The sequence below is a fragment of the Symphodus melops genome, assembly GCF_947650265.1.
Source record: "Symphodus melops genome assembly, chromosome: 6".
In the NCBI taxonomy this organism is placed as follows: domain Eukaryota; kingdom Metazoa; phylum Chordata; class Actinopteri; order Labriformes; family Labridae; genus Symphodus; species Symphodus melops.
The window spans coordinates 20,122,438-20,410,795 of NC_136696.1; the positions used below are offsets into that span (position 1 = coordinate 20,122,438).

The 288,358-nt window shown below is 41.1% G+C and overlaps 9 protein-coding genes and 1 long non-coding RNA gene across 17 annotated transcripts; 7 read left to right on the forward strand and 3 right to left on the reverse strand.

Moving 5' to 3' along the window:
* Positions 1-246: 246 nt before the first annotated feature.
* LOC306826028 lies at positions 247-2,134 on the reverse strand. The gene is made up of 3 exons (XR_013779344.1): positions 2,018-2,134; positions 1,420-1,463; positions 247-1,094 (listed from the first exon to the last, which is right to left on the reverse strand). It is a non-coding gene; the product is annotated as an uncharacterized lncRNA (long non-coding RNA).
* A 7,344-nt stretch (positions 2,135-9,478) lies between these two features.
* On the forward strand, positions 9,479-24,035 carry LOC306825518 (1-phosphatidylinositol 4,5-bisphosphate phosphodiesterase zeta-1-like). 2 transcript variants are annotated; one of them, XM_079346311.1, is made up of 12 exons: positions 9,479-9,618; positions 10,651-10,846; positions 11,402-11,603; positions 13,748-13,892; positions 14,205-14,357; positions 15,972-16,154; positions 16,308-16,464; positions 17,324-17,440; positions 19,492-19,664; positions 21,335-21,461; positions 23,537-23,686; positions 23,947-24,035. In XM_079346311.1, the coding sequence occupies exons 2-12, from the start codon at positions 10,654-10,656 to the stop codon at positions 24,027-24,029; spliced, it is 1,683 nt and encodes a 560-aa protein (XP_079202437.1). In that variant the 5' UTR covers positions 9,479-9,618; positions 10,651-10,653; the 3' UTR covers positions 24,030-24,035. The 2 variants fall into 2 exon arrangements, with proteins under 2 accessions (XP_079202437.1, XP_079202438.1); XM_079346312.1 differs by having other exon boundaries at positions 15,972-16,148.
* Positions 24,036-24,154: 119 nt separating this feature from the next.
* Positions 24,155-37,974, reverse strand: pik3c2g (phosphatidylinositol-4-phosphate 3-kinase catalytic subunit type 2 gamma). The gene is made up of 33 exons (XM_079346310.1): positions 37,699-37,974; positions 36,400-36,991; positions 36,203-36,282; positions 35,693-35,850; positions 35,061-35,175; positions 34,861-34,972; positions 34,486-34,556; positions 34,254-34,317; positions 34,001-34,126; positions 33,873-33,903; positions 33,617-33,800; positions 33,400-33,522; positions 33,000-33,128; positions 32,016-32,130; positions 31,791-31,924; positions 31,456-31,644; positions 30,778-30,871; positions 30,143-30,237; positions 29,760-29,940; positions 29,546-29,653; positions 29,350-29,442; positions 29,030-29,159; positions 28,779-28,915; positions 28,522-28,691; positions 28,279-28,435; positions 28,070-28,179; positions 27,785-27,953; positions 26,977-27,095; positions 26,791-26,887; positions 26,634-26,697; positions 26,396-26,475; positions 26,138-26,263; positions 24,155-25,614 (listed from the first exon to the last, which is right to left on the reverse strand). Exons 2-33 carry the CDS (start codon positions 36,838-36,840, stop codon positions 25,462-25,464), a joined length of 4,155 nt encoding a protein of 1,384 aa, XP_079202436.1. The 5' UTR covers positions 36,841-36,991; positions 37,699-37,974; the 3' UTR covers positions 24,155-25,461.
* A 1,126-nt stretch (positions 37,975-39,100) lies between these two features.
* Positions 39,101-40,305, forward strand: LOC306825964 (small integral membrane protein 29-like). Its single transcript, XM_079346959.1, has 5 exons — positions 39,101-39,248; positions 39,363-39,636; positions 39,715-39,740; positions 39,922-40,030; positions 40,120-40,305. The coding sequence occupies exons 2-5, from the start codon at positions 39,493-39,495 to the stop codon at positions 40,165-40,167; spliced, it is 327 nt and encodes a 108-aa protein (XP_079203085.1). The 5' UTR covers positions 39,101-39,248; positions 39,363-39,492; the 3' UTR covers positions 40,168-40,305.
* Positions 40,306-41,218: 913 nt separating this feature from the next.
* Positions 41,219-42,921, forward strand: bncr (bouncer). 2 transcript variants are annotated; one of them, XM_079346530.1, is made up of 2 exons: positions 41,219-41,683; positions 42,357-42,921. In XM_079346530.1, exons 1-2 carry the CDS (start codon positions 41,676-41,678, stop codon positions 42,652-42,654), a joined length of 306 nt encoding a protein of 101 aa, XP_079202656.1. In that variant the 5' UTR covers positions 41,219-41,675; the 3' UTR covers positions 42,655-42,921. The 2 variants fall into 2 exon arrangements, with proteins under 2 accessions (XP_079202656.1, XP_079202655.1); XM_079346529.1 differs by having other exon boundaries at positions 41,545-41,683; positions 42,270-42,921.
* Positions 42,922-43,216: 295 nt separating this feature from the next.
* Positions 43,217-133,355, reverse strand: reln (reelin). Of its 6 annotated transcripts, none has more exons than XM_079346459.1 (65): positions 132,760-133,355; positions 112,971-113,078; positions 97,501-97,639; positions 85,527-85,597; positions 78,683-78,715; positions 78,467-78,545; positions 78,252-78,348; positions 76,511-76,562; positions 75,202-75,310; positions 74,484-74,724; positions 74,044-74,189; positions 71,668-71,819; positions 71,357-71,472; positions 70,216-70,424; positions 69,575-69,703; positions 69,372-69,481; positions 69,166-69,232; positions 68,742-68,975; positions 67,566-67,727; positions 66,675-66,911; positions 66,340-66,532; positions 65,442-65,554; positions 64,180-64,317; positions 63,856-64,042; positions 63,068-63,273; positions 62,790-62,961; positions 62,319-62,525; positions 61,954-62,189; positions 61,669-61,826; positions 61,366-61,573; positions 61,202-61,278; positions 60,528-60,686; positions 60,228-60,422; positions 58,634-58,907; positions 58,399-58,539; positions 58,106-58,283; positions 57,899-57,983; positions 57,605-57,787; positions 57,320-57,488; positions 57,061-57,166; positions 56,703-56,929; positions 56,364-56,587; positions 56,030-56,180; positions 55,645-55,903; positions 55,256-55,505; positions 54,756-54,924; positions 54,370-54,510; positions 54,046-54,223; positions 53,235-53,428; positions 52,877-53,127; positions 52,326-52,480; positions 52,006-52,220; positions 51,643-51,820; positions 51,341-51,516; positions 51,142-51,248; positions 50,765-51,007; positions 50,496-50,668; positions 50,139-50,212; positions 49,707-49,868; positions 49,411-49,568; positions 49,035-49,260; positions 48,682-48,879; positions 48,021-48,119; positions 46,290-46,416; positions 44,542-44,631 (listed from the first exon to the last, which is right to left on the reverse strand). In XM_079346459.1, the coding sequence occupies exons 1-64, from the start codon at positions 133,010-133,012 to the stop codon at positions 46,296-46,298; spliced, it is 10,458 nt and encodes a 3,485-aa protein (XP_079202585.1). In that variant the 5' UTR covers positions 133,013-133,355; the 3' UTR covers positions 44,542-44,631; positions 46,290-46,295. The 6 variants fall into 6 exon arrangements, with proteins under 6 accessions (XP_079202589.1, XP_079202588.1, XP_079202587.1 ...); XM_079346460.1 differs by having other exon boundaries at positions 49,041-49,260; positions 50,496-50,671; XM_079346458.1 differs by having other exon boundaries at positions 50,496-50,671.
* Positions 133,356-161,635: 28,280 nt separating this feature from the next.
* On the forward strand, positions 161,636-184,619 carry LOC306824947 (LHFPL tetraspan subfamily member 3 protein-like). Its single transcript, XM_079345372.1, has 4 exons — positions 161,636-162,919; positions 180,805-181,041; positions 182,564-182,592; positions 183,164-184,619. The coding sequence occupies exons 1-3, from the start codon at positions 162,493-162,495 to the stop codon at positions 182,578-182,580; spliced, it is 681 nt and encodes a 226-aa protein (XP_079201498.1). The 5' UTR covers positions 161,636-162,492; the 3' UTR covers positions 182,581-182,592; positions 183,164-184,619.
* A 1,824-nt stretch (positions 184,620-186,443) lies between these two features.
* On the forward strand, positions 186,444-192,307 carry LOC306824845 (tripartite motif-containing protein 14). The gene is made up of 7 exons (XM_079345221.1): positions 186,444-186,796; positions 187,895-188,850; positions 188,986-189,081; positions 189,636-189,884; positions 189,996-190,018; positions 191,005-191,159; positions 191,318-192,307. Exons 1-7 carry the CDS (start codon positions 186,502-186,504, stop codon positions 191,860-191,862), a joined length of 2,319 nt encoding a protein of 772 aa, XP_079201347.1. The 5' UTR covers positions 186,444-186,501; the 3' UTR covers positions 191,863-192,307.
* Positions 192,308-213,493: 21,186 nt separating this feature from the next.
* On the forward strand, positions 213,494-245,978 carry tp53i11b (tumor protein p53 inducible protein 11b). The gene is made up of 8 exons (XM_079347076.1): positions 213,494-213,657; positions 217,175-217,296; positions 234,602-234,741; positions 238,871-238,929; positions 239,330-239,378; positions 239,716-239,812; positions 242,353-242,454; positions 243,473-245,978. Exons 3-8 carry the CDS (start codon positions 234,613-234,615, stop codon positions 243,604-243,606), a joined length of 570 nt encoding a protein of 189 aa, XP_079203202.1. The 5' UTR covers positions 213,494-213,657; positions 217,175-217,296; positions 234,602-234,612; the 3' UTR covers positions 243,607-245,978.
* Positions 245,979-247,250: 1,272 nt separating this feature from the next.
* cd82b (CD82 molecule b) lies at positions 247,251-269,285 on the forward strand. The gene is made up of 9 exons (XM_079347075.1): positions 247,251-247,445; positions 251,726-251,798; positions 253,005-253,077; positions 259,628-259,752; positions 260,838-260,912; positions 263,343-263,441; positions 264,329-264,502; positions 266,118-266,201; positions 267,379-269,285. Exons 2-9 carry the CDS (start codon positions 251,736-251,738, stop codon positions 267,454-267,456), a joined length of 771 nt encoding a protein of 256 aa, XP_079203201.1. The 5' UTR covers positions 247,251-247,445; positions 251,726-251,735; the 3' UTR covers positions 267,457-269,285.
* Positions 269,286-288,358: the final 19,073 nt, after the last annotated feature.

Here is a 288,358-nt window from a genome sequence, read left to right on the forward strand (position 1 = left end):
AGGCTGTCAGAGGGATAGGAAAATGAACAACTGAAGAGGGCTTCATGTGATGGAAACTTTCCCAAAAAAACCTGATATTTAAAACTCTCTTTTATTTTCCTGATAGATGGGCATCATACTGGACTCTTCTCCTTTTTATTTTAATTAATTAATTAAAAAAAAAAATTGGGGGGGGGGGGGGTTATATTGTCCCTCCCCCCACTGGGAATAAACTCTCAATGTTGTCTTGAGTGGAAAAGTACACCAAGTAGTTTTTTTATGTTTCATCTTAACCCTCTGATAGGGTGAAACAAATTGACCTCCGGTTCTGTGACACAGTCTCAATAAGAGTTTCCAGGACAGCAACAAACACATGAGCTGCTCTTTGACTTCACACTTCACGTATTTATGTATGAACATCTGTTCTGCTGGGGGTCATTTAATCCTGGAGGGTTTTTTTGTTTTTTTTTCTAATTCAAAGTTGTGCTCAACTGAATGACCTGCACAACACTTTGCATAATCAAAGTCGACAAAGAAAAGTTGTATGTGCTTTTATTTGTTTTTGTTCTTGTCAATCCTAAAACTCAAAGTCATTTTGAAATCCTGGATTTCCACAGAATAAAATAAATCACTGCCTGAGTGTTTGTTCCTGTGAATGTGTTTGTGTGCGTAATCATACCCTTCAGCCGACGGTGTACAATCAAATCAAAAAGGATATGAGTGAGTTATATCTAAAGCAGAGGCCTGTCTGTCAAAGAAGAGTCACTCATCCTTCAGCTATAAATAAATGAGCTGTAGACTGAAGTAGAGAGTTGCTCTGCCTTATTTATCTGTTTATTTAATGATGCCACTCTTTTTTTGGAAACTTCCCAACAGGACAGATCTGCCTGAGATTAATGAACTACGCAGTGAGAATCCACACAGATTTATACGAGCCGTCATGTTATGTTGACATGGTGCGCTTTTAATGTTCTTCCACAAATGGCGTGTCCTTAGAGATCTCATGGCGCTGGCAGCTTACAGCATGTTAATAAAACAACTCCAGCAAAACAGGGGCTCTCAGTCATGCTTCCTCGGAAGTCACGGCAGGAACTCCCACACGATGTTTGGATTGACTGGAATACAACAATAAACAAAGACAACAGACCGAAATGCTGTGTGACATTTTTTTATGAAATGCAAATACGCTTCTGCTCAGAAAATTCAATTCTTTTTTTTTTCATTGAAAAGTATTGTACAATTATCCTGGTTACTGCAAATAATAATAATAAGAAAAAGGTTACAAGTCCTGGATCTCATGTCAACTACACTTTGACAAACTAGGTCAATAATAAATGACTGACCTGAATATTTTTATCTAACTCTATCAATGCACCGAATTTTTCTTATGTTGCAGACTGAACTTTGTGCGGAGTCTGTGATACAGCTTTTGGTCGTTACCTCCATCTTCTCACATGTTATGGAGTCATAAGATCAGTTTTCTTCTGAAAAAAAATAAAATAAAAAAAAAGGAACATGAATTCATATGCACCACGATGACAGTTTCAGTATCAGGCCACAGTGAGGACAGTACATTTCCTCTGAATCGATGGGTTGAGGGAGATGTGAGCTAATATTCAGACGTGTTAAAGTCCAGTAAGCACAAAGGTTTCACTTCAACATCATGGGTTTACTGCGCACCAAACAGAATGTAAAGAAGGATTTGAATTCACTCACAAGGGTTAAAAAAAACAAAAAAAACAGCATTCTACCTGAACGTAGTGTTTACTTAATGCCCTGAAAGCTTTTCTTGTTCAAATGTGTGTGTGTGTGTGTGTGTGTCTGCATTAGCATCTAAATATGTCAGTGTTTTGGAGGTGCACAGCTGAGTCCTGTGGAGATTTTGTGTCTGGGCCACTAAACACGTCCCGTATGTTGTGCCACATCGGGTACGTAGCACCATCTGCTTTCTATACCAGGACAGCGTCACAAAGCAGGCTCGGCCAGGATGGAGTTTCTTGTGGTTTGCCCTCCCAATCAATAAGTATTGATTCCTCACTTATCTTAAATAGAGCCGAGCTGATTAGATGTCACACATCTGATCTCCTGCAGGGAGGGCAGGTGTCAGCAGGGTGATCACTGTGCTGTGTGGAGACATGGCAGTCTGAGCAGTGCATCCTTGTGGTTAGGAAGAACCAAACATAGCACAGGCACACACACACACACACACATACACACACACACTGACTGACGTAAAAAGATTTATGTACACAAGGACAGGTATGCAAAGATTTGGATTCATACACGCTAGAAATGTAAACATAAACTCTAGGATGTATGCTGTGATTCAGTTTCCTTTTTCAGGCTGGATTCGTCAAATCTTCAATGGACAGTTATCCCAAAGCGATCCTCTTTACCTTTCAATGTCCTCCCTCTGCTGCTCGCTCTCTCTCTCTCTCTCTCTCTCTCTCTCTCTCTCTCTCTCTCTCTCTCTCTCTCCATCCCTCAATCTCTCTCTCTCTCTCTCTCTCCCTCTCTCTCTCTCTCTCTCTCTCTCTCTCTCTTTCTCTCTCTCTCTCCCTCTCTCTCTCTCTCTCTCTCTCTCTCTCTGTTGTTGCAGGGAGACAACTAATCGGTGTTTTGTGGACTGGATGCCTCACATTCACTGCAGTTGCTGTGCTCAGCAGAAAGGTGAAATAAATAAAGAGCGAGCCAACCCACTGCACTGATACATGCATGGGCAGATTGATGGATGGGTGGACAGAGTGCTGAGGACAATGGCGACTGTTTTGAAAAAATCTTATTTCAAAAACCTCGTTGGAAATTACACAAAAGAGAGGGTGAATCACACATGATGGAAATGCAACTTTGTTTTTTTTTTGTTTTTTTTCAAATAAAGTTACAATAAGGCGATGGTCCTATAGGTACATAAGGACAGAAACATGAAAATGGGAACTACAGATCAAAGAGTTCAGTGTCAGGCTTAAGGTTTTTTTTATAGCAGTACCACAGAATACTCCCCGAATGTGCCTTTGTGCTGTGCATGTTAATAGTTTAACAATATTTTACCTGCATCTTCTGAAATTATTGAGTTGTTTCTACTACAAAGCATTGTTTTTATTCTTGTGGCTAAAGGCCAGTTTTTAAAGAAGACAATCCGCCCACCAGCTTGCACACTGTACGTTTTTCAATAATCGAGTCTTTCTTTGATTCATCATTGTAAACTGTTGTCACCACTTAGTAAGTCATGACAACGCAGATTACACAGGATGTTACTCATGCTGATTGTGGAGTATTGGGCATCCCCATCTCTGTAGAAATGTTCAACATCTCTGTGCATGCCGGGGCAGATGAATCATCCTTCTTACAAGCTTATCTTATACACTCCCTTTTTTTTCCCATCACACTGTTGAACTGAAACGTTTTTCCACACAGCTATAAAATATTGGCTTTCAAGGCTGTGTAATATGTTTGTATGAATCATCTCATAAAATATGTAACATGACAGTGTTTCTTTAGAACTCAAAGAGATATTTGACCTATATGTGGTCGGTTTTAAAATAAATAAAACATGTTCATACATGATGGAAAACTATTATTATTATGATGATGATTATCTATTTAATAATAGTTTCTTTGCCTGCGATTCAGGGAGAGTGGCATACACAAAAAGGCATTCCTAAACGGCAGATCAAGAGTGCTGTGAAATGCAATGAATGGATTCCTGATTCGATCAGTGAGCTGTAATAAAGGAGTTCCATCGAGCTCAGGGCGACACACTGAAGAAAGTGACTGTTTGGGCTAAACGTAAAGCTCAGGTCATGCACAGAGTAAACGTTGTTCTTTTGGGAGGATGTAGAGGTAGACAGTAAAAGAAAAAAAAAATCAAAATGTAAAATCAAATGAAGATGTGAGTGAAAGAATAAATGCCTTAAATCCACTGCTCAGACATGCTAAAGTTAATTTAAATAAAAAAAAAGAAAAAAAAAGACTGACAGATTAATCTATGTGTCGCTCTGAGGTCTCTTTAAGGTGAGATGTATTGTCACAACAGCAGGTGACACATTTTTGTTTGGAAAGACTCAGGTAGGGTGTCATGAAGAGGGCACTGTCTTCCTTCCTTTCTTTCTTTCTTTCTTTCTTTCTTTTGCAGACAGATGCCAAGGGAGCAGTCTGCACCATCTGAGAGAACATGATTCCCTGGATGAATGCCACATACTGTACCTGCAGGTTACAAGCAAGCAACAAACTTGGGGATTCTGAGGTGAGAACAGGACACGATGATTGGAGGCACCCTCTGGAAATGTCTGCTTTGTAGTTTTGTTTGAAGATGATGTGAGAGATTAATGAGGAGGTGAGGGAAACATTTATGAAGCCACACTTTTGCATAACAATCTCCCATGCTTTAGTTCAACAAAAAGGTGGTACAATGTGTGATCTGGTGTTGGGGGGAAAATACATTTGAGTTCAAACATCCTCAAGGCTATTTTGATATTTACGATAACCAGCCGCTTGAATCTACAGTAAATGTTCCTGTCCGACTCTGTTTGGTTGCTAGATATTTACACAGCATGAGAGGCCTTGATGTGCAGCACAATAACTCAACTTCCATCCATTCCTGTCTCACCATAATAGATGTTTAGACTGTGTGTGATAAAAGATGCCCATGCCAGACGGTTCCAAGCAACTTATTAATTGAGTCTCCTGAGTAGGAAACGGTGGAGTCGGAATGGCAGAGCTCATTTCAGTCCCATAGTCTGAAGCCTTCATCAGCTCTTATCTTGTCCTGTGTCTTAACTACAACCTCGACCCTTTAAAAGTTGAAACTTTGAGTAAAAGGCAGAATGTGATGACAATTTTTTTTTTGTTGGAATATGATATGCCCATTTTGAAATTGAGGCCAGCAACAAGTTGTAAACAATGACATGAACACAGAAAGGGAGAGACATTTCATCATTAACAGCTGACTACAATGGAAGTAACCAGGTGATCAGGTGATATCCTCATTAGAGAAGCTGATTGGTTCAGAGAATGATTTATCTGGTATGCACATGAGCCATGGTAGTTTTTGGTCACTATGAGTGGGTTGGGAAACAATCCTCATTTTATAATGTGATGATGGTTGGTGGAGCCAACTCTTGCATGATAAAGATTATTCAGTCCTCTTTGCCAGAAATGTTCTGCTCACGTACACAAACAAAAATTAAGGCAGATGCTTGATTCCACAAACAAGACCAGTTCCCTCTCCTGCTCTATAGAGTCCAAGCTGTCTAATCGAGGGTTTAAATTACATTTTGAAGCCTCACTCTGTTAGGTTAATATGCGTGCATGAATTAAAGTTGGGAGGATGAAGAAGTTATGTGAACCATGACAGGAAGTTAAAGGGTCCTATTTAGCCTGTCAGGTGGACACACTTCCCTTACATCACTCCTGTCAGTCAGCAAAGCAGAGAGACACCAATTAATCTCCTCTGGCTGGTGTGGGGCGCAGTGCCCAGAAAATGGATGGGTAAAGCACACTGAGACGAGAGAGGATATGTAATTTCATGGGGATCACTGCACACTGGCTAGAACCAGCCATAATTAAAACAGCACTCAGCAAAAGTTTGACAATTATGCTATAATTTGTAACGACAGTAATTCAATTAGCACTTTTTATAGTAGTGTTTTCTAATTATAGCCGTACTCTGCATAAGCCATACAAACCGGCAGCTAATTAATTACTTTTTATCTCTGTTTAAGGGGCTTAAGAGTCTTTAGCAAAGAAGCATAAACAGAGAAAAGCATGACAGCCCTCGAAAAAATAAGTGATGTCTCCTGCTGAAAGATTTTAATTCACGTGAAGCATTTTTTTTTCTATGTAAGATCTGCAGTTACAATGACCCGCAATCTGTCGCCTATGTTTCCCAAGTACTCAGGATTACTGTTATTTGTTTAATACTCATACACATGCACCTTTGATTTTGATGGTATGAGCTGTATACATAGGAGCTGTCACAAAATGTAGGCCTTTCTTTTGCACTGAGGATGTTTCATTAGTGCAACACATCCCCTACCAGGGATCGAGTTCTGTATCATAGTCTCCATCCTGGGCAGAATAACAAATGAACGTCTGTGCCTGATGTTTTGACTCAGTGATTTCCCTCAACGGAATCGCTCCTAATAACCAACTGCTTGCCTCTCGCAACACCCCAGCCCTGTCACAGAGTGATGGCTGTAATGCATCAACAACATGCATGGTGCTGGATGCTGATTTTTTTTCCAACAGATGGCCGTTTGCTCACGGCTAAAGCAATATCTGTGGAATGCAAGAGCAAGAATACTAAGCAGCCATGATTTTTCATTCATCCTCTGTAAACAGCAGCTTCCACAGACTTCTCATATCTTGCCCAGATATAAAACAAATTTGAGTAAACAAGTTGGTCTTACAGTGAGAGGTGAAAGCTTCCGTTTGCTGCTGGTTGTGTTCTCGGCAGTTTCCTGGAGAGAGTCTGACATATCCTGATGGTAAAGTGGAGATAAAAGACAGAAAAATATCAGTCCACATGCACATCTGAATAATTGATTACTGGCTGCTGGACAAAATATACAAAGGCAAAAAGATGACTAAGTCTGCACACCAGAAGCTACTCCAATTCACATGTAATGACATTTAATGAAATGTTTCAAACATCATTAAACGTGTTTTGGAGCAGCTTCTGGTGTGAGGAATTTGACTTCCTTTTGCCAAAGTGGAGCTGAACCCCTTCAGGAAGAGTGGAGAGATCCCAATAAAGCAATTGTTCAAAAATAATGAGCCCATCAGTATTACACTCACTCTGCTGGCAATGAACTCTGCCAGCATGACATTTTGTGTGTGTGTGCAAGGGAGTGACAGTGTGTGTCTCTTTGGTGTCATAGTTTGGTGTTTGTGAGTCACATGGAATCCAACTAATGCATCCCTTTCACCCTAGAATTCTAGTTTCAACAAATTTTATTATATATTTTTTTGTTTTGTTTTGTTTTTTTTGTTCTGTCTGTACCTCTTTGTTAACAGTTTGCTGTTTTGTGTTGCATTGTTTGTCTTTGAGCGTTTTGTTTTTCTTTTGTTGCATGTGCACATTTTTGTTCCACTTATCACCAATAAAAAAATAAAAAATCTTTACGTTTTCATCAGTACTAAAACAACATTTTGTTCTGCTAGAATATACTGAAAATATTGAAAATGTTAACAACACATATTTGATTAGTTTTCTTTTCTTAAATGTGTGGTGCATTATTCAGTGTATGCATGATAAAGGTTTTATTTGTTATACATAGTAACTCATAGAGCTTAAGGTAATGTATAGGAAGAGATTTACTTTTTGGAGAATTCTATAATGGTCAGTGTTAACTTTGAGATGTGAGCGTCGACTTTAAAGTATTTAAACAATTCTACAGTTTTGCCTCACTTGACTATAACTTGGAAATGATGTTTGTTAAAAATGTTTGAAAGGTGAAACATCAGTTAAGAAACAGGAAGTCCCAGGTTTCAAAGTTCTGAGCTTTATAGCTTTGATTATGCAATATGACCTCCTCCCATTTTTGTGATTGACAAGACAGAAGAAAAGCAGAAACTATAACTCTTCAAAGGCCTAGCCTAGTGTATATACATTCACACTGTATGTCATAGCTTACAGCTCCTCTCATTTCTCGATTTATTCCGGACATCAGGCATTACCACTGGCATTCTGCTGTCTGACTCAGAGCTCCTACGGGCCAATGAATACCAAATGAGCCGGCAGAAATCCAGCTGGGACTACCATGTCAAAAGGAAACATGGTCTGCCCCCCGGTCCCTTATTTAAGCACAGTCAAATTTATAAAAAAGGTGCACAAGTCTCCAGCTCTTCTCAACCTAACAGGTGCTGTTTGGTCTTTGCCTTGGCACAGTATTGAACTTGAGCCCCTGGCTAGGATGAAATCTCTGCAAAGAAAAGTGATCTAATTCCCGACAATGAGCTTCACGCAGCGTGCCTCAGTCTGCTAGCTCCAAATGTGTAATGTTGCGTTCACACACACACACACACACACACACACACACACACACACACACACGCACACACACACAAATGCACATATGAAGGGATGATCTTTTAATCACCATGAACACTCCAATATGCACAGATGCACACAAGCGCAGAAGCAAAAAACTGACAGCTTCAGAGACAAGCACACTCTGCTCCCAAAAGAGTCAAACTGAGTGAGCGTGCAGAGGGAGGTGCAGTGATGCAGAGACAGGAGCCATACACAGGGCTTCATGTTCACTGCCTGGGAATTATCACATCACACTTGCACGCCTGATGGTTCTGACAGGTGCAAGGCCGAGCCATTACAGCCTGCTGTAGACTGGAATGACTCTGCTGGACTATGAGTAAGCAGTGACTATTGTTTGGCACCGGTGATTCACACCATACCAATAACATTCAAGTTTACCCAGGAAGACAGTTCTTGTTATACTTGTTAAAACAACTAGCACACAATCAGTGCAGTTGTGTTGGCTCTACCGTCTGTTGCATTAAAAGTGGTGTCATCCACAATGGCTTAAACTTGGTAGGGTTTGTTACATGAAATCAATCCCTTCAAAACAATACTCTGCTGACAATTAGCACAAACACAAAAAAAGACTAGGTGTGCTGATAGACAAACGTTATAGAAATACAGACATCCTTCAAAAACTATGCTTGCTGTACCCATGGCTATACTTTCAAACAGTGGAATAATTAGCAGAATGCTAATGTCTGCCTGCTAATGTAGAAAGAAGATAACTCGCTGATGGTGTGACGTAAAATGTTAGGGGAGAGAAGAGGGGGAGTCCGCTCTTGTCATCTTGAACCTCTTGATATCTAAAATATCCGACATACAAAGGAATAATGTTTTCATAGACCTACACCAGACTCCTGAAAATGTCCAGAAATTCTTGGGGTGGGCTGTTTGTGAACAGCCATGAGTCATGTTGAAATGTAAATCCAACCATTAAAGTCTGGTTCTTCCATAGCCCCAAGTTTTTATTATGCTATAACCTGATTTTAGATATTGGAATGTCTTTACCATCAGTTTTACACAATTCCTCCCATTAGATCAAGTAGATTGACTGAAAGGTGAGGACAAAGTCAAACGCTACACATCAAAATATAGAAATCTATTCTTTATTTGAAGATGTCTAAAACATTGAACAGGATTGAAAACCGAACCTCGATGGTGGAGATAACCAAAGTTGACTACGTTTGACCTGAACTAGACTTCTGTGCATATTTTGTCAAAGTTTCATGGTAAATGTACACTTGTTTTTATGACACAGATATATGTTGTCTTAATTAGAAACAACAAAAGTAAACACTCTATTCCATCTCATTTCACCTCCGAGTTCAATACTCATGTCTTCAAATGAAACAAGAGGTACATGTAAATCTCACTCTCACAAACTTACAGCCAGTAAGCATCATGCATTATGTTTTTTTCAAACATGACGTGCTCATGGAAATCGGAATGTTTTGTCACTATGGCAACAACTTAAAGTACTTCCTCAGAAACCATCTGAAAAGTCAGATTGTTGTTCATAGATTCAAACCTTGTGAACGTATCTGTTCCTCTTAAATATCTATAATCCACAATACCAGGAGAAGAGACTACCAACAACTAAGGTGGGCTTTTGTTGTATGATATTTAATTGTGTTTTAAAGAACAAATTAGGTTTATTGTTCTTAGCTAGCTAGCTGGCTAACTACCTCATCAGTTGCAGCAGTTTGCAGGCATTATGAATGTGGTAAGAAAGAAAAAGGTATTGTGCTTTTTTTAGTGACTTTTTTTATTCACTCACAACCAGCTAGGCTATATGGAGATTTATTGCTATGGATTCAGTGTAGAAACACATAAAATGTTGATAAAGATGATAGCAAAGGTAGTTGCTTGGGAACTGAGAAGACAGATGCAGTGGGAGACCAGCTCTCAGCAGGGTACCCAGTGACAGCACTAGACACACCTCTGAACTGACAGGGGCTGCAGAACAAAAAGATGAAAGGTATGGAGGGAGAGACACACTCACAAAGCCAGGGAAAGTCACAGACACTTTTGTCTCACTGGCTGAGAAGAATGACAAGGAGACGATGGAAACTAAAAAAAGGAAAAGTCACACAGTCGCTGTCTTTGTATTTGATGCAATAAAAGATACAGAAAGTAGAGGAGAGGGAGGGCATGTGCTGTATGAGAGGATGGGAGAACTTTGTGCAGAAGGAAGACCCTGACTTTTCTTTTATACTCTCTCATGTTGAGTTTGAAAAAAGTGGTATTTCAACAGCCAGTGCAGGTAAAAAGCGTGGCTACATCTCTGAGCTGACATTTCCATTCGCTCTTTCCTGTATATTTTTAGAGAGCAACTGATGTGCTCTTCCTTTGAAACAATAACAGAAGTTTAAAATATCTACGAGGTGACAACATAAAGGATAATCTTAAGCACACGTGTATAATATGAATGGACCTAAAAACAAAAATGTCTGCCTTTTAACAGCATCCCGATTCACGTTCAGCATTGCAGAAAGACACAAGTCTAAATAAATAAGTAAATAAATATTCCATGTTGATCTTTGCACAAGTTGGAAGTTTCAAGAAAAAATAAAACCAAGAATATTTTGCAAAGTTCAACAACAAGGGGGTTTAAGCTTCAATGATGTGTGCAGGACATGATGAAAAAAAACAAGGCCCCCACCTCCAGGAGAGCTGAAATCCAGCATTTGTTCGATTCCTACGCCTGTGGACAGAAGACTCTGCCTGCCTGCACCCTCCTCAGGTTCCTCCACAAGGAGCAAATGGAGCTCAAAGCAAACGAGGAGGTGTCAGAGAGTCTGATTGATAGATATGAGATTGAAGAGACAGGTAAGTGAAGTGTGTCACGTCTGGCTGCTTTCTTCTCATTAGATATAAAAATGGATATTTTCTCCAAGAATTGAAGTTTTGTCACTTTGAGATGATTATTAAGAAGAAGTCAAGGCCTGAGCTCCAGACGTGCCTGGATGACAAAGTGATCTGCTGAGGCAGGCGATTAAATGATAGTCAGAAAATAGAAGAGTCAGGCAGAATAGACCAGATGTTGTCTGAGCTGTGTGTGACTTTACTGCTGGCTAATTCACAGCACCGAATGCAGCTCAACAGAGAAAACAATGAAACGTGACTCACAAGAGGATGTCAGAGGATTCCGTTTTTCACTTGTTACGAGCAGAACACGTTAAAGAGCAGTTTACGTGTGTCATGTATGTATTTGAACCAATAGATTACTTGGCTATGAAGAAGATGCTAAGTTGATTTATAGTACTCTACATCACAGTGACATTATGTGAATGCTAGATTTAGGAGCAGGTCAACAATCTCACCCTATGATTGGAAAACAGACCTGATGCTGATTTTGACTGTCACTCTGTTCTCCTCCTCCAGCCAGAGAAAACAGATCGATGACGTTTGAAGGATTCCTCAGGTACATGGAGTCCAGAGACTGCTGCCTGTTCAACCAGAACCACACATCTGTGTACCAAGACATGGACCAGCCCCTCACCAGCTACTTCATCTCCTCTTCACATAACACCTATCTGACTGGAGATCAGCTAGTAGGAAAGAGCCACCTGGATGCCTACAGTTGGTATGTTTTGTTTGTGGTTTTTCTCATCAAGCTGCACTTTATGTAGGGGTGTGAGGTAGTGGGATACAATTGCAGACCCCTGGTATTTTAGTCTACCCAAAGGGATAACAAAAATTGCGAGTGATTGAATAGCAGGGGGGGGGAAAGAAAAAGCCAAACAAATAGGCAATAGATTCTTAACAGCCGTGAGATAAGGAGAAACAAAACCACTGCTGATAAGAAACTAGATTAAAAGGAAGAACAACAAAACTCTCTACACCTGAGACACAAAGGCCGCCAGGTCTGTGTTTACAAAGAAAGAAACCCTCGGTCAGAAATTCCCAGCACCACTAAATTACACTGGTAGAGCTGCTGGAACTTGTAAACAAGTCAAGTGGTGCTTATACAAAACCACAAACTCCCAATAGAGACGACAAAAAAAACACAGAAAGAACCCCAGAGTGCTACAACGCAAGGAAATACATAAGCTTAACACACCTGAACTGAATCAGGGCCAATCAGTCACACACACCTACACACACACACACACACACACACACACACACACGTTCAGTGAGGTACCAGTGTGGTCTCCCTCACACTGTAGCCTTTTTGAATCATTAATCTACTTTTGCTACATTGAGTATAGTTCATGTTTCTAATGTTGTACAGTATGTACGTGGTGATGAGACCAGTTTAAGCACCATTTGGCTCTACTATACACATTTGCATCTCAATCCACCATCATCCTCTTGCTGAAGTCTCTCCTTCAGACCTACATGTGATCTGCAAACGCTCTTCTACTCTCATCTCATCGGTCCTCTCATATGCTGAGACAATTGATGAAAAGGAGGCGGTCCTTTTATGAGGTAATGGAGGTGATTACAAAAGGGGCTGATGGAAGCAGAAGTGCTGTATTTATGGTCCCTGTGAAAGGGCTGAGCGCTCTGGCCTGTTAGTAGAGTGGAAACCTCCAAACCAGCACGTCTGGAAGCTCTGGACTACTTAGATTATAAAAGGATCATGTTGAGAGGATGGAGTGGCTGGAGAAGAGTTTGGCTCTTTAGAAATCCCACTACCTCTCAGGTGGGAGGATGAAGAAGAAAAAAATGACCACCAAAATGTATTTGTAAAGAAAGGTACAAGATGAGCAGGAGTCTGGATAAAGATGGTGAAACGTTGAACTTTGTTTTCTATTAACTACAAACTAATCAAATGTTTTAGCTTCAAAATTGTTTTTTATGGAAAAGCTACAGAACCAACAGATTGTGTTTGAAAAGGCTACTTGAGGAAAAATGTCCGACATCATCATATTCTTTTGTAAAATGCATTTCTCCAAAATCTTGGAGATTTATTGCTATGGATTCAGTGTAGAAACACATAAAATGTTGATAAAGATGATAGCAAAGGTAGTTGCTTGGGAACTGAGAAGACAGATGCAGTGGGAGACCAGCTCTCAGCAGGGTACCCAGTGACAGCACTAGACACACCTCTGAACTGACAGGGGCTGCAGAACAAAAAGATGAAAGGTATGGAGGGAGAGACACACTCACAAAGCCAGGGAACACACTTCTTGCTTTTGTTTTTTTACAACCAGATAAAATGTTAGTTGTCAAGTTTGCATGTTGCATGAGAATTCAATATTAGTCCAGCTTAGCAAAAAATAACAAACAAGCATTAATAGATTAGAATTGCTTTGCTTTGCTGAGTCTTTCACATCAGGCACATATTCCTCAAACTCATTGTAAAATCTGTTTTAATTATAAAGCAGACCCCCTCCTAATTGGTATTTTAAGTGTATGAAGTAAATAGGCCTTAGGAATTATTATTGTAACTGCTGCTGTGAAAGAAAATATTTGTGTCCCCGACAGACACAAAGTAAATCTTATCCACCTTCTGGGGTTGAGGTTAAAATAAAATGAAAATATATGTGATTAACATATTTTCCATAAATAATTCACATGTATAAATGAATGGCTATCATCGCCTGTGCTGTATTCAAGTAGCCATGATTGTTGAGTTGACTTGTGGAGTAAACATTTTAAAGCTTAGTATGTGATTTGACTTCGTACTTCTTATTTCTCATGCTATTCATTGTACAGCTCAGTGTGTGCATATGTCTCCCTGTGTGTGTGTGTGTGTGTGTGTGTGTGTGTGTCTCACAGTGCCCTGAGAAAAGGCTGTCGCTGTCTGGAGATCGACTGCTGGGATGGGCCAGACATGGAGCCTGTAGTCTACCATGGCTACACCCTGACCACCAAGATACTCTTTAAGGATGTCATCTCCACTGTGGAGCAACATGCCTTCGAGGTAACAGAGCACAACATTTTACATGACGTGTACATGTATATGCTGGAGTGCTGCCCCAGGCATCTCTGTCAGTATTCTCTCCTGAAGTACTCCAAGATTCATACTTGGCTGCATTTGCTCTGATTGATATAACGGCCGATATTAATACTTCGTGAGCAAGATGTCTTTGATTCATGGGGCTCAGGATATTCTCTGTGATGTGTCTGGATTATTTAGAGCCCACAGTGAGAGAAGCAAATCCAGGTTGATTTTAATGGTTGCAAATAGGGGGGTGAATCATCATTTTTTATTGATGTGATTATTTCCTGCCAGGTGTCTGCTTACCCAGTAATCCTGTCATTAGAGAACCATTGCTCCAAGGAGCAGCAAGAGGTCATGGCCCAATACCTTATCTCCATCCTGGGGGACAAGCTGCTGAGGACTCCCTTGGATCACCAAACCAACGGTGACCTCCCAAGCCCAAATGTAAGACTCACAAGAGCAGAAGCTGAGATATCTGAATGTTGACTCAAGGTCAGAATCTGTGTTCTATGTGAGATCTGCTGGTGGAATTAGAGAGATGATAGTGTTTGTGTGTGCATAAATCCCAGTTTGTTGTCGTAGCAAAGCCAAACAAGGATGAAGAAAAATAACTTTCTGACATCACAGAGGGCCACATTAGTCTCCCTTTCTGCAGCGCCTTTGCTTCTTTCCTCTATTGGGACTCAGGGGAAGGTGGACAGCAGTGTTTGCAATCCACTTTTTGTCTCTCCAAGATTCACATAATTGAATGTGATGTGGTTGATCCTGAGAAGAGGGTGTCATCTTAAGTGTGCTGCAGGACTTGAACCGATTGTTTATTTAGATTTCTTTCTTTTGGTTCTGAATTCTCCTCTGAAGGCGTTTGGATGTGCGACTTGCCTGAAAGATATTACAACAGTCACTCAGTTCCACTGAATGATGAGGAGGATGAAGACAGTATGGATGAACGTTTGACATTTTGAGTTACCTTGCAGTGTCTGACTTGTTTTGCTGTGGAATTCAGTCTTTTTGTATCCCCACATCATTTTTTCGATCTTTACAACTTATGGGTGGTTGACTTTTTTCGGAGCCACTGCACTACTAGTTTGAGCTTTTCTATTGACCCCTGAATCAGCCTTCATGTCGCACTGTCACACAGCTTCAGACACAGGTCACCATTGAAGTGTTCACAACATGAAACATTAAAGAATGGTCCATTGCTTTGTACTGTGTGCACTGAGAGAGAGATTTCAAATATGTTTACTGAATCCTGAAAAGCTACAGGAATAGAATAAAACTACACTTTTCTTTCTCTATTTTTCTTCCATAATGATGTGTCCTTGTAGAATTGGAAATACGTTAAAGAAGATTGGCACGTTATTACTTTACTTCATTCTACTTGAATCACAAACTCTGGCTCGAGCTCTCTTTAAGAACCCTCATCTAAATTACAGCAACATGAAGCCTATGTTCTAGCTGTGCAGACTGTATCATTTGGCGTATCTATAGTAAAAAATGAAAGAGTGCAGTGTGGAGGTGTGTAATTTTCTTACTGTATAGACTCTTATGGGTTGTTAATGTTGACAAATGTGTAATTATTTTGTGTTTTTTTTTTTTTGCCTGTGCCAACAGTATGTGATGCTGTCAAGATGACTTCCTGTTGTGTCGCTTTAAACTGTAACCACTTCTTAGTCTAGACCATAATGTTGCCACTTTGAATGTAGTGCTATTCATTTGGTAAAAGAGCAATATAGGCGAGAAATAGATTCGAAGCGAGGGCTGTGAAATGTTGCAGCAGATGTGGGATTGAATGATTTGGTTATCTTCTTACTGCCTCTCATCTCACTAAATCAGGGTGTGTATGCTCCAATGTGGACGGAGCTGCTGAGTGACTCTTTGAAGGAAAGCCTCCTTTTTGAACAAAGCAAAGTGTTATGATATTAAGGTTTGAGGATGGAGAAACCAAGTTCACTCGACAGATTCAAATGCGAGCAGGGATGAATGTATTCGTTTGTATGTTGTTATTTATTCATATGGAAGCTCCGACTTCTTATGTTTTTTTTTTTGTTGGGATGTCAGGACCTGAAATATAAAATCCTCATCAAGAATAAAAGGCTAAAGATTAAGGGAGAGGACACGGCAGGGACAGAGATAGAGGAGAGTATTGATGAGGGCGAGGATGAGGAGGAGGATGAGGAGGAAGAAGATCAGCAAACCAAAGCAAAGTTCTGGTCTCCCAGAAAAGCAGAGCCAAAGGTGAAAGTAAGTCAGTAAGATTCAAGAGAATAACCACAGTCAGATGTTTGCATGAGAAGCTCCTGTACAGATCCACTAATAAGATCATGGGAGCAAAAGGTAAAGTTTGTGTTTTGCCTCTTAATTTCTCTTCCTCTCTACCTTAAATATAATGAGTAGAAGAGGAAGGTGGTGGTGGCAGAGGCTCTATCTGACCTGGTCATATACACCAGGTCTGTCAAGTTCATCAGCTTCAGCCACTCCAGGGACAATCAGAACTACTTTGAGAACACATCCATGGCAGAGAAGAAAGCTCGCAAGCTAGCCAAAGCCTCAGGTACAGTGTTATTGACATTGGAGAGAAAAAGTGCAGCCTGGTTTTAAAGCAATAAAGGGTGTGTGTAATTAATAGCGTAAAGCACAAGATATTCCTATGAGCGCAGCAGATTCACAAGATTTACACTCACATTAAGCTGGTGGGAGAACTCTTGTTGGACAAGAAATGCAATAACGCCTTGTGCCATAAACCTCCTTAACAGCCAGAGCAAATTGAACTTGACATATACAACATAGGGGAATACTATCAGGAAATAATAATGCTTAACGATGCAGTGACAGTGATATGCCTTATGGTCTAAGCAGTTGGGGATTTGGAAAGAGGCCACAGAAGTGCAAAACAACAGACAAACAGTTAAAGTGTCACTTTGATGCTGTGCTGCAGTATGTTAGAGAAACAGTGATGCAGAGAAATGAAATCCGCTCCAGCTGAGAGGGAATGACACTTTCCAGATACAAAGCTACATTATGAGCTGCCTGGCAGAAACCATGAACAGTCTGGGTTATGCTGAGCTGTAAAAGTCTCCTGTCATCATGAAGCCCTGGAGGGAAATTGCACAACTGTAGTATGATCACATACAGACTCAATCGACGAGACAGTTTTGGTCTTTTCAGAATGACAATTTTAAATAGAACAAAGTGCTTGAACCTTTTTCAGATATTCTCTCAAACGGATTTTCTGGCACGTTTAAAAGTTTGGTTGTTCTACTGCACACACAGAACCATGGGCCTAACTCCGGGACCTTTTTCCTCACCTTATTGTGCCAGCACAAAGTGACTGATAATGTTCGAGAAAATGATGGTAACAGCAGACACACGTCCTGTCCTGACCTGTGAGTGTGTCTTGTCTTCTCTGTCAGGTGCAGATTTTGTTAAGCACACTCAGAAGTTCCTCAGCAGGATTTACCCAGCCGGCTCGAGGACGTCTTCATCAAACTACAACCCTCAGGAATTCTGGAACGTCGGCTCACAGCTCGGTAAGTCGAATGGGAAGGCAGATGCATATATTATACACAAACATTTTAACATTTATTGAGGCACTGAACCTCACTTTATAACATTCCTGTATCTGCTGTCCAGGAAGAAAATTACTTAACCTAAAACTTTACCTTTTACACGTTATTAATATATATACACACACACATACATACATACATATATACATACACACACTTTATATGCATTCTATGATTTGGGATTTTTAAAAACAGGACTTAACTCAAAATGTTTAAGTTGATTGACTAAACCATGAATTACCTTGACTGTAATTTAATGTACCCAAGTAGAATGCAAAAAGGATGAAAAAAGATAGATACGTTTATAGTAAATACATCAAATTAAGAGAGGTGACAAAATGTCCATTTAACAGTTAATCAAAAACTAAGGGGTAGACCCAAGTGCAGATAACACAACTTCAGTTTAACAAAAGGCAAAAACTCACTCAGTTTTAAAAAAGATCCACAAGAGAGACAAGGAGCCATGTGGAAACATCGCACAGAACACAGGGGGAAAAAAAACAAAAAAACACTGGGGACAAAAACTACAGAATAAAACAGGAAACACAAAGAAGACACAGAGAACCTCAGTAACAGTAACAATACACACAAGGACATGGAGAAACACAAGGATTAGAAGTGACAAAACTAAACGGGAAAGTCAAAAGTAGGAAACATTAACATAAAGAAACACACAAGGGAAATACACAACACCAGGGAAGAAGGAGACAAAATAAAACAAGAAAGGAAATGTAAACTCTGGAAATACAAAATACAAAACTAGTTACTGACTAACTAAAACTGTTCTCCTCTCTGTTTCTCGTTCAGTTTGGATTAAAACCCTTTGAAACATTCATTCAAAATACAAAAAACCTAGTTTGAATCCTTTCAAAAAGTTGACTTAACATAAAAACCAGTCCTATCCAATTCAAGCTTCTTCTTTTTTACACACTGAGAAAATTCCACCCTCAGTCCAGAGACTGGTTGTCAAACTTCAAAGTGAACAACCTGACCGACTATGCTGTCGATTAGCAATGAAAGGAACATTTCATTGCAGTCCACAGCCTGAACAGCTCATCTGTGTTTACCCCGGAGCAGGTCCTCTCCTACCACAGAAACCTGTGTCGCTGAAAGTAACTCGGAATAATATTCATCATACTGTCAAGCCATACATCTAAAGTAACAACTATGATCTGCCTGGCTCCTTCTGTGCTGGTGCATCACTATGCTTGTCTCTATTTTGTTATAAATCCTCTTGAATTCGTCCCCAACGCACATGGAGCCTGCCACCGGCTCTGACATGAAGCCTTGCTTAACACTGGGTAGACGGCCATCATGCCTCAGTAGCAGCTGTGCAGATAGTGATCAGTACTCTGCACATTTGCTCTGCAGAGACTACAAAACAAGAGCAGCAGCCTGGAAGGATCAATTACAGTTAGATGAGTCTGTGACATACGCAGAAAAAAGAAACATATAAAGAGAAACAGAAGGATTATTTGCAATCTGCTGGTGAGGATCAACATTGAAGTTGTATTTTTCGCACATTTATTCATATTATTGCAGGGTCACATGTTTACTGTTCAATCCTGCAGAGAAATAACTCAAACCTTCAAGCAGGATTTCAGCTGCTTCTTTCTTTCTTTCTTTCTTCTCTCCCAATGTAAAACGTGCAGTCACTGATGACACAGAGGCATGGTGTATGCAGCACACATGCCAGCACAAAGCTTTGCACTGCAGAAAAAAAAAGAAAAAAACACACACACTACAGATGCTCTCATTGCACAGTTGGTGATTTTGAATGTGTCCCTGATGCAATGTGTGCTACTGTAGCAGAAACATTTTATGTCATTGTATAATTTAGCTCCCTACTGCAGAAAAAGAAAAAAGACTTTGAGACTTATAAAAAAAAAAAAGACGGATACAGAGAACATGCCATGCTCTTCACATTCTCAATTTTGTTCTTATGTTTTTTGTTGTTAGTGCTCTGTGGCCCATCTGTCCTTGTTCCATGATTGTTTTGTGGTGTTTTGCAGTGGCTCTCAATTTCCAGTCTCTGGGCTTGGCTATGGACCTTAATGATGGTCGTTTCCAGGACAACGGGGGCTGTGGATATGTCCTGAAGCCGGCGGTGCTCGTGTCCAGTCAGAGGAGCTTTGATCCCTCCTGCAGCCAGCACAGAATCAAACCAACACACCTGCTGCTAAAGGTACAGCTGCAGAGCACCGAACGCTAAATAATCCACTCGAGCTGGATTTATGGTTTGATGGTGTTATGTTACTGTGTGTCTGCTTTATATGCATGAACGTGTGTGTCTGTTGGGGTTCTCTAACTGGGCCCCATCTTATTTTATGCTCTCTTGCCTGATACTGTGAGCAAACTATGATGTAAAGTCTCTGAGAGTGTCTCACTTTAATTTGATTATTCCTCTTAGCAAGTTAACAGAAAGGACGGGCAGGGCTGATCTGAAAGAATCACACACATGGTCCAATTAATACATCCTGAAAACAGTATTCCATTATGTTAGGGAGTATATTAGAGGACGCAATAGCTGACCTTTTGAAGTAGTATATCTAAGCAATAAGACAAAGAAGTTAATAATCTGTACAGAAAAGAGTGACATCATCTTCTCAGTGGGCCTTATGGAAAACACATAAACTTGAACTTTTTGGTGTCCAATGACAGAGGCGCAACAGTTTGATCTTTTGTACAGAACACAATGTTGACAGATATTGGAGGCTTTGAATAGCACAGTAAATATGTGGGACTGCAGGGGATCACACTGGACTCAGAGATTTAATGAGGAAAAGGTTGAATCAGTCTTTTGAAAGGTAATACATGATTACTTGTATTGGTCACTTAACATATACTGGTAATAACAATTACTGTCCTTTAAATTAATTGCAAGTCAGTCCATGTGTTGTTTTTTCCATTGGGACTGAGTTGTGGATCTTTGACTATAAAATAAAATACAATGTATTTGCCTTTTAGTCCTGCAGTCAAACAGTAGCTCTACTCTGAATCTCGACTGGGCTGTTTTCTGATGCAGGAAATAAAGGAAAGGACAGAAAATGTATCTTTCTCAGACAGCCCCTCATGGGGATGTATTGACTCTCACAAGTAACTCTAAAGCACATCAGCCTTGGCTTTCTAATAGGAGTATATGCACACATTGTACATCTTTCTGCACAGTGCATGAAATATACATTTGGTGTGCTCAGCTGTTTAAGAAGCTCTGGGAAAACTTCACCTTTATTTATTCACATCAGCATCCTGTGTTATTTGATCAATTCTGCTGTCTCGACTCTCAACTCAGTGGGAATCAGAGTCGCATTCAACGTTGTAACTTCTGTTAGGCCGGGATTTTCAATCGTAGAGCAATAAATTATGCAACTGCTCAGGAAAACAATATCTCCCCTTGAGCTTTCATGAGTCCATTTAGCATAAAACTGTCAACCATAACAAATGGTCTGTGTTTTAATCGCAAACCTTTATGAAATGATTTCTCCAAACACTCAAAAGTATTGACTACTATGGCTGTGACTGAATATAAAGCAGGACTTTTTCTAGACTATAGGAGAGGAAGGGGGATGTAATTTGGGGATCGGACATTGTGAAGCCTTGTGGGGCATGTTGTGATAAGTACATGCAGGTTTGTCTTTGATCAGAGCCAGGAAAGGGAGGGCTCAGTGTGAGAGGACTTCAGATAAGCCTGCCTCTCCCCAGACTAAAGTAATTACACCCCTCTGCTCTTTTCTTTTCTGTAATCTATCAGCGTCTTGTGTTTTCCCCTTTATTTTTATAGTTCATGACATTCCATTCTCATACACCCCTGAATGACCATCGACACTGCATCTGTGTCTGTGTGCCGCTCTACAGGTAATCAGTGGGTCCAACCTACCTCTCCCCAGGAGTGGCAAAGCCCTGGACCCCTTCGTCAGAGTAGAAATTCACGGGATCCCATCAGACTCGCGGAGAAAAAACACACATACTGTCAAAGGCAACTGTAAGTACTGCAAGAAAAACTGCATGTGGTCTTATTGGGACTTCGACACCCACTGCTTGACTTTCTCAACTTGACTTTGTTGCACTTTCATTGATCCAAAATGTACTCCTTCAGACTTTTCTCAGCAATTGGTGAGGGATCAGCTTAAAGTCTTTCCTGAATTGGAGAACGATTGAAAAGGTTCATTGGAAGTGTAGAAGAGTGTGAAAGAGTCGAGAGCATAACGACAACACAAAGTTGTACTAAATGCTAATATTGGTATGCTTGAGGGCTAATAATATATAATATATATATATATATAATAAGCAGGTGTATTAATAACTATGTTTAGGATGTCAGTCTGGGTCATGCAACTTTTTGCCAATGAACACCAACAATAAAATGTTTAGTAGAGGCTTGTGGGAATGCAATCTGTTTGCAAGTATTTGCAATTAAAAAAAGAATACAAACTCAATTTGACTTGATGATACTGATAAAAAATATGTTCATTCAGTTGGGTATACTGAAATACCTGGCTATCCATTCAAATCTTTCAGATACATTTCACTTACTTCTCTAAGCACTAGCAATGACTCGAGTCAGTAAAATTCTATCTCCATAACCATTCAACATTCACACCGACTTTCAAGCCATTCTACCCATGCTGTATTTGATTAAGAGACTGACAGACCAAAATGCCTTGAGCAGCGTGGTTAAAAGAAACAACACCTGGTAAGAGAATTACTGGACTGGACGGACATGTAAACCTTTGAGAGGAAACATGAAAACCACCTGAAATGTCAAAGAGAAGTAAAGTTCTCTATGGCAGCAGTTCTTCATAATTTCAGTTTTTGTTTGTTTCTTAAATCCATTTCCCAAGAAGCTGCTGTTGGGCTTCTGAGGAGAAATGTGCAGATGAGCTAAAATGCAGAAGTGGATTTCCTTTAAAGAGAAGTGTGTCCTGATCTTAAGCTGACTGGAAACATGGGGCTGACAGTCTTACTGTGCATAAGTGAAGAGTTGTTCTAGGCTTCAGTTTGATACACATAAATACAAACCCTTTCTGTGGGTGTTCGTAACATTTCGTAGTTACTGAGACTAGTATGTTGTTTATTATAACACGAACGAAAATATGTTGTTTTTAAGTCGCTACAAGTTTCAGATGTGAAAGTATGGATGCTTCTCCTGAATCTGTCAAGGTCTCTGTCAGATTACATACAGTTCAGCAGAAAATACAGTACAATGTGAAGCATTTGAGTTGTAGCTTTCATTTTTAAAAACGCCGACATGACAAGGAACTTAATACCAAGACACGAATCTGACGTGCTACAGCACTGAATTGTGGCTGCTGAGATGAGCGAGAAAGGGAAAGAAGGAGAGAAAGTAGGAGTCCTGGAGGGCACAGCACTTATGCATGGGCATAAATCAAAAAATCAGTTCACTCTTTGAAACAGATAAGGTCAGTGGAGAATACGAATGAACGTGCATTTAAATTGAAACTCGAATGTAACAAGAGAAGAACTGAGAACGGTGTTTTGTATCAGAAAATGATGTAGAATGGGGAAGAGATGACTCATTAGTTTTGTGTTCTTGCTCTTCTCATTATTATAACAGAATATTACATTTTAAAAATACACTTGTAATGTGTTTTTTGTACCAGGCTGTGAACATTTATTCTGTAAAACTTTTAGTTTAGTTGTTTATTACGTTCATGAACATCACACGGCAGCCTTAGCATTTATGTAAATTAGTGCCTTTTTGTTGTCCAATTCCATCTGCTCAAATGACACTCTGCGTTTGTGCCCATTAACTGAGAAAAACAATTGACTCCAGGAAGTGAATCAACTAGCTACTTCACTGTCTGTATGACGTTTTTTTATTGATAGCTTAGAGCAGTTTCGAGGAAAACCCCTGCTTGCCTTGTGCTGCTTTAAGGTAGAGACGGTTATGACAGTGAACCAAAGCATTAGAGAGATGTGGACCATCTAGGACCAAAACAAAGATCTCACTTGCATCATAGAACAAAAATGTACATTAAAGCTACTTTTTCTAAAACTGCAGTTGCTTATTGACTTTTTTTCTGATTGCCATTACAGCTCTGAGTCCTCACTGGGATACAGACATGAACTTCACAGTCAGTATCCCTGAACTGTGTGTTGTCCGCTTCTGTGTCCGAGACCAGACCGGCTTCCTCAGCAGTGAGTTTGTGGGCCAGTACTCCATGCCCTTCACCAGCCTGCAGAAAGGTGAGCTGCAGAGACAGAAAGGGGAAGAGGGAGTGTGGGGGTTGAGAGTCAGATGAAGAGCTAAATTACATCAGGTGACATTGTGCGACCATCATCGCATTTCCCTTCGTTCAGTGTCAGCATTACTGAAGGTTGGTCTCTGCTATGTGCTCAGATTGGTCAGAGAATCCTTCTCCACATCTATGTGATATTCATAGTTTTAGCAGCTTATCATACATCTTTTTTTTCGCCCCACATTCTCTTTTCTTCTCCACCTCCAGGCTACCGCTGGGTGCCTCTCCGGTCCCGAGATGGATGCAGCCTGGATCCAGCCTCCCTTTTTGTCTTTGTTTGGTGTTCCTAAAAACAACTCGCTATATTTTAGACTCACATACGCACACACACGTACACCTCAACAACAGGTAGAGAAGTGTGGATGATTCAGTGACAACAACAAACAAATATATAATAAACAAAAACACCATATCCTTACATAGAAATAGCCACTTTATTGTCAGGAAATGCTCGTCTCTTTCCTCAGCTTTGCTGCAAAGAAGACGAAGGAGACCAACTCTCCGAGTGGCAAAATCCTTAAGAAGCCTATTATAATAGAATTTATAAGTGATGCAGGTGGGATTATTGTGAGAGATTATAATCAAACACAAGACATAAGAGTGATTTTGGATGCATCATTTAAACTAAAGAATAGATTGAATCCTTGGACTTGGCTTTAAAACGACATGGAAACGAGGATAGATAAATGGAGCATGAGTACTACTATGAAAGAGTGCCTCCCTGTGAGAGCCTCGGCAGGACATAATGTAAATAGCATCCACACAGGTATACATAATTGAACCAAATCCAGTGCAGGGCAGTCTATTTCTATCCGCACTAAATCCTGGGAATGAAGCGGAGGAGCCCACGGGTCAGCAGGCCTGTCAGGAGGAGGATGGCATTAAGATAACATGAAGACCTGCAGTAGCGTTAGAAAGTCTTTGTGTGTCGTAGGTGACTGTGTGCGTGTGTGTGGAGCAGTTTTTCCATTTTATTTTTTTATGTGGGCAGGTGAATGTCTGCCACTGCCTGTTTTGGCATGCAAGTGCATACCTGCGCTTGAAGGCTACGGATTGATAAGACAAAGGATGAGGCGAGCGGCAGAGTGTTAACTCGGCCCCTCAGGCCAGAGAGAGAGAGAGTTGTCATCCTGCTCACACACTCTCCTCAACCCTCTCCCCCTCCTCCTGTCTCCCACCTCCAATTTTACTGGTCAAGGGTGTCCACTGGACACAGGGATGAACACACTTAGTAAGGGCCGATATTCAGGTATTAGGAGTAGAGCATCACCTCCTCTTAGATCCATCACATCTATAGTTTCAAAGACACATTTACAGAACAGGGAAGAACTCCAAGTACAAAGGAAAGTGCAAATAATGCTAATAGAAGTCACAGTGTTTCCGTCACACATTGTGAGGTGGACATGTGACTCATTTCAAATGTCCTTCATTTTATCGATGCATATTTGAAAATAGGCACATAAGTTAAAGAATGTTTCACACATTAAGCGGTCTCGTCTGAGTATTTTTCCTCAGACCTGTAATGTCATCCAAAATCCTCATCCACTGCCAGCGACTTTGACCAGGACTGAGGTTAAGTATCATCTGATGAATAACAAGCTTGTTCCTCTGCTTGGGTGAATATGTCTCTCTCACTCCAGCAAACGTCCTTTGACTGGTACGTCCTTTGTGTGGTGGCTCCCCCTGCTGGATGTAGGCGTTCAATGCACCTCTCCGACAAGGTCATGTTGGAGTGTTCCTGAGGAGAAACCACTTCTCCTTATCGAGCAACTCCTGCTCTAGTTTGATGTTGGCAACAGCAACAACATTCTTCTTGCTCTTCACAATCACTTCCAGCTCCATCCCATACAGCTCAGGGACATTACTGTACTCCACCTGTGAATGAGAGGATATCTTTAGTCATCAAACACCTCTGCAGTGAGTACATCTGGTTATTTGAATAGATTTATGGAGGTAAAGTTTTTTCAAAACTGTGTATCAGGGACGTTTCCTTCCATTGGGTTCCTATAAGGCTTTTACTCTTCCAGTAAGAGGCTGGTAGATAAACTGGAAGCTACTGGCCAGAATGGTTTTAATACTGAAAGATCACATCAGGCTCACACAGTGGGGAGAGCAGCATAACAGGCCGAACTTCACACAAATTAAACTAAATGTCAATGCTTTCAGTAACAGGACAAAAAAAAAAATGAAGCGAATACAGCATCTAAATATGATGAATGTAAAAGGTTGTATTTACTGCTTTTTGTATCTTACAATTAATTATGTATTCCTGCATTTTATTTGACTAAAGTTTGGAAATGAACCTGAGCTCCTTTGTTGAGCCTACTAAGCTAATCCAAAAAGGATGTTTTGATTGTGTTTGCTCAATGATGCACGATAGAAAAGATGGACATTGTACCAGCTCATTGAAGGTGGGGTTGTCATGATTGCGGACCACCTTGGTCTTCTTCTTGGAGAGCATCCGAAGGTCCGGTTTCAGATACGTGACCACGTAGGCGTCAGGGTTAGAACCGTTTGGAAGTTTCTGAAAGGGACGGTCCCGCTCATGAATGCTCGCCATGAAGTGTTTTAGAGAGAGAGCCCACATTCGACATGAACTCATAGCGCCTCGTTTAATGTGACTAGCAGTGCTACGCTAAAAGTGAAGGAAACTCACAATGTTTTTCAGGTGTTTCACCAAAACTGAGAGCTTACAGTCCGAGTAAGAAATGAGGAGCTGGATCTGAGGAAGGGCTCCTAAAAAAACATCAACATATGAGTGGAAATATAAAACAGGATAGCACCTTTTAAATACTATATGGACAAGAACGTTCACAAGGCACAACATGGCATGGTTCTTTGCATTATAAATAATGATAATAATAAATAATCCTTCCTTAGGAGCAGAACATTACCTGTCACCACACTTTCTTGCACACTGTTTGGCCCGTCCAGGAATAAGCTGCACACATATTCATTCTGCAGGTGACAGAGCGATGCAGGTTTGCAAGTCAGAGACGGGTGTGACATAAGATCAAAGAAAGAAACTAGCCAGTGACAAAAGGAACTTACCCCCTTGCAGGGTCCCTCGAAAAGCTGTTTGAGGTATTTATTCAGCAGAGACATCCTCCTGGATGGGGTGAAAGACATCTTGTACCAGCTAGGAAACCTGTTAGGAAAGATGAGTTAAGACGTGCAGAAAAAGTAGCGCTTTCAAAAATCAAACATCGACAGGATATAAGCGTGCACTTCACTCACTGAGGCAGGGTTGATTCAATGAAATATTTCTGCAGTCGTTTGTGGATCAGCTCAAACTGCCCATAGGTCTTTTCACTGTGTATAAAACCATCATGGATGGTTACTCTCAGGTCGTAAATCTGAAATTAAAAGTTAGGTTAGAAGGTGAATGAAAGGGGTTCATTCACAGTTGTATACAGCCTCCACTGATCTCCTGGGAAACCCTTTATTTGTTGAAGCTTTTTGTAAATGAATGATAGTTGTCAGTGTCACTAACTCTGCTACAGGCTGATTCTGAGTGACTGGGGAAATCTCTGCGCTTCTTTTGACTGACAAAGACGCTCCATCACTGCCTCAAACCGTTTAACTTGACAGGAGACTATCATCAGCGAGCAGTGAAACGCCATCAAACATCACAGTGACACTTACAAAACAAAAACATCAGTGCTGCTTCACTAATGTTTGTTGGGGTAGCTGTGGCTCAGTGCAAGAGTTGGTCGTGTCTCAAACAGAAAGGTCAGGGGTTCAATCTGCCGCTCCTTCAGTCACATGTCGATGTATCCGTTGGCAAGACTCAGCTGCTGTGTCAGCAGTACAGTATGTGAATAATGTGTGAGTGGGATTAGTTTCTACACCTCGCATGTGCTACCATCAGTGTGTGAACGTGGTGTGAATGGGTAAGTATGACCTGTTGTGTAAAAAACGCTTTGAGTAGTCAGAAAATGAGAAAAGTGCTTTACAAGCTCTGAGGGCAACGTTTCTTTTATACATGACATCGTATAAACTGACACTCCAACTTTCTATCTCAAAGATTAAGATGCATCCTCACCACATCCTTAGACCTTATGACGTATCCTTGAATGAATGCTTCTTGAATGTTGGTGCTGGGAGCGGGGTTGCCGTCCCTGGTTTGTGATTCCGGTTTCTTCCCCTGAGCAATGGCATGTGTCAGGAAGTTAAATTTCACTGCAACACAGCCAATGCTTTCCTTGATCTTCCTACATCAAGAAATATAAAAACCGATACTGTGAAATCTGAAAGTTGCTGCGGAGAAGATAAAGCGGGATATTTTGAAGAGAGCTTCTGGGCATTTATTCGTTGTGCATTAGGTTACTTTGTGAAGTAGGACGTGGCCTCCAGGTCTGTGTCATGAGGTCGCAGATTGTTTTGGACGTACTGCAGGTCATTCAAGTCTTTCAGTTCTGGCATTCCTGTACGCAGCATCTGCAAACCACAAACACCATCTATGTGAAGTGTTTCATGTAATATAATCGTTTATATACAAGCTGGCTGTTTTGTGTTGTTATTCAATAAATGTCCTACCAGCTCCAACAGGCTGAGTATCAGTGCAGAGCGCCTTCTGATTATATTGTATGCTTCACAGCACACCTCCACAAAGCGATGCAGCCGTTGAGGCTTCTGACCCCCACCCGTGATGAAGTGCTGCATCTCAGATGTGAAGATGAATGGCGATCGATCCCTATTAATCCAAAAATGGAACATTTGGCTTTTCTGAATTTTGCTCGTTGCAGTTTCAAAATGCAGCTTTCCATTTTGTCAACATACCTTTTAAAAGTCCCGAACTTTTGAGCATTGCCCATGATCTTGCCAAAGTCGATGTGAAACATATGCCCACTGTGTTTCAACATGATGTTGTCATTGTGGCGGTCGCAGATCCCCAGGATGAAGGTGGCCACACACCACCCCGCACAAGAGTTGATGAAGTTCATCACAGCCTGAACACACACCGCAGAAGAGTGTCACAAACACATAACAGACAAGCTTAATGGTTGAGCTATCAAATATTTGAGGGTGGTCTCAACCTTCTCATAGTCCTCCTCAGTTCTGTTCCAATTGTGGAACCATTTCTCTAGTGAGTCTTCTCGAAGGGTGCCTCCCAGACCCCACTCCTGATGAATGGATCCCAGTGTCACTGCCTCTGGAACCACTTCCACCAATCCTAACAAATTAATGTGGAAAAACATTTAATCACAGCCACAGAGATAAAAAAAAAAAAAAGAGGAAGAAAAACCAGAGAAATGTTAACATGCATTCAAAGATAAAAAATACTGACCCTGAGATCTTCCTGTAGAAAGACACCGGTAGGAGATCATTTGCATGTCCAGCCCCTCCTGGAGCCAAATCCTGTCCATCACACGGACGATCTGAAGCACCAGCATGTCCTGCTGCAGGTTATCTCCTGTCTGAACAACACATTTAACAGAGAGCTGAAAACTGTGTTCCTATGCATTTATAAAATCTACTTCAGGCAACAAAATAGCATTCTAATACAACTAGGACAGTGTCAAAATTTCCCACAGAAGGAAAAAATGTTTAGCTTTTTTTTTTTTTTTCCTCAAACATTGTTTATGTGTGAATCCATCCATTTCCAACCTTGCAGATGACACTGACGTTCTTGGCCAGAGGGTCAGAGCAGATGAAGGAGATCCCAAGAGGTGCAGCGTTTGAGTTGTAAAACTTACAGGACTGTTGTAAACAAAACAGGAGTAAAGACTCTTCACTGGTCTAAAATGATGTGCGTATTGACTTTACAGTCGTGACAAAACGGTGTGTTGTGTAGCTGTCTTACATCCACATCCAAGGCTTTGATATGTACTGCAGGATCAAGAGGAAGAAGGCAGCCGGTCCCATCTTTGAAGAAGTCATTGATCTTCAGTTTTTCTTTCATCAAAACATTCTAAAGAGGAAATTCATAGAACGACATATGATTGCATTGAATAATAGATTTCTATTAAGTATTAAGTAGGTTAATAAATAGTAAGATTTGAGGATTATTTGCTGACCTTACGTCGAGCCTTATCAGCAGTGCGAACCATCCCAGCCACCTGTACGAGAACAGACACCAGGCGGGTTTCCTGCTCCAGCTCCTGCCTCAGTGCACGACCACAGCAGTGCAGCAGGGCTGCCTGAACCTTACTGAACCAGCTTTGAAAGTGTGGGTCATTGTGTACGTCCTGCAGCAGCCTGTCAGCATGGTAAAATATTAATGGTAGATAAAAGTCCTCCACACAATATTTAAAACAAAACATCAATGCATGTTTCAAAAGTTGAAATCACCATAAATGTTCTGTCTTCCACATTACTTTGGATAAAAACAAACACAATGAATGTGTAGTGACCTGAAGAAATACATTTCCTAAGCTCGGTGTCTGATGCTGTTGCTCACCAGTGGAGTTGCTGGGCGATTCGTATGCTCTTCAGTGATCTCTCCAGCAGCATCATCACCAGAGGTCCATCCAACTCCCACTCACTCTTCAGAGCCTGCAGGAAAGGATGACTGTTTAAGTGAACAGCATGCCTCTTATTCTTACATTCAAAAAAATCTATTTGCTCGGCGAAAATTCTTGTAAATGTTACACATCATACAAAAGACTGAAGAGGACTGACAGGCATCATGTTTGACAGAAAACCACGTACACTGTAATTTCAGCTTGATTTAAAAAAAAGTATTTTGTGTGATTGATCCCTGTCAGTTATTACATTATAGGGCAGGCAAAATATTGTTTCCTAATAATGTAACAAGTTGTTACATTTTGGGCTTTGTTCCATTTTTTTGATAACATTTGGGGCTCTGACCAGAAAAATCTAATTAGAGTTAAAAAATATTTGGTGACAGTTTTTTTTTTCCCACGTTAGTAATACAGAACAATTTGTTCAGCTTCTCTTTAAACCAATCTATTAATTGTTTTAGCGAAAGTAATGACCTCTGATCGCAAATATAATATGTTTGATAGAAACAGTGCGTCTGTACTTTGTCACTCAGACGATCAAACAGTTGATGATGTGTGTTAGTCTTCTTACCTGGACCAGCTGTGGCAGAAAGACTTCCAGCTCTACGTCTGGTATCTGTTCAAAGAACTCAACAGCAGCTCTCCTCACAGTCTGATCATGAAAACTACAACAGATTTATACAGATAGTTTAAAATATATAATAGTCCACTGAACAACCACTTCACCCCACTTACACAGGTACAGAGCAATGAGGTGCAGAAGGACTCTTTCTTGGGAAAAGCCTGAAAAGCCCTCGCTGCTCAAGCTGCCCAGAACAAACTGAACAGGCCAGAGTGTTGTTGTTTAACTGTGTTTGATTTATACACTCTGTTTTTATGTATTTGCTGTTCTTTGGTGTGCTTCAATGCTAATTATGCATTTTTCACATGAGTATTTAAGATATTTATAAATATAATAGGAAGTCCCACAGTGAGTAAAATTCTCATATTACAGTACCTCGAGATATGAAAGCAGACGAAATATAGTGATGAATAATTCAAAAGCAATAAACCCAAAAATACAAATACATAGTTGTGTACAGAACTTCAGGCATGGCAGGTTGGAAAATAAAAAAACCTTTTCCACTTTTGCATCATCTTCTTACAACATGCAAATGCCTGGAAGAAATATAGTTGTATATTCTAAATTTGATGCATTGGCATGATGAACATTTCCAGGTTTCGGTTTGTGACTTAGAGTTTCACCAACCTGTCAGTGAGCAGGAATAGGGCCTCTTCAGGTTGATGGATGGGCCAGTTTTCTACAATAGTGTATATTTCTGTCAAGTCTTCGGGTTCCCATCGTGGGGCTCCACCAAGCAGCAAGTGTAGGAAAGTACTGGCCTTGTCACTACAGTAACGTTTTGTCCAGAGGAAAGACTTTTCATTTTGTGTTAGACTGGAGAAGAGGAAAGAGATACTTTTAGAATCGAAATAGCAAGAAAACAGAAATCTCCCTCTATGAATTAAATGTTTCTGCAAGCCTAAAAATATGAACTCCTTCCCCCATGCATGTACAGAGACAAGCACTTTGACGGTACTTACAAGCAGAGACAATGCTTCTTAGAGACGTCCAACATTTTCTTATGTAAGTCCTCACAGGGCTGAGTAAAAATGACTGAACCAGGAAGTGCAATGGGCCTCTGATATCTCCACTCGATCTTATCCTGGAACTCGAGCTGGGGAACAACAGCAGGATGTCAAAGTAAAGTGGTGTTTTTATAATGGGGTTTTGAACAGCAGGGGGCAGACATGTCTCGTGTTACAGACCTGCAGTATGACCCCAGAAGGTTGTCTGTGGCTGTCGAATAAGGCAGGAGACGGAGGAGAGGGCAGCTCAGCCAGTGAGGACATACTGAGCAGGACGGTTCCCATCAGCAGAGTCCTTCAAACACAGAGCGCAAATACTGTAAGTTACATATGATATTCTATTGAGCTTAGGCAACATCAAGACGGAAAGTTTGTGAAAAGGGAGATGAAGCATTAAAAAAAAAAAAAAAAAAAGTGTTCGGTGTAACAACCACAAAAACCTTTACTTACATGGTCAACACATTTAAAATCAGAATGATTGAGATTAAGGACCAAACAGACCTTAAAACATACAAAATAATCATGCGGCTAAATAAGAATCAAACCTGGCACAGTTTCGGTAAGTGGCTGTTCATCATGAGTCTGATTTTGTCCAAGATTTATGCATCTTAAAAGGAAGGCATTTTTTGTCACTTAAACTTTGCTAAACGTTGCGCTAATAATGGATCTATCTAGCTATCCATCTATCTATCTATCCGTCGTAAAATGTTTTAAGATAACATTTTTTATGAACTGGCACTATACAACCACAGATTGATTTATTAAACTGAAGAGGGAAAACTTTTTCTCTCTCAGGCTAAAATCTATCAAACTGTGTCCTGCCAGCTAACATTGTGTCCTTGGGCAAGACACTTAACCCTGAATTGCTCCCCCTGCTGCATCAGGGGCGTATGAACGTGTATGTGGGTCGCTGCTCTTGGTGCTTCCGTGCCTTTGAATTGCCCCATGGGGATAAAATAAAGTTTCTGAAAAATACTGCTTCATAATGTTCTGTAATATCACTGTTGCAAATAGAAGAGCTGTAACCTTGGAATAAATGGTCATGTTATGTATTAATATAGAAGTGATGACACACCTACGTACTACTATAAAAAATGCTCTCAACCTAATTTAATCTGCCATACACTGCCCAAGAAACAGCTTTAAACAGCTAGGAGCACCTACCTATCTCTGTAAAGAGGCAGTACAGCCCAGCATAAAAGCTCTGGGCTTTTGCCTCGCTTGGAGCCCTTCAGTTGAAATGTCAACATGCACTCATACGGCAACTTATTGACAGGAACAGGAAACACCATCCTGAAACCGAAAAACACACAAAAACATTCAAAAGCTTGGCTGTTGTTATTGCTCAGAAATCTTTAGAACATCGACTGATGAATACATTTATTTGGTCATATACACACTTATAATGGGACAATAGACCTGGATTTGGGGGCTATTTAAAAGCAAGGACAACACTTTTCCTTCTTGTAAAATGAAGTTCATTCTTGTAATCACAGGTAAAAGAAAGCTGAATGTGATGAAACAACATTAACACTTGAAGACTGTTATTAGATTCAACGCTTACATGCGGTTACACATGATCTTGTTTCTGTATGACAAGGCCGTGCTGATATTTTCTGAAATGCCGGTGTCACAGACCTTTGTCTCTCCATACGTCAACTCAACGGAAACAGAGAAGCACTCGTAACTGCAAGGATAAAGGTATGTGATTAACATGCGTGCCCGCGTGCAGGCTGAAGTGTTTCTGTACGTGAGGTGAAACACTCGTCACAATGCCATACTTGTTCATCCAAACAAGCGGAAGTTGGTAGAGAGCAGCGATATTGAATTGGAAGATCTCATTGTTGTACTCAACGTCGCTGGTTTGTGGGTTGCTGGTGACCCTCAAACTTCTGAAGTCTGACAGGAAGTTATCGAAGAAGATCTGAAGGACTTTCTGCAGTGACTGGTGGAGCATGATCATGACTGGAATTCAGAAATAAAAACTAGTTAAGACTTGTGCTTGTTCTGAATTAAGATAAAGCAGCTGCTACTCACCAGTTTCACACTCAGTCATCTCATCATGACTCTGCAAAAAGATAACAAAACAATGCAGAGTGTTTGCTCTTTCCAGTGTACATATATGCGTGTACTGCATGTGTGTGTGTGTGTGTGTGCGTGCGTACCAGAGGTATGGGATTGATCCTGTTGAGTGCACCGATCGCATCCTCCAACTCTGGACAGGAAAGCCCACACATAAGATTGCTGATCGTGCGAATCCAGCTCACGAGCACATTCGTGTTCATCCCAGACTACACGATCACAATGAGATCAGGGACAAGAAGGACACATATACAAATTATACATCATTACACGCTGGAACAAACACAAAGTATTGCATTTGAAAACATTCGGACCCGTGTTTTGTTTTGCGTTTACCTTACTCCTCATCAGCTCAGTCACCTCTCTGTTGTAGCTGCTGAGAAACTCCTGCAGGCTCAACCTGAGACAGGATGAAAGGTTAAACACACCTGACAATGTGGTAGGAGTCCTCAAGGCAAAGCCTCCCAGTGTTTTCTACAAACAGTCGCCGGTTAACACATGATCCAGTCAAAGTTGTTGTTTTAAAAACCTTCACACAAAGCTGATGCAGGGCTGCTTGTCACCTTACTTGCAGGTGTTGTGCATACAGACAGGACGTAGGAGCGGGTACAGTTGACAAGGTGTTCTGTCATCTTCCTCCTTAGAGAACAGAGACAGATTGAAATACTGATTGCTTTGATGAGTATTTGTTTTTTGTTTTTACATTTCTAAATCACAGATTACAACATGTTCCCCTTTTTCTATTGTAGTCTTTCTGCTTAATGTCACCAGCCATGATGTGATGTGTAAACAGAACAAAGTTGAGAAGTCAGGGCGGAGGCTTTTACAGCAACAATAGTCCCGATGATAACAAACTGGCCAGCAGCCAGGCATCGGTGATAATGAAAGTAGTTAATAATCTCATGTGTTGGTGGGAACAGAGGAGGAGTTTGAACCGACTTACATCCCTGGGCAAACAGTGCTTGAGGTTGTTCAAATGGAGCAGCCGGACGGGGACTTCTAGCTTAAGCTTGTAGGAGGTCTGAATGATCTCATGCATGCCGAGAAGTTCTTCACTGAAACGAAAGTAAGAAAATGTCATGTAAAAACAAAAGCATGTCTGAAGGAATACAGTCGGAATTCATGATGGGATTTGTGCCTTACTTTTGGAGATACTCCTCGGAGTCGCACAGTTTTAAAACATAATGTCCACTGGAGCTGGGAGTGATGTCCAACAGCTGGAATATTTCCTCAATCAGACTCTTCACTGTTCTGTTCACTGGATGAAAGATTTCAGTTCAGAATCCACAAACTTGTGTCAACATGTGGAGTGACTGAACAAGGAAAATGTGTGTCCCAAAATACTCACGAGCACAATAGAAAGCCACATTTTAAGTTCTGCATTAAATTTTCTCAATATCTTATTCACTTAAACAACTTTTGGCAGCTGTAAAGCTTTGTTTATTGTGTTCTTTTTACCTGCACATACCCAGTCTCCACACACTGAACTGAACTAAAAGTGTTCTGCACTGTTTATCCTGCCTCTTGCACCAGCTAGCCCAGGTTTTGATTTTGAATCTTTAAGTATCCTGTAAACATCTTGTCATTGTTGTATTACTACTTAGAATCTCATTACCTCTCTCCGTATGTAATTATCATGAATATTAATATACATTTAGAAAACAAAAAACGAGACACACCTCCTGCAGTTTTTTTTTTTTTCTCCACATAACTCTAAAACTTCAAACTAATGCAAGTGTTTTGAGTAACAGATGTACTTTGATGGTTCGTCTCACCTGAGGTAGGGAAGGGGAGCTGGTGATGGTCCCAGTCTCTGGCCACTCTGACATTCACCTCCACCTTCTGCAGCAGGTCCGGGTGGATGTGTAACACTCGAGCCCATACCACACCTGGGTTATGAACAGTGTCTGTGTGCTTGTACCGTGACATTAGCCTGTCAAGTAAAGGTATGATGACAAATATTGAAAAAAAAAATCAGGTTTGCACTGTCAACGAAACAACGTGATTCATTTCAGCATTCAAACATCATGTGCCTGTGTCTTTACTGTAACATGCTCCACATAAAGAACTGTAAGCGGATCAAGTTATGCAAGGCTAAACCAGTGGAAAAAAAGACATTTCATTTCTTCTATTGTTATTTTTAGATGTACTATGTAGGCTGGATATTCTAAAACAAACTAAACACATTCATTCTCAAATGATATTTCATAATTATCTTACCTCCCTATATGTAAAAAAGAAAAAACTGTAAACATGAACAAGCTTATTTTCATGCACCCACTTACTTGGAAGTTGCAGAGCAAAAAGAAGCCAGACTCTTGGTGCTGCCCTCTGGAGTGTCTATGAGTTTGATGGCCCACGGGTCCTGATGAAACATTAAAATAAATACTACTTCAGGCCAAAGTCAGTTAAAAGTAGAGTCACTTAATCCTAAAGACTGCTGTTCATTTGAGCTAATGGGGAAACTAAAAGAGATACTCACATTATCAACTTCTGTCCTGGAACGGTTTAGCTTGCGAACCGGCTCAGTGAGGTCAAAGGAAAACTGCTTTTTGTTGAGGGGTAGTCGTGACCTGTGGGGTACAGGAGGGGGAACCATGGCTTGTTTTTCTGTCAAACATGCACTTGGAAGTCTGGTTCTGAGTAAAGGGGGGCGACTAGGGACAGGTGGAGGCACTTTTTTGCTGTTTTGGTCTGTATTCCCTGGTCCTCCCGCTCTGTCTCCTGTGAGATGCCCTGTGAGTTTGGGTTGGGATTCGACCGCGCTGTGTTCGTGCAAACGCATTTGAACATCTTCAGGAAAAACATCGATTTCCTCATAAACATGATTCACAAACGGATCCTCAGTGAGAGGCTTAGGGAGGTCATCGTCCATTGCATATTGTCCCTGGATTGTTCCAGTTCCCTTTTGAGAAGGATCCATCACATTACAGGACGTCGTTCCCTTCCTGGACGTCTTTGTTTCACTTTCTCAGCAGGTCCTCTCTTCATAGCACGGCAGAGCGCAGAGCCACAGAGGTCCAGTCATGTTCAGCAGTTGTTCTGCTTCCCCTCTCAGCTCCTCATTTCTGATTCTTGAAAATGAAAGACATGAAAAATATTACAACACTAAGTAAATAACGTTTTTACAGTGTTGCTCTGATGCTTTTTCTCATTAGATATTGACTCTTTGTAAATCCATGTAAAACATATCCAATTGTCTTCATACTGAATATTGGGTTGTTTGTGTTTACAGAGTTCCTCCCATGTGTGCTTCATTCTTGCGGTCATATTTTCTCAAAAAAAAGTTTGAGCACAGAAAAACAGTAAAAAGCTACGAAGTACGTAGTATTGTTCCCCAAAATCATGAAAAACAGAAATAGGGAGACATTAAATTGTCTTATGAACCTTGTTCCAGGAAGCAAAATTAATCTGCTTTATGGCAGGATACAAGTCATGCTAGAGGTTTATGTTGGTCTAATAATTAACAAGCTTTCAAATCTTCACAGAAACTCTACCAGTGCGCGCCATAATGTCTGTGACAAAGTGTAGTGTAAAATGAAACCTGACAAAAGTCCTTCATCATTAATTATTTCAAAACATCAAGCTTTTATTCAACATAAACTAAACCAGAGGACAGTAACTGAAAGTAAACATTTTGAGCAGCAGCTAAGGCAGAATTCTTCAGTAAACAAACACATTTTATAATCACTCAGCAAACTCATAGACTGAAGCAGTTTTGGATTACACTCAACTAAATTCTACTGTAAAAAGTGGTAACTGGATTTTGGAGGTAACTTACCCTGAGAGGTCCCGTCCTGGAGACAAGTTAAACACTTGACTGGAGCCATGCTCGGCCAGTTATACCAGTCAAACATTTGGAGAGCAGTGTTTCCTGTTGACACTCCCCTCTCCCTCCTTCTGCTGGAGTCATGAACGTAACGGCTCGAAGACTCGGCTCTTTGAAGTGAACGACAGGAGCCGGATCATTGGGAGACAGATGGGAGCCGATTAGTTTTTTTCTTGTCTTTTTTTCTGTTAAAGCCGGATATCATTGGTGAAGATGTGCGGTTGCGTCTGTGTCCTCACTGATCAGGGGGAGGGGAGGGTTTATACACAGCAGACGAACGGGAGAGAGAGACAGAGATCGACACCTCGATGTAACGATGTAACGTAGTTTTAAGAGGCAGCGTCAATCAAGTTATCATTTGTTGCAGCAAGAAAGGCAGGGGAGGATCAGGCAACGAGGAGAGGAGAACTTTTTATTTTGAACTTGATTTTTTAGAAAGAGCCAAGAGAATGAGAAACAGTGGATGAGCCTATAGATGCAACAGATAGACAATAAAGATGTAAATGTAGCCTGGGCTGAAAAATGAAAGGACATGAATCTTTTTACATTTTTTACAAAAAATCTGAAGAGCCATTTGGGAGTGAGCCGAGCCAAAAGAGCCGGTTCTCTAAAAAGAGCATTTTTAGAGAAGTGATGGAATTCCCATCACTAATCTGCTGCACACATCAGCACTCCCTCTGCTGAAATACAGACAGCATTACATGTTTCACATGCTCTCTTTGTGCCAATGAGTAAATGACTAAATGAGAATTACAAAACAAACCAGTGACATTTTTTTGTCCCCATGTAGTTTTGCCATTTTTGCTCTTTAAATCTGCTGTGAGGGATGTTCTTTTGGGTAATATTGTGGCACCCTCTGCAATAACGAGGTACCAGTCGTGGTATAACTCTTTGTTGATTGGTACCAAACATGTTTGAATTGATTTTTACATTTTCATAACAGAAACTCTCACCCTGCTTTCTTTAACAGTACAACATATCATTGAGAATCTTTTGCTGTGAGAAATGTACAATAAAGGCTGTTCCTGCAGTTTGTTGTTTAAAAAACTGTGTCTGACACCGTCACCTACCCTGCGGCATATGATTAAGACAATAAAAATAATGTTTAATAAAATAACTTCTTTATTCTGATGGCCTTTTGTTTTGCTTCTTTAGCTCATACGGGGTCTTCATGATTATTTTCAGTATGTTTCACAACCAGTTAAAAATCCTTACTGAATCTTTAAAATAATATTCGCTGCAGTATATTCAATTATGTATTAAACATTTCTTCTGAGAAAACCTTAAGAATATAAATAGATTGGTGGGAAACAATTGACAACTTCCTGTGCAGTTCCTGAACACAACAATTCAGTTTAACCAAACGAAGAAGCCGCTTCATAAACACTCCTCATGCAGGAATGTCATTGAGCAAGTTGAAGTATGTGTGTTTCTCATTTGAAGTGAAATGAAGGCAGCAGGAAGGGAATATGTGTTTGCGTACTCTAGACATGGCACACGAGGTAAGAAAAACCTGAATTACTTACTTTGAATTTTAAGCTGAGGTCATTTTAAACAGCATCCTCTGTACTTTTATTCTTCATTTGAAGCATTTGGTTTCTGTTTAACTTTCAAAGGCAATCATTTGAGATTACAAGGGGCTGAGACGGTCCACCATGGCCCTTTAGAGGGAATGACACCATCAGCAATCCACTGAATGTGTCGCCGAGGTGTCAGCTGAGGTGAACCGTGCAGACAGGGTCGGGGATGGAGGAGATCGGGCAGAGAGAATTGCATTTAAACAACACGACTCCTCACATTTCTCCTCCCAATGTCAAACCTGGATTTCCTGGGTACTATGTACTCATCCCCTTTCTGTTACTCACGCTGACCGGATGTGTAGTGGCAATGGTAGGATCAGTTCTCTTTGTTGACTTTGCATGAATACTTAAATATCTTTTAACGTCTTGTTGTTGTGCTTCTCTGTAGGTTGTTTATATCAGAAGGAAAATTAGGTTAGTAATCTTTATTGTATGTTGATGGTCACATGCTTCTAATGTTATAAATGTTCTCTATCTTAGTAAATCCATTTGAATCACTTTGTCAGTGAATGGTGATCTACAGATAAACTTGCTGGCCTTCCCTTTACTTTTTTTATCACAATTTGGATCTATTTTTGTTTACGTTTTGCTTCAGATTAGACGAGCTGCGTCACAGGCTGATTCCTCTCTACAGCTATGACCCTGCGGAGGAACAAGATGAGTGGGGAGATATGGACAAGGATGAAAATGATGAGGAGCTAGCTGTAAGCAAACCCTTTAAACATTTACAACCTGATACAAACCTGATTTCATATCCATATTCAATGCAAACTCGTCCTTTTTTTTTTTACAGGAACCTTTGTACAAGGAGGGAAAGCTGTATCTGTCACCTGACTACTGAACATGAACAGAAAATGGAGTCTGATGACAGATGTACCCATGAAGAGGAAGATATCTTCCTTTATATTTGGTACAAATGGAAACAGTACAAAAGCAAGGTCCTCTGTACAAGCTTTAAAAACAACTCGGGGTGTAATTTAAATACATGCTCGAAGCATGACATTAACCATTATTGTGCTATGACATGTTTTACTCCGCCCACCAGATGGTGCTGTTATCCTTTTTTGTTTGTTTGTTTGTTTTTACCTTAGTTGAGAAATCTCCTCTTTTTCAAGATGAGAGAAGTTTTAATGTTCAAGGAAGGTGCTATTTTTTTGACAATAAACCAAATGATAAAATAAAAGCCAAAACTTTGAGTGTCTGTTTACAGCCAAAATAATTTATGAATTAGACTCAGAGCTCAAAAGACACAGCTGTTCCTGCTTGGTAATCAGAGGGGTTTGCTGATGTATGGAGGATCCTCAGGTTGACACTTTCACAGGTAGAAAGATGGAATCCCAAAGAAAGAGCAGGTGAACAACTACTATCTGACAGATGTCATCTTAAGATATAAATATGTTTCCAGTCTGTGTCACCCAGTTTAACTGTATGTGTGTGTGGATTTACATTAGTCTGGATGTCCGTCCTCTTGGGCCTTACTGGTTCCTGACCTCCATCATGTTGGCAACGGCTATGCTCCTCCCTGCACTGAGCCTGGACAGCCTGACGTGCTACCACTGTCCTCTGCAGCACAAAGGAAAGTCCTGCCCCAACATCACAAGCCAGTGTCTGCCTCATCAGCGCTGCTCCAACTCAAGAGGCCACTACGGGCTAGTTTATATCCTGTCAGCTCAGGGCTGCGTGGACTCTGACCTCTGCAGTTCCCATGAAATTGTCTCTTATCGGGGTGTCGAATACAACGTCAGCCACTCCTGCTGCTGCAAAGATAAATGTAACAGCGTGCCAAAGATGGACTCAAACCTGAAGATGCTACTGAGGATTATTGCAGATAACGACCACACTAACATCACTAATCATTTAAGTGAAGATTCATGTGACAATTTCACATAACCAAGAAGCTCCACTATACCTGACACTGTATCGTAGTTATTTGTAAGAGAAGCCTGTAAGCCAGGAACTAAATAGAGTCTTCACAGGTGAAACACATTCAGTCAAATGTTTTCATGTTTGTGATTTTCTATATTTTTACTGAACTAATGTTTGACTATGAAACAATCCATTGTGGCTTATATTGTTACATATGCTCCAGAGAGAACAAGGTGGACTTATCAGCCATCCTCCTGGTATTCTTATCCTAAATAACTACCTACTGTGAATGCAACAAAATAAAAGCACCTGGATAAACCCCCTCCCACTCTGTGTAGATGCTTTGTGTAGATATTATAAACAGGTGTGCGAGGAGGTGTGGCCTGTTCAGGAAGGTCTGGAGTCAGTAGTGAGTTTGGAGTTCAGCTGGAGAAGCTCTGAAAAGTTTTTTTTCCCAGTTTTACTGAAGTTCAAATCTTTAAAATGCACTGGTAGGTTTTCATATACGCTATTGTTTTAAGTTGCATATTGATGTTATGTCTGCCATTACCTTTGCTTTAAATGTGTTCAGCATTTTAAAAGAGGCAATCAGCAGAGATCAATAACACCTGTGCTTCAGAGTTAAGGCCAAGGCATCCAACTTGATGAATGTTTCTTTGAAAAAGAAGAAAAATATAAAACAGGTGTCAACAAGAAGGGACTCAGATCAGTCATGGCAAAGTGTTCTTACTGTACTACATAGCCTAAAAAAACTGTAGTTTAACAACTTTTGAGGCCCTGAAGTATCTTTGTAAAATCAGAGTTTACATGATGTGACTAAATCTTGGTTCTAAACACAAACATAATCAACAATGTGCAATGTAAACTTGTTTTTAAAGGATTTTATAGAATCAAATCAGAAAAGGCTCAAATGGCAATAAGTTGCATTATGTGAAGTGTGGTATCCAGAGCTTTTTTTAAAACTGAAGTTGTACAATGTCCTTGATAGAAGTGTTTTACTAAATTATTGATTTGCTCAATGTTTTATTTCCTAGATTAATTCAGTCAAATAACCACACCATTCTCTTGAACTTGCAGGCCGAACACGTTCCTGCTTGTGCGTGTTGCTGTGTTCTGCCTTCTACTTCCCTCCCTGCTCTGTGACAACCTGATGTGCTATTACAGCCCCGTCTTGGAAAAGGAGAAAAAGTTTGAGCTCATTGAGACCGTGTGCCCTCCTGAAGAGCTGTGCTTCAAGGCGGATGGTCGCTATGGAAACCACAGTGCCCTGTCTGCCAGGGGCTGCATGCCGAAGAAGGACTGCAGCCAGGTGCATAAGATCCGCCTCAAAGGAACCGTCTACACCATGAGCTACAACTGCTGTGATGGAGCATACTGTAACTCCAGCCCGGGGATGGCAGCCACATCTCTCTACATCACAGTAACACTGATGACTCTACTTGTGATGGCCAGGGGTTGGTGAACTAAAGACTCCTTTGAGTTCATGTTATTGGGGAAAAATGTGTATCAAGTTTACATGCAACTGAGCAGCGCTTGGGCAGCTCTGCAGCCTCAGCATGGAGCAATGCAGAGGGTCTGCAGTGGTTGTATACCCAGTCTTAAGACACTGAGATGTACACCAAGAGATGCTAGAGGAATGGACATGGATTTTAAAAGTTACAAACAGGTTTTTATACTGTATCTAAACTATTTTAATATCATGAATAAACCTTTTATATAACAAACCGTATTCTCCCTTTTGACTGAATGTTTTAGTTCAACACACAACACAAGGCTCTTTACTTTTTTGCCAACACATCCCATGAAAAAGCCCAAAATAAGTGATCCTACTGCAGTACTAGGAGCTTGACATAATTAACTTGTCTTTGTGGTATACAGTTAATTATTTAACAAATTAAAACCCACATTTTTATAGCATTACTTCTCTTGATAACTAGAGTCAGCTATTCATTTTGAGTTTGCTGATAAATGCAGTACATAAACACGAGGCTTATCGTTAAAAAGAGCCGCTCAAGCAATGTGTATAGGATGAGGTTTAGACAGTTCTTTATTTCCCTTTTATAAGGCTGCTGGGTCTCCCCATAGTGGATATACATATATATACAGGAGATTGCTATACTGGAGTTACACTGAAGGCAGAGGGTCCATATTACACAGACTTCAAAAAACAACACTAAGAGAGCCTCACCTCCAGGTATCAGAAATCAGCGGAGAGAGAGATGGGAAGAGGGAAAACAGCACAAGGGGGAGATGATACAGTCAGAGAGCCTGACTCGACTGCCTAATAACTTAACACTAGAAAGTAACATACAGATTTCACGCACAGTGCATCTTAAATAGGTTAGGTGAAGAACCATTTACCATAAATATCTGTATTTTTCGAAAAACCAACATATATAAAAAATGATTAAAAAAATCATTGTTCAGTCTTTTCGGGGTTTTTTTTTTTTCTTATTTTTTCCTTTTCCCATCGTGCGAATCGTTCTTTGTTCCTTCTTCCATTGGAGGCTGGGCTTTGCAGGCCCCGCCCACAGCCATTCCAGATAAACAAATGACAAGAAACATAACCCAGCATCCCCATCCCCTCCCCCCCTTAAAAGCATGTGAATTAGTAGAAAACGAACAAACAAATGAACTGAACACCACAGTCAACTCATCACAAAAAGAATCCACAGACACACGGAACAGCAAAAAACACAGTACTCTTTTTTTTTTTTTTTTTTCCTTTTTTCTGCTTCTTCGTCATCGGTATTCCTCTTCATGGTCAGTATCAACATTGTGAGCTTTCTCCTGGCATACTGGTTGGCGGCAGTGGAGTGTTCCTCCTCCCAGCGGCTCAGTGGAACGAGGAGGCAACTTTCCAAATGGCTGGTCAGTTCAGCAGTGATATATTATCTCTCAATTTCAAATTCACAGTGTGGTAGGAAAATGAGGATGAGTGGAGGTAGGGACGGAGGGAGGAGGAAGTGACGGGGAGGTAAGCGAGAGGGAAGGGTTATCGGAGGTGGGAATCAGAAGAACCACAGAACAATTAGCAAACAAGAAACTCCAACAGTCCAGGATCAAAAGTAAACAAAATGGCTGCTTTGCTCCTTTCTTCTGAGTTACAGTCCCCCCAACCCGTGTGGTTGGGAAAGCCTTGATTGGCTGGGGTAAACCGTTACGATGGCCCATGTTTGTGGCAGAGGGGAGGGAGAAATCGGTGAGGAAAGTCTGAGGCTTGCAGGAATCCACTGGTGGACGGGACGAGACAGGACAATTTTGTCTTCAGGAGAGAAAGGATGAACGTTGCGGGTTGATGTGTGATTGGCAGGTCAGAGGGCGAATCCCATCTCGCTGGGTTCAGGCACGCTGTTGCAGTGCCCGCCTCTTGCGGCTGTAGTAGTGACGCCCTGCAGTCTGTCTGGCAAAGTTCATCATGTAGTTTTGTTTACGGGTGCTGAAGGGATAAAAATATAGTGAAAGAGGGGGAAAGAGAAGATGTTTGAACGTTAGTGACAGAGTAAAAGGGAACTCAAAGCGCACTCATTCCCATGCACACACTTTAACCCATGCATGAAAACACACAAATGGTTGAATACAGCTTTCGCGCTCACTCACATCCAGGTTCATGCTGGCCTTTCAAATCATGTTTTAGCCATAACCTCAAACACTCAACCCTTGTAGAAATGGCGGCACTACTCTACAACAACTGGATTTGTTGAAGTTTTGCACAAATGAGAGGTAGCTAGATGGTGAACATGGCGGTAGAACTTGCTACATGTTTCCATGACCAAATGCCACAAGAGACGAGACACGGGACACAGAATCTACAGACATACTACCACGGAGGAAAACTCTGACACTGAGTGTTTGAGGTCAGAGATCAACAGCCATCACTGGGAGGAAAGAAAAGAACTAAAGAAAAGTCATAAAAGTGCAGGGTTGGGGTCAGAGAAGGGCTGTTTTCAAACTAAGAGACGCAGAGAAAAAGCCGCGGAGGATCTCTCTTGCTTAGCCTGTTCATTGCCTCTTCCATCCAGCAGGGCGGTGTCAGTGAGCCAGGAGTGCAGCCAGGGCAGGCAAGGGCCTCTGCAAAGCGGGTGGGGCGGGGGGTGGGGGGTGGGGGAATCAGGAGGGATTTGGGAGGGAGGTACGGTGCGTGTGCATGGTTGATGTTGAAGAGGTGGATATGTCGAGGAAGATGGAAGGGACGGCTGGTGAACTGCAAAGTGTTTGAGTGTCTGTGTGAGCTCGTTTGTTTTCTCTGATCCTTGGTTAGAAAGAAGAGGGGAATCGAGGAGGGAGCTCCTGACTCAAGAGACATGGTGTTGTTGTCAACAGACAGACAGACAGCCATGAGTGAAAAAGGGGAACGGTCAGCTGTTGCAACAGTCGACCTGTTAAGCCATGCAAGGAGCTGGATGGAGAAGGTTAGTCAGATGAAAGTCTTTAGCCAAAGATCCTTCATTTGAAATTGTGAAGCAAGATGTCTGCATTGCAACTGATGTTGATACATGAATGAAATAAAAAAAAAAAAAAAAAAATCTTCCAGTGCTTTGGCTGGATTCAGAATAAATGCAGGACCACAAACAGTTCTTTTTTTCAAGTAAGGTTGAGGGGGTTGTGCGTTAGCAGCTCGGTCAAAACACCGCGGTAGAGGAATAGTTTTCAATAACAAAACAAACAGATATAAGTATAGTGATGGATTACATCACACATATACTGTACACACAGACAGAGTACCATTGACATTTGTATGTAATTCACATGTAAAAATGACTCACAGATCTTGTTGCCGGGGTTAAAATGTCATTTCTCAATTAACTGTGTCACTTTGAATACTGCTTTGATTTCTTTGTTTCTTTTTTCTGTGTGTAGGATTGTCTTATTGGAAAGCCTCCACCTTTACCCCATGAGCAGCCGGGCTGCTTGTCGACCTGCCTGGTGCTCGAGATACAAAGCACGGGCATGAATATGATTGTGGTGAAGATGAGGAGGGCTGGGTGTGCCAGTGAGCGTGTTTGAGGGTTGTGCACAGTGTCTCAGGAAGAAGAAAGGGGAGGGGAGGAAAGGGGGAGGGAGGGGGCTGCATCCAGGAAGAGGCGGAGAACTTACCTCACACTACAGCCATGCCAGAGGGAGCAGAATACAGAAGAGAGCAGAGGTTAGAGCGCGAGAGGGGAGAAGCAGGAGGAGGGGACTGCTGTCTCGCAGAAAGGTCTGAGGGGGTAAGAGCCCCGGCCTGGGGAGGCAGGGGCCCAAAGAGGGGAGAAAGGAGGAGAGAGGAGAGGCGTAAGGATAGTCAAAGTATTAAGGAAGATGAGATAGTGAGCAGGATGACAGAGAGAGAGAAGTAGAAAGAATGAATGAAAGAAGAATCGGGAAGAGGAAGAAGAGATGGAAGAGATTTAGCAGCGAGACAGCAGAAATGTGCAGTGAAGATGAAGGGTAAGTGAGAGATCAGGTAGAAGTGGAGACAAAGCAAGAAATACAGCGGTAATCCATCCGTTGTTGTGCCAGAATGGGAAGAGTCAAGGAGAAACAGGGAAAGAGCAGGTTTGAAAGGGAGGAGGGAGACGGTGATGATGAAGTAAGGTCGGATCAATGCGGCACAAGCAGAGAGGAGGGAGCATGACCACACACGTGAAGCAGCGAGGAAGAGAAGCGTTAGGAGAAAACAAAAATGACGGGATTGAGCAGGAATAGAAGGGAGAGGAAGAACGTGTGAAGGAGTGGAGGAATTGGCGAACAGAGAGAAACAAACAACAGAGCAAAGTGTGAGGATCACGGTCACCCTTTTCAGCAGACACTGTTGAAAACCGTGGCAGTGCGAGGGAGGGGGGGTGCGACAGGTCATGACCACTTAGACCAGGGACAGCTCAGGTAAGGCGTTAGTGCGTGTTTGTTTGTGTGTGTGTGTGTGTGGCACTTTGTGTTAACTGCAACTGAATCATCAGATGTTATGTAGCTGTCGCAAGCAGCATTTGAAAAGCGTTCGTACATGTCTGAATGAACAATCAGCACCGACATGAGAGTGAATATTACTCTGGTACCCACATCAACATGCAAAAAAATGCTTCATGATATTGCAATGTCAAGAATAAGCTAGCTGCGTATGTTCATGAGATCTTCAGTGCCCTGCAGAATCTCCAGCTTTGCCATTTCTATTTGAAAACTGGGATTATCTTCCACATTGAATGAAAGTGTACAGATGTTTTTTTTTTTTTTTTTTACTAGAATGAAATAAAATTGTGTCAGGTAAAAGAAGGAGCAGAGAAACACTTCTAAAACCAGTGAAAAACTAAAGGCATTATGGGGGCAAAGTGTGACTGAATACAGTAAATTATGAATGGATGTCAAACATCCAGTGGGTGCTTTATTAGAGGATAAAATAAAAAAAAGTTTACATGTTGGGATTGAAAAAAAATAAAAAAAATTGCTTGATAAATTTTTAGGAGAAAAAGAGCTCGGCTGTGAGATCTACGGGGTCCACTGAACTCAGAGAATACGATGCTCTGACAGCGAGGGATAATCTGTGGTACACAGAACAAACATCCACAAACAAAGCTCCCTCGTCTTGTACTCTGCAGGACACTACAGGGCTACAATGAGCTATGGGAAAAACTGCTTCGAGGTTGGTCGTAGGTGGCAGGCAGCACACCGATTTCAGTTTGTAGTGGATGTAAGTGTGTGCTGCATCTCGATATTTCTGTGGAGTTAAGGGGATTTGTTTGTTTTCCAGGTGAGGCTGAGGCAGAGGTTCAGACAGGGGCAGATTCAGGGCTCTTTTTGGGGGCCAATCTGGGGGTGGGGGGGCCATGGGCTGGCCTGGAATTGGGTACTCACAGAACTACTTCCACATGGTCCAGCGCCCACTGGTCATGTCCTGCACCTTCATGGCGTGGCTGCCACCACCGCAGCATCACCCCTTTAACCCTTGCCTCTCTAGAGGGACCATGGAGACATTGTGGGGTCAGTCAGGGTCAAATATGACATGGTCAAAGGCTTTATTTAAAATTGAAGAACAAAAGTGTCAGTATTCGTTTAAGCAGTCAGTATAATATAAAGTATAACTTATGGCTTTATTAGTGACTAATAAATTATCAACAAATTATTTTGTGATAAGCCAAAATCTTCTTTAAGACCCACTCCTGTTTCTAAGGTGTGAAAAATCTTTGTGGCCACGGATTATCCTTCAGCCATATGACTCCTAACTCATCTTGTCAGCAAGTCCTTTTTAACTCACTCTCAGATAGACTCCACTTACAGCTGCAGACAGTCTGAACCAAAACTGATGAATTAAACTCATTTATTGCTATAAATGCACATGTGCTACAAGGTTGTTAAGACTTATTCATGACTTTTTAGCAACTGCACTGACACTGCAGAACTTGAATGAAATATTAGTTAAAGGTGTATAATCATGAATAAAGCCATTAGTCAGATAACACACTGTGTATTAATGCTTTATGAGAAACTGCTCTGGTTAAAACGGAGCATCACTTACAATGGGATGTTGTAGGACACTCTCTGTGCCTTTATGAAGTCTTTGGGCTGGTGCTGGGCGATGACATGCCAGCTGACTCCATTGTTGACGCTGTATTGCAGCAACACAGCCCGGTCGACTGTGTCAGCCTGATCCAGTGCTATGTTACAGCTGTCTGTTTGTGCAACGCTGCCAATCTGCAGCACAAACATGATCTTACTGCAGCGAGACGGACAAGATAGGGAAGAAAGAGAAGTTTAGAGAGAGGCAATATCATCAGGCTCATCAGGTGGAGGAAATAAGCTGCTTTAGCTATGAAGCATTAAGGTGTATGCTGACATTATTACTGATTGTACACTATGTTTTGGTTGTACCTGTACCTGGCTCGAGTGAGGTCCAGCGGTTTTGTAACTGCCTGCCTCATCTTACAGCCATTGAAGTAGAGTGAGTCTCCGTGGGCATGCGGTGACAGCTGCCCACAGCCGCTGCCCACTCCACCACCTTGGATTAACTGCCAGCTCTCTTGAGAAACACTGCCTGACTCAAAGTTGTCCTTGATGGAGCTGGGCAGGTCACTGCTGGAGAGGGAGCAGTCATCACCTGTTGATGTGAGAGGAAAAAACCAAGTGATGATATTCAGAAAGGAGTTTGTTATGTGTTTGTACGATTTAGACTCAATCAACTTGGCACGTCTCTTAAAAAAGTGAGAACACATGAAAGTCTGATTATAATATGCTGTTTGTGGCCCACCATGGTGTCCCTCATCACAGATGCAGACCACTCCGCTTGTACAGTAGCCATGGCCGCTGCAGAGCCCTGGACAGGCCTCCCCGATGTAAACATTGTCCACTCCCCAGCTCTGACGCTCTCCCGTCCCCTCCTTTTGAATCCAGCGGAACTGGGTCGCTCTGGAAATAAACAACTCATGTTTACATTGCTTGGATTACAGGCAACAGAATGATCCATATCTCTTTTTCTGCATGGCCCAGTGTGATGTCAGGATTTGAGGCAAAAGTAAAAAAAAAAAAAAAAGTGTGTGGTCCCACCCTGAGGAGACATGGTCTGGCAGCTGGACTGTGACCCTGGTCCATGTTGAGCTGTTGACCGGACTGTAGATTGTAGATTCGTGGAACTGGAAGGGAGAGCAGCCTACGTTGTTGACTGAAGAGGGGAGGCACTCTGACTGTACCAACTGCCATGAGTCTGACCTGAAGAGAGAGAGTAAAAGCTTAAAAATGTAAAATATCCAGTAAAAGTTAGAATGGTAAAATTGTGGATTTAGCGTCAGGTTTTTTTTATGTGGCAAAACTGATTACCTGATTTTTTAGCACTGATGTTTTGGATTATGTGTCGTCAAAAATGTTTAATTCCAAAATAGCTGAGATTTTTTTTTACTAAACTGCTAGAATTGTTCACTCTTTTCATATCTCTTATAAAGAGTTTTTCAAATTATTGAAGCCTTTCCTTGGTATTCTTACCTTGCATCCTTCCTGTACTGCAGCAGGACCGAATGCTGGTCTTCACAGGTGTCTGTTTCACAACCAACAACGATCTGTTTCAACGAAAAAGGTTAAAACTAAGAACAAAGGCATTGATGTAAAATACAATGACATTTTCAACAGGATTTTCAAAATCAAAGTCATCGTTATTGTCAATTGTTCAACGTGCTGGACATACAGAAGGTTCGAAAAAAAGTTTCTCTATGAAAAAAACAAACAAAAAAACTAAATGTAAAAAGATTTTTAAAATACATGCAACATATAAAGGATAAAAATAAAAATATAGATATACAAAAATGTCAAGATAAAAAATTGATCGCTCTTGCTGTATTTTACCTTAAACTGAAGAATATAACCAGGCTGCACAATGAGCTCCCGGGTAGCCAAAATATTGTGTGTCCTGTCTTGGTTCTTATTTGGCCAGTACAAGTGGAAGGAGGGGTTTCCGCAGAAGCCGGCTGTGCGCACAGCGTTAGGATAGAAACTCCAGCTCTCTTCATGAGAAACACCTTCTGGTGAAATGCAAGAGAAGTCCCAAATATGAATTTACTGTATGTGTATGGTGAGTTGTCAGGGTCCGATTACATATCCCCCAAAATACTCACCATCATCGAATGTGTCAAGCAGAGTGGGGGGGTTGATGTCTGACCCTCCCACCAAGATGTTGTCGATGGCCCACTGGGCTCTTTCCAGGCTGGGGGTGGCAAGGCCAGAGGAAATCGTAAATGGTTGCCACCAGCGCAGACGTGTGGCATTTGTCAGAGCACCCTCCGGAAGGACGATATAATCTCTCCTCACAGACACATATTTAAGATAGTCCATCTCATGCAGCAGTGTCCAGGACACACCTGAGGAGAAGATGTCGACAGAATGAGCAGGAAAAACAGAAAAAAAGAGAGACAATCAGAAAGCACCATACACTGATGATAATGACCATGTAAAAACATACAATGTAATCTTGGCATGCATCATGTTACTGTACCTCCATCAGTAGAGTAGTCCAGCAGCACTCCTTCTTTACGACAAGTTGGACGATGGCACATTGTCATGTTATCTTCACTTCCGATCCTGGCCCAGTACTCCACAAACCTTTGTGCAAAAAACACAGTTCAAATGCTCTTAAAGTAACACATAACTTGAATACCCAAATCACAAATCTATCACTGAGGTTAAAAACTAACTTTGCTCCACGGAGGTCCAGATCAGCAGTGACAGCCTGTCTGGCATCAGCCCCTCCAAAGTACAGGGCTGTTCCTTCTACCAACACACCACAATCTGTGCAGGGTTTACCCCCCTCCAGCACCTGCCACTGAGGACCTGCTGCCCCCTCCCAGTCAAACCGCTCCTTCAGAGATGCCTACGCAAATAGACACACATACTTCAATCACAAATGCTTGGGTGGATAAATCCAACTGAAGCTTACTTTCTTATCGTGTTTTACAAAAACACTTCTTTTTTTTTAAACTGACTAAAACAACTGCACCTTAAGTGCAGTACTGGCATAGCAGTTTGGTCCAGTGAATCCTGGATCACAGAGACAGCGCTGATCTAGACAATCTCCATGACCCCCGCAGTGGCGGTCACAAGCTGGTCCGATGTAAAAGTTCTCCACTCCCCACTGAATGTCTGAGTGTTGCTGATAAAATCGGAACCGCACTGCTCTGTGGAGGAAAACAGAAAGGGTTGGTCAAACAATGTTCATACTGATTTTAGGATTTAAATGACAATGATTTCAATTATTCAAGTGATGCCAACAATGTTATGTAGAGTATCTATAGTTGAATTAAAATATGAAAACTGTTTGCTTTGTAAACGTATGTGGACGATGTGAGGTGAGTGAACTCACTTGTCGGCCAGGCTGTCAGGCAGGAGAAAGACGGCTCTCTTCCAGCCTTCAGCAGGGAAGAAGACTGACGGCTGTGACACCTGACCTCCACAGCGGGGGTCTGCGGGAAGACACTGAGGCACCAGGTACTTCCAGGTAACTCCAAAATCCATGGAATACTGCACGTGGACTTGACGGTCTGCATGTCGCTCAGGTACACTGCAGCCAACTGCAATCTACATCAACATACAGATTTTCAGCTTGCCCGATTTCAACCACAATATTATCACACAACACAAACTTATTATTGGAGATCTTCCACTTTTTAACTCTTACGTTACCTTAAACTGCATGACCCAGCCCTTGTCAGGGATAATATCATGTGTGACGGCATACACCTCTCTCCCATCTGTGTTACCACACACCATCACTCCATCAGGAGAGCTACAAAAACGCTGCACCGAGCAGTCATCTGAGAACAACCAATGATCGCTCACTGTGGAGAAAGAAATTGACAAAAGAATTGAAACTTATAAGAGCAAGATATTTCTAATAAAAACGCTATAAGGACATTATTTATAGAGTTGAAACCGGAAATTAGTATTAGTATTGTAATTAGTACCGTTAGTATTGTAATGTGTTAAGAACTATTTTTAATTGATGTTTTTCTCTTTAATTCAAACTTTAAAATTGAAATGAAGACAAATATTGCTCGTGTAAACACAAAATAAATGCCTATAAAACATTATAATGCATATTAAAATATTGCCATGTATTGCAATATTAAAAATCCTACCACTTCCTGTGATAATAATGCATAAGCAGATTCTTTCCAGTACACAGCCCTCCTGTTTCATAGTCTAATTTAATCGATGCAGAAACTCAGGTATACCTATGGGCGTTTCCTCCTGCTCATTCAGCTGCCCTATTCTTCCTGATGTCTCGTCAGCAGCAGCTCTCTCATGGTTTGGCAGAGCCAACCCTCCAAATGTGTCAGATATCTGAGCTCTCGGGTCCGAGCCTGCAATGAGGACATTATCCAGAGCCCAGTCGCTGTGGTCTAGTCCCTCATGTTGTGGCTGCCACCAGCGCACACGCACTCCTTCCTGGCGGGCAGCAGGGGGCAGCAGGACATTCACAAACCTGAATGCAGACAAAAACACACAAGGAGTCTGAGATAGCTTGTTGCTCTTTTTTTCAGTATTTTGCAAGTAGTAACAACTATGTGTTGAGAGTTTAAGAAAACTCACCCAGGCTTGGTGTACAGATCATAGAAGATCTCTGTCAGAAGATGCCAGTTGATTCCTCCATTCAAACTATACTCCAGCAGCACACCCTGGTTCCGGTTGCTTGGTGGGATCATGCAGCCATACATGAAGTAGAACTGGATGAACTCAGCGTTGGTCAAATTCAGGTCAACTGTCACCAGCTGACGGCTGCAACTCTGTGCATAGACAAACAGAGAAATCAGCCAACATGAAGCTCTGTCTGCCTCGTCTTTTTATTCTGTGTTTTCAGGATTCTTTGTTTAGCTGCATCATCTTTTTAAAAACAAAAAAATACAAATAAAGAAACATTATCATTCAAACTATTCAAACACCCTTGCAGTGTTTGCAGTCCATCAGTGCGCTCAGGGAAATCTTAAGCTGAACTGAACGTAAATCTTGGCAGCCAATTACTTTGTGTTTTTTTTTTATTAAATAGATAACAGTATTTCATATACGCATCATCCAGACACACTTCCATCTATTGACCTTTTAATGTCCAGCACATGACAGTGTTTTAGTATTCTTCAACAAAAAGGAGTTTGTTTTTCCTCTAAACTCGACAGAGCACAAGTCCAAGATAGAAAAAAGGCATGACCCAGTGGAAAACAATTGAGCTTTGAAATAAATCATTGCATACAGTTAACGGCCAGGAGGAGATCAAAAACACATTTTAATCTGACTATGACCGGGATTTTTTTCCACCACTGAATCAAATGTTCAAAGAAGAAATAAAAAACACAGAAATAGGATCAATAAACATCAACAATCCAACGACACAGGTAGATATATTTACCCCACTAAAGTGCAGAGCAGCTCCAGAGGCAACCGCACCACACACAGTGCTGAGTTTCCCACCAGTGAGGAGATGCCAGTGGCTGAGGGAGGGAGCTCGGCTGAAGCTGTCCTTCAGCTGGGAGGGGAGAGGAACCACAGGCTCATCACAGTACTCCCCACCCCACTCTTGGTCACACCTAGGCAGGATGGTCGAGACAAATCAAATAATCAGATTCAAGGATGAAGAGCAAGAGTTCACTGACTTATATTTTGAAACCTAAAATTGAAAACACCTTTAATACAGACATTCCCTTGAAAAACGTTCCTGTAGGAGACTACTTACACGCAGGAGCTCTGTTGACAGCGTCCGTGTCCAGAGCACATGTCTGGGCAGCCGTCTCCAATGTAGAGATTATCCAGAGCCCAGGTCTGCTGCTTATCAAAAGGAGCCTGCTGGAACCAACGGAACCTTGTGGCTGGAGACCTGAGGACGTAATTCAAGACACAGATCACAGGTTCACGTATGAAGATTAAAATAAATGACATCGGAAGAATCTCTGTAAATCCAGCCACGGGAATATCTGATTTATATTAGATTGAAATGTAACTTAACTATTTTTGAAAAATGGCAGCAACAATATGAATAAAAAATATACTGCACAAATAGGACATGTTATGAGATACACAGGTTTGCCCTTATGTTTTTGTAATGTGTAGATCAGTTCTGACCTGGCATACGTTGGTATAGGCAGAGTAACACGGCCCCACTTATTGTAAGTGTCAGAAACCAGCAGCCTCTGCAGGGTGTAGGAGGTGCAGTCAGGGCTCGTTGGTAGACAGTCTCTGACCACAGGCTGCCAGGTCAGACCCAGGTCCAGAGAATACTCTAACTCGACAGCTGCAGAAGAAAGGAGGCAAACATAATATTTCTACAAAACGTATACTCAAGAAACATGCATGAACTTCTCCAAACATAGACAGCACCAGATCCTGTTTTTTTCAATGGAATGTGAGGAATTCTTTACACATCTTGGTTGAGGTCTGGAAATAGATCATGTTGGCCTGTAATACATTTTAACTGGTATTTGGGTCTGTTGCATTCAAAATTACTTATCAGTGTAAAAAGAAAGAAATAAGCACATTGATTAATTATGAAACAATGTAGTGCTGCAACATTTAGTATTTACTATATATATATAAAACACTTGTTCCAAGCTTTAAATGCTTACAGTAGCAGGAGTTGGTGACAGAGCAGGAAGCAGAGAAGTCGAACTGGATGAAGGCATCTTGACCCAAACTGATGTCAGTAGTAACGGCATAGCGAGTGTTGGACTTCTCTATGAATGCGAAAGCAGGCCCATCAGAGCCGCAAACAGGCATCCGGGTTCCCCCAGGGTGAAGGAGCCATGAGCGCCCATCTATGGAGGAGAAATCATCCTCCAAAGGTCCCCAGCCACTGGCACTGCCACCTACCACCACCTAGAGAAGGAAGATGCATGTTTGTGAGTTAATGTGAGGACGGATAGAAATTTATTCAAAACTAGATGTATTACAGCCTTGATGGAAATGATTAAAAGACACTTGGATGGATGAATGGTGGGATGGATCCTTACTGTACCTGGTCAATGACCCATGGGCTATAAAAGTGTCCGTTCTCAGAGGGCTGCCACCAGCGCAGGCGAGTAGATGGCGTGCGGGCACGCAGAGGGATCTCCAGGGCCACCAGGCGAGCTTGATTACTGCTGTTGCTGAAGAGGAATTCCTGAAGGATGCCCCAGGTAAGACCTCCATCAACAGAGAACTGGAGCAAAACTGGCTGAGAGCGAGGGTCTGGAGCCGCCTTACCACAGCCCAGGCGAAGGAAGAACTGAACAAACCTGCAGAGGATTGCAATTAGGACACGTGTCTATGGCTACAGTATGTAAATTGAAACCATATTACAAATATATTGATTGTGTATAAGTTGGTTAATGCCTTTCTGTATTTAATTGGGCTGCAACTACCTGGCATTTGACAGGTCCATGTCATTGGTGACCAACATGCGCAGGCCATCCTCACTGAAGAACAAATGGTTCCCGCTTGACATAATTCCACACTTTCTGGATGGTTTACCACCGCTCAGTAGTCTAAAGCGCTCAGAATCCACAGCTCCCCCTACAGACACAACAAGAACACAAACAGTAAGCAACTTCAATGTAAACACATTATGACTGGAAAGAAAGGACAAACAACATAAGGCACACAGCTGCAATAATGGTAATCAGAAGGACTTGGTTAAGATACTTGGTTCTGAAGGACATGCATGCACAGCATCGACAGACTACTTGGGTCCTGTACCTTCAAAGTCTTCCTTGAGAAAGTCAGGGTTGGGGGTGTCAGGCACAGAGCAGTCCGATCCTGAGAAGCCAGGATCACAGACACAGTGGGTGCCACCAACACAGGCCCCGTGACCATTACACATGTCTTGACACTGAGGGCCAATGTAGATGTTGTCTAATGCCCATGTTGGAGGATTAGAGCCAGTTGAAAAGAAACCCTGATACCAACGAAACCTCACTGAGCTGTAGGGATGCCAATGCACAAGGATTAGAGTAATATGTAAGATAGATGCTATTTTGTTAAAATAATATCCGATTGGACTTTTGATTCTGCTCTTAAGATGTATACCGTTCTTACCCGCAGAGGCGAAGTTTGCCAAAGTGAATGACTTCTCTCCTCCAGCCCTGAGTTGTACCAGGGAAATAGATGCTGGCAGGATGGAGCTCTGTGGAGCACAGAGAAGAGGGCTGGGGTCCCCCGGCGCACAGGGGCACCAAAAGGTGCCACGTCGCACCAAAGTCACGGGAGAACTCGAGACGTACAGGATGAGCAGATGAACTCTCAGCTGTGCAGCCCACGTTAATCTGTGGATAAGTAAGTGTGCACAATTTTAGCAGAGCGAATGAGACGTGGCTTATGTTTTGAACGAGTAAGTTAGTCTGAAGATGCTGAAGTTGCTTTTGAACAGGAGTAACCAAAGCTGTTTTTTGTGTACCTCAAACTGGATGATAGTGTTCTCATTGACGTCAATGTCCCTGGTGGTAATGGAGTGCTCTCCAAGCTCGCTGGAGACAAACACCATGGCTGACTCATCCTCCTCCCTGCATCACACGCGCGCACACACAGGTTTAGTCAATGTTAAAAAAAAAGCATTTAGAATTTTTTAGCACCGTTGGGCACATGAATAATATAAAAAGACAAACACTCTCAAGTCACTGTCATCATTAACATTCAAAACTAAATGTGTTTCTTACAGTCCAGTCTTCTGGTAGGGACAGTAGAGGCCAGTATTTCCTCCAGGGAAGAACAGCCAGTTGGACTCATTGGGCCCCTCTTCAAAGCTGTCTATCACCACTGGTGTGTTGTGTACAGAGCTGCCATCAATGATGAGATCATCTATTACCCACACCTCCTCCTTCTTACCTGAAGGGGGAAATATTGTAAAGATCATAAATAATAATGTAAAGAGGTAGAAGTTAAAATGTTGTGGAAAAACAGATAAAGATGTGCAGAGCATAATAATGTTGGTATCCACTCACCACTGTTGTAAGGCTGCCAAAGTCTGAAGCGTGTGGCGTTGGTCTGAGCGCTGGCTGGCAGCGGTAAGTGGAGAAACAGAGTGTCAGTGGAAGCTGGGAAGTAAAACTCATCCAACATCAGCCAGCTGATTCCTCCATTCACCGAGTACTGCAGCAGCACAGAATGGGAGCGCTCTGGGACACCTAGGAAAGCCGAGAAAGACAAATATTAAAACAACAACTTGCAGAATACATTTAAAAATTCTATAAAAAATAACGCAGTCCCCACTGAAAAACACAAAAGGTATGTTTCACCTTTGGTGATGAATTTGAAAGAGAACTGGATGTAGAGAGTGTTGCTGCAGTCCAGATCCCGTGACACAATCATCCGCAGACCATCCTATAAACAGAAAAGCATAGCAATGTTAGTTAGTGACTGATATCAAACTGCATTTTTGTGATGAGTGTGTTACTATTATTCATACTCAGTGTGTTTTTTTACATGGTGTTTAGGAACCCTACCCCTTTGAAGATGAGGGCCATGCCAGATTTAAGAGGCTCTCCGCTCAGAGTCCCCCTCTCTGCTCCGTACACTTCGGGCCACGTCTCCTGCTGCAGGTTCTCATTAAAGTCTTCTCTCAGCACTGATGGCAGGGCAGTCAAAGGCACACAGTGTGCCCCTCCATATCCCTTGTCACATCTTTATGAGGAAAGTAGGAGTAGAGTAATAATATGAAACATTTACATGTAAGCGGAAAAATAATGTAAACAGATTAAAAACTCCCCAGCTGTTAAGAAAAGCTAGATGTACTTACACACAGCGACCATTGTCACACAGACCATGACCAGAGCACATCCATGGACAACCGGGGGCAAGTAATACATTATCTAGAGCCCATCCTTCTGCCCCCGGGGTAAAGTGGGTCTGGATCCAACGGAAACGAGTTCTGGGAGAACTGACGGATTCAACAGCAGGTCAGGAGTTTAAGAAATGAACCAAAAAATAGAGATGATATCGACTAATTTTTAGTGTAAAAATAGAAGACATACTTAGCAGCACTGGGTAGGTAGACAGTGATTCTCCTCCAGTGTTTATACTGGGTTGAGGTATAGATGGAACTCTGAGTATAACCAGCACATCCGATGGCTGGGGGAACACACTCAGGGGTGATGAGGGACCAGTGCTGGCCACAGTCTGTGGAGTACTCCAGTTTCACACCATGGGAGAATGAAGTTGATTTACTGCAGCCCATACTCAGCTCAAACTGCAGGAATGACGAGCCCGACACCTCAAAGTCCCAGCTCTCCGCATATCTTGGCTTCTCTACAGACAGCGTGAAAACAAACCATGGCACTGGTTAAAGATATCTTTTTATCTCAAAAATGCCCAATCAAGGGGTCGCCGGTGGCGCAGCGGCAGTGCGCGCGACCCCATGTATTGAGGCTCAGTCCTCGCGAGCGGGCGGCCCGGGTTCGCGTCCGGCCTGTGTGCCTATTTCCCGCATGTCTCTCCCCGCTCTCTCTCCCCCTTTCCAACTCTATCCACTGTCCTCCCTCTCAAATAAAGGCAAAAAGGCCAAAAATAAAACTTTAAAAAAAAAAAAAAAATGCCCAATCAAGACAAATGTTTGTAAATGAACATGTCAGGAATAAAACTTGGTTAACAAATCCTACAGAGTGCACAAGTTTCCTCAAATGAAAAACCGTTAACACAAAAAACAGGTTCCTGCATTAAGTCAATGTGGGAGCAGTATGGAGACCCCACCTTTCCCCATGATTTTCCTTTTAATACAATGCAAAATCACCAAAAGTCAGGTGCAACAATCAGTGTCCACACAGGGGCAGCGGGAGCTTAATGTTTATATTTGTGTTGCCAAATTAGTCTTGCTGTACATGTGCATGCTCTAGCTGTGCATGCTAAATGAAAGGACCCAGTTGTAATGTAATATTTGTGTAAAGTAAATCCGCTCACAGCTTGATGCAAGCATAAATAACAGGCAGGATGTTCATTCAGGTTTGCTCTCATTAATAATTCAGGACCCAAGGCACCGCAGTAAATAGGTTATTCAATTCCAGCTTGTTGTGTGCGCAATACTGTGATGTCACTGTGCAGCTATTCATGCGGTTGAGAAAGTGTCTGTATGTATAAATGTGGGATTGCTAAACTAGATTTACATTTGTACATCTTATTTTTGAAGCCTTCTCACAGAGTGGTCGAGGTGTTTAACAGCAACATTGTCCTGTTGTATCTATTAACTGTAATGCATTCGCTCTCAACAGAAACACTTCAGCTTCTCTGTTCCATGATAAGTGTCTTTCTAGAGGAATACTTGACGGGGACTGTTGGGCAGTACAACACTCCTTCCATTTTAATGTAGATATATGCAGATAGATTGAAAAAAAAAGTCTGTTGTCTCTGTTTTTGTAAATAGGAAAGATATGAAGTCATAGGAAATGTTGGGAGACAGAGTGGGAGATGACATGCACCACGGTGTCAGGATGTGGAAATCACACCTGTGACCAGTGAGGAAGAGGAACTGCATTCTCTGTACATGAGGTACATCTTCTAACTAAACCTCTGACCCTCACTCCTGATGTACGTGTTTCTAAACAGTAATGTGTTAAATGTGTTTGTATGACTCACTATCAATGGCTTCCGAGTTGAAAGTTAGGGCTGTGTCCAGAGACAAACAGTCAACCGTCACCTCCCCACCCTGAATGCGGTACCAGTTGTGCCTCAGAGGGGTGGAGCCATCGAACTTGTCATGGAAACCTGTCCTGGAGCTGTCGTTCATGCCGATCAAGACATCATCCAGAGCCCACTGGGCAGAGTGTTTCCCTAGGAGGAGGGGTAGGACAATGACAAGCTTTAATATCAAGAACATATTCAAATCTTTGTAGTTTTTTTCAACCTTTTTTGATGGTGAACTCTATCAGCGCCGACCTTGCTGTGGCTGCCACCACCGAAATACAGTGTAGGGGGTTTTTGCTGCAGGTGGCAACTCGATGGTGACCACTTGGGGCTCCAGGAAGGAACTAAAGTCCAGCTCCCTCAGGAACTGCCACTGGACACCATTGTTGGTGGAGAATTGAACAATGACACCTAAAAAAAGTGAACAGAGTAAACAGAACTTTAAGAGGGGAGATATGTTTAAATACATAAACATACAGAGGTGAGTAATTTAAAGCAGTGTGTGAAGAGAAGATAATGCAGTAGAACAGATACCAAGATTATTAAAGAGGTGCAGACAAGAAGGCTGGCATTGTTTTATCTGCCTCTACAGAAAAAAAAACAAAACAGACTTAGCCTTTAGCAGTGCTGCAGGCTAGAGAGCCACTATCTGCTGAATGACGCCTCAGAAAAAAAACCCAACTGGAAACACTGTACTATGGTTCATACATACATTACATAAAACAGACAACAAGGAATAGATCTGTAGCTACACAGTCTTAACAAGATCCCAAGGCTGATCAAAGACTACGTTTAAAAAGGAACAGAAGGAAAGAAGCCAGTGGTGAACAGAACAAACCATGTGGACGTGCTTTCTAAAGACTGCACTGTTAATAAATAACCACATGAATGCAGCAAAGAGCCTGAATTCACCATGTGGTAATTACCTTCATTGCGAGAGCGAGGCCTGGTGCAAGTTGGCCCCAAGCTCTTGCTGCCGATCCGTATGTAGAATTGGACCAACCTGTATGTAAACAGCAATAATTAAAATTGTAATATACTATGCATTCAACATTACTCTGAGAACTTTATAGGTGTACATTTAACTCACCGTGTGTTGGATGTGTCCAGAGGAACAGTGCGTGCTTCTCTCCTCCCAGGACTACTGAAGTAAAGAGCTTTGCCTTCACCAATGATGCCGCAGCCACCTCCAATCTGTCCCCCGCTCAGGCTCTGCCACAGTGGGCTCAGCTTACTTTCAAAGCCCTCAGTCAGCTCCATGGGACAGGCTACTGATGGGACACAACTATCCTGCTCCACTGTGGAAAAGAAACAGGACGTCGTTATGGCAGAAAAATCAAAAGATACTGAAAAAAACGCAACATTTTATTCTCTTTCTGTTTAACCCATGCACCTGTGTATCCCATATCACAGAAGCAGACTCCAGAGATGCAGTCTCCATGTCCCCCACAGTGGTTTGGACAGGGCTCAGAGATGTAGACCCCATCTAATGCAAAAGGGGGCGCGTCTCTGTACAGGCTGCTCTCCTGGAACCAACGGAACCTGGTTTTACTAGAGAATAAAGGGAAAGGAGAGAAATAGTCAGCAATTAAAATGATAGAAAAATCTGTGCCCATTAAATTAAAAATTAATTCCAAAACCTCAGAAGACCCGATTGCATGCCTGAAACCATAGCTACCTGGCTGCAACATGGCGTGGTATGACCACAGTGACCCTGCTCCACTGTTCATAGTCTCCTGTGTTGTAGACCGTTGGCTCTCTGAGCTCACGACCACTGCCCTCACAGACACCTGCCCCTGGGGATCCTGGGTAACAGCCCTCTCTTACCAGAGCCCAGGTACGACCAGCATCATGGGAGTACTGCAGCAGGACCGGGGCAGACGTGCTGAACTCTGACTCACAGCCTATGTTTAGCTGTTGGAGGGAAATCACACAAAAACAGTTTGATTCTCACGATGAAGCAGTGTTGTTTGTATCTTTCTCAAAATGTCTACTTTAAAACATCTTTTGTTTCTCAACTTTCTGCACTCTCCATGTGGGTACCTTAAACTGAAGGGTGTAGCCAGCACGCAGTGCCAGGTCCCTAGTAACCGCCACCCGATCGCCATCTGAGCGTCCAAATACCATGGCAGAGGGTGTTGGGGCACAGAAGCTGTTGTTGCTTTCCCTCTCCATGCCTTCATTACCCAGCATCAGCCACACACTCATTTGGTTCAGGGGATAGTCAAATGCAGGCTTCTCATAAAAGTTCTGTGGAGAGAGAAAAGAGAAGTGTGCATTCTCGTTGAGATGTGTAACCGGGTACAAGTGTCTGCACCAGAACAGCTTTCCCACCGGATAAGAAACGCTTCCCCATGAAGATTACAGATTTTACATCTGGTCTGTCTCAGTTTGTATGAAACTTTCCATTACAGTACAACAAACTAAGTTCAATCACAAGAAAAAAAAAAAGCTGAAGCTGCTCATGAGGTCATGGCTAAAAAAAAACACAACCTCCTCAGATAGTTTCCTGACCTGTGGTAGAGTTGGATTGGCCATGGGGATGATGTGTTTCTCCCTCTCTGACAAAATTATGACATCATCAATAGCCCATTGGTCATAACCCTCCCCAGAGTGAAGAGGCTGCCACCAGCGAAATCTTGTGGAGGGGGTCTTAGAGGCCAAGGGAAGCTCATAGTGAACAAATCTAGGGAAAGAAAAAGAGGCAGATAATTGATGAAGACACAGTTATTACAGCTACATCGAAGTTCTTTAAAAGTAAAGTATTAATTTTCTTTTCTCTGGTTTCTCACCGGGGTTTGGTGAAGTCTGTGAAGTACATCTCGGCAATGAGGCCCCAGCTGATGCCTCCATCATTGCTGTACTGCAACAACACTCCTTCCTCCCTGCTGTCGGCCTGGTTACACTCCGACCAATCTCCGCCCACCCGCAGGTAGAACTGCACAAACTCTGCCCATTCAGTGTCCAAGTCCCAGCTCACCAGCTGCCTTAGCCCAGCCTGTTAACAACAGACACAAACAGGAGGACATGTGAAGGGATGCCCTTCATATACTGTAGAATTGGAAACTATCCAGCAATCAAAATATAAATACTGTCTGCTTTGCAAATATCGTCATCCTTCAAATGAATGCTACTCCAAAAAACATTACAAGCCTGTTTCTTAGTAACAGCTGCAAAGTGAACATTTGGAGCTATTTGTAGTTATTCAGAATAGATTCATCAAAGAAAAGGTCCAGGGTTGAACTTTTTTTTTTGGCTGTAAAAACTAGGAAGTAATGAGTGATTGCATACAGCGCCTCAGCCAAGTTTGCACGTTCCTCAAAATTAGAACATTTTAACAACAGAATAATATATTTGTAATATTTCGTTGATTTGAATTTGGCTAAGGTTGAATTATAGTTGCTCAGTGTGTTTCTGATTTCTGTCCAAGTATGTGCATTAGTTGATGGTAATATGTGAAATTTTGAACTCCACTTGAATAAGGATTGTTCACCACATCTTTGTTGTCAACCACGATAACAACAGAAACACACATGACCAGAAGCTGCATTCTTGAAGAAAAATTGCATCGTTGTTTTACCTTACTAAAGTACAGGGACGATCCAGATGACACCACCCCACAGCCCATTTCAGGGGTGACCACCTCTCCGCCAATCACCTCCTGCCATGTGGCCAGCAGTGCATCCTGGGACTCGAAGTCTGAGAGTACACTAGAGGAGAGCGGGGTGGAGGGCTGGCAGTCTGTTCCGGAGAAACCATCATCACACCTGCAGCAAAGGACAGGAAATGTAATCCTTGTTGTGTTGTGTGTTCATCTGTACTTTATTCTGAACACCAAAAAAACCTCCAAAAAAAACATTAAACAATCTGGTGAGTGAAATTTAAAAGGCGTGTTGGAGCTGACCTGCAGTGTCCGTGATCACACCATCCATGTCCATGACACATGTGAGGACACTGCTGACCGATGTAGATGTCATCCAAAGCCCACTCATCCTGCTCGCCATAGTAGTTCTGGATCCAGCGGAAACGTGTGGCACTGGACCTGAACACACAAGGTCCACAGAAACAGAAAATAGAAGGTTTCACTAAATTCATGGTATAAAACAAAAAGTAGACAAAATGAACATAGAATGAAGAAACACAGGAAAACAGTTATTAACTGTTTCTTCTCGTAATACACTTTTAAATGACCCCTGCATGTCAACCACATTGTCATGTTGCTGTCAATCTACCGGGGGAGGGGGGGGGGGGGGGGGGGGATTTATGGGTTTAGTGCTGTGGCAAGTAAAGATTAACCTTATCACATCTAGTTCCATGTGTGTCTGTGTGTGTATGTATGTGAGAGAGTGTGTCTTAGGGTGGTGCATTTGTATGATATTAAAGTCAGAGAGAGGGCAATATAATCACTGTTAAAGGCTCTAGGTGTGATTGTGTGTGCAGTGTGGGTCTGGGTTCGTGTTTGTGCTTGTGTGTGCCTATCACTGCTTACTGTACAGTTAACGTGCAGCGATGACAAATGTTAGCAGAAGCTTAGATAGTCAGGTATATTGGGGATTATATCGCACGGAGGTTTCCTGGTTTGCTGCTTTGATGACCTGTATCAACTCAGACCACCTCCTGGTCACACAAAGCTGGCCACGACTGTTTTATGACAATTTACTGCCATGACCCTGTGACCTGCCATAACACCCTGCAGGAGATTAGTCCACCTTTATTTAGGAGCTTGTGGTCGAAGGAAATGGAGGTGCAGGTCATGGTGTTCGGTGAGGAAGGTTTATTTGATTAGATGAGTTGATAAATGGGCCAGCTAGGCTAAAGTGAACTGGCAGCTCTCCAGCTACCAGACCAATTTACAGACACGGTCCACACTGTGGCTTGAATCGGGGACCCTTCAATTCTCAACCAAAGTATCCACAGAGAAAACACAACTAAAATACAAGCAATCAAATTGGCAAGTCACTGAATAGTTATTAATCATTTTGCCTCCAAAATTCGCTTCGAGGATTTGGCTCCTGCAGTATTCCCAATCATGTACAAAGTGAGGATACTTCCTCAGGTTCTCTTTTTTAATGTTAAACATCAGAATGCATTTTGGTTGTATTACGGTACACAGAAAAAAGGTATTAAACTAAGATTAAATCATTGTAATGTGATTGTGTCACATACCATGTCTTCTGAGGCAGAGACAGAGTGATGCGTCTCCAGTCTTTGAATTCTGACGGGTGGTAGACACTGGGAGCTGTAAATTCAGAGCAGCTTGGCATGCCAGGCAGACAGGCCTATGAGACAGAAATTAGGATTTTATAAAAAAAAAAAAAAAAAAAAACTTTTTATTTAATATTGATTACATATAATTTGTACAATCTTTTGATTTAGTAGTGTTGGATTATTTCGGGGGAAGAGTTCTTCCTCAGAAAAACCGTCACCCTGCCCCACAGAGTACACATTCAAAAGACAACCCAGGATTATGTTATCTCTGACCTTGAGCACTGGAAGACAAGCAAGGATTAACAGGATAGGACATTTTGTGAGTTACATTCTGCACTTGCCAGATGACTGCAGATTCACACACACGGGAGAATTAGAGGAAATTCAATGATGGAGGAATCATTACAGCCTATTCAATTCCAAAAGCAATACAATCTTGGCAGATACTTTGCTGCTTTATGAATATTTATGAGCCAGTTGTGATCACAGGAAATCTTTGTTGAATCATGGAAGGATAATCTGCTTTCTGATTCAAGTATTGCCATGTATCCGCTAATAGCAGGACATTAAAAAAAAAGCAATTGCGATAATTTCTCATCAGAAAAAAAAAAAAAAAGTGCCACATTTAAAGACCGTCATTATTTACTCTCATTTACACACTCTAACTGAAGCTTTAATTGGTAAATTAATATTCATGATCATAAATAAATGATATTTTCCCTTGGGTCTCTCAAGGATAATTTCGACAAGTTTCAGTTTAAAAAAACGTGTGCTGCAGGCTGTGAAAACGGTATCTATTGGGTATTAATTATTCCTTAATATTGGAAACAAAGTTGATACTTTTTTATCTGCTTACCTCTTTCACCAAGTGCCAAGTGAGGCCGTGGTTGGTGGAGAACTCCAAGCGAACTTGAGTGTCAATGTGAGGGGAGGGTTCCCGACCACAGCCCATGACCAGTGAGAACTGGAGACTGTAGGAGGCTCCGATCTGCATTGACTGAGTTTCCACATAGCGGATACTCGAGCCAGGGCTGGGCTCACCGGAGAAACTAAAAGCACAGCATTGAGGAAAGGTGAACATCACAGTGTAAGTTGGATGCAGAAGTCTATGACTCACTTTCACTTCATAGAAACTAAAACCAAAGGCACAATGCCAAGTTAGAACTTGCATTGCTACTTGAGGTCTCCTACCTGAGGGTCCAGTCGTGCTGGCAGTAGGGCTGTACATGCCCGAGATAGAATCCAAGACTCTGGGTAACATCAAGCACGTTGCTAAAGTCGAGACTAATGGTGTTGAACAGCACAGAGGTCATGCTGATTTCATCCAGGGCCCACACATCGTGCCCACGACCGGAGTGGTACGGCTGCCACCAGCGGAACTGCACACCAAACTTGCGAGCGCCAGTTGGGAGCTCAACTGACACGATCCTGGTTGAGAGAAAGAGATGATTTACTCAACTCTATTGACATTACCTCTTTCCCTCATTACGACTGCAGAGTTTTAGTGACGGTACGATGGCAAACATTTTAGTTGGAATGAATCACACAAGCTGACTAAACTATTACTCAGATTTAAAGCCCACATTATCACACTCTGTTGTTCATTAATACCGTGCACTTGGGCATTTGTCAATAGATTCTTAAACCATACAAATAGTCATAATGACACAACAGTTCACACATAAAACATCTAGTGTCACTTGTTACGTCTTATACCTCAATCTGTCGTCAACACACCTCCTGTTTTTGTTCAAGCTGACCTTTTATCAAGCTGTTTTCTTTAAATAAACAGGGACAACCTGCGCTTACACCTGCAGGTTAGAGACTTTGGTTATACTTGTCCCTGTCTCACCCGCGCCTGTTGACCTTCCGAGTACTGATGAAGAGCTCTGAGACCCAGCCTGAACAGCTGGAGCCCAGTCCACTTTGTCTTCATTACACACATAGACGCCACTAACTGACTCGAGGGGTCCCAGTGGCTTACACCTCCAGCACACCATTAGCACCGCAAATGTGTGTGTTAATGGAGCTATAGTGTCTCTGAGGATTCATAAGCATTGAACCGATAAACCACGGAACTACCTTGGCTCGTGGAAGCCTTGGTAGGCGTAGTGCTGCAGCAGCGTCCAGGTGATGCCGTTGTCTGAGGAGTAATGAAGCAGGACACCCTCCCCTGGCTGGTCGGGGGCTGGACATGAGCTCAAGGTGCTGCGGCTGCCCAGGCGAAGGGTAAACTGTAGGTACCTGCAGAGAAAAGAAGCAAGAGGAGGGCGGAACAAAAGAGTCAGAACAAGTAGGGTTAGTTGTGGAGAGAGAAGCAGAGAGGAAGGTAGAACTTCGGAAAGACGTGTTGTTTAAAAAAATAAAAAAGAGAGAGAGAGAAGGGCAAGTTGATAAATGAGAAGAAATAGTGAGGTGACCAAGATCGTGGTCGTGAAATAGAGGTGACAGAGAGAGAGAGGTAAAAGGGTAGATAAACAGAGCGTCATGCAGAGCAGAGAGGTGGGAGGGAGGTGGCAGGATGATGGATGAGATGATTAAATGAATGAGGACAAAATTAGATGAGAGAAGGTGGAGGGAAAGAAAGAGTGAATGAGAGTCAGAGTTCATGTATTCATGTATCCATGTTAACAGTACATACTTCGCAATTTCTTCCTCTTACAAGTTCATTCATGTTTTGGCTAACACACTATCATCAATACTAATGTTATTTATTACAATTTCCATCATCTATCTTTGGCTGCCAGTCACCCCCCCAGCACTCTTTGTCCTTGTCTGATCTGTGCTTCCAATTGTGCTGCAGTTTCCTCTTCCAGACAGCTGTTCACTCAATCAGCCAGGAAACTGGCATTAAATATGGCCATCAGGTGGCACACAGAGAGCCGCAACAGGCATAATCAATCTAACACAGATGCCATATCTAACTTCATCACTCCCTCTCTATCTTTCCCCTTCACATTTTCATCCTCTCCTCTCATCTGCAGTCCTACCCATGATCACAATCCATCTCCCAGCATATATTATGATGGAAAGAGTTATTGATGAAAGAGGAGAATGGATAGGTGACTGGATGGAACAGTTGCAGAATAAATCAGAAGTCAAAAGTTTGGGTAACAAACTAATCCTAAAGTGGTGAAATCAGCAGACGCAGAATCTGTTTGTTAGCATGTATAATGTATAAGTGTTTGTGAATAGACCAAGTTTAAAAAAAAAAAAAATGTACATTCATCATCTGCTCCTTTTGGACGCTTTCATTACCTGGCCTGGGAACTGTCTAGTGGCGCAGTGACCAAGTGTCTCCTGCTGTCCCTGTTGAAAACAAGGGCCTTGCCGCTGGCCAGCACCCCACAGCCAAAGCTGACCTCAGCCCCGCGAAGAGAGGAAAAGCTGTGGTAGGAGGAGAGGCGTGGGCTGGAGAAACCCTCCGACAGAAAAGCCGGGAAGGTCTGGGAGGCAAGCTCACAGGCTGGACCACTGAAGCCTGGATCACACCTGGGAGCCGGAGAGAAGAGGTAGGAAGAGAAATGAAAAACAGTGAAGGGTATAAATGAGAAAAAGAAGTGGCCCATTAATAAATTATAACCATAAAACTAGGTGATTAATTTTGAATGGCGAATGGTACAGCGAGGCACATTATGTGGGACATTGGATTTATTTGGTTCAATAAAAAGAAGATCCTTACTTGCAGCCAGTGCGAGAACAATGTCCTCTCCCAGAGCAGAAACGAAGACATGCTGGACCCATATACACTAATGCAAAACACAGGATGTCCATTTCATTTCTCAGTAAAGCTTGTAGTTGTGCAAGAGAAGCTGTTGCATAGATAGCTGAACAGTAAGACAAATGTTTGTGACAGTGTATTTTAAAGAGGTTTTCAGGCTTACTAACCATTATCTATTGCCCACATGTTGCCCATTCCGGTGCCAGACTGTTTCCAGCGGAACCTTGTTGTCTCTGTCAGGGCAGCGTTTGGCAGAGGGATGGAGATTCTGGTCCACCTAAGGAAATGAAAAAAAAAATGTATGTACCAACACTGACATACAGTGAATACATGTAGAGTTACACACAAACAGATCCAGATTCATTCCTACCCGCTGTAGTTGTCGGAGGAGTATATGGTGCTGTGAGGTAGATGGGGTCCAGTGCAGAGCTCTGGCAGACACTCAGTGTGGAGCAGGGACCAGGAGCGACCCTGATTGGTGGAAAACTCCAGACTCACACTTTTGGAAGAAAACATCAACATATATAGTATCAGTGTCTGTATCAGAGAATACTTTGGAATGACAAAAGAATAAAACAAGAGTATCCGCAAGCCTTCTGAGATTTCACTGTACTGCTTGTGTCTTTATCCCCTGTGCGGTAAGACATTTGATCCAAAAGCAGCTTCCAATAACTCCAACTATTTTAAAACTTGAGGATCTTAATACACAGAAAAGAATATAACATGACCTACAGAAACTCCTTGAACTTATGTAACTTATTGCTGAGATATGAATTGAGTTCAGCTTTCTCTAGTGACTGCTGTTTGGAGGCATCAAACCCTTATGTTTTGTTTCCTGTGTGCACCTGTTCCCATTCTCAACATCAAAAAAAATAAGTCTGAGTTTATATTCATTTGGGGCGCCTCAGTTCGTATGGAGGTCTCCTTTGTTGCAGCCAACCTTATGATTTGACCTATAATGTCACAATATGTCCACATGAAAGCCTAACCTAGTTTTAAAATGTGTCACACCTGTTGGCAGGCTGGTAAGAGCCACAGCCCAGGTTGATGGAGAACTGAGCAACATGTGTGTGAGTTCCAGGCAGCACAGGTAGCAGCTGCATGAAGTCCACGGCCCACACGTGACGGTTGGCACCTCCGTGTGATCGCTGCTCCAGGCAGAACTGAGTGACTGGTGTTTGTAACTCAACGGGCAGCCCTATAGATACCACTGCAGGAGTCTGAGAAGGGAAAAGCAGAGGAATAATGAATAAAACAGACCAGACAAATATTGGAAAATAAGGGAGAGTAGCCAATGTTTTTGCAACACATTTCCCTGCAGCTCAAGATCAGATCTCCAAATTGCTTATTTTTTGTCCTACACGTCGAAAAGTAATGATCCCTTAACTGCTACAAAGATCACAAATGCATACTTTATATCTATCGTGAGACAGCAGCAACTGCTCATCATGGAAAACAGGCTAGGGAAATTTAAGTTTGACTTTTTTTAAGGAATAGATTAAATGATCAGCCACACAAAATGGGGGGACATGCACTCCAAGTATGAAAAATGTAAGAATGAGAAGGGAAATACTTCAGAGGCCTTTATCATACTTGTTATGATGGCTAAATCATTAAATGTGGCTTATTAATAGAGCCAAAATGTTATGACCTGTGAGGTTATCTTCAGGGCTTCCAAACAAACGTCATTTTGCAATTTAAAAAGCCCCAGATTCTTAATCCTTAACCCCTTGACGGCTGAATTTGTATTACAACTTTTTTTACATGTAAGTTGAGAAAGTTTATTTGAAATTAGCACATAAAATAGACATTACATAAAAATAGCACATACATAGCACATACATAGCACATCAAACGAATGTTGTTCTGTCTCCGACTGAACATCTAATGCTTGCATTAGGTTTCAAGGTATGTATTGAAAGTTCATCAACCCGCAACGGAGGAATACAGACGCTATTTTGGCTGCCTTTGGAGCGGAAGCGGTTTGATGCAAATTCGTGACAATGGGCGTCAAGGGGTTAAATCATTCAATGACACATAGAAATACATCATTCATGTCTGGGAATGGCAAACCAGTTGTTTAGCAATAAAGTTCATGTCTAAAAGACATGAATACGTTCTTTTACATAAAGATGTTGCGTACGTCTCTCACCCTGTAAGAAGAGTATGGAAGAGTGTCGAGCACCACACGCTCCCTCCGTCCTTCAGACCTTCCAAACACAATCACATCGTTCTCATGGGACTCCCCTGGATCACAGTCACCGCCACCTTCAAACAAACACACCCTTACTGATGCGTTCACTTCATATCACACACAAGTGGAAAACATCATCATAAATGAACCCTAAAGACTGAGGCTGTCTAGTTTTCAAAATATTAAATGAAGCTATTGTTGGTAACATCAGCGACAAATACACAATCATACATATCACAATGTTATTTTGGATGGAAGGTTTCCTCTACCCATGGTGAAGTGGAAGCGAAGGTTTCCATAAGATGTGGTGTCGAGGTATGGCGTGCACACCTTCCTCCTTCCCTCACTCTCAAACACCAGCGCTGAGCCCGACTCAATCTCTCCACACTGGGTCCCATAGACGGCTCCCTCAATGTCCCAGCTGCGAGAAAATAAAAGACAGGGAGGGCTAGTTTTTTGGATTTTTTTTTTTAAGATACATGATCATTTCAAACAATAAGTGGTGTAAGAGGTATTAAACAAATAAATAATTTTAAAGAAGCAAACATTCAAGCAAGCATTCTACACTTCACTCAAGTAGTTGGCGGCTCATTTTTTTCACAATCAGATCAAGTTTAAAAACAAGCATCACAGAGGAGTACATAATGCTGGAGAAGAAGGCTAAACTGGATTTAGTCTTTTAATTATCCTGTATGATTCATGTACAAATATTTATAAATATGTTTCCAGTAATAGCTCTATGTGAGATAAATGTGCTCAATGCCAAAACTGTTGGATGACACATCCCAAAACTTAGTAAAACCTGCACAGTCTGCTGTCAGTCAATGGCAAAGAAAAAGTAGATGAAATAGAAATTAATGATTGAAAATTAAAACACAAGTTATTGAATATGGCTTTAGTAGTATGTGTTTTACCAGTCCCCAAAATGAGTGTATAACACATTCCTCTGCAGGTTATTTGTATGCTGGAATACATGAAATGCCTGCTGCCACTTGCTGTTTAGAGTTTGTGTAACTACATTGACCATAAACTGTTTAGTTTGACAGGCTTTCAGCTCAGAGTAAAGTCTTTTGTAAAAAGCTTTCAGCTTGCAACAGAAAGGGGAAAGAAAGGAAACGCAGTCCAATGGATAAGCGTTTTGCTAACAGGAAATACTTTACCTTTGTTTACCTCATTATTTGAAACTTTGCCATGACACATCAAGTTCTTTTACAGAAAATTAAAAAAAAGCTAAATAGGTTCTCTTTAACCCTGAAATGTGACCTTAATAAGTATACATAAGCACAAGTGTTGACATGAAGTGCACACTTGTGTTTATAGATTGCCTCCTATCCCCAGCATCTTCTCCTGGAGTGTTGCTGAAGTCAGTAAGCACATGCCGTATTTCACACCTTGTCGGTAAACAAACTCACTATGCCTGGAAAATGGCATAAATCACCTGGAAGAGGACTTACATATACATCGTCACACACACACACACACACACACACACACACACACACACACACACACACACACACACACCTACACACACACGCAGACGCATATTTGAGCACAGTGGAGAGAGGATCCTCATTAGCACTGACAGAAGTTAACTCAGTATGTCATCTCTCTTTCTCCCTCCTGCATTCTTCTAGCCCCCCTCCCCTTCTCCCCCCTGTTCCTTTATATTTTGCACCATGCAGAATATAAGCAGCTTCTGTCAAAGCCAATGTTGACTAAAATGACACTACAAGCAGGGTGTAGAATTTACACCAACAAAACTTTCTCCTACCTACCACACTCATGTGTTAGCCCATGACACCTCATGGGTGAGCGTTAGCATGCAATGCAGCATAATGGCATGCAGCTGAAAGCTGTGAGGGCGCAGCCTCCTCGTAGAAACAAACCTCTGCTTAAGGCCCCTCTCATGTATGAAAAATTGTGCTGACAAACCTGGTGCACGAGTGCTGTTAATTAATCTCTGGCAGCAACACTATTGATCATCTCTGCTCTTTCATCTCCCGACCCCTTGCAGTGCTCTTGACAGCGTTTCCTTGCTGTCTGCGGTCCACTGTGGGTTTTTGTGTATGTGTCTAACCCTGAACAGATGGAGTGCTGTCTATGTAGCAGTCAGAGGTATGGCATTAACCTGTGTAAGCCTGCAGGCCTGACTTAAACTTGTGCAACCTGCTGCTTGTCGCACCACGACATATAACAAGTGACAGATGACTCTACATCCATGATTATGTTTTACATTCTTTTTGGTCCTTTTTTACGTTTGTCTTTTAAAATCATCAAAGATATTTGTTTAGGTCTGGTATAACATTATGTTTTATACTTATAACTCTATTTCTATGGAACAAACTCCCCCTCAATATCAGGTCTGCCGAGCACATAAAACCTTTTATGAAAGCCCATAAACTACTCATTGGCCTTTTAACAATGTATTACTCCCATGTTTTTGTTTGTAATGTATTTTATTTTAATAGTCTTCCCCCTGTAATTTCTGAAATGTTTTGATACAATAAGTTTTATGTGCACTTATAAAGCACTTTGTCACAGCGTATATAAGAGGCAAAACAGAATAAAAGTTTACTTCCTAACTGGTTTAAGATTAAAGGATTTGGTTAAATTGAGGAGGTTGGGACCATTTCCTGACTTACTTTGAGGGGGCACTTTCAAAGTCTTCTTCCCAGTAGCTTCTTCCTTCCTCACGATGAAGGTCAATGTCTCTGGTGGAGGCAAAGCTGTGGCTAACTCCTTCACCCCCGTGGAAATACAGGGCGTTGCCCTCTGACTGACAGGCATGCTGTCCAATAGAAACACAGGTGTGAAATGTGCAATTAGTCAATGAGTTTCTTGCTAAAATAATGTGCTTATAACTTATCACTCCTTTCTTGTAAACATTTCTGAAATGATAATATGTATTGTGCTTTAACATGTACAATTCTGTCTCTCAATAAGAGCAAGTTTCTTAACAGATATGTTTGTTCTTTACACCTTCTATCATATTCCTAGATACAGGGCAACCAATCCTTTAAATGAAATAAACTTGTAAAGTGGAGATTTAACATCAATGTTCATTGCTTAGTTATCACTGTACCTTGACGGTAGCTCCAGGGAAGAAGAGCCAGTTGCCAGTATCTGGAGGGTCGAGATTGTCTTCCATGAGGGGCGCTTTGTGTGCAGCATTTACCAGCAGCACGTTGTCCAGACCCCAGCAGGACTCGTAGCCTTCAGGGCCCTGGGGGACCTCCTGAGACCAACGGAGACGGACACCATCAGTCCTGGATTTATGTGGCAAGGGAAGCAGGTGGACGACAGTGCTGCTGTTGGTAGGGGCTCTGGAGGAGAGGAACATTAAACAACATTAGTGTCTTGGCGAACACGTGGGCAGTGGCTCATGTATAATAAAGTGTTCCTTTTTAATGCATAAAAAAAAAATCATCTTTCGTCATTCAATTGAGGCTGAAATGGTCGAATATGCAGAGGAATTGTGTGCCTTAGTTTTGAAGTGACGCAAGAATGAAACAAAGGAACATTTCACTTTTGCTCTGCTTCAATACAAATGGATAACATGCACTTACGCCAGCTTATTGTAGTTAGACACATTATGAGTGTATTTATTTAGCAGAAGAGGGAGGGATAGAGGGATGGAAATCGGGGGGGGGGGGATGCAAACAGGAGAGGAATGACAAATTAAGAGGGGGAGGTGTGAATGAGGGAAAAAAAAAGAGAGAGAGGGCGGGTGTTCAGAACAGATGGATGGACTGTGGGAAGGATGAGGATGAAGGAAGAAGAGACGAGAGAAAGAGAGAGACCTGATCTTCTCCAGTGTGATCCAGTCATCAGAGGTGTTGGTGTTACCACTGAGGCTGTATGACACAGTGATGCTGGGGTCTGAGTAACTGAACCGGCAGGAACCTGAGCCTAGGGAATAGAAACACACACAGAGAACAGACACACAAGACTGTTAAAGCACTTCTGTTGATGGACAGCTAACAAACGCAGTTAGCTTGTTTCCTTTTAGAACTGTTCAATTCTATCAGTCGGGCAATGATCCTTGGTATACCCCTCGGCCTGACACGGTGGCTTCTTCTGACTGATTACTCCCACATTCCCTCACTTATCCAAGTGGAAAATTATGTTTAAGTGCGGTCGTGGTGGAAGTAAGAGATCAGCAGCTTAACAGGCCTGGCAGAAGGGGTTGGGCAGAGATGGTCAGAGGAGGAATGCTTGGTCTGTTGTTGGGTTCTTGTTTTGCCTGGGTCATGGTCGGGTCTTTTGGGTGTTAGTTTTTCACATTTGTCATGTTGTTGCTGTTGTTTGTGCTTGCTTTGTTCTTGTTTTTGATGATTTTCAAGCACTTTGTAAACCTGTGTTTTTAATGTTGCTAGATAAATAAAGTTATTATAGAAAGACACTTAAGTTAACACTAGTGTATGTTCATATATTTCTGCGGTACATTTTGTGGGATTATCATATTTTGGCAAACTTATAATGTGTGTTAGTGTGCATGCTTTGGGAGCTGGCAGGGTCAAAGGTGGCTAATGGAGAAAGCAGGTAAACCTCCATGTCCCAACCACCTGCCCCTCCAATCCCTGACTCCCCCCGCTTCTCCCACAATGCCTCATGGTGTGCAGTCAGTGTCCTGCCGTGCTGCTCCACTCCGACAAAGTACAGCTGTGCATCAACCTGCAACCACTTTGCTACACAGCTTCGGAGCTTCAAAAACGCACATAAATGTTGTAAATGAGAGTGAGGCCAGACAGAACGAAGGATGCAAGAAAAGAGCGCAAAAGAGAAGCACAGGAGGACCAAGGTCAGAGGGGTTGTCTCTGAGTATGCACTGTTATTTTTCTTCCTGCTGGTTCCCCTGAGAACTGGTGGATGCATGTAATTGACATGAAAAATAGAACACCTCTAAAAACTCTGCTATGGCCTTGTGGGTGTCTTTCCAGAATAGTTTAAATGATTCATTATTGTGATAGGAGAGAAAGAGTAAGAAACACACTATACAGTGTCTATCAGTTGAATCACTGACATGTAACAGGCCTATTTCCTGAGGATAGCCTATTACGCATGATACGTAGGCTCTGTTTGCAAAGCATGTAAGGATTTTATACTCACCCAGGGCAAACTGCAGGACGAAAGCAGTGCTGGTGTTGAGAGGTACAGTCGTCTGGGAAAGAAACACAAGGCAAAGTTTGAAATTATATCGACAGTTAACCCACTTTGAGATGTTTTTTTATTTAATTTGATGTGCAAAGAAAAGCTGTGTTCTGCTACGTTAAGCCTTTTCATGTGATCACATCTATCAATGGTTTCAAGTGTTTTGAACCATTTTGGGGAAATTTCTAATCACTGCAGGAGTGAGACAACCTTGTGTGTGTTGTATTCATGTGGAGGTATGTGTTTGTATGAGCAAAAGAGACAGAAAGACTTAGGAAAATGTAATAATAACTGCTCTGTATAGTTCAGTATTTGTCCACTTTGTTGCATTGGCAACCCTCTCTTCTATGCTTCTGGACGTGTACGCTTTTTGCACTTGACAGAAGAGCTGCCAGGCAGCTGCATCAGACATTTGGAGGACTGAGAGACAAAGAAAACGCTTATCAGAGAAGCACACCGAAAAATGTGATGCTAAACACTTCTCTGCTGCTGACTGCTTTAATCTTGTTTAACACAGTAAATAATCTGAAATCCACTTTGTAGACATAGAATGAAGGCATACATTTCTGATAATCATTGAGTTATTGTGCTGTGTTGTTTAATGTTTATAGTGTGTGAGTCACTTGTGGTCCATCTGTTTTTCATTTTATTTTCAAAACCGACATAATCCATACCATTTACAAGAGCTGACCTGCAGTGGACTGAAAAGTTAGTTTGAGCTAAAAAAAGAATGCACATACTCTGCAAACATACCTGAATGAGAGTTTTTGTTGTTTGTGTGGATGACTGTATGTGTGCACTTTAAGGTGAAGCTTTAATTTGGTTGTACAACTGTAGAATATGATATGTCTATCTATCTATCTATCTATCTATCTATTCTTTATATCTTTAAGTAGACATTAATAATTCACTGGCTCGTTGTAAACTCGCAAAAACTTTGACCAGTGTCTGTACTCGGTGGGAGTTTTATGAACCAATCATGCCTCCCTGTCTTCCTGCTCGCTCTCCACCCCATACATGCACGAGCCCACACACTCAAAACATGAGCTGATATTCGCTTGGCACAAGTGCATTTAAGTAAGGGGTGCAGCTTTTGAGGGAGCACATAGGGGAAGGGAGTGAGGGGTGGAGGGAATGCTACTTTCAAAATCATGCTAGTTTTCAAAAATGTTCAACCCTGCCTTTAAACTGAACTAAATGGGTCCTTTATTTGCACATTTAAGACTTGAACAGATTCAGCACAATGTTTTTTTCAAAATGGGAAATTAATTAAAATTATTTAATATTGGCTGTACGTAACTTTGTATTTAATTGTTTTTGTTTAGTCGAGATGAGCCCGTTGCATGCAGACAAACCAAACATTTGTCTCGTCTAAGACTGCTTTTTCTAAGTTGGTGCACATTGATTCTATTTTATTTTCACTTTTAAAGTTTCCAAAAAACAATGATTTTTATTGAATGTTTTTCCTGTTTTGATGCTAAAGGAGTGGTTTTGTTCAATAATTGATTTCCTACAGACAAGTTTTGGCTAAAAATAAGAAACCACTTTTTAGCTGTTCATTTGGCAAAACACTGGTTACTGCCAGTGTGCTGCAATTTACTCAAGTTGTGGTTGTGGCTCCACAGAAGTTGGTTTGAATGTATGTTCAATGAGCCATAAAATGTACAGTGGTCACAGTGTGGTTGAACATGGCACTTACCAGCTCTCGCTCTCCAAAGGGCTCACAGAATGTGACCGCCCTGCCATGCATCAGCACACCACACTGCTCTCCCACCTCACAGTTACTGCACTCAGACCTGCAAAGAAGAAAAGAGGTTTATCATGAAAGCAAATCATTTCATTTGGACAGCACGGAAGATTCAGATAGCCACCACACCCTTAAGCTACAAGAGCAGTCGTGACCTTTTCACCTACCAGATGCTCGGGTCCAGCTCCGCTTGGAGGTTGGAGTCGAAGTCGTCACGCAGCACAGCATGTTTCCCATGGAGCTCCACTAAACAAACACATACACCATATGCTCACAGTTAAACAAAACCTGTATGATATTATGTCTTATCGTGACTTAATTACTGTTGTGATTATTATATCAAAGGAAACGAAACAAAAGGAAAGCAGTTAGTGCTTACTCACCAAGACTAGGCCTCAATGGGGACTCTGTTGGAGCTGAAAGGAAACAAAATATTCTTAGTTACACAGCGGTGACATCTTGTATCGTACCTGTCTGAGCTTAACTTTTAGCTATTGTTCAGGGGCAGTTTGAAAACTGGAGAGGGGGATTTATGAACATTCATGTTAACACAAAACTAAAAGTTAATGTATAGACATCAGAGACTTTCTATATCTGTAATGTTTTGCTTTTTTAATTACATCAATAAATATTGTAAAAGTCAGTTAGTGCACTTGAATGAGCCCATTATTAAATCTTTTCGGAGTGAAACAAACTTTCTCGGTGTCCTGGCAGGCCATGGCTGCAGTCTCCAGGCTGCTGATGTTAATTCCTTTCAGTAATGAAAGGCCATGCGGCCATGATTAACGGTTCAATGCCAATTAACCGCCATCCTCCCCAGAGGCGATTGTGTGCTGTAATCTGTGGCCACTGCCTTGCTAACACACTCAACCATCAATCTCTCCCAGGGGAAACATAACTCTGAGAAGAGAGGGGAGGTGAATAGAGGGCTAGTGAGTGTTAGGACTTAATGAATCAAACATTGTTTAATAAAAAAAACCCACTCTGGCTCGAATCACTTAATCACTGAGAACACATTGCAGAAGTTAGACTTTAGCTAAATGACATAAAGTTGCAGATAGACACTTGGCCTTTAAAGATGGATGAAAACCAAATAATTCATGAAAACATTTGTAATAGATTAAACGGAGGGTGGGGGAGCAGCAGGTGAGTATTGAACTTAAGCACATCCACGCTGTATATTTAAGATTTATCCATTAAGAAATTCGTACCAATTTGCACATCTTTGTTTTCTATCGTTAGGACATTTTTCAGAGTTTATGCTCCAACCTATGTTGTAGATTTTAGTTTTACTTTTCATGAGTATTCAGTGTTGAGTGTCACAGAGGCTTTAACTTTAATCTCATTGTCATTCTTCAATCCCTCTCATCTTTTCTGTATTCTGCTCTGGGGCTGAGTTTTTATAAAGACAGCTTTCTTCCTGACAGAGAAGAATAATCTACCACTGTATTCTCCATCGCGGGATGAGCCTGCCTACCTGATAAAACATACGAAGATAACACAGTGAGGACTTATTCCAAAGTTTAATTTCAACTTACTTAAGACATTCTTTTGAATCATACAGCCGTACAACTATTTCCCCAAAGGCAGAGGCTCATATTTAAGAAAGCCCACCTCAAACCCCTTATAAACAACTGAACCCAAACCGAGTGAGGAGAGATTATAAAATATAGATTTCTCACTATCGTAATGGCTCTGCAAATGTCTTAACTTTGAGCTAAAGCTTCACTTTTGTTCACTGCCCTCATTTCTTCCCATTGGACCGATATTCTGGGCACTTGGAAATGGATTTAGTATTCACAGAGCGGTGGTAAAGTTTCATGCTGACTGTAGAAGTTGGAGTCTTAGTGGCTTGTGTGACAGAGCTGGATGGTTCAATGGCTGCGACTGCTGCTGCTGCTGCTGCTGCTCTGGTGGGCCTCGACGCTCAGCACCATAGCTGGAGCTCGACGATGGAGCCCATTAAAGGCAGATCAAAGGGCCATCTTCCTTCCGCTGCATCTCTCTCGCTCTCTTCCTGACTTACCCTCTAATCCTCCAATGTCTACTGATTTAAAACATGTTTAGAAAAGCTGTCAATCCCAGCATGGGCAGATCTCTTGTGCTTTTTTTTTTTGTTCCCATTCCAAATCACCCGAATATAAATGAAATATTTAGCTGATTTCTAGGTTTACATGACCACGTGTGTCTTACATATTCATCCTTAAAAGAGCATGTGCTAAAACCCAATTCCTAGTAATCCACCCTCTAAAGCTGACACGGTAATAAATGCTTGGTTGATATTCGGCTCTTTTCGGTCTTCTTCCCTCTCTCTCTTAAAACAGGCCCGTTTAAATCGCTCTGTGTCTCTGTCTAGGGAGACCACTTGGCTGGAGAAAGGCCAAAAGATTTTTTTTTTGTTTTGTTGGGGGGGGGGGGGGGGGATAATCCCTTCAAGCTTCCAAAAAGGCCTCATTTACAGTTTTCTTTGTCCATGCTTGATCACGCTCTCCTGCTGTCCCTCTCACTTGCTTTCTTTCACTATCTCTTTGCCTCCGCCCGTCCCCTCCATCCGCACCCATTCCGGCTCTCTCTGCCTCACCCTCAGCTCATCGGGAGCAGACAGTGGCGCTCATTGCACTTCGAATAATCCCCTCTCACTTTCTTAAAGACTTCAATTACTGCCTCCTCTATTCGAGGCTCATCTCTGCTAATGCCTGTATCTCCCTGGCCAGGGCTTATATTCTCGCAGGCATGCAGAGGGACATGCATGCACAACACACACACACACACACACACACACACACACACACACACACACAGACCAAAAAGTCCATGCGGGCGGGCTTCGCCTTCCACAGCTGACCAGCCCTTTGTGTTATTTTGCTGGTGCACACATACACACAGACATAAACAGGAGCAACAAAAAAAGAAGTAAAGTCTCAGTAAAAGCCCATCAGGACTGAAATCAAATGTGTGCTGATGAGCCGGGTTGGAGTGATCCGAGGGGGGGACTAAATGAGCGTAAGCTTTGGCAGACTCAGACATTTCGGCACAAAGAGCGCAGGGCACAAGTCATGTTTAATCTTCTCCCCCTTCTCAACATCTTCTCGCTCTAATCTTCTCTCTCTCTCTTTCCTCTCTACCCTGTAAACGGCACCCACCCCTTCCAATCTCCCTTGTTCTCCTCTCATTCGCTCCTTTTCCCTGTCTGACTCACATCCTGAAAGACGTGAATCCCGTTTGAAGTTGCATCGCCACCAACTAACTTATGGTTGCAATTACTGACTCACCAGGATGCAGTATGCTATTGTTTTTTAGCTTCTGCAATTACCAGAAAGAAATGCTTCTCCACGGTCAGAATGCAGCCACTTCGCTCGGCCCATTGAAAAACTCGGCCTTTGTGTGGGTTTCAATTGGCATCATTACAACAATCACAGGTGAGTGGAGAGCAAACCGTCAAAAGCAAAACTCACCGTAATTATCTTTTTTTCTGAGTTGCCTCTCTAGCTGTGTTTCTTAGCGAAAGCGGAACGTAAGGTAAAAGAAAAGACCATTTTTGTGACATAGTGAGAAGTATTTGAAAACATGTAGATTGACTTATTTTGCATGTTTTTTGGGTTTTTTTCTGGCTTTTTGTGTGCCTTTGTTGGCAAACATCTGATGGCTGTCAAAGAAACAAAGCTTCCTCTTCCATTAACCCTCCCCATGCTCTAAGTCAGGTAATTCCAAGACAAAAAACACATCGCAAAATAGCACAATTGATTATGCAGAAAATCACAAAAGATTAGAATGAGAAAAAAAAGGGGAACGCGTTGGGAGAGTGAGTCAGTGGGGATTATCAGGATTCTAGAGCGAAACATCGACTTCATAGTGGGATCTCAAGGTTTTATCTTGCTGGTGAGCGATGAAGAGCTGCAGACGAGCCAGCGTTCAGCCAGGCATGCTGGCTGGCAGGCTAGGAGGGTGGCGAGGAGGTGGAAAAGTGGAGGCCACCTGTCCCTCCTCTGATGCACTGTGATCAGGCGTCCCTCAGGGAGCAGTGGCCTCTTTGAGTTATATGTCCCTCTAATAATCCATCTGGGGTGCAGCGCACTCGACCAGGCCCATAAAGAGCTGATTTATCCCCTCACTGGAAATGAGAGGACCTGGCGATGCTGTGCAGAAAGCAGGAACTGCTGGCCCTGTTGTCAAGAGATAGAGCTGATGGACGGCCTGCAGCAGCATTCACAACCACTCCACCCGTTGGAGAAAAAGGCACCTTTTGCCAAGCCAACATCACCTCTCAACATTCACTGACTTTCATTTTTTTTCTGGGCTTAATGAGTTTTTTTATGGTCGCTTATTGGGATCGGAAGTGCCCTTCTGTTTCATCCTGCTGCACGGATACAGGGCTTAACAGTTTTGGCCAAAAATGATAATCACAATTATTTTTAAACAATACTGAAATCAAAGTTCTTAATCACGGTTATTCATTGATTTTACGTAGTGTATCATTTTCTTAAATATGTGTTCAACCACAGAGTCTTCACTGGGCAGAGCACCCCTCTATAATCATGTATAATCAGTTCAGCACGAGCATTGTGTATTTAAATGGGTTGCTGCAAGATTTGAATCAGACTTCTGTTACATACGTTTCTTTATTTAACACACTTTAAGTGTTTGAGTAAAGTAATGGGCTTTTGATCAAAACCAACCGAAAGGGACAGAGGGATGAATCTGATTGGACTGAAGCAGCATGCTGGCACAGCAGAAACAACTGTTAGAGCACATTGTCTGAGAACAGGCATTCGCCAAAAACTGCGAGACAGATGAATTAACACACGTGTGCCTACACTCATGCACACACTTGCAGCCTGTTCTTATGCTTCAAAACAGTTTTAGCTTCAGTCAGAGAGAAAAAAAAAACTTTTAGACAAACACTTCTCTGCCTGAACTTGGATGGGAAGCTTTTTGTTACTAAGAAGTAAAAGAGCTCGATGTCAGATGTTCCACTGTGAGTTAGAGGCTTATCTCCCCCTCCTTTTTTCCCTTTATCCTTTAATCTCTTATTTACATTAGAGTACCCATCTTTTTATCATGCCGACTTTAATTCACACTCAGTTTTTTACCTTCCCTCTCAATCTCCCTGGCTAATCTGCCCGTCTGCTCTAAAAGTCTCTCTTCTGGCTGATCACCTCCAATTGCCTTCTTACAGTATTTGAGCAGCCTGCCCTCCGTTTCTCTTCCTCCATCCCTTCCTTTCTTTTTTCTTTTTCCCCTGCTTCCCTCGCTCTCCTGCATGGATCATAACCCTACTTTAGATAGCTTTCATTTCTCCAGCTCTTCAAAGCTTGAGTCTTAAGCATATGAACTTCTAAAGTGGCTTGAGCCGGCCCTGTCTTTTATTCCACTTTGAATGCTAATGCCTTGATTTGAAGTAACTTTGCTCAGAGCACGCTGCACTCTCCTTGCCACTCTGCAGCTGAATTTGGGACAGTAGCCTGTTTGATCCTGCAGGAAGGAAAAAAGTCTGCAGGCCTCTTCCTCACCGGCTGGTAAGTCAGACATTGTACAGGGAACTAAAGCAATAAACATGATGCGTTTATTTTAACCTCGCCTTAAAAGTGATGAACCTTAGTTTGATCATTTCGTGGCTCCAGATAATCTTTATGTAATCTTTTTAAAGTAATGTTGAAATCTGGACAGCGGTTTGAACTTAAATGTTCGGAGTAAAACAAAAAGGAACTGATTGAGTGTAATTAGTTGAGCGGAGAAATTATTCTGCTCCGTCTCTGTTTGGAAAATTTACAAGAGAGCAAATGGATCATTTGAGTGAGTGTCCTCCATTCTCGTCTTTCTTCTGTCGCCTTTCGCCTTCTGCTGCTCACAGCATGTTCAGTTCTCATTTGTAATTTAGATATCCTGGCACAGTTCAGCAACCGTCACTTTGCGTTAATGGCAATTAAAAGGACTTCGCCTGCGACAAGGTCGGCAATCTTCTCTCTAGTTTGTATATTATGTTTAATCCCCCCGTTACCTTTACCAAACACTCAAATCTTGTGCAACCTATAACCTTCAACTTTCTCCGTTCATCCTGCCAACGTCGTCCTTTTGTCTGTCAAAACTCTTCTTTACCAATTAGAAAAGATTATTAATACAAATCAGTTAAAGCTCTACATCTCTCATCTATGTTCATTTTTACATTACCTTACTGCTTGTTCTGTTTTTGCTGCCAGACACATCTTGCCTCCTCTGAGCCCTTGTAAGGTCTAAATCTCTGCTTTTCAGCTTGTCTGTTGTCAGTGGATGTTTGGTAGTGCGATACCGCAGGGCTTTGGCACGAAATAACTTAGCGACTGTTGTTGGCTGCAGATAGGAAAGATTTGCAGAGGGGACAAGACTGGGGCAGTGTGTCAGTGGTGGTAAGAGGACAAGGTCTCAAGGCAAGGAGAAATGCCTGGTCCTTCTCTCTCTGTCGACCTTCCAGGCCAGACTGAGGGCTCTGCTCGTCTTTTCCAAGTGGCATGAAGCCATAAAGTTGAGAACTCTCTTCCTGGCATGTGCTAATACACCAGTTGTGCGACTGATGTGCTGACCAGCTCAGGGGCTTGCCTGTAAAGAAAAATCTTCAGGGACTCTCAGCAGAGTTAAAAAAATAAAATAAAATAAAGATAATAAAGAATCTGTTACTGAGAAGCAGTTAGCAGCAGTTAAAGTAGTCTAGTCCTCTACTTTAAGCATTAAAGTCAAATTTGATCAATAGGGAGGAGTTCTCGGGTGAGGAGGAGGCTTCTTTTCTGTAAACAAGCAATTATACACACTCAGCACGCAGGGGGGGCTGCACTGTCTGTCAATAGCTACTTAACGCTGTCACAAGAAGTGGATGTAAGAAATGTCGGCCATAAAGTGTAAATCTCCAGCAGAGAGAGAGAGAGAGATGGAAAAAAAAAAAAGAGATGAGTTTAGCATAAGCTGAAATTAAGCCGGCAATATAGGACATCCTAAAATCTCAGACTCTGGCTGCTTCATTAGGCAGAAAGAGAGTCAGGATGGAGGCTGCTGTCATGAAGAAGCAGCATATCAACCATACAGTGTCATGTGCATTGTGACAACGTGTGCATGTGATGGACAGTAATGAGAACGGTACGGTATGTACGTATATATTTCAGGGCACGAGTGCTTCCACATACAGTATATATGCACATTTTCTCATGTGGATACTTCTGTCGGGGTAACACGTGGGTCGTCCCTGCTGCTGATACTCACCTCCTTGCTCACACAGCTGTTGGGCCAGAGCATCCTTGAAAAGGATCTGTCCACGATGCGTTGCTGTGGCTCTGAGAGAAATAGGAGAGGAAGAGAAGGAGAGAAAAAAAAAAAAAGAGCATTAACACAAACGGCAGCGCTGAGGAGAAAGTTTACACGTCCGTCCTGAATATAAGGAGATCAATCCTGCACAGATGGCGTCATTTTCCACTAAACCAAAAACTTTTTCCGACATGAAGGAAAAAGTCTTTTTAAGAGTTTACCATGAGGTAATATTGAGATAAAATGTCTTATTTAAAGCTGCATTAAAGTTGACTTGAACGTGAATGACAGAAGAGCTTGTTCATATGACTTATGGAAGATGATGCTTGTCATTTAAAATTCATTTACTGTACGAGATATTTACTTTGTACATTATGTCCTCATGCACACTGCTATCAAATATCTTCTCATTTTTTAATTTGATTTTATTGTTATTATTATTTAACAGGGAGACATGAAATGCACATTGCTTCATATGTAAATACAAACTCCTGGCCCTTTTGGGATTACAAAAATCACATCTGTTCTTTGCACGAACATACTGCACTCTTGCTTGCCTCAACTGTGCGTTGAGTGCTATATGGATAGAATGTAATATAAATTTCCTTCCGGTGGCCAGAAAAATGCATTATTCATTTGAAAATGGAGACTTCTTTAAAGAGCTAACAGGTGAAACGGCTCAGAGTGCAGAAGGATCTTTTACACGGACACTGAGACATTCTCGACTATGCAGCAGACGTGGAAGGGAGAACCACTCTCATCTGCAATAACAGAGTAACACTGGTGAAGACTCATACTGACAAAGCCCCTTTTCAGCTGTCATCACTCCCAATAATAATATTACAACAACTGTATTACGGCTGCTACCACTGCTCATAATGAAGCAGCAATGTTGTAATGTTTTACATAGATTAAACTAAGACATTAAAAGCCCTGAACTCAGCCAGAGGGGGGAAATGAGATGGACGCTGTGGTAAAGAGGTTGCAATTTAGAAGGAGTCCTTGAAATGAATTATTTGAGAGATGTTTTCAGAGCCCTTTGTAGCTCATTTCAGCCCGTGTTGGCAGCAGCAGTAGATGTAATGTGCAACATCAACCAAAGCTCAATCCAAGGAGACACAACTCTTTATTCGGAGATGACAAGTAAAAGCTGATTTACACCGATCAGTCTTGTGTTACACACCACTGACTCGTACAAAACACAGCGGGAAAAGTAAGCAGAGGTCAAAAACATAAAGAGGATAACTATCACAGCTGTGACGCATTTCTTCAGACTGTTTTATGTTCCTCTTCTCGATCAGCAAATGTAGGACAGTAAGAGACAGAGTTGTAATGGAAATTTGGCGAGTATGAACATCAACTGTGACTTGGAAATCCAGGCAACCTCACAATAAAACAAACACACACACACACACACACACACACTGACCCAGAGCTATGTTTACCAGATACACACAGTGTGTGAGCCCACTCAAGATGTTTTTGTGAAAACATGAGGCATCTTTTCTTGCTCTCCGCATGTGAGGACAAAAATCACATGAATGCTTTTCAGACTGTTGTATGGAGTGTTCGGGGTCAAAATGAAACACATGCCTGTTGTCTAAGTTAAGCCAACAAAGAAGAGCTCTGAGTTACCTTAGTGTGATCTCAACTATATCTTCACTGGTCGTAAAAGCCTATGAGAGCAAACCAGATTGTGTTTGAGCTCTGTATACACTCAACTGTCCATTTCATCACTGACTAAAAAAAACAGAGGAAATGGGATTTAAATGAAATAAACTTCCTGCACTGGAGCCCAAGTCAGTGAGTCCAACATCCACTTTGCAGCCTTTCTCCTTCGTTCACCTTACTCTCTCTCTCCCGCTTGGATTTTGCATGGAACCTCCCAAACTCTACCCCACCCTCTTCCACGTTGCAGACTCAGGCTTTTTTTATGGGTGCCAATGCATTTACTTGTTCATCTCAGTTCATCAATAATAAATAGAGCTCTCATCAATTAGTAAAGATCTCTTGTGCCTTCGCAGAGCTGGGGAAAAAACATATTTAATTACACTCATATTTCAGAATCGGGTAAAACTAATTTGAGTTTGGTATTTATGAATAAAAGATGGTCGTAACAAACAGCGGGTGGAGATGTAGGAACAAGGCTCTTAAATATTAACTAAACACAAGTTCACTAAACACATTCTGTTGAGTGCAGGGGGCTCCTTTAAAAGCCACCTCTGACCTTACACACATCTATGACAATAACCCTTAAAAGGCTGGGCATGGGAAAAAAAAGGCAACACAAAAGTGACAGCAGTGGCTGAATTATTCAAAAGTGTTGCTTGGATAAAGATAGCAGTACAACAATGTCAACATTCCCAATAGTACAGGTCCTGCATTCACTTACTCCTAATTCAATAACTAAGAGGAAACTGCGTTGTTTGAAGTGCGATTGTTTGAGGTACTTCTTAATAGTCAGTGTAATGTGCAGATAACAGTCAGCACAGTTCCTGTTTGTAGGAAACAGACAGGTTAGACAGGTGCTAAGCTACTTACTGTTGCAGAAAGGGTCACAGGTACCACACACTTTTTGGACATAAATAAATGCAACAAAACATTTGTGTAAATGTACTCTTAATGTTTTCAGCTTTCTGCTGATCCAACTTTACGTTGACAGATTATCTACTCCATGCAGAAGCGTTTTATAAGAACCCAATTTAATAAATCAAACAACAACTATCTCTTTCCCTGTCCTTCAATACATCACATATGGAGGTGTGTGTGTGTGTGTGTGTGTGTGTGTGTGTGTGTGTAGGTGTGTGTGTGTGTGTGTGTGTGTGTGTGTGTGTATGTATGGGGGGTTGATGAATGCAGTTGCAAGAAGAGATTAATATATCTCATAGTCGAGCTCTAATTTTAATAACACCTCCCTAATAACAACATTCACACCCTGAATGTTATGATGAAGTTGTGACTTTTTAAAATGCAATTGGGTTGAAACGTCTTTGTTTTTTATTTTTTTCAAAGGACTTGTCTTTGCTATTTTTCCTTTGAATAAATACAATGGCATCTTGACAGTAGAAAAATAAGTCATCCCCTTAAAAGTGTGTGTGTGTGTGTGTGTGTGTGTTTGAGAGCTTTTTAAGAAGTGTGTGACTTAATAGCATGTATGGCATCAAAACAGAAGCCAGGAGAGGGCATTTAGTCTGAGCTGGGTAGTGTGTGATCGGCACAGCGCGACGCCAGCGTCTGTCCTGCCGTCACACTCCAGCAGCTGCTTAGCGTGTGTTTCTCATTACCGTCTATGTTCTGGGAGCCACGCACACACACACACACACACACACACGCACATTCAAAGAACACTCCAGGTACACCATAAACATGAAGTAAATATCTAAATGTTAATGTGAATTTCTTTGGGGGTGAAAAAGCAATTAAGAACCTTAACATGTTGGTGTTTTTTCTCCCCTCTACCCTCCTCTGAGAAAATGTGCGATCCCTCATTCAAACAAGGGATCGTTCATCTTGTGAAACTACCTGTCATGCTCCTCTCTCTCATTAGTTTGGAGAAGCAAATCTGAGAAATGGGTAAGAGAGAGGGATTAAGGAAGATGAAGAAGTGGATTTAGAGTCAGATATGGATAAGTGGACAGGGGAGGAGAGATGAGGGGGGTTGGGATTCGGTCAGAGGGAAATACAGATGGGGGTTAGATGGCCTTGTCTTTCAAAGTCCACAATCTGCTGTCAGATAGCGAGGCATGCGGGTAAGGGCAGAGATCCAGTCAACACACTTATAACAACACACACACACACACAAAGCTACACATGAGCTTTAACATGTATGCAGATGGACAGGCTGTCACTCAAAAAGCTCCCAAAAGGGCCTGGAGTGGGTAATTACCAAGCATGTCTTCCATGTTAGATTACATGTTGCTGTCGGCCAAAAGTATCCCCCAGGAGCCGGCTTGACAGCTCCCTGCTAACAACACACACAGACGCACGTACGCACACACACACACGCACGCCCACACACACACACACACACAAACTCAGTGGAGGAGCAGATTTAGTCGAAAGCCACGTACATGAGGTAAATAAAGCCCCTGCTTTTAAAAGACAGGAACACGCACTGATTCTGATCACACAAACAAACTTCTGTAACAGATGTTAGACAATAATTAATATTAATAATAAAGTTTACACGTCTGAGAGTGGAGAACATACACGTTGCCGTGGTTTTCGTCCCTCGTTATAAGACGCGTCCAGCCCACTCTTTTCAAATCCCAATCAAAAGCTCATTTTCTCTCCCATCTTACTCGGCCTGTTGGTAATCATGATTAATATGAGGAGTTTCGGTGGGGTTCAGTTCCAGTCAGAAGCACTGATTTGGTGCATTTGGACCTGGCCCTTAAAATAATACACCCTAATTGGTTGATTTATCTTCCATGTTGAGAACCAGCTGTGGTTATGGCACCACAATCAGGGACAAAGAATACAAAAGTGGAGTTAGAGTGAGAAGTGAAAAGAGGACAATGAGAGAGACAAAGTAAATTGGGATAAAGAACTCAATGCGCCATTTGTCTCAAGAAAATCGCCACTGATCAAGAGCTTTTGAAAAAAAGTCAAGCTCTTTGCTCTGTTCAGTGACCATCAGAGCTTGAGAAGGTGTGACTAGCTATTTTAAATCACATTACACCCCCCCCCCCCCCACTCCTTCTGCCTCTAAATTAATTAATTGAAAGAGGCTCTTAGAGAACATGTAAATTTAATGAAGCTCCGCAGAGGAGGGATTTGGGAGTTGTTCGGCAAATTACCTGCTTATTAGCACAGGGTCATGCAGAGTAACGGCTCCAAATACAGCCAGAAGTAGCGCAGCCAGTGTTCAGTCTACAGCCAGGAGAGGAACAATTGACCTTGACATCTAGCAAGTAATTATTTAATTGGATTAGGAAAATAACAACAGTAAGAGTGAATAAGTGAGGCAAAAAAGAAAGCTGGGTTTAGAATGATGTTGCTCTACTGATGATTGTGTCTATTAAGAAGCAGTTTTTTTAAAGGAGTGAGAAAATCTCACTTTGAATAAAATAAAAATTATAACTTGTTTACTTCTGGGGGAAAAAATGCTCACAACAGTGTATTTGTAGAAAAAAAAAGTGTGATTGTCGACAAATCATTTCCCCCAAATACATCAGGATGAAGAGCTGACCCTCTGTCCCCCAAGCCTGGTTCCAATTGTTGCATTTTAAATGGAGCTTTATGTGTTTTCAATCTCTGCGTTCTATTTCATCTTAAATTGCTAAGGAGGTCAGCATCCCTGCAGGTTGGACGATGACCTCCTGATGAGAGTGTGTGATGTTTGCACTGATGGGATGCGGACAATTTGTGGCAGTATTGATCAGAGCACCGAGGTGAAAAATGCATGTATGTATGCAGACGTGTGTGCACGTGCGTCTCTGTGTACACAGGCGTGTGTGTGTGTGTGTTTGCAGGGGTCATGGAGCGTCACTTGGGAAATAGGACAAAATCATGGATGCATAGACCTTTAACAGAAACAAGAGTCCCAGCTCGATCTGTTCAGGATCCCTGGAATGGATGGTCGATGATTTAGTATTAAATTCTGAAAAACTGGCACATCTAAAAGTTTCAGAAAGGTTAAACACATGAATACCAGAGATATAAGAGTTGCTGTCCTCTATGTGAATTTCGTGATATATGAAAATTGGAATTATATGGCCGGACAATGTCAGATTTGTTGCTCTGGTCGTTTTGTGGATAAAAAAGTAGACAGGATTTATGGGCTCTGCCATGCCTCACATTTCTGCCCCGTATTTCTCTATCTTCACTGCCAAAAGGCGATTTAGAGCCAATCATTCATTTTAAACAGCCTAATATCCATGGTGAATCATTTGCACATCCAAAGGCTAGTATGGAGCTTAAGTCATGAGGGGACCTTATTCACCAGTGATTTTATGTTAAAATAGACAGAAATATTGACTTGAATAATAAATAATCAATAAAGAAAAAAAAAACAGATGCCATAAAGGTCAGCCTGGTGTCTTAACTCTGACCTTTGTCTGGTGCTTACTAAAAAAAGCTTTGGATCGTCCTGAGTGTTCGAGGCATCAGGCGAGATGAGCCAAAAGACATGTATTTACACTGTATTTATATTCTGGAGTTTTAATCCAAGCTTGATTTGCCATGTGTGAAAAAATGAATAAACTGCATACATCTAAAGAGTTTGAAATAATATAGATATTTATAATTATTCAAAATGTTTACATTGAAATAGATTTGTAGACCCTAATGAAATCTGATCTGATCTTACCAGCAATCTTTGGGCTATGGATTTTTGTCAGCATGCCCCAAATTCATTTATTCAAGCAGGAAAATTCGGAGAGAGGAAATTCCTGGTCTGCTGTCCTCTTGCCATTTGGAACTGTAGCTGCTTAGCATAGGAAGAGAAGGGGGACCACATAGCATTGAATTTCTTTGGAGATCCTGAATGTTTCTATTTTTCTTCAACTCTAAACAACTTAATACAAAGTGAATGTAATTTGCAGATGGGGACAGGGAGTTTTCATCTTAGCAAAATCTATGGTTTTGCAAACAATCTGATAAAGGCTATGAGATCCTTCTTAGTGTTGGTCAGCTTGGGAGGAAACTCCAAAAGGTATAATAAAAAAGGTGAGAATCTCGTTTAGTATCACTTATTGCTGATATATTATTCGGGCCCAAGCATCGACCTCGGAGCGTGGACCCTATTGGAATGCAAATGATTATTATTATTATTATTATTATTATTATTATTATTATTATTATTATTATTATTGTTATTGTTATTGTTATTATGAGTCTTTCAACACACTGCACTTATCATCATGCACAAAAAATTAGGAGCATATGTATCTTAGAGACCAACAAAAAGTTACATCATGAACAAACCAAAAAATGTACAGGAAGTGCACAAATCTCAGTTGAATTTCAAAATAAGACAAGTTCGTTTGACCTATTTAAACATACAACATACACATGCAGGTGTGAGGGCCCTTCATTACAGCTTGTGGTTTGGAATAAAAAAGCATGTTCTCAAAAACAGCTAGCAAGAGGCAACACCGACAGGCCAGCATGATTTGCAGGGGACTGATTACATCTCAAACAATGAGGGTTTATTTTTCAGTTTTATTTGCTGGAGTTTGGTGTCAGTTTTACCTCTTGTCACGTGCCTTCCTTTAACTTCTTTCACAGCTGTCTGACAGTTTCCCACTGCCTCGTCTTCTCCTTCTTTCATTCTGCTTTTGTGGCTGATCAACTTCTGCTCTCATCACTCTCGGTAATGTCATCAGTTACAATTGGCAGGGAATTCTTTTTTCTTTTTTTTTAAGTGACAATTTCTTTCCAATCAGAATATCAATAATTGGTGCTAGCCATTTCCATAATTGGATCACACAAGTCAAGATGGGATATATCACACTGTTCATATTTTTCACTCCTCTACTGTAATGTGTGCAGAACAATTAGCCTTTTCATTTATTCTAAAAAGACGAAAGAGATTGTATCACCTGTATACATATTATACAATAATATGAATGTATTTGTGATGAATGGGCCACGTCAGATCTGTTTTTATGATCTTAGTAAAATACCAGACCAGACCAGACCAGACCAGACCATACCAGACCGTAACCTACCCTACCCTACCATACCATGAGACCAGATGAGACCAGACCAAAACATGTTTCACAAACGTTATAATAGCACAGACCTACGTGTATTTAACAGATGTCAAAAACTGGAACAACAGAGGAAGACATACTGTTTAATTGAAGCTAACAAGAGATCATAATTTTTCACCAAACACGACTGCATACACTCAACCACAGTATTTATAGTCCTTTGCGTCTCCCATCTAGCCACAGACATACAGACAGAAAAACCTATATTGTACCAGTTTTGCAAACAAGTAGATAATAGGGTTGTCAGCATTAACTAATTCATCACAAATAATTAAGTTCTGAAATTGATGCATTAATTTTTTAAATAGGGAATAATCACATGCTAGAAAGTCCCTTTTTGCACATGGTGAATATGACTCTGCAGAGTATCCAAGTAGTCACAGTGATGCAAAAGACTGACATACTGCATCTTTGAATGTCTTATTTCACTTGAATTCAAACAGCAAGTGAAGTACTTTCAACTCAAGACAGAACAAAAATTCAAAATAAAAGCCTTACCTCACCATTGTATTATGGCAAAAACATCATGGAATATGCACATAAAAATGTGATTAATCACATTGGTATCATTTACCAGCCCTAATATGTATCGTCGGATTAACAACTATTTACTGTACAGCATGGCATGACATGAAGGAACTATGTGCCATTACAAATGCAGACAACTGACGTCTCGGGGGAACACTTTAAGTAATTTGAGAAATCTCCAACCAAGCAGCTGTCTGTGACCCACAGGGACACAATAAACACTTCAACTCAAAGACATACCACAAACACAACAACACGAGGTGGTGTTCATGCAGCCTTGTATGTGGGTATACAGTATCCGTATACACCCAAATGGCATCCATCCATTCAGAGGCAAGTCATCCACACTACTAAAGTTCTTTGAATATGTTCCTTTGAAAGACGCTGTTGTTACATGAAAAAACCATGCACACATGTCCGTCTCGCACACACACACTAAAACACAAACAAACGTCCTCACTGCCTTGAGGCTTTAAGTGAAGCAGAATAAAGTGAAAAAAAGAGACACACCGGCACAGCTTTGCGTTCACCAGAGGATGCTTTTAACTATTCACACCTCTGCTAAGTGCAGCAAAGCATCCAGTACATTATGTATCGTGGCATGGACTGTCATGTCTGAGCAACAAGAACAAAAAGTGGGGCACAACTGTGTTTTAAGCAATCATTATTCAAGCAGGAGTTGGTTTTGCAAACCGAGAAGTTTACTCCTGAGCTATACCTTGTGAAGCTATGAAAGTTGCAGTTATGATTTCTTTTTAAGATATAAAAGTCAGCTCTATAAAACATGGATCAATTCCCGGATACCAAGGGAACACATTTAGTGAGGAGTTTCTAGCTGTAATTAATCTGACTGAAATGAATACAGATGCATTAACAGGACCTACAAAAGCAAACAAGACCATTAGAGGGAGGGAGGATTATTTCGATGTAGTTGTTTAATATGCCTGTCACTCTTCTACATGGTCAGGTGTATAACAAGGCAATTATTAGCACCCCTATGAAACAGCTATATACTATTTTTAAGACAGTGATTAATTGTGAGTTTTATTCATTTGAAATAATTAAAGACATTTTTTGTCATTAAGCAATACTGACAAGGTCGCCAAAATCAACACAACCCAAAAGTTTCACACAAGATCTTTAAAATTGATAGTTTTATTTAATACAAAACCCCCCAAACTATTTATATTGAAACAAGGAGATTAAAGAAGAAAAACATTTTTGATTAGAAAACTTTTGCTGATGAATTTTGTTGTGGTTGTCTAAATGGAGTGTGGTCAGTGTTTACTTAAGGATGCCGATGTGAGTCTGTTTTTCTTCACCTCCTCTGCCTTCACTTCTCTCCTTTTTCTCCCCAAGGCCTCCGCTTCTCTTTAGGTGGCAATTTACAGCCACCAAGAAAATGAGTTCTTGTGGATGCCCACATAACTGCACTCCATCACACTCCTCTTGGTGATCTGTTACCAGGAACACTCCCACAATATTGCCCATAAAACTGCTCACAGGCCTGATATTAATGCAGCGACGGGCCAACTCCAGCCCTGTGAAGGACATCCTATGTCTGAGCCTTTAATTTAAACACTCATGGACACTGCCAATGGAAAATGGTCCTTGTATCAATCAGGGCAGGAGTGCAATTGGCAAGGGCATGATATTGCATTCTTGACATTTTGTATGGTCAGGACAAATGTCGTCTCACTAACACTTATATGGTTCATTACTTTGTTTGACGTATGGGTTTTTTTTTTTAAGATTCACTTCTTCCTAAATTGTCTAAGCTCTTTTGTAAAAACTGTCAGGGGAAATAATTTGGCAAAATATGAAAAAAATATATCCCATTGTCAAGACTAACATTATGACAATTCACTGCTGACATTTTTTTTTCTGATGGCACCCAAGCTGGCCCTGGCTCTGGTCACAAGAGCATCGCCTGTTGAATTTCTCTCAGAGTCACGTCACCGCAGCAGATACATCCTGGTGAAGATGGGAGCTGTGAATTGTTACTGTGTGTGTGTGTGTGTGTGTGTGTGTGTGTGTATGTGTGTGTGTGTGTGTGTGTGTGCGTGTTTGTATAAGTAGCAAGTCTCCAGCCAGCTTGAGTGTGACTGGCTGACTTTGATAAGGTCAGCCGCAGGGGCCCCTATTGTCATAGAGTGGTGGCCCCCTGCCAGACCCACTGTCATCAGGACTGGCCCACTGCCACTCCATGGTTTACACTTAAACACAAAACACACAACACACGCATGGCTGCACACACAAACACTGAGGAAACACACATTGGTCGTAAGCCGACGCACACTTAACAGTAAATGTCTTTTCTGGCAGACAAAAAAAGCCAGTAAATCTGTTTGGCTCCATGGATATTGTCTAGATGGCAGCTCTACTTCAGCAAATTCCCCAGCTGAATCCTTTTCAGTCAGTCGGTCCATAAAAGTCTCTGTCTCACAGTCTATTGTGTCCCTTCAGGAATTCACTGGGGGATTTCTGTAAGCACTGCCAACATGTTTAATTTAGTCGTGGGTCTTATGAAACACTGATGTGCAATTTGCAACGTCTTTCAAGTTTTGAAAGAGGATGACTGCTTATGAAGAGGAGAGAAATAATAAGGATTAGGATGATTTTTAACAGCCAAGAATCAAATTTAAAAATGTTTTCATTTCAGATTTCACTCTATTGCTCTTGATGTGGAAAAGGCTGAAAATTGTCAAAGTAATAGTTTAAAAATGCAACAACACTCTTTGATTCATTACTGAAAGATCTTTGTAATGTGTTGCTGTGACTTTGCATGTGGCGGCGATTTCTGGAGTCCTCCCTTTTCCTCTACGCTTCTCCAGCAACAGCTGCTAATTGCATTTTGACTGATTATCAGCATGAGGCTGTAAATCACCAACAATAGGACGACAAGGATAGAGAGTTAGAGGATATTTTCCACAGAAAGAGATAGAAAAAATGATGATGAGCAAAGCAAGACAAAACAAAGGGGAAAGAAAAGAGAAGAAGGACGAAGGCTTTTCTCAAGGCAGAGACTGTGTCCTCAAGCAACTGGCTTGGAACCCTATGACGCTCCTAATAGAGGCTTTTTTAAGAGACGACAACGACTTTAAACAGAAAAGGATCATCATGTGAAAACGTGTCTGCGTGTGTGTGTCTGTATCACACCCATCCTCCAGAGAGGGGTGGATCTGCTCACACATTTTCAAAAAAAAAAAAAAAAGAGTTACTGAGCCCATTGAATGAGAGGATGGACATGTTTCCATTTACTCTCAACAGGGCAAACAACCACAGACCTGCACTCTTTAACACACACACACACACACACACACACACACACACACACACGCACACACACACACAGGCAAGGTAATGAGGACATAATACTGACACAAATGCTATCTCTGTCCCCAGGTTAACCCTTTCCCTGTCATTATGAATGCTTTCTTTGACAGGATGGCCTTCTAATATCCTTTCTTTTGCTCTGATAAAGAAAACACGGCCCATAATGTCAGATAAAACAGCTCACTCACGCTTTCTGGGTCAGTATGTAGCCAAATAACATGAACGGAAGTTACAGTTGCTGACTTCCCTGTCTGGGTTTGACTTGTAGCAGATGTAAATGTCCCTGCCTTATCCTCAGCATCCCATCTGCTTTATTCTCTCTTCGCCACATAGACCCATGCATGACTTACAGGAAGTTGACGCAGCCGGTGCCAGGCGGTGGGGCGATCCAGACAAAGCTGAAGCTGGAGGACGGCTGGTGGCTGACATGCGATGCAACCACACTGCAAACAAACTGGGTTCCTCCAAACTGGCGCTCTGGAATCACACCTGAAGGAAAGAATTCAACAAGGATATTTATTAAAAGAGAGAAAGTTATCCGCTGTCACTTTGATTTAGGAGGTTTGTTTAATCCTGCAGTCTAACAACCAGACTTTTCCCCAGGCCTGACTTTATTCTTCTCTGTGTTTTCCCTAACTTCAAGGTATAGCAGCTGGTTTCCATCTGTTTTACTGCAGAATTAAAGTCATCTTTGAAAGACATAAAACTTTTGTGCTTTATTGTACATTGCATTTGTAAAAGTTACATTATCATTGTGTGGTGAGCTCATTTAAAAGATAGTTATATTACAGTCTGCCAGCAGACTGCTCCCAAGGGCTTCCCAAACAGCGTTCCCTTCATAAACTGTGCTGTCAGAAAAACCACACCCAAAGACAAACATTTACTGAAACATAGATGTGGTGCATAGGATTATATGTAATTTATGATCTCTTGAATTGAGAACAAAGCACTTCGTTGCTTACCCTAGCCAGTTTCCAAACAGCAGACTTAAAAAAAATAAACCCGTAGTGAATTACACTTCAGCACACTCATTGGAGCACTTTTCCCTAAATTAAAAATGCAAAAAAAAAAAAAAGTTCATCCTCTTAGATTGCCAAAAGCATCTTTGGGAAGTGCGTTTATGCATGAAAGAAATTCAAAAAAGGAGAATCATGTTCAAGTAAAAATATTGTTCTCCCAATAAAGTCAAATATTTCAGGCCTTTACAATGCTAAAGTAACCCACTGTTTGGGAGGACAACATGCCGTGAAGGGGTAACATATGATATTGCATAAAATAACCCTTGAGCCTATCACACAAAGAATCTTAACAGATGTTAAAAATATGAGACAACCCATGACAACAATGATAGATGAAACAGGTGTTTTTTCCAATAGTGAAAAGCAAATATATAACCATAACAGCACACCACACTAGGGCTGGGCCTTTGAAGGAAATCACTTTTTTGAGAGACTTTGGCAACTACTAAACCAGTGGTCATCTTGACTATGCGGCGATGGATCTGTCCTTCCATGTCATTTTTCACACCGCTCTCTTCATTTAATGCCGCTTTAAAGTCTATCACTCATCTACTCGCCATAGTTGTTTTCTGTTTATAGCTTCCTGCATTACACTACAAAACTCAGCCCTCTCTCCTTTAGTCCAGTTTTATCTACATTCCTCTCTTTTCATCTTTCAACCCTCTCCCTCTTTCCTGCATGTCTGTGAGCGAACACTATATAAGGATGAGTGTATTAATGAGGGTCTGTGTCCGGCTATGATTGCAGAGATGGAATGACATCATGTCACACAATCTTTCCTTCACATCACAGAGGGCAAGGGCAGGACACTGGCGGACTCATCAATCAGTGGGCTGACATGCAGAATACTTTAATAATTTACTGTTACTTAATGTCTTTGAAGTCTCTGCAAAAGGTGTCAAAACTGTCCAATTACTATCACACAGTATTCATCCTTTTATGAGTATTTTTTTTTTTTTTTTACGAGTGTGTATCTCCTAGACAGACAACCTGAACATTTGAGTCTACATGTTGAGGTCCAGTGCACGCTAAGCAAATACATTCAGCCAGTGTAAAAAGATATGTTGTGTCCCATCTGTGCTTGAAAATGTGCTGTGGGGCTGCAGTGCTCTGCTGGCTGGCATGGGCTCTTTATAATGTGCGAACGCAATCGTCTCCTCTCCCCTCCTCAATCATGGCTCAACTCGCTGAAAACATAATCAGCGATGATTAATAACATTGGAGCTTTAATGTCCCCTGAATCAATCTGCAAATCAATATGCAGAAACCGTGTGCCTGTCTGTGTGTGTGTGTGTGTGTGTGTTTGTGTGGTCCAGACTAATTATTTAAAGAGAAATAATTCCGCCCATTTCTGACAGTAATAAATTTGACCTCACAGATTGCATCCATAAATACGCACAACGCTGACAGCATTATAAAACATTTTCTGTATTTCTGCCCGTATTCCGTATTTTTTTTTCATACCTCCTTAAATTTATGTTGTGTATGCGCTGTGCTAAAATCTAACCTACAGTAGTTTCTAAGTTAAGCCGTGCATTGATTTGTTGTGTCTGCAAAGGTTTTCTTAAGTACCAGGTGTCGCACGTTTTTGTAATCATAGAGAGAAAAACCAAACTTCTTAGCACGAGTTCAAACTGACTATAAATCATACATGCGACGTGATTTAGAAGGTCTCACACGAAGACAACATATTGTGTCATTATGTGTGAGAGCAAGCAGCGTGTGGGCCGACTGTGTCAAGTTTATGACACGACGAACGGAGCAGCCTTTAACATTGCGAAGGAGCTGCTGCTGTGTAATAACAGACTGAGATGTAATCACCTGCTAATAGTACTGCTGTTCTCTAATCACCTCAGCGTCACCCTCTCTGCGTAATGGCCACGATTTACTCGGAGGCAAACGCGTACACACTCACATAAGGAACAACACATAAACACACATTACTGTCGAGGGTTATTGCAGACTTGTTTGCCTCAGAGAAACTATGCACTGTGCCCTGTCTTCAGGGCCGACATACAGAACCACACAAAAGGTTTTTCTTACGTAGCACTCAGGGAAGCATGCTTGGACAAAACCATACATTTCTCCCTCTTTTGTAACACCCTCTGACACAAAAGAGTGCCATTTCTCAGACAATTTCTTCGCTGTTTGTCCACTGCGAGCTTTTTCCACCCAAACCTGAACAATCATGAAAACAGTTTGGGCACTAATTGTGCAATTTTTTATTTTTTTTTTTGGCAAAAGAAGAGATGAAGAAGTGCTGTGAATGTTTCTCACAGCATTTCCATGGTGCAATTTGAGAATCCCTGCAGATGTGCATAATACAAGCTTAGCTCTTGGAAACCCAATCTGGATGGAAAGCTGCAAAGCAAAACAGACAGAGAGAAGTGTTTGGGTGATTCTGAGCAGCAGACTGAGAAAAGGAGATAGCAGAAGGAGAAAGTAAACAGGGCTGTGGCCAGTACAGACACAATTAAGCACACATTTAACAACACACTTAATTAAAGGAATATTGACATTAAAAGTGCTGTAGCTCATAATTAAGTTTAAGAAGACAATTTTAGTGTTAGATCTCGCATAGACAGGAATTTGGACTAGGTGAAGAGAGTGTTTGAAACAGAAATTGGGTGTAGCATTGTGAAGAAATAAGGAACATGGAAAAATAAGAGTAGACCGAGCGAGAGGCAGAGAAAAACAGGGAGCTGTTAGAGTAGGGTGAAGATGAAAAGGCAGACTGATGCACTTCAGGACACAGCAGCGCCCGGGACTCGACACTGCTCACAGAATTTCTATTCCCACTTGAAAAATACGCCAAGGCGTAAAAATGCAAATAACGAAACGAGTCCCTTTCATGTCCGTGTGTGAAGAGAGAGAGAGAGAGAGAGAGAGAGAGAGAGAGAGAGAGAGAGAGAGAGAAATATCACTATTATTCAATGAAAACCAAATCTAAACCCCAGTAATGCAACAAGCTGTAGTGAACCTGGACGGAAAAAAAGCCTGCAATAGAAAGACTCTTTCATCATTGTGAAGTGAAAAAAAAACATAAAGCTTTTCATGTCCTTATACACTGGGGTAGACACTGACTGCAAAACGTGCTTATGGACACTCTTCATTCGGGCGATTGCTGTTGTTGTAGTGGTGTTTATAGATATGATGTAAACTTTTTGTTGTTGAAATGTGCTATATAAATAAACTTGCCTTGCCTTCCCTAAACTGTGTTCAAACTCAATTTTTTTTTACCTTAATGTAAACATTTTCCTTTTGTTTACTTTCTGTTTCCAACTCTCAAGACGGTCTAACTCTAAAGAGACAGCCTGTTACATTTCTGGTTTAATAAACCATTAGTTATCAGAGGAGTAAGGGGAACATTATTTCAAAACATTTAAACAATTAAGGTTTTCTTTTGTAAAGTTCTCCTTTTAGTGTGATCTCATTACAAAATCACCTAATGAGCTGACAATGACAGAAGTCGTAGCTGCAGTACAAATGCCACCGGTGATGCATTCATGCTGCAAGTTAGATAAGTATCAGCAGAGGCCACCTCTAATTCAATAAGCAGCCACAGGGGGATCTTGGAGGACTGCTGCAACCACACATCCGTGGTCAATCAGCACACATGCACAAACAGGCATGCTCGCCCTCACACACACACACACACACACACACACACACACACACACACACACACACACACACACACACACGCACACAAACAAACACATGCAGTTCTTTCACATGCAGATTGGGCACTTAGTATGAGCTGTCGGCAGTGATTAATGGCAAGGGAAGATGACCTGCTAACTCCCACGGTATGACTGGGCAGAGCATGTTTCATAAATAAAAAACCCTTGCACACGCACACGCACACACACACACACACACACACATCTATATGTGCACCTACAGAGATGCAACGAAACACAGGAAATGGGTGTGTCAAAAAACTTAAGGGTCAAATGTTGGTTGTGTGTCTGCCACCCTCACATCAATCACTGCTGAAGTGAAGTGGATTTTTTTAAGCGCCACATAAAAAGGAAGTGGGAAGTTGACTGTCTCTCATGTATTCACATTCAGGCCACCCATGTCTGCAACAACAAAGACTTCTACACGTTCTCCTCTTCCGTCTGGCCTCGTGTCCTTCAAATATGTAAACACTTACATTCACATCTGTCTGTGTCCTCTTTAACATCCCTCTGTTTGGACGCAGCCTTTTTATCTGTCTTTATGTCTCACTTTGCAAAGCTAATGAGCTTTTCACAGCCAAGCTCGAAACAAGTCAAATAGATGGAGTGAGAATTCTCCCCGATGGAGCAGATGGGCAATCGGTGGCTCAGCCTGGCAGCGACTTCACACTGTAGGACCAGCAGGAGCCTGACGAACTGGCATTAGAACTGATAGTTAGGCTTTGTGGCAGAGTTGCGAGGATTCGAAAGGCACCGCTGAAATTGATTTGCACATTTACCCAAATCATTCAGAGTTACTACACACCATTTGACATCTGGTCAGTACCAAATAGCTACTGGACGCTGCTCTAATTTCAAAACTGTCCTTCAGCAAACGCTGACTTAGGGAGCCACAGAAAACGATTAGAGTGAGGGATTTGTCTGCGTTTGATTGGACTGCTTCCACTACTGATACATTTTCAAAGACAGTTTCAAGACAGTTAACACGTTTTCTTGCTAGTTTTTCTGAACTAAGAGGAAGAAAGTAGTAAATTGCACTTCAGTCCAACAGCTGAGAGGAATTTGGGTGCATGTAATTCCTTTCCCTAAGCTGTAAATCTAGAAAAGTCCATTTCCTTTAACTGCTATTAATAAGTTCATACACACCGCTGAATCCAGAGCATATAAATACATAAGCAACAACAGATAAAATATTAAAATTAATGCGTGCACAGCAGTTTGCTCTAAGCATTAATGAAAGCCCTATGAAGTAGCGTAATGTGCTGTAAGGAGATTAGGTTATTTGATTTCTGTCTTTGGAATTTATGTAAGTCACCATTCACATACTCTTTCATTAAATACAGAAAAGTCTCATTTACAAAGCACAGATTAATGCACATCTTTTGTCCTCCAGGCCTAATGTCTTTGTGTGTTTTTGGTGTGTGTGTGTGTGTGTGTTTTAGTGTGTGTGTTTGTGTGTGTGTGTGTTGTTTGACAAATCGCCTTATAAGCAGTGATAATTTTCCTATTGCATAGAATTAAAAAAAAATCCAATGTACACCACTCCACATAATTTGGAGCGCAGACACATTAACACCTCATATTTCATGCTGTAATTTCTTAAAAGCTGTCATAAACCTATTGAAGCATTAACATGTGCTATTAAAGCCTGTGAATGCATGGGAATCTGTCAAAAGCCAGAATAATGCCTCTGTCAACATGTTTCAAGAGAAGGCCACACAATGACGACATAAATGATACATCACAACAGTACTGACAGCCTGAGGAGGGACCCCATACGCTTTGTGCTGTTGAATTACCCATCGCTACGTGTGTGTATGTGCGTGTGTGTGCGTGTGTGAGTGTGTGTTGCATTCACCCTTTCTCTCCTACGCTATCCTCAGCTGGTCAGCCAGAACGCTGCAGGGTCGGCAAATGACAACCAAACTCTGATCTATGATTGGTGGAAACTGGCATCCGTCTCAGCATCTGCCAATCATAGTACCATGGAGACGGGTTGGCAGTGTTGTGGCGATGGCAGGGGTCCGGCATAGTGTTGCCAGGAGGAAGCTGTGTGTTAATATGGGTGTTGAAAGATGCCAGTGGTCAAGGGAAAAAATAGAGTCGGCTCTGTGGGAAAATGTGAGGAGGGAACTGTTGCTACATGAATGAAAGAAAGTATAAGTGGCAGTAGAGGACACCTGGAGATCTGCAACGCTCTATGTTGTGTGAGGATGAACATGCACGAGACTATTGGACAGACTTATTGTGCATATGTGTGTTTTTCAACGTTTGCACGGTGCATTTAATTACATGTTCAGTGAAAGGCTCCACTTGTGTATAAATGAAATGTATTCAAACCTTGGCTCGAAAAGCCAAACCAATTTATGCCCATATGCATACATTTACTGAACAATTGCTCTTTCATTAAGCCTTTCATTGTATCTCACAGCATCCATCATCCACTAACTGTTGTAGGCAAGGCCACACACCCACACAAAAACACATCAAGCAAGGACTATTGTTGGCGCTGCCAGTATGGTAGTTTCCATCTGAAAAAGACTGTACACATCCAAAAACAAATGTATAATCATGTGTAAAAAGATAAGGAAAAGTAAGGGAATAATGTACAATTACATGTTTTAAATACATTTAATTTTTGTGTGTATTGTAGTATTCCACATTCATGTTGCAGACTCTTAAACTACTAACTAAAAATGAATAAAATATTCAGAAAGCTCATTGCTTGAGGATGTGTACTAGTTCCTATCAATGATCAAGAGCTACAAGCCGTACAAGCATGAATGATGAATGTAATACAGGAAAACTACTGGAGCATAATATACCCCCCTGAACTAATGTGTCATAATTGAAATGAATGTTGTTCCAAATCAAACAAGTGTTGTGTTTTTTGGAGCCCCACCCTGTGCGTATGATAGATGAGACTTTTACATCTCTGCTTTGGCAAGCAATCCATCTCAAAGGCACACTCACAAAAACACAGTATAACCAGATACAGTTTCCTATGCTTACTTATGCAACCTGCCACTTTTTTTTTTTGCTGAATGCAGTCAAAAAATAGGCTACAATTTGTACACAAATTGGTATCATTTTACAAACTTCACTGACTTCGGAGAAGTCCACAAAGTCTAAACAACCACAAAAATCATCATTGAGACAAGGATTCTGTGAGCAACCAATTTAAAACCGTTTTAAAACCAGGTGTCATGGAGGTTAAGTAAAAAAAGAAGAAGAAAACAACTTATAATATATGTAACTATTCAGCTTCATTTTTCTAACCATTGATGTTCGACAAACCGTGGCATTTGTGTGAGAGAATTTGATCACTGGAAATTGGATGTTTTATTCTTTGCTAGGCTTCTTCGCAACACGTTTCAGAACCCAGCAATTAATTTTTTTTGAACACTTTTTTTTCCTCTAAGTATGACCGGCCTTTACAATCTTACCACTTTTACTTTTTGAAGATCAAACTGAGAAAAGGTGGCCATTTTTAAAACTGGGTTCACTCATAGGCCCATGATGTGTATGTGTGTGTGTGTGTGTGTGTGTGTGTGTGTGTGTGTGTGTGTGTGTGTGTGTGTGTGTGTGTGTGTGTGTTACATAAACCATCAGGGTGAAATGTTGCTGAGAGGCCTAATTGGGAAGACATAGCCAGGCCTGCTCAGTGTGATTGGTGTGAGGCCTGAGGAGCAGAACCCTGTGGAGAACAGCCAGCTCTGTGCCTCAGGAGAGGCTTACCACACTGGGTGGCAAAGTCACTCAACTCCCCTTCCCCCACCCCTCTAGACCATGAGCACCCATTTCTTCTCTTGTCCTTCCATCCATCCATAGGTCCATCTATCAGTGGAGCCCATGAGCGGCTGCCTTCTGTGGGTGTGTGTCACTGTAGCTTGGCAGGCACACACCACAGCTTTAACGGCAGGCGCCAAGGATAATTTGATTTTTAATTCAACACGACTTCTCTGCTATTAGTTTGAGCTGGGGATTAATTAATCTGATTTGACTTGTGCTAATTTCTTGCCATCGCGTCGCCGCTCACCACCCGCCAGTGCAGCTAACAAACATACTGGTGAGGTCGTGGTCTCGCGGGCTCTGTCCTGACACACATGTTGAGCACGGGAGATAGAGTCCTGAGGCGACAGGTGATGACCCAGTGAAAGCCAAGAGAAAGCGAGGCATGGTGTGCCTGTGCTGGTTTTGCATGAATGTGAATACCCTTTTTGTGTGTGTACCTTGATGTGCTTATGGAAGATGCTGGATCTGAGCCTGGTCTGACAGTGGAGTGCTAGAAGGCAGTGAACTAATCATGACAACAGCCTGCCTCTTGTAAGGAGGGTGAAACACAGAGAAGGTCACCAACTATTTTCACTGCCAAAATATGGGTCAGATTGAATCTGGGTGAGGTTGCTCACAGGAAACTTGTCTGTAATGTTAAAATAAAAAAATAAAAAAAACATTGGCCAGGCGGTGTATTATTTTTTCTTAGAGGCTTTTAGTGGCTGGAGAGGCAGATCTAGTCAGATCTACAGGGAGGAACCAGTAGAACCACTAAGTTTCATCATCTCACAGTCATAAAGAGCACTTCCTTTTTTCCTAATACTCTCAGCAAGGGAACTTTAAAAATGAATAGATCTCAGAGTGCAGGCACTTTGTGGTGAGGATGCCCACACACTTACAAGGTACATGTGAAGTTATAGAGAGCATAAGGAGTTTTGTATCACCAACAACAAAAGGTACATTTCAAAGTCAGCTTGCCTCTTTGTTGAAATGATGAAAACCCACTAGTGTTCATAGAAATGTGTCAAACTGAGCAGTCTTTGAGTCAAAGCTCTCTATCTTTATTTATTTTCTCTCTTTCTCTCTGGCTTGTAACCAACCTCTCTGCATGGTAGAAAATAACATTGCTCTGAGACCACACATGGGAGAAGCAGCCTACGCCTGCTGCTCTCTCCTGCAGGATAAAAAACAAAACAAAAATAATAATGTAAAAAAAAAAAAAAAAAAAAAATTGCTAACATCTCACACAACACTTTGAAATCTCTATCACAGTCAGTCCAGCTCCAGCTTTCTCCTATTGCTGCTCTCTCGGTCACCCTTCCCCCTAATAATACAGCAAAGACAGGAATCCGCACAGAGATGCTCAATGTGCATGCAATAACATATACATACATGGACACCTTGATACAAAGGCACAAAGAGATGAACGTACACATACAGCAAACACACAGAAAGGAAAGCACACTTTGTGAAGCCGTGGGAGTTCAAAGACGGGACTACATATTCCAGGAGAGCTAGTGTACACTAAGTGAACCGCTGAATTCCCAGCAGCAGTGCTCCAGCAGGTGTACTGTACTGTAGCATCACACCTGAGAGGCTGGACCTGTGCTGAGACCGATGCTGTGTGGCCATTACTAATGCACTATTCTGAAGTCGGTGGTTTATAAATAAATTATAGATTATGTTGTGGTTGAATTCTTTTCAGGTGGTGTTGCTTTTGCATCAAATGAGGCTTTGAGCATGGAAAGAAGCGGCATGACTTGTGATGCATAATCACCCAAGCATTCCTCTGGACTCCGAGAGGACCCAAATGTTGAGCCACCTGTTAGCTTCCCAGCATTGTGAGATGGATGGGGGAGGACGTGCCGGGCGACGGCAGGGACAGAACAGAGGCACGGACTGAGCGCGAGGGGTGTGCGCAGTCCTGTTGCCAGCAAAGCAGGCAGATTTACAGCAAGCCGACCCAGCCGACGTCGAGTCTGATCTAATGCTGTGCCGCAGAGAACACAAATCACTTCCCGTACATAACCTTCCCCTGACAACTCATTTCATCTTCAGCACTAATGAATTCATCATCAGGTGGTATAAGGAGGCTTTTGATACATCAGCACCGGCGAGAGAAGCAGTAATGGCTAAGATAAGTCATCAACATCCCTTCCACCACACTTGCACCAGTTTGTTCAGATCAGGAGCAACAGTTTGTGCGTGTGTGTGTGTGTGTGTGTGTGTCTGTTGTCCTTGACAAAGTTGCAACTGGGGAAACTTTAGCAGCGCTCAAGGTTGTTATAAGGATGGATGTCAGAGTGTCACAGATACACATGCTTAGTGTGGGAATCAGCACGAGTGTGCAGATGTCAATGGAATTTGAATGTGTTGTGCTATGAGTGGATAAATCACTGAGTTTGAGAGCTCTTATGGTAACTAGTAAGTGGATGTGTGCGTAGATGTGAGTGTGTGTGTGTGTGTGTGTGTGAGGGAGTCTAAGCGGCGCAGTCAGGGAGCTGTCAGCACAGAGCCAGGGAGCAGGCTGATCACAGGGCTGCTGTACGTTTGAAGTCTCCCAGGGACTGACAGCTTCTCTCCCCATGGGAACCTCTTCGCCCCTTCACTCCTCTCTGCCTCACCCTTTTTCTATATCATTCCTCTTTATCCTCCATCTTTTTTTTCCTCCCCCCCCCCTATACCCAGCATTTCCTTCTCAGCGTTTTTCCTCATTCCATTGATGGAAGGGGGTATGCGGAAGCACACTTGAGCTCTCTTGGGACTGTAAGTACCTCCAAAACAAGGCTTTGTTCGGCAGCAAACACACCTGGGAGTGTGTCTCTGTAAATACTGACATGATGAGCTGCCATCTCTCATTATCTGACATTCTGGCTGACATTCAATCTGGCTTGGTGGCAAGAGGGCACAGACAGGCGACCTTCAGCTTTGAGATGGATGAGTGTATGGATATCAGGACTTGAATGTATAATTGAGTATAATAAGAAGGAAATACCATACGGGATTGTGTTTTTTTTTTTTTTTGTTTCTCTATATTAAATATGTGTAGGGTACGGGGGGATATTCCACTTTTGTCTGCACACCCTCTTTGGCCCCTCCTCCAGAGGTCAAGGTGCAGCAGGATTTCATCTCTGATCGGGCTGTGTGTTAGCATGGACCCATCCGTCATGAGGACAGAGTTTCTGCTGGCTGTCCCTGTCACTAAGCTGTCCTTTTTGTCAGACAGCCAGATCCATCATATTGCGATGGGGACTGATCCTTGATAGTGGAAGCCAACCGCCCCCCAAATACATACAAATATGCAAATTAACGACAAAATAAACATCACCCTGCAAACGAGCCATCCATCAATGACCAGTTTCTCAGCAGTTTGGCTTTGGCACGGCAACACCAATCAGCCAGTCCGTCACAAGGAGTGATGGAACGCCATCCCCTCATCTTCTTTCACTCCTTCCCCCTCCTTATATCATCCACGTATACTGTCCTCCTTTCATTGGTTCCACTTCGCCATTTGTCATACATACCTTTTCCAATTTTCTCCTCTCGCTCTCCACTCATTCCCTAAATTTCAAACACTTAGTCAGCTGCGTGCTGGCATTTTCACCAATCCATTTTCCTCTCCTGCCTATTTCAAAGCTCTCTCTTCCCTTCAAGTGTTTTTTATTCATTGTCATTTATATAAAATATCTGGGGACATTCGAATGACTATTTCTTGTGTTTTTGTGTTTGAACGGCTAATGATGTGATGGGAAGCATTTGCCATTAGGAAAGCAATACTGTACATATCAGACAACATGAGACATTTGTTTCCATGCAGATTTTGGCGTGTGAGTTCCATTACATCACCTCACAGCGCATGTGCAACTCAAAAAATGTATGTGTGTTCAGTTCAAATTAAAACAAATCAATCAGCATTTTAACGGCATACATGTGTCACCGTCGGTCGTCATTACATTTTTAAACAGACACGTTTGAAATGTGTGTGAGCTCCTTCAGAAAGCCAAGGAACAGGAATGGAAAAAAGGATCTCTTAATGGAATAAAAGTCAAAGGAGGGAAAAACACGAAGCAGTTTGAATTCTTCAGCAGCTGAGTCAGGTCAGACTCATGTTGTCTTTCTGGCAGGCTGTATAGAAAACCCCTCTGTTTATGTTACACATACACAGTCTAAATGTTTCACTCTGAAAGTTGTTGCAAAGGTCTCTAATGAGCAATTACGATGTCAAACATAGCTACATAATGTCATGAGATAAATCAGATTACACACTACCTCCTCCATTACCTGTAAAACATGTAACATGAATCTGAAAATGACATGCTGAGTCTGTGCAGCCAGGCCATTCACCTTTAAACATAACTTCTGCTGCTGCTGTGCCTCAGCCAGATACGTTCATCTGGCCGCTTGTGGACACATGTATAAAAACCACAGTCTCTTTACACAGTTCTCCCTCTGTCAACATAGTTTTTGCTCCAGTTTTTCACATTCCCTAGGAGCCTCTGCAAAGCAATGACAGCTTCATAAAGGTTTGTGGTAAGCCATCCAGCGGCCAGTTGGGGGATCTTCTGCCTTCAAGCAGCAGAGGAAGGCGCTTTGCGTAACCAGAGCTGCATGCATCCCCCCCCCACCCCCCAAATAAAAGAAAACAAGGCATTCCTCAGAAAAGCCTCCTTGCTACTCCAAAGGCTCCGTCTCACTTCAGCTAATTCAACAATGAGTGGGTGTTAAGTTGAGAGTAAAAAAAAGTCGGTCCCTCTCAGATTCACACTTTCATTAAATGTATAATGTAAAGTGCATTGTTATTTAGAGGGAGTGGAGGCCAATAAAACGCCTCACTTTTTTTTTTGCTTCCCAATTGTGGAGTGTGTGTATGCATGCGTCAGTGCATGCGATAAACGAAATAAAGAAAAAACAGAAAATGACAGAGGGGAGACGAGGAGCAGTGACACTGATCGTCTATTTGCATGCAGGGTGGTTTTGCACATGTGTATGCGCTGGTTTTATAAGCTTTCTGTAAAAAAAAAAGTAGTGAAGGGTGACGCAGAGGGCCAGAGGGAATCGTCTCTATAGAGGCCGGATATGCAGTCATCTTGTCTGCTTGCTACAACAGCTCTGACTACATCAACCACAAGACATCCCCAGCACAAACACTAACCACCACGTTTCTACACATCACTGCTTTATTTCCGGCTGTATTTTTAACAGCTTCATACTTTTCATACTCACTCTATGTCCATCTGTGTCTTTCTTTTACTTTTACTCTTTACCCATTTATGCAAATATGATATATATGCAAAAATAAAGATATCACTAAAAAAAAAAAAGCTTAGCCCTTTCCCTTGTGATTTGAAATCTAAAAAAAATGGCTTCAAGAAATCTTATTTCACTGCTCATCTTCTCCCTGTGTGTGCCATCCTGTGGAGGCTGTGCAGTGAGGTTTTCATCATTGCTGTGCTGGGGTTCAACTTGGTTCCTGCAATGATACATCTGTCAGCCACATGTTCCCTCAGCCAGCCGCCACTCTTGAGCGTCTGTACTCAGCTGAAGTGTGTTAATGCTTTTCAGTGAGAGTAGGTGGATGTTTCTTTCATTCGTGGATGTGTGGGAAAGCATGTCGCTGTCCGTGCGCATGTTGTCCCCTACATCGCTCCAATTACAGCCACACCCAAACTGGGAACACAGGCGCATTAAAAGCCCCTGAGGAGTTGTTTTTTTTTACTCCGTTCTCCTCACAGACCTCTTTGTATTTCTAACAACAACATTGGGAATCACTCAGTACCTCCTTCGATATCGTTCCACAGCTTTATCTTCAAAGCTTTTTGCTCAAACACCGTCTCTCTTATGCACAGCAGTGTCCCAAGGTTTGCATGAGCTCACTGTTGACCTCTGGAAGCATCCTTCTTCAGCCCCTCTAAAGGCCAAAGATCTTTCTCTTTACAGGTCTAATTCTTGCCATAGATTGTGGACTCAAGTCCCACTAGGCAGATGATATTAAGATCGAAGCACTTTTTTATTAAAAAAAAAAAAATAAATAAAAATCTAAGGTTACATAATTGTGCATACAACTAAAGTAAAAAGAAACATTTTATTAAAGCATTAGTCCCACAATGGGCACTGAGAAGAAGAGGACTGTGGTGACACCAATTAATCTCTCATCTGTTTTACCTGTGTGACATCCCTGATTCTATGTGCGAGGGCTCATATTGGGAGTCAAAACTGGAGAAATAGACACAGTGCAGAGCGCTCCTCAGCTGAGGTCACCCTGAGTGACTATTTCAACACACAACATGCAGAAACCCACAGTCCAACAAACTGCAGCCTAGCGGTCTGTGAAGCTGTTCTTTTAAAACTTCTGAAATTAATAAGAGTGAAGCAAAGGTGACGCAATCCTTGCTTGGATAGCTCCCCAGTAAACATCGCTGCCAAAAGTGAAGAGCGGCCCTGGCTAGGGTGAAGTCAGCGTCTGAAGAACAGTGGAGTTAGTCAGAATAAGTGAGCCCGCTGGGCAGCAGTTCTGGGCCAGTAGCCCTGTACTCTGAGGAGTTCTTTATGGTCAGTCCATCACCCAGAAAAAGCCCCCACCCCCGCACACAGGGGTTCCATCCACACACACTTCATCCGAGTCGAAAAAATCCTCAATGTGAGTCAGGAAATGGGCCATACTTAACGCTGATTTATTTGCTTCTTTACTGTGAAACAGGATTGCCTTTTAAACACTTTTTGAAGACTCAATTTGAAATTGAATTTCTGAATTGAATAATGCTGAAGCACCTGTAAACAGACCAGAGTTAATCTAGCCTCACTTTGTAATGTGAAAGCTTTTAAAACTAAACGACAAAACTTATCTTGAAGAGAGGCGTGAAACCCAAATACAAACGCAACTCACCACACTAACTGCAGCTTATTTGCAACTTAACATCTGACCAGCTTTTCTGATGGTCATCAAATGTCAAATGTTCTCCTTTGTGTTTTTTGAAACTTTGAGAATAATTTCTGCTTTGTTCTCCGATCTAACATATTCATATTGTTGTTATTCTTTTCTCTCTCCAAGGCATCAATTCAACACATCTGGCCGAACCCATGGACAAATCATCCCCACTCCTCATCCATCACAGCTTGTCACAACAGGAGTGGGAAGTGGTCTTTTACTCAGTCTTGGAACGGACATGGATCACTGAGCTGGGTCATGCTCCCTGTGATTCCCCCATGGTTGCAGCACTAAGTTATTAGAGTAACTGAGATATTTGTTTTCACGAAAAAAGGTCGAAACTAACTTGAGCATTTCATATGAGGGCTTACATTGGCACAAGGAGCCTGGGTGAGGAAACCTCAGAGAAAACTTACCGAAACCAAAAGCCGCCGGAGCAGGGATAGGAGCCGACTGGACTGGTGTGGAGGTGTAGAGTCCCGTGACCAGCAGGCCATCAAAAGATACGCTGGTCGAGATGGTTACTGAAGAGACAGACAAAAGAAAGATTTTTTTGTTAGTTTTGTGCTTAATCCAACTGCAAACCATCTGATTTAGTCACAAAGCAGCACATTTGTCTCAAAGACGTAATTGACAAAAACGGACCTTTACTGAAAAACATCACAAGGACTGCAAGTTAAATTGTATGTGTGATAATACATAAATACTATGTGTGTTAGTAAACTGCAAAGATTATCACTGTGATCTACATACTGTACGTGCTTACACAAATGTCAGAAAGAATGAACAACAAAGCTCCATCACATCATGCTGCTAATGAGCACAATAGATGTTCAGGGATCATTCTCTGGGAGACCAAACAGGCTGCAGGGGAGGAGAAGACGAAAGCAAACAGACGTGCAAGCAGGCGTTAAAAGAAAAGCAACAATGCCACACACCTGCACACATTGGACACTCATGTCACTGATTAGAGGCCAATGAAAGTCCTCTTACGCATCCTAAAGAGATCACACTGTGCTGAACAACGCATGTCCATACTGACGACCGTACAAGAAGAAACTGATGAGCTCGTCACTGTAACCCTGATAGCCTTGCTAAGCTTCTACACATCACAGGTCACCACAAACAGCAGCAGAAAACTGCCAGAGGTCTGTTATCTACTTGTATAAATCCCAAGCTTGGTTTATCCAGCAGCTGGTTAACTATCGATCGACCCTGTAAACAAAGGCCCTGAGTGACAGGACCACAGAGTTGGCTACATCACTGGAGGAAACAGCTCAGCCACTGAACTGCTTCCAGCCAGACAGATGAGAGCACAGGGGAACAGACTGCAGCTCATAGGAACTCCCCCCCAAAAAATACACTTTTACACACAGAGGAATGAAATCCTTTGAGTGGAGAAAGATGGAGGCACTGTTATTTCCTGACCCAGAAATCCTCAGGCATTTGGGGTAAAGGGGAATCGGAAGAAGAGGCAACACCCGAGGCGTCGGTGTGTTTTAGTAAGAATAGTAACATATGAGTTTGGTCTCGGGGCGTTCATTCTTTTGGGTTTAGTGAGTTTTGATGTGGTATCTGGGCTAAGCAGACCCCTGTGTGGCCTCGTCTGCCTGCTTGTTTGTTTGGAGTGACTCCATTAACAAGTCCACAGACAAGGCGCACATAATTTGTGTGCGTGTCCTAATGTGTGTGTTCTGCATCTGTCTGCGTATATTGGATGTGCTACAGTGTGGAGCACAGTTCAGCACATCTCTCCCCCTTCCCTGAATGCCCCCCATATAAAAGTCTGAATAATTCATTCCAAAGCTCACTTTTATCATATCCAGACATTTTCGTCTTTTTTGTGACTATCCATCTAAATGCTGAATTTGACTTTCTCTCTGCTGCACTACAATACACAAATGTAAATAACACACTTCCGTCAGACCGCTCTGCCTTCTATTTACTCGGCTTTCTGGTCTTTATTATTCACAAAAGATTGGCAAAACCGATAACACAAAAAAACATTTGTAACAAGATAAACAGGATAAGCATATACTGTTGGACAGTTGTTATTATTATTAAACTGAACGTCATCTGCTTATTTCTCTATTGTGTAATTGGCACCGATAACACATTGTGTGTATCAAGTAATCTCTCCGAATTCTTTGGTCTAGTCAGCTGTAAATTGCTGCCAAATTCTATCAGCGTGTACAGCGTGTACAAGAAGCCTTATTGAGAGATAGACTGTTGTTTTGCTTGGCAGAAGAAGCATTTATCATATTCCGTCAATTTTAGCTCATTGCACCTCCAACATGGTAATGCCGACACAATTCAGGAAAAAGGTCCTCGAATTCAGACAAGCAAATACTATGTTTATTTTCTGCACACATGGGCTTCTCCTTTATGCTATGTTTGCCTCATAGAATACATTACCTATTCAGTAAAGCCGTTGCTGTGTGGTGAGACAGGTTATCAGTGTTTCTATAATGTTGTATTGATCCAAGGCCATGGCATGATACAGTATTTAATGGAGTAATGGACTGGGTTCAATGCACTGGGTTGGACCAGGCTGCTTCACTACACTCTGTGAACACAAAACACTCATTTCTGCATTTCCACTGACCTGCATCACCAAGGTTACACACACTCCATTACTCTCCATAGAAACTTGCATATGGGCTACACACACAAAAACGTTTTTTTTTTTCTTATTATTTTTTTCCCTCTTCATCCACCGCTTACACCTTCCTTCTAGTACCTCTCCTTTAGCTTGTTCCCCATTTCAGGAATCGTGGTGAAAAAAAAAAAGCTCTCCCCTTGCACTTTCCCCCATCTTTTTACTTCTCATACATTTTCTGCTCCCTGGCAGCAGTGTGCACGCACTGTTTGATGTGGATGTTAAGGGAGAAAGAGTGGAGGGGAAGCAAAGCTGGGGGCACAAGGTTACAATCGAAAAAACAAGAATGAGGGGGTGAAAAGGGATGGAGAGATAGGTAGCGGAGGAGTGGCCCAGGGAGAGCAGTGCTACCTGATCAATACAAATGCAAGATCTAAATTATTTAGACAGGCCTCTTACACCTCTTTCATTGGCCTGTGGAACGCAACAGACGAATGAGCCAATCAGATTAGTTGAGATAAGATCAGATCCAATCACCTGTGGGGGAATTCACAGTCAAACACACACTCACACATCCACATAGATCTAAAGGAGGAGGCTGAGGGCCTTTGATGGTAGCTTTAAAATTCTTGTCCATACTTCATTTCTGAATACTGTTCACTTAGCCAACGGGGATGAGAAACCATGAGGAGGGAATTGAGTTGAACTTTATTAGCAACACTTTCATCAAACACATAAGCAGGTTCAGTATGTGTGCGCTGTGTGTGCGTGTAAAAGTGTGAATACGTGTGCACTTGTGTGTCAACAGTCAATGTGTAAACGCACCAGGTGTTCATTGTTCCTCAAACACAGGGACTGAGTTCTCGGCATCCCCTACCACAGTGCATACAAAGGACATTTTTTTTTCAGTGAAACATATGGTGGGTATTAAATGGGGATTTGACAAAAAATAACAAAGAGATGCTTGTTTTCAGAATCTGTTGCACAAATACTCAAAAATGATAAACCTATTTTGTGCAAAGACCTAATAGTAATTGTAATGTTTCAATTTAAATTATAATAGAATCAAATAGAACTTTATTTGTCCACAATCTGGAAAACATGTCTTTGGCTTCACAAGAACAAAGGCATGATGACAAAAAAATAAAAGCTATTTAGTTAAGAAAGAGACCAGAAGAGTCCTTTACAACATCAATGTCAACTTGGTTTGTAAATAAAAGACAGTATTTAGGTATACAGTATCAGGCTGCATAATTCTGTGCAATGTCATCGTGATGTGTCGATAGTGATACAAGAAAAGGATTTCATTACAGCATGTATGCTGAGCATCTTGCCTGTTGGATCGAGTGCTGAATATAATTTCCACGCTTTCACATCACTTTGATGCAGTCAAAAGACGCTTAAGCTAGCTATCAGCAACTCTCACATTGATTGGTGCCAATCCAGTTTAAAAAAATAATAATAAAAAATGAAAACCTTTTTGGATGGTTTAGGACCCAAACATGTTTCACCTAAACTTTAGTGAAACATGTTGCAAACTAATGTTGTGGACGCATGAACAACGGCAGATAGACGGAGTAATGAGTTATAGCTAATGTGCACTCTTCAGCGGCTTAACTATTGTGCTTCAAATTGTCATTGCAGTACTTCCTTTGATAGCAAACTGCATGTGTTTCACCTATCATGCAGGCCAAGGGTAGGTTGGTGATGAAGTAACATATGGAGGCTGTATGACGCTCTGCTAAATTCATTGAAGAATTGTAGGTTGCAGCTGTTCATGATGTGTTGATCATCCAGAGCTCTAGCAGTCAGGTGCATCTTGGCTTCCAACCTACAGGCACCCTCCCTCCAAACTCCTGTCCACATCAGGACCTCTGCATAATCCTGGACAAACTGGGTCTGCAGCTCAACAAGGTGCACTGAACTTAAGTCCTGCAAAACACTCGTTACACTGTATGCATATAACGCTCACACCCACGTGCGCACGCTCATACTTTATACGTGAACACAGAATAGAGCACATCCCTTGGCCTTTTGCCAACATGTAATATTGATGATGCGATGCGGTATGCCTCATTACAGACACACACAACCATGCTCCTACTCAACTATTGATGGGCCTGGGGCTTTTTTCACCTCTCTGGATTTACCAGGAGTAATCTTAAGACACAAAGTACTAGCACACTAAACCACACCATACAACAAAATACACATTCACAAAACAACACCTGCCTCACTGACGAGTTCTTCTCAGAGCTTAAGCAGAAACAAAGCACAAATGCACATAATGCACACCTTGGAGCCTAATCAGTAATGAAAAAAACATCTTTTGAGCCAACAAATTCCGCAGAAATGATTTCACAAATGACTGCCCATGAATTTTAAAAACTTTTCCATGTGCACATCGATGTGCCACTTGATTTGTTTAACTGACTCTTGATTTAGATTCGATTTAGTTCATGGGAAATTAAAATCTATATCGGAAACCTGTAAATTAAGATAAACATTGTATTATCTCCTGAGTACATTAGCTCATCCTTTATGCTGAAAAACAGAACAAACTAAAGGAAGACAGTGATTAGTTGTTGAAAGATTTAAAGGTACAGGTTTACTGTAGTCCCAGAGAGTGTGGCTGCCTCAGAAATAAATGCACCTGAAGCAGAACAAGAATCTGCTGTTTCTTTATTCATTTGTTGTACAAGCAGGCATGGAGTGATCCCTTAAAAAAGAAACTGTTCTAATAAATAGTGAAAAATGGAAAAAAATGCTGCTCACTGTGTTTTAGATCAGCAATGATCGACGTATGAAAAATCAGTCCCAACAGCACCTTAAAAGCAACAATAGTCTCTTTGCAGCAAAGCATGTTCGACACTGTTGGCAGTACTTGATGGCAGGAGCTCATTCTTGGAATAAAGCATGGCAAGGGAATAGGCTGGAGCTGGACAGGAGTCTGGGAGCTCAGAGAAGACCTGATTTACGTTGCAGTGTAGATCGTTTGCATTGAAGTACTGGTGATGCTGGCATGGCCTGAATAGCTTCTTTCTGCTTCGTACTGTTTGGACAAACACACTCACTAGTCTTTACCACGCCCTCTTTTATAACCATGACTCTACTGAACATGTCCCAGAACATAGTCAGCAGACTCTAAAGACCTAACTACACACAAAGTCCTGGCAAGATTTGACTTCTATTCCTCACTCTTTGCATTGAAAAAAAAAAGCATTGTAGAGTGTACTATTGCATGGATAAAGCATAACAAACCACATATATGGTAAGTTATTAGAAACGCAAGACAACTACAAAAGACACATTGCAACATGTTATCAATGAAAGTCCCCTTTCCAAGTGAAACAGGGGGAAACCTTTGTGTTTCCAAATGGATGGAGGTTTTCCTGGCAATGATCTGGATAAAGATAGCCGACCATCTGACCCATATCCCACTGGCAGACACACACGTGCCCCAGAGAGGACCAGGAAATGGAGGCCAGACCATGGGGAATCTATAGTTCCATCTGTTATCGCCATACTAGTGTTGGGGTGCCACTTCACCCTAAGCTTCCATTCACCATGAATGAAAGGCCATGAATTTCTCTGACAAGGACGGGAAGTCTTGGATAGAACTTGTTATATTTTTTCCTTGATGTGAGTACAAGTTTGAAGACGCACACTATCTGAATGCTGTAGGTATGGATTTCTCATTAGAGTTTCAAAAGATGGTGTGTGAAGTGTGTTTCTGTCCATGTATGTGTCATGCGGCGTTCTAGTCAGGTCTTAGAGGCATCATTCCATTGCGTAACCTTCTGGCACCATCCTGGCCTGCTGGCACTACCATCTGCTGCTGTGAAACACCAGATCATAGACAACCTATCATCCCCTGAGCTTCTACAATTCTGCTTAACTAAACATCTCCAACATTTTTTATTTTTTTTTCAAAGGGCTGGATAAGGCGATAAATCTCTTGGGACAAGTTTACAGGTCCTTTCATGATCTTTGCCAGAGATTATAAAGTGCTATCTATTCTTGTTCCTGGTCCAATATGCTCTGTGGAGGTTCTAGTCTGTTTACCAAGGAGGGGAGCTGAAGCCTTCCTGCCTGCCCGCCTGACTTGGCTTCACCCCTGCAACAGCCGTGGAGAAAAACAGGAGTGAAGAGGCAGTTCTATCACCAACATCCTGTTCCTCACACATAATCTGCCTCAGAATCACACTTTATTGTGCCGCTCTCATACCATGAAATATATGCATCTTAGTTTGCATCCATATGAGCTGGTATACTATGTCACATAAAGTATGTACAAGCAGGCATAGGTGTACAAGTGATTCCACTAAAAAGCAACCAAATCGTCCTAAATCTCCAGAGTGTATTTTTTCCTTTTGTTATGATTTCTTAGAAGGTATGAATTCTTTACAATTGCTTAACAGTCTTTCAATCTTGATGTATCAAACTGGTTGGATTTGACTTTGAGTAAAAATAAACTAAATCAATTAAATTAAACTAACTTCCCTACTGAGAAGTCATATCCACTTATAACAATACCAAATATATTAGATAACAGTCTGGTATGTTGCAGACACAGCCAAGGACAAGTGCTGCAGCGTATCATCCGCTCTGCAGAGAAGGTGATTGGCTGCAATCTACCATCTCTCCATGACCTGTACACCTCCAGGACTCTGAGGCGTGCAGGTAAGATCTTGGCCGACCCCTCTCACCCTGCACATGGACTGTTTGAGACTCCTGATGACTGCGGTCCATCAGGACCAAAACCTCCCGCTACAAGAACAGCTACTTCTCCCCCCCCCCCCCCCCAATAACACAGACTCTCATCAGCCCCACAGTCAGAAAACATCACAGTAATGTGAAGGCTGAAACTGTTTCTTTATGCGTTGCATTAACACCCACTGGACTTAACTTTCTCTCATGCACCCTTTGTACATTTTTAGGGTTTTTTTTTATTATTCCTTATATTTGAAATTGTGTAAATGCAATTTCATATTATGTTAGTCATTGCTTCTTACATTCTATTTTAGTCTATTTAAGTACTTGCTATTTTGACCTTATTTCCCATGATAACTGTTTTTGCACCAATACACCAAGAGAAATGAGTATTCAACAATGCGTTCGGAGACTGTAAGTCTCACAGTCGAACACCTGCTTATGAAACAATGATCATTTCATGTCTAACTTAGCAACTTAGTGCCTGTTTTCTCCAAATAAAGCATGGATCATAGTCTAGCTAAGTATAATTATCAATTTAGAAATACTTTAAAAATAATTCTAAAAACTAATCTACAACCTCCACAGCGTGTGCATGTATAAATCACCCTGAGTAATGGGTCGAAGCAACAAATATCCATGTGTTCAGAATTTCATTGGCAACAACAAACATCACTCATCTGCACAGTCATGTGCAATTGGCCAGGTAGAAACATCCGAACAGGAGCAGGCACCTGTTTCAACCAACGCTCTCACTGAACCAATCAGTGCCAATCAATAAGATCAGAGTGAAATCGCCATTTTGATGAATCGTAGTCAAAAAATGTAAAGTGATTGCAAATTTGAATCTATTGCTGGATTTATACAGTGGATCAAATTTGGGACATATGTCAAAAAGCTGTTCAAATTGTAGTTTGTTTGTCAGCTCTGGCAGGCCTTTAGTTTTCAGATTTTTAACAGGTTTAAGTGGAACATTTAATTTTGCTGGGCCATTGGAGCTGCAGCTTTTCAGCTAGTCTTTTGATCTTTTTAGTTTGCCTGGCCTTCTTTCAGTTTTTGTCACTTGATCAACTAGGTATTTTTTGTAAGCAATATTGATTATTAAATGTAACATTTTTACCATCCTACTTTGGATTACTTTATACGTTTAGCTGAATTGTGAATATGCATGTTTAATATTGTTATAAGATCAACATAATGCAGATTTAATAAGTGAGGAATAGGATGGATGAGGTCCCATAAGGGCTGGGAATCTTCATGAGCACCAAAAAGACTATAGGCTAAATTTAACCAATCAGATAGGACTATGTACATATTTAGTCAGGGACACCCCTAATAGTTAATAGCTACTGTAACAGGGCTCAGGAGCACCATGATTCTTTCCCTCTATCCCTTGCTGTTTGCCAGGACTTGAGCGAGTTGTCCTTGTGATCAACAGCATGTGATGTGCTGACAGAAAAAAAGGCTTCAGTCATTCAGCCCTGACAAGCAAAGCAGGGCTTTGCTTTCCTTTTACTTAACAAAACCGTAATGAACAATGTGAACACACACTTTAAAGCCAATCAAAAACACTCTTGGTATAAACAAATACAAGATACAGGGAGGACGTGGTACCACTAACAGCTTAGTCTGCTTGAGTCAAAAATCCATGGAATGTAGGAAAACACTAAAAGCCCAGTCAGCCTCAAAAACTGGGGTAAGATCCAAACCACAAGTCTATAAGAAAACACACAGTAACAATACGCAAATGAAAATCTATGACAAGCTCAAATAATACATCAGAAAAGATTTCTCATCATAATAACACGCTAACCTGCTTCACAGAACCCTACAGACACTGAAATAAAGCAACCAGCAAGCCAGCTGTGAAAAAACACAAAGACAAATTACAGACATTGGACATGGACCACCACTGTTGCACAACTCCCTTTCCATCCCACCTGCTCCATTGGGAGCAGTGTTGATAGGAAACAGGAAGGAGGTAATGAGGGCCAAGCTGTCAACCACAGTCTATATAACCTCACTGTCTGCTATTTTCCTCTAAGGGACACCAGGCTACTTAACCTGAGTGACCTTTATCCCCTTCTCGCAGCTGGCCTGTCCTCCACATCCCGCCTCCCAGAGCCCCCGGCAGGCTCCCCAAAACTGCTTTACAACTGAGCGAGCAATGACCCGAAGGCATCTGTCAAAGCAAGGCTTTGGGACTACGGACAAGGAAGAGCAGAGTTTCACAGATATATAAGGATGGAAACTCGTGCCACCTGAAGTCACACACTTTGTGTAATTTTAACCTCTCTAAACAGAAGTAACATCATTTTAACAACCAGTAAATAACTGTAACCTTCTCCAGGGGGGTCCAAAAAAACATACTTTATTTTGACACTTTGTGTATACAGTCTGGTGCCATATTTACATGTAAAATCTCTTATTTCCTGAAAAAAATCTAATGTATATATTAAAACCTGTTCATCATCTGCTGCAGTCTCTCTCTTGAAAAAATAATAACAAATATTACAATTTGCATTTTTCTGTCACACACAGAAAAACTGAATTTATCATATGGAGCCTGTAAATAAAAGTTGCAGCAGTTGTTACCCAGTTGCTGCTGCTCTTCAGTGTTTTGCTCTTCTTTGCTACCCTTTGCAAAACCATGACATCAACTGACATTGTATTCATGGTCACATAACTGGTCTTTTATAGATTTTATTCTGTCCTGTGTTTTGAACACAATGTTTTCCTTTAAAAAAGCATATGACTAAAAAAGGGAGAGTATGTATTTGACTAACATTGGGGGTTGATGTATTCTTTTTGAAGTACAACGTGCCAGACTTTTGAGCTACTTTTGGATTTTCTAAAAAAAATAATACATTTTTGTCTAAATAGTAAGTTCTGACAAGATCTCAGATAGAGAAAGTTACAGCAATATTCTGTAAATTATATGACTGACTGTGATCAACCAGTGTAAACATGAATGAGTGTGATGCTTCTTTTAAATAGGACACTTATCTTGTATAAACGTGAACCTTAAGTCATTTTCAACAGTAACTGCTTTAATGCAAAGTTGTTCTAAACTGTGTATCAGACTCTGAACCATTTAGACTTCAACTACAAACACCCTAGCTGATACACTACCCGTATTTATACTTTTCACATGTGACTTTAAATATACAGGTAAATGTAATGAAAACAGAATTGTTAGGCTTCCCACATACTAACATCATCTTTTAACTTTGAGAATTGATTGCAAGTCTCATAAAGCTTGTTTTTGTAATTCAGTTAGTTTTTTCTTAGTTATGACCAAAACATCATGGTAGCCATTTTAGTAGCGCATGAAAACATAACATACATACTGACTTATTAGTGACTTCATCTTGTTTCGCTAAATATCCTGCCTATATTTCCAACATTGCATATTCCAGGCTCACTAAGGCGTATCAGATGAAAGAGAATAAGTGAGGGAGTTAGCACCAGGTGAAGCTACCCTCCTCTTAGCCATCCTCATGGGCATGACACTTCAAACTGCAGTTTTTATCAGAGTATCAACATGTACTTTTGAACTGGTGAGCCTTATAAATACTTAATTACATGGTGCTTACTTTATATTGTACAGCTTTACAAGTGTACTGAAACAAGGCATGCTTTCTCATAGAGTCCAGGGATTTTCAACAAATATGTGAGCATTTACATATTACAACAGTGGTTTCCTGGGGTCACTTTTGAAAGAACAGCGACCTCAGTGAAGATCAATGTTACAGTTTCATTTGATTCCATTACCACCATAATAGCATCCATAAATAAAATCCTTCATGTTTCTATAACTAATGCACAAAATTAGTCTGCAAATGAGCCCATTCTTCTGTGCCTGTGAAAGGGGAACATCTGTGCCTAGTTTTGAATGCCTCCCACTACCCAGAAACATCTGGACACATCTCCCGTTTGCAAAACTCTAGCTGCTCTGCCTATCACTACCAACTGTATGCACACTATGTAAGCACGTACACACACTGAGCTCTCAGCACGAGCTTAAGAGTCAGTGCTAAAATGACAGCTTACCCAAATCAGGTTTCTACTATCACAGCTATAATAGCTTTAATATGAATAATGGAACTGTCACTTTACAAAAAGATTCACTTTACATCCCCACTCTGTCAGTCCTTTTTAGCATCTCTTCCACACTCTCTCTTTCCCCTCTCCAACCTGCTTACAGAGTTTTTTCTTCTATTAGTGTACCACCTTTTTATCTACATGGTTTGGAATACTATGTGAGCTTTCACAAAAATGCAAGGCATGATGTACAACTTTGATGCTTTGATTTTCATTCAGAAGAGAGAAACAGCTTAATAATAACACATACAAATATCAATATATGATTAATTATTAATCCGAATCAATTCAATTAACGCCAAATGAATCTCCTTTATAGATATCTGTGCCACGCACCATGTCATTTAATCTCATAGGAAACATCTATAGGTTTCTCGTTGGCCCTAAAAATATAAGACCGCACACAGATGCATGTTTAAGTACACTCATGTTAACAGTTAACAGGCTTGCAAATTTTAATTCAGTTCTCAATTTTCCAGCAATCCAAAAAGTTGGCATGTTCTTTTAAGAATTCAAAGATGTCCTGGGAGCTGGAAAGGAAGGTAGGATATTATGATTGCTACTTTGCTCTCCACTCCCTGCTCTTTCTTGGAGTGAATAAAACAGATTTTGGCCATCTAAGTAAAAAAGCGAAGTCAAAGTGCCTTCATTGCTTTTGGGTGTGAATATGTGAGTGGAGGGAGAATGGCAATGCTGGTAAGGAGGGGGCTTTCATGGAGGAGAGGGGAGAGATTGATTTCTAATTAACGAGCTGGTTGCTCTAATGAAAGACTAGATAGTGTCTACTGGCAGTGGATCAATGGGGAATGTTTCCCTTGACATCCAGTCTTAATCACACCAGTTCAGCTCCGTAAGAATGCACACATTGCTCTAATCAATCCTGTCATGTTCCTAACATCTCCCATTTCATTCACACCGCTTTTCTGTTTAAACCTCCACCTAGGACCTTTGCTTTCACTGAAAGCAAGGATCCCTGAATGACTTTATGACTCTGTATTATCTGCTGTCAAAACAAAGTTTCATCAGCATATTAATACTTGAAATGTCTATCTATCTATATTATAGATATTTATATGGTTTTATGAATGCAGGTCTATCTATCTATCTATCTATCTATCTATCTATCTATCTATCTATCTATCTATCTATCTATCTATCTATCTATCTATCTATCTATCTATCTATCTATCTATCTATCTATCTATCTATCTATCTATCTATCTATCTATCTATTTAACACCATGGTAAACAGTTGCCTGGGGCATCAGTAGCTTATTAATTGGTGTGCAAGCGGCCAAGGGTTCAAATACGACCTGTGGCTCCTTTCCAGCATGTACTTCCCCACTCTCTCTCTTGCCCAGATTTCTTACTATCTCTAAATAAAAGCATACAAAGGCCAAAGATAAATCTATAAAAAAGTTAACAGTCCCCTGAAACAGGCCACAAATTTATCTTAACTTTCACGGATATGTCAGTTTTATTGATTCTTAATTACTTTATGAAACGTCTGTTTTAGTCTTAGTCATTGCCCGCCTATAAGACAGAAATCTAACATCCTATTGCTATCTACGTTTCCTTTTTTTAAATGTCAAGTCTTTACACTTTTATATGTGTAATGATGCAGCACTCTTCTATCTCTACATTGTACACTGAGACAATCTTTGTTGATGTCCCAATCCTGAGTCAGCATTTTCAACATAGACTTGTGGGAATCAAGAGATATGATGTTTAAATGTGAGATCATTTAACAACAGAATGAGCATTACGGCAAAGAAATATCTTCAGGGGCCCTGTAAACACAGACCCCATCACCGATGCTGTCACAATGGAAAAGGGAGTATGCATGAGCTTGTGCATGTACACAGATGTGTAATCTGCCTCTACCAGCCTACTGTGTCTCTATGGGGCAGAGTGGACCCAGTTGTTTGAAGGAGGCTGGCACTGAATGGGGGGTAGAGCTGGGGGTAGATCTGGAGCTAATCCGACAACGCCACGCGCCATGTGCCCAGCACCCAGCCAATTGCACCATGCCGCCTCCTCTGTAGTGGGTCCATTGGAGCGCTACAAGGCCCTCTGAATGCTATCAGCACAGACGACACACTGCCCCCCAAGCAGGGATTACAGCTCTCTCAATGAAGCAGCCAGGAGGAGGATTCAGCGCAAGAGGAGAGGAGAGGAGGAGGAGGTACACAATCCTCCAACAGGAGCTCCATTCTCTAAAAGGAAGAGGCCATCGGCAAAGCTGACACGCTAATCAACAGTGGCTGGGAAACCACCCCATGAGAACAACACGTCCAGCAAGAGGGATGGGGAGGAGGGACGAAAGGTTTTAATAGGATCCATCACTTTTCAAAATCTGGCTTAGAGCCACTGGGTTCTTCTTAAGGAGAATGAACACTGGTCCTTTGTTTGTGGGGAAGATTTGGATGGGGACATTAGCATGAGTTTGCATAGACAAATGGAGCTCTTAATGGCATATGCAGACCTGGTATTTGGGTTTTGTGAGAGGAAACAACTCTGTAATTATGTTTACAACCTGTCTGTGAGTTGAAAGTAAACAGCAAAAGGACGGTGTGTGTGTGTGTGTGGGGGGGGGGGGCTGATGTCCATTGTGTTTTCTATTTAAAATGAAGCTAAGCAGTAAATACAGTGCGAGTCTAGAGTTTGTAATGAAGCTGGTATTCTGATTCTCTTCATGGTTTACCTAAGGTCTAATATTTAAAAAATGGCTTCAATACAGTTTGCCAAGTCAAACATATTCCTCAGCTATGCCAGGAATCTAAAGTAACCAACATGAATGCTACCAAATGCTTTGTGCTTCAGGAGTGGAAAAAGTTATAATGATGCCATATTTTGGATGGTTTGCATGTTGCACACAGATTCCACTGCCCAAGTCATGGAAATCTCTGTCGCTCCTTCTGCAGTCAACAACTTATACCTACAGTCACCAGAAAATGAACACAGGGGAAAGACAACAAGCAAGAACAGCCTGGGACATTGTGAGCCTGGCATCTGCAAATCCATGTTTGTATTATCAACAGAGAGCCACTCCAAATCAGGCAAACCCCCAAAAGGCAAGAACACTCCAACATCCTGAAAATACTCACGCCCACTCATCAGCCCACTCATGAAAGTTAGTGAAAACACAACTCACATTTGCTTGTTAAGTGCTTTCTTGTTTTGGCTGGAAAATGAATCCGTTGAGGAATTTAAAAATAAAAAATGTAAGAGCTTGCAGCTTGGCCTGATAAGACTAGCAAAGACACACACCTCTGCTTGACAGGAATCCACTCGCTGCTTTTATTTTTAGATATTTCTACCACACCTGGCACCATGCTGGCATCATTCTGGCACCAGCCTGGCAAATGCTAACAATGTCACTGTTATCTGAGGCCATTCTCCATGCTCTGATGCAGCGAATCAATTTTTCAGAAATGCTGCATTAGGTTGCATCTGAGCCCATCTCAACTATCACTGCTACCAAGTGTCTAGCACTGCTGCAGCTCACTGCTTCTTTAAAAGTACAACACAATGGCTGAAAGAGAGAGTGTGTCTGTCACCGCAAGTTTGCTGTTACATCATTAGATTGTAAAAGGTTTCAACAGTTTAACATCAAGAACTTGCTAAACAAATAGTTTAGGGGAACATGTACAAATTGAAACAGCCAGTTAGCACCTGACAAGAGGAACATATTAACCTCCTGTTCATGTTATCATGTTCATGCCTGATGTTCAATTGACAAAAAGAATTGTAATAGCCTGCTGATCAGGACATTTGTGTTTAGCCAGTGGAACATCTGACCTGTCTCGATGTCATGATGGATCACCCACTAAGAGCTGAGTGCTGTGTGCATGGCCAAGCGTGCATGTGTGACAAAGGGAAGATTACCAATGAATATCCATTCTCATTTTTGGCCCATCTGCTCCTTTATGTAAAGGAAACTGGCATATCTCATTGAATATAATGCTCTTTAAATGGTTCATCATTCAATGTCCGCATTAACGGAACACCCAAACACACCCAGCGAGCCCATACAAACAGTAAAACACTTGACACACTTCTCTCTATTCAGTGAAGTGACCTATTCAGACATAGCAGCAGGAGGCAGAGAGGCTGAAGAGCCAGGAAGCCAATGAACACACAGGATTGACCATTTGAAAGTGCTATTGCTATTTGCATGCTGTTTTTCCTATTCTCACAAGAGAGACCTATTAAACCATTAGCCCCTATCCCCATCACTCTTTCCCCTTTTTTCGTGTCCATGTTCCCCTAAACTCCATGTCTGCTTTAAAACTAGGCCAGTCTTTTGATGGTTCACTGACCAATGCTTGCTGCACCGTGAGGAATACATGTACTTAAGAGATTTCCTGATTTTTAAAATACATACAGTTGAGTCGAACATAGACATAAGGAGCACTAGACGGTTGGACAGGAGGAGCATCAACACCAGCCAAATCTTATCACTCTGTAGTAACAGGGATCCAAGAGAGGAAGCACTGACACAATGTGGTCAAAGGTTAGAAAGTAGAGTATCTAAATGTTCTGTCAGAGTTTAAGTGTTGCAGAAGCAGATGATGAAATTGGAAGGGCTGTAGAAGTCGCAGATTGTTCGTACTATTTTGGCGTTCAATTGCAAGACAAAGATGACTGCGAGTGAATGTTTGGTAAGAGAGTTTGTCCGGGGCCTTGTGCATGTGACCATCACTTAAACAGGACTGACCATTAGTACTACAGATACAAGTCAACAGCAATCTTGGGGAAAACGCTCCCCCATCTATAGCAAGTAATCAACTTTTCAGATAGATAATAGCCTCTTTTCACATCCCAAGACACATTGAGTTGTTTCTGGTGTTTGGCAGGAGAGCTGCTGACGTATTTCAAATCTGATAGGTTATCCTCAAAAGAGCTGTTGGCATGTTGTGGTGATAAAATTTCCCTCCAAGTTCCCATTAGGAATGTCATGTAATGGTAATGTCCAAATCTCCTTGAAATGTTGTTTCTTCAAGCCTATTCAATCCTTTACATAGGAAAGATGTAACATGGACTTCTGTAAAGACCATTGACAGGTTAGGACGAGCTATTTCAGCATACAGTCAACTGGTTCTCAAAGTAGCTCTCTTATTTTAGTCTCTCTTCCTTTCCCTTGAGCCATTGTTTCCCCTCCTCTTTCCTACTGTGGCACTGTGGTAAAGACACACTCCAGATGCCCACTGAATATTGTCTGATTTTCAATAGTGAGAGTAGAAACAATGAATATAGTGAAGGAGAGCTTGGTACCTACCTGAACATACATGCATCGGCAGGGGCTTATGTGAGTAACTCATTCAGTCCTCTACAATGTCACCCATGACCCCACTTGAAGAAATACACACCAGAACTCCACTTTTTATGGAAATAGACTTACAAGCAAGGCAAGCACTTCATTCATATTAACACTGTAAACAAAGTATGCTTGTTACCTCTAGTACGATAAAATGGCTGAGGCCCAGCTCACGCTTCATTATGAAAACTACAATGAAATCGACAGCAATATGGTTCAAATTCCTCGCCACACAAAGGCATTCAATCAATCTCGATGGCCCCATTTCTGCTTGTGCACCTCCATTTTTCTGGTTATTCTCTGCTGATTTCCAGCGCACACTGCATAACCATTGAATTCCCTTACCAATCTTTTCCATTGTGCTTTCTAAGCACACTGAACATCACAGTTGAAAGATGTGCCCTCTGCTCAAGATTCAAATCTAACAGTCTTTCATGGAAAGGACATGTTTCTCCCACTGCTGTGTCACTATTCTTTTTGCTGTGTTGTTGTTCAGCTTTGAAAATGAACTTGTAATTTTTCCAGAGCAGGGAGACGAGAACCAGCGAAAATAAAAAAGTGAGCACACTCAGATTGACTTTGTTTAGAAACAGGGTTCTGGTTTTTGTATTCCTATAAACATGTGGTTGCTGTACTGTAAGGAGAAGATCTTGCGTTCCCACAGCTGTGTTGTAAGAGGTCAGAGACAAAGTTTAAATAAATGCTTTGACATGGCAGAAATAAAGAACTGCTTCCTGAGTGTTCCTTTAAAAGTGGTTCAAAAAGGATCGTTTTGATTATTCAGAGGACAGACTCCAATCCCAGTGTGACCTTTCCTCATTTTTTTTTACTCCCTCTCCTCTGAGAGATAAGGCAGTATGTGGGCAGTAGCATGAGTGTGTGTGAATGACACTTGGTCTCTATTTGTCTGATAGAAGAACATACCCTAGAGTCTGAACACAAGCACACAAACCTCGCCAAACGTTCCGTTTCCCACAAGTTCAGAGTGTTTCTAAAGTATTTCTGTTCCGTTTTGTCCACAGTGACCCTGCCAATACACCCAGCCTGTAACACAACCTCGCTCGGTCATTTTATTTTGATAGCTAAATACAGTAATCTCAACTACAGCATACACACAGTACACTGCCCACACACGGTCTTATCACTCAAAAGCAACAGAGAAGTGAAAGGTCAGAAACCCAATTACCGTACTGGAAACCAGCCACACAGACTCTTCCTGTTCCTCGGCGTCAAATACGAAGATGGGTCTTTAAGACACTCACCTTCTTTGCCTTTTATAAGAGGTCATCTGTCTCTTTGATTTTTCTTACTTTGCCTCCCCTCTAGAAATAACTTTTCTCCTTCGCCCTCTATCTTCAATTTCTTTTCTGCAGCCCTTACACAACCACATGATAAGTGTCTCTAATGCTATCCACCCACTTTTTCCACATGCAGCTCTGTCAGTGGTCAGATCACACGCTTTTTAAACAATTAAACCTAATGTAATTCAAAACAAAGCTTAGAGAGAAATAATACCCCAAGAAAAAGACAAAAAAAAGACAGACCCAAGCAAATAAAGAAGCATTCTTAAGAACACTCATTCAAACACATCCCGCAACCTTTTCTTGAAATGACCAAAGGATAAGATGTACCGTTTTTTCCCTAATACTACTGTCAGCCGAGCAGGCATACACATCCACCTTCAGTCCAACAAATTTATATGTAGCCCTCAAAGCAGCCAATTCCCGCCACAATGTGCCTGGCAGAGACTGTGGCAACAACTTGTAAGGATGGATGTAACCATCAAGGTTTGCAAAGATGGATGAGAGGTGGAAAAAAAGAGACAGTATTGCTCACGATTGCACAACTAAGCACACAGTCAGCCAAGTTGTGTGTGCTCACTTGCCATTTGCCCGTCCTTCTCTTCACAACTCAAGTCAATCAAGTCAAAACCCCAGAAATTTGACAATGAGCTGCCAACATGTGCCAAAACATGCGATGGAGAAAAAGTGAGCAGCTTGGAACCATGTTATTTTTTCATGCAAGCCCCGCTGCTGGTATCTTAACTGCTCAATCCTCTCATCGTCATTTAAATCTCCCCCTATTTCATCCGATCCCAGCCATGGCCCTATTTAAATCTCTCCCTCCTCCCAATACACCACATTTCTAATGCTAATTATCTAAACCTCTCCGTGCGCTCTTTCCCTCCCATCCACCATCTAGTTATTCAAATCTCTCCCCACCCGCTATCCCTACAAGCCTGGCCCCAGTTAAAAGGTGCTTGACTGAAGGGTCGATCGGGGCTGTTATTTTAGACAGAAGACATTACACCTTATTACCGGACTCTTCTCTCTTTCTACTCTGTTTGCCTGGCCTTTCCGTATTCCTTTCTTTCTATATACAATTACACAAACCCTGTGCATATCCTTTTGGAAATCAAGAGGCTTATTTGTCCTGATAATCAAATGCATATGTTGACAGTGCAAGAACAGAGTAATAAATCCGCTGTTTGCAATACTAAAGGTGTATTATTACAAGGACAGGATCTGAGAGCGATAAGGGCAGTACAAACAAAATGTGTGTATTTTTAGGAACCTAGATCCAATCTGCAATGTACATAAAATGTGTATACATTCAGTTCTTACTGAAGAAGATAACTGCATGGGAATGTGACCTTAGTCTGTTACTGGTGACCTGTGTGGGTCACTGTCCGCAGTGTTGAGTAAGTGGCAGGGAGTGACAGAGCGACGATGACAGTTTGGGAGTTCGAGGAGATCTTTTTTTTTCCAGGACCAGGTGCCAGAACAACAGTGTGGGAAAAGAGGACATCAAGCGATGTTCATTCTTAAATGCATGGTGTCCAGATATTGTAATCTTTATTTCTAACAGTCAAAACATGTCTTTCTATGGTTTGTTTTCTGTTCGCACCCACAGATTTCTCTCTCTGATTCAGTTGCCTGGGATTTCACTGCGAGTCCTGTGGAAAAGCCACCTACACATGAAGCATCAGGATCACAGCGCTGTAAAACACCAAAGCTGCTAAAGAAACAGAACAGGAGTCCTACTCAGCCTCACTACTTATTACAGTTACATAAATGCTGGTTTCCATACAACAACCACCGCACACAAACTGCATACTCCCATATGCATGCACTACACCAGTACCTCATGTTTGAAGCGTAACACCTGCAAGGAAACGTTTTCACTCCACACGTGTGTGCAACTCTTGACTATGAGATTGGGGTTTTTTTCTTAATGCAAAATGTGTCCAATCCAAAAAATATATATAAACAACTATATTTTCACAGTAGAATTATTTCACAAAACATTTTTTTTTTTTTTTTAAATAGCGCAAACTGCAAATTTCCCAGTCGGTTGGATCAATTCCAACAGATTTCCCCTTTATAAGAAACACAACAATTTAAAAAGAGCTCCAAAAACAACTCTTGAACATGCAAGCAAAATTGAACACTGTAGGATGTGTGCTCACCTTGATACTCCTGTCCAGGGGTGTATGCAGTGGGACTGCCCGTAATTTGGAGGGTGAGAAGCACCTCTCCTCCACCTTCTACCATCCCGACTCCCTCCAGCTCCCCATGGTGGGTGCACAGGAAGAAGAAAGGGTTGAAACGGGGGTAGAAGCTCGCTGGGGGTGCCCCAAAATCCATGCTGCTGCTCCCACAGACCAGGGCCAGCAGGGCACATCCTAAGGCACCCCCGAGAGAGGCCCGCGGCATGGCCATCTGCCCTCACCTAACGAGGGACTAAGAGAGTTTAGGTGGGTGACGAAGTGTGATGAGTGATGAGTGGGAGCAGAGAAAGCACAGGTAGAGTTCCAGAGGACAAGCTTTTTGAGTCCGGGAATAAATCGAAAGTCCAAAAGTGCTTGAGAGAGCGCGTGCCTGTGTGTGGTTGTATGTGAAGTATTTACGTGTGAGTGCGCAGGCTTGGCTGTCAGGAAAACTGTAACAAGCTCTGTTCTTCCTCTTCTTCTTCTTCTTCCTCCTCCTCTTCTCCCTGTCCTACCTTCACTCTCAGGGAGTTCAGAGCTTCGCCAGTGCTGTCCTGCTCCGGCGTTTAAATACTTCACCCCCTCCCTCAGTTTCCCTCTCTCCTCCCACCCTCCCTCCTTTCTCTGTCTCTCTTTCGCTCTAACACCAGCTCCACGCGTGCTGTGTGCGCTCTACAAGACGGCCTCCCTCCTCTCTCTCATCCAGCTCGTCTCTCCTCCCTCTTCTCTGTCAGTCTATCACTCTGCCTTTTTTCCTTAATCTCTTCCTCCACCCTCTCCTCAATTCTTCCCCTTACCCCTTACTAAACCACTGTTACTCCATGTTGCACTCTTGCATCCCCCTCCAGAGGGACCTTGTCCGTCTTATCTCTATGCATCTGTTAATGTTTTCATCTCTATCCAGCCCAGTGACTTATCCCTTTTACTCTTCTTTCTTTCCTTTGTCTTTTTGCCCATCCACCAGACTGTCTCCTCCTCTCCCACCCTCTATCACACCTCCTTTCTCCCTCCCTCTTCCGCTCTCTTCACCTCCCTATCCTTCCTCGAGTCCCTCTGTTGCTCTCCCACTTAGTTCCCCTCCCCTCTTTCTGTCTCCCTCTTTTTCCAGCCCTGTACCTCTCCGTCTCTCCTCTTGTCCACAGCAGCACTCACATTTGTTTTTCCTCTTCTCTACTGTTGCTTTTTTTTTTTTTTTTCATGGGTTTTCCAGCAGAATTTCCTTTTCCGAAGGATTCTCCAACTTTTTCTGTCTGTCAAAGCAGCGTGGCTGCCACTGTGCTCCAGATTAAGCCACCACTACAGCAGAGACACCAACCATAATGCTGCTTTCTCTCCCCCACCCGCCTGCTCCAGCTCACCAAATGATGGATAAGTATTATTCCCTAACACCCTGCACAAACCCCCAATCATGCTCCCTTTTTTTCATCCAGTATTTACACTTTTCAGCCACATACACCCTCCATATTTGTCTCCCTGCTTATCCATGTCATGCTCTCTGATAATGACAGACTATAATCTCCCATTAAATATACTGCCCTACATTAAAACAAAAATATAACCGTAAAGAGGACAACTCAAAGAACTTGTTAACACCTCTGAGTGTCTCCCTTTTCTCTTTCCTTGCCTGCTGGGTTTGTATGCTTATGGGTGCCTATAACAGACTTATCCATCCCCAAGCAGGCAGTCCAAACAGCCTGACTGACCCACAGCAGGAGTGCAAAGCATGGCTGGCATGGCCAGATGCTTCTACAGTCTAAACCGTGGATCACAAATACACACACTCAGAACCAAACTGCACTATAGACTTTATCTCTGCTGATTTCTCTGGAGCCACTGCTTTGGAATTCAGAACGATATATTGCAAGTAAAAAATATAAAAATAAAATAAATCACATGGCAGGCCGGCTTCTGTGACAAGCACATCCCCTGTCAGCATGTTAATTACACATAGAATTCAAGACAAGCAGGACAAAAAAAAGCGAATACGATCCGATTTAGTCATATCAGTGAGACACAAATTAACAACCTTAAAGTTTTATAGTTCAAACAGGAAAAAAAGGGGCTACACCTTGGTCATTCAATCCAGTTTGAATAAAACTAAAAAACGGGTTTCCATAAATGCCTGCATGAAAGCAATTCATTTCCTCCATGGTTATCCTGTTAGCAGACCTCTGCTGCCTCTGTTGCCCATGGGACAACTCAACATCAGACGGCTAAATAAACAGATCAGGAAAGCGTGACAGTGGCCTCACGAGGACCAGGTGTGTTGTCATTTTTGTTTTAGTTTTCCTTTTTAATGCAATAATTGTCTGTACTAAAGAACAGTGAACAAAAGCAAAGGAAAGGAAAGTACATTAAGTAAAAACCCACTAAATGGTCAAACAGAGGGCAGAAACTTTTCTGATTGTTTACCCTCCCCGGATGCTCTAAAGGGTCAGCGAGGTGGAGCGTTCTGCAGACTGGAGAGTGGGGTCAAAAGTTATCTCAGACTTTCTCTGTTGTTCCTCTCTACCACTCCGCCGCCACCCTCCGGCTCGTCATTGCCTTAATGAAGCATTTTTAATTAATCTTGCTGCCTTAACTCACCGGTGAGATTCTTAAATAACTTAAGCACTTACAGTGAGTGCAACTTAGATATAGCATTCTTCTCTGTCAATGTTGCTTTTAATGCATGTAAGTCTGAGTCTTCATGGATCAAATATAAACTTCTTATTTTGATGTTTTTTTCCGTGGATATAGCATTGAAATTGCTTGACAAATAACAAATAAACTCCAGTAAGAAGATCTTTCTCCAAGATGAAGTCACACAAACACAGAGGGAAGGGTTTTAAAGATCATGTCCAAAAGACGTCATCATCCTCTATATGTAATCTGTGTTCTTGTTTGTGCTGTGTCAAGTCAAATCAGCTGTAAATGGGAAGACTGAATCACAGTGCAAATTTTCACCTAGGAAATATTTTAATCACTTGAGCCTGTCCATGTCAGGTATAAATAACGAAAAACGAAATGGATCAAGCACAATATTGACAGTTTCATTGTCAAATATTACGCCTGCCAACCAGCACTCCATTACGTCTCTTTCAGACAAACTCGAGATATAAGCACATTTTAAAAATCTTACAGTACCTCTGCTATAAGTCAAAAGTTTTCAAGATTTTTCATCGACATTTAGCGGGTTTAGGTAACAGAATTTCGTAAGAGCAAAGAGCAATTTCCACTAAGTACTGCTGATCAAATATAGGGTAATGGAAAATCAACTGAGCTGAATAAAGTATTGCGTTTCATGCCCGTTTCCATTAAACCATTACAAAAGTATATTCACATTGCTGTCAACTGACAATACAGTTAGTGTTCTTGGGGCAGTAAGTCAAAAGCAGTAATATTATACGAAAGTTAACGCAATATTTTATGAAAAATCAAAATCTTCCAGCAGAAAAGCTTTTTCTGACTCAATTTTGGCTAATGTACTGCTCACAGTCAGACTGGCTAATTGAACAGTGCGAGCACTAAATGTTGAACATTTGTGTACATGCAGTTAAAATCTCCCCAGGCATAGTTTTGTTCAGACATTGCACATTGTCTAGTAATTGCAGTCTTACATAATTCTCCTTATTTACATCAACAGTACTATTACCAATAGCAGTTAATACCACTGGCCTTACATTGAAGCCTACATGAGAGTAAAGCCAATAAAGTGAATTTAGATCAGTAAACATTTGAGTCTTGGGGCTCACTCGGCCTCGCTCAATTAAGAATGCAACTGTGTCAAAGTTCATGTTCTTAAATATAAACGTTGACACACGTCTATATGGATGTGTGTGTTTTCAGTGTGATCACTCCGTGAGCTCACAGTAGAGATGGAGGTAGAAAGAGAGAGGGGTATCAAGTGCCAGGTGAGCAATCTGTTTTACCTGTAGCAGTCTTTATTAACAGCAACACATGCCTGTAACTAATGGCCTTTGTGTTTTCTTCATGTAGATCCTGTCCTACATCCCTCTCCACTACAACATGACCACCGTGCAGCCCCTTCCTCATTGCCCACACACACAGACACTTAAACACACACACACATTGTGCGCGACTTGAGGCTATCGTTCTCCATTATGAAAACTAGGTCGGTGAAGGCGTGGGCAAGGGGAGTGGGGCAGTAATTATTTTTATCATTATTAATTTCCACCTCAAGGTTGCGCCAGGGCTTTTTTTGTCCGCTTCAATCTTCATTTCAGACCCCCTGCATCCACACACACTTGAACACACACACACACACACACACACACAGCTACCATCACTACCAGTGTCTTTGAAAAGCTGCGTGCCGAACAAGGCAGAACAGAGGGTGGGGGCACAAAAGAGGAAAAAGCTCAAAGGGATGGAAAGAGTGTGGTGGCTAGAGAGATAAAGGAGAACAGAGGCAGGGGAGGCAGGAGGGGTTGGATGTGTCGCTCCATCACTCACTGGACCCTAATTTACACTAACAGGTTGTTTACTCGATATGGCAAATGATAATAAAAGCCTGGGCGTTGGAGGAGGGGAGAAGGCAAGGAAAGAGAAAGAAAGGGCCTGCGGGAGCACTTTCACTATGATGGCTTGCACACTCCAATTAGTCCAATGAAAAGCTTCCCCCCCCCCCCCTGAAAGGAGTAAAAGGAGGGGTGTATTACTCAATGTGTAAATAAAACCAGCCAGATCATCCTCAAAACCCAATGTCCTGTTAGAGAGGGAGGGTTGGAGTCCCACACATAGATTCTCTCTCTGGACCAACACATACTGTAAAACAAAGTTGCTGTTCGTCAGGCCTTAGCAGTGGGCACACACTGAAAACATTAACATCACACACTTAAGTGTCTGAGAGGTAAAACAGCGTTAGAGGGGCTAAAGCAGGTCAGGGAACACATTTTGCCATTTCACTTAACTTTAACTTTTGAAAAGTTCTTTTGTTTTATTGTTTTTTCTTCTGTTTTTAAAACTTAAATTTCATTTATGAAGTAAAAAATGATTCCGGAACATATTTAGGCTACTCTTATGTTCAAAGTAGATGTGATTGGTGGGGTCAGTTAGGGTCAATAAATTATGATTCTTTGTGTGCACGCAAATTTCATTCCACCCCTGCATCATTTGGGAACCAGTGGGCAGCCCCATTTAAAAAAAAAAAAAAAAAAAAAGTTTGGAATCACCCTGCTTGTTAAAGTGGCAAGCATGTCATGTTACTCTGAGGGACAGCAGGACGGAGGGCTCTGCGGATGGGACTGATGTAGCAACAAGTGAAGGACAGGGACTTTCCCCCAGGTACAATTCAGACAAACTTCTCAAGGATGTATGTATCTTTCCTTCACTGATCTCTTCCACAGGGACCAACAGTGCTTCTGCTGAGAGTCATTGTCAGATGTCATAGCTGTCAGAATTTCCTATATTGAGACTGAAAGAAAATGATGTTAACAAATGCAGGAAACACCATCAGCTTATCGATGATCTCTCCTTCCACACGATCGATGTACACAAATCATAATTCAACAAAGGCTGAAGTAAAGCTGTCTTTTGAAAGATGCTCATGCTCAACTGAAATAAAACATGTTTATCATTTTCATTAATGACATGACTAAAGTATTTTGTACTTTCCTTTTGAAGGAGCAGACATCATGGGGAGGTCATGTTTGGGGGGCAGAGGGCCACTCTAAATATTTCTGTAAATGCCTATACAGTATATAAATTTTGTATATGTGTAATATCAGACACCAAAACACCTAAACATTTTTAGGACCTTATAATTGCATGAATAAGATTGCTGGACTTAAAAGGACCATAAGACCAAAGCAGTTATTATGACCGAGGTTTGCTGACAAAAAGTACAGATCTGTTTCAGATGGAAAATAGTTTCATTTTTTCCTTTTGCACTTCAGATACAGGAACAGAAATGGTAGTAATAAAGAAGACAAACTCTGAATTCTGACTCCTAAAATACAGACACAAAATGGATATTAGGACCTACTCAAGAAGCAACAGATAATTGAAATTTGAAGTTGAAGTTTTTCCACAAGTGTCAGATACAGAGTCAAAGAACCACTGAGTTTTTTTGCAAAGGCTAAAATTAAACCCACTCTTTTACCAAAATCATACACGTACCAAAAACTGAGTGAAGTAATACACAGATCCAAATGGATTCAGTTTCAAGTATTCACTGGTTTGGATTTTATTCCTTCTACAATACAGACAAATTCTTCTTCATTAAGTGTGTTTTAAGACCCAGTTTTGAAAACGTATTTTATTCTGTATAATGTATTCAGACTTGTTTTCTTTGGTGAAAATGCTCTTGGTTAATCATGTGATTTTTTATAATTGCTCAGTAATGATTGTCTGATTAAAGACTGCAGTTGGAACTTGGTCTAATTATACCCAAAAGCTCCCAAAACATGTTTACTGGTTACATGATTAGGTGATTACTGGACATTGTTTGTTTTTTTTATTTTTGTGTGGATCAAGTAAGCAGCAGGTCAGTTTTCTACTTCACTGACATCATTCGTCTACAGTACCTGAAATGCAGTGCTGCTAAACTTGACCCGAGTGATAAGAGGATCCTACCCTCTCTTCTATAACTCGGGGATTAGGGTAAGAATCTCTGGAAGTGGCTCCACTGACACCATGACAGATGAAGTTGTCCAGTAAAACCAAGTGGGGCATCGTACTAGTCGGGTCGACATTCCCCACATACTGTGCTTCTCCTGTCGAACATAAACTACAGACCACTACATCTAAATCTGTTTGAATCTTAGAATCTGTCCGGGTTCTAAGCGGATAGATTGTAACTTTGCATCTAGAAAGCTTGATAGAAACAATAAGATGATCATTAAAAGGCATATTTTACTTTTCAAATTCAATAACAGCATTTAGAGTACAATATTTAAAAGCATTGATTACTCTCTACTTATTTAAAAATAAGACAACTTAAGATTGATGGTCATTTCCATTGGTTCTGCTGGCAAGATTACTCTCAGGGTTAGAGAATCCTGGGTGAAAGAACGTTTGTTTACTTAGATCCCCATGTGATAAACAGTGGCCCCTCTTTCTCGGGTCTCCATGCCTTTTATTGACAATATTTTATTAGTCATGAGTTGTAGTCTATGTGTGCAAGATTTTCTTTGTTGTAACAATGTTTCTGGGCAATAAATCGTATACCGTTTGAAAGAGTGTTTATTTCCCTTTTAGATGATGCCACATTTGTAAGGAACATCTGTGGGATACGCAGCAACATACAGCAGAGTATGTAGATTGCACCTGTGGAAAAACTTGCCAAATCGTCTCTGCCGATGCCAAACAGCTTATTGATGGAAGAACCCTACACAGCCACAACAGCCTGGCAACTCCTCCTCATGCTGGTCACCAGCCTAGACACACACTGCTGCTGTGGGATGGCATCACATTCTCCAACTAGCATTTGTCGCTAGTCAGCCAATTGTGGTTGTGTTGGTCACTCTGGCACGAACAGCACGCCCAAGCTGATCCCACAAGTGTTACATGGCGTTGAGGTCAGGACTGCAGGCAGACCATTGCCTCTTCTCCACTCCTAAATTCTGGAGGTAGTCCCTAATAGGTAGACCATTCTCTGTTTCTTCTCCACACTTCGACCCTACGATCCAAATGCTAAAGGCAGAATCTCGACTCATCGCTAAACATAACGTTCCTACACATGTTCAGGTTCCAGTCAACACGTTGCTGAAACCAGCGCAAACACGCCTGACGTTGAAGGGCAGTCCTAAGAGACCGGAGATAGGCTGCGTTCTCTACCCAGACAATCTGTTCCTGATTGTCTGGGTAGAGAACAGTCGGCTATTTCATCCCGCAAACCTCAATTGCAAATCTGTAGAAGACTACCTGATTGGCATTTGATTGTCAGCACCTCAAAACAAGAGCCTTAAAAGTAGTCCCACCAGATTGCTTTCAAATTAGAGAAAAATAGCTTGTTAAATATTAGAGTTTTATTTTATTATTACAAAGTGCAAGTTTTGTTCCCAAGTGTGAAAATTGAAGGATAGAAAAAATCTTTAGGTTACAACCATCATATTGCCACTTGAAAAGATAAATTGTGGTATTGTGATAGGTGTAACGGGAAGAAATTAGACACAGTGACTGTATGACATGAACGTTTAGTTCGTATTGAGATTAGTTAATATAAACGTCTCACCACAGCTGTCTTCCTGACCAGACAGAGTTTGGTACATTAAATGAATAGAATAAAACGACTTTATTGTCATTATACAATTGTACAACAAAATTATTTGGCTTCACCATAAAGTGCACACAGCTAAAAAAAAAATCAAAAGTAACATTTATTTAGACTACGCATGGTAAGAGAATGTCTTTCACTTTGTGGGTTCTGTGTTACTGAAGTCGTCATGTTCACACAGATGGACTGGTCCTTTCTGTGTCACTTTCTAACTAAACAGCCACCCAATTCATTTTTATTGGGAAAATACAAAGCAGTCAATTACTTATGACTTTCACATTTTTCTGCAGATGCAAGAGCAGATGTGATGTCTGTGAGTTTGAAAGAAGGAGGGCACATGGCCTCGCTCAATTAAGTGTGATACATTTTTCAAAAGCTCTGAATCATAGTTCTTTCTGAGTTTCTGAGCATGGCAAAGTGCACCCCTCAGGGCTCTTTGCGTCCACAGATTGTACTTCTTCTGCATTTGCTAGACTTGAAATCTGTTCTCCAAACTCCACGTTTTAGTTCAGCTCCCAAGTCACTACCATCACAGCAACCCCCCCCCCCCCCCCCCCCCTCATCCTGCAGTCATGGTAACAGAGCTGTGAAAGAACAAGCTGAGGAATATGATACATGGGAGATGACAGACACATGGCCACATTGTGACAGAGCAGACGGAGAGAGTGCTGAGTGTGTGACACCACAGACAGCCATTTCCCCATCCTAACATCCAGCATGCAAGCAATTAGAAGGACAAGAAGCAAAAGTTGTGTGTGACACGGCAGTGTCAAGAAAAACAGGGATGCTAGTGTTTGAATTGCAGGAGAGTCGAATGAGTGGAGGTAATCAATGAACGTTTTATTGTTTTGAAATAGATGCATGAATTTTCATCCCTGAGCTATTAGTCTCTCAGCTGACATTAGTTTCCTGGAACAAGAGATCGCGAAGCTGACCTACTGACCTGAACTGTTCAGCATCTCTCTCTCTTTAAATTCTTTCTTCTAAGCGTTCTACATTCAAGAGAACACAAGCTATGACTGCGGCTGAAAATAAATAATATAAATGAAAGAGAGCTGTTCTGGCATTTGAAATCCTACACGTACACTCACATAAAACTTCCTGCCTTCACAGAAAATTCTTATAGCCTAATAGATACAATATTGATTTTAGTGTGGTTGATGCAAATGTCCATAAACATGTGAAAGACAAAACAGCTCTTGTTCCCTCTTCGCTGAATCCTGCATAATCTGAGCTGTTTTCAGTCATTGTGCTCAGAAACAGCCTGGGAGAGGTTGCTTTTCTTGTGTGTGCAATAGATGCACAGCATGTCTGGCACACACATAATAAAACAGATCTATCCCAAAAGAAAGCATTCATCCCTAGACACCAGCTCAGGCTCACACTTCTTAAAAGATATGGGGGGGGGGGGGGGGGGGGTGCATGAACACACATGTAGTGATAGCAGTGGAAATATTCTTATATACACACGAACAAAAAGTGTTAAGAGACACACACAACTCACAGGGTGCTAACACACTAAAAAAAAAAAAGCAGTAGTAGTAGAGGTGTAAAAGTGCATGCACATACACATATTTGCACTTACAGATACGCTCACATTACAAACACAGAGGGGGGAGGAAGGAGGGGGAAGGGGGCACAGAGGCCACAGTACATACAACAAATAGCAAGCAGACAGCCTTGAGCTATGAGCTCAGCAAAATAAATAAATAAGTAAACAACTCATTTTAAACCAGTGGCTTCAAACCCCCTCTTGGAGCCCATTCCTACACGCCTTGTTCTCCTTCTTCTCCTTTTTCCTCCGCTATATCCCCGATCAGGGTGTCATTGTAGAAAAATGCTATCAAGCGTTAAACTCTTCTACCCTATCTATTCCACCTATCAACAGTCACCAACAGAGAAACGGATCGTCTATCTGCTTTCCTTTATTCCTATTAGGATTTCTGGCAGTGCTCGACCACAGCAAAGTCTGACACCTGACAATCAAACTGCAGAGGTGGCAGGTTCTGCATTGTACGTGTTTTTATGAATGTACAATAACAGATTCCACTGACTCATTTTCCTTATCCAGATTTACCTTTACCTGGATTGTTCGGAGGATGATGCAATTAGAGAAAGAAATTGATGTCTTAAACTTCTGACATTTTCTGCACATAACACCTTATCTACAACCCAGATGTAGTCTACTGTAGCCTCACAGTCCACAATGTTGCAACCCATTCAAGCCAAGTTGGACCAGAATTACGCAGCATTACATTAGTAAACAAGCAGAGATAAGCAGTGGACATGTGGATGTTGGAGAGACACAACTGGCTTTCTTGGCATGTAAACCCCACACAGATGGATTAACATCCTGCCAAATGAACAACCAAATCGATTTGGTCGGACATGAAACAATGTATCTTAAATAGAGCACAAAAACACAAAAATATAAGAAAAGAGTCAAATGGACAAGGAGGGATGATGGTCAGAGTAGAGAGCGAGTGAAACAGATGATACGAATGATAATATGCGCTTCATCTTTTGTGGGAGGGAAGCCTTCGCCCTTAATTATAAGGGTCAGTGGACCAGGAGCTGGTGGTCTTGCATAGAAAAGATCAACAAGTCAAACAAATGCACAGACACACAGAGACAGCTCGATGATGTAAAGGGAGTCAATCAATGATGTGCACCGCTTAATCAAGAGAGGGCACGCCATTGAAACCTACCAAAATGCAAATATGTTACAACCCCCCCCCCCCCACACACACACACACACACACACACACACACACACACACACACAAATATCTATTGAGTGACATGTCTGAAATGTTGCTTTCTCTTTTGCTTGCAGCAGCATTTAGTTTCTTACAGCTTTGGTACTTTTCACTACTATCACTTGAATAACATGTTTTAACATGTGGTATATGTTGGTGTGGTATTGACCCTAACAATAAATGTTTTAAAAATGAAAACACAAAAGAGAGGAAACATCTCTGTGGACTTTGAAACCTGACTTTCTGTTTAGCCATCAATAAAAAAGGACACTAAATGTGCACTGCTAAAACCAAGGACAATGGCTGCTTCATTATAGTTTACCAATGACAAAGAGAACTGAGCCCTGTGCACACCTGCTCTACTATAATCATGACGTCCAGAATGTGTAATTACAAGAGATGAGAGTGCACACATCACCATGAATATACACACACAGAGCCCCACCGTTCAACAAAATTTAATTTTCTGCTTAATATTTCACTGTAAGTCCTTCAGCACAGTGCTTCACACACTCACTGATCCAATTACAGGTCAGGGGTCATAAGACAGTCTTTTCCTACCACAATATACAATGGGACCTCCCCCCACTCCCTTCTCCCCATCCTCCCAGCATTTCCCTCATTCATCTATCCTCCTCTCTTCACACCCTTCTGCTCAGCTGTCATCTCTCACTTCGTCTCCTCTAAATGGCTATTGACGCTGCTCACAGAGCTTTCGTTCTTTGTCTGTCCCCATCACAAATCTGTCTGCCAATCACAGGCTATGCTCTATGAATATTCACCTCACTGCTTTAAACTATCCTATACGTCAGGGAATGTCAGAGTAGAGAGCTATCTATCTCGGCAAATAAGTGAAACCTCTTCCCGTTAATTTTTCTCTCCAGTTCTGATACTCCATACCATTTTAAATGTTGTTGCTGCCGTTTTTTTGACTAATCTATTTTCTCTGTGGTTGCCCTTTCCTCAATCATTGCCCTCTCTCCTACGCTCAACCACTGTTACTCACTCAGTCTTTCTCCTACTCTCTCCTTTATTCTTTCCCTGTTCCCTCTCCCTTTCACATGGTGAGTCTCGAGCGCTTGCCTTGAGGGAAGCTCTCCCTTTCAACTCTTTGGACCTGCAGAGAAGAAAATCTATTCCTCTGCCTCTGTGTCACAGCACTTTGTTTCTAGTGACGAGCTGGTGAAGTCGATCCTGTGTGTGGCAGTCACTGTGTTACTGTGTTACTGTGTCAACATACGGCTTGCTCTGTCATGGCATCCTTACTCACGTATTTGAAGGCCATTCATTAAAGTTCATAATGGTATGGGGCAAAGCATTGAGAAAAATTAAGCTCTAAAAATCTACTCCACATTATAAACACATATGTCACAAATGAAATAGCAAATAAAATCAAAAGCTTTTTAGAAAAAAATGTAGATGGCCAAAGAAAAGACAGGAGGAGACCTATGGTTCCAAAAGAAGGACATCCATGCATACAGAAAACTACACTCCTCACACAGACAAGGCCATGTCTCATTAATTTATCACTGCAAGAAGCATCCCCTCACACCCCAATACTAACCTCCACCATGCATGTGTTCCTTGTCCTGCACGAATGCCCTAGATTTACTACCTCTCTGCCCAACGGCAGAGGTTCAGTTATACATTGAGTAGTGTAAAAAAAAAAAGAAAGAAAAAAAAAAGGAGAGTAAAGAAAAAGAAGGGGATGAGAACAAATATTTTAGCACCCATGCTGATGACTTTTGTCCTGCTGGCATCAGTCTGCTCTCTAGTCTGGGAGTGCAGAAAGTCATCAGTTCTCTGGGCAACAGCAAAGGTAATTATGACTAATGAAGTGCAGACTTTTATGGCCAAACATGAGCCGAACTGCATTTTGTGCTCATAATGGCATAAAGAGAGAGACACACTCTGCTGCTCTACATAAACATTACCCAGACGCAGAATCAAGGTCACCTCAGCAGATTAGCACAGCCTGTAAATGAGTTCAATTAAACAAGTAGCTAATGACTGCCAGCTAATGACCAAGTATACACTGGAAGCTCAGTGACAGCAAAACCTTTATATAACCTACACTGTGTGACAATCACTCCATCTACAGGTCCAACCTCTACAGAATTAAACGTGCCAGTCTCCTAGAAATTTTATCAACAAAGAAAAAAATTCACTTCAGATTCTTAAAGTTTCCTACACGAGGATTCCATGACAATTTTTGTAAAAGAAAAAAACATAAAAGTAAAATAAAAAATGAAGGTGGTAAAACTGAGTAACCCTCTCTGCAAGAAAAAGAAAAGGACACATTTTGATCAGCTAAAGATCTACATGCAATAATTAAACATGAGTAATGAGCTCCTCCATAATTAACCTGCTCCCCAAGCTATGCTCCTCTCTAATAGAGAACAGATCAAGAAAGCACCATGAGACAGAGGGATAAGGGCGGGATTTGAAATGTTCACACAACAATAAGAAAGATCAAACCCATTTGCTGGTACTAGGGTAGAACCTTCTATGCAATTAAATGGCTTTTGCAATCATGAATGTGTGGAGGGGATCTCATAATCAGCGGACACTGATGGATTTTGGTCATGAGCCTGACAGGGCTGTCACAGGGCCAAAGCTGGGCTCATTCACCCACACCAACTCTCCATGCACTCACCACCATTTACCCCAAGCTATTTAAATAGCCATTATGCCATCTCATTACATTTGACGTCACAGTAGGATTTTTGACCTGGAGCAACACATGGGCAGTGAGGTCAGGGAGAGCCCAGCAGCTATTAAAGAATCACCATCATCCTCGCCTCTGAAGCAAAACATAAACAGATTATAGAGGCACTTAAGTCTCAAGAGTTCTTTTTTTTTATAAGAGAGATAAGAAAGAGAAAAAATATGAACACATATTAATCAGTGTAAACCGGATAAAACCTCACAGACACAAGGGAAACAACCTTATAATCAGAAGCTAAAGGTCAGGCCATAGACTAAAACAAAGGAAGTGGCAAAACTGCACTTTGTGGGGCCAAATCTGGTCCTCCATCTTATGAGTTTAACCAACAATAATACAATTAGCCAGAGGCTACATCAAGGCTGGATGAAAGCTAACACATTTCATGAATAAGGGCCACAATATTAACTTATTATATTGACGTGCGACACACAAAAATGACCTGAAATATTTCACAGAAAATACAAAGTTATCAAAGGTAACATTTTAGTGAACTTTTAAATGGCTGAGGGAAAATGGACTGTATTTGGACCAACAGGAAGAGTCACCCTGTGCTCTTGTCCTCTGTGCTTCCTTCCTTGATTGTCCATTGAGGCCAAAGGCAGGGTTGTTGTACACAGGCTCAGTGGCGAGCCTCTCAGAAGGAGCAGTAAAACTAACCACCAGTGGGAGGTTAAGCTACTCCAGTGTCACTCTGACAACCCACAGTGATGCCGACACACTTCCCTTGCCAAGTACTGCGGCTGGATCCTGACAAGGACAAAAATGTTTCCCAACTCGTCCATTGGGGTCTGGGTCTCACGCCATGGATGAACAAGCTGAATAAATCATACAAGTATGACTGAGCGTGTAGAGCCAAAAAGCCTCAAGGAACAACAGAGTGGATTCTGAACCTCTTTCATATTAGCAGACTGCTGGCCGCATGGCTGGGGGAAGCTGAGCCCTTCGAAGCGCAGGCTGTTGTGAGAGAATCACTGAATTATGCATCTGAGAAGGGAGGGGAGATTGGCTGCTGGCTCCAATAGCACCCCCTCCTCCGTTACCTTCTTTCCCATTCACTGACAGATAGATGAGGGTTTCTAGATGAAGTTTCACAGGAGGTCAGCTCTGCACACTCAGGATTGATAGACACTGTGGGGCGTGTCCCTCTTTCTCCAGTTTTCTGCACCATTTCACAGAATTGGGGGAAATGCCACTCTCCATCGTCTCATCCGACGGGGGGTGGGGGGGCAAGGAGGGAAGGTCCTGTCGCCTCTGGCTAAGACGTATGCTCAATGACACATTGATGACACATTTAGAGCCCCTGAAATCGGCAAGAGGGTGGTTATGAAGCCTGCCGCATCGATTCTCAAGGATGAGTACTATCTCCTGCCACACCTACAATGAGCAGAGGGGTCAGAAGGTCGCCCTCTTTAGTGCATTTCTCCCCCTTAAAAAAAATCAATTCCTTATTAGAACTTCATCGCCATCAGAGAGGGATTGGAATTACTTAAAAATGAAGACAGAAGACATTCCCCCTTCCACATATACGATTATAGATGCTCTCTGGTTTCCCTCCTGTTGTTATGGTGGAATTTCAGTCCCTCTTTCATTAGTTGGACCTGTGCTGTTCCTCCTCCTCATTTGAACCTCTTGCTCCTGGTCTCTTGACATTTCATTGCCAGGCTGTTGGTTCTATTTTTGTCCATTGCCGCAGGCTATACGTTCTGCATTTTGTGCATGTGCAGATGAAACCCGCATACGAAACAGCTGCTTTTAACACACAGTAGAAAACAATTTCACGATGTATTTTACAACGTCTATCTAATATGTGGTTTGGTACGAAAGGATAGCAAAGCAGTTAAAAGCACAACCTGCTTGTTAAGCTCAAATACACCAGTATTTACTTTTTAGTATTTAGGGATCAGTGTTTTTTTTTTAACCCTGATTCAATGTAAAGATCCTACGATGTAAACCACACGCTTCATGTCCTCCAAAGATGATACCGTTTCTGGGAACAGTTCCTCTTGCTAAATGGGGTTCACAGGGAGAAAGTGTTATAGATGGGGGCTGGCCCCCTAATGGATCCTCCTGACTGTCATAACCAGCCAAGGCCTGTGGCAGAAACATCCTTCCGCTGTCAATTTGACTTCTGAAACTAGAGCAGTGGGCCCCTCCCTGTCCCTGTCCTCCAGACTACCTCACTCCGACTGATGGTTGGCAACAAACTGGCCAAGGCTACTCGGGACCAGAAACAAGCAGTAAACACAGTCAACATTAAAAAATCCAAAGAACAGCATATTTATTTTGAAACCAATATTAGGCTGGAAATATTTGATCACAAAATAATTACATGTAGTAATGGTGCACAAAAAGCTTTCGCACAATAGAGCCTACATAAATATTTAAGAAATCACTGTAGAAATATTGACTGATCTCATATTAATTAATTCCCACATTGATGCATGTAGCCATTATTTTATTTAAATGTGGGCATTAACCTCCCATTTATATTATGCAAGACCATAAAGGAGAGTGGCTTAAGGGTGATACACATTACATCAATTTGCCCAAGGAGTATTTATGAGCTACTACAACCTGTGGCCAATCTGCAGACACAAACAACTAAATGAGGGCATAAATATAGATGACATGCTGGAGGGTTTATGGCAGGAATATACGACCCCCTCAAGCTATAGGTTCGCTTCTGCTCCCCCACCCTACCTTGAGACCTGATTTGTGCATAAGTTAGAAAAAGATGTGGTGGGGGGGGGGGCAGTGTAGCTGTTTTTTTCTCTAGAAAGTCAGATTTATGATCCGGATAGAAATAAGGTATGTAGTTTAGAAAGATCACTGCAATGTTGCTATTAATCCATACAAGTCTCTTGTTGGACAGTAGCATCAGCTGGTGCATGACATGGAATGTAGTCATGAAAATGTTTTCTTTTTTTTAAGCATCTCACAGGGAACACATCATCTTTAACAGCTTCTGTTGAGAAACATCCAAGACAACGTGTAAAAGTGAGGGAAATAAGCAGACTGGTAGCATGCAAATCTAGCCTTTACATTCTCTATTTTTTGTACTCATGGGTAACATATTCCCTCTTTTTACTTTTTTTTTTTTTCACAATATGTGTTCGCAGGTTTCTGAGACCTTGATGAATACAATCGAACGCAGGCACATGTGGTCCAGACCTGATGTGTTGCAGAGTCTCTTTCGACTAAGGTCTTTACCATTTCACAACACTGACCTTGACCTGGTCTCTGTTTGAAGAGCTGTGGAGCAGGCTCTGTGGCTAGGACAAGACAGGAGAGGTGATTGGGTAATGGATGAGAAGACTGGAGGGGGTTTAAATCTTCCTGATGCATAAAAGACTCCCACAGGGCTACAGACCATAACATATCATCCATAAAAACCTCTGGGAATCAAATAATTCCAGGTATTCCTTGAATCATTTTTTGTGCGTGCTTATTATTAAACCTTTTCATTTTCAGTAAATCTGTATAAGCCTGACTGGCTCACCCCGTGCAGCATATATTTCGTGCTTCTTTAGCTTTTTATGCTGTTTTGTCCAAAGTATATTATGGGGGTCAATGATGTGTTCACAGAGCACCTCACCTTTTCAAACGTATGTCAGACTACAGGTCATATTTCTCCATCTCTTCTCCATCCTCATGACTTTTTCCTCCATTACAAAACAGATACCACAGGACTTTTTGCCTCCTGTCTCTCCTTGTCTGGCATAATCTCGTGACTTGGTGTGTTGTGTCCTGCTAAAAGTTTACCAGTCTGTATCTCTGAGAAATGACTGATCCTACATTTTTCATGCAGGGCATTAAAAATTCAAAAGATCCATTCCATTTCTTCATTCTGAGACTCAAGGAAAAAAAACAAGTCTCAATAATGGATGAGAGAAAGGTTTGCTAAGAAAAAGAGAGCCAGTGTGGTGCGATTGAGCTGAGAGGAGCAAGAGAGGGAGTGAGAAGGATTGAAGGTGTATGGATTGACATAATGGGTCACATTATGACAAGTGGTTTTGATAGACAAGAAAAGGAAGTAGGAGACTTTAGGTATGTTGATCTGACCTGGTGTGGTAACATATTTCTCTTCCAAGCGCAGCCTTTGTTCATAAGTATACACAGATGTGTGCTCTTGGTCCTTTGCTGTTAGCCAGTCACGCACTGCAAACGCAGCCAGATCTGTCACACAAAAACAAACATTCAATACACACATACGTACAAACACACAGAGAACGACACAGAGCTGTCATCACCTCATTGCCACACTGCATATATTTGTATAAAGGAACATCCACTGCTCTAGAGCATGTTTGTCACAAAAAAAAAAGTTTAATTAGTTCCCCATTTTTAAAATTCCTGAAGGCTCAGCATAGCTATTGTTAGAGCCTTGTTGGACAGCAGTAACCAGTCGAGGATGGAGACACTTCACTGCACACCATGTAGAGGAGCGACCAACCATAAAAGTTGTTTCACAAGATTTAATTAATGTTGAAGCACACATTATCACAGGCTATAACATTTCATATTAAATAGAATATGATTAGTCTCAGAGCACAAACCAAAGCATATCTAATGGGAAGGTTTTATGTGCCATTTCACTCTTGAGATGAAAATGGGAGTTTTCACTTCAAGGGCAGGCTTTACAAATGCAGTATGTGCAAGAGTGTGACTGAAATCATAACATTTGTATCAACTACAAAAAAAATAGCTCCTAATAGTTTTGTAGAAATATTTTTGTAACAGAAAAAAATCTAAATGCCTGCAAAGGTACATAGATGCAATATTAGATTTATTCATTAAACTTTAATAAAAATTAAAAAAAGCAGTTTTATTATGTCCTACTCTGCCAGGGAAACAGTGCAAGGGGAATGAGAGGTCTTCTCTTAGGATGCCATCTAGTGGTACATACAATAAACACACCTTGTTACAGTGATTTAGAAAGACCTCCAGAGAATTGTTTCCAACCCCATCAATGAAATCCAGCTCCATAGGGTAGAGCAATTAAATACCAGGTGAGTGTGCTTCCATACAAACACATAATTATGTTATGGCAAAAGGCGTCAGAACTGGGAGGGCAGAGACAGAGCAGACTACAAATCATGCCAAAAAGCTCCCATAAGACAGTGCAGAAGATATCAGCATGCAGACCCATCAGCACATTGTACACTGGTAGTGACATAAAATGATATGAGAAAAAGTCAGTCAGTTTGAAGACAGGTCTGACAGTGGCAGTATTAATGATTATCATGTGAAATAAATCCCATATAAAGACCCAAAACCAATCCATGCATTTGACAGACTCCTAGTCATTTCCAATATCCCTACCCTGTCTACAGGCACTCTGTCTCAAGTGAATGTTCCATCAGAAGATGCTTATTAACTGAAATATGAAGGAAATGATCATCTTTCATCCCACGTGTCTGAACATTATTTTATCAGACACATAGTTTAGGCTATATGTGTGGTGTGAGGCTAACCAGTGAGCATTTATGGTCTCAAGACTGTATATGGGATTGATTAATATTGAACTCAGGGCCCTTGCGTGACACAATGAAGAGCCAAATATTGGATTTGATAGTTTGTATTGATGAGCTAGAATCTATGAGTTTTGATTTGTTTGTTTTTTAACCCAAACTGACAAAGCCCATAAACAGTATACTGATGTTTTAAATTACAGGACACGACAGTATTTTTTTTTTAAAAGGGTGTTGCCTTGGGAACTTGGAGCGCGATCACTGGTGTGGTTTATTAGGTTGTTTGTTTTTTGTTTCTAAAATATGCTACTGCTTATCTTTCTCAGTTTTCTTTGTTAAAATACCCAAAGCCATCAACTCCTGAATGGAAACTCTTTGGAGAATCATTTGAATTGCAGTTTTCAGGGAAGGAAACACAATATGGAGGACATGTGCTACACACCAACAAGACCTGCTTTATCAACATGCATAGGATTTTAAAACTACCAATTAGACTCTTATTGATATGTTATTTCATTTATATTGCGGAGGATGTTTGATACAGACAGATCCTCAGTAGCATTAGCTTGTCTAGGTATTGATTTTAACAAATAATTTATGAGTGAGACTTAGATTTACATTGTGTAAACATGTTACTTATGGGCAGTTTTAGTTGTATTTAGATTGAAAAGAATACAGCCAAATGGTGTGAGGACTGACTATCTGTCTATATGTCTATCTATCTATAGTATAAACATTAAGACTTAAAGAGATAAAGATAGCCTAACTTGGAGCGGTGAATTATTATAAATTAATATAACTGATGTGCTCAAGTGAAGCCTATTGTAACAGTCCTCCCTATGTGCTTAATATGCATAGTTTGACAGTCAGCCAAAATTCATTCAATAGTGAGTGATTCAGGTAGTTAGTTGTTCTTTGATTTTTTTTCACCAGATTTCATAAGGAGCGAAAACCACAAGACAAAAGAAAATGCACAGATTACTGTCATAAAAAAGGTTGATATCAAAAATATTAGCGGTGGAACTTGATTAAAAAAATTTAACTAATTAACTCAGGGCTTTTTAATTAATCGAAATGAATCGCATTTTAAGTGCATCACAATATTTGCCCTAAAAAGCAACACTTTTCAATCTAAATGGATTTTAGTGGATGAATGAATACAATGCATGCAATTTTACTTGCTTCTCACTGTCATAAAACTGTTAGATCTTGTTTGAAATTATTTTTTCTGCACAGCAGTTGGAAAGTTTGATTGTGGTGCGGAGCAATGACAAACAGTACTGTGCTGTTTATGAGGCAAACTGTGATTAAATTATTTTCTTGTAATTAATTAATCAGAATCAATTGGTTAAAGTTCCATCCCTAAAAGAAATACAAATTATTAACTAAATGGTAAATGCTGACGTACTCCAAATATATAAAAAATAATATGTAGTTGTTGCTAATGCAATGCTACATCCTAATGTTGTGCTACATGCTATGCTACCTCAGTTGCATTACATAAAACATAGCAACAAGGCTAATGCTCAAGCTAAGCAACATGCTTTGCTACATCACAAGCTCAGAAGAAATGTATGACACAAAGCACCCAGGCTAATGCTATCGCTACACATAGTCATTTAAGTACATGCTCCTACTTCTAAGAAATGCTGCAGCTACATGCTAACAGAATGACAAAAGGCTAATCACATTATAAATGAACATAGTAATTTCAACGTTTAAACAGGACAGAACACCTATTTTAAAGACTAGTTTAGATGTACTACTTGTGCCTCAAGTGGGGCACAAGCATTTATGCGGGCGGCCCAGCACCCTATGACCCGCCCGTAGGGTGCTGGCCCATAGGGTGTGGTGTCTCCAAACACAAGTTTGTTTGTTTTGGTTTAATGCTGGTGCTCATGGTCAACATCTACTGTATCAAAAAGTCGCACATTCTTCCTTCAACAAAAAACTTGGGTATAAAGTAGAAAGTTGAGAATCAATCATTGAATCTATTCATCTGTTAAATTGAAGATTTGATGATTGGTTTATAACAAAGGCAAAAGAGTGAGTTATATCTTAATTTTTCATGGACATATTGACAATCTACAAACAGGAAAGAATGTCAGCTTATGCACTCAAATGTATACAGACTGGGATTGCCTAAACACAAACACGGCACGTTCCAACCTCAACAAATTCCTATTCCAACCAGCATCAGAATAACATGCATGCCCATGACTATATAATAGCATTTCAAGTGATGTCGAGTTTGCTCCATCTCCAGCTCTTGCTTGGGTGTTTCATCTTTCATTTATTATTGGGAGCTTTTGTCAGTGGCTCTAGGGAGCAAAGTGTTGGCAGTCGTTAAGTTTTGATCTGCGGTCATTGATGAAAAGCACCCGTGGGGGCAAAGAAGCATTTAGAAAATGTAATAACACTGCCATATAATTACAATGAAAATATACAAATATGAGTCCTCCTGGCAGCGAGGGAAAGAGCCAGTGTCAGCATTGTGATGGTAAACAGTCTGAAATGGAGTGTTTGTTTGACTCAGTGGGGGTCACCTTTACAATAAATGAGACTGGAATTCTACTGGGAAATAAAAAGTCCAGAAACTTCCACCCAAACCAGCCCTTCAAGCCAATCAGGCTGTGAGTAGGCCCACAGTGGGCTTTTGTTACTTTGTATCCACAATCCCACAAGGCAATTTGTATGTGAAGGGGGAAAAGGAAAAACACGAAACAGACAACAAGCCTTTGCCAAAGATAACAATGAATGATTGCACGCAAAGGGTTTATAAAGCCCTGGCTGATATGATTACTGTTAGCAAAACCTAAAAAGAACCAACTAACAACATTATCTCAACAGTGTTTGCAATGTTGTGCAATGTTTTATATTGTTTCAGTATTCTAATAGTTCCACTCATGTCAACGTGATCTGAAGTTCAGGGCTTATTCAAACCAGTGTATTACATTTAGAGCCATTTTAAACCAATAAGAGGAAAATTGTATTTCATGGTTATATGTATCCAGTTTTACATGTTTTCAGTGTGATTATAATGGATTCCATTGATTTATTAATAGCATACTGTAAGTTATCAAACGATTGTATGCACAGACCATATTGTAAAAGCCTCTGTGGGAAGCACAGTGGAAGACATCGTGGCATTTTCTTATTGAATGAATTATAAATCAACAGGTGGTCAGACCCAAATAGTTCTGCTATATTTCATCCCATAACAAAAGTTAGTCCAGGCACAGGGTTTAAGTGGTGAAGTGGGTCTCTGAGTAGTTAGTGTATGGCAGCAGGGGGTCATAAGCCTGTGCTTTTTGTAGTAAGAAGAAGATAAGAGCATGATTGGCCACATTAAAATAGTAACAAGTAAACAACTGGAAATAAAATTCAAAACCCATAATCATCTGATTTGTTTTTTGGACAGAAACAAACTCTCTTGGGAAAAGAGAAACAGTTGCAGACTGACGAAAAGAGAGGAGACACTTACGCCATTTAGGGTGAAAATATCAAGAAGAAACGTGTGCAGCCCCAAATCACAACTCAACAACTACTTGCAGCCTCTACACAGAAAAAAACATTTATGCAACTACATGCATATACACAAATAGTGTGTGCCCAGAAAACAACAACCTCACAACGACCCAAGCTTATCTCAACACACCCAGGCTTTCTCTCTTTGGCATGCACTCACTCCCTCTCTTAAACATACACGCACACTGACACACACTCGACGCACACAAGCCAATCTTTCATCCCAAAATTCATGGAGGCAAATCTCTCTCATCCTTGACCAACCATTCTTTCTCTTCAACTCTCTCAGGCACTGTTCCCTCTTCTGTCCGCGCATTGCCTCTGAAATGTTCTCTGTTTGCTGGCAGACACAGACCATGTCACATCACGCTCTGAATTCTTTCTTGTCCCCAGTCTTGTCGCAGTCCAGTCGCTTTATTCTGAAATAATCTAGTTCACCTAAGGAAGCCCAAAGGAAGCATGACAATACAGTATGAGCTGAATACAGGCATGTGCATAAGGTTTTTAGCGTAACAAACTGAAAAAGTAAAAATGCCAAAAATCCTGTTACATTAATATGCTGTACATTGTCACAACTTCAGAGGTTGGGATTATCTGCTCTTTGACACTGATCAACATCATGCTTTAGAGCAGGATTTCCTTCTCAATAAAATTCAATATTCTGTTCAGTTTTGTTCTACCCTCGGCAGAGGGTTTAGTGTGGTTCATGGTCTTGAGAGCACAGACCCTGAGGGGCATGATTTTTTAAATTTGGGCCTTGACTCTGACAGGTGTAAGATGCTAGAGTACAGGAGATTAGTGGCAAAATAAGTGATCTTTCAAAACATTTTGAGGGAGAAAACATTAAACATTCAAACATAATTTGGGACAATTAAAGTGTGTTTAATGCAGGATATAAAGCAATGAGCAGCTCTTTCTTTCAGTGCAATACATGTAAGTAATCAGATGGAGTCATCATGAAATCCTATCCTCTAGCCTGCTTTTACCAAAGTCTAATGTTAGGCTATACTGATCCTTGGTGGACAGATGAAGTACTGCAATAACTGAAAGTTAAACTGGAGTTTTGGAGTCTCAGACATTAATTTTGATGCTTTTACACTCCTATAAAACATCCTGAAAATTCACAGCAAGCAGGCGTCAGGGGCTGGTAAACCTTTATTCTGTTTAGTTGTACTCTTAACGTCATTAAATAAGCTCTCAATGATTACTTCATCATACTTTTGCACTTCTGCACTATTATCTTATTTAGTCTTGTACATATTAGTTTTTCATGACTTGTTTATATTTTTAGTTAATTGTTATTATTTAATGTTTACATTGTACAGAGAGAACACAGTCTACCAAATTTAAATTCCTTGTGTTAAAATACCTGGCCACTAAAGCTGATTGTGATTCTTCTGATTCTGATTTTCTAGATTTAAATAACAGTTGAATAAATTATTAATATCCTGCCACTGGCACCAGCTTCACAGCTTCATTATGTTTTCTGTTGGCCAGTATGTTTTTCTCTGATCTTTTGTCGATATTGTGAATATGTAGAATTAAACATACACTGTAAATAATTTTCCCGTGAAATAACAGGAAAAGAGCTGGCAGGAGAGACGCCAGCTCTTTACTACTTTGCAGTAGCAGTAGTAGTAGTGTCAACAAGAAATAAGGTATACTTTTGTATTACTTCAATTGACAGCATAGAGCTCGCAGCAGCGAAAGTATAATATACTTTAATTTTACAGTATGAATAGTGTAAAGAACTTTACAGTACAGCTGGTTGTAAATCAGAATTACAACATATTTCTGTAGTTCTACTGGTAGCAAAGATGCCAGCAATATACTGTAATTCTAAATTATTTGACGGTCTAATACAGAAAAATTAAATACAGCATAATTGTTTTTTAGGATGTTACTTCAATTTATCACAGTTTACAATAGACAATAAAAAAAGAACTTCATTTAGCATTTTAAAGACTATTTATAGTATCAGTGCAACTAAGAATACAACTTCATTATTCTGTGGGCTACACACACAACTGATGACTACACACATTGTTGTAAGACTTGTGCAGACCCCAAACAAAGGACTGGACACAAATAACTGTTCAAAAACTCTGTAAAAGTTGATTTTCCATAATATGTCCCTTTTAAGGTCATGTGTTATTCTGGCAGAAATAAGGAGGATTTAACATTTTACACATAAAAAGACATTGAACTCATAAGTTTAATATCGGCCTTGCATAAAACATTACGAAATGAACAGTTCTTAGAGACGTATAGATTGTTCAATAAGCAGAATAACCAAATCTCCAAAACAACCATAGATGGATGCCTTGTCCATCCATCCATCCATTTTCTACCGCTTATCCGGGGTCGGGTCGCGGGGGCAGCAGTCTAAGCAGAGACACCCAGACTTCCCTCACCCCAGACACCTCCTCCAGCTCTTCCGGTGGGACCCCAAGGCGTTCCCAAGCCAGCCGAGAGACATAGTCTCTCCAGCGTGTCCTGGGTCTACCCCGTGGCCTCCTCCCGGAGGGACATGCCCGGAACACCTCCCTAGGGAGGCGTCCAGGGGGCATCCGGACCAGATGCCCGAACCACCTCAACTGACTCCTCTCGATGTGGAGGAGTAACGGCTCTACTCCGAGCTCCTCCCTGGTGACCGAGCTCCTCACCCTATCTCTAAGGGTGCGCCCAGCCACCCTACGGAGGAAGCCCATTTCGGCCGCTTGTATCCGAGATCTCGTTCTTTCGGTCATGACCCAAAGCTCATGACCATAGGTGAGGGTAGGAACGAAGATCGATCGGTAAATCGAGAGCTTCGCCTTTCGGCTTAGCTCCTTCTTCACCACGACGGACCGATACAGCGACCGCATGACTGCAGACGCCGCACCGATCCGTCTGTCGATCTCGCGCTCCATCTTCCCCCCACTCGTGAACAAGACCCCGAGATACTTAAACTCCTCCACCTGGGGCAAGGACTCCCCACCGACCCGAAGAGGGCAAACCACCTTTTTCCGGTCGAGAACCATGGCCTCAGATTTAGAGGTGCTGATCCTCATCCCAGCCGCCTCACACTCGTTAGCGAACCGCCCCAGTGCACGCTGGAGGTCCGGGTTCGATGGAGCCAACAAGACCACATCATCTGCAAAAAGCAGAGACGAGATCCTGTGGTCCCCGAACCGGACCCCCTCCGGCCCCTGGCTGCGCCTAGAAATTCTGTCCATAAAAGTAATGAACAGAACCGGTGACAAAGGGCAGCCCTGCCGGAGGCCAACGCGCACCGGGAACAGGTCCGACTTACTGCCGGCAATGCGAACCAGACTCCTGCTCCGGTTGTACAAGGACCGGACCGCCCTTAGCAAAGGGCCCCGAACCCCATACTCCCGGAGCACCCCCCACAGGGAGCCGCGAGGGACACGGTCGAATGCCTTCTCCAGATCCACAAAGCACATGTGGACTGGTTGGGCAAACTCCCATGAACCCTCGAGCACCCGCTGGAGAGTGTAGAGCTGGTCCAGTGTTCCACGGCCAGGACGAAAACCGCATTGTTCCTCTTGGATCCGAGGTTCGACAATCAGCCGGACCCTCCTCTCCAGAACCCTGGAATAGACTTTACCAGGGAGGCTGAGGAGTGTGATTCCCCGGTAGTTGGAACACACCCTCCGGTCCCCCTTCTTGAAAAGAGGGACCACCACCCCGGTCTGCCAGTCCAGAGGCACTGTCCCCGACCTCCACGTGACGTTACAGAGGCGTGTCAACCATGACAGCCCCTGCACATCCAGCGACTTAAGATACTCAGGGCGGATCTCATCCACCCCCGGAGCCTTGCCACCAAGGAGCTTGCCAACTACCTCGGTGACTTCGGCTTGGGTGATAGACGAGTCTACCTCTGAGAACTCAGCCTCTGCTCCCTCGGTGGGAGACGTGACGGTGGGATTGAGGAGATCCTCGAAGTATTCCTTCCACCGTCCGACGACATCCCCAGTTGAGGTCAGCAGCTCCCCTCCTCCACTGTAAACAGTGTTGGTGAAGCACTGCTTCCCCCTCCTGAGGCAACGGACGGTTTGCCAGAATTTCCTCGAGGCCGACCGAAAGTCCTCCTCCATGGCCTCCCCGAACTCCTCCCAGGCCCGAGTTTTTGCCTCCACGACCGCCCGGGCTGCGGAACGCCTGGCCTGCCGGTACCCGTCAGCTGCCTCAGGAGTCCTATGCGCTAGCAGCGCCCGATAGGACTCCTTCTTCAGCTTGACGGCCTCCCTTACTTCCGGTGTCCACCACCGGGTTCGGGGATTGCCGCCACGACAGGCACCAGAGACCACAGCTCCGAGCAGCTGCTTTGACAATGGAGGTGGAGAACATGGTCCACTCGGACTCAATGCACCCAGCCTCCCCCGGGATCTGCGAAAAGCTCGTCCGGAGGTGGGAGTTGAAGACCTCGCTAACAGAGGGTTCAGCCAGACGTTCCCAGCAGACCCTCACTACACGTTTGGGCCTGCCGAGTCTGACCGGCTTCCTCCCCTGCCAGCGCATCCAACTCACCACCAGGTGGTGATCAGTTGACAGCTCAGCCCCTCTCTTCACCCGAGTGTCCGAGACACACGGCCGAAGGTCAGATGACACGACCACAAAGTCTATCATCGACCTCCGGCCTAGGGAGTCTTGGTGCCACGTGCACTTATGAACATCCCTGTGCTCGAACATGGTGTTCGTTATGGACAAACTGTGGCTAGCACAGAAGTCCAATAACAGAACACCGCTCTGGTTCAGATCAGGGAGGCCGTTCATCCCAATCACCCCACTCCAGATCTCACTGTCGTTGCCCACGTGAGCATTGAAGTCCCCCAGTAGAACAATGGAGTCCCCAGTCGGAGCACTGTCCAGCACCCCTCCCAGGGACTCCAAGAAGGCGGGGTACTCCACACTGCCGTTCGGGCCATAGGCCGAGACGACAGTGAGAGCCCTGTCCCCTACCCGAAGGCGCTGGGACACGACCCTCTCGTTCACCGGGGTGAACTCCAACACCTGGCGGCTGAGCTGTGGGGCTATGAGCAAGCCCACACCAGCCCGCCGCCTCTCACCGCGGGCAACTCCAGAGAAGTAGAGAGTCCAGCCCCTCTCGAGGAGCTGGGTTCCAGAGCCCAAGCAGTGCGTGGAGGTGAGCCCGACTATATCTAGCCGGTACCTCTCAACCTCCCGCACAAGCTCAGGCTCCTTCCCCCCCAGTGAGGTGACGTTCCATGTCCCGAACGCCAGAAGCTGCGTCCGGGGATCGGGTCACCGAGGCCCCCGCCGTCGACTGCCGCCCATAATCCACATTGCACCCGACCCCTACGGCTTCCTCTGTGGGTGGTGGGTCCACAGGAGGACGGGCCCGCGTCATCCTTTCGGGCTGAGCCCGGCCAGGCCCCACGGGCAAGAGCCCGGCCACCAGGCGCTCTCCTGCGGGCCCCAACCCCAGGCCTGGCTCCAGGGTGGGGCCCCGGCTCCGCCATGCCGGGCGACGTCACGGTCCTAGTTCTTATTCCTTTCATAGGGGTTTTATGAACTGCTTTTGGTCTGACCCGTCACCTAGGACCTGTTTGCCTTGGGTGACCCTGCTGGGGACTCAAAGCCCCCGACAACATAGCTCCTAGGGTCATTCGGGTGCTCAAACTCCCCCACCACGATAAGGTAGCAGTTCAGGGGGGAGATGCCTTGTGGGAATATAAATTGCATGCTGAAGTGGACAAACCTGTGTGTTCCTCACTAACAACTATGTGTGTTTTGTTGTTGTTGTTCTTTTTAAACCAAAAGATATTCCTTAATTCTGCTGACTTCTTGTAGTTGTATGAAAATATTATTCATGTTTTATTTTGAGTTGCGTATTTATTTATCAAAATTTAAACAATAGATTTTTGGACACATTCTACGAGTACAACTGTAGGCTTTAAGATTACTAATAACTTAATTAGGTAGGAATAGAGCAATATTACAGTTGGGGGTTTTTTTACATAAGAGCATTAAAACTGACCCACACTGACCATTATCTATCCTTCCCTATTCGGTTATTTGTTGCTTGCTATGGAGACTACAATTGAGCCTGTGTTGTCGCGTGTATAGTCTCATGAAGTGTTACATAATGTCTTGGTAGCGAGCAGTGTTGGCTGCATCCCTCGCGCAGTAAACAGACGATAAGGATGGGATAGATCGTTATCCTGCCATAAAATCTAAAGCAGCCTGATTTTATTGCATGTAGCCTTTTTTATTATCGTACTTGAAACATTTGCGATCGTGATGATACAGAGTGTTATTTCAATAAATGTTGACCATAGATGTTGACGCAGCGTCATCCGGAAGGGGTGTATGCACAGCACAGACATCACGGGCTACTTCTGCGTCTGCCGTCTGTGTCCCGCCCTCACTGACTCCAGTCAGCAGCATCACCGGCAGCAGCTGTCACAAACCGGAGAAGAGGTTCAACGCTTACCAATCCCAGCGTCGTGTCTTCTGAACGCTTATTGTTGTAGGCTTTGTCAATTTGCAAGTAGATTACTCAAATGTTAATATAGGCATATGAGACCCTGTCGTGTGGCAACATCGTGTCTGCTGTTATTTGTCCTCGGGTTGATGCGCGCGTTCTAAGGAGGCTATAGTGTGATCATACATCTTTTTCTGGGAGGTTGTAGGAGGTTTTTGAGCGACACGGTACGACAGCGATGTGCACGTTTGACGGCTACACAAGCAAGTGGGAGGGAACCGGTATCTGCTGCTGTAGTCATTGAGTTATTAGAGTTGTGAGCCATATCCAGGGTTCAAGCTCTCTGCTTCAAGCGCCTGCTTTCAGCCTGCAACGTCATGAGTTGATCGCCTCTGACAGATGTTACTGTGTTGCAGTTGCACAGGCGTACATACTCCGCTTGTTCTCATTGTTTTGGGGATGATTCTGTAAAGATCGGTTTTCTGTCTTAAATGTTCAGTCCTCGCTTTGTGTTCGTGCCGATCGCTACCTTATTTTAGTCTTCGGGTTTGCATAAAATGATACCTGGATCTGCCGCATCAATGCTACCGTCTGCAGAAGCTGCGAAATTGTACCAGACCAATTACGTCCGCAACTCCCGTTCCATCGGACTCTTGTGGGCCATCTTCACTATCCTGTTCGGTATCGTGAATGTGATTATCTTCTCACAGCCCTATTGGATTGGTGATGGCATGGATACGCCGCAGGTCGGCTACTTCGGCCTCTTTCACTTCTGCATCGGAGACGGACACTCCAGAGAGGTGGCCTGCCACGGCAGCTTCACTGAGTTCGCAGCTATCCCCTCCACTGCGTTCAAGGCCGCCTCCTTCTTCATTGGAATGTCCATGATGCTGGTCGTTACCTGTATCGCCTGCTTCAGTCTCTTCTTCCTCCTCAGCACCTCAACCGTGTACAAGATCTGTGGCTGGATGCAAGCTGCATCAGGTAAGCACCCTTAAGTTCCCCCCTGCAGTGGAGGGGACAGAGACTTTAAAAAAGGAGGTTTTGAAGATAGTTTGCATTACTGATAAATACGGAGAGCACACACGTAACCACGTTCATTTACTCACGAGCTACACTAAATAATTTTCCATGCAAAACATTTTTTTTTTCCTAAACATATTTTGACAAAATCTTATAGAGTTAGTGTCTCTGGGCTCTAGTTTCTTCCTGTAGAGTCTCTACAGGCCTCGCTTTTTTGAAATCCCTTAAAATACCAACCACTTGGATTTATTTGAATCTGAATGAACAGTTCATTAGATTAAATTATATTTTTAATGGGAGCAGCAAAATTGCAGATAATCCCATATTGTCCTGTAGATGTCAGCCAACACTCCTAAACAGGCAGTGCTGTCCATGGTGCTGAATGGAGAAGGAGGAGATGATGGTCACCACAAGTTACAGGTGTAGTCCCATCGAGCTAAAAACTGAGAACCAGTATTGGAGAACTGCTTTGTATCAGCAGTTAGCTTGAGTTAAGGGTTGTTCTTAATGAATAAGTTTGGTGGGAGCCTTTACATTTCTTAATCTATGTTTGAATTCTGGTGGAGAAAAAGGACAGTATTTACAGGAGGTTAAGATATAGTCTCCTCAAAGTAAAATCATGGGTGCTTTACATACCAACCAATGTAATTCTTATGACAACCAATCATCAATCAATCAATCTTTATTTGTATTGCACCAATTCATAACAAGTGTTTTCTCAATACACTTTACAAAAAGCAGCTACATGACCTTGCTCTTTTTTTAATTTAACATTTATTTAACCAGGAAGAGAAACTTATTGAGATTAAAAATCTTTTTTTCAAGTGTCCTGGACAGAACAAGCAGCAACACAAGAACAGAGTTTCAGACAGACAACAAGCAGCCAAACATAAAAATACATTGAATACATCACAAATAAATCCTCTTTCTATTAATATTTCAAAAGTGCAGGTAAAAAGAACATGCTCATTGTTATGTTACAAAAAGCAGGTAAAGACCTTACTTATTGCGCTATTAAAATGGCCCAGCTTTATCTGCCATAGTGTGGCAAAAAACAACAACAACAAAAAACTTCTCTTTAACAGGCAGAAAGCTTCAACAAATCCGGGCTCATGACGGAACAGCCATCTGCCAAACTGTGCTGGGCTCGGAAATGGGATAGGGGGAGATAGGATAAGATGCAGGAAGAAGGAGGATAGGGGGGTTGTTAGGGCAGGCCATCCTCACCAACAGTCCAGAGGAACCTAAGAGAACTCAGGAGCTCCCCGAAAAAGGAGTGGTCAGTAACTGGTATTTACAGATAGTGACATGCAGTAATATGATATGAATGCAGAGAGAGAGAGATAAGAATTCAAGGTCCAAGTTCCCCCGGTATAGTCTAGGCCTATAGCAGCAAATCGATTGATCACAATGCATCTGTGTTGCTGATCAAAATCATTTCTCCAAATGCATCAGCATGATACATAAGCAGTGCAACCTCTGAGAAGCATGTAGCTCTTTTCCTTTTTGACCAAGATAATGCCCTGGTGTCATATAATGCAGAAACATAAATTACATAAACATCAGAACTGGTAACAAATGATAAATGATCAAATGTTGGATTGTTTTCATAACAACACAACATGATGTATACATTTACTCATATGATAAAGCTGTTACCGAGATGAAGCCAAATACAATAAAAACTGTCTTTCTGCCACCAGGTGTGTTTGTTTGGGAGAGTTGAGGTGGATTTAAATCTCATAGAGGTCAGTTCTCCAGCTGCGGGCAGAATTTTGTCACTGTTTCTTTAGGCTCATTTCATCTAGTGTGAGGCCTTCATCATCCAGGGGCTGCCAAACATAAGTCCGCTCAGCTGCACCCCTAACCATCACAACCAGCTTCATATTTTCAAGCAAGGCAAATGAGGTGGGATTTTATTTTGGAACAACTCCAGCTCTGTGTGTTATGTTGGGCTGCATTAATGCAACAGGCCTGTCTAATGAGGAGACCGCCGGGGCTTTGTGCCTCTGCTAGGAGATGAAAGAGAAAGCCAAGAGGAGAGACCCTGACCATAGAGAGCTGACACACGGAGGCCTAATGAGCAAGCCTGGCTGCTTAGCACTGTCAAACTTCATCATGCCTAGTTGAAGGTTACACTCATGCTGCCTTCGCTTACTAGCTCTGTGGAGGACAGGTGGCCCACTGGCATCTGTAATGGGCCCCTTACTGTCAGCTAATGTTTGAATAGGAAGCTGCAAACCATCAATTTAACAGGGAAAAACTGTTGGCCAGACGGGTTGTTTGTGTGTATAAGAGACTGAGAACAAGTGAGCGAGAAAACATTATCCTTATTTCGATGTTTTTGCTTTTTCTATTTTCCTTCTTGAAATAGGTTTTGCTGCAACAAAGCCACATCTCATTGGCACGATGGGTCAACCTTAGCTTGTTGTCGCTCATCCCTGCTGTACGGACATGAATGACACAGTCCGTATTCAAAGCACCGCTCTCTGCCTCAGCATCAACCATGTGGTCTTTGTTGTTTTCTCATTATAATGTTTCATTTGATCTTTTTCTTTAGCTTGTTTTCTGTCTCTGTTGCAGGTTTATACAGAATGAAAAAAAACAGCATATCCCAGTCCCACCCGTTATTTAACTATTTTGCGTGCTGACTCATTATCAAGGTCAAACCAGTGTTGGCTGCGTTTAAGTTATTTAGGTGATATAATGTGCACTCTTGCAGTATCTTTCACAACTCCCTATAGATCAGAAGGTTGTGATTAAACACTAAACAACATACTGCAAATTCATTCTCCATTGCACAGGCCACCTCAGGAGGGAAGCAGTCAGTCAGAGCATACACATAATTCCTGCCATTTCCAGGAATAGCTTTTAGTTTTCTGTGAAGCTCAGGTAAAAGGACTGAATGTCTGACGAGAAAGCAAAACCACCAGGACACATTAGATTTCTGTAAATGTCTACCTCAGCAAAACAAAGTAGAGTGCAGAAGGCCTCCATCTTGCCCTAGATGGACTTGTATCCTTCTACTTTCCTCTCGAGAGCTATTTCTGTATGCGCATCTGCTCAAGTCTATGTCAGGCAGATGTAAGTGCGTGCTTTTTTTCCGCTGAACTGGACACAGCAACAAACATAATGCCCAAGCTTCCTATATTTTATTGATTTTTCCGCTATACCTGCATACAATTTCACCTCTCTGCGCATCTCAAACCATTTCTCTTCTTCATTTTGACCTCATTGTATCTCCACTTTGCTTTTTTTCTTAAACACTCCTCCTCTTTTCTCCCTTCTTTTCTCTTCATTAACGTGTTCTGGGAAGCACAAAATGTGCCGTCCATTTCTCTCTCCATCTTTCATGTTCTGTAACTGCTGTTCTTCAGGGGTCTGCACGCCAATTAACTAAGAAGTCTTTGAGGTCAGAGATAATTACTGCACTGTTTTACAACCTGTCTACCTACTCGCCATGTCAGCTTGAGCCTTTTCTTTCTACGATGAGACCGTTCCCTCTCACAAAACATATGAGTCATACCTGTGAATAAGCAAGACATAAGCTTGGTAAAGTCGGCAGACCAAATAAGCTATCTGACGGTGACCTATTTGGAAAGATTCTGACTGGAATGTTTTCAAAGGGGATGCATTTTTGAAGGGACCTGATTTCTTTTTTGTTGTCTTCATCTTTTGTTTATTTTTTCATTTGGTGTGCTCTGTTGGTTTGGGCTGCTTGTTGTTTTCCCCCAAAATAATTAGGAAAGATAAGATTGACTTTAAAATTAATACGAAAAGCCGAATAACAATGTTGCACCCTGAGACATCCTCGGCTTATTCTTTGATGTCTTTGGTAGTTGATGCCTCAGGGGATGACTATTTCACGTTGTGCACAAGCTTTTACTTTCTGCAGCATTTGCATGACTTCTTCCAATTTGTCTAATGAGCTACGCTTGGAGTGAGCATCTGAGGGCAGCATGATCCAAAACTGACCATAATTTCTGTTCTGATGCCATCTGGCAGTATGTTGTAATAAACACACCTCTCGTTTTTTTTATTTTATTGGGGGATTGTGCATTTAATAATAAATCACATCAGATTCATGGAGTTGGTCAAGATGCTGCCAGAATTCACATTATGAAAAGGGGGTATCTTTTGGGGAAATTACCATTTTAACTTAAGCTATTTTGACTTATCTGTGCGAGGAATAGCATGGATATAAAAATACCAAATCAAGGCTGAGTTCCTTTTATACTCTGTTTGGTGTTAAGTTGCTGGTTCTAAGACTTTGATTATTTAATGTAATATAACAGCTGTGCACCATGGAAAAATAGCAACGTCAAATATTTGATTAAAAAAACTTGGTGTCTTTCTTGAAGTACTTATATTCACTTTAAATGCATTTCATTTGCTCAGCTTATCTTAGTGAGGCCCCGAAAACCATAATATATGCCATCACTTTGTGCAAAAGTTGGGAAACATGCCTCGCCCAACACATAGAGTGTATTACCCTGCCTATTTTAGCCATCTATTAATAGTTGACATAGTGTTTCTTACATTATCTCTTACAATAGAAGTCTCACTGCCTTAGCTGTTGATTAATCTTAATTTCATTGAAAAATCAAACAAAGCCTGAGTCATGTTGGCTCCAGACGTCACTTACGGTATTATATCCTTCAAATGTTTCTTGGTGTGCGGATCTTGTTTGCTTCTCTTCATTTATATGAATATTTTTGTACTGAATATGTATGATTGTACATATACAGTACAAAAGTATGCATATAGCACAGTGCGTATATGAGGTTGCTGCAGCTACAAATACAACCTCAATGAGATACAGATAAAGATGGAAGTGAGAGGGTGAAGATAAGTGGGGACCAGAGATAAGAATAATGAGAGGAAACACCTGGAAATAACATATGAGAGAGAAATATGCCTCGTTAAGATGGACAAAAGAAACACAATGTGGAAAGACAACAGAGGAGTTCAGAGAAGACTCACCCATTCCTGTGGGTGACCTCTGTCTTTCCCTCAATGTATCATTATCAGTGTTTCTCGCTGGCTGGCTCTCACTCTCATGCTCCATTAGCTCCATTGAGAGGTTTGTTCTGAAGGGAGCATTAAAGCCTAGTTGAATGCAAAGGTGGAAAGTGTTGGAGTTCTGTGTGCAAGCAGCCATCACGGAGTTGTATACATTTCACTGCAGCAGATACAGACCTGTGTGCTTCATGCCCTTGACTATCAATGCTGCAAATGAGCCCTTTAGTCTGGATACCTAGCAGGTTTTTACAAGCATAATAGAGCTTGACTGAGGTTCACTCTGTTGCTTTTTGCCTGCTGTGCTTCTTGTGTTTGTCTTATGTGTGCAGCCTGCACTGCACATGGTAACATTCAGTGCAATCCTTTGCATGATTGCAAAGGCATCAAACTTTCCTGTCCCTGAATAATCGTTAACGTCTTGCCACATGCATCTTCCTGAAGCTTCAAACTAAACATGTCTTAAATGTTAAACACGTGTTTTATCTTTGACTTGCTCAAGTTTTTTGATCATTTATTCCTTTTTGACATTTTGTATCTTTACTGAATGCTGCATTGAAGTCAGGCACAAAACAGGGCCTTTTTTCGCACATCAGCACATACTGTAGATTGTGTTTCTTTTAAGAGTTAAGTCAATAGAGCAAGAGAAACTTTAATTCATAGTTAAGTTCACTTCATTTGGTTTGACTTTGAAATATTGTGGAAAAAAACAAGCAATGCAGTGAAGGAAATTGTCTCTGCATCATCCCCAATCTCCACCATTTTATGAAACCTCTCCGATTATGTTTTTTTTATGGTTATTGTGTCTTTACAAAACCATATTTGGGCTGTAAATGTAATGTGAGTGTTAAATATGGATAGCGAGATGTCTGAACTGCCGTCTATGATAGGAGCTTGTTCTTACCTTGGGCATTTTGTTATTTGACAGCAGTCTGTGCTAGTTTAAAGCCTGCCAGTTATCATCATCATGTTAGAAACAGTCTGATGTATCCAGTCAGTCATGTTGCTGCAGCTATACGTGCAAAGAGAGAAGCAATGTCTCTCTGCAGCACATCAAGTTAGATGCCCAGTGGGGAAGAATTGTGTAACCCAGCTAGAGAAAAACACGCATGAGGACTGTCTGCTATTATTACAGGAAGCTGCACCAGTGCTAATATCTTTAAAACAAATGTTTCCCTTTACACAGAGAATGTAAATTTAATTACTTTTGAGAGATTAAAGAAGCAGAATTCTCTGCCGATTTAATCTCTGGTCCTTGAATAGGCCTATGAGATCTTTGGCTGATATCTACACTGGTTATCTGTTGGTACATGTCAGTGGGGGTGAAGAGGGAAAGAGAAATGATGACAGCTGGTTCAGGATAATTGCAGAGCCGATCTGTTTTCTCAGCGGGTCTTTTCAGGGCAGATCGACCTGAATGTTCTGACCAACAACTTTTTTTGTATCAGATAAAGTGGATACACTAATGCAGTACTTGCAACAAGATACACAGATGGGGATGATCTCCAGAGTTCAGACTCCTTGCTGTGGCTCTCACAAGTTTTCTGTCGTCTAAACAGATAATCTGAACCATCCACTAGCATATTGCTGACTGGACAGCAGAAGAGGAGGACGTTGGATGTCTACACACATACACTGTCACACATATTGTATTGACAATCCATAGTAATTTGCATAGATATGCATAGGTTTTTTCAATTAATTACATTTCATGGTCAGTTGATATGAATAGCTACAGATGCTGTTTCCTTTAAATTGTATTTTTAAATTCTCATTTCTTGATGTAGAGGGTCTTGTTTAATCTGAGAAACTACTTTTTTTTTTTTTTTTTTTACTTCAAACCAAAAAAATCTGTGCTGATTAATTAGCACCCACCTAGTCAGTTTGGGTGTAGATCTGTGGAATACAAATAATGAATGCCAGCAAAGTAATCCTCATGCCTCCATGTGTTCTGTGTCCCTGTAGCCCCTGCAGGACTATAGATTTACCAAAGTTAATCCCTGTGATATCAGGAGTTGCCTGGCTCAGTCCAAAGGCTTGGCGGTGATGGCTGGTAATTTAGGACGGGGAGGGACAGCTGGGACTGTGTGACACATGAAAAGAACTTTCTAGGACACAGGAACAGTAATGATATCAGTTCACGTATGGGGTATAACCTATGTATTATTATTACTAAATAGCTTGGTACGTTTGATTTTGTACTTTCCTTTGTTAGAACAATTTTATTTTCATTTATACCATCATTTTTATGTTTTTTGTATAATTTAATCTAAATGAAAATCTTATTGTATAAATCTCCTTTTTTAAAAATTGATTTTGAGCTTTATTATGTTTTGAAAACGGCATTTGCAAAACTTTAAAGAACAAAACATTAATTTCTTCCTTAATTTCTCTGCAGTAGTTTGCACTAGACTTTTGCCCTGAAGCAATATTGTGCTAAAATGGTTGCCAGAGGGAGAATTCACAATATCTTAAATTTTACTTGACCAAATTTTCACGTTTTCGTGTTAAATGTTGTTTTTGGCATCATGGTTCAGTGCTCTGCTGCGGCCCCTCTCAGCCTGTCCCAGGTAAAAACTCCTTATGTGACTGTCCACAGAGACGCCATGCCCTGCCTAAACTGTGGCTGTTTGCCTCCACCATCTCTGGACGGATGGCCTATTCAGAATTTCTACAGAGAATTCAAAAGGCTGTATTGATCCTCATTGCCCTTGCCAATCTTTATCCTCTGTGGAGGTACAAGCATCATCTAAACCTGTTACATAAGCCCTTTACCCCGCCCGACTCACAACTGCTCCACTCACTGCGGTTTATACAGCTCTCCTCCCTCCATTTTTCCCCTTTTAACTCTTACCCTCTGCACCTCCATGTCGGTTTTAACTTGAAGTGCTACTTTTTCTATTATATATACTCCTGTGTCAACTTTGTATCACTGGAGTATCATCACTTGATGATTTTAGAGCACACCATGTCCTTGCATCTGTACGCTCCATTTTAGCTGAAACATTCACAGCTTGCTCTCTTTTGTAACACCCACTTCATTGTTTAGAGGAGAACTGTTTTAAAGGATGGTTTGCTTGGACAATAAGTATGTTTCATTAAGTTTATATTTTAAATCACTTTTTTAGGTTGCTGAAATTATGTATCTGACAAAAGTAATTTAAGATTGCCAACTAATAAAGATTTAATGTAGAAATTATTGTTTCTAAGTTAGATGAATCGATGGATAGATAGATGACGAGACGTATAAATAAGAATGTTATTTGTTCACAGTATCTGAGGTTATAGTAATTGTTAAATATTTACAGTTACAGTGCAACAGTTATTTAGTCAGTTTGCCAACTAATACAGGTTTATAAATGTAGAGCTCTTTGTTTCCAATCGCATATTACTGCCTGTAACTGATAAGCAGGCCTAGCTAACTCATAATCCAGTATTTATACATGTAGCCTACCTACAGGGATAAATGGTATGTACAAGTGGAGAGATTATTTGCAGTGATGCAAGATTTTTTTTTTCAATTCTTGTCCTGGCACAGATTAAAAATGTTTTGTTGAAACAAGCCATTTCTTGCTCATCTCATCCTTTGAATTGAGTTGGTAGTTAAGCTGCGGGCATTATGTACTCATGGTGCAGAAAATTGCTGAAGATGTTGACAGAGTGAGAGACAGAGGATGCCTGGAAGCTTTTTACTCCCCTGTAGCCATCACCAAGTTTTGCCAGCAACTGAGGCAGAAATAGATTTGGAGCGTAGACAGCTCATCTCAAGATGCATGTTCCTCCTTTTCCAGGGGAAATACTTGGAATCAGTTTTTAAAGTTTCTCACGCTCTACTTTCCACTTAGTCTTTGACACTTTGGAAATATTTTTAAAAAAAACTGGTTTGAATGTGCCCAAAATGCTGTCTAACTCTCTTGTCTAAGCTGTGAGAAACTTCAACTCGAACTCAATCATTATTATACTCTCATAGCCACATAAACTGACATTTAATGACATGATGAATTCAATGCTGGCCTACATTTACAATCATTTCCCTTCATTGTTTTTTGACCTCGAAAACCTTAAGGACTCCTTGGATCATGAAACAGACTAAAGTGGCAGCATATGTTTACACCCTACTTGGTTCCAATAGATAACACTTGTTTAATTGCCCCTTTTATCTAGATTCAGGTATGGTATGCCATTGTAATAGTCTTTAGCTATCCTTGGTTCTCTTTTTTGCTCATCTTTGAGGCTGAAACAAGTATTAATTTTCTCATTAATTGTCTGGCATGAATGCTCCAACTTCATTCAAGTCTGGACTGGCCATTGGAAAGACAGGATTAATTAGTATAATTCTATACCCTGATTTAACTCCATACAGATCACAGATTTAAGCAGAATTAACTGATTAGACATGTAAGGGGGACATCTGTGTAATTATAGAGGCCAGCATGGATTTCTGATGACAACATCTAGAGCTCAAATTGCAGAGCCCATAGATAACACTGCAAAATGCAAATGTACGAACACCAGAATAACTTGTGAGCCTACAGAGAGTGAGCATGCAAATGTGAGGATCAAACCATGATGACAGGCTCCCTTGGCAGCAGAGCGAGATGAAAGAGTTTAGACTTTCACTGTCAAATTAGGAACTAAAATCCATTTGGATTGTGACAAATAATCATGTGCAATCCTTGAAAATACTAGACCAGCATGGCTTGACCTATTTACTGACACAAATTATTCTGGATTCTAGTTTTTGATTTCCATCTGGTTTTCTTAAAGGGGGTAAAGCAGAGATGCTACAAAGAATAGCATACCGTTTTACCTTGAATGTAAAGGTGGCTAACACTTTTTACATAATGTGACCTGGGATCCAGTTTGTTTAACAAAGACTTGAAAAGGTTGTCCAGAGTTTCCCTCCATAACAAGCAAAAGCTTTGATGTTTACATACACATTCCAACACAGGATTTCAGAGCATTTCAAATACTTAATGGCATTGTATGGTTTATAAATTGCTATAATATATAAATAATATAAATTATTTGTTAATCTGGATGTGAAAAAAATGTGTCTATGTACAAAATATATATACAAGCATATATAAATACAATCTGTCGAAGTAAATACAAAACAATGTGTTCAATTGAAAACCATCAATGTCATATTTACTTAACAGGAATTAAAAGAGGTTGAAGGTCAATGAAACTCACATTGTGATTGTCATTTTTCTTCCTGGCTTGCCTGTTTTATGTTGGTCGGGAAAGAGGGAGTCACAGGCCTAAGGGCAGGCTTTTATAATGCTGAGGGGAACGGCATGGTCAGGTGTGGTACAGTATGGTGACGCAGGATGGAGGCTTGTGATATATCAGTAGCCAGCTTGGTTGAGGGAGTAGCAACATTCCCTTCTGCAAGAGCAAATACAACATATTTCCTCACAGATTCACTTGAGAAGATGGTGTAATAATTTATAACCCAACCATGTTGGGTAAATAAAGATAATCAATACTACCAATCAAGATTATCTTATTACCGATATGAACATACAAGGCATCCACAAACATGAGTGTGTCATTCACACAAAGCTGTTAATGGCGCTTGTTTTGCTAAGTTTTTGACAAAAAAAACCCCTAAAGTTCTTCCTCTATAACGCTGCCCAATTTGCTTGTATAAAAGTTGCCATTTAGGAAACAGGAACACTTTACCACCATTGCATAAAGGTAAACAATATTCGAGCCAAATGTAAACAAACATACAGTGGGGTGACAGAAATAGTAAACATACAAAGCTCCTCAGCAGTTCAAGTAAATATGTTGTTCTTATTCTAAATTAAGATTCACTTAGATTTATCCAGTGACAAACATATTTCATTAGATAATTTTGTATTTTTCAGCCCATTTAATATAAAACACTGAATCACTGAATGGTACTATGACGCATGCCTCTGAGCAAGCTGCATTTTTTGGAAACTATTAGTGCCAGTTTATCCAAGTGTTTGCAGAAAAAACCCAACGGCCAGTGTAAAAAAGTCTGCAAAAATACTGTACTCTGTTGTCAAACGATTCAAACCTACAGAATCCGTTAGGGGCCTTGAAACTTTGGGCTATTATTTCACTCCTACCTCTTTTCCCACAATGTGGTGTTTGGACGTGCCTGCTTTTCTCCAATCTCAGCAATGTGAGTCATCCGAGCATCCAGCCACACTGTCACACAGTGTCTCAGCACTTGCAACAATCTCACTCTGCCCGGAGCTTTACGTTGAGAACAGCACCGTAGACAACAAGCATCAAAGACGTAGCATGTCTTCAGGGGCAGTAGATCACATTATCAACCAATGAAAAACAATCACACTGGTGTTTTGTTCCATTTGGATGCGAGTAATAATGTTACTGTCTTTTTCTATCTCTCCCTTTTCCTGTGCTGCATTTTGTAAGATAAAGGCTGGAGAAGGAACCCTTTGAAATGAATAAATGGGACTTTTCCCACATTCAGGTCACTATTTCACCTGTGGGAGTGTGAGATTAGCTGTTACATTAAAGCAAACTTACCTATGCATATTCATTAGAAGCCCCACAGTGATAAACAGTCAAAGCATCTGCGCTGCATTTTAGCTTTCACCTTAAATGCCACTTTGCCTGCTGTGGGCTTCTGTACAGAGAGACTGACAGTTCAGTAAACACAACCTTTTATTCATCAGCACTAAGATGTGTCACAATGAGAAGTGACTAATGATGTTTAGCACTTAAGCTACTGTGCATATTCTACACAAAGAGGTGCAGTCTTTCAGTGTACATGTCTGTGCGCATGTGTTTGTGTGTGTGGTGTTGCTGGATGCATGAAGCAGTGTGGGATGTGTGTATGTATAAATCAGCCTGTTAAAGCTGTTTAAATGAGGAGAGGAAAAAATGGGACGCAAAAAGGACACTGGGAGATGAGAAATATGAATCCATTTTCACGGCAGCTTGGATGTGCTTGTGATGTATACGTGATGAAAAGAGCAGGAAAATACATGACTATGTACTTCCACCTGCCACCCAGAGCAATCAATGACATGCCAAGATACTGAAACACAGTAAAATGTCAAAAAAGCCTGTAGTCCTTTAATGCAGTGCTTAACATGTGTGATTTAATTTTCTTTATACGCAAACAAGGTGCAGAAATCCAATCACAGTGCTTCCTCAGAGGACAGGTTGGACCTGCAGTCACCTGCAGTTTACATGACACAAGGGATTATATGTGGCAAATGCTGTTTGTGTTGATGGAATTACGTTGTCTCTTTAGTGAAACAAGCTTTCTTCTGACCAATCTTCTGCCATCATGCCGTCATGATGGTACTATCTGCCCCAGAATCCCCTACCTAGAGCCTCTTACATAAACCTCTGTTAGCCAACAAGCTTTTGTCAGCCCATTTTAGTCCTAGTATGCCAGTGTTTGCAGAGATGGAGAGCAGAGAGGTGTGTCTGTTTGAGAAAAAGACTGAAACGAGTAACTACTGAGAATAGCTCCGCCCAGGGGCTCCAGCATATGGTAGCCAGGGCTCATGACGTAAGCGTGGCGCTGGGTACTCGCTGGCGGCCACATGAGCTCTGTCTCTCAGCACCTCTGCTTTGTCTCTCTATGTTTATATCCCTGCCTCAGAATCCCGTCTGTCCTCCCGTTGTGCCTGTCTCCCCACCCCACACCCGTCTTTTCGGAGACAGCCGGAGAGAGACAGAGAGAAGGGCAAAGCTGAGAGGGTCGGATAATGCCGTCAGTTAATATTTCGTCTCTGCTCCGACTGACAGCTGCATTCTGTCAGGTGTGCTGCTATTTCTGTAGCCGACTTTCAGAGGAGATGAGCAGTTGTTACTGCAGCAGGAGGTTCTGCTCCGATGCAGTGTGAGGGATTTTTAAGGACTATATCATATGTTTGTAAATCCTTTTTAACACACCTTTATGCACTCTTAAGCAGCTACAAGGTCATTGAAGTACTTTTTTTTGTCAAATTATAACTTCACGCTGAACGCATATTTCATATAATTTTAGAAGCATGTGACCTAATTGTCCTGACTTATCAGTTAATAGCGGCCTCCACTCTTGGTATAAAAGGAGTTGTAGTCATTGAAAAATTCATGAACAAGTACTTTGATCTGACTACATCAGCAATAGATAATTAGTATATTAACCTTTTGAATTGTTCTCCTACTGCCTATAAATTCACAATATAGCTGAACTTAAGGGATAAAATTTAAGAGAAAATGAAAGAAGTCAATCATATCTTCATAGACCTCAATTTTTAATTCATATTGATTTTGAACAGAAAAACACAGTCAGTCAAATTAAAATTAGAAGGTCAGAAGATTAAATGGGATTATATTGCGGCGATGAGTGAGCTGATCAATGACTAGAATAATAATTCTAAAATGTATACTTAATGTAATTAATTTGTAGAATGATCCAAAAAAGGTTCACGAGATGTTTAACAGTCGGACTTCATGCACCGTGTGAACCCTTCTTTGCTCTTACTAACATGGGCACACACTGACTGTACTCAGTGAATTTGGATTAAGATCCTCATTATGTAAGGGGATGCAGTGATGGGCCTGTTGAATTGTGATGTTGTGTGGTTATGGATTAGTTGTCACCAGGCTTACTGTTACTGTGCATGGAGGGGACTCCTCAAACCACAAGCTGTTTCTGGAAACAGGAGAGGCATATGTGGCACCCTCTGTCGGTTTAATCCTTGCTGGTGCATTCCTCAGAGAAAAAAACAAGTGCAGCAGCAGGCTTTGGGGTAGATATTTCAGTAATAACTGTGACAGATATTATACTGCTCTTGTATTTCTTGTTCTCTTTTGGTTCCCCTCCCCTGATAATATCAGCTTTTGTTGGTGTACAGTACACCTCATTTATTCGTCTTTTTCCAGCATCCTCAGTCTCCCTCTCTCTCTCCACCCGAAGCTCTATGTAATATTCATGATGCCTCTGAATTCAGCCAAAGGCATGCAGGAGACACCCAGAAGGATGTGGAAGAGCTTTTTTTCCCTTCATAGTAAATGCATCATGAGGGTGAGTGAAGAGAAATGGGTGGAAAATGTTATTTGGTCTTCCGTGTCACTCCCTTTGTGAAGTGAATGCTATTACATAAACCTCCATGTTACACACAGCATCCATGCTGAGCCATTCTTGTTTGTTCCAAAGTGAAAATGCTATTGATGGCAGTGCAGATCTATTCATGATTGCCCATTTCCCAAATTCCCAAATGCAGGGGCACCCAGAGGATGTGCGAACAGCTTCACCCTTAGGTCACCAGATAACATGACAGATGACTGATGACTTCATCGTTTTAGCTCCATGTCAAGCAGCTCCCTAAAAGAGCCAATGAAGAGGCCTGTTTTATTGTCATATTATATTTGTAAAAAGTGTTATATTGTTCAATTTCATATACATTTTACAAACTCAACTGTTCAAAGTTTAGTTTTGAGCCACACACAGCAGGTCGCTGTTCTCAGCAGAAAATCTTGAAATAACTTTCTTTAAAGAGTCTGTCCATCAGTCTATAAAGGGGAATAACTATGCAAATGCACCACTATTTACCTCTAGAGTTAGTGATGACCCAAATGACTCATTGTCATGGTATTGCATGAAAATACAATTTTAACTTATCAAAATAAAAAATACAGTTATGGAAAGTTTAAAGCACTGATTTAAGTGGATGTAACCAATGTGATGTCATCAATTAGTCTGTGAAGTCCATTTTGAGGCTTGAGCTCAAAATTTGTTTGTAAGTTGTTTTTTTTAAACAAGGAGTAACCGTATTTAATGTTCTATATGCATCATTATGTGTCTATCCTGATTACGAGGTTTGCTGTGGTAACACCAAGTCAAACAGAAGTAGCTTATCCCTACAGCATGATCGATCACCATTGAACCTGCAACCAGGGAGAGCCCATGTAGTCGAATCGGGAAAAACCAATGGAGCTCAAATTGTTGAAAATGTTAATGCTGGTTCTGATGGTAAAGAGATTTGAGCTTATATAGCGCTTTTCTAGTGTTCTGACTACTCAAAGCGCTTTTTTACAGCAGGTCACACCTACCCATTCACACACTGGTGGTATCAGAAGTAACTAACCCTGTTCATACACGCTCATAACACAGACGAAGTAGCGGGACTCTATCACTGAGCGGGACACAGTGCAATGAGAGGTCAGGGCAGTATGTTGATAAAAAGGGGACCTGCAGAATATTGGCGGGTAGCCATAATGTTATGTCTGATACTTCTTTGGAAAAAATACATGATTTAACAAAATTACTTACAAGCTGCCTCATTTCTCATCTGGTTTAATACGATTAGTTTTAATTAGTTACAATAAACAACTGCTGTCCCCCCTCCCTTCTGTATATACTAAGCCCGAAACAAGAGTTAGAGCCCCCGATATGACTAAGAATAAACATTACAAATTAAACCTGTGCAATTAAAAATAGACTTATACTGGTCTCAAGAAATGTACATAACCTGTGCAGGAGAGAAGACATATTTGCTATTCAAAAGAGACAGTTTAAGAACCTCAGAAACAAAGTGCTGACCTTCTAGAAGTTTGTGTTGATTATTTATGTACAGTGGAGGTAGTGCCAGTGGTGTGAGAACAGACATTGAACAGTCAATGCAGACAATTAAAATGCAGATTAAGTCATTAAAGTGCCCGAATATTAAAGGAGCAAAGTTAGCATCAAGTGTCCAAAACAACAGGGGGAAACATGGCACGATGAAGGGGATTTTCCATTATAGTGACTAGTGCTAAGGTAAGGTGATTGTCCAATATGACAGCAGTCTGTCACTGAACATGCTCCTCTGCATGGTGAAGGTGCTGTGCAGAGGGTTTTAAAAAAAAACCCACAATACATCTAGTCCTCATTTAGAGTCAATCCAGACCTACCAAATGTGACCTAAAGCTAAAAATAGGCTCTATAAAACCAAAACAACATCAGTCTAAAAAAACGATCCAATATGAAGCCACTTTTAATTTTTTCTGGCGGATGGTCTTCTTCTTTCTACTGAAAACCTCGTTAGGTTGTCACAACCGTTGCTTAGCCTCGTCTGTTTTTCAAAAACCGTGCATTTCCATAAATAGAAACAGGGATATTTTCCCTGTTCCATTTTAAAGCAAAGGTTTGATTCAACAGCACTCCAAAGTAAACCACTGTGTTTGTTTATTTGTCACGAAGTTTGACAACAGAAGAAAAGTAAGAAAGCGGTGAAGAGGCAGACAACCTGATTCAGGTAAAAGTGGACCTGTTCACTGTCTGCTCTCCCTCACTCATCACAATGTTTGTCAAGCCCTCAGTGGCACTCACTCAGGAGCTGAATCATGTACAAGAGGACATTTGACAGACTGTGCTGCTCTAGTGCATAAAGCGCTCTGGTGGCACAGGATCTTGTGAGGCCGTATCACAACCTGTCAGGGCCAAGATGAGTCTCGGCTGAGTGAAAAGAAACCGGATCTTTACTCAAAGGTGTTAGCTTCAAAAAACATTTGATACAAGATATGGTCATTCATAAAATCTGTAATTACAGTAATGTACAAAAACATTATTATTAGTCACATATCTAAAAAAAAAAGAATTTAAAAGAATATTTTATTTTACCAAAAGCGTTAAAACATTTGCAGTAGAAAATTCCATTGCAGTGCTCCTCCATCCGTCTGAATAAGCATACGAGTCCTTGCTCTTTCAACCTCTGTGTGAACATGAATTTGTTATGACAGTAAGAGCCATGGGGTGGGAGGGAGTCTTCATGATGCTTTGCACGGTGAGGTATGTGGTTTGTCTGCAGCAGATATTGCTCTGTAATCTTCCTCTCTCTCACTTCCTCTTACTGAAACCTCTCTGATGTCTGATGTCTCCAGCACTTTTACACATCTACTGCAGCACTTCTGGAACAAACTGCAGTGCGTCGCCCATATGGGCAGCCTGTTTATGCAAACTGAAATAAGAAAAATATCGCTCAAATGATATGTGTATGTTATTTAAAGCAGCTCACAAGACCATAAAAATGTAGATTGCATGCATGCACTGCGAAATAAACCTACAACACACAAACAAATAGCACTCAGGGAAGAAACATTGCAAGCAAGTGTTTTGGGAATAAATAAGTGGGGAGAATGTTTTATTATTAATGTGCAATGCTCTCCGGATTAATGTGCAGTCAGCTTCTTTTTCCAACGCCACTCTGCTACAGTACTAACTCCGAGCAGAACTTCATCCAAATTGAAGATGAGAGGAAATGTTCTCCCTGGAGCAAAAGCTGAGGATGAGGAGTGCTTTGTTGAAATCCAAAGAGAGGGAAGAAATGGGCTTTGGTTTAGCTTGTGCTTTTTTTGCCGAAGCATCACCTCAGAGAAGAATCTCTTTTAAACTGAAGATGAGAGAGATCCAACGTGAAGATGAGGGGGATATAACCCCCGAGCGGGAACTGGTAATGACATTATTTAAAATCTAAGAGGAAGAGAGTTTCGAAACAAGCAAAGTATGTGAATGGGAGGAAATACAATGTTTTTTGGGACATGTCATGTTGTCAAAGTTGTTATCACACTGTTGCGTCTCACTCTTGCCCCTCATTGTGTCTTTACATTTCCTCCCTGCCTATAAGGACAGAAATTAAAATGAATTTGACAGATTTAATAAAATAGCAACAAGAGACTTAAGCTCTATCATTCCTCTTCTTTATCTCCCATTTCCCCCCCCTCAATTCTCATTATCCCTGACCTCCTTTGCAACACTACACTCTTCCCCAGATCATTATTGGTCGTCCATGTTCCCACTTAATTTGAACAACACTCTTGTCCTTCTTTCTGTCTTTCTCTAGGTGTGTGTCTGGTGCTGGGCTGTATGATCTATCCTGATGGTTGGGACAGCGAAGAGGTGAGGCGGTTTTGCGGTGAGCAGACGGACAAATACAGCCTGGGAGCATGCTCAGTCCGTTGGGCCTACATCTTGGCGATTATGGGTATTCTGGACGCTCTCATCCTGTCTTTCCTGGCCTTCGTCCTGGGAAACCGACAGGACGGACTGATGACAGAAGAACTGCTTGCTGAGAGCAAGGGTGAGACTGTGCCATCGAGTCTGATAAATGTTTTATTTCATTGATCTGTTTTGGGAAATGTACTCTCCTCGTGTACGTTGAACTGGAAGTTAAAGCCTGGGTCAGAGCAGCCCATTAAATGATTCCTTTTGGGTTTTCTTTTCTTTTTTCTTATAAAATCCTTTTTTTTGTTGAGTTGTGACGGTTGCCCCGCCACTGCATTGTGCACATTACTTGATGGAAAGATGCATACACTTGTACACTTAAAAAGAATGAGAATACTCATTGCTTCCTTTAAAAACAGCCTCTTTTTTTATTACCACTTTAAGCCAGACTAAAAATAGAAAGTGTACACTCATTAGGGTTGTGATAAAACATTCACTGGTCTGGCAAACACATTAAATGAGCTGAATTCATGAAAGGATCACTTTCAGAGGGCCTAAAGCAGAGTTGCTGACGTAATGAGCTTTTGATGCAGGCTCCAAAAAACACAAAACAAATTAATTTCGGAAGGTTCAGATAAATGTGCACACAACCATAACAACTGCTTCAGACTATATTTGGTAACTGGGAGAATTTGATTTCTAAACGAGATTAAATGCAGATTGTCGTAAAGGTTAGATGTTATTTTGGGGCCTGATGTACCTCTTAAGGAGCCTTTTGGTCAGGTGCAGTTTCATCAGCTGGAAGCAGCCATTCAATGATATTTCAACCCCACCCCCTCTACAATGGCAAGGTCCAAGGACGACTGAAAAGTATAATCCTGTCATAAACATTTAGAGAATGTGATGTTTTAGTCATGGAAAAGCCCATGCATAAGAAATAGTGCATCACTGCTACAGGTCTACTGTGATTTACCATTAAAGGGTTGGGATTCATGCATGTTTCCCACTGGGAAATGGAAAAACTGTGTCCATGCCTTATAGTTGGTAATAGAACCAGACAAGCATAGATGACCCATTAAACAACGCCTGAAAGAATGGCTGAGAATGAAGGAGAGAAAATAACTACCGGGGTAATCTTACATTTTAAATGCATCAGGCTCCAAAGGAATTCCACTTTATGTAAAGAAAAAAAGATTGTTAACACCATGATGCTACCTTTAACTATCTGTCATTATAGCTAGCTCTCCTCTACAGAGTATTTTCAACACAACTCTGATGACCTCCGATTAGCAGATATGAGATAAAAGGACAAGCTAAAAGATCAATGGATGGACAATGTCATAAAAAGAGCAAACTTGAATGGTATTATCAGCAGCATCACTGGTCAATGAACAGCCTCATTGTGCAGTCTGATGATATGCCTTTGCTCAGTTCAGGGCGCTGAGAATGTATCATTTATGAATAATTCATTCCAGCTCCGTAGACATTTAATATTTTGCTCATCTCTGGTGCCATCTACTGGTGATCTTGCCACACAACCAGCCTTTTTGAAGGATGCTTGTGTTTGGCAATGTGTGAACACAGGAGTCTATTAATAGCATGACCTTGAAAATCGTTGTGTTGTTTTCACATTTTTCTCTGTGTTCTTGTTTTTGCAGAGGGAGGCAACGCCTAACCAAATCTTTAGGTGAGGACAAGAGATTCATTTTAAATGATAAACATGTTGAATAGAAGAGGAGCATTATGAAGGCCTTGCATAATGGTCTTTAATATTTGACTGCCATCTGCAGTATAACAGTAAAAGAGAGGGACGCTGCATTTGATCCTTTAGTGAGATCCTCTCAGCAAGAAATCTATTTAATATTGAGCACTATTGTCACTTTATCATGTGTTGTCCTGTTCTGGTATAAAAGGAGGCAGACCCACTCACTTTAAACCAAATCTACCTACGGGAACCTATAAAGTTACCTTGCCTTACTGTACCTGAGGTATTGGATAAAAGGGATTCACAAACCTTTAATTCTGTGAATGAACTAGTTTTTTTTATTTGTACTCCATAAACAGGTCATGTGTTATGTAAAAACATAAACGAAAAGAAAATATGTATTTGTGTTCAGTATTTACCTTTGACTTGTGGTGAGGTACTAAGAGTTCAAAGTACAACATAGTATCATATGGAAATACTAAAGTGCATGACCTATTCCTGAATATTGCATTCTTGCACAAATACATGTTGGCTCTTTTTTCTTCTTCTTCAGGTTCCTAAACCCTATGTGTCCGTTGTCATTAAGTACCTGTCTTTCAACATGAGCAAAGAGAAGGGAGGCATTTATGCCTGTGAAGAAGAAGAAGAATACTATGGAACCAGCCAGCCTGCCTTTGACATCTCCCAAAAAACCTGAGCGTAACCTTCCCTTCAAGTCCAGCATACTTGCTTGCAGTTGCTTTATCATCTCCAGCACTTTGACAGAACGCAATGCACTTTTATCCCCCCCCCCCCGCATCTTCAGAGCTCCCCCTTGCACTACATGGCATACACTATAACAGGGGCAGAGACTGTTATCAAGAATATGGATGACCCAATACCCACTACCTACCTGATAGGGCACAGGGATGACATTGTACACTTGCAGTACAAGCACACAAACACACATACACACACACAAACAAACATATTCAAGCGCACTCAGATGCACAAACACAACTCTAAAATACATAACCTACACATTCAATACATTCAGACAAAAAATGTCATCAAAAACTCTGTAATTACAAATATTAAACTATGTTAACACTTAGCTGTGTGTTCCACCGTCAGAATGTGTGTTATGTATGTTTTATTTGTGAAAAGAAGAAACTGCTCATTTTCAGATAATATCAGGTTAATGTAAATCTATTGTGTTTCATACGTAACGTCTGACAATGAAAAGAAAGTCTTAGTTTCTTCTTTGCCCATACTCTCTGTTTGCTCCTTTACTTTACAAGTAAAAATATATTTAACACTGTTTTATAAGAATATTATCACCCAAAAGAGGACAGAACTTGTATTACAAAGTATGTACAGTGAATATTAAAGATGTTTTAGGAGTTTTAACTAAATCCATTCAACGGCCTGCTAGCTAACTTTGCACAGCGCTTCAGTTTGAGAATAAATAAATATTTTATAGTCTGTGGTATCTATCTACACTGTGATGGGGGCTATTAGGACTGTGTGCTGCAGGACTCGTAGCTGCTGTGTGAATGTGCTACAGTATGTGTGTGGGTGTGAGTGTGTGAGTATCTGCACATATGTGAGGGTTTGAATGTGTTGCCTGCATTAGTTTGCCGGGCTATAGAGAACAGATATGCCAGCCTCACACACAATTATGTACATAAATCAGTCTGTCTCTGTGTTTATTTCTTTGACTTCCTTTCTCCCTTTGTTTTGTTGGGACATACAGGGTAGAATCATGACGTGGTATCTATAATGATCAGTGTGACTGAGGAGGGAAGCTGTTGTTCTGGATCAAAAAGGCTTGTCCCGGCCTCATCTGTGAATATATTCACGTGTAAATAAATATTCTATAGATACAAAACAGTTTAAAATACAGAGGAGATTAACTTAGCAATTTAAGAGATTCCTTTAAGGATATATGACACTTAATAAAGATTTTCACTGTAAAAATGCTGTTGCCATGTTGTTTTCATTTTGACAAAAATCCAGCATTAATAAATTAGTGGTGATAGTCTATACAGACCAAAATTCTTTTTCTATAACAAAGGTACATTCTTTTGTTGGCTTATTAAATACAATTAATGTTTCCATGAGGTAGATTGTATTTGTGGTTGAAGCTAACTTTAGTTGTTTATGGACTGAAAAGATCTACAGAGATTTTTTAGGAGGAAGGGGGCTTAAAAGAGCTTGTATGGATTATTCGATGTTACCAAATTCAGAATAATTTGAAAGGGTTGACTTAAAACTGTGGCATAGAGAGGAGAGTTTTCTTTGTGTTCAAACGTAATTAAAGAATTTAAAATGTATTTAAGTTCTGAATTTACTTTTATTTTGATGCAGGTCAAATATTTTCATTCTTCCATTTAATAAGCACACGGTTTAAATAAAGATCGCCTGTGACAAGCTACTATGATCATAGTTTCGGGCAACACAAGTAAGAAAACCCAGTTTCTTTGAGAGATAGAATGTATTTGAGATTATGAAAGATTAACCTCTGACTCACATGTCACAATAGCCTTTATATCCAAGTCACATGTAAAGACCACCTTAAAGACAGGAATGTTGTGGGTATGACAATGACTTGTAACAAAAAGCCATTATTGTTTAAAGCTTAACTTCATAACAGTTTTAACTTTTTGTGGTTGTGTGTGGTTCATTATCCCCAAAAACACAGGGGGCGATGGAGAATAAAGGCATGTTGTATGTACTTATATAACAAAAAAGAAAGAAAAAAACACAAAAGGAAACATTTCAGACATTTGGAAACACATAAATAGCTTGATTAAACCATAGAGGAAAGCCCATAAAACGGTTAATGAACTAAAAGTTGAAAGCCTTGTTATATATCTGAAAGCGAACAACTTGCACACACTTTTAACAATTATTTCATCAAGTCAATCAAGGAACCTTCCAGAAAGTTTACTGAAACTACCAGGCTCACTGATACATTTACAGATATGAACAGAAATGTGTTCAATTTGTGACTGGTCACCAACAAGTTACTGACATAATTGATACTCTTGCAGCCAACCAAATGTCTTTACCTGGATGTACCATTCTTGAAACAGCACAATGATGTTTTGACAAAACCATCAACCCACTTGATACACATATCAAATCCAATCCAACTTTATTTAATTAAAGGGATACTTCATCCATTTGCATGAAGCTTTGTATCATTAGAAACATGGTAGTAGTGTTGAATGGTCATGAATCCAACCCTCATTTTGCCCTGAGACGAGAAAAATATGTTTTTCTTTGCTTGAAAGTTTTCTTCATGTGATGCAAAAAGCGTCATATTGCAAAATGGGTGAAGTATCCCTTTAAGCACTTTAAAACAACCACAGCTGACCAAAGTGCTGGTGCATATCCATGGCCAATGGAATTTTCCCAGAAGCATGGAAAAGTGCAAGAATGACTGCGATCTTTAAATCAGGAGCAAGAAACCAAGTGGGGAATTATTGGCCAAGCAGCACCCTCCCTGTTATATAAAAGGTTTTGGAGAAGTCTGTAGCAATGCAACTAACAAACTACCTGGACAAAAACCAACTATCTGCACCCATTACAATTTGGGTTTAGGCCAAAGTCTTCTACAGAAAGTGCCAACTGCTATGGAAAACTCAAATTGTGTATGGACAAAGGGAAGGGAAAGCTTAAAAGCAAAACATAGTAATAGCAACTTTTGGACTGCTTTACATACTTTCGATACAAAGTCTTAATTCGTCGTCCATGGTTCTGTCCTTTTCGTTTTAAGTTTTAAGTTTTGAAAAGGTTGTTTTTGACGTACGTTATCTCGCTTGATGTAGGCGTACTGTACCTTTAAGAGCTGCTCTGCTGGGAGGTGGAGCGGGATTCAAACATTAAGCCCCGCCTCCGCCTCCTATGCCCGGAACCAGACACCAAACATCAGCCAGAAAAAAAAACAAAATGGGGGCATCTTTGGACACCCCGGCCAGGTGTCCGCTTTGCAACGAGCTGACCGGAGAACCGGTCACTCTGAAATGTAACCATCAGTTCTGTGAGCGATGTATCGGTGATTTGTGGAGCGTAACCCCAAACGGGCCGTACCACTGTCCGGAGTGGAGGTGTAAAACTGTGTATCAGACTCTGCCGTTTGACAACAACTTCAGACGGCCACCGACCGCAAGCCGACGTGCTAAACCTCCCAGCACAGCAGGTAACCTTATATTTACCTACATATTTACATATTCACAGGTAACTCATAGTTATTATTGCATTATTATCACCTGGTAAGCTAACGCTGGTTCTGTCGTCATATGACTGATTATGAGGATGGTGGTGGTCAAAGCTCGCTTCCGTTCCTTTCTAACTTTTTTGCATTTATCATCAAAAATAGAGCTCCTATCAATTTACAATGTAATTTTTTCCACGCCCATCAGGTGTCACATTTTTAACATACCAATGCACCATGTATTTTGATATGTGAATAACTACCTGGCGCTGTTTTAGTGTTGACTTATTAGAGTTTACTATTTATTGTCTAAAGCAAAATAGACAAAAAGTTTAATGTCATTCTACGTCATCCGTTTATGTTTTTATAGAGATAGGCCTGATAATGATATAATATTGATAATAATATTTATAATAAAAATTTAAAAACTCACCTCTTCAACACTTGTCATCCTTTTCCCCTTACATTGATAGTTTAGGTTGAGTTTATTGATTGTTTGCTTTTTGTCAAATATTCAGAAAAGTGCTATATAAATGTATTATTATTGTTTTTATTATATAGTGCTTTTTTATCCAGAGGCACAAAGTGCTTCTCATAGAAACACAATCAATACAGGAAGTAAAAAGGAGTTGCCACAGCATTTAAAGAAATTTTAAAAAAAGAAGGGAAAAAAAAGAAAACTGATTATAAAACAAGTGACAAAATGTGCTTAGTAAGTAAAAAATAAAGTAAAAACAGTATATGTTATCAAACTGTCATCATTGTGTTTCAAGCAGACCCATGTTTACATACAGAGGTTCAAGTAACAACTTCAAATCACTGCTAGTTGAAAGGATTTAGCAATATTAGAGATAAGAAGTATTTATACTGATAAAGACCTCATTGAGTTGATCAGGGAATAGCGATTTAACCAACGTATCAAGCTAGTCAGTCACATGCTTAAAATGCCCTTACTGTCACTGGACAGTCTGTGTTGACAGCTGAGTGTAATGTGCTGGACAGAGTGCAGTTATTGTGTCAACATTGCAAAGTCAACCTTCCTGCTCTTACCAGTTTGCACTGTTTTTTTGTTTTTTTTTCCAGGCTCACCCGGTAATGATGATCAGTATACATTTGGCTCAATACTGGGGAGGCCCTCAATCACCAGCCGACTACTTGGGAAGAGAAAGGCCAGCACTCCTGCACCAGAGCAACCTAACACAAAGCGATCCACTCTGGAAGCTCCCTCTGAGCTACACAATGACACAGAGACTCCCTCTACTTCCTTTTCTGGTAAAGCTGATGTAGCAAGATCCAAGAAAGTAGTGCGTCCTGAATCTTCGCAGTCTGGGCAGGGAGCTGGCACATCTTCAAGTGTCAACTCTGAAAGCAAAGGAGGGCCTTCACTTGTTGTACTTCCTGCAAATGAGGAACCAAGTAACATCCCACTGAAGAACAAGTGTAAACCAGTAGAAGAAATCACAGACGACTCTGACACATCCAATGAGCTAGATCTATGTGATTCACCCCCTCTAGCAACTCCTAAGAAAGACACTCATGCGGCAGGAATTCAAGCATCTCCAAAGAAACCTGCCTACTCCTATTCCTTTCCAGCGGTCTCAACTCCAGGCAAAGAAAAGTCTCCAGAAAAAAATGTCAGCAAATTATCTCCAGTAGTCGCAAAACATCCTGCTACAGCTCCAGGATCTCCAGGTTATGTTGGTACCTTCCCCAGGTTGGAGAACAGAAATACCAGTCCTGTGCGCTGCCATTATTGCCCGAAAACCGGCTATCAGCCCGCTGTGAAGACTTGTCTGGTGTGTGGTGCTTCCATGTGTAAGGAGCACCTGCGACCCCATCTGGACTCCCCTGTCTTCCAGAATCACACCCTGGTTCCCCCCATGGAGGACATTTCTTCCTGGAGGTGTCAGGAGCACCAAGAGATCAACCGTATCTACTGTCGGCACTGTGCAGTGTGTGTGTGCACAGTGTGTACTGTCATAGGTTCACACCGCGACCACGCCTGCATCAGCATCAGGGAGGCAGAGAGAGAGCTGAGGGTGAGTGGTGATAACTTTACAGCACCATGCATATGAAAGATAGAGTTAATGTTGCTCAACTTCTGAATGACGTAAACTAGCAACAAAAAAGTGTTTGTTTGTTTTTTTGCAAGTGTTTTATTGTCCTTTCTCCAGGGGAACCTGAAGGCGGAGATCAAGCAGCTACAAGAGGCTGAAGAGGAAGTGAAGAGCAAAGTGTCTGAACTCACACAAAAGAAAGAAACCTACCAAGTAAGAGATTTTATCTTGTTGTTTTCATTAATTCATGTACATTGCTAAACATTTCAATGATTTTTCTCTCTCCTGAACATGGTGATGTTCATATTCCACGTAGTGACATGAAAAGTAACAGTCTACGTGATTTAGCTGTAACAATGTACCAGGATTTAAAATGAGTTTCGAAGCCGATAAATTAAAATGCAAAAGTGTAACAAATGCAGCAGTCTGCTGCCTCACTGCATTATTTCTGCCTTTAAAGACTAAGTACGTCTAATACTATACACCTTAATACTATACCCACCGTTGTGGGTCTGACTGAACCTGTTCAAATTCAAATAGCAGTGTTTAACAATGCGATGTCTAACAATGATTGTAAAATCATATGTATTAAGATGTCTTTAAAAAAAAAAAAGAAGAAGTAAATTTTCATTATTCATTTTCTGGTTGTTTTTTTTGTCCTGTGACCAAAATAAAACGGTGTCTTCTTTCTAAATGAAATTAAACAAGCCTCTAAGGAATCCACCTTATTACATTACACCATGTTGTTTTAAATTCTGTCTGTCCAGGTGGTGTTAAGTGAGGCTCAAGCGGGGGTGCAGCAGCAGTATGCAGCCATCAGAGAGGCTCTGAATCAGGAGGAGCAATCTGCTCTGAACTGTGTGTCAAAGGAGGAGAGTCGGGTTCTGGGCGGATTAGAGAAGAAACTCAGTCACCTTCAGAGCTCCCTGAAATCAATCGAGCAGGGCCTCCACACGCTGGAGGGGCTCGCTGATACCAAGGGAGACGAGCGCATTCAGGACCAGGCCTTTATCATGGTGTGTTGGAAGTCAGGAGAACAACTTGTCTTGTTTTGTCTTTTTTTCTTCCTAAAATACAACATTTTTTGAGTGCTTATTGTATCTTTTTTTCTCTCTCTCACTTGACAGGAGTACAATAAGGTAGCCCAGCTGTAAGTGACTTCCTTTCCACCTTTACCCTGTTTCTGTTTTTTTATTTGTCAGAGACAAGACCAGTGAAATACTGACCGTTTTAGAAGTACCATCAAATGCACTCCACACTTTTCTCTTCATAACATAATGTCAACAAGTGTGTATAGCTGTTTGTGGGTATTTTCATTGATGAGGTACTTTGCACTTACCATCGATGGTCACTGTCTGGAATATGAGGCTGATCCACATGCGCACATTTTCAGGTGGATCGTGGTTTTTAAATGGAAAGTTGTGTGCTCATGTATTGTGTCATATCAAAATTATTTTTGCCTTAGATTGAAGATTTTTGGTGTACATATACTTTTAGTACATATTCTATTCACAGTTTCATAAATAAGACCAACTAAGATATTTTACATTTTGAAGTTTTCAAATAATGTTCTAAAATCTTGACTTGTCCTTTCACCTGCAGTATGTGACCTTTAGTGTAGCACCTTCTTATATTCAGAGGTTTATCAAAAGAAATAGACATATATTCAAAATAGTAAAACAAAAAATCTCTCTCGTAATTGGTCAGTCGTTCAGCTTTGTTTTCAAATATGTCCCGCCCCTTTAATCCTATTGGGAATGCTACAGTCAGTCCGAGAGGAACTTGTGCTTGCTAAAACAAGCCAATGGGCTGGATCAGTGACATCAAGGGGGGGGGGGGGACCAAGTGTTACATGCGGCTATTGCTACTGCTAACAGGAAGAGGTAGGAGAACATGCGTTTCCGCGGACTTTACATTTTTGCACATAGACGTGAGAGTCTAAACATGCACAAGACACCTGGAAAAGACTAAAGAGCAAATAAAAGTAGAAAAAACATAATATGGTATCTTTAAACTTCACCCACATTTTATACATACATTTATACATGTGTACATACATTTTAAGAGTATGAATAGATGATTTCATCAATGATTAGAAGTTTCGTATTCACGAGTTACCCTTCTCTTTTGCATCAGGGCAAGTGACATGGGGAGCTGTGTAGATCAGTTGGGGGCTCCCGAGGAAGTGGACGGGGCCCGGCTGAATTGTCTTCAGAGGTGGACTGAGAAGCGTCTGGACACAGTCGTCATCACCGTGCCGGGGAACGATAGAGACCTCTACAGACTGATCTGTAAGAGTGTTTTCTTGTATCCACACCTGTTTACTTTGCTCTCACTGATGAATCACAGCTAATTAAACCAAAGCCTCTTGTCGACCCAAAGGTGGCATATTACAATTCGTGTTTATCTTGTCATTGAAATTCCTCTGGATTTTCTCTCCTGCACACAGATGGTACTTTACCTCTCTTGGATGCAGACACTGCTCACCCCAAGCTGCAGCTGTCTGATAACAACAGGAAAGTGACGTACAGTGACGCCCAGCAAGCCTACACAGAACATGAGGCCCGCTTCAGCTCCTTCCCACAGGTCTTGGCCTCCTGTGGTCTGGAGAGGGGTCGCTGGTACTGGGAGGTAACAGTGTCAGTCGATGAAGGCCGCTGGAAGGTGGGCCTGTGTGAGGGTCAGATAGAGCGGAAGGGGCAAAAGGACAACTCTCGTCTGGGCTTCAACTCGTTCTCCTGGTGCCTGGCCTGCGACAGGAAGAAGGTGGAGGCTCTACACAATAAGGTGGCTGTTCCTGTGGATGCAGACAAGCTGCAGAGAGTAGGGGTGTTCCTTGACTTTGAGGAGGGTATTGTGTCTTTTTTCAATGTGACACCAGGGGGCAGACTAGCTTTGATGCACTCTTTCACGCACAGGTTTACTGAACCTCTTTACCCAGCATTCTCTGTGTCTAAAACAAGCCTGACTGTATGTGATCTGTTTCAGTCATAAGTCATCTAACACTGGAAGTCACTTCTGCTCGAAATGTACAGAAAAGAAATTAGAGCACTGTGCCTTTAAAAATGATATCATTTTATTATTACAATTATGCCAATTTAATTTTTTTAATTTTTTAATTTTGAAAAATAACTTTGTGCTTCATTTGATATTACTGGACCGTGCAAGAATTACTGAACATCATGCATTATACAAAGATGCAGCATTTACATTCCATATTTTTGGTATCAGGATTTTAATTTTTGTATGTCTTTTAAACTTCAGATTTGATCTGCTCAAATTAACAAGTTCCACTGAAGGCTGGACACAAGTGCCAATCAATAGAACATGGGTTTTGATGATCACATCAGGATGAAAAAACATTGTGTGAAATGTGTTTTCTTTGACATCTTGTCTCCTTGTCTTTTTACAGCAATAAATTGAAAGGTTCCAATCTGAATGCATTCTTGCTTTATTGCTTTCTAATTTCAAGAAAATATAAATGCAACAGATGAGGTTAGCAAAACGTTGGTGGATTTACCCTCAGCAGATGACAGTTGGTTTGCTAACTAACTCTCACTGTCCTCTCAGCATTTAAGGTTTAGAAACTCTTGAAGCTTTTAGAATCGCTTCAATTTTGCACTCCTAACAAAGTCTGAGGCTTATTTGTGTTTACCGGGGTTCTCTTTGGTTGACGTCATTTAGGAGGGATCAAAGTGGTGTTTACATAACCTGGTTAAGCACCAGTGTGCCAGTTGTTCAGGAAATACTGGACATGGGTCAAGATTGGTCCAAACTTGTTTGCTCATTGAGCAGCTTAAAATCCTGATAGAATTAAAAGTAGTATTTGTTTTTTTGGACAGGAGTGAATGAAAGGCCAAATAAAACACTTTGTCAACTAGAAGGTCTCATCGACACCTGTAATTACTTTTCCATTCTTTAATGAATACCCTTCTCCATTTGACAGATTTTAATTTGGCAGAATTTCAGACACTTGAGTAACACGGATCTACGAATCCACGCAGGTGCAGCAGTCAACCGTGGCAACAATTTCACACTTGCAGCCACGTGATCCAAAGGTAGTCTGAAACCCTCTGTGGGCTTTGTGCCCTTTCTTTCCTCCCCCAGCTGGCAGAAGAAGGCAGGATGCAAGACATGCCTTAGAGAGAGAGAGGAGGGTGCTATACCAGTTAGTGTAATTAAATTCTGCAGTTCTTGTCCATCCAATTGTGTCTCAAACCCAGTTTTTTTTCATTCTTTAAATGCAACCTTTAAATAAGATTTGCTAAGAGTGTATAGAAAGATGGAGGCATTGGAATAAATTGTATGCGATGGAGTTTAGAGACCTCTCACGTGATCCATTGGCTATTAATGACATCCAATCAGGAGACAGGATTTTTTTTATTAGTGATTCCGCAAGTCTCCCATATCCTAAAGTTAACCTGCTGCCAAGTTTCTACTTGTCAAAATGTCCCTTCAAAATAACATCCTCTATTATGGGCTGGGGCCAGTGACATGCAGTGTGCTCTCAAGAGGGAATTGCACAGAATCAAATGCTTAAATTAGCATGACAGTGGGTTGGTGTACAGTGATGTATTACTCTACGGATGTGTCTTGCCTTGCGGCTGAAAATTAGATTTACGAAGATGGTAAGCTGTTACAAAAATAATAGTCAATTTAAAATCTTGTTTTTTCTGCTGGGGTTCTCTCAGGCAGAAACTGTCATGAAATAAAAAACGATTAGGGGGAGAAGCAGAAGTTGGTGCTATTTGCTATTTTAAAATCAATACTTAATTAAAGAGATTCTAAACTCAAGCACCAGCTCAGATTAGCGCTGCGTTATATTAATTTGCATGTGAAGAAATTGTCTGACTCCTGAAGTGGATTCATACTGGAGCAGTACAGCACGTATGTCAAAGTGGGTCTCATTTGCAAAAGCTTTCAAAGTCAGCACTCTCCTCCTCTCTCTCCTTTTATCTCTCGTCATTGTCGTCAAGATGGAAGTGGAATGGCATGAAATTACTGAGGTCAGAAATTTTCAAAGGGTAACTCAATGGCAAGCCTTCCAGTTAGATGGTGTTCTTAACGCAGCAAAAATGTCACTTTAGATTACTTTTGTATTTTCTTTATGACACCATTTTATTACAGTGCTGTTCTTTGCATGAGGATGTCAAAACATTATCCAATTTGCATTACTCCATTATAGAATCTGTTCTGAGCAAATCTTCCCTCTGGCCAGAGATGACCTGAAATTTGGTCAATTGTAATTTAAATCTGTATAAAATGTTTTGCATGTAAAGTGTCATTGATGACAGGATTTAGCAAAGATGCTTTGCCTTATCTTTTTCTCAGGATTCTATTTCCATGCAGAAATAGATGCATGTTAGTAACAAGACACTTCAGGGACTTTACAAATACCTTAAGAACAATGTTAAGACTAATTTTCTTTCCATTAAAAATCTACTCGGCTTGAAAATTCAAGTGTGAGATCGAAACACGCTGTAGTTATTAAAAAGAAAGAAGGAAAAGAAATGTGATTACATGAAAAAATCATCTAATTCACGAGAAAGACAATCTCTCTAATATATAGTTTAACATAATAAATCCTCCATTTACTTTCATTGAAATGATGTCAGCAGCCCCTTGAGCTCCCTGGTTGTTTAATAGAGCCTGCTACCACAGTGATGCTGTAATTGGATATGCTAATTTGTTCGTGTGCTCATTAAAAGGCGTATACTTTATTAACTTTGGTGCCAGGACTACATCCTCCCCCACAGAGGACTGAAATCCACTCAGGGTCCAATTCAGCAGCCTCTAACAGGAGGAGAAATGTTACAGTCACAAACAGCGTTTTTTGAGATATCACTAGACACACACCTAATCTGTTGATACTCAAGTCTAAATGTTTACTTTATATTTCTTTCATCCTCAGATTATGATAAATTCACAAAGGAGATGGACCATGTTGTCTTTGGGCGTATTCCACTGGTAAAGAAAGCGAGTGTCTCCGAATGACTCCGATTTTTGGTTTCTGTATCCCCGTATTTCTTTTTTTTTACATTACACTCAAAATCTCAAAGACTTTCTGTGCTAAAGGGAGGAATGTAAATAAGTGATTTCAAATCTAAGAAGTAGACTATCTAAAAAACAATCCACCCCACAAACCCCTGAAGATTTCTGGTGAGATTTTGTGATTTTACCACATATTACGGTGCAAAATATAAAAACATGTCTGTCTTTTCTAATGATGCATCAATATATGTTTTGTGAGACTACACAGTAACATAAATACACAACTCGCGCAAGTACCCCCAGCATTTTGCTCAATTTACACACACACATACACACACACACACACACACTCACTCACACACACTCACACTCACACAGATACATACGTCAAGCCCTGGGGCCATATCCTTTGTTGGCATGGCAACAGGTGAGCTCAGGTTAGTGGAGAATCTGACGTGTCTGACCCATTCACCTGCCAGTCTTGGCATGGTGCGTGTTGAAATCTGAACAACAAGAAATGATGGGCCTATTGTTGAGTGATGTTTCCATTCCTTTTCTTTCCCCTTTCCCCAGGCAAATCAATTTACTCTCAAATGTACCACAGAAAGAAAAAAACACCTCATAGCTTCATGAGTGAAGCTATCTCTGTATTCCTGTATCTCTGTCTGATTAAATCCAATTTGAAGAGAAAAATAAAATGCACTCAAATGATTAGAGTCGGTCCTGGAACTGTGCAATTACTAAATGCCTGAAAATAAATTAAAAGCATTCTGATTGAACAATTCAGAGTGCAGTGTAAACACTTTAGTTACAAACAAATTCAATCTTTTCTCTCTTCGTGGCAAAGTTTCTTTCCTTTGATGTCATTAAGTTACCATTAAGCCATTGACATGTCAACACAATCATTCAGAGCAAACAGCAGCATCTATTTCATATACACTGTGTGCTGTTAGCTGTACGTGTCGGTGCCCGTCTGTCTCTGCGTCCTCCCACTCCTCCTACAGTCACATACTGTACCCACCCCCACTCCATTTCATCATCTCTCAGAATATCTTAAGTGCCTTTAGTATTATTTATTTATGTCTGTCTGTCCGACTGCTCTTTCACTTGGCCCCTCTAAGGGAAGGTCAGAGTTCAGCAGGACTTGGATGAGATTCAGAGTCTTGTTTAGCGGCACGTTAGCGAGAGATTCTCATGAGAGAATGAGCCTAACATGCTATACATGTGATGGTTTTCTTTGTGATGTCTTTCTGCCTATAGCATCTAATCATCTCTAACTTTGGAAGTGTACTGAGGGTGACTGCACATCATGGTTGCCTGTAAGTTTATTTCCTGTGTTGTGTTTTAAGGTTCCTAGTTTAGTGTTTAAATCTCGTCTTTAGTGTTTCCTGTTTTATTTTGTAGTATCTTGTTCAGGTTGTGTTCTCAGTATCAGGTTTTACTTTGTACTTGTCCTGCAGAGCGCTCTCATCGGCGGTGCACACCTCTCATCAACACAAAACAATCACAATATCACAAACACTTCCCAGGAAATTCCTGGCAAAGATCATTTTGTTCTTTTACCATCATCCAGTCCAGTCTTGTCCAACTTTTCCTTTGAAATTGGGTTCAAGCACATGCAGTATGCCCACTGGACTGCTGGGGTCAGAGATCTACTTATGTATTGTATCACTTCCTGTGTATTATTATTGCAGAAAAATTATCCTTTTCATCTGTCCTTAAAAATATACAGTGACTAGTGCTTTTTAATAATCATGTGGAGGGCTAAATAATTTGTTGGATTTATTCTGCAAGGTTATAAATATTGACTCAACTAAACCATCTGGAAATAAAAAAAAAACATCTCTGTGTAACCTTCTGTGCTTTATTCTTAACTTTTTGGCTCACTGCAGATCTCCTGTGGGACTCCCCTATGACCTTACTTGGAGTCAAATCAAAAAGATTTTTTACAGAGATGAACTGAATCAGTCTCTGGAGCTAATCATACATTGTAATAAACTATAATAAATGATTCTGTAGTCACATACATTTAATTAAATATATTTTATAAAATGTATTCAATATAAATATGTCCTTGATTTTGTGGCAATTATTTAAGTAACTTTCAAACAAAAATGTTTCAGATAGTATCTGCTTATTTTTGTTGCACTAAATATAATATTTATGTTGAAGTAATTCTAAATTAAGAGAATTTTTATTGAATCCAACTCAATAGAATTAGCCAGTTTTTAGTTGACGAGCGCTTCCTGTTATTTTGCGCCTTTTTCTTCTTTTGAATTCAGAAGCTATCATCTGGCCACAAGACAAAAAGTTCGGAGGATTTAACTCAATAATTTCATTTGGTTGACAAAGGTAAGGAGAGTTATTTGTAATGTTAATGACAACTTGTGGGTGTATGCTATATACGCGTAATATTTACAGTCTATGATGCTATGCTATTCAAATGATCCTCCAATGACTCTCCATTCAGGAGTTAATGGCTTTGGGTATTTTAATAAAGAAAACCGAGGAAAAAGAAGCATATTTTTTAGAAACAAGAGACAAACAACCTAACATACCACACTACTGACCACACTCCAAGTTCTCCAGGCCACGCCCACTTAAAAAATATATTGTAGTGACCTGTAATTTAAAACATCAGTATACTGTTTATGGCCTTTGCTTCAAGGTGAGCATCACAATGCATCGCTATCGACAGTTATTCACAGTTTTAGATCAAAACAGTCTTTTAGTGTTGAAAATCTGCCATAAATTAACAGCAATTGCCTACAATGTAACTGTTATTGTTTTCTTAGTGCAAATACTCGTGATATCGTGGCGTAATACCATCACACTATAGCCTTCATTAACATAACATGCATAATTTATTTTTCTGCCACCACTGTGTCTCTGTCTCTCTGGATTACTTTGCTTGCTAATTAGGGTGGTTGCCTGAAAGGCAAACCACACTACTACTATTGTAAATATTTTGGCTACTCCTCCCACAGCGTATCAAGGTATCAAAATGACCAGCTCATCCCCGAAAAGTCTGCTATTACTTTGTGGAAACCTTGGGAACACGGTTTGGACACAAATCTAGTTTAAGTGACAAAAATTTGGCCAAACTTTGCCCCATTCAAAGTAGATTAAAGTTAAAATAATAAATTTGAAATCCTAGAGTGGAACTGCCAAAAACTTCAGTTTTGCAAACATATTTGTAAATCGCCATCCTGAAGTCATTGTTGCTCGGATTTAAAAGCAAAATACTTCAAATGAAAGCTGTGTGTGTGTCCTCTCACTCATAAAGCCAAAAAGCCAAAAATAAAATGTTTCAGTCTCCCAGGGGAGGCATTTGTTTGTTAAGATATTTGAGGTTTTGCGAGCAGTGGGAAGCCCATTCAAATACATTGATGGAATGTTCTGGCAGTTTGGCAGATCAAAGCTGAATGTCAACCAATCAGTCAGCAGCAGGTGTTCAGAGTTACAGTGGTGACATTATCATTTGAGTGGGACCATAGCAGTGGTGGGACAGAGTTCTGTCTTAGCTGTTAGCTGACTACAGTTAAACACTTACTGCAGTCTCACACTTGAACACATACACAGACACACGACAACCACCCTCACAATTTCTGCAGGAATTGTCTCGTTTCGTTTTGCACTCACTCAATGGTGAGTCAAGAGGTTGCAGGTTTCTACAGAGAAATACAGCCACCAGAGAAACCAATATGTTCTATACCTATCTCTATACTGCTTTGCACTGAAGTGATGTTTCATTGTTTTGCCTCCTTCCTTTATTTCAGTGTTCCCAAGTCTGACCTTCATGATCAGATCCCCTATCTGAAATCACACAAAGACTGAAATTCAATACTCGGATAACAGCAAAGCAGTGTTTGAAAGAATAGTTTTACTTTTTCACAATTCTTCTACCCATATTTCTCTGCCAAATAACGTCAGTTGCTAGGTGGTTAGCTTAGCGTAGCTATACGATTGAAAACAGGGGGAAACAGCCAGCTTACAGTTTGCCACCAGAAACCCAAAACCCACAATAGCCTTGTAACATAGTGATTTAGTGTCATTTAGAACTATGTTTGTACATTGAAGGTATAAGATGATTTTCAATCCACATGTTCAACATAGTCATTTAGGTTTCTGTAAACATTCCTTAAATTGTGCTGAAGCTGAGTGCGGTTGAGGAGGTTCAAAGATGTATGATTAACATAATTATATAAAATGTAATAGTCATGCTTCATTTACACTCTAGAGAAACAATAACTAATAGTCATGTTTATAATTTTGCCTGGGTGTTATGTGGTGTCGTTTAGCTTTCTATTTAAGGCCCTGGGGGAGTTCAATTAGGTTATAGACATTATGGCATTCAAAACTTTAAGAACAAATAGGGCCATCTCAGACAACGTTGTGTGTGGTGATTTCTGCCATATGGATACTAAAGCATGTTGTGTCTCAATTCTGCTGTGAGAAAAAACAACTTCATATTTTTAGAGGCGTGAAAAGACTAACAGTGAAAGGAACACAGTCCCAGCACTGACATACTCAGTTTTGCATGTGCAGTCTATGACAGGTTCATTTGCATTGGTTTAATAATGTTTCACAAAGTGCCACAAGGATAAACATGTTTAGTTATATGTAATATGTACTTTATATGTAATATTCAAGAGGATTACCATTTGGATTTTTGAATATGTTCCTAAGTATTTCATCCTTTGGACAAGTGTTGCAAATTAGCACATGTGCTAAAACATTCAAATCAAATACATTTGAAATAAAAATAAAAAATCCACCTAAACTATCAAAATGTCAGTCAGGAAAGCTTTCGACCAAACAGATGCACAGGCACTGAACCATTATGGACTAGTAATCGTCTGAGATTTCCAAACACAGCAGCTTTGTGACCGTAAAATGAAAGCCCGACACCATCAATTCTTGCCCTCTGCAATCAGGCCTTTTTGGTGCCAAAGTATTGCATCCTCAGTGTAATCATACAACATTTTCGTTTCCCCCTTCCCCTCCTCCTCGGCCTGCTCTGAGCTGTCTGGAATGTTTTTCTCACACTGATGGAGACGGGGGCTTTATGCCTTCTCAGTAATTGGTATATTTCTTTTTGAGCCTGCTGAAGGAAAAATATTGGGTAGAAATATGAGCATGATGTCATTGCTATTTTTATGAATGCTAATAATAACAATGCACTTAATGCAGTCAAGGCATAATTGCTCCAGGTGTCTCCTAAGCTACAAATCATTATTGTGTGCACGGATTGTTTTATTGTCTTAGTAATGAGCGGGTCATTATTGTGGCAGAGGTTATTTCTGTGAGAATAAAATTAGACACAGATGATTCCCCAAATCCCTCAAATGAACCATCCTCATTAAAATATCTTCACTACTTTCACTGTTTATCTCCTTTTAAATTGAACTTTGTGTTTGCCTGTTATATATTCCCAGAGTTTCTTCTCATGCTGTTTTTTGTCTCCCCTGAGCTTTCCCTGACATGATTTATTCACATCTTAAATTCAGTCTCATTGTGAAACGTGAAAAAAGCCTGTGTCCCTGAGGGAGCCGGCTGGCTCATTTAAACCTTTATTTTACAAAGCTTCAGAAAATATCTCCTACTACTTAAGGTGACGTTTGCCACAAGGTTCAATTGAAAACCATAAGTTCCCTAAAAGTACATTTCTTGTTATTTCTTCTTTACTTAAATCACCAACAGAGTATGCTAAATGCTGTGCAATCAAATCAAATCCTAGTTTCAGATATGAAACATAGCTCCTCCGAAGCATTGCACTAAAGCACTCTTAAACATGCTCACGGTGACATCATCAAAATCGTGGAGGAGCTCTCGCATTGCTTTAGCAGAAGTTAGGAGGGACACCTTTAAAATCCTTTTACAGGGACTGATAGCTCCTTGAAGATAGTGTAATAATAACCTCCCTTTGACGATTGGCGATTAGTTCAGAAACAAGTGTACACTGATAGGAATAACACATGAGCCAAAAAGTTGAAAATTATTGTTTCGTAAATAAGCAAACAAGCAGACAGTGACCTCACATATCCTAACTCAGTTATTATCATAAATGTGAAAGAAAACAAAAAAACTGTCATGGTTTTGTTTTCTGATTTCGTCTTGTTTTAGTTTTCATTGTTTGCCAGCGTTTGTATGTTAATGTTTCCAGTGTTGATTGTTTCCTCAGTGTGTTTTTAATGCTTCATAGTCTAGTGTTTTCTTTAGTCTTTAGTGTGTTTCCCTGTATCCTTGTGTCCTTGTATGTTGTCTGTAAGTTTGTTTCCTGTGTTACAGGTGCTTTTAGTAACTGGTGCTTTTCCTATAGTTTGGTGTTCAGTGGTTTTTAGTCTAGTCTTAAGTGTTTCCTGTTTTATTTTGTAATATTTTGTTCAGGTTGTGTTTTCTGTGTCAGGTTTTACTTGGTAGTTATCCTCAGTGTTACGTTCTTGCTCCTTGTGTCACACCCCCCACACCTGTCTCATTAGTCTCACCTGTGTCTGATTACCCCTGTCTATTAAGTCTCTGTGTCCCATCCTCTCTGGGTGAGCTCATTGTTTGCAGTCTGTTGAATGTCATGTGTAGTCTGCACCCCACCGTTTGTTTCTGCTCCCTGGGTTTACATGTTTTTTTTGTTTTTCTTCTGGATTCAATATGTAATAAGTTTTGGTTTTGCTTGTGGTACTGCTCCTTGGATTTACTTTGTTTTTCTCCTCCTTGTGCTTTTCTAGACGTTTTGGATTTATTATTTCGAGAAAGTTTTGTTTTTGCCTTATGTTTAATTTAACCTTTTTTGATTTTACCTGCTATTGGGTCCTCCTCCCTGTTTTTCTACCTGAGTCTGTGACACAAACCATCTTGTTGTGGAAGTTTTTGTTTGTCCCTAACTCGCCTTTTTCACTTCATCATGGTATTGGCTGGGCTGCATATGCATATAAGGCTCCTTAATGTATTTAGTTCCCAGGGAATGTCTCTAATGATCTGTAAACCTGAGAGCGAGTCCACAACTGCATAGTCTAGTTTGCTGTTTACATTTTGCTACATTTTGTTTGTTTATGCAGAGGTTTAAATTTTACAACAATAATATAGTGTCTCACTATTATATTGTTTCCCAGTTTATTCCATTGTTGTTATTTTATAAGAGTCACAAAAAAGGATACTTGAACTTTAATTTGGCATATTTTGACTGAAAAGCATAAGAATGAGTCATTTTAGCAATAATTCTCATTAATCCCTTCAAAATACTGTTTGGCTCATCCAGGATAAAGACATTGCTGGCCTGAAATACCACTTTCAAGAAGCTCATCACGTTGACTTAGCCTTTAGCTTTTAATGTGCTCCAAAAGAGGACATATCCTGCTCCATACAGATCAAGTGTAACTGGGGGGAAGAGATGTTTGTTTTCTTTAGCTCAGAGAGCAAGGGCAAAGTTTTATATACCAGAATATATAAAAACACTCACACACAAGGAACTGTTATCTGCAAAACAAAGTAACGGAATGAGGCTGGTTTTTAGGAATTGAGACCTTTTCTGTGCTCATATGATCCCTGGTATCCTACCACACCAGTATCAGCAGACAGCTTGGCTTCTTAAATATTTAAACAAATGTATGAGACATTTATTCGTTTAAATGAAAATTGGCACACGCCTCTTGAGGGAGAAAAAAAACAAACAGGTTTCATGTTATATGTTCAATAAAGCACAGAAAAAAGAGTGTCAATTTGGACCATTTAACAGGCACATTTCCATCTTTTTTATATTGAAGGGGACGTGACCCTCCTGTCCCCTTTGGCAATTATGCTCTAGCAAGCTGTGATAGACTTCAAGAGTGTCAGCCAGGGGTCTCATTTCACCTCCTGCTGGAGATTAGGGACAGACACAGAACTCTCAGTCCTCTATGTTCTCATCAATGCAACTGCCGCACTGTCAGCAGGATATGAGACCAATCAATGTGCTCCTTTACATGAACATCTCTGATGAGCTGAGAATATATAAACCACTCTAGACTGAACTGTATATCAAGGCAGCCGATGAGTCTGATGCAGCTTTAAGTGGCTCCCTCACTCTGTCTTGAAATAAACCAGTTTGAATTCATTCACTCTGTAAAATGAACAGCACAACTCTATACTGAGGATTTTTTAATAACCTAATACTGTGTTTGCGCCCATTGCAGGTTTCTCATCCTTTTGTTGCACTTGAAGAGTTGAATTATCTTTATTTATTGTGATTTGTCATTTCTGTGCACTCATGGGCTTCAGGATTGTTTGTTGAGATGTAATCATTGACAATGTCCAGACCTTTAAAACCACAGACTCCACCAAGATGTATTCTTTCTTTGAGCTATTAAAGCGTAATCTTTTGGGTTAAACGAGCCACTGAGCAGATAAGAGCTGCTGCGGGAGACTAGCAATTCACCCGTCACTTAGCAACTGTCAAGCTGTTTTTCTGAGCCATTAAGAATGAATACAATTAAAAACCTTATTCTACTGACGGCATGCAACACATCAGCTGACATTAGTTTTGTATTTTCACTGCTCAACAGTTACAACACCTGAAAAACTCTTATGTTGGCATAATAGCACATCATGTTCAAATTTAATTATTCAGGCAATCCACCATCACCTAAGACCAACAAGTATAACACTGAGCTCCAGAGAGTTATTAAAGGGATACTTCACCCATTTACATGAAGCTTTGTATCATTAGAAACATGGTAGTAGTGTTGAATGGTTGTGAATCCAACCCTCATTTTGCCCTGAGATGAGAAAAATCGTCATATTGCATCACATAAAGAAAACGTCCAGGCAAAGAAAAACACATTTTTCTCGTCTCAGGGCAAAATGAGGGTTGGATTCACAACCATTCAACACTACTACCATGTTTCTAATGATACAAAGCTTCATGTAAATGGGTGAAGTATCCCTTTAAATAAAATACTGCTCCACCATGGAATTCAATGGAGGCAAAGTCAAACAGAAAATAACACCATTTAAAAGTAGATATCATGCAATCAGATCTGATCTCTCACTGGCCAGGAATTTAAAATATTGTAATATATATGTTCATGTCATATAACTAGGGCCAAGCAGGACTCTTTGTAAATCATTTCTTAAATTCCTACTGCTTAACCCCTGTGGGTTACTGTTCAAGAAGTTTTTCAAGTGGTTGATTGTATTGAAATGTGGCTGTAAAAATAATGTGATCATGTTGAGTGATTAATCACAGAATTGAAGAAAGAAAAAAAAACCCTGTTAATTAATTGTACTATAACATTATCATACAACTTCTGCTGCATAGTAAACTTCATGAAACCCTCCTGCGCTTTTGGTTGTTATTTTTTTTCATTAATCCCAGAGCTCAACACCACCCTGGATCGAATAATAATGGAGTCTGCCCTCAGACTCTCCCTCCTGGGTCTGTCTGCCTCTACTGATTCCAAGAAAAACACACACAAAGGTACAGAGACATATTGAGATATATGTCCAATCTTTGAATTCATTTGTAGATGTCCATTCTTCCTGTTTAATATAAATATAATCCTGCTGCTGTTTCAAAATTTTGTAAAAAGTTCAGTCATTCAAAGCCATGTTGTTATTGATCGTTCTGTTTTGTCATTGACAATAAGCTTCCTCTGATTCATGTTGGGAAAAAAGAAACTTTTGATCATACCATACCTTACCATATAACACCATACCAAAACCATACCATACGATGAAACACCTATGTTAGGATGATATGGGACGAATGTTTTGGTCTTTGTTTTTGGGGATATTTAGCTTCTTATTGAAGTTTGTACACAATTAGCTGTCGCCATAGAAGTATATCTACACATTAAGAAGTGATGTTCCATCGCACATGTCACTGAGCACAGAGTACACTACACGAGCAGTGGGAAACAGAAAGCTGTTGTGAAAGAGATTCGGAGGCAAGATGAGGCTTCGAGACGTGTAAAAGCAGTCTCTGAGGTAAAGCTGGGTCAGTGGATGAGCTGAGAAACTGAAGGAAAAAAGGAAAATAGCTGGGGGGAACCGCTGAGAATGGAAGCAGTCAGGTTTAGACACATATTTGAAGCAACTGATGATTTACCATCTTTCAACAAACAATGGATAGGTTCTAACAAGTTGTTTTTTAAGATTTAACTTCAATTTCGCAAATTTGGTCCAGATATGAAGATTCAGCCTGTCACATTGATAACTGGACTGAAAGCACCAGCAATGACAGAAGTGTATAGAAACAGATACTGGAGGACAAACTAAAAAGTTAATTCACTGCATACAAAAAATCTACAAGATTTAATGCTTTTTCTTCATTGCCAACAAGTCAGTCAGCAAAGATTCTGAACAGGCATGATGTAGAGAAGCTGAAGGCTGGGAGGGAATGAAGAGAATAAGAGCAGGACTGTCGTTAAAAGAGTACAAATTATTGCCTCAAATATACAGTATATCCTCAAACCTTTTTTAAACCTTGCAGATAAATATTGTGAGATCAAAGACAGATGTGGTGTAGAATTCATTACTCCTTGGGAAACAAGTAACGACAAAAGCAAGGCTAGGACAATATTACAGCACATAAACAAGGCTCGGTCAATATGGCACAACAGATGTAGAGATATTGCTGCCACCGAAAGTATAGAAACATTTCAATTAATCTCAAAGTCTTCTACCTATGCATTCTTACCATTTTGTTTCAGACAGGCCGTATGAACGCATTAAGAGTGGTAAGATAAAGTGGTAAGATGGTAAGTGGTAAGGTAAATCATTACATTGTCAAAGATGAAGATGTTTTTAAAAAAATGAATGTACTACTCACAAAAAAGAATCCCAATGGTTTCCACATAAAAAAAACATAGTCCACACTCACCTTTCTATGCAGATATAATGCATGAAACCCATTATGTTATTATTCTATAAAAAATAATGATAATTTGTTTTTGTACACAGACCAATGGTAATTCACTTTAAATATAGCTGCTGAAGTGACCATTTCCTTTTGTTCACGAAGCATGGTCCAATTAACCCAATGGTAAATACTTTTAATAAGGAGCCTTAAATCCCTTTGTTAGTAGTTCGTCCCTCAAGGTTATTTCATGGAACACTTTCTATCATGCCTCCATCGTTGTCAGACCACAGTCACTGGCAATGTTTAACAAAGAGAAGACACTGGAAACACTGATAAGCACAATGCAGAACAAATGACAGCCATAAAAATGCAGGAACACACATTCGTAAGACTTCTGTCCACAGACTGAATGCCTCAGTGCATGCTGGGATTGTCACTGTATTTAATTGCAATCCTATATTCAGCAGGCTTTGTCTCCCTTGTCATTTTTTTGTGCTAATCATGGTTGATCATGGTGCTAATCATGGTTGATCATTTGACTTTTATTTCTGAATAAGAATATAACTTAATGTATGATTGAAAGATAAATACAGACACAGATTTACAGAAACTAACTAACTAAATGAGAATAAACAGGATTTTCATAGAACCAAACAACATTAAATAAATTACAGTCTGAATTACACATTTGCTGGAAGTTATCTGAAGCGTGGGTCCGTCAAACACATAGGGATAACGTTTGTTGTTTTACTAAGTACAGGAGTTGAAGCTGTTTATCTGTGTGTCATCTGAGGACCAGAATGGTGTTGGCTGTCATGGGTCCAAGTAGATTTATGATTCCTTATACCCCTTGCATAGTTCCAAGTAAAACATAATTTAACATTAATACAGGTTTCCATAGGCATTCCAGCCCACCTGCCCAATTTAACAGAGCATTGAGAAATCAGTATATAATTGGCATACCAATAACATGAGAACAGAAACAATTTCTGTGTGATTGGTGTGGAAGTCTGTAATTTTTTAGCACTTGAATTCTCTCTCGGCTTGTTTGCCGGATGACAACATAACTTTCAAGCAGACCAGGTGAAGATTAAGAGTATCTTGTGTGGGAGGTAGTAGGAGTAAAACGTAGCTTAAATGTGACATTTTAATGGCTAGAGAATTGTCTAAATGTGTATGTAGGCACATAGCAATCTAAATGCTAATGGAAGCATGCTTATAATGACAATGGTTATATGTAAAGACAGTGCATCAACAGTGATATAGAAGTTAAGAAAATATTCTCCTGGCAGCCGTACTTAGTAAAGAATTTTGAATTACGTATATCACATGTAGAAGGTCTACTCTACTGATTTGTTTCATCCATGATATTTCATTAGATTCTTAAAATGTCATATTTGTTGCTAATATATGATACTATTATGGCTTAATTTTATTGAAAATTAAACACAAAGTCACTGTGAATCGGAAAACAAATCACTGAGGTTTTGCTGCTGTGAGACTCGGTATGAGAGTGAACCAATCAGAAGGCCTTGCCTAAATAGTTACAGCCTAACTGTCCACAGGCGCTTGCAGCCAAGTGACTCACCAGAAGTCACCAGAGGAAGCCCTAAAATAAAAAAGAAATAACTGGGATGTAACAATTCTCTGCCCTCAACAATACTCTGATTCGCTTTTCGAGACATGATAGATGCTGTTATCTTAAAGTATTTTAGTCTAAATCTATCTATCTATCTATCTATCTATCTATCTATCTATCTATCTATCTATCTATCTATCTATCTATCTATCTATCTATCTATCTATCTATCTATCTATCTATCTATCTATCTATCTATCTATCTATCTATCTATCTATCTATCTATCTATCTATCTATCTCGTGTCTTACTTCCCAGTGTGAGAGGTAAATAGCTCTAAAATGTGAATTAAGTCCATGTTTGGATTAATGATTTTCTCCTGCTTGGAACAAATAGGAGCCAGGTTCTTCAAATAGATCTTGGCTGAGGCAAAGAGGAAATTGAATTATACTTGAAAGAAGGGGAACCTTTGTTCGCAGAAGAAGAGCAGCTTAGGTGCTAAATATTTATTTGAATCCCATGTAGAATTAAAATGCGTCAAACCGCTGAAAGCTTCTTCATGTTAAATTAATTTTTCCATTTGCCTAATCAGCTAGCAATCTGTATGCAGTGTGTAAGGTGCACATTTGTTTCCTGACAACAACACCTTGCTTGAGTGTGAAAAAGATATTGATCTGCCTTTATTTTCTTGTCTCTCTGTATTCACGTTTGCTGGAAGTTATTCAGTGGGGAGATAATTCTCTTGTGTCCCCCTGAATATTATTGGATTTGCAAGTTCTCTTTTGGCTGGAGAAATTAATAACGATTCATTTCAGTGGAGAGGAGGAGCCAAGGAAATGATTGCCTGGCTGTGCATTCATCAAGTCTATAGGAGGTCATGTCGATAAACCTGCATGCAGGCAAAGTGCAGGGGAGAGAAAGGGACTGAATTTCAAATAATACGTCACCTTTGCCTCGTTGTACTTGTACCTGTAACAATGAAAATAAAAATGCATCTCATCTCATTCCACTTTAAGTAAATGTTGGGCTTAAGCCACAAGGCCTCATGGGAGATTCTCTTTGATAAACAAACAGCCAAAGAACAGCTGACTTCTGCTCCTGATAGCCATCTACACCTCTTAACATCTCGGACCAACATCTGCGTAATCCAGATGATCCAGTTTGTGGTGCTTTTTGAAAGTTATTTTATAATCTTTCTGGAACTTTGACCACAAACAGCATCAAATACAACCGTGCTTAGCTTAGTATCTGCCGCATACAGGACTGATGACAGAAAACATAAATAAGACATTCAAGGGTTGGTTATTGTGAAGCCTTGATGTATTTAATAGTTGTTGGGATCAGCACACACAGAGTCAGTCCTGTCATGTTTAACCCTCTTGTGAAATCAAACTATGTTTTCCAGCAAGTCTGCCTTAAAGGGATACTTCACCCATTTGCATGAAGCTTTGTATCATTAGAAACATGGTTGCAGTGTTGAATGGTTGTGGGCTGGATTCACGACCATTCAACACTACTAGGCCTACCATGTTTCTAATGATACAAAGCTTCATGCAAATGGGTGAAGTATCCCTTTAACACATCCTTACAGGTGGCATTGTGGACTGTCAAGAGTATTTACTGTAGTTTTTCTTTTCCTGTCACTGACCGTGATTTCTAATTGATTTTCTGCTAAGATGACTGCTTTCAGTTTCCTCAGACCAGCTGTGAAAAAGCCTAAATAATCCAGTCTTTAAAATGAAAGAAATATGTCACAATCTTTCTCTTAAGCAGCAAATCATGCTTTCCAAAGGCAAAGGTAGGATGAAGGGGATATGATTTAAAGACATTTTGATGACAAAAGATTAGCATATGCAAGAGATATCTGAGTGCTTAAAAAAACATCCTGAAAGTGAAATGAGATGAGCCCAGCAGGGGAATTTAGGACTAATGGCTGGAGGGCTTTTTAACAGGATTAACTGAAGTGATGGGATGACTGTAATGGAGCTGGTATTGAGGAATTTAGTAGCCTGTGGATTAGATCTGCAGTTTATTTTAAGTATCATCGGGGAATTCTAAATATGCAGTATGTGTATATACAGTATATTGCAAGAGTTTATTTTTGAGATGTTATGCCTTCAATTAGGGAAAGGCAGCAATATAAATAAAAGCATAGAAGTATATAGATAGATAGATAGATAGATAGATAGATAGATAGATAGATAGATAGATAGATAGATAGATAGATAGATAGATAGATAGATAGATAGATAGATAGATAGATAGATAGATAGATAGATAGATAGATAGATAGATAGATAGATAGATAGATAGATAGATAGATTTAAACTAAAATACTTTAAGATAACAGCATGTGTGTGTGTGTGTGTGTGTGTGTGTGTGTGTGTGTGTGTGTGTGTGTGTGTGTTAATCTGCTGTCCTTGAGTTAGGAAATCCTGGAGAGAGAGAGGCGTGTGGAACGGAGCCACAGGTTGGACTTGAACCCTGGCTTCCCACATTCAGATATTAAACTACCTAACCACGAGGCTATCTGCACCCCCTCTCAAACAATATTTCAGTATGAATTAAACTAGATATTGGTGAAAAGCCTTATCACTGTTCTACACTCCTTGTTGACTTGACATCCTACATAAAAACCTATAATAAAAACACATTTTAACAGCTTCCTGTTTTCATCCTTAATTATCCAACACCACGGTCCAGACAATGATATCTGAGAATAGACCAGGCAGCATTCAAGACATGGATTTTTGTGATGTGTTAAAACCAGTTATGCGTCTGCAAGTCGGGGGAGGAAGAAGAGTGTTATTTTGTTGACAGGTTTAAATGTGGGTGAAGACAAAGCACAGATGCCTCCCACATATCCGCCCCTTTCTTGGAGTCCATATTATCTCTGTCATTGCTCAGATTGTCTGCAGCATGTTTCTGTGGCAGCAGGATAAAATGAATAATAATGCCATTCAAAATATTTCTATAGTGAACAAAAATAAACACATTGGTCTCGAACCCACATCCAAGTAGGATTTCAGTCCACACGATCACCACTTCCTTCCAAAAAACTCTGCAGAACTTTACAAATGGTCAAATCCCTTTTTTTATGTGTTCATTTTTAACATTTCTACTATTATTGTTTTGTGAACTTGCAGTGGCTATCTAACAAGATAAAGATGTAAGATAAGTTTGGTTTTTAACCTTCGTATATTGTGTTCTTCATTTTCCTATCCAGTATTATGTTTTGATTGCTGGCTTCTACTGAGATCTGATACCAATTCTCATTTTGACTCCTTTTTTAACTCCTGGTTTTTGTTGTTGTTGTTAATTTAGCCCATTTTTTTATTTTTTATTTTTGCTTTATTCCCCTTAACTCGTTGCCATATGATCTGAACTGATCTTATTGGTTCATAAACAAAAATATTGAAAATCCTTCCTGTCTTTAAGTGCCCCAATTTTTTTCTGTTCTGACACAAGACCTTACCTGCCTCTCTCTCTCTCTCTCTCTCTCTCACACTAATTGCCCCTGCTTGCATTTCACCTGTGACATCCACCCACAGCCATTATCTGTCCCTCTCAAATGTCACTGTTTCAAGGCCCAATATCCTGATAAAGCACTGAAGGTTGGATGTCATAATCATGCATGTGGGCGAAATGCCACTGAAACAAGACCACATCCTGGATTCGAGAAAAAATCTCATCCCCTAAAAAAAAAAGTTGTGTTAAAGTTAGACATTTGAAAGGTAAAAATGGAAACTATAACTGCAAACTGACTTTGTAAGCAAGACAATAACATTTCAAGCAAATCTCAACTCAATTTGTTGAGTCTGTTTTGTGCCTATAGGGTTGCTTCTAGATTACAGTCTGAACAAGTCATACACTCTTACATGTGCAATTAAACAACGCCAAATATATAAAGTCATAAAAACAACATTTTTATAAGGCTCTGGCTATTTTACTTTTTCTTCCAAACAATTCAGTCATCTTTTTTTCAATGGCTTTCAAATCCAATAATTACACCAGAGAAATGTGTATATTGAGCAAATCGTTCCAAAAACAACTGTAGCTTTGGATTTAACAACAAAGCATTATGGCAAAGCAGATTCATCTTACATTCCTATGGAAGCAGCACTCCACAGCTACTGCTAGCTAGCAATAGCCTGCCAGTTGTAGCTGACATTAGTATGAGGCACACGGCACATGACAGAAGACATTAACTTGTTTCCAATACAAACTTATATTATAGCTTCATCTGACAGATGTCCTCTTCACCATCCTACTCATTTTTATTATTATCCCTTATCTTTGGCTATAATGGCTCACCTATTTGAATTCATTCAATGCTAATATGGTTAAAGATTCAAGATTGAAGCCAAATCTTGAAATCTAAATCTTGAATCATATTAGCTTATAGCATCCTCTTCGAATTAGCAGTCAGTGATCACCACCACCTCTGCCAATATCCTCAACTCTGTTTCATTCCTCATCAATAACAGTTGTAATGTGGTCCATGACCTGCTGATAAGCTAAAACATGTTTCATTGACACCATTTTTACATACAGACTAGAAACTGTCAAACCTGCAACAATATTATCCCATCAACCAGTTCACACATCGTGCAGCAGAGGTCAATGGTCCTCACCACATGCATTACTGGAACGTCATTAAGTTGACATCATTAATGTTATTTAACATCATTAAGTTAATCAAAAACATGATAGTGAGTAGTAGTGTGCAGTATGAACTCGGCACTCTGCACATTAGTAAACTTGCAACTGAAATCCCTCATTTAATCATGTGATGCTTTCATGTTTTTCATGTGCTGTCATGTATGTTTGCTTGTTTAGTATTTTATGCTCTCATTGCAAGGCAAATTCCCCGATGGCCAACAAAGGTTTCATTCATTCATTCATTCATTCAGTATACAGTTTGTTTATACACCGGCTCAATGTCTCTATGTGCATAACACTTTTGTTCCATAATTATATTGTATGCACTGCCATTGAATAATTCTATTTGTTTAAAGCAACAGAGTATGACACCTTATTGCCCTCACGTGACTGTTTAGCAACAAATGCAATGCTGTCTTTTTGGAGGGTATTTTTGGTGAATCGTGTGAGCTCTATAAAAATAAACATGAATATCAACTTGGGATTTCTCCATAGATAAGGTGTTAAAATGACATGTTTTATATCACTTGGCCTCCGTCTTTGGATGAAGTAGACTGTGTGATGTTTCTTTACTGAACTACTATAAAGCTTTTCTATTTCACACATGCTGCGAACCTCTGTGCACCTTTTTACTCCCACACCTTTCATTCTGCGATTCATCCTCAGAGGGCCTCTCTCCAACATTCAGCACCTGGAGAGTCGAGGCGCTTGTTTTATTAGCGCCTGCATGAGTATCCTCTGTTCTGTTACAGAGGCAATTAAAGACAAATAACCATGCCCTTCTCCAGCGCAGGCTCTGAGGACTAAATGGGGTGAGAGAGGGCTGTTAAACTTTAATTGTTCAGCATAAGAAGGCTTGGTGTTTTAATACTGGGCAGATACTAACAAAGTAGATGGTTGCATCTTACCAAATGTTCATTTGTTTTTTTAAATAGAAAGACATAAAGATATACAAGGTTAACTATTTAAAGTAATCAACAGGGGTCAGTGGCTGATGGCCACTTGTTTCTTTGCAACAGCTGCACAATTACCCAATACAAACAAGGATTCCCACACCCCCGTGTTAAAGTTCTAAAATTCAGAACTTCAGTGATTAAAATCCACAGTCTTGTTGGACTAGATCAAATAGATTACTTTCCAAGCTGTAGCCTTTAAGTACTGTATGCTGTATTTATACTGTTCACTCAGTAGCTCAACACATAAACCTTTGGTCCCTTTAGTCATTCACAATCCCAGTCAGTCCCTTAACAAAAGGGTCACAAGATATTATAAATCTCTGGGATTTGTAAGATGATTAATGAGGCGTAAAAGAAAGACGAAATATTTCAACCATTTCCCTTGTCTCTCACTTTAGTTTTTTTTTTCTTAATTTATGTCTATTTTGGCCTTGTGTGTCTTGAGCATTTACTGAGCAATGTGCATCTTTGAATATATCATACTGAAACCTGTGGTGAATTATACCAGAGTAGAGATACCTAATTCTGCACAAGCGACATTATTTTAAGTATTACGGTTGAGACAATTTCGTGTGCGCTTTCATGTGAGTGCAGGTTTTTACGGTAATGCACAGCCCCCTTAGATTGTTTGCTGCTGCTCAAGGGTTTGTGAAAACACGGAGCTGTGCGATGTGCCTCCGCACAGTTCTCTGCACTCACACACAGACAGTAATAAGAGCTAACATCACACTCTGAAGCAAACTCTGGAGACGACTCTGCCTCACGCTGTAAGTTTACACATATTTTCTGTGCTCTTCTTTTTTTTTTTTTAACCGCCTTTCCTTCGAACATGAGCCAATTTCTCCTTCAGGTTCTTCAAGCTGTATTTATTTTATCTTTAAACGTCTTCTTGAGTTAACTGCGAGCCTATCAGAAGACTTCTCGTGCGGCGCGATTTGCGTATTTTACCGACTCTTTCTTAAATTAAATGTTTTATTTTATCTTTTTTTCTGAGCAGTAGTTAGTGCGTGTCACTGAAGTGTGGGTCAAATTAAAGAAGCCTGGGAAGTGTAGTTTAGCGTGGTTGACAGCTCTGTCAAACAAACGCGTTAAAAAAAAAAGTCCTTGCGTCACAGAAGCATGCACAGTCATTAATTCTCTATTTTTCATTTTTTAGCCACATAACTGTATTACGTCTCTGCTGGCTCATACAGCTTAGCAGCTCTAGTAATGTAGCAGCCAAAGGTTAACATGAACGAGCAAATTATTACCTTTTCTTATTACGCCGGAAAAATACAGTGGTCTATCCTGATTGGTTCGACCAAGCCTTACATGTAAGTTCACCCTCATGTGAAAACACGTTAAAAAATAACACTAAATAGTACATTTTCCCAAAGGGAGGAGGCAGTTCTCTTCTAAATGAGTAAAAGTGGATTAACCGGTATAGAAGGCCAACCAGAGCCAAAGCATGTCAAGTATGTCAGAGATGTACAAATTCAGTATCTGGGGCATAACTTCGTGGTTTTTTTTCTTTTAAGAAATGTGTCAGCTGCTTTTACTACACAACCCCCCCCCCCCCCAAAAAAAAAACCCAACGTATTTTGTTATGTTTATACTAAAATGAAAGGAGTTTACATCGGTGAACACAGTTTAGATAAAAGTGACTTGTTGAATCCAAAGCTAATGAAGTGTGTTGAAATAGCTGCTGTGAGAGATTCATCATTCATGGTGGAAGTCTGCTTAACACCTGGCAGTGCAGCTTTGTGTTTGTGTGTCAGGACTTGTCCCTGCTGCGTTTCTGTAACGCTGCACACACTCAAGAGTTTACAGTCGTTTGTCAGCAATAGCTTACTGTTTAGGATTCTGTAGAAGTCTCAGTACTATGTCCTGTAGGTATGATTCACCATATGGCTAATGCATAAGCTTCTTTTTGCAACCTTCAAACACTGAATTTTTGAGTGTTAAAGGAGCAAGAACAGACAAGTTTGTAACGCTACAAGCGTTTTTCAACACACAACAAAACTTAGCCCAAGATGCTGGCATGGGTCAAACAGAAGCCAATAACATGAGGGAGGAATGGACATGGTGGCTATTGCATTCCTTATATCCCATCATGTTATCCCCAAGCGCTTTGCAAATAGCATATTCTCATGAATCAAGCCCTATTCCCTTCGCAGCAGCAGTTGCACTGTTTTTCTCTGATAGCTTTGTGATCTGGTATGAAAATGTCAGTCATCTCGGCAGTGTGGACGGGTTGGAAAGATAAAATGAGGCTTCCGTCTCTGCCCATAGTGTCCATCATGATAAAGTTTTTAGCCCTGTGGATATATACTGTAAGTGGAGTGGGCGGCATTAGACGTGTTTTTGAATAAACCTTGGTTCTGCTATGATATATAGCCATTAGCTTTTTTTTTTCTTTTTTTCTGGATGAGTTATTTGTTCCACAGCATCTCTTAACCAACCAGTAAGCAACCATTGGATATGGCCATGTTAGTACATTAGCACTCTACTTTCTGTTCAGAAGAGACCCTTGTTAATGGGTCAGATCTGGATTCATGATGACCTTTTCGTCACTTTTCTTTTTCCATGAACGCTCGTGACTGCAGGATACTGTCACCCCAGCTAACCCGTGCACTATTTCAGCGTTTGCTGCAAACTCTTCTCACTAATGGCTCCCAGGCAGAACATCGGTATGGTTCACTGGTGCAGTTAACATTGGTATATATTCTTAGAACTGTAATTTTGTACACGTCTCACCAGTGGAAATATAATCTTCCAGTTCAAGGGATTAGAGAAGGAAGTAGGATGTTAAATTCCGTTTATTACGAATCAGATTTAAAGATAGGGATTGTATGATTTATTACTTTTTGAATATATCTGCTTACTCTCCTCCAGCTGGATAGAGGGTTAAGATGTGCTTTGAGGCTGAAGTAATTCCTGGAGAGTTCAGCTGTATCATGTAGATGGTGTAGTAGTTTTTTTTTATTTTTAATGAAGAGGCACTGACGCAGGCAGTGGCACTGAGCAGCACAGCTCTGGGCAGTCCCACAGGTCCTTTAATATTGGCATTCTACATGCTGAGGATCCAGAGCAGATGGGCAAGACTTTTTTTTGTTTTGTTTGTTTTAACCCCTCAGTGATTGCTTCACACAATCATTCAGCAACAACACAGTCCAAGAACTGCACAGCAAACGTGATATAATAAATGCTGCTGACAGGATCTTTTCGTTAAGATGTACAGATGAATTTATATTAGGCTATAAAAGATGGAGGGTAGTATATTTGCCACCTGAGGCTCTGAAACACAAAGTGATTTTCTCAAGAATTATTGGGTGACAACATGAATAAGATGGATCTCTCGGGACTACTGTCTAACCAGCATGCTGTTCTGCCAATGAGGACGACTCCGTTCCCTGGCATTTAATTTCCTTCTGTTTGCCGTGAGCCTTTAATAATGACCCTTTGGCAGATGTGTTTGTGTTTAGATTAGAGAAGCTCAGGCCATATGTTGCTTTTCAGACTTTGTCATTTTATGAAAGACGGGAAAGCCATTCTTTCATATGTGTATATCTCACAAGTCGTTGCTCTTTTAAACATTTCTAGCTGTCCACACAAGCTCAGCTTATCTTTGATAACCTCTCGTCTTCACACACCGCAGTGGTTCAACATGTGGGGATTACAAATGTATTCCTCGCTGTGTTGGCGAGAGTGGGAATGATTTGTGTGTAAGGCAGAATCAGGTTTTCCGTCTTTATAAAACATCTTTGAATAAATCTCTGTATTTGCGACCGAGCCCCAAGTTTATAGGGCTGGGCTCATTTCGTTCACTCGGCCTTCTTTGTTAGTTTAAACTCATCATTAAACCAACGCTCCTCCGAACATGAGATGTGGATAAAACACTTCGTGGAAGCTTTCGGCGTAACAAGCTTGAAATGCATCCAAACTACTTCACCTTTGTTGTTAGAATTATTGATTTGGCTCCGCCTAACAAGTGCACTGAAGACAGTGACGTAGCATACAAAGAACTGTACTGCTGTAAGCACAGAATAGCATAGAATTGAGTTTTATAGATCAGCCTCTGGGATCGGCCTAATGTCATCGATAGCCTAGATGTTTGGGTCAGGATCAGATCGATATCTAACACCAGGTATCTGATCATCCATGGTGGTGGTATCTTGGTCTTTTTTGCTCAAATTGTGTTTCTTTTATGGAACTACTTTGTTCTTTATGATTCACACAAGATATTTAAAGTAAGTAAGGTACTGTATTTATTCATTGTCAAAACTGTTATTTCTCTGTTAACAGGTAACTAAAGGGTCCCTAACGATACTGGAAGAGTGGAGTTGTTGTGGTAGCAGCAGAATCATCTTCTTCAGTTGGGATTAGGAGCGAGGAGTGAAGTCCACATCTAATAGGACCTTGATTCAGTAAGTTAGTTCCAAATCACTGACTTAAAAAAAAAAAAAAAAAAAAAAAGTAAGTCCCCCAAATGAGGAATAGTTGATACCAGGCTGTGCTGGTCAGCTGTGCCTAAAGCCATACTGTGAAGACTTGTTGGTTACTTGAGGTCTTTATTACACATTCATGTTCACAGTGAAGCACTGTGATTTTTATTTAGTCTTTTTGCTGTTTATGTGTGTTTGTTTTCTTTTGGTTTCACATTTCAACCGTCGGCACTTGTACAAAGTCCCCTTTCAGTTCTCTTCAGCCGCACTCGTATATCAGGTCTCACAGTTCAACGCTTGCATTGTATGTTTGGTTAACTGACCTCTTTGCTACCTTCTCTGGAAAGACTCAATTCTTCGAAAACGGTTAAAAAATGGAAATATATAAGAATTAAGTCGACAGCTTTATTCTTCACTGGATCTCACTGTCACCTTAAATCATTTGCTTTACAGGTTTCTTTTCAGTCTTTTAACTTTATTTACTTATTCCATAAAGCCGTTTAAATACAGCAGCCATTAATAATTTGGCTCGCAATTAACTTAAAACTGTTTCTATAGTAACCATAGTCTGTATAAAACATGAATGTAGTTATAGTGAAGTCACCCATCAGTTACTAGGGGAGCTCAACAATGGCAGTCGACACATTGAAAATGCTGTCTAAACCTAACTTTCAGTCAGTCTAGACACAGGCAAAGAGTTAGAGGCAGGCTTTAAGCCTCGTGCGACCCTGCTTGAAGTCATATCAGTCATGACCCAAATTATGAATAACTCCTTTCATTCATAAAATCGAAACCGTTACAAAGAAATTCCCCCGAGAACAGTGTGTGCCAATAAGGCATGTATTATTTTTGAACCAGGCTATAACCGTGTTTGTTGCTGTATAAATGTGCATTTGAACATGTGGACTTCCACGGCTTTGGACTCAATAAGTGGACCCTTGAGGAATTTTTTTTATTTATTTTTGCACTTTTGCGCCTCCAGTGTATTTTCATTGCTGGAGGTGGCCTCTTGAATGACAAATAATAGATCAACTATAGTGGTCGGATTATCGAGTGATTGCTTCACTGAAGAGGCTCATTTGGTCTTTTCATTGTTTTTATACCCGTGTTATTTAAGAAGTATAGAAAGGCTGCGACTGATCCTGTTGTGATGATTGTTTTCTCATATATTAGCTCAATGAATTGTTCTGGAAGATGCATACATGTCTTAACGAGAGCCAAAGTCTATGTATTAAATTGCATAGGAGACAGAGTATTTTGGACATTTTTTTGTTTTTTAAGAGATCATAATGATTACCAGTCAATGATTGTTACTGAATCATTTCCAGTAGGTTGATAAATTTGGAAAGCTTGACTCAGATTTAAACGTTTTTGTGAAAGAGGCAAACTAAGAAGATGACAATGACCAAAACCAGAAGTTTGTGAAAATTGTCAAATATGTTTGAAGTACACATTGAGCAGCAGCTTGTGTGTTCAGCAGAACAGATGTCACTGCTCCAACTTGGCAATCCTTTGTTCAACGACGTGTCAACAAAATGACTTTTCCTGTTCTGATGATTTAATGCTCAATTTCTTTCCTGTGACCCAGTTCAGAAACACTTATAATAATGTCCTCAGACCCTACCTGGACAAATGGAGTCATAACAAAACAACTAGCCAGAATGGTTATCAGTCTCTCTGGGAGTGAAGCGATCAGTGTGTGATCAGTGTGTTATGGAGTGTGCATGTCCTCTTTCAAAAAATATATCAGGTTAAACAACTACTAACAATTCCTCCCCTTTTCATTTAGAATACTGAATTATTTTATTATTCTATTGGCTTAGTACATTTCAAGAAAAAAAAAAAAAAAACCTGAAACGATAGTGTGTCCAAATTGTTCAAATCATCTTCTTTTAACTTTACTCAATTTAAGAACTTAAAAAAAACCCAACATAATGCTGGGAAATACAAAGTATCACAACCCGGGGAAACAGATCCCACTTGATTATATTGTTGTCAGAAGTGCGATATAAGTGCAGGAGGAGGTGTTTGTTGATGTGACATCCCAACACAAACACAAATAAGAAGTGTGAGTAAGATTTCAGGGTTAGTGTGTCACAGGTAATGGCAGCCTAAGAACCAGCAGAAGTCAAAAATAGTCCCAGATAAACCAACACTTGAATTCAACATCAAGTAAATCGAGTAATGAGCTGGAATAACCGACAGACGTCTCCATCAGGCGAGTAGTTTTGTGGCCCGCTTTACAGTATGTTTGTGTCAGAAACCTCTTTGTTTCCCCCGACTCCCATCTCCCAGAATCTCATTCACTGTATTGTTTGACTGGGCCTCTTTTAATCTTCTGAAGTAACCCTGGATATGTTGTTCTAAGATTATGAGCTCTCAAACCATTTTCTGATATAATTCTGTCCTAGATTTTTTAACATGTGCTTATCTGGATATTAATTTCCCCCTGCTTTCATAGCATCCCAGATGATTGTGCAGTAAGCTTCTCCATCGTCATTTTAATTTCTGTATGAATTGATTTCCTTTTTATCTCTTCTACAAATCCTGCTTCATTTAGAATGCCGATAGTCATTCGCCAAGTTGTGGTTTCAATAGAAGAATTCGATAGAAACCTCAGATAAGTATTTCCTGTATTTCTCAGGTGATTTCGAGCAGTCTTCCTCTTTCTCTCTCTTTTTTTTTTTTTTTTTTTTTGTTTGCGTAGGTTTTCTTCTCTCTCACTTATCCCAGCTCATTACTCTATTCACTTGATGTTGAATTCAAGCTGAATTCTATTTTGGAGTTCTGCTGGTTCTTAGGCTGCCGTCTCCTGTGACACTAACCCTGAAGTCTTACTCACCTTTTTTTTTTCTCCATGTGATTGTGTTGGATGTCACACCAACAAACACCTCCTCCTGCACTTACGTGACACTTTTGATAACAATGTGGGATCCGTTTCCCCACTACTACCTTGAGAGGTTGCAGTTGGCGATGAAAGGAATGAAACAAAAGAGGTTGGGTATAGGGGTTGAAAATCAAGTCCTACACCATGAGCTCATGTAAATGAGACAACAAATACTGTTTCAAATAAAAGTATGTACTAAAGTGTAACGTATATAAATACATATAAAAACACGGTTAATAATTGAAATGGTTGTCGTGGGACACTTTTCTGCTTTTGAAGTGAAATGCTTGGCTCTAAATAGATTGTAAAAAAAAATGCAGTCACAAACAGGCTCTTGCCAACATAACGACCTAAGGGTAATTGGACCACAAGACAAATGAAGCCTTTGTCCTGATTAGTTGTCTACCTCATCATGTTAGAACATCAACCATCCTCTTCAAGCATTGATTTGCCTCTGGCTAAGCTTCATTCCCTCGTTTGTGAAGCTTAGCAGAGCCGTCATGGCATTTGTGATACTACGTTTAAAAAAAACCAACCTGCAAGGGTGTTATGTCTCATTTACATAGAAACAGTTGCTGAAGTTAAGGTAACAATATAGAGTAACAGATAAATAAAGGGAACCCTAAAATCTCTTTTTTTTTATTTTTATTTTTTTTATTCTGGCTTGGACTTGAAGTAAATTTCAATCTGAAAGGAGTGACCTTATTACAGTTCGGAGCTTCGTTGTCCCTGGAAGGGAAATTTGATTTAGGCCAGAGGACTCAAAAACACAACAGATATGCAGACATAGGACGGTGTATTACATTTTGGTCCTAAAAGGGACATGTTATGACAAATCGACGTTCAGTGTTTTTGAGTAACATAAGTGTCTGTTGACCCACAACATTTGAATGAAACCCATCCAGTCTTTGTTTGCGTTCTGCGTAAGTCTTACAACACTGAAAAAAAATTGCTGTTTCAAATTTTCTCAACATGTGACATTAAAGGTTGGATTGTGGTAAATACTGTAGATCCCCTCCCCTGGTTTGTCCACCCACTAACTCCAATCCCAGCCTAAAGCACATTTTTGAGCAGGTCTGCCATTGTTATTCTCATTACAGAGGGGGTCTCATTGCATTTAAAGAGACACACACACACACACACACACCAAAACAGAGTGCTCTGAGAGAGCTGGTTTCTACAGGATCACAAACCTCCTCTGCTGCTTGATTCATGTTATGTTTACCAAAGCACAGCACTGATGTTTCCACATAGGACTGTTTGCAAAAGGTGAATAAAGGGTATACCGTTAAAGAGGACATGTTACTGTATACTGTATGACATGTCCCCTTTAACAGATTGCTGCCACTGTGGACTATGAACCAAATTCTGCCCAAGCTACACAGTTGAAGTAACAAGATCTGAGGCAGTCTTATAAGCCTTGAGTGCATTGAGTACCAAAGGGGGATTTCTCTAGATCAAAAGCAGTACACACGTCCAGACATAGTTCAGAGACGTGTTTGAAGAAACGAATCTGTTTTTAAAAAAGAAAATCTCCTGCAAGCTATGGTCCCCAGGTAAACCAGGACCCATTGACAAACAGATACTTTATTTTTAGGCCTGTCTGCCTATATAAAAAAAGTGGGCTCTTTCTTCCATTGCTTTGAATGCTGCAGGCATGGTTCCACTTCCTGAACAGGGACATTATGTGCTCAAGAGAAGATTTAATGACGTCTCGTGAGAAATGACAGGAATCCTGTTTCCTCTCATCTGAATATTATGCACAATTTGCACAACCTGAAGACTTTGCAGATTCCTTGCTATTTGTCCGATCATTAAACAAGTTCATGCTGAATGCCGTATTTTTGTGGTATTTTGTAATTTATCTTTTAATGTTTGCTATTTAATTCAGAAAAGAGGAAGGAGACTTTTTCGGGAGGTTTTTTTTTTACATGCAGTGTTCCAAGAATGGATTTTCTGTCACACATAACCTTTATTATTTGCACTGTGTCTGCTGTGTAGGAGAATGAGAGACAAACCGATCTCATAGTCTGAATAGTAACAAGAATGGTATGTGCCTGTGTTGGTATAGACTCAACAGTCATGTGTTTGTGGAAGATGCTCTGCTTACTGATGGGGGGGAATTGATTTGGATGTTTCTGTCATGACGTCAGAGCTCAGTAACAAAGAGACAGTGACAGTCTGATGAGATGCTGAAATTGGGTTCTGTGTTTTCGACAGAGGGTTTTGCTATGAGCTTGGAGAAGAGCTGTCTCAGTAGAATAGGCCTCATAATGTGAACAGCCTTTCCCTGACCCATGGAGGTAATATTACTTTAATGTATGCGCTTGGCGAAATGACCAGACTACGAGATGAAGAAGGACATCTTGCATAAAACGTGTGGCAGTATTTCAGAGTTCATTGGCGAGTCAGGGGCCGCTTATACAAAGATTTGGATTATGGCTTAGCAATAACAAAGACATTTACAGTTATTGTCTAATTTTCTCTGATGCGCACACGTGAAATGGTTTAGCAAATTTACTATTTTACTTTACAATTTTAAGTTAAATCGTTCAATTATTATGTAATTAAACATGTTGAGTAAAATAATTGAACTATCAAATAATTCAGAATTTAAGGTAACATAGGGCGTTCTTCATGGATGATGCCACGTTATTGTCTTAGCATGTCTAACTTCTGTAATGCTACGGTTGTGTTACCTTACACTAATATTTTGTCTTCAGTGGAGAGTTCGTGCTCGTCAGTGGTTTCACAACTGGAAAATTAGGGAAACAATCCCCAGCTCCTGCATTTGCATGCCAAAGTGTCCTGAGGCATAACTGGACCCCAAATTGCTTCTGCTGTTAAGCCAGCCGCTCTTGAATATATATAGTTTGGACACAGGGCTGGGTGGTAAACAGGCATCAGTGCTGTCTAGCACTGTTCTGGCACACCGTAGATATTTTGCAATCCCTTCATATACTGGTTTAAACATGTTTGTAGTGCACACACAAGGCAACACCAATTGCATAACCTGCCAGGAACAGTGGAGGGTAAAAAAAGTATGAAAACACTCGAAGCAGAGCCATCTGTCTCACACACTCACTGACCTAAGGACACCACTTCTTCTTTGTGTCAGAACGGTTGTCAGTGTGTTTACGATGGAAAGGAATTGTGTCAGAGTAATCAATCATTTGCATTCCCCCCCCCTCCAATTTTCAGCAAATAACTTCAGCAACATGAAGTGGGTGGGTTCCCCTGCAGCGTGTGTCTTTCTGCCTGTCTCTGGATCACTGCGTCCGGCCATTATTCAGATTTGAAGGCGAAAAGTCACAGAGACGTAAACATCGCAGCGTGAAGCAGCAGTCTCAATATGGCTACTGAAACTTCCTTCAGTGTTGTTCAACATCTCTGCTGTTTGTTGCTCCGCTAAAAGTCAATTTAATTTAATGATAGTTTTATTTCTGTCAAATCCTTCACATTTAAAGTCCTGTGGTAAAATGTGAATACTGCAATATAACAATGTTATTACAAAAAGTGATTTAAAGTGCTTCATATAAGAAATGAAAAGCATCATGACCAAAGGGAACGAGTAGACAAGAAATGGAGACATTTAAAAATCACTAAAACAGCAATGAGGAACAAGGGTCATTGTTCTGTATCCTGGACTTTTCTGTCTCTCCAGACATTTACGCAAAGATTAAAAACCTACACTGTCTCTGATGAAGTCTTTGTTTGTTACATGTTAAATTTATGGACATAGCCGCTGCAGTATATCTCATTTGTTTGGACAGTCTCTTTATTGCTCTAGCAGTGTGAGCTGTCCGACAAGTCATTTGTCAACACCTTGGGTTAGTTGCTCTTGGAACACAAAACTTTGAAATGATGTTGAAGTGTGGAAAAAAAAAAACACAAACTGCAGTAAAACAGTGTGTGTGCCAACAACATAGACATCGTCAGATTCAGACTCTCCCATTCACACTCGTGTCAATGTTTGCTGTTACTGTAGACAGCTCTTGTTGGCTTACTGACATTTTATAGGCAATAAAATGGTCTTTATTGTTGCTTATATACGTCTGTGTGTGCATCCATTAACAGAGAAAAGGTTCACTCAACAAGCTGCTGCATATTTTTAGGAGGGGAGGTTAAAAAAAAAACAGGAAAGAAATGCTAACTATAATCAAGTCAACAGATAGGTGCCATTATAAATACAGTGTTTGAAATTTAAGGATCTCATCCTGACCTTTTACCAAGCAATTATGTGAACGCATCATTGGAAACACAGATTGAACCCTTAAAGGAGTGCTCTTCGTCTTCCAGCAGGGCTGCCTAGCAACCAGGTAGCACTTAAGCAAACAAGCCGAGCAAGGTGCGACCTAGTCATGGACTTATAGTCGCATTTGGAAGGGATTAATCCTCTTGGCTGTGTAGTTTATAAATGTTCAATTTATTGTTAATGTTTGTTTTTAATTACATCTCACTCATTAAAGGGGAAAGAAAGAAAGAGGAGGAAAAAATAGGTTTCCCCAATCCTTTTGGTTTCTCTAGAAACAATAAAACAAGTCTAATCACAGTAATTCTACGTCTTTTTTTAATGATTATTTTTTTAAGGTCTTTTGCACAAGGTTCAGCTGTATCATACAAACAGACTAATTTCAAAGGGGGAGTAAGACGGAGAGATTACGTCTAAAAAAGGTCTGAGAACCGTTTTGGGTTTGCTTACTTTACTTCTAAAAATATAAACTGTGTCAGGCTTTTAGATTGAGAAGTGAAGGAGTTTCAGTGTAATCACATCCCCAGTCAAGGAATTTCAATTCAGAAACTCAGTGTGTGCTCGCACTTTCATCTCTACCTTGACCTCCATGGCCAGTGTTTTCTTCGAAGCCTGTCCTATAACTCATTTCTCCAAAGCAAATGAACATTTCATATGCAGTTAACAGTGGGCTGTGTGCTGAGTGTAAAACTCCCAAAAAGGGCACATTTTTGACTTTTTTTTTCTCTTCTCACCAATGAAGGAATGAACAATAACAGCAGATGAGATTCTTTCGCGACTGCTGTGATTCCGAAATGTCATCGCAACTACTCATTAAACAGCTACACAGAATTCTCACAGCTCTCACCAGATGCACTCGTAGATACAGAACACAACCCCCGACCGTAATAATTTGGTAATTCACTTCAGGATTATGCATTGCAGAGAACTTTAAAAGGCTCCTTTTGTGTCTGTTAGCGCATGCATTTTAAGGCCCAGAGAGTGATCATTTTTTAATACTCATGAACCAGAAGCACATTTAGCGGTAAACCACAATTTTTCAATTGTCACTCACCTTAATTCACAGAGGGGCCATCACGAAAGTCTCTTTACTTTAGGGTCACTTGGGTCTCTTAATTCTCTTCTTGATATGTCAGAAGCCTTTGGGGCTTCATTTAATCATCATTTAATTTGTCTCAGCTGAATGTTCCCTTGGACATCAACTATTTGACATTTGGCACTTCGAGCTACCTGTGAGCACACAACACAGCTAGAGCCTTCATTTCTCCTGACGTCCTTCTGCAGAGACTTGTATTCGCAGTGCACTGAACAATTAGGTATTTTACCATGTACACCTATGGAAGATTCAGTCTGATGAAGCAGGATTATTTATGTTGACCTGCATTTATACAGCTAGCTGAACCTTAAACTAGATCTGAGTGTTTGCTGTCTTTAGATTTTGAACAATTTTAAATTGGGACTTTTTCCGGTTTTAGTTGATATTATTATTCAGAAAATAACACCCACATTAGCTTCTGCTTTCTAGTATAAGCTTCTTTGCCATCGTAACTCGTCACATCTTAAAGTCATAGTGGCAGTGCAATAATGACATGTGTCAGACATGAGTAAATCAACGATGAGCTTTACCGTCTGTCACAGCATAACAATAACAAACTGTAATTATACAGCAGTAGTAATAAGTGTTTTTCAGAGCAGTGTGTGACATCACCTCAGACACAAAGCGTTGGTGCATTTTTGAGAACTCATTCTGGTCTATTTCTCAACACGTGGGCTGAATCCCTGCTGAGCTCTGATGGTTTCGCTCCTTGGAGAGGATCACTCACCTCACAGCTGCATGTGCGTTCTAATTGTCAGCACTGCTTTACCTCACTACGTCTTTGCTGCTTCTGTGAGGCTACACGTTTAGCCTGCCCTGTCAATACGACTCCAGAGATGGAAATCCCTCACTGACAGGTCCAAGTAGCTTCATACTACTAGAAAACCTATCTACACAGTACGGTCCTCTGTAAGCCATGGTTAAAAATAACCCTCTGTCTTTTTATACATGATACATTTTGTGTCTACTTTTCTCTGTAGATTAAGTTTGAATAGCTTAGTTCTTATATTACTCCAATGATAGACATTTACATAATCTCAACACATACTGAATGCAAGCTCTATTGAAGGCTTTTACACTATGAGGCTGTTACAAGAGAGTTGGATTATGATGTTGGTAGCCTGAACATTTCAAGGCTGGTGACTTGAATCTGGAATTCCATTTATAGCACATCTGAAAGTGTTTTGGGAGGTAAGGTATACTCTGCACTCAGACTGCCTCTCTGATGGCTTTACATGTGATATCTCACTTTTGGTAAAGGCAAAGGTTAACGCAACAGATGCTCAAACCAGCATGCAGAAATAATGTATAACACTTCTTTATTTCTAGTTGTGGGGTGAGGAGGAGGGATGCATGATGCTACCTCCACTGAGACCCAGCTGGACCTCTGTTCTGAAAACTGTCATTATTTACAATCTACAGCTGACCTCACAAGACAGTGCCGGAAATAGTACAGCAACGCACACATTGGAGGGTTATATTTGTATTTTATTTTATTTTAAGGGTGTTTGTCTGAAGTTACAAATCTGCACTATTTAAAAAACAAAACAAAAAAACCCACCCTAACAGGTGTAGGTGTAGCAACTGTGCCAATGACTATAGAGATACTCTGTACTTTGTATGTAATTAGGACTCCCTAAAGTTCTTCAGTAACCACTCTTAGCAGTCTTACATAATCACCCCAGAGCTCGTCAGCCAACCAGGGGGTGATTTCTCCTGCTGCAGTGTGATGCAACAACTGTATATTAGACAGGGAAACTCCAAATCCCAAGCATCATTAGGACTAGTTTGTTATGTGGCAAGTGACCCCAAATGATTTAACAGTATTAATCTGTTCAGCTCAGCACAGTAGTCCATTGATACCGGCTGAGAATCCTCAGAATGACTGTGTTCAGTTTCCAGAGTTGCATTGGTGGCCGGTTCTGACTCTAGCTAGAGATCGGTTGTCTTCTCAGTTGTCCTTTTGTTCATCGCCAGCTGTCATGGCCCCTGCTTTCTGTGTTCATTTGTTCTCTCTACCATTTCGCCACAATTGAACATTATTAGTCATTTTGAATTTATTCAGAGCCAGCAACGGTCAGACCCAGAAACCATTGCTGAAGTTGATATAAAGGATACTCATCTATTATTGCAAGCAAAGCTCCAGTGTTTGTAGTCACCCCAGAGTGGCTCTGATTTGACCCTTGGTAAGCGTTTTCTGCTCATGTTTTGTATTGCCTTTTTCCTCTTGTTGGCAAATGATTAAATAGTAACACATTTTGCACATCATTATGAGCTGCATACCATGAAGCACCAACCCTCAAGGTGTCAGGCTGTCATAACCAAGGTGTCAACGTTTTGTTAAAGCCTTGCTCTGGTTTAATTCTCTGCTCTGAGGAATGAATAGGTGGAGCTGTAATGGCATTGTTGAAGCTATAATGAGGTCTCATTCCTCCATTGCCATCTTAATTGACTCATAATGCTCAACAGTACACAACAAAGGCCTTTCACTAGTGCATCTCTCCATCTTGCGTTGGTCCTTGCACTGATTTTGTTCTTTGGTCCTTGGCATTTTTGGCTCAAACTGGTCCAATCACCTTTAAATAGGTCTACCACATTATTCCTCCAAACCCTTATTCAAGCTGAGAAGTAAACACCATACACATCTGTTTTCAACTGACTCCTCGGTGGTCAGAGGAAAACACGATACTTTTGTATAGCACTTTTCAAAGCAGGTCACGAAGTGCTTCACAACAGCAAATAAACCAGGTAACAAAAAAACCCAGAATAATAGAATATAAAAGATTTTAAAATAAGTGAAATCACAGAGTAAAAGCCTTTTTGTGAAGGAATCACATAGTAGAGGGAAAAAAACCGAAGTCAGATCTTCCAAAGTCTGACGGCTAACACTGTTACTGTGCTGAAGTATTCCCATCAGCACCGCACCAACCGTGAGAGTGAATTCATTGACTATAACATCAGTGAATAATTCTGAGTGGGCTCACGACACGGACATTCACCGAGGATGATCTGCTCACGTCCGTTGCTACAGTCTGTCGAGCAGAGTGTTTGTGTGCGGATCATTGACTCTTAAAGTGATGCTGCTACATACGTCAAACATGTCGATGAGAGGATTAAGCGGCTATATGGCAACTGTGTCTCGTGTTATTTCTGGGAAGGGGAGGAGACGAGCAGGCTGGAGAGTCTGCTTTCTTATTTTGAGTAACACATTTAGTTCACAGTTGCTCCTGCACACCTACACACAGCTTCCTTTTTACAATACAATTATTATTATTTTTTTTTACAGGACATCTTTGTAGTCACTCTCTTGGGGACTTTGCACCTTTCCCTTGAGATATTCCTTCTATGTTTAGCAGCTTTTCATTTCCACAGCACATGTTCTGTGCCAAAACCTTGGCAAAGCCACATAAATCATTGTAATTTGTGGTACAAAACTCTCACGCCTTTTTTTTTTTTTTTTTTTTTCTTCTTCACTACTGGTGGACTCTGAGTAAATGAGGCTTCTCTGTGTTCTTCTGTAACAAGACTTTCTACCTTCTCTCTGTTTTGCCCAAGCTGGGAATATGCTGATGTTCTGCAAAGACATGCCACTGGAATGAAAGAAACCCTATTTCTCCAGATCGCATCAATAACATGCACGACAGCATACTTCCTTGATACACCTGCTCGTCTCTCTTTTCTGAAACCCTCCAGGCTATTTTATGCATCACATCACAATATCACACATGCAGTGTTTTCAAATACTTTGAAGATAAACCTTTTTTTTTTTTTTTTTTCCTCTCACAAGGAATAGGACGTCGATGTTCTCTAAAGCAAGACATCAACCGCTCGCTTTCTCCTAAAATGTTGAGAGTGGGTGTTCTCTATTTTAGTCTGTTATTTTTTATAATCTGCAATGTGTTTAAACAGGAAAAGAGATTAACAGGATAGAATGAGCCTTTCCTCAGTTTACATTACTTCAGTCATATCGAAGAACGGATGCATTTATGTATTTAGAGTGCACTGTTGAACGATAGACTGAAGCATCTTTATTTTAAATGCTTTTACATCCTAGATTGGAGGTAAAGTCTCGGAATTTGATTCCATTTTCATTCTTGGGGGTAACAATTTGTTTCAGGATCGATCCTGAATTCAAAACAAATCTGGATTCATGCATTCAAAGTCCACCTCTGTTACACCCGGCTTTAGAAGACGGCTACACTACCAGTCTCCTTTGAGCTTAAAAGCAACAACTCAGCTCTTGTCTCTTGAAGTCTCCGATGCCGACAAGGAAGCGTGTCTTCACTCCAGTCCACATAATATACAACGATTGTTCATTATCCAAAATGTCACCAACAACAGAACCAAGAAGCCAGCAGAGTCCCTGGTGGTTCTCAGCTAAGACCTCATCATCAAAGGTGCTTTCAATCACCTAAGATGTTTCCATTAATGAAGAAGCCATTGCAGGTTGCCAGGCAACTCTATCAGCATTGCTCTGGTGAGTCAAGGAGCACTGGCTGAGGGGATTCAGACATAGATTCTTTTTTTTTTTTTTCTAGCATGGGGAGAAATGTGTGATATAACAGCTCAGCCAGGGAGGTGTGTCTGGCTCACTGGTTCATTGCAGATTGTGTCGGGGTGCTAATGGAGGTAGAGATCAGGTTCTAAAGTCATTAACTTCTCCTATTTACATCGCTGAATGAACAACTTTAATCTTCAAGATCTTCTTAACCCCCTCCTCCCATTCTCTTTTGTAACTCTGCCAATAGAAAAAAAAAAAAAAAAAGACTTGGCCATTTCTCTTTGCCCACATTTGCTCCACGTTACGTTGTGGTTACAGGATGCGGCGTTTTATAACTGAAGGTTATTATAAGGAACAGTGTGAGTTGTTCTACAGCAGCAGTATTGTATGCTTATGGTATAATTCTATATGCAATAATGCAGTGTGATGCAACATATATTCAAAAAATGCTTTGATCAAAAGCGAGCAGAGAAACGCTTTCTCAAGTTCTTTTGATGGAAATGAAACCAGTAGAGCTTGTTTACTGTCCACAACTTTCCAATGTCATCTAATTTCAATCATTTGGGTCACAATTCGATTTGATAGTGCTTCGATATTCAACACACTGTAGAAGTTAAATATTAACTTCAGTTTCCCCCTGCAAACATCATAACGTTGTGCTCCTGTGTTGATTTTGCGATAAGCCCAATTTCTCCATTGTGAAGAAAAGTCCAAACACGTTTTAATCACAGATTTGGATATTAATAATGCACCACTATCTCTCTCTCTTTTTTTTTTTTTTTAAAGCTAACGTACTGACAGCTCTGTGTAGTCAGATAAAGGGAAAGGAAATGAAAAGTTTCCGATTGTACACTACCACTTCCTTGTCTCCTTCTTCCTCATCCCTGGTCCTTTGCTACACATGCAACAGGAATGACAAGTGAACCGGGCGCGTTTTTGCACTGTGTCACACGCAAGCTGTTCGGACACTTAAATGGGAAATAATGATGTCAAGCCGATTCTGTTGCTGATGTTCGCTTGCGTCGCGTGGTGTGAGGACACAGTGTTAAAAAAATGGGTTTCTCAGCATGACTTTTCTCTCCTTTTCTTTGCCTTCTGCGCTGCCTCTTCCTGCTGATCGTGTCAGAGAGGGAAAGTCTACTCGAGAGAGAGAGAGAGAGAGAGAAAGTCCTTGTCTGAGCGGGAGTCCATCTGGAATGTTTGACAACAGAAGCCTGAACACATGCTGTTTCACCTTCACTGACCTCTTAATCCGACGTATGCATGCCAATTCATGGGAGTGTTTTCAAGCCAAGTCCTCACATATGTTTCGTAGACAGAATTGTACAGAAACTTTTGCGCTTCCAGCTGTTTGTTTTTAAGCTTTATTATCTTAGTATTGCTTATTGTGTTTCTGTAGCAGCCAGTAATATGAAAGATAATCAAAGTGTTATGTAAAAAAAAAAGTAAGCAGCAAATCTTATGTTCAATACTTCATCCAGCAAATGATTAGTATTTTAATGAAGTTATTGAGTACATTGATGTATGTCAGTGATTAATTGAACAACCACTGAAAAGATTTTGTACAGTAGGAATTCCATTCGAGATCTCGGTGTATTCTTTGCACATCAACTTCTCTTACAAACACACACTGTGCATTTTCACATCAGTAAGGAAAACAACCATATTTTCTGTCGTCACTTGCAGCCGACTTCACACCTCCTGTATGTGAGGACGCATGTCCTGACAGGTGGATCCGTTTGTGATTACTGGTAGCAATACCAGCTTTCCTCCTATGTGCAGACGACGCTCTCTGTCAGAGGTGCTGTTCTCATACTCAGTGTAGTTTCATGGAAGCTCTCGTCTGATTCCTCCCGAGAGTTGTTGTTCTGTGGAGTTGCCCTCGATTGTTAGACAGGTTGTATGCGACAGTCTCGTTGCCTCTAGTTGAACCGCATGTGCAGTTACACTATTGAGTCAAAGGTGATTTTCATGATCTTTGCTGTTGCTTGTCCCCATTGACTCCACAGGCACCTTTAATTAACCATGATCAATAGGTGAGTATCATACTATGACAGCTGGCACAGCGGCAGGCAGAAAAATACACATAAAGGACTTTTAGATGTTTGTTACCAATATTTTAAAAATATGTACATGATGAAGCTTGTTAGTGTCTACATCGCTAAAAGTGTTCATTAGAAAGTGAAATTGTAACAAAACACAGTTATTAGAGGAAAAGCTGTTTTAGTCTTGTGGTTTAGAAAAAGTTTCAGACAGGTCAGCGCTTCTTTTCTTTTCTTAATCGTTCCTGGGTTATGAAATTCTTTTGTTGTATTACTGCTACCAAACAAAGCTGGCTGTTTTAATCACAGCAGCATGTGAGGATCAAAGTAAGTCGTGCTGAGAGCTTGATGCAGGAGGAAAAAACTCAAATGGGGAAGAAAAAAAAATGCTGGTGAAAAAAAAATGCAAAAGTTGAATCCACTGAGTAATTATTTCAAATAAGAAGTCGATGTGCTTATAGCCATTGTAAGGACATGTGTTTACAGTATAGGCTGACATGTCACTTAACATGTCATTAGTGAAGCCTGATGGTTATGTAGAGCGAGACCTTCATTTAGTGAAGCCCAGCTTTAGTTACATGTACTTCAACTTGAAATCATTTTCACATTTGACCCACAGCTAATATCTGAATCTGACCTCGTCTTCTGCTTAAAAACAAACATTGTGACTCTTCTATACCTGACAAAGTCAATAGGATGCCGTCCTTTTTTACAAGGTTCTCTCTAAGCTGTTTATCAACTTCTGTATTTCTTTTTCCAAGATCACTGGGGTTCTTTTTGTTTTTTTTCAAGAGCACTATTTTTTTTTTTTTTCCCCAGGAGTTTTATTTTATTTGAGTGCTCAAGTAATGTGGTCAAAACATTGTTTGTTACGATCTACAGTGTCTTGCATAATTTATTCAGCGTTTTCCAATTTGATTATGGATTCACTTTGAGGGCTGTTTTGTCTCGCCAATCTGGTTATTGGTACACTTTGACGTCTGTTTTGTTTTTCTAATTTCATTATTTAATATTTTTTTGTTCTTCCAGCAGTTATTCGACTAATTAAAGAAGAAAGTTCGCCTTCTTCTTCAACAGTACTATTTTCTTGCATTCTATGAAAGTACACGTGTTTACCGATACGTCAGACAAGTCACTGAAATGACCTCAACTAGGTTGAGATAAGGATGCTCTGAAGGACTACAAAGGGAAAGGTTGTCCTCGGGTCTATGACATGTTGGGGTTGATTAAGTCCCACAGTTTAAAGCTGATCATTTAGCAGACATCCGGGCTGGTCAGACGATTTTTAAGGATCGTCACCATGAGGTGTTGAGGGTCCTTCTTTCTTGATGACTTGGAAAAAATTGGTGGTGAGGTGTGGTGTAACCCCTCCCCTGTATCTTTGCGACCCCCCCCCCAGCCATTTTATGATGACGATTTCCGGTAACTATTTTTAAGGGAGTGATTTCATATAAATAAATAGTCCGAAATACACATAATCAGAGTCATAAATCCCCTCCACCAACGTGTCAGATATATTCTCACACACACACACACACTCATGTCTGTTGGCCTCCAGCACACCTAGCGGACGCCAGCTTGGTTTAAGATCGTATATGTTGCTGAATGTGCAATCATTATCTTTTACCCAAAGAAGGACCACTGAGCAAATCCTCAAGGGGATTATGGGTAGATTGGTAGATAGTAGGGGTGATGTGTTTCGCAGAGTGGTCTGGTTTGTACCTCGGTTTTGGGGTCAAGTTCTTCAAGAAAGAGTCAACAAGAAGGCCCAGATCTATAATTATGTTTCTGTAATTTATCATGAAGTGACAGCACTGCAGAGTACAGTTTGTGTCATCTAGTGTCCTTCAAAATGACCTGTGATAGTGTATTAACCTAAACCAGAAATAAAGAAAACTACAAAATAAAAAGCAACATGGAAATGAATAACCGGACTTGAAAATATAAAATAAATGCAATGGTTAATATAAGACAAAAGTAGATATTGTACATGATCATCATATTCATACTTTATGGATGACGTCACATTAGCTTCAACATGTTTCGGATGTCATAACACAGCTGTCTAAAAGAAGGAGACAGGTCTGCTGGCTCCTCTGTGTCATCGTACCACTCCCTTACATTAATCTTCTTCTTCTGTGTGTTGCGTTTGCTTCTCCGTTTAATAGTGTTCAGCAAACTGGAGTGGGGTGTGGATGAGTCTGTGTGTCATCACCTGTTTTTCTCCACTCAGACATATTCTTTGTGCGTCTGCATGAACTGAACAGTGACGACTGAAACTTGACTGCACATGTTGATTACGAATACCTTCACAGTCCTGGGGAGGGAGGGCTGTCCATACAAAAAGGCAAAGAGGACTAGTAACAGTATTAGCTTCAATCACTTATTACTTTAGTGTATTTTACCTATTTTCCCTTTTTTTTGCAATCTCTTAATCTAATGTATTGATTTGTTTCCACTCCTCACTATTAACACTCACTGCCTTCTTCTTCTTAAACCTCTTTCTCAGGTGTGCACACCATGACATCTAAACCTCACGCTCCTCTGATGAAGAAACACAGTCAGACAGACCTGATAAGCCGCCTGAAGAGCCGGAAGATCCTTGGAGTCGGCGGTGAGGATGACGACGGCGAAGTGCACCGCTCAAAGGTCAGATTCTTAACATGATTTTATACTTGTCACTCTTAGTTATTACGGGCTGTATTGCAGACAACAAAGTCGAGAAGTGTGCATATATTCGCACATCAGCAGTTAAACGGTTATCATCAGTGAAATGGATAACGTCGCTGCAAGGCACAGGAAGAAATGGCATTTAGCCTCCAATGCAGTCATTAAGTCCGTTCATCACGCTTGTAACATTTCCATTGTGTGCATTTGCAACTTCTGCTTCAGTGAATCTAGATTACATAATGTCATGAGCTCCCAAAGCTCCACAGACATGTAGCTGGCTCCCATGGGAGAGACTCCCTCCCTCTTCTATCATCTCCCCTCCTCATATGTAATGGCACTTTCATATGTGCTGTGAATAATGGTGTGTAAACCAAAAACACAGCAGCCAAATGCTGGTCCATGCAACAACATCAAAAACACTTGTCGTACTCATGCTTGCTGATGCACAGGAGCAGCAAATAATATTTCTTTTTTTTCTTTTTCTCAGAGGACTCAAATATCAGAATTCGGATGATTTTCCCCTGATCAGATTGCTTTAAAATGATCATAGGCAGAGCACACTGTGCCTCACTGAAATATTAATAAGGCATGTGTGTGGGAGAAGGGAAGAGAACAGAAGGGAGCAGGCTGATAGTTTGTTATGAGCTGCCGGCCCCCTTTTCTCAACCCTTGTTAGTGTTTGTTTTCTCTCCCAATGTTTTAGCAAGGAGCCTCAACCCAGACATCTGCCACTCTGTCCCTGTCAAGAAGCAAACTGGTCAATAATAAGGAATGCTTAATGCCTTATCATGACTGCATATAAAGTTTGTGTCATACAAATGAGATACAGTTCATAAAGACAGAGTGGGATACAGAAATAGCCTTGCAGAGCAACACACTTCTGATGTGGTCTTAGTACAGTTCGGTTCACATTCAATCCTAGTTTCAATTTTATAGTGTTAATATTTTACTGCAATATTGATGCCTGTTTGGTTACCCCGACTGCGAAAATAGAAAACCTATACACCCAATTGGGTAGTTTCTCATTTTTGATCACCAACAGTTTCAGTTTAATATCTTTCTCTCTGTCCTTCGCTGTCGGCTTTTTAAAAAAAATAAAAAAATAAATATGACGGAAGCATCGTGGCCTTTAAAAACCTGAGGTGTAGAAAGAAGCAAAGTATCAAACATTTTGACAACCAACAATAGATGGATTGATAGATGGATAGATAGATAGATAGATAGATAGATAGATAGATAGATAGATAGATCTATATTTGTATCTATTTATATATATATATGTATATATCTATTTTTTTCTTATATATGTATATATTTTTTTTTTCTTTCAAATCACAACAGCCGACAATAGTAAATACAATAATGAGACAACAGCCAACCAAAAGGGCATATGTGTGACAAACCTCACCACCTGAAGGGTGATATGAACAGCACATTCCCAGTATAAATGATCTGTACAGTGGTATGAGTATTGATAAGAAAGTTTGATCAAGTGGTGGGCGGCAGCATAGTCACAACATTAGCCAGGCATTGTGGGCCTGAAGTGATAGAAATACGAATAGTTAGACTGACTGACAAGGTGTTGTGGTGCCAATTAGCATGGTCGACAACTTTATTTGTTGTCGGCCAATTATTTTTACAACACTTTTTATGGAACAACACTATTGCAGGTTTCATATTTGTATAGGCTTGTTTGTCATTGTGTGTGCTGTTTCAATTATAGGCTTCCATATTTAATCGTGACATTGGCCCGATATTTAGAAATGAAATATTGCTGTCACAATGTAATTGTTCCCTTCTTCAGCTGGATTGTGCTGTTGTCCTTGAGCTGTTCTATTCATCCTTGCCACAGGTGTTTGTGTCAAGACACCCATGGGAGCTAACAGTAAGGTTAGCTGTGTAGTAGGAGTGGGTTTGGAGGGCTTTATTCCTGTGGCCTCTGTAAACAAAAGAGGGAAGTGCTCCTTTGGACTGTGTCTTCCTGCCATTTTGACTGCTTGGAGATAAGAATAGTGTTCAGCATGACAGCATCATTTCAGGATTTCATAAACCAAACACGCCATATTATTCTTTGTTTTCAATTGTGTCCATAATGTTTACAATGAGATGAATAAAATGTTCATAATCCCCATCTCTCTTATGGGACTGCACAAATACATCACATCCTATTTTTCCTTCCCTCAGGCTGAAGAGTTGCCCTTAGTTCACCTTTGTTACTGTATTTAGTTGACTGAGTGAGTGGTGACAAGGTCAGGCTCTAGGAGGGGGTGTTAAGTGTCTGCTGTGAACAACATTGTGCTTTTTCTTTTCTTTTTTTTCTTTTCCTGTTTCACCCTCTATCCACGTCTCCCTTCCGTTCTGCTCAAACTCCAGGCCTGTCCTCTGCCATCAGTTGACGTTCGGTTCCCTTGGAGTATCTCTCATGAATATTTATGTGTTCCTGTTGAAAACAGCCCCTGAAACCCCAGGCACAGGAAGGCTGATTTACCTGAACATTTGATCACAGCAGGTACAGACGGAGTCATTTACAGGCAGGACAGACTCACTGCAAGAGAGATTTGGTCTAGTCTGTAACTGTTCATCTCAATTTTTTCAGGGCTTTTTACTTTAAAACAGGACCACTGAGACAATACGTTACCTTAAAGGTTGAAGGTCAAGGTCAAAGATGGCTACACGAGGAAGCAGGAACAGCTACTGAAAGCTGGCGTACCGTTTCCGTGTGCTGCTGTGATAAAAACCCTCATTTAAATAATACTTGGACACATTAACTCGTGGGTAAACGTTTTGTCTTCCTCGTGACTGTTTCGCCTGTTCGACTTGGCTACAGTCAACACGACGGGGGATGATGGGTGGAGCAGCAGAGGGAATAACTCCCATGATTCCCTGTAAGCCTCAACATCATCTTTTGTTGCTGTTTTGATTGAAGAGCCCCCGGCAGCAGAATATACAAACAAACGTTTCAATATTTGGAAATGCTCAAAGGCAAAACAACTGAAAACGCTTGTTTTGATATCAATTATATAATTCATTTCTTTCAGTTTGAAAATCCACTGTCTCATTAAGCAAACCTTTTTTTCCCCCCAAGTTGTAGTGAATTCTTTGGAAAGGCTGCTTTTGAGATAGTAATGTGTTTTGCTCTGCCTTAATGGTTTCATGCTTGTGTTTATTTAGTTTCAGTAATAATAGTTCTTACTGCAGCCAACAGATGTTGAATAATGAACGGGACTTATTGATTTTAGAGGAGTTGTAGGACCTGTAGGCTTTGGGTGAGGAATGAAACGTCCATCTGGGGTTTATTGTCAGTTCATGCAGAAAAAAAAACAGTGACGTTTTTGTTCTCTGTGTGGTTTCTACTGGAAACTTTATTTCCCCCTCGTTCCCGTGTATAGTAAAGGCTTTTAAAAGCAAAGTATGAATCTGATTTTGTCACAATATGCCACATGAATACGTTTGTAAAGCGTAGGAAAAATAAATCTTTTTTCACAGTGACAAAATAGAACAGAATAAGAGTCCGCCTTCAGTCAGGCTTACCTCCTCTCACTTCATGTTTGTGTCTTATGGAGAGATCCATGTGAATAAAAACGACACTAATGAAGCCTTGATCAGCATTTTCTACTATCTGTCATAATAAGACGCGCTTATCACAAGGGTTACGTTCAATATGTCCGACTTTTCTCCCAATAAAAGTTTCAGGCTCTGAGGATTATAACTGGACTTGTGTTGTACTTGTGCTCCTTGGATTAAGTCAAATTGTAAGAAATGGGGCTTTCCCTCTGCTCCAAGCTTGATTGTTGGTTTATGGCCAAATTTTACAGCAAGTTCTCATGACGTACCCAGTTTATTTATAAAGTGTGGTAAAGGAAGGAAAAACATTATTAAATCAATATTACATTAGTCTTTAAAGCTCTGTTTGGGGATTTAATTTCCAGTAGCTTTATCCAAATGTGTTGACAACTGTTAATACACCTCCATTGAGAGCACTTTATACTAGTTTATATGGCACTCTGTTGTCAGGCTGTCATAACAGATATCTGTGAAGATGGCTTTATTGCTCCAGCTTCTCATCACTCATATCCTTTTTCTTCTGTCTCGTCTTGTTTGCTCACAGATCAGCCAGATGCTCGGAAATGAGGTGAAGTTTGCGGTGCGGGAGCCTGTCGGACTTCGGTGAGATTTCAGCTGCTCAGAAAAGCTTACAGTTAACACGACAGACTGTGGGAGGTCATCTCTGTGTCCCTTCGAGGGAAGTTCCACAAGTTGAAAACAGGATTGTCTATTCCGTTTACTGATGTTTAGTTCGAAGCTTTCTTGTAATTTTCGTGTCTGGGTTTTCATATGTAAGCTCTCCAACAGGTGACTTCTTCTCCAGCCCCCAAAAATATAATTTTCTCTCAGTTAAGTTTTTTTCTGACTTGCTCGCATTTAATTGGTGCGACACAACAGATTCGCGGCCACATTTATCGATGGGCGGATGTTTTTTTAACGGCTACTACTAAGGTTCAATCCTTAAAATGGACTATTCGTTGCAGTAAGGATACATTTTGTGATGTAATGTCTTTCTTCGTAGGATGTGGATGCTTATCTCTGCAGTGGGTTTCACAGTTATGGCCCTGATGGTGAGTTTTGTTTCAACTTCTGAAAAAGTCAATGAATATACTGCACATTAATACAGACATTTTAGCACAGCTATGAAAAATAAAAAACAGTTTAGAGATGGAAACAGACCGAGCTGAGTTACTGTAGACTGGAATAGTTCATTTCCATCTTATCAATGAGGGACATCTGGAGAGACAGTACAGTCTTTGTGGGCTCAATATTCTCTCTGTCCAAGGAGTCACAGTTCTTCTTATTCCCAGGCTGCTGCTTGTTGGGGACAGTTGTGAAGGAAATTATTCTTTTGTGTTAATATGACAGACGTGTGTTGTGTTTTTTTTTTTTTTCATTCCCACACAGGCCCTCGTGTTTCCAAACCAGCTATATGAGGTTGTTTTTGAGGAGGAGCTCTCCACGACTAGCATCTCTGTCCGTCTATACGGAGGAGCAATGCTCAGTAAGTTTCTACCCGTCTACCTCTTAAGTGCAAACACATCATGCTCCAAGTTGCAGCGCTGAAGAACATTGTATGTGAAGCAGCGACGCATCAGGTTGTACATTTACTGTCATGAAATAACTCTGGCGAATAACATTTAAGTACATAGTCTTGCAGGTACGTTTGAAATTTACACCCTCACAATCTGTACACAAATCTCTCTTCGTGCTGCAGAAGTCATACTTCTGTGTATGAAGTGAACTTTAAAAAGAAAAAAAAAAAACATTCAGCAGAACTCTATCAGCAAAGCCGCCTCTGCGTCTGTAGCCTCATATATCAAGTCTAGATCTTGTGGAAACACTGAGAGAGAGAGAGAGAGAGAGAGAGAGAGAGAGAGAGACTGAGAGACTGAGAGACTAAGTGGAGTTGAAACACAGACAGAAGCTGGCCCACTCATTCCAGCATTAAATTGGGTTCTTTACTGTTCCCTACCACACACTTATTACACACATACCAGGTAATTCATTTTTAAATCTGCTTGCCATTATTGTAAAGGCTTTTGAAAGTTGCTGAGTCAGTCACTCAGTGAGTGGTTATAATAATGTGAGAGGCAAGTATGATGGGAAATGATGCAGGGAATTAACAAGGCAAGGCTCGACATGTACTTTTTACTATTTCTCAATCTTACTTTTTGGTAAATCAGGTTTTGAAGAAGCAGAGGATTGTTATGGCTCAACTTCACAAACTACCAATGTGCATGAAGAGTGAAAGGCTTGAAAAGGTCAAAAAGCTCCAGCAACACGTGGCGCATGAAGATACATTTTATTAACAAATTAGGCCGACGAGTTTCGGCTCGTGGCTTTTCATCATTTTCTAAACGAGATTATGACAGTCTCAGAACATCAGCGCCGAGAACACCTGTAATCAAAGCAATGCAAACTATCTACCTAAAGCCTGATTAATACTTCTGCTCACTTCTATGACATAGCTACACTGAAGTGGCTTCAGCCTCGTGAGCACTACAGACCTGTGCGTTGGGTTGTCTGCATAGCTCTGCAATACTCCACCTTCAAATTGTACATGGTCGTCCAATATCTGTGCAAGTTATACAGCCACTTTCCAGTTCTGCCTTTTTCTCTGCGTATTATGTTTTAGTTGGAGCTGATAAATATTGTGCAGCAGTTAATTATGCTGCAATTTTGCGAAAGGAGCTATCGGAGGAGATGGAATGTACAGCCGCTAAAATCAGTTAAGGCAGGATGAGGGGAATTGTTTTTCAGTCGTTTGGCCACTGATGGATATGGATGAGGAAACGCACTTAGAGATTTTCAGATGACATTTAGTAGATTTACTTTGTAGTCTTCAGCTATTTGTCTCGCACCAGGGTACACACAATATGCACAGGGCTTGCAGTCAGTCACATTTTGAGGAGTTGCACTGCAGGCTGTTTATGGGCACAGTGCTATGCTAACCTGACCGCTGATGTTAAAGCATAGAAGTGTAAATCAGACTCGACAAACGCTTGCGATCTGTTGGTTTAGCATTTCACCTCAAGGTTATCCAGCATAACTCGATGTGCCATTGTTTCTGAATCATATGCATGTTCCACAAATGAGCCATACACCTTCCAGGTTCTCCACACGTTCTGACTGTAACAGCATCAGTTATGCGCAAATATAAATATGCATTTATTTAGGGGTAACTTTTTGCCGTGGTCTCATTTTGTTTTATGCTTAAAACTTGCAAATGGTGTCATCAAAAGGTTGCCAGTTTCTTAAAAAGGTTACAAATGAAAACCTGGCAGACTTTACTGTTGAATTTTGTCATATATATATTCTCATTCCCCCTACTCACAAGATGTTCATAACAAGGAGAAATCCCACCGTGCACTGCCTTGTACTCATATCTTGCTAAAAATGTAAAAATCTGGTACAAGAAAAAAAGAAACCCTGCTGTATGACTTCTGCGTAGCCTGAGGAGAGAAACTGTATTACCACATGGCACTGAGGAGAAAGATCGGAATAAAGCTTTCAGTCTCATAAAGCCAGCAAAAGATGGCTTCTTTATTTTAAATGTCAGCAGGGCTGCGGGGATTAGCAGAGAAACAGGATGATGTCTTACAAGACAAGGAGCAGTAAATGGGGCAAAGGATGGGGTCTCATCTGCCACACAGATGGAACCTGGCAGGCTGATGATTCAGTCCATCAGCCCTCCCACCTTTTCTTTCCACCCATGCTTCCATCCATCAGTGTGTTTGTGTGTGTATCGGGGGGGGGGGGGGGCTAAGAATGATATTTAGGAATTTGCAGGGAATGAAGTGACTGCACACAGGCTTTTATCAGAATCAATGAGTCGGAGCGTTCAACAAAATCAATGGGCCAATTATCACTGCATGCACAAGGCATCATAGATAACAGCTGCATAAAAAAAAAAAAAGGGGATTTGTTTTTAAAAGTGCCCCTGAAAGTTTATCTGTCTACTCTCCTAAGCCTCCTCTTTTTTCTGTTTTCATTCCCATGCCCCTGAACCTTTCACTTCCCTTTGAATGCCCTCTTTTCCAGGCCTGGCCCTCATCATGTGGAACGGTCTCTACACATTAGAGAAACTCATCATCCAGTGGACTCTGCTCAGTGAAGCCTGCTACTTTGCTGTCCAGTTTCTAGGTGATTAAACTTGTAGTTGTTTCCCCCCTCCCCTCCCCCCTCTTTCGGTCTTATTTTGATAGTGACTTTGTGTTCAGTCAAACCTTTAATTTGAAACTTTTCCAGATAGTTTAACATGTTTGTGTTGATACTGCCCTCTTGTGTTGAGACTATAGGATCACAGCCTTGCATTAAATCAAAAGATAGCTTTACCCCTTTTCAAGGTTATCTTGTGAAACTTTCCTCAGGTGCCTTTATGTAAATATGAACAGTTTTAGTTCCACACCAGACAGTAATGCACATTTAGCACTGATTTGATTTTTTTCAGTTTCCCAGCTTTGGATGTTGTTTAACGTGTGGAAACAACCAGATACCAATGTAAGAAGAAGAAAAAAAGCTGTGTGCCACACTGCATTAAAGCTGTGGCATTCTTTTCTGATCAATACAACATCAACTTTGACTTTATCATTGCTTTCCCAACTTGTTGGGATCAACCCAATGATTACATTTAAAATACTGAACTTGTATTTAATTGTGAAATAAATAAAGATCTCCCTTCCCTTGGTGCTGGACAAATTTAATTAACTCCAAACAAAAAAGAAAAAAATCTATAACAATGAATTTCATAATTCTCAATTAAGGCATACTGCAGTTTGAATCCACATAAAAGAAGACAGGAGCTGATAAACTGGCCCCTTTCATGCTGGTGGGGGTTAGCGCTCTCTTTCTTCCCTTTGGATAAGTGCCCAGTGTTTTACTGTCCCTCAGCTACAAGAAACATTATCAAGAGAAACACAAAACAGTTTTATTTTTTAATTAAAAGAATGACGCTTTTTAAATCTACACCCGTCTGTCATTTGCAGCAACAGATGCGTGTTTTAATAATTGAATTTGAGCTTCGTTTCAAGGCCAACCTGAAAATATACCACAATCTTTGAAGCTCCACTTTCCTGAGATAAATAAGACAAATGAAACACTTTGCCTCTTGATTAATTTAAAAATATGTATTCAGGTTTTGAATGTTGTTCTTTGGTTTCAGTGACATCTATTACCCTGATGGAGATTGGCATCCTGCCCAACGCTGCCATTCTGCTGCTGCTCAGTCGAGTGCTCTTCCTGGTGGTCACCATGGCTTACTACTACCACCTGGGCCGTAAGCCCAAGAAGATCTGAGCTGACACTTCCAGGGAGGGGACATCTGGGTGCACATCATAAACATGGGCTTAGAAGGTTTGGAATATTAATTGATCAGGGTTTGGCGCGTTACTTCCCACTGTATTCCCCCCGACCACCACCACCACCACCATCAGGGGCTTACCTTATATGAACCCTGAGTATTCAGTGGATAAGCACAGCGTCACATTCCAGTCTCGACAACCAGAACGACAAAACCTCAGAGTGAAAGTGAATTACTCTTTCAGTGGGCTGTGAAGTCAAGCCTTTTGAGACACATTTCTCTAATTATACAGAAGGAGCGAGCAGTCTGTTGTGCTTAGTGTCACTAGGTTATATGATTTTATTTGTACAGTTAAGAGTCATTTCACACATTGAACTGTGTTTTATGTACACCAAAAATGATTTCCAGATTCAGTATTTAGTGTTATCCGACTATTTCTTCTGAATCCCACTCAAGGACCATCTTATGTTTGATTCTGTGTTTTCTGCTTGTAGCGCTGGGTGGTAATTCATACTGTCTGTATGCCAAAGTGAAGCCTGAACATCTGTACTCTTGCATGCTTCCCTGACAGTTGTCCAGTGCACACCATCGAATGGAAACGTGTTAGATTCAGGTCCAGCCAGTTAAGCTACTCTTAGCACCCAATCAAACTGCTCAAGATCATTTATACTCAATAATGCCAAACAATAGTTTCAGATTTAACAACCCCAAAAGCAAATGCTGAATCCGAACAGGTTTCTTTCGTTTCTTTTATTTCTTGGGATTATCAAAAAAAAATCTGCCAAAGTGAATAGGAAATGTTTTGTATGTAGTATTGAAGCAACAGAGATTAATACATACTGTATATGTTTATAGACCAGCATGTACACTGACTTGTAAAAAAAAAAGAAGCAGCTTACACCTGGCCCGGTTGTGTGTACACTGTAAGATGGGGCTTTGACAGAAAATGTGACCTTTACTGCAAAGCTAGTTTCACAAGCTGAGCATGTCAGTGTGTAGAGCAAACAAACCTAAGGTGTCTGTTCTGTGATGTAGCACAATTTTTTTTTTTTTTTTTAAACAAACACAGTATCTGTAGCCTTGCCTTAAAACTACTTAAAGAAAACTGCATCGTAATTCTCTTGTATATATGTAAATATTATTTCCTATGCCATGGTGTTCTTGTGAACCGAACAGGGAACTTGTTCAGTATTAGTTCAATGATTTTCAAATCTTTCTCTTGGCATGTGTTGTTGTTTTGTACCTATTTAAGTGAATTTGTGTTTTTGACGTCTTGCATGCAAAAATAATCCAGCTAAAGAAAAAGCTTCAACTGAGTAGCGAGCTGCCGACCTCTATAACATAAATAGCAATGAATGGAAATATTAACTAGAAATGGTGAACAGCCCAAAAATGGACCCACTGATTTCAAAAGACAGTTTAACTCAACATGCTTTAAATCTTGTAATTTAACACTCGACAGACTTGCACCAAATTGATATACATGAAGTGCATTTTCTACCTCCCGATATTAGCCCCTCCCCTCAGGTAAACACATCCAACTACAAAGGGAGTGTCAGCAGGGATCATTTGTCAACTCTGACTTCTGCAAAACAAGCACAAAACCTCCGAAAGATAGTTGACCCATTTTGTAAATGTAACTTCAAACATCATTTTGACTCGAAACAAGAAGCATACAGTAGGTAGGTCTCCTCCAAAGGTGGTCCATGTTGTAGCAAGTGACCACATTGAGTCCTGCCCTAAAAAGGGAGTGGTCCTGAGGTCAGAGTGATTGATGGGTTGCAGTGGGTAGTCCAGTGCTGCAGCACATGTGCTTGTTAACTTGGTTGATTTTTCAGTTCAGATAGGGAACGCGAAACATGGGTGAGGTCTCCTGTACTCCTCAAAGTTATAATTACCCTTTTTTCCAGTGTTTAATTAGATATAGCTCTCCTGACAGACATTGTGTGTCCCAACCTACTGCTCAGTCCTGTCTCGCGTAGTAATTATGCAGTTCAAGAGAAATGTCGTTCCATTTCCGTCAATACAGCTGGCCTCAAATCATCAGCCTCATGAAACGTTCAAAGCAGATTATTTACGTGGAGATGGGCACTTTTGCAGAGGAAGGGAGGCAAAGAAAACAGCTCTTTCATCCTCCTGGTTCTCTGACATCAAAAAGTCCAAACATTATATTTGTGAATTGGCAAGCTGAGCTATTTATTCCTTCTGCTATTAGATCCAACATATGGTGTCCTGTTGTGAATAGTAAACAAGGTCAAACCGTTTCGAGTTGTAGCAATGTGTTTTTATGTATATATGTGCTATATTGTACTTTAGAAAATGAATTGTTATGGATTTCCACCATTTAGAAATAAAGAACACAATTGTATATTTTGAATATTTCAAAAGTTTTATTATCGGTTGTGTTCATTTTTCCTTCTGATGTTTTTGGGATGCAGCTAACTTATTTTCATTCTCAGCAATGTTTAGATTTTTTTTTCTCAGGTAATATTTAAATGTTGCCCTTCTAAAATATAAAGAAAGAAGTAAACAAATTAAGTAACCTGAACAGTAACAGACTCATGTTGACCTGCCATCTGCCCAAACAGTTTGGAAAATGGAAAGTATAGTTCTCTGTAGCCTCTGCCTACCTGAAGAAAGTTGAGTCTTGACCAAAACCTGCCATTCAACAAACCGTATGTGCCATCAGACAGAAACCACTACTTTATTTGAACATGTCTTAACAACAACCAAGAAAAAAACCAGCTCTATCAGTAATCCCGCCCTTTGTTTAGTGTTTTCTGTTTGTCGAACATGTTACAACATGAACATTTTCACGGTAAGCTAAACATGTAGAAAAATGAACCTGCTTGGTGTAGCCTACCTCATTTTCCTGCCCAACTTTTACTGCCCCCAGTGCTCTCGCTCACATTGCAAGAAGGTAGAAAGGGACAATTGTGTGGCATAGTGAACGTGTGTGTGGTTAGGGTTGTTTGAAGGCAAAAAGCTCCCATGTGTCACTGTTTACACATTCTCCCCATACTTTCCACTAAAGAAACTGAGCTTTGGTTTGTGTGCCGATGCATGTTGGTGGATGGGGTAACAAAGGATCATTTAAAAGGTGGCCTAAATATTTTTGTAATGTTTAACCTGACACAGTTTATGATCAATATAAATATAACTTGTTGATCATCTCTTGCACTTTTCAGTATGAAATGGTAGACATGAGACCATATCTGTACTGAGTAAACAGCACACAGTCTTTTCACTATATGTATCTAACTATGTTTAATCTGATTCAGTGTTCTGAATACAATTAATTTACTTTATCCAAACAGTCTGCGCATGTACCTTAGAACCAAAAAGGGGAACCAATGGAAAAATGAAAGCAAATGGATAAAGGTATGTAGTACATGGTGGTGGAGACATGTAGACTTACAAAAAGTAGCACACTGCATAAGTCTTACCAGAAGAATACTACAGCTGACTGCAAATATAAAACATCTATCAAGAATATTTTAATTACAGCTGAATATTGTTGGCATTTTATCATCTGATGGGTAACATAATTACAGCACGGCATTTTGTGACATTGATGATTAGCAAAAGTTTGTCTGATAAAATAAACGGAAAACACACCTTTGAGGTCTCTGTGGGAGACTGCAGTTGTTCTGCTCTTCAGGGCAGGAAGGGGTTAAAAATGAGGCGAGCATGTCTGCCGCACGGTGGGGGTGTGTGACACACACACGGATAGACAGACATACACACTTCTTGTTTCTCACCGAAGACAGTTTAGTCACAGCAACCAGCACAGAAGACTGAACCAGCCGTAACCATCCGTAGAGGAGAAGTCAAAGTAAGTGTTTTTACGCTTTTTTGGGGGGGAAGTTTATGTTTCTTAAGTTTGCCAGCACCATTACAAGATTAGCAACGATATATTATTACCGCTGTCAGTTGGCCGCCATCTGCTTGACTGAAAACTTACCTTTTTAGCCACTGGAAAGCCGTAAATTACAACATTTCTGCTGAAACAACTCACTAAACATGTTAGTTGTGTTGGCTGAGGGGACGTCAGTGTTAAGTTGACGTTAACGTCACCGACGTAAAGATAACGCTCGAGAAAGTCTGAAATGGTTTCTGTCTTGAAAGTGAAAACTTAACTCGGTCACAGATGATAATTTAAAAAGTGTTACATTAAGAAGAAAGATGTCCAAATATGATCTTCAGTGAAAGACAAAAAAATATATGAAAATAAGAGCTTACCATAAACTACTAAAGCCAGGCATTGGTAACTTTAAAGGTGTAGTTTTGCTTTTGGTTGAGAAACGTGAAAGTGATAGAGGTGTACAGATTCTGTGGGAAGTTGTTTCACCTCTCTAACTTTTAAAATGTGCACACCAAATCTAAATAGTGCACCTTTTAATGTCCTACCTCTTTATTTAACCTGGGTTTGTACCATAGACTGTGTTTGTACAGCTATCTTCTGTATTAGGCTACTTTATAACAAAGGTTTAAGACAGGGCTGTGTGGGGGGGCTTCACAGTGAATGAGTTTTCAGGTGGCATTCATGTACTTCATGTTCATGTACATGTTGAACTTGTACAACTTAAGACCTATCAATGTATTAAGTATAGAGATATGAGTTCTGGTCCATATCACTCAGCCCTTACCTGAAACACGATATTACACAGTAGTTTGATGCTGTTCAGGACACGACAGCCTCCAATGCAGCTCCACATGGTGCTGTAATACATGAACAGTAGGGATGTAACGATTCACTCAACTCACGATACTATTATTCCAGCTAATCAAACGTCCCTGTTGCTGACAGCTGACGTTTGAATAACATCTCCAAACTACATCATCTTCTTTCTGTTTTGTCTCACAAGAACAATACAGGGATACAAAACTTTTCATTTTCATTTAGCTGATAGGAACAGGATTTTGTCGTCCTCAGTTTTGTTAAAAGACAAAATGATGACTATCATGGGCGAAGACATCTGGCACTAAACCTCTGTTAGGGAATTCACATTTTTATGTCATGCATGTTTTGAGTTTCCCATCAGTGTTAAAAGGGGAAATCCACTCTTTGTCCCAGAATTGGTTGAGGGTTACCATCATTTGTCTGGACTTGAGTAAGCATGATTCAGACATGTGAAAAGTATTACAGTCATTTACACCAAGTGCTATTTTTACAAATGGAAGTATTGTGAAGTGGTTAACCATACTGTAACAAAAGTGCTCCTGTTTATTTAAAGTGTTTGTAAGCTACATGCTAACTGTACACAGGGATAACCCACATAGCTGCAGATGTCAGAGCTGGATTCAGACATGGTATTAAGGGCTTTAGTTCGATGATAGTGCAGGCACGTTCATTCCAGCATGGTGGCCTCACAGATATGGAAATGGGTCATGTATGATTATAAAGGGGGACGATGATGGGAGATGGAGGTTGGCAGTTCGCCTGCATTTTGGTTTTGCCACAAGGCTACAGTTGATCCATGCTGGGTCCATTAGCAACACTGTCGATGCCATCTGCCACTAAGGCTGTTTTCATAGTCGCGTGTGCACCCCACGCATTCTGTGGTGGCTTTTTTGTAACGATAAAACACGAAATAATCTCAATCCAACACCTCCTTTAGACCTCCCACACTTGTTCATGCTATCTGATCACGCTTTGTGCAGAACCACCGAGAGGTACATTTGAGGCCCGAAGGGGAAAAACTTTTTGTTTGGGAAAACCCTCAGGTAGCTCATTTAAAACGTGTCCTTTTTTTTACTCATGGTTTTTACAATTTAACCATGAGCTTTCTCTTTTTCCTCTTTTAGACAAGCTACAATTTTTCTAATGTTGGCAACATTATAAACACCAGCTACCATAAACGTTTATTGTAACACTACTCTTAGTTTGGCTCTGCACTCAGTTTCCATTCCACTTTCAGTTTTTTTTACCTCGGAAAAGATTTGTCATTTTCTTTCAGGGAGTCCAGTGGGATTGAGTTTGTGAAGATATGTTTTGCGAAGATAAATGAACAGCAAAATTTATTTCTGGTATTTCTCGGCTTTGCTGCTTCAGATTGAAGTTGTCCCGCCCTGTTCGCCTGTTTATTTTGTTGTTTGAAGGAATAAATAGGCGACAGTGATTCATTGTTGGAAATTGTTTGCAGATGGACGGGGCAACAAACAATGGTTGTCATAACTAAGCCTTTTTTTTTTCTTCTTTTTTTTAATCTTCACTGCTGTTCACTATCGAGACATAAAGACCAACAATCTCCTTTAAGGATTAAGTGCTCTGCAGGGTCTCTGGTGTGTGTTTTGGGCTTTGTAGTCCAGTTTGGTAAACATGATATTGTGCTGGCATTAAAGGCTGTCACGTACATTTAATAGTCTAGTATACATTTGGAGTTATGTGAACCTGAGGTGTCTTTAACAGGCCTCACTGTGAGGGAGAATGTATTTGTTCGTGTCTGCCTGAAGACACTGACAGTTAAACACCATAACGACATTTATAGACATGTTTGTTTGTTTTTTTTTGTTTTCTTTTAAATATGCTTATTGCATATATGCATATTCAAATGAGGCTCTTTTGTATTTCCTGTTGTTGATGCATGCTGAAGAAGAGCGATGGCTTGGATATCATTTTGATGTGCTCGCATGTGTTATGTGACTTAACAGCAGAAGAGGAAGGTAAAAACGTTCAGCGGATAAGATGACAACATATGAGCAAACCAAGTGAGATGACGGCCATTTACAAGTTATCTGACTATGTTTCCAGTGCAGCTCAACAAAGTTATGTAACTCATAGTGCAACATGTCGGCTCATCTGGAAAGTTGCGTCTTATGCAATGAAAAATTGCAAGATTTACTTTACTTACTTATGAAGCCAGCAATCAGTCTGCAATGACACCTTAGTCATTTTCAGTGGCAAAATGTGTCTGTTTTTCTTCTTTGTAGTAAGTAAGAATAAACTTAGATAAACATAGTTCAAATGAGTTGGCGTAGTTAAATACACACAGGTCGTAGCGTTGGGGGGGAACAGAAGAGAACAGCCTGTCATCTGATACACAGGGAGTTGTCTTTTCAGGATATTTTCAGACTCCTCAAATAACCACAATGCATGGTTGTATTTCCAGCGCTGCCAGCTGAAGTAAAAAGGTCTGGATGTGGTAAATATTTTCTTTGGACTGTTGGAGGCCGGGCTGAATCGTGCTGCCAGAGAGTGTCCCTGCCGTATGTGTGCTGCTCTGGACTGGCGTACAGGTGTTCTCCCCCCCCCCCCCCCCCCTCCTTTGTAGGAAAATGTTACTCATAGAGAAGCCACTGAATGTAGTCACGTTTACATCTGTGTGCAACACTCATTTAACTGTCTGAGAGCTGATTGTAAAACAATGCAGGTGTCAGTGTAGCATGCCGTTGACTTCGATGTCCTACAGCCTCAGTGTCGTGGCAGTGGTTATACCACCTGAGCAAAAACATGTGCCTCTTTTTAGCAAGTTTGAAATCGGCTCCTCTTGTTGGGAATCAAGCCTGAAATAGTGACATGAATAAGTCGAGTAGACAACGCTGTAGCCAGGCTTCCTCACTGTCAGTGAGTTGTAGATCAGCCTAGTTCCTCTCTGTTTGCGACAACAATAGCATGCCTAACCACATGCTGTCATGGTCTCCCCACACGGGGCCGTCATGACCTCACCACTCTCCTCTTTGTGGTGGGCTTCCCTCCAATCAGTCTCTCCAAGGTGGTTCCTCTTGTTCGTCAAGAACAAACATACGATTCTTTATTAAAAACCCAGCGTTTGAAGACGCCGGGGCCAGTTGGCGTCTTAAAGCGGGGATTAGAGCAGATGGGGAGCCGTTTAAGACGGGAGAAGAGTGGCTCTCGGGATAAAAAAACCCCGAATTCGGCAGAAGTTGTAGCATTTATAGATTAATGGTGAAGTGTCCTTGTTCTTGTTTCCTCGATCACTTTCACACTTTCGCTCCAGGACTGTCTCAAGGTGTTGGTTTTCGTCTTCCTGCATCTTTTCTCCGTCTCGTCTTTGCCTTTTCGTCCCGTCTGAAACGCCCGCATTATATTATGATCTGACCATGTGGCGCTCGCTTTAACTCCTAAATTGTGTTTACTTTTTTCTCTTCCAGAAGCGTAACCATGGGTAAAGGATGCATCACAGTCACCAAGTACTTCCTGTTTCTCTTCAACCTCCTTTTCTTCGTAAGTATTCACGTTTCTTCATCACCGCTCGCTGCCAGACTGACAAATGACTTCCCCTGTGCCCGCCCCTCTCCTTAACTCACAGACACAGATATTAGGTAAGCTATGCTCTTTCAGAATCAGACACTTATGACGCATGGAGAACCAGCAGCAGCAGTTTTTTTTATTTATTTTTTTATTTGACTTAGCGTCCTTCCTTCAAACAGCAGCAGCAGAGATTAGTGCAGGTACGTAGCGAAACGATTCCTGTGACTCTACCTGGGGTGAAAGACTTCCCAGAGGACCTCAGTCTAAACATCAACAGATGGTTTCTGGTCGTTTCCTCCTCTCTCACTCACAGCAGCCTCAACGTAAAGTCCAGGGGTGGCTGAGATCATCGCCCCAGACTCCTAAAAAAAAAAACACACACACACACTCTGCGAGGATGTCCAGACTTTTCCAATAAGACTGTGGCTGTAAACCTGACGCAGACCTTTTGATGTGAACACTCGACTGGTGTCTAATCGGAAGCGTGTGCGTCTGTGTCTGTGGACAGATTAGCTGAGGTTTGGGGGAAGTCAGGAAGTGGTGGGTAATAATGGCAGCTCGGAGCTGTACAGGCTCTCTACATGAACAGCTCTCCAGCAGAACTTTAATGAGTCGTTGTGGTGCTGGGGAGGTGTAGAGGTCCTGGTAAAAGAGCCTCTAATCTATGCATGTTGCCCCCTCTCAGGTGCCCCCCACGGCTTTTAAACAAGGGCTCTCTTAATTACAAGTTCTCTAACTTCATAGCGTCGTTACGTCGAACTGATGGGTTTTCTTCGACTTTCAGACTCCTGTGACAGAAGGTTCCAGTCTCGTGATAATTGTTTCTCTTCGCGAATTGTCTTGACCCAGTTTTCGCTCGCTTCACAACGTTCCGTTTAATTTTTCTGGACGAGAACGATAGATTCATAAAGATTCATGAATGTTGGTTTGCGAGGAAAGAAGCAGCAGAGTTTGTCTCTCGCTCCCCTCCACCTCCTCTCTCCTTCGGCACTTTTCTCTGAGAGAACGAGAGACAAGCTGAAGAGTTCGGAGCTGATTAATCCCAGATGTGACAGACTGAAGAAAAAAAAACTGTCTGTTTAATAGACACCAGAACAGACTTCTTTTTTTTCTTCTTCTTTTTTTTTCACTCTCATCTAAGATTTGCTCCTGATTCTTTTTTTCTTTCCCCCTCCACAGATCTTCGGAGCGTTGATCATGGGCTTTGGCCTGTGGGTCCTCTTTGATAACCAGAGCTTCATCGCTGTTCTACGTGAGTCTTGCCTTGTCTTGTCTACACCCACACACACAGAAACACACCCTTTCCTTGAGTGGACAGTTCAGCTGCTCCCATCACAGCCATAATACACACATTGGACTCAAACCTCGGGCCTCCCCTACATAACTTTGTGTGGATTTTATTGTTCCCCTGGAACCACAAAGGGATGTTCGCGCACAACCAAAAAATGTGACTCACAGAGGAAACTTAATGACTTCCTCAGCCATTTACACGCTTTTTTTTTTTTTTTTTATGCAAACACATAATGATATACACATCTATGGAGAGCCAGGGACGAGGATTAGTCAGAGGGAAGTTACATTCTCACAGTTATTAAAGGGTCTCCAGTTATATCTTACATTGGAAAATATCAGTATCATTCACCCTCCATGGTTCGAAGAAAAGGACTTTGAACTCCCCAGATGGAAGGCGTGCCTTAGACAGAAGCTCCCACCTGCACAGATGTTGATGCAGATCTACTTTTCAGACACTATGCGGCAGAAGAAAAAAAAAAAAAAAAAAAAGCCTCAAATGTGCATTCACCAGAGAGCCAAAGTTCTCAGCACTCACGTAGACAACACTGTGACTTACTCCGGTTATCTAATGCACAGACAGTTGAGAAATTGAAATGAAAGCCAGTCTCTGCCTCGCCTGAAGAGCACGCTGAACCACGGATGGAAACTCTTAGCTGCCATGAATCTTGTTATAAAAGCGTTCAGTGTATTCATCCCAGATGGAGCTCTGCCGAGAGCGGCGGTGAAGTTTTCTTTTAAAAGCCGTCGTCAGGGAAGAATTCCTTCAATTTATTATCTGGCAGTTTTTAGATGAGCTGGAGGTCAACTATAGTTTTCTCTATAAATGACAGTTTAGATACTTGTTTTTTTGGGTGGGGGGAGGGTCTGAGATAAATTTAGGAAATGTGTAACTGAAACTTTTCAGTCCGAAACCCTGTCTGTTTCCAGCTCTTTAAATGGGATGCTTCTATTTGAGAGAAAGGGCAGAGTCAGATTTAGTAATAACATGCAGGAAATCAGCCACAGGCCGGATTCAAACCGTCTGTTTGGAGGACCGTAGCCTCCGTACATGCGGCACGCTCACTAACCACTGCACTACTCGAGCCCCCCAGCTTTTTAAATTCAGGGGGGTTAATTTTTTTTCATCATCTTCTACCATGTCAAACCGTATATCTTGGTTTGGAAAGAAAACTTGCAGATTAATCGATGGTGGAATTGATTGTGATTTATAAATTTTCGAGCCCGTGTTAGCAGACTGTAACTAACTTTCCCAGTGTCTGAGGGCCGGCAGAGCTGCAGAAATCTATGTTTAGGCTGCAGCTCCGTTCTGCTTTGACTAATGATTTACGAAAAAAGGCTGTTTGTGACGAAGAACATCCAGATCTGACCTTGTGTCCTAAACTTGTCTGGCTGAGTCTTGTCTTCCTCTGGCTCATATTTCTGCTCTTAAGGTCACCCACTGCTCAGCGGTGAATCCCCACAAGGTTAATTTTTTCAGCTAAGTTTGCTTATCTGGAGAATATTAAAGCCATTACAGAATCCATCATCCCTGCCAGTCCCATTGTTATCTTAATCCAGCTGTTGGTCCAGAGATAGCAAAGATCCTGCTCCACTCGTACCCTGAGGATATCCCTCCTCCTGTGGGGCTTGCTGACCTTCTCTCCGCCATGTATTTTTGTTCCCTGTACCCGTGATTGGTCAACCTCGACTCCTCCTGGATTTCTAACCCCTTTTGAAACCTTTTACACCCCTGCAGAGGAACAAAAACCCAAAGCTGGAGGCCACTGTTGTTTATTGACTCTGTGTGTCCTCCTCAGAAGTTGTAGCATTGCCTGACCATAAACAGGATCTGCATGTTTTCAGTTTCCATTCTTTATGAGTTTTATTAATAGAGGCCTCTGCAGATGTCCGAGTGACTTCAGGCAGCAGAGCTTTGACAATGTTTTGCTTTCAGGCTCCCTCCTGATTCAGTAAGAAGGCCATTTTCCAGTCCATGAACTCCCCTCTGAAACAATACAGTGCTGTTAAATATTTAACACAGGGACACAATGCCTTGAGTTTATCCTGCTGGCAACTTGCTAAAACACAGCCTGCTTACGTTTAAACAAAAGTCAGCCTTGGAAGGAGGACTGTGAGCTGGGAAGAGCACCAGAAGCAGAGTTTTGGAAATATTCAGCAGAGTAATCAAGAAAGTTTCCAAAAATCACGAAGAGAGAAAGGAGAGACTCGGAAAGGGAATTCTCTTTGGGCTGCTTAAACCTTGTTTCTGTGGTCGTCTTATGTGAAGTCTGTACATAATGTCACGTTTCTCCAGCTGCATTTAGGCTGGATGTGTGGCTCTGCTCATGTTTACCGGAGGGTCCGCAGTACCAAACAGTCCTCCCCCTCCCTCTGCACATTTCACAGACGCTTCTGTCATTCTGTAAATGGAAAGCTCTGTTGAAAGCACCTGGGGAACTGTTTTAGAATATCAGACCTAAATGGTCTCTGCTACAGAAATGAGCCGTAGAATAATGCAGAACAGCGCAGCACATGCTAAAAAAGTACACAGGCGCTCTGTGGCTTCGCAGCAGGGCGGTTGTAAACTGTCACACACCTGGCAGACTGAGAGGAAACATCTACATCTGTATTTATACAGAGATACATATAAGTCACGTTGCATTTTTTTTTAATGTCAGCCTCTGATAGATATAAGAAATAAAAATTCAAAGATTAGATGTGTTACCATAACAAGCCAAGAATATCAGAACCATCTAAACTCAGGAAGTGGTCACAGTGGAGAAATGTTTCGAGGGTTTTTTTTTTTTTTTTCTACAGTTAAAAAGTGTTTGTTTAATAAGTGGGCGCCATGGAAACCTCACATAAACAATCTCAACCATGTTTCCTATTGTCACAGAAAACTGTCGTCTGTATTGCTTTCTTGTGTCATGCGCAGCACTATTAAATGTGCTGTATAGATAAATGTGATTGATTGAAACTCTGCAGCACATCTGCTTACCGGCACGAAAAGCGTCGCACCTGTTTGCGCCTCTCTTCAGTCGACTCTCCCTCTGTGTTTCAGGATTGATTTTAAAAAATCAGTTTTTGTTTTTTTTATAAGGTTTGAAATGTGATTAGCGTCTTCTTATCTTGTTGATCTCCTGCAGTTTTACAATCCAGTTGCAGCACATTTGTCGATCAACCACTTCCTGGTAGAAGTCCCGAGATCAAGACTCGAAAACAGGAGATAGACCGGTGGCAGTTTGCTGCTCCCAAGTTGAAACAGAGAATATGTGTGACATGTGTGTTTGAGTCAGACTGAAATAAATCCTGTGAACATAGGGCTGGATTTAGTACATGCAGCTCACTTGTCTGCCTCCCTTTAAATGCTACTCTGCAGCCACATAAAGACTTTTCATATGTTGACCGAAGGGCTTTTAGCTTCCAATTATTGTCCAAGCAAGACAACATGCACCGCTCTGCTGACATATGTAGAGTTGCATGTAATGACATCTCTGTACAAGTCTGTGTGTTTAGTAACTGTATAATAAGAAAGTAAAAGTATTTAAGTTAAGTAAAGCAACAGTTATAGACTAAACAGATGTTTGGTTTTTTTCTTTAGACTTAGAGTGCAAAACCAAAAGTGATTCAGGTCACTGTGACATGAAACAGAAACGCAGCCCAGATTCAATTATCAACAAATTCATTTGTTGATAACTTCTCCACTGATCATTTTAACCCTTGGTTCAATATAGAAGATAAGGTGCCCTACTGGCCAAAAGTCAAAATGTACAAAAGTCCAAATAACAAAACACAAACAACAACAAACGTGGAATTTACTAAACTGTTTTGTGAACTAAATGCATTGTAAATGTATACATGCATGATATATTTCTATCTACAGATTTAGTTGTGTAATTAACATATCGCTTCTTCATTCTTGACGTCAAAATGTTCTCAGTGTGTAGACTTGTAAACTTTATCTTGTAAAGGTGGGACGTGTTAGGAAAAGGCTCTGCTGCCTTAAAGACTGTTCCTTAGGATGATGAAACATCCTGTGATTGTGTGTGTGGTTGTATGTAAAGACTGAGGCGGTCCGCTTGCACTTGGAAAGTGTTGTTACACTTACATATTGTGCGTCTGTATGAAGCATCTGGAGCTAACATGGAATAACTACAGTACATATACTCAACAAAAATATAAACGCAACACTTTTGTTTTTGCTCCCATTTGTCATGAGATGGACTCAAAGATCTAAAATTCATTCCAGATACACAATATTACCATTTCTCTCAAACATTGTTCATAAATCTGTCTAAATGTGTGATAGTGAGCACTTTTGCTTTGCTGAGACAATCCATCCCACCTCACAGGTGTGCCACATCAAGATGCTCATCAGACACCATGATTAGTGCACAGGTGTACCTTATACTGCCCACAATAAAAGGCCACTCTGAAATGTGCAGTTTTGTCTCACAGCAAAATGCCACAGATGGCGCAAGCATTGAGGGAGCGTGCAATTGGCATGCTGACAGCAGGAATGTCAACCAGATCTGTTGCTCGGGCATTGAATGTTCATTTCTCCACCATAAGCCGTCTCCAAAGGCGTTTCAGAGAATATGGCAGTACATCCAACCGGCCTCACAACCGCAGACCACGTGTAACCACACCAGCCCAGGACCTCCACATCCAGCAGGTTCACCTCCAAGATCGTCTGAGACCAGCTACTCAGACAGCTGCTGAAACAATTGGTTTGCATAACCAAAGAATTTCTGCACAAACTGTCAGAAACCGTCTCAGGGAAGCTCAACTGCATGCTCGTCGTCCTCATCGGGGTCTTAACCTGACTCCAGATCGTCGCCGTAACAGACTTGAGTGGGCAAATGCTCACATTCGATGGCGTCTGGCACGTTGGAGAGGTGTTCTCTTCACGGATGAATCTCGGTTTACATTGTTCAGGGCAGATGGCAGACAGCGTGTGTGGCGTCGTGTGGGTGAGCGCTTTGCTGATGTCAATGTTGTGGATCGAGTGGCCCATGGTGGTGGTGGGGTTATGGTATGGGCAGGCATCTGTTATGGACGAAGAACACAGGTGCATTTTATTGATGGCATTTTGAATGCACAGAGATACCGTGATGAGATCCTGAGGCCCATTGTTGTGCCATACATCCATGAACATCACCTCATGTTTCAGCAAGATAATGCACGGCCCCATGTTGCAAGGATCTGTACACAATTCTTGGAAGCTGAAAATGTCCCAGTTCTTGCATGGCCAGCATACTCACCGGACATGTCACCCATTGAGCATGTTTGGGATGTGCTTGACCGGCGTATACGACAGCGCGTACCAGTTCCCACTAATATCCAGCAACTTCGCACAGCCATTGAAGAGGAGTGGACCAACATTCCACAGGCCACAATTGACAATCTGATAAACTCTATGCGAAGAAGATGTGTTGCACTGCATGAGGCAAATGGTGGTCACACCAGATACTGACTGGTTCTGAGTCCCCAGACCCTCAATAAAGCAAAAACTGCACATTTCAGGGTGGCCTTTTATTGTGGACAGTCTAAGGTACACCTATGCACTAATCATGGTGTCTGATGAGCATCTTGATGTGGCACACCTGTGAGGTGGGATGGATTGTCTCAGCAAAGCAAAAGTGCTCACTATCACACATTTAGACAGATTTATGAACAATGTTTGAGAGAAATGGTAATATTGTGTATCTGGAATGAATTTTAGATCTTTGAGTCCATCTCATGACAAATGGGAGCAAAAACAAAAGTGTTGCGTTTATATTTTTGTTGAGTGTATATCTTGAGTTAGCAGACATTGAGTGATATTCATGGAGCAGCATTAGAGGAGCTGCTGTGTCTGTCTGCATCATCACTGAAGAAGAAGAAAGGAGGGAGTGATCTGATCGCTCTGGAAGCTTTTTAGCCTGGACCAGGATTTTTTTTTAATTTATTTTTTTTCGGAGCTGGAGCTATTTCACAGAGCTCAGATTCTGGCCTCAACTGCAGAGCCAGCTCGGCCTCTCTGGAGCTCCTCCAGTTCCAGATAACTCACGGCCACATAATGGTTCCAGTTTATCTCCTCCCCAACCTTTCAATCTTCCATTTCAATCCCTTTCTCCTCCTCCTCCTCCTCCTCCTGCTGCTGGAGCTCTGCCGTTCTACATATCAAAGAGGAAAATCAATTAATCTCGCTCCACATTGAATTGTCTTGGTCCTTCTTTCTCTGGTGGCTTATTAAAAAAATAATTTGTGGGTAGGAAAGCATCCGAATGATTCAGAGGAGGCACTGTGATTTATTTTTGGCTCATTGTTATCATCTGTATGAAATCCAAAATGCATGTGAAGGAGCTGCTTTTACTTGCTGTGGTTAAAAAGAGAAGACAAACCAGAGCAGAGCTGATGGCCCTGCTTCAACAAAACAAAAGTCTTTTCAGTGCATTTTTGATTGAGTTGACCAAATACATCCATTTAACACGCTGTTGTTTCAGTTACTTTTCCTTAATGTCTGTTTTTCCTTCTATAACCTCCAGAGGAATCATCAGACACAGTGAAGGTGGCTTCCTACATCCTCATCGGAGTGGGCTCCCTCTCTATGGCCATGGGCTTCTTCGGCTGCATAGGAGCCGTCTATGAAGTCCGCTGTCTGCTGGGTCTGGTGAGGAGTTACTTCAATCTGAAGTGCTAACATGCTACAGCTTCGTTTCTAAGAGGGACACATGGGGTTAACAAACTATAACCATGGCTGGATGAGGCAGTTTAAAAGATGAGCTAGCAAGTATAGAGACTTAGGTTTGTTAAAAAAAAAAAAAAGGCTCTAAAATAATGTTTGGCCTCTTTTGTAGTACTGAGGTGGGTTTTTTGGAGCTCTCTTGTCCTAAAACATCCCACCTGTTTGACATCCCATGCCGTGAAGAACACATGCCCTTTTTTCATTTCTGCCCATGTGTTGGTCCTGGATCTGCAACATGTGTGGATTTGCAGAGGGGGAGGGGGGCGGGGGGATAAACACACCCAAGACGTAGGGGGGTACAACAAGAGTGCAGATGGGTGCATGACCTGGACAGCGTTAAACCTGCTGGGGGTTAACTGAAGAGCTGCTGTGACCTACTTCTCCCTGTGACAGTAACCAGCTGGTGGAGGTCAACCACAACCCCTCCCCCCCATCACACAAAACATACAGCCAGCAGAGGAATAAAAGCAGAACATAATATCAAACACGCCCATAAATTCTCATCAGCTTATTGAGTCGACGATCTTGTTGGAAAACCGTTGTTTCATTTCCCATCCAGCCTTTTCTGGAGTCACAGCGTTATTTCATTTCTTTAAATTGATTCCCCTTGTTCGCCTGATTTATTTGCAGTCTGTTGTTGGTGTCTTCCAGCTCTTGTCTTCAGGGAAATAAGCGTGTCTTTAGTAGCTAACTAATCCACAAAGTTCACCCGTTGGTTACTTTGTCTGTCAGCATTCACTGAGGTAACGGTCGGTGGGTTCTTCAGAGTTGTTGTTTTGGTCCTTCAATAAAGAAAGGTGGAGGCGGAAAAAGCTAAGACACACCAGAGAGGCCGAGAAAGAAGAGCCTCTGCCCTTACATCGCACTTTAATACATTCATGTAGAAATATTTTCAAAAGCTTCTTTGGAATTTCCATCCTCAAGAAAAGGTTACTTATTTTCTGCAATTGTAATGATGTATAAAGATGTAAATGTGGTTGTCATGACACTTTGTCTTTATGCCCCTGCAGTACTTTACCTGCCTCCTGCTCATCCTCATCGCCCAGGTCACTGCTGGAGTTCTCATTTACTTCCAAAGGGATCGGGTAAGTCTCCAGCTCCGATTGCACTCACGCCCTTTTTCAGACTGCCCAAAGTGCCGTAACTAAGCTCAGCCGCCGTCGCGTCTTTGAGCATTCTTTGTGATTACGGGACGTTGAAATAATGGTGTCCCCGTCTGTGTATTCACTTCGCATCTCGGCATCAAATTAAAGGGCTTCAAACGATCTGATTAGGACTTTATTTCACTTTCATCTCTTATTTGTCAGCTGATGTAGCGTGTTTTTTTTTTTCTCTCTGTACTAATTTAATCTTCTTCCACTCTGTAACATCTTCCTCTCGTTCCCTCCTCCTCCTGCCGCCTTCTCTCCTGCCGGTGCACACGAGGCGTTTGAGCCTCTCCTTCACAGCTGGAAGTGGGTTTATTTAGCTAAACCTGTCGGGTGACACATTTGTATATCAGCAAATAGAAAGTGACAGGATGTCATTTTTTTTGCGTAAGATAGATGAAGCAGGTGAGACTAAAGGAGATGTGGGATTTCTACAGAGGAAGCAGAAAGCAGGCTCTGCAACAGACGTCAAAGTCTCTGTCCCTCTGTGGGTTAGGAAGGAGAGGGGGAACAAATCCACGGAGAGGAAGTGAAGCTAAAGCAACAGTCAAACACAGATGAAATTAGGATGTCTCACACTGTCACAGCGAAGGAAGACGGTAATTATCACCCAAGAGACACAAATGATGTTTTACTGGAGGCTCTGATAAAACAGTGCCCTCTACAGGCAGGATGAGGGGATTGAACAAACCCAGAGTTTCAGAGAGTGAGGACATCACTTCATTTAACCTATCACAATCATCACTGAGTCTGCCATCAGCACATAATATCTAACAAACTGTATTAATAATATAAAGACGTTTAAGATGGAAATGCCGCTCCCAAAGACTAAAGTTACACCTCTGCATGAACAAATGCAGGAAGGAGAGTATTAATGTGCAAACTGCAGCTTATTATATTTCCTTCCTTAGTTTACTTAGTTTACGTACTGCTCTGACTCTTTCATGTAGCGAGTGTAACAGTTAAAGAAGTTCTGTTTCAGCTGCAGCAGCTCTGCTGATCACAAACAGAGCGGCATGGAGACACCGAACATTCATCTGAAGATATTCATTCAAAGCCGTAAGAGTTGTAAATCTTAAAAACACAACTTGAAGGCTCCGGTGGTTTTTCCATCCAGCTGAAGGATGAAGGACGATATATATGAGTGAAAAATAATCATTGACTTTACGGACTATAATGTGAAATCATGGCGTTTCCTCCCCCCCCTTTTTTGATTGGCGCCGGGAGCTCCGCGATCAAAAGATGTGATTGGTCAGTGCGCTGAGGTTTGAGCTCTTATCTCAGAACATAACACGCTGCGGAGCAGGTTAGTTGTGCAGCATAAGTAACCATGGCGATATACCCTAGGTAAGAAGTGAACTGCTTTTGGAGGATTGAACACCCCGGCTTAACCCTGAAGTTACCTCGCCAACCCCAAATCCTGCTTCGTAGTCCAGGCACCGCAGCAGCCTGGTTTGAATAAAACAAAACAAAACAAGACTGCACTACTGTTTTTTAAGCCTTTTGACAAACAGACATCAATCAATAAAAGAGCCCTTAAGGATGTTTGGAACATAGCTTAGAGAACACGTTAAACAGGTCACAACAAACCACATTTTATCACTGCGTTGATGATTTTTAATATTTTAGGTAAATATGTTCTCATGAATCTGTTTAAATGACAGAACTAGCCCTGTGTGTGTTGGTGGAAGGAGTGTTGTGTTTTGACGCACTGACCTTTCGGACAGCTTTGATACTCTGAACATAAAATGACACTGCTCGGACTCAGGATAGGTGGTGGCTGTGGTTAACCTTTCAGCTGTTAGCCCTTCAGCATGTCTTTTGTGTGTTCATGTGTACACGTGTTTTGTGTGCCTCTCAGAGCATGTGTGTTTGTCCTCTGCAGCCCTGTAGACCTGCTCCCTGTGTTTAAGGCTCACCACAGGGCAGGGTGCTGTCCTTTCCCAGAATAGGGTGAGGCTCTCTCACGCATCTCTAGTGGAGCTCTGAAGACGCATCGCTGCAGCAGCTCTGTGGTCGTTGCAAACATAAACACAGAGGCATGCTGCTGCTAAACTGTATTTGTGCAATGTTTCAGCCCTGCATGAGGGAAATACCACCCTGTGTGTTTCCCAACTTAACATTATGTTCAGATGGTGAGGATAAATTGTCTCTTTTTCATCCCTGCAACCATGATTTATTTCTTTACTACACAACCTGTTGACTCCTTTAATGGCTCGCAAACAAACAGAGCTCAAATACGATGCATCGATGCATGCATATCTGTGATATCCAGCAATAAACAGTGAGCCACACAAATGAGAAAAAAAACAACAACAAAAAACTCAACTTTGCGATGATCTTCATGTACTTTTATTTCATTTTCAGTTGAAATATGAGATGTCCAACATCATAAAGGGCATGATCATCAACTACACTGGAGAGAACAGAACCACAGAGCACACCTGGGACTTCATTCAGAGGACGGTGGGTTTACACACACACACACACACACACACACACACACACACACACACACACACTAATGTAATTTAGTCTAAGCCAACATCCAGTCTTTATTTTTCCACTGGAAATACAATTACAAGGCATAAACTAAATGAATGAATTAAATGTATTGCAATAAAGGAGATATAGGCGCACAGACAGCAGCAGGTTGTATTTGCAGAGTTGTAATCTGAAGTGACTCTTACAGTTGGGTAAGTGTTTTTATTTTTACAATGGGCGCCTCCAGCGTGAAAAGTATTCACGTCTTATTATCAGTGTCGTGCATCAAGTGTGCAGATGCATCAACACTATTTCCCTGAAGCGTGTTGCTGCTGACTTTTTCAAATCTAAAATCTCAACTCTTTGAGGAAAAAGGAATTCCATTATCTTCATCATTTTGGGCAGCAGAGGAAGGAAATGTCAGACACTCGGCAGACACTTTCCCAATCAGTCTCTGTTAGGGTGTGCGAGATTGTTTTGTTTGCTTTGTTTTTGCTAATTTGTCTTTGCCTTTTAAAGTAACTGTATCATTAAGCTAATCAGCGCTTGCAAATCAATCCAAGGCTGAAGCGAGCTGGAGTCAGGTTGTTCCATGCTCTCGTCGAGTTGATACATTTTCTTTACTATCTGCTTCCTCCTTTTACTTTCCCTCTCTTTCCTGCCAATCCTCTTTCCCCCCCCAAAAAAAACAACAGCCAAGAAGACGGCAGTCTGCACAAAAAACGTTATTACTGCCAATACCTTTCCCTGTTGTTCCTCAAGTTTTTCAATTATTATTTTTCCCTTCTCTGCTTTTTGTGTCCTTCTTTAATGACTCTACCCTCTGATCTCATTTTTTTTAATATCCTCCCTCTCTCTCATATCACCAGATGAAGTGCTGTGGATGGACCGGCCCAGGGAACTGGTCTGAGAACAACCTGATCAAGAACACCACCCGGTACCTGTACTCGTGTTCATGTCGTAATGTGTCCCTGCCTGGCACAGACTTCAAAGAAGTCGGCCTGTGTGAGCATCTGTCCACAGACTTACCCATTCATGAAACGGTACGTAGCGCTTTAATCTGACGTTCTGTCTCTGCGTGAGGCCGAAATTCCTTTTTTAGGAAGTTACAGCTGTGGATTTAGTGATGAAGCCAAAAACCGCTTTGTTTTTTAGAGCAGCTTAAAGCAGCGAGTTCTTGTGAAACATCCCTCCTGGGTTCATGATTTATGGAGTCTCTCACTCACTCTGGCTGTGTGTGAAACTGCTGTTCAGAGCAGCTGCAGCCTCTCTGTGGTATAACGACTGCTTTTTTTTTTTTTTCAGGAACTATTTCATCCATCAACTCAGTTTTTTTCCTGCGCTGCCAGTAATTCAATTTAAGTAAATGATCGCGCAGTATTTATTCTCAACTATGACAATTTGGACCTCACTTGAAGCTCTTTTTTTTTTCTTTTTTCTTTTTTTTTGGTGTGTTTGTTTTGGCGCCTCCTCTGAACATATCTACTCCTGTTCACGTGGAAGTGAAATCTCTTCTTGCGATCTTTTAACAGTCAAGTCTATACAAAGAATGTCGCGGCTGCTTGCTGATAAATTGCCTCATCTAGCACGTAACAACGGCTGAAGTTACAGGCATATCAAATGACAAAAAAGAAAATAGTGAGTCTCCTTGACGACGGCCTTGTGTGCTTCTAAAATTCATATGGCAGTATCAGTCTGTTTCATAACCAGCTAAAAAGCCACAGCAGCTTGTTACTGCTTCTTTCCTTTTGCCGTCTTTCAATCAGAACACAACTAACGTTTTGCTTTTCATCGTCAGTGATGATAAACAACAGGGGGCTTTTTGACAGTTGCTGAAAGTAAGTAAAGTCCTTGGAAGTATTTATAAACATAAATTAGACTTTGCAGAAACCCTTTTATTCATAATAATGATTATGAAGATGTCATACACCCATGGAGTTACACAGCATGTGTGAAAGATGTCAGAGGAGAGTTTGCTCAGAATCAAGGCACAAGCTGTAAAATGACTTTATAAATATGACACATCACAATTTACTACCGCTGTGAAATCCATGTGCATTCGTCCCTGAGATGTCGAGGAGTTGACAGATCTGAAGTCATGTCAAAGTGTTTTAAATGTACTCACACTTAACCACTTTGATTACAACATGGGAAATTGAAATGCCACTGCTGAGGTTTCCACGCACCCCGGCCTGCGTTATTTCCGCTGGGTGAACAGAACGCCAACGCGCCTGCATTGTTCTCATGTACGTTACACCTTTCCTCATTTCATTAGTCAGCTTGAGTTGTGGTCTGTAACTCCAGCTCGGTGTGGCACTGTGGTCGCTCTTTAATCAGCTCTGTGAATACAAAAAGCTGAGGCGTGTTGTTTGTGCTTTGTGATTTGATCAAACATGAAGAACGCTCCATTGTTCTGCTGTTTGGTCTGCGTGTTTCAGAAACGTTTCTCTCGCTCTCTCTTGCTCAGCTCAGCTCAGCCGTGTTATTCTTCCCCTCACTGACTCAATCTAAAGCCAACACTTGTGTTTTGAAAAGGCTCTGTTCATGTCCGGAGCTGGGCTCACGTACACGTTCATGTCTTCTCTGAGAGTTGGCCTGCAACCCCGCTCTCCTCATGTCTTTCTCAACCTCTCACTCTTTCCTTGTTTTCTTCTTCAGGGTTGTATAACCAGCGTGGAAAAATGGCTCCTGGACAACTGTGGAGTTATTCTGGGGATCTGTGTTGGTGTGGCAGTCATCGAGGTATACATCTCTCCCCCATAGTAAACTTAAAGGATTGCTTCACACAGAAAACACAGTTATGAGTTTGGAAGGATCATAAATCAAAAAAGGAAGCCTGACTCTGCTGATAAAACCCAACCCAACAATTCCAATTAGTGAAGATGAAATCATTGTTACACAGTTTGTACTGTCCTTTTTTATTTACCACAAAGACACGCAAGTGAATTAAGTGTCTGTTCAAACAAAAACACAATTCCTACAATAGCCTTAAACGTCCTATATTATGTCCTTTTTGGGGTTCATACAGTATATTGAATTTATGTCTTCTAAAGTTCATATCATAATCACTAATGTTCCCCACAGTCGGCTGATCTGCTCTCGTAATTGGTCAGTCGTTCGGCTTTGTCCTGATATGTCCATATCCCATATTGGGAATGTGAGGGGAGCTTGTGCTTGCTAAAACGAGTCAATGGGCTTGGATCAGTGAGTCTTTGTCTTGTGATGTCACTCCACACATTTTCAACAAGGGGGGAGGGGGGGGGTTACAGTGGTCGAGGTTACATGCAGCTGATGCTAACATTCTGCATGAATGGAGGAAGTATTAACAAAACTATTAGTCAAGCCATTCATTTATACAACTTTCTAAAAGCATATGAACATTGCTTTAAGAAAACTGTGATGCAACACTTCAAGTGATTCTATGTTCAAATGGTACGACGTGTTTTTTGGGGTTTATTTTACCTTGTTGTTTATTGTCAAATATGCTCCATGTTAAACATACAGCACAGATGAAATTGCACTTGTGATTATAAGAAACAGACCTAGTGAAGAGCTTGAATGAAGAAGGTCAAAAAAAAATGTGAGTGATGGCAGAAAAGAAGGTAGCAGACGAAAACACAATAACCTTCATGAGAACACATCAGACAAACTTAAATGTGACATTTTACATCAGATTTACGGCATTATTATTTCGACTGTTTTAAGATGTGACTGTTTGACCATCGTATTCAGAAATATTTTTTTTGGCACTTGATTGTAGATGAACAAAAAAACACACACACTTCTTACTCTCTTGTTGAAATTGGTAGACACAAACATTTCCATTCTTTGTCCTTGACATCTCGATTTCCTTTTAAGAGAGTACCATATCATTAAGCTTTAACTCCAATCACTAAACGGACATGTCTGTTTCCTCCAGCTCCTCGGGATGATCCTCTCCATGTGTCTGTGCAAGAGTGTCGTCCAGGAGGATTATACCAAAGTACCAAAATACTGAAGACTGTTCCAGCTTCACACCGACACACAGATGGACAGACTCTTTTCTCTCTCTCTCTCTCTCTCTCTCTCTTTCCTGGTCTCACATGCTTATGAACACACACAAATGAAGACAGCTGTCGGCACCATTTGAGCTCCTCTTGCCTTGACAGTTGTCCAAGTTTTTCACGCCCCATACAGTATGTCTCACAAACACACACACACACACACACGCACAACACTTGGACATGAGTTGCCATTGTTGTCTTATCCTCGTAATTTAATTTAGTGTAAGCCCGAGGTTACAGAGGTTTGATGTTATGTAAATGTACCTTTATGTGTTGTTTGGTTTATGGATGACCTCAATGAAGCGCTTAACATGGAAGTAGAGAGAGCACTTTAGTGATATTTGGTGAGCAGAGAGCTGGAACCACTTCTGACTCTGGGGCACGGAGATGAGAGCGGGAAAGGCGGGGGTAAGGGGAGTAGACGCTCATAAGGGTTAAATGGTGCAGCTGGTATTTTTGATGCAGAGGGCGGAGGAGAGGCCCAGGGCAGGGCTGCTGTGGTGGAGGCTTTGGCTTCTTTCTTTAACTCCTTGTACCAAGTAGCCCTGATATTAACCTCTGTTTACACCCACCGTCTCCTCCCTCCCCGCTGATCGTCTCTAAATCACACGTCTGTCCTGCTCTCGGGTGTGTCTGACTGGTACCCAGTAGCTTCCCAAAATGACTAGTCTTGCATGAAGTAAGTGTGTGTGTGATGTGTTGAGTGAGTATTTTTGTTCTTTTTGTATTCTCATGTCGTCTCTGTTTTTTTTTATTATTGTTTTTACAACTGTACATAAGACTTTTGGAAGGGATTACAGCACTTTAGTGCTTGATCAGCAATTTATATGGGAACGCTGTCACCCACATGCTCGTTTTTTAAGAGTCCTATTGTTCTTGGTTTCCTGTCTGTTGTTTATGATGTACAGAATCTGGCTGCTGCAGCTGCTCGTCAGCTAGATTTTGGTCTGAATCTGAGAAATCGCTCACCCTCAGAGTGAATCCTCAGCCATGTTGTAATTTCCTTAGCATTTTTTAGCTTTGTTAACAGGTTATTTACCCTTTATTTAAGTTGCCCTTACCTGCTTGGATTTTTAAAGATCTTCTGATTTACCCTTGTGGCAGTTGCCAGCTGTGTGACCACAATGAATTCTCCCTTCTCAGCATGATTATTTTCCCCAGAAGTCATTTTGGCTGGTTTAAATTATCGGCAACAAGAGCAGAGAAAAACCATCTGCCCAGCAGTGATTGCATATTTCACAGGCGGCCATGACCAGAAATCCACTCTTCATCAAATCACGCTGGAAATGTTGCAACTAAAATGTTGCTTTGAGTGAGTGTCCTCGCCCCTCTTATCCACCTCTCCATCTCAGTCTTCCCACTTCATTTCAAACACACTATTATGGCTGAATTTATGGTTAATTTAGTGGATAGATTTGCACTTTTATGTGGTTGGTAGTTTTTTTCCACACCATCTCACACCAGTCATTTCAAATCATCTTCATCATCCCGCAATTACACAAGAGGGCTGAAGCCGGCCATTAAAAAAAAAAAACAGTTGTATCTGTCATAATTACACTTAGACTCTTTTATTATTTATGCCCTGACAAATGGAAACATGTATTTAATATAATAAGAGATGAAGGCTTTTTACTGTGTTATAATGTTTGTACACCTTTTTAATAAAAAAAAAAGACTGTTTGTAGAAAAACTATTTGTGGACCTGTAAGCCATGTTTTCAAAACACATGATCTTTTTTTTATTATTATTGAAAACTATTAATAAATTTGACCCACTAAAATCTGTACACTTGCTTTATTTTCATTTCTTTAAACCTTATTGGTCACTGGGTGGTTGGTCTGCCTGTGTTATCAATTGTAGTACCGAATGAAGTCAGAAGATGGCAGTATATGTTTAACAGTGTTACAGGCTCAGAGAGAAGCGTGTTCAGCGAGGCTTTATGGGCTTTATGCAGATTGTAAAGAAATGTCTTCATTCGAGCTCCACATCCAGTTCTCTCAGATGACACTGTTCCTGTTGTAAATCAAAGTAAGAGAGCTCCTCTTGTGAAACTTAAGAGTAATTAGTCTTATCAGGCAGACGGCGCCTCATGATGTCATGTCCGTAGGTCACATTAAACCACTGACTCACCTCTGCTGCTCTCATAGACCACTGTCTGAGACATTTAACCTTGATCCAGGGATGACGGCTCAGAGTTTTCTCCTGTGATGTTTTTATGTATCCTAATAGAGACACAACTCATCAGCTGGCCCAGTCCATGTTCAGTGCTTCAAGTGACCAACGTCACCTTCTCATGTCAAACAATTCATTGGACTTTAATGATACATCTGCTCACGATATGAAGTAGAAAAAAGTTGGACAGTTTCCATTAATGAAATAAAGCTAAAAATGAAAACACAAGAATTCAGATGTGCAGACTGCATCTTGAGATATCTATGAGCTTGTGTAGCACTTTTGTGGTCTTCTGACTACTCAAAGAGCTTTCACACCGCAGGTCACACTTACCTTTTCACACTAACAGCAGACACTGCTATGTAAAGTGTCCATCAGTATCACCATACAAACACATGCAGCCAACAAAGCAGCTTGGGGTTAAGTCTTGCCTTTGATCACATGTACTTGCAGGAGCTGGGGATCAAACCCCCAACATTCAGGTTAAGATACATCCGACTCTACCACTGAGCCACAGCTGCCACAACATCACCGTGAAGTCATAGTTGAGCCAGATTCCACAACACTTAAAATGCAACTCTCCATATTCTTGTCAATCATTTCATGCAGAGATTTATAACACACACACACACACACACACACACCGTTTTTTCATAGTAACTTTGATCTTTTTAATAGCATCATTTTTTATTCATATAAGCCAGAAATCCCTGAGATATCTACTTTCTTATGGCAAGCTGACAGAATCAAATATTGTAAATACTTGTTTATTGCAGCCCTGAAAAACCAATCACCAGATTGACGATGAGGAAAAATGGTCTCCATAAAATGAATGTTTTTTTTTTGTGTGCAGGTTGGAGAGGAAAAACAAACTTTTTGGCAGGAGGATGCTGTACTGCTACTGCTTGGCTCATCAGAGCACACAGACACACACACACACACACACACACACACACACACACACACACACACACACACACACGAACGAATCCAGGCCTGTGAGGAAGGAAAAGCCTCCACAGTTTTTTCCACATAACTGTCAGTCAGGGCAGAGGAAGTGGGACAGATGATGATCCCTCTGAGAGTGAATGAAATAAAAGCATGAATGATGAAGATACCAAGTCCATGACTTTAGTGAGTAACCAGGAAATGATTTAAAAAGCTGCCTTTTGGTAGTAGGGGAAACCTTTTTGACTGTGTTTTCTTTCTATGGAGCATACGCTGTATTAAAGTTCATGAGTACAGATGAGTCGCTCTCTGCCTCATCTGCACATGGTGGTTGGGGGGGTATGCTCTTCCTCTCAGCATCCTGTTCACATTGTGTCATGAACATGTTCAGTCAGCACCCACACATGACCCTCACTCACTCACCCCACAAAAGACCCTACCTCCACCTGCAGGCTGACCCATCTGCCCGGCCCCTTCCTCTTCTTACTCGCTGGCTTTCCTGTTTTTATACTGTTAGGGATGGCACATAAACAACGGACTCGCTCACACACGCATAAGAATAATAACAGAACTGTCTGCTGCAGATTACTTTGAAGCTCTAATCAGAAACGAGCAGTGTGAGTCACTGTTTCTTTGTATAAGATGGAAAGAGGATCAAGCCTGGTCCCATTAGCAGTTTAAATTGTTCCTGTGATAGGCTGAGAGGCAAGTGACTGCAGGTCAGCGGGTGTCCTCCGCCTCATTTCCTGGCCGGCAGTTTGTAGAATCCAGGACAGGAGAAGAATGATATTCTCTCTCTCTCTCTCTCTCTCTCTCTCTCTCTCTCTCTCTCTCTCTCTCTCTCTCTCTCTCTCTCTCTCTCTCTCTCTCTCTCTCTCTCTCTCTCAGACCAAGCCCTCCTCTCCATGTGACCTCTTTGGCCCTTGGTAAGTTAAATCCCCCTGCTGCACCTCCACTCCCTCAGCCAAATACTGGTGAATATCAGCAATTTCCATGAAAATACTGATTCCATTCCTGTATAGATAGAGAGAGAGACAAACTTTCCCCCCCCTCATAATTTCCACTGCATATTATCTATACCACCTATCCATCTGTCAGTGAATAAGGAGCAGTTACATACTGAGCAGGTCACCATTTACTTACACCCACAGTATTTAGAGATAACCAAACTATCGACTGAGCATGTGTTTGTAATGAGTGGAGGGACAAGTGGCCTCCTCCAAGTCAATGCTCATCTGCGAAAAACACTGCAGTTGCTTTGATGTCCACATGATATCAGAAGTGGCTCCAAGAAATAACCATGTTACATCCTGGTACAAAAACACATGTTACAGAACTTCAACGTTACATCTGAGTTTATTTTGCTTTTACTTAATACTTCAAATTCACTAAATGAAATCTGATTATAGATTTTCTTTCTTTCACAATAGGGAACTGTAATTGGCATTTGATTTCTGGACTTTTTAGAATCAATAATTCAACTGTTTGGATCAACTAAATTGGAAGACAAAGGGATAATGACATTAATATCCGTTTATGGCTGATTTAAGTACTTAGCTGTTAACTCCACTTTCTCAGGATGGTGTGTGTGTGCTGTGCTCAGATGTTATTGACTTCTCCCTTTTAATTTCAAAAACAACCATTGTTACGGAAAGGAGGAGAACATTTACAGATAATAGAGTCTTAGACTCTATCATGTGATTTGATGATCTAACATGTATGTATTTTAATGTTGTACTTTACCTCTTGGAGCGGGAGTATTTGGAGGACGGTTCATGTTAATGGTGATGCTGTAATGTTGGCCAAATGTCATGCTGGAACATTTGATTGATGCTCAGCTATTGTGTCACAATAATTACACTTTCTTTAATTCAACTCTTTTCTGACTTCAAACCTCAAAAACAAATCATCTTTTTATAAACATTTATTTATAAACATTTATTTAATATTTATTTCGCTTAAAGTGTTGTTTTTAAGATAAGGATCTAACTCAACTGTGTTTTCTACATAGATCACAGACAACAGAAACAGCTGTAATTAACGCCTTCAGGTGAATAACCTTCTTCAGGGCCGTGCTTGAGGTGCTAATTACCTGTCATTGTGCCCATAAATACCTCCTAGTCACACTTTAATCTTTTATACCAAGTTGAGACCACAATAATGTTTTACCATTTCTACCTGTGTGTGTTGACATATCAGTTTGAGCTTGTGTGTTCTTTGTGTTTCCGTGACAGTTAGGATCTGATTGATTTAGACAGTAAATGGAGGCATAACTCATCAGAATTAGGATCAGCTTCATTGGCCAGGTATGTTTGACACATAAGGAATTTAACTTCGGTAGATTGTGCTCTCAAATGTAAACATTTAATAATAACAATTAGCTAAATATTTAAAAGGAAATTAAAGACTAATTTGTACAAGACTAAATAATATAGTAGTGCAGATGTAGTGCAAATAGTGGAAAAGGTTGATGAACTAAACAAGGTAGTTATCGTTAACAGTATTTACATTATAAAGTGTGCTTAGATGATCATTTAACTTAAATAATATATGTACATTCACAGTCACAGTTTAGTTCCAGGGTTATTTCACAGCAGCAGGTGTGAGACTCTGTGACTCTTCAGTGTTCATCAGAGTGACAGCCGAGGGGAAGAAACTGTTCTTATGATGGGTTGTTTTGGCGTACAGTGATCTGTAATGCCTGCCGGAGGGGAGGAGCTTGAACAGTTTGTGTCCAGGGTGTGAGGGGTCTGCGGTGATGCTACCTGTCCAAACCAGACAGTGATGGAGGTGCAGAGAACAGACTGAATGATGGAGGTGTAAAACCTGATCATCAGCGCCTGGGGCACGTTGAACTTCCTATGCTGGCGCAGGAAGTACATCCTCTGCTGTGCATTCTTTGTGATTGTGTCTATGTGGGAGGTCTACTTCAGGTCTCTTGAGATGGTGGATGGAAGCTATAGTCAAGCGAGAGGCTTCTCATTAACCTATGGTAATGCACCACTCACCCTTATAACTGAGCCTTGCAGCACATTTGTTGAGGCTGTTTTTGCTTGCACTTCGATTGCTTTATCCTCGCCTGACTTACCTCCCTGCTTTTTCTATCTCCTCTTTTCTCTCTTCGCTTCTTCAGCACTCTGGAATTGAAATACACCAAAACATGCTTTGATTTAGCTCTTGTGTTACCACCCTCCAAGTTGACAACAGTTTATAACAGCATCACTGTTCACAAAGTCAGAGCACACAGGTTTGGAACAACCATTCCTGTTTTTCTTTTCTTCTTTTTTTTTAAACTGACGACAAATGCTGTTCGACACAGCTGGCAGTAGTGCTATGACATGTCCTCTAAGCGAATTTGTTGGTCGGATAACAGAGATGGATTATATTGTCCTGCTCAGTCATTCTTTTATCTCACAATCAGAAGATTGTTTTGGGTCTATTTCAACTTAAAACATGGTTGGAGAAGGATTGAATAATTTACAGTACTTATTTATCCATTGGTACGTTTTTGTGTTAACTGCAAAACTCAACCAGGTTTCACCTATGAAATTAAAAAAGATGTTTGACTTAACGTAGCTTTGAATCCTGTACCACTAGGATGTAAGATGGTTATACGTTGAATGCTCATGGTATGTTGATTTAACTTGGAATATGTCATGTTTTACTCTCTACTTCTATTGTACATTTTCATTGGTGATATATTGTGTCAGATATCCTGGATTATAGCAACAATGAGCAAATAATAACAACATTAACAACATTATGACAGTTTTTTTATGCTGAGAAGGCATTACATTAGCAATAACTGTGTGTGAATTGTTTTGATGATAAAAAAGTTTGTTACATTTTTCTTTATTTGATTGGGACAGATGTGTTCAGCATGTTACTTCAAATGTATATTCTAAATTGCGCACTAGCAAGCTGATGTTAGCTTTCAAAGTTGGTTAAATGGGCTTTCACCCAACAAGATTTCCTCTACCAGGCAGGTATCTGTTACCCAAGTCGAAAATGTTAACAGTAAAAATGTGGACTATAGCTTTCCTCCATGAGCCATTGGCCAAATCACTGTTGTGCTACTCTTTTTAGTCATCGCTCACGACTGCATGGACAACAAGTTACAGTACTTAAAAACTTTAGAGATCTTTTTTTATGTGCAATACTTTAATAAATATATTCAGTTGAGGTAGATAAAGGGTTAAATTGTCTCTTACTTAAACGTATTTTCACAAACATGCTTCAGATGCTTTTCTTTAACTTAGGAGGCGCTGAGGTAACCGGCTCCAGTAGCTGGTCTCCTTTCAAAATGTCTATCTATAAGTCATTTTCTCCTCATCATCAGCAAGGCTCCAGCTCCTTCGCCAGATGTCTTCTTCACTCCCTGAAGCATGTTCCAGTCAGTTTCCTCGCTCTCCAGAGGGCTTGTGTGTGATTTATTTATCCTATCTGCACATTCAGCGCCAGGAACACACCCTGAGAGCACACAGGACTGTGGGAACAACACGAGGTTGAGCCGCTGGAGTGTGTCGAGAAAGGGGAGAGAGGACTGAGGATGGATGGTATGAGAGTGTGAACCTAAAACTGTGCGTCAGAACTGCTGCATGGGCTGCTTCAGAAGACATAAAGGGAGATCCAGAGTCAGTGTTGAGGGTGTTTAGGTTTGGGGCTGTTTGGGGGAGAGAAGCTTCAGTAGCTCCCATTAGTCACTCTGTCAGATGTTAGAGAGATAGACCAAACTGAGCGGGTCCCATTTGATCCTGGATAGTCTTTGCAATTCAGATTCCCCAATATTGGCAGTACTTGATCATGATTAAAGAATGAGCATGTGTTGTGTGAGGCATGTCTCTGGCATGACTCTTTGCTTCCAGACCTCTAATCTTGTCTGTTTCATCTTATGCCATGCAAATCTCTCTGAGGACGATCAAATATTGGTGTTTTCATGTCTCGGGACGATAGCTGCTGCTTTGTTTGTGTAATATACAAGCTGCTCTCATTAAGGGAAAGAAAATGGTAAATAAAAAAGAGGAAAACCCCCTTTATGGGCCGAGACCTTCCTGTTTAACAAGTAGCAGGTTTCCTGTTGGGGCCCTGTCGCGTGACATGTGTAACACCTCTTTGTTCCTGAGGGTTCATCCTCACTTATGGAGGGGAAAAGCTGCACTACATTTTGGAAATGTAAACATCCTGCCATCCCTTTTTCTTTTCCTTAACACAACCACAAAGATATCAAATCATTTAAGATAAAAGCAAGAACATGCTTGTCATCATCTTCGAAATAACTGATTAATGTTCAAGCAACCCCACATTTTTAGTGTCACTCTGAGCAATGTTTGGCAGTAATTTGGATGTATTTATCTGCTGAGCTGTCATTAGGAAAAGACAGGCTTTCAGCATGAGTGCCCGTTTATTTCCCTCTCTTATTGAGTGGGGATGTAACAGGAAAAACAAGCCTCTTCTGGTGTGACAAGTGCAGAGTGGATATCCTTAACATGGCAGCCTGCTGGGTTTTATTCAGAAAGAAAAGACACTAGCAGATGCAGCTTTCTGAAGGTGTTTAAATCAAGCTTAATTGATGAAAAGAGAAGAAAATAATGGCAAATTTATTCATGTGTAATCATGAGAGGAAGGAGGCGCGGGGAGCAGAGCGGATGGCCTTCAGTGGAATATTCTCAGATGCTGATTAGAGAAGTCTTGTTAATGAGATTCATTGACAGGCTAATACGGAGAACAGCATGCCCCCTGCTGTGGCTGTCTGTGCCGTCCCTCTCTCTTGATCCCCTACTTCTCTCATATTTGTGCTCTATTTCTCACTTTTCTTTCTCCCGGTCTGTCTCTTCTTCGCAGAGGGAGTCGTGTTTACACCAGATTGAGACAGCAGGGGATCCAACCTTTTCTACTGACTTCTTTAACGATCACATTTGAAGAGTCATACCTTTAACATTACACGTTAAAGCAGTTCTGTCTCTTATTCCTCAGGAAGGAGGAGCAGCAGTCAAGACACACACACACACACACACACACACACACACACACACACACACACGCACTGCACACATTTGGGGATTTGGGTAAGGGTGGCGCCATGTGACAGGCAGCCAGCTGGGCCACATTACCCGGAGTAATGACAAACGGGCCACTGCTGTTGGTGTTTTTCTGCTATGAGAAGTGCATCACAGCCTGTCAGGTGCTGTCGCTCAACAGAGCTTTTCAGTGTGAGTGTGAAGTTTGTGTGTGTGTATGCTATAAATGTGTGTTTCCCACCAGCCAAGTCCTCAGGGATCCATCTCTGGGCTCAGCAGAAAGCTCTGCAGGGGGAAAGTAGGGGGCCCAGATGTTTTAGCTCAGTAAGCTTAAGGATGAGTTCATGGCGAGAACATCTGAGGCTTTTAGCTCTGTTGACCCAAGAAAGAGAGTCTTAATCCAGAAAGTTCCAGGACACGTGTGCACATTTTCCTTTCATAAGAGAGAAAGAAGGAGATGGGACTATTGTTCAAGTACTTTGGTTCAGATAAACTGTGACCTAATTACATTCTCTGGCATAAGAGCATAAAAACAAGAGATCGAGGATTTGACCAGATGCAGAAACAGACATGAATGTGTTGGATGCCTGCGCGTATCTGAGTGTGAAAGATGAAGAAGAAAAAAAAAAAGAACAAAGACATAAAAGAAAAACAAAATGAAAAGGACAGAAAATGAAAGGAAAGGGGAAAAGAGAGGAAGAAGAGGTTTTAGGGATGTACTTGAGACTGTGCAGCAGGAATGGGGGCTCGAGGTGTTTGCAGCCAGACTAAAGTGGCCCCTATTAAGCAGAAGTGTGCCTGTGTGCGTAGGTGATCTTGTTTCAGAACAGAAAAAAAGTCATACTGGAGTTAATGGCCTCCCCGAGGCCACACACTCTTCCTGCACTGTTAGTTGAGAGGCTGCTCGTGACAAAAAGTGAGAGGTCAGCAGAGGTCAGATGAAGGGATGGATCCCGGGGTGCTGTGTTTGCACTCTGGTCACAACAGCACACTTCCCCCAGCGGAAGAAAAACAAAAGAGGACATACCACAAACAAACATCTCGGAAAAAGTCCAATAAATGTCAATGTAGACAACAGGGACTGTAGAGGCATTACTGTAGTGTCACAGATTCAGGAAATGAAAGTGTATTATTGCACGGTGAGTTTCTGTGAGTTTAACTCCCGCAAATGACAACATTCATCCTCCATTTTACGCATACTTTAATATTAAATATACTTGCTTTCAACCTTTTCTCTGATGAAGACACCAATGACTGATAATATCCTATTCTCACATGTAAAAATTAAGACGTTTGTGTTGAGGGGAGTTGAGGGTGTCTGCTAAACTGCCTTAAGTGATGTCCCGTGAGTAAGCAGTGGTGGGAGTTGAAGACTACAAGTTTGAACATGAATAAAAAAAACTGCAACTGAGAAAGAGGTGATTTTACGACACCTTTGAAGTCTTCTTCTTGTTTATGCTTTAAGCTAATAGCTAAGTCGCTTTGAGTGTAACACAACTGAATTTCAAACACAAATGTAAAGATTTCCGTTAAAGGCCTGAAAACTAAAGCATAAAAGGAGCAACTGGTTCTGATGTGATTTCTAAAAGAACTATTTAGTGAGGCAGACGACCTGCTGTCTTTACATTTTTGAAACAGTGAGCAACAATTGTTTGCTGTACTTTAACCTTTCTTTCCCATGGCTCAGGACCAGCTGATATTTGGCGTCTCGTTCTGACCAGACAGCAGGACAGGATGAGCTCTGCAGTGAACCACCTTGCCCTTCACAGCCTGAAGCTGTCCAATCAGACCCCCTGCTTGTAAGAACCCAGCCAATCACGTCACAAGTGGACAGGGGTCAAGTGAGACCAGTTAAGACTTTTATGAGGCCTTACCAGACAGACAGGGAATGGTACAGAGGAACACCGTCTTTTACAGGCTACCGGGGGATAGTGTGCTTCCATCTCAACGCTATTAAAAGTCTCCCCATGCATGGAGACTCTCACAGCCAGGGGGTTGGACACGGTGCACCTGGGTCCTTGATGAAGAAAGAAGCTTAACCCCTTCTCCTCTCAAACCTGTCTGCAGTTCAGAACGCTCCTGAGTTTGAATTCATACAGGAGGAAACTGGCCAACATGTGGAATGGTTAACTGCAGCTCACAGCTAACTAACAGCTTCATGACATGATTTTATATTTATTGTCAAGAGGTCTTCCAGTGTTGATGACCTGTTGCCTTCATGGCTGAGGTACTACTTTAGAGGCTGCAGAAATCAGCAGTCAAGGCAGCGGTATAAATAAAAAATACTGTACTCTTTTGAGGTTTGCTTGTGGCTCTGGTTAGTTTTATACTCACCAAGCAGCTGCAGGGATAAGTGAACTCACTCGACTTTTATTGACCTTCCCTGTCTCTGCTGACAGACCTTTATGATCCACACATGCACTCACGCAAAGTGAAAGCCTGTATCATTAAAAAGAATACTCTTCCCATAAACAGGGATGTGATAAACTTAATTTCACTCTTTAGATTCAATGAACAGCGTCACTTGCTTGTGCTCCATCCAGATAGCCGAGGAATTTACAGCCAGCAAAAGAGAATTTTTCGCTAGATTGGCTTTGTCGTTTTGATTTATGTGGGCCACACTAGCGAGTGTGTTATTGTGTGATCCTGAGCCTGTTCTGCTGCCACTCCTCGATCTTCTTGGGAAATGATGATGTTAGAGGAAAGTTTCTTTTTCTTTCTTACTTCCTAAAAGGTTTTTCTCTCTTCCTAAATCTATCTTGTGATTGAAATCACACCATCTTCACTTATGTTACCCTCTGCTGTGAGCTGAAGGTGGCTGGATGAACAGTGTAACACAAGGGAAGAGGAAGATAAGAGAGTGTGAGGTAAAAGGTATCAGGGATAGTATCAAATAGGCCTGATCTGGCATGCAGTGCACGACACCAGAGAGCAGCATGTGATTGTGGGTGTAACAGCCTCTTTTACACCTCTTTTCTCTTCTGATATCATCAACCACCACAGGCGCCCTCTCTCCCACGGCAGAGTGATGAACAAAGTGTTCACTCAAAATCAATGTAATGCAATGTGAGGTTTCCAACTTATCAGTAATCTCACATCTCACATGGCAGAAAATGTGTTTCATGTGTGACTATAGATGATGCTAATGTGTATGCATGTTGTACAGTGACATAAAAGCAGCCAGGGATGTTAGCTTAGCATAAAGCCTATAATCAAAGGTGAAAGATACCCTCAGCTCGGATTCAGGCAAATAATCCTCATCTAAAAAAAGTCACGATTTGTTATGTTAAAAGACCCAAAATTATTCCATCATGAGCATTAAGCAGCGTTTAGCACAGTTACAGTGGCAAAAAAAAAATCCTTTTAAGAGGGAGAAATCTTTGGCAAAACAAGCCTTGTAATCAACAGCCATGCCAAAACTGTGCTGGGCTTGAAAATTGGAGGAAAATGCAGGAAGAAGCACCGTAGCAGCAGGCCGAGGAACTGAGACAACAGAGGTCAGGAGCTCCCAGATAATATGTAGTTAGTAATTTACATCGCACAGGAAAATTTACAGATAATGGCATGCGGTAATACAATGTGATATTTGACAGTACTCTTCTTAAAAACTGGCCAAGAATGAGAGAGTCCTCCCCGTAATCAAACAGGTCCTTTTAACATGTCATCAATTATCTGACCAAGAGAATTTCTTTATTTACCCTTAGCTAAGCATGGTCATATTGACTGTACAGATTCTTTCATGTTCATGTTAAATTGTAAAACCCAAGCTATTTTAGGTCTTCTGCAAAGTGTTGTTTCTCTTTTCTCCTTCCCTAATATCTTACTTCCCTGTCTCTCTCACTGCAGTCTGGACTTCTGAACCATATGTTGTGGCCTTTGTGGGAAAAAAAAGTGAAAGTGACAGGGCGGGACAGCAATCGTCCCCAGAGGGACGTGATGTCCTTCTGCCTCAGCAGTAAGCATGAGCCAGCCAGAGTCCAAAGTAAAAGGCTCACCCAAACTCACCGTGACAGAGCGGATAAAGTCTCAGCTCTGCCCTGATGTCGAGTGGTCTGCGAGTCTGGTCTCATCTGGAGCTTTGTTTGCATGCAGCACTGCAACCACATGATCTGAAAAAGTACCTCAGGGACCTAAAATACGTTACAAATCCAAATCCATGCATAAAAAGACAAACATTAACCGACTTTGATTCTGCTGAGTTCTCAACAGGTGCCATAAGTCTGGCTCAGAGCCAATGTCCAATAGTCTGTGGTGAGGAGATAGAAGCTTGCAGAAGCAAAGCCAATTGAGTGTCGTTATAAATCACTCGAGAAGTTTTACTGGCTCGTCTACTGTAGTACATATGCAGACGTGCTGGTAAACCTCAGAAGTCCGCCCTGTGATTGGAGAGAGAGAAATGATGGGCCTCTTGGTTAATAGGGAAAGCAAGCAGCGGAGGAAGCCTGTGTTTTTCTAGCTCATCTGGATTAGATTAGAGCAAGCCTGCACTTCAGTGTCACAGTGAGAGAGTCGAGGGGAGATAGACGCATTGAGACATGCAAAGAGCAGAGAGGGGACAAGGAGGAGAGAGAGAGAGAGAGAGAGAGAGAGAGAGAGAGAGAGAAAAAACCCAATAATAACAGCTAAAAGCAAAGACGAAAGTGGAAAAAAGGCATTTGCAGAGGTTTTTAGGATTTGTGAGGAGCTCTGCCTCTGTCACCCCCAGTGCTTAGCACAAGTCAGAGGCATAAACCCTTTAGAGTGGCTGTGTGTGACAATTCAGGAGGAAAAAGCTCTTAAGAAGAGACCATGAATGAAAGCAAGGGGTACGGGTGCAGAGAACAGAGCCAAAGAATGGCCCTCCACCCCCCCCCCACCCCCCCACCCCCCCACCCCCCGTCCTTGGATGTTAACGAGAGCGCATGCCCTGGCACAAGAGGATGGCTTTCACCTTTCTCACCTTCAGAACATCCTCCGTCCACAATGACACCCCCTCCCCCCTTCCATCTGCTGATGCACTCAAGATATTCCCCAACTCTGATGGTTAGTGTGCATAGTCTGAATAAAGTAGACAAATAAGTATCCATATCAGTCTCTGAAGCTTGTTGACATGGTTCACCTGATTCCTCACAACCCACTGTGCTTGCTGAGTAAAAAAAAAAAAGTAACGTAGATGCTGGAACTAATTGTCTCCTCTGTTGAAAACGGCACAGAAAGCAATTACAAAGGCTTTAAATTAGTTGCCTAATTTCAGTGTTGGCACTTCACCAGTTTCTCTTTGTTTTTTTCTATCCTGCAACATGAAGCATTTATGTGCCTCTCTGCATCTGGAGCTCAATGCTTTTATGGCATTTTCTGTCTGCCTGCATTTTGTCCAGTAAATGTATGTGTGTGAGTTAATCCAGGCTTTTAGACAGTGCAGTAAATGGTGGGATTTGAGCCCATCAGTCTGTTTCAGCTTGTTGTGCAGCCTTCGTGCAGACAGGCTTTCTAGGTCAGGCCTAATTGACGACCTGTATTAATAACAGTAAGTGGCGTGTGTGTGTGTGTGTGTGTGCGTGTGTGCGTGTGTGTGTTCTTGTCCTGGATTTTGCTGTCTCACTGTCCTCGGGCGCAGCTGAGATCCTAAATCACCCTCCTGTCCCTCTCCCAAAAAAGCCACCCCCATCCTCTTCCCTCCCTCCATGGGGTTCCTGCTGTTTTGGGGGAAAACAGCGGGACACAGAGGTTTGCTGTGTGTGTGTCCATGTGTCATTGTGCTTGTCTGTGTGTGTGTCTGTGTGTGTGTGTGTGTGTGTGTGTGTGTGTGGGTACGAGAACGGGAACGTCCTGCTGTATCTGCAGGCAATCTCCGTCCTCACCCTTGTCTGTTTCGTCTCCACATGGGGTCTTTCTTCCTCTTTTTTTTAGAGTTGAGATTTTTCTGGGTTGCAGTCACATCAAATAACATCATCTCCATACATATATTTTCAGTGGAATTTCAGTGGTATACATTTGATTGAATGAAAAATGAAACAAAATGAAAACAACTTGGTATTCTATGGTGGAAATACTTCACATACTTTTCATACATTTATGGGAAGCAGGAAACACTTTCCATAAAGAAACATAGCAAACTCATAACTATCCCATGGTTCTTGTTTCAACTTTGACTGCAGGACTCTGAATAGGCTGATGGGCATTTTGGTCAAATCTGTTTGGGGAAAGCTATATTAAACAATAAATCTTGTCTCAATCTTGCTCTACAGTCATTTTATGGACAGATATTGCAAAGAGCTGCTGTCAGTTTATACATTGATCCATTGATAGATATATACAATTTGCAGACAGAGTATAAAGCTATAGTGAAGGCCTTTTAGGAAACAATCAGCTGTCACCAAAAACATGATTAAGCTGCATGTACTGTTATTACTCCTCTAAACACTAATGCAACCATCATAATGATATTAGATGAACCCTGATTTACTTTCAAATCGTAATTAAAATTAGTTTCTTTTGTTTCCTGTGTCTGTGATTTGCTCATATTTTTTTAGAAAAAGAGCTTTTACTAATTTACTACTTTTTTACCAACTCTAATAGATACTATCTGCCTCTTTCCTTGTTTTTTTCCTATGCATGTCTTTGAAACATGCAAAGGGCTAACTACTGTAAAATGGATATAACTCATTGATTGATTACTTTTTCATGAGGTAATGGGAGTAATCAAATACTGAAATATCTAAAAATGCCTATCACTCTTGACAGTGTTTATCAGAAGAAGGAATTATGAGAACAGCAATGTTTTTGTAGGCTGAAGCCCTTTTTATATTGCTTGTAAAGCGTTGAGGACAGTTTGAGGGACAGACCATTGTCGTTGCAGAGAGAACTTCTCATCATGGGGAAATGACTAACTGAATGGTGTAAACTCTAAACGCATTAAAGTTTTTCCATCAGGAAGAAGCTAAACTTTTCCAACTGCTCCTGTGGCGGAAGATATGACGCGTTTCTTCACACAATGAGCAAGCTTCCTTACTAATCTTGCAGGATGTACGAGCCATGGTGTGCATGCATGCTGGCTCTGGAAGTGAAAGCTGTGCTACCTTCTAAAGCAGAAAAAGGTCAGGAAGCTGTTCTCTCTGGAGCAAATCGTTCCTGCTGCTCGGTCTCCTAATCCCTCATGGAGCTGCTGTCTTTAAAACACACTCCAATAACCCTCTGTTTCTGTTTTCTGACACGCCTCAGCTTTATCTGTGCTTCCTGTCTTTCATTAGTTTCTCATCCACAAGCTGGAGCTAGAGCTGGAAAAAAAATCCCCCCCCCAATCACTTCTCTATCCCAGAACAAGTCGCTGCTCCCAGAGGAGTTGTCAGTGCAAAGATGTGATCATGTCCATGATCACAAAACTTTGTCCCTCTGACAGGCCAAAGCCCAGAGCACCCACAGCTGCATATGTGTGTTTGAGAGACAGAAGAAAAGAAAGGGTGAACTTCTTTGTTTGTTTTTACAGTGGATTCTTATTTTTTTTAAATAATCCTCAATGAACTATATGTGATAGTAGGAGGACAACAAATCTGTTTCACTTTGTTAGGACAATATTTTGGACTTTGGCACTGTTGGTTTGCAGTGTAAATGTGAAAAGCCTGTAATTCCTTGCACTTTCCTCCGACACATCTTTACACACATTATTCTGTGGCTGTCTTCTGTTGGTGGGTATCAATGCATAGAAATAGATCATTCAATGATGTCCACAGACTGACATCTCTGGTGGGCGTCTTCACAAAGGTAACACTGAAGGATGTTGTGCACACTCTCTCTTGCTAACACACGCGTCCTTTTGTTGTTGAAGATAACATTAACATTCATACTACGGCTGGAGAACTCTTAATGTGTGCATTGTTTCCTTCCTCTCGATGAGAATCGTGCTACTGTTGTCTGAGCAGGCTGACGGGGCCAAGTCCTGCTTGGCGCGCTAACTGAACTCTGTTGTCATGACAACAGAGCCATCGTGGCAGTTGGAGTGCATCTCCTTCGGAAAAAAAAAGACCAGTGCAGAGCATTATGCATCTCCTCATGCTGCCTCTTTACTATTAATGGACATAAATATTTATATGATTTGGTGAATATTTTCACGGGGGAGGAGAGCTGGTGGCCTGTGGCGAGCACAGACATGAGCTGATGAAGTGGTCTGTGTCAGACGTTTGTGACTGTGTGAGCTCATGCATGTAGGCACAAGTGCATCTATCAGCAGCCTTTAATCTCTCTGGATATAAGTAGAATAATGCAGTTCTAATGCAACAAAGAAAGAGGCCTCTTGTTGTGATTTACATGCATTTAAATCTCACTCATCTCCAGTGATCCACTAAATTGGAGTCATTAATCTTGATGCAAACAGAGATGTTTGCTTTATCGCTTTAGTTATTTCACCTTTACAATACAAACCCCAAAACATTTTAACCCCTTTTTAATACAACTGTATATTCACTGTGTTTGGGTTGCAGGATTTTATGTTAAAAACATAAGCTTGTAAAAATGAACAACCAATAGGTTAAGAGGTGAGTACTGTTGGAGTGTTGGGGCTGTGAGGACCCCTCCACACTTATTGTTGTTCCTGTGCTGCTGGTTTGTGTTCTGTTGCAGGTTCTGGAAGGCGGGGCTGTAATCAGGGGACGAGCTACACCTTGGCCCAGTGTAGTCCTCCTTTATAAAAAAACTCTTCTGAGGAAAGATGGTCTCTCTATTCTTGATCACACACAGACCGTGGGCAAACATGGCGGCGCGGCTGTGTTGCACGATTTTTGTTGTCATGTAAATAAACCTGAGGTGCATTTTGAAAAATCGGCTTCGATTTGTATTTCTTTGTTGCAGCTAAGAGGCGGGTTGTAACAGGGCTAAAATGTTTTGAGATTATGCTGTAATGGTAGGGATTTGTTGTTTTGGGAAATGTTTTGGGTTAAGTTTGAGGTTGCCTGTTAAAGGTTGGGAAAGGCTTAGTTTTCAAAATAAAGCTCTGCGGTTAGCCTAATGTTGTCTGTTGCCTGTTGCGGAAGCCTTGAGGAAGTCAGTACTTTTGGTTAAAAAAATGGTGTGGCTCATAAAAATGAACCAATCACACAACATTGTCTTTGTACCATTTTTTGTATGGCTTCATAAACTCAAAGGTAAACTTGCAAACAAACGTTTACTGGCAACGTTTCAGTACTGAGCTGTTTCTTTAAGTTTTTGATCGACACATTGCTGTCCTAACTGTCTCTTGAAATGAATGTGCAAAAGTTTTGTCTGTTTTGTTTGGCTTAAAAAAAAATGGATGTACATGGATAAATTGTCAGTTATAAAGCTGCTATAGGTAAAGTTTGAGACAGTATTTGCTGATTCAGGCTAGCACTTTCTCTATGCCTATAGTCTGTTTTCTGAGAAACTACCTGCTGTCTCCCCTGCATATTCCCTGAAAGGTTAGAACATTGTAATCAATCTAACTCATGACATTAAAGCAGACTGATAGTTATCCCAAATTGTTAAACTATCCCTTGAATATAAACCTTTAAAAAAAATCCTTGTATAATTTTTCAAACCAGAAAGGAAAATATGGTTCTCCATAAATGTAAAAGGGATAAAGAGGTACAGTAAGCCACCGAGCAAATGTTCTTAAACATGAGCAGAAAATGTTTTGAAGGCTTACAATACATTAAGACAGGCTTATCTAACCCTATTTGAGTTTTCTTTTCTTTTTTAAAAAATGGCCAAGGTCATCCTTTCACTTCAGTGTGATGTTTGAGATCTATATTTCTTTGAAGGCTGAGGAGTAAGTACACATGTTGCCTGGCCCCTCTATTTCCCTCACAGCTTTGTTCTTTACCCACACACATCCTCTTTTGTATCTCCTCTTTCTCATAAGATACTATTGATTCTGTAAAATTATTTCTGGTAGAAGTGTAAAACAGAGGCTCCTCCTTAAGGGCTTTCCAACAGTGGGCTCAGCTTTATAGCAGATTAAATCAGAAGTACAGCCCGTGGAATCTACAGAGAGAGAAGAGAAATCATCATTTTTTATATTTCATTTGCATGTGCTCATCTTTCCTTGAGCCCTTTTTGAGAACGTGACCCACCTCCCAAGGCTGTCTCACAATCTATCCTCTCCATGATGACTAATTTAAATGGCTTTGATAATCCGTTAGTACTATGAATTAAATAGCCATTAGAGGAAGGTTCACAGGGAAATGAGGTGAATGGAGGCTTTGGCCTCAGTCTCTTCTCCATTTCGCCTCTCATTCTGCAGAAAAGTATTATCACGGAGGAAAGCATTAGTTAAACAAAAGGAGCTCTGTAGAAATGCTCGAATATTCTCATCATTTAAAGACTCAGCTAGTGTCAGCCCGCATTCACGTTATGAATTGATCTATTTAGCAATAACAGGGTGTGTAAAACTCATATTTGTATGTTTCTCAAGCAGAGCTACTATGGTCTACTGCCCTTTCGTTCCTCCCCCAGCACACAGCTGATCTGAAGTCCTTTTCACATTTAAAACCCTCTAAAAATCTAAAAATATCATCAAACTTGCAGACGTCTGCAATAACTTTTGCTTGATCGTGATATTCAATCACAGGCACCAATTTTCTTGTCTCCTGCTGTGTCAGCTAATAAACATTTTGATGGATGTTATTTTGTAGTTGGTTTTCTAACACCTTAAGAAAAACCTAATTTGGGGTAAAATCTGTTTTACAAAGACAATTGAGTTATATCATACAGTTCCCTGTTTTAAATTCATATGAAGCTATCACCAGAACAGAAAAACAAGATGGTTCACAAAGTCTTCCCAGTCTGTGCACTATGCTGAGTTAAGTTGACATGCAACTGCTGGTAGCTTAACTTTCTTCACTTAACTTCTGCAGAAATGACATAATGTCTATTTTTCTAGAACCGTTCAAAAAGTGCTTGAGGATGAAAACAAGCAAAAATAGTGAATACAAATATTGATGAATAATAGTACAAATGATCAAAAAACAGGAGAAAAAACTGTAATTAAACAATAAAAACAAGATTTGAGTTGAAGGCAAAGAGCCGAATTAAGAGTGCCTCTAGAGAGGATGTTAAAAAGAGAACAGGCCGAAAAAACAAAGCCAGAGAAACTTGAACAGACTGGAGCCCACACCAGCTCTTGTGCCTGTGAGGTAAACAGGACCCAAACGTCATAAGTCATTAAATACCAAGTAAAGAGGTACACAGCAATGCAAACATACAAAAACCAGATGATTAAAATAAGTTTAAGAATCAGTTTGAGTTTGCCACAACTGTTGGGCCTGAACTGCAAAAGCCTGCAGACGTTTTGTCAGGTTTAAGGAACTGCTGGTAGAGGAATATGATCCAAGGCAGCAGTCCGGCTCATAGTTAGGAAATCACAGCTATAGATTGGGGACCTGGCTATTTAAGGCTTTAAAAACAAACGTGAAATGAATTAATAAGCAGATTTGAGTCGTGGAGCTGTAGTACATTATTTGACATCCAACTTTTATTTTCTGCCAGGCAGGACATGATATGAGAGAGATAGGAGGTGCCAGGTTTTAAAAGGCCATAGTGTTAAGTGTCATTGTCGTAACAATGAAAGTCTATGCTGTGCCTACACAATTTTTTTCCCCAATGGGCAGAATGTGACTAGTATAGGGGACCTAAGATAGATCCCTGGGGGACGCCCAAAGAAAGAGGAGCACAAGAGGAGGTAGCATCTCCAAGCATTACAGAAAATTACCTGTTTAAAAAATAAGGGATT

Coding starts and splice junctions, on each gene's coding strand:
- LOC306825518 (XM_079346311.1), top strand. CDS start 10,654: ATGATGAAAAAAAACAAGGCCCCCACCTCCAGGAGAGCTGAAATCCAG. Junction 19,665..21,334: donor CAACACACCTGCTGCTAAAG/GTACAGCTGCAG, acceptor GCCGCTCTACAG/GTAATCAGTGGGTCCAACCT. Junction 23,687..23,946: donor CTTCACCAGCCTGCAGAAAG/GTGAGCTGCAGA, acceptor CTCCACCTCCAG/GCTACCGCTGGGTGCCTCTC.
- pik3c2g (XM_079346310.1), bottom strand. CDS start 36,840: ATGGATCCTTCTCAAAAGGGAACTGGAACAATCCAGGGACAATATGCA. Junction 35,851..36,202: donor TTTTGCTCTGCAACTTCCAA/GTAAGTGGGTGC, acceptor TTTACTTGACAG/GCTAATGTCACGGTACAAGC. Junction 27,096..27,784: donor TCATAAGGTCTAAGGATGTG/GTGAGGATGCAT, acceptor TTTTAATTTCAG/ATTTACGACCTGAGAGTAAC.
- LOC306825964 (XM_079346959.1), top strand. CDS start 39,493: ATGGAGGAGATCGGGCAGAGAGAATTGCATTTAAACAACACGACTCCT. Junction 39,637..39,714: donor CCGGATGTGTAGTGGCAATG/GTAGGATCAGTT, acceptor GCTTCTCTGTAG/GTTGTTTATATCAGAAGGAA. Junction 39,741..39,921: donor TATATCAGAAGGAAAATTAG/GTTAGTAATCTT, acceptor GTTTTGCTTCAG/ATTAGACGAGCTGCGTCACA.
- reln (XM_079346458.1), bottom strand. CDS start 133,012: ATGGCCATGCCGCGGGCCTCTCTCGGGGGTGCCTTAGGATGTGCCCTG. Junction 64,043..64,179: donor TGTGATCACGGACACTGCAG/GTCAGCTCCAAC, acceptor CCTTTGCTGCAG/GTGTGATGATGGTTTCTCCG. Junction 61,827..61,953: donor CCACGCCATGTTGCAGCCAG/GTAGCTATGGTT, acceptor TTTATTCTCTAG/TAAAACCAGGTTCCGTTGGT.
- LOC306824947 (XM_079345372.1), top strand. CDS start 162,493: ATGATACCTGGATCTGCCGCATCAATGCTACCGTCTGCAGAAGCTGCG. Junction 162,920..180,804: donor CTGGATGCAAGCTGCATCAG/GTAAGCACCCTT, acceptor GTCTTTCTCTAG/GTGTGTGTCTGGTGCTGGGC.
- LOC306824845 (XM_079345221.1), top strand. CDS start 186,502: ATGCCCGGAACCAGACACCAAACATCAGCCAGAAAAAAAAACAAAATG. Junction 186,797..187,894: donor TAAACCTCCCAGCACAGCAG/GTAACCTTATAT, acceptor TTTTTTTTCCAG/GCTCACCCGGTAATGATGAT. Junction 190,019..191,004: donor TACAATAAGGTAGCCCAGCT/GTAAGTGACTTC, acceptor CTTTTGCATCAG/GGCAAGTGACATGGGGAGCT.
- tp53i11b (XM_079347076.1), top strand. CDS start 234,613: ATGACATCTAAACCTCACGCTCCTCTGATGAAGAAACACAGTCAGACA. Junction 234,742..238,870: donor GCGAAGTGCACCGCTCAAAG/GTCAGATTCTTA, acceptor GTTTGCTCACAG/ATCAGCCAGATGCTCGGAAA. Junction 242,455..243,472: donor CTTTGCTGTCCAGTTTCTAG/GTGATTAAACTT, acceptor CTTTGGTTTCAG/TGACATCTATTACCCTGATG.
- cd82b (XM_079347075.1), top strand. CDS start 251,736: ATGGGTAAAGGATGCATCACAGTCACCAAGTACTTCCTGTTTCTCTTC. Junction 259,753..260,837: donor TCCGCTGTCTGCTGGGTCTG/GTGAGGAGTTAC, acceptor ATGCCCCTGCAG/TACTTTACCTGCCTCCTGCT. Junction 264,503..266,117: donor ACTTACCCATTCATGAAACG/GTACGTAGCGCT, acceptor TTTCTTCTTCAG/GGTTGTATAACCAGCGTGGA.